At 40.3% G+C, this 282804-nt stretch overlaps 7 protein-coding genes, 1 long non-coding RNA gene and 3 pseudogenes across 14 annotated transcripts; 8 read left to right on the top strand and 3 right to left on the bottom strand.

Moving 5' to 3' along the window:
* Positions 1–8090: 8090 nt before the first annotated feature.
* Positions 8091–9436, top strand: LOC105072390 (tubulin alpha-1B chain pseudogene; annotated as a pseudogene).
* A 9635-nt stretch (positions 9437–19071) lies between these two features.
* LOC141577898 (uncharacterized) lies at positions 19072–20628 on the bottom strand (annotated as a pseudogene).
* Positions 19669–67462, top strand: UBXN7 (UBX domain protein 7). Of its 2 annotated transcripts, none has more exons than XM_074365256.1 (11): positions 19669–19799; positions 33885–34032; positions 36627–36694; positions 42499–42564; positions 43767–43879; positions 49400–49546; positions 52725–52815; positions 53794–53921; positions 58481–58874; positions 58993–59072; positions 60403–67462. In XM_074365256.1, the coding sequence occupies exons 1-11, from the start codon at positions 19727–19729 to the stop codon at positions 60562–60564; spliced, it is 1470 nt and encodes a 489-aa protein (XP_074221357.1). In that variant the 5' UTR covers positions 19669–19726; the 3' UTR covers positions 60565–67462. The 2 variants fall into 2 exon arrangements, with proteins under 2 accessions (XP_074221357.1, XP_074221349.1); XM_074365248.1 differs by lacking the exon at positions 19669–19799 and adding an exon at positions 23996–30704.
* Positions 67463–72646: 5184 nt separating this feature from the next.
* TM4SF19 (transmembrane 4 L six family member 19) lies at positions 72647–82983 on the top strand. 2 transcript variants are annotated; one of them, XM_010959317.3, is made up of 6 exons: positions 72647–74393; positions 78318–78519; positions 78916–78993; positions 80767–80936; positions 81176–81359; positions 81645–82983. In XM_010959317.3, the coding sequence occupies exons 2-5, from the start codon at positions 78340–78342 to the stop codon at positions 81354–81356; spliced, it is 609 nt and encodes a 202-aa protein (XP_010957619.3). In that variant the 5' UTR covers positions 72647–74393; positions 78318–78339; the 3' UTR covers positions 81357–81359; positions 81645–82983. The 2 variants fall into 2 exon arrangements, with proteins under 2 accessions (XP_010957619.3, XP_074221392.1); XM_074365291.1 differs by lacking the exon at positions 72647–74393 and having other exon boundaries at positions 78126–78519.
* Positions 82984–83130: 147 nt separating this feature from the next.
* LOC123618127 (uncharacterized) lies at positions 83131–85509 on the bottom strand. The gene is made up of 2 exons (XR_006726529.2): positions 85380–85509; positions 83131–85006 (listed from the first exon to the last, which is right to left on the bottom strand). It is a non-coding gene; the product is annotated as an uncharacterized LOC123618127 (long non-coding RNA).
* DYNLT2B (dynein light chain Tctex-type 2B) lies at positions 85478–97944 on the top strand. The gene is made up of 5 exons (XM_010959319.3): positions 85478–85725; positions 88459–88592; positions 91961–92030; positions 94589–94652; positions 97797–97944. Exons 1-5 carry the CDS (start codon positions 85619–85621, stop codon positions 97842–97844), a joined length of 423 nt encoding a protein of 140 aa, XP_010957621.1. The 5' UTR covers positions 85478–85618; the 3' UTR covers positions 97845–97944.
* Positions 97945–98083: 139 nt separating this feature from the next.
* Positions 98084–137481, top strand: PCYT1A (phosphate cytidylyltransferase 1A, choline). Of its 2 annotated transcripts, XM_010959323.3 has the most exons (9): positions 98084–99715; positions 115159–115298; positions 122602–122701; positions 127387–127503; positions 128178–128329; positions 130185–130263; positions 130699–130841; positions 132309–132497; positions 133390–137481. In XM_010959323.3, the coding sequence occupies exons 2-9, from the start codon at positions 115182–115184 to the stop codon at positions 133597–133599; spliced, it is 1107 nt and encodes a 368-aa protein (XP_010957625.1). In that variant the 5' UTR covers positions 98084–99715; positions 115159–115181; the 3' UTR covers positions 133600–137481. The 2 variants fall into 2 exon arrangements, with proteins under 2 accessions (XP_010957625.1, XP_045375805.1); XM_045519849.2 differs by lacking the exon at positions 127387–127503.
* Positions 137482–138197: 716 nt separating this feature from the next.
* On the bottom strand, positions 138198–155463 carry SLC51A (solute carrier family 51 member A). 2 transcript variants are annotated; one of them, XM_074365275.1, is made up of 9 exons: positions 154024–155463; positions 153321–153415; positions 143249–143403; positions 142195–142271; positions 141601–141759; positions 140926–141037; positions 140490–140636; positions 138876–138981; positions 138198–138334 (listed from the first exon to the last, which is right to left on the bottom strand). In XM_074365275.1, exons 1-9 carry the CDS (start codon positions 154059–154061, stop codon positions 138198–138200), a joined length of 1026 nt encoding a protein of 341 aa, XP_074221376.1. In that variant the 5' UTR covers positions 154062–155463. The 2 variants fall into 2 exon arrangements, with proteins under 2 accessions (XP_074221376.1, XP_010957624.1); XM_010959322.3 differs by having other exon boundaries at positions 142195–142268; positions 154024–154305.
* LOC123618142 (U4 spliceosomal RNA) lies at positions 142439–142608 on the top strand (annotated as a pseudogene).
* Positions 155464–161251: 5788 nt separating the features above from the next.
* Positions 161252–171476, top strand: ZDHHC19 (zDHHC palmitoyltransferase 19). Its single transcript, XM_045519851.2, is given in 8 exon segments — positions 161252–161514; positions 161847–161968; positions 162533–162672; positions 163463–163635; positions 164028–164133; positions 169531–169616; positions 169917–170043; positions 170046–171476. Coding segments are annotated over 8 exon segments (957 nt in total). The 5' UTR covers positions 161252–161368; the 3' UTR covers positions 170103–171476.
* Positions 163989–268923, top strand: TFRC (transferrin receptor). 3 transcript variants are annotated; one of them, XM_045519850.2, is made up of 19 exons: positions 163989–164133; positions 248869–248927; positions 249481–249691; positions 250209–250419; positions 251546–251695; positions 251870–251978; positions 253537–253650; positions 255153–255251; positions 255635–255774; positions 257236–257393; positions 258126–258245; positions 259347–259432; positions 259656–259719; positions 260667–260734; positions 261640–261698; positions 261919–262000; positions 263831–264052; positions 265196–265336; positions 265957–268923. In XM_045519850.2, the coding sequence occupies exons 2-19, from the start codon at positions 248892–248894 to the stop codon at positions 266197–266199; spliced, it is 2313 nt and encodes a 770-aa protein (XP_045375806.1). In that variant the 5' UTR covers positions 163989–164133; positions 248869–248891; the 3' UTR covers positions 266200–268923. The 3 variants fall into 3 exon arrangements, with proteins under 3 accessions (XP_045375806.1, XP_010957626.1, XP_010957627.1); XM_010959324.3 differs by lacking the exon at positions 163989–164133 and adding an exon at positions 243608–243795; XM_010959325.3 differs by lacking the exon at positions 163989–164133 and adding an exon at positions 246245–246316.
* The last annotated feature ends 13881 nt before the right edge of the window (positions 268924–282804 follow it).

The following is a 282804-nucleotide window of genomic DNA, read 5'->3' as shown; positions in this document are numbered from 1 at the left end:
ATTCTAAATGGTGGCTTCTACATTAAATCATCTTTAAATGTCAAAAAGCTATTGTGACATTTTACTTTAATTTTATGGAATGTGGTTTGTGTTTTTCTCCAGGGTTTTGACAGCAGTTACTACAGAAAACATTTATTTTGAATGAGGTGGAGGTTGGGTTTTCTCTTCCCCCATCATTGTTCTAAGACCACTTACATTTATTTCTCTGTTTGTATTCTTTGTTTATTTTTCTATTGGGTTGTTGGACTTTTATCTCAATTTCAAGAGGCTCTTAATGTATCAGGAAGATTGGCCCTTTCTTTGTAATGAGTTACAAAAAAATTTCCCCATGGGAAAAGTCCACACACACACACACACACACCCCAAGGGAAAGATTGATTATTTGATAGCCATGGTCACAGGTAACCACCAGAACAGGTTACAAACCTGTCTAATCAATCAATGACAATTTGCTTCATTGAACATACCTCTGAAAATGAACCAATCAGTGATAGCGTCATGCTTTGAAAGTCAGCTAATCATCAATGGTCTCAGGCCAGTAAACACACTTCCTGCACAACCAACACCATTACATTTCTCCATGAGATCTGAGGTTTGCTTTCCCCAAGGCTGGTCACCTGACCACCAGCATACCTGTCCTTTACTTAAGCAATAAACTCAGAATTGGGGTCTTTGTTATTGAGTGCTGGTCTTGTATATTGACTCCAGTTTGTCATTAATTTGACTTAATAATGAGGCTTTTTTTTTCACCATGCTGAAGTTTTTGATCTTCAGATAGTTTAATTTTTCAGTCATTTAAAAAAATTGATTTTTGTTGTTGAAAGAATTTTCTTCGCAGCTATAAAGATGTTACCCTTTCCCTTCAATACATGGGTATTTTATATGGTTTTATTTTTTACATTTCAATATTTGACTCATTTGGCATTTAAACTGGTATAGGGAGTAAGGTATGGTTCAACTTTATTTTTTTTTCATTGTTTATCTAATTTGCCCAACACCATTTTAAAAAGAAATCCATTATTGCAAGCAACCAGAGATTCCTACTTACATGCTAAGTTTTCATACATGTTAGGGTCTATGTCTGGGTTTCCTGTTCCATTGGCATACTATCCACTCATGCATTGATAACATATTGTTTTAATTACTGAAGTTTTATGATAGAGCAAGTCACCTCTCATTGCTCTTTTTTTCTCTCACACTATTCTGGCTATTCTCGTTATTTTGCTATATAAACTCTAGAATCTGTTCCTGGCAGTCTCTTACCCCAGCCACTTCCTTCCTTTCTTTCATCACCAATGGCTGCTACCAAGGAATATTGCCTCTGCTTTCTAAAGGGATTCCCTCTCTTAAATCTACCATCACTGGACCTATGTAATTTTTTGACCTTTCCTCTCCAACACTGTGCCTGGCTGTCTTTGTTCTCAGATGCGCTCACAGGAATTCCACCCAGAACAAGGCCCTGACCTCCTGCAGATGCATGCTGGCTGATGTTTTTCTGAGGTTTGCTCCAGGATGGCACTTCCCATTCTTCCCCACTGCACCTTTTTGGCTTCCCAGGTTGGTTATTCTGGTAAAAAATGTTTGAGGCCATGGTGGGGAACCTCATGTGACAGGGAACTGTGATAGGGCTCTAGGAGCTGAGGGCGGCCTCCACTGAGCAGCCAGCAAAAAACTGAAGTTCTCTGTACTCCAGCTGCCAGGAACTGAATGCTGCCAACAACCACACAAGCAGGGAAGTGGATCCTCCCGGTGAGAACTAGCCCTGGCCAACATGTTGATTGTAGCCTGGTGAGACGCTAGCAGAATACACAGCTAAGTGTGCTGACTCCTGACTGAGATAATACAGGTGTGTTATTTTAAGACACTAGGCTTATATTGTTATGCATCAAGAGTTAACTAATATAAGTCATACGGCATGGACTGAGAAACTGCTGAGCTTGACATGGCCTTCCCTCCCCAAACACCACCCCAAAACACCTTCCCACAAGAGGTCTTGCTGCTTTGTCCTTAAACTCACCAAGCAGTATAACACATATCTCCTGACTACCCCTCCTTTTCACCCTTGTACTGGGACTGTGCCAAGAGGACTGTACGCTGTAAGGACTAAATTGGAGGCTCCCTTACCCTCTGATTTCTAGTTGAATTATGCCAAGGCGACCCTAGAGGAAACAAGAAAGAGGGGAGTAAGACTGAAGCATTCATCTCCATGACTTCTCTCCAGGATCCCCGCAGTCTGGCTGGCTGTGCCCCTCAACTGAGAGTCATAGCTCCAGTGACATTGTGCTTTCCACATAGTCTCCCTTGCCACACAGCCTCTCTTCCCAGGTTCTGGTAGCTGCTTCCTCCTCTCTGCCCCTCCGATGGCGTGGGAGGAGCTCTCTGGTGTTGCTACAAGGAACCATCTTGTGCTTTCCCTACACCATGCCCACACCTTTGTAAATAATCCCTCTTCTCAAATTATCCAGTTTAACTGGGCCATCTGTTTCTTGCCAGGCCCCTGGCTGGTACTGTTAGTTACACTAGGAAGCACACCAGATATTAAGTCATGTAAATGTTCCATATCTTGAAAATGCATTGAACAGTACACTTAAAATGAATATATTTTTATTACATGTAAATGATACCTCAATAAAGTTGATTTTTAAAAAAAATGATCCCATGAAATGGACCCATACCCATTGGTTCCCATGGCTCCCTTGAGCCTTCGTATATTTCCCATGACACAAGAGACCCCTGCCTACATGCTCCTCTGTGTCTCAAGAGACCCCTGAACCACAGAGAAAAACAGTTAACAGGGAGAAAAATGAAAACAAAACAAAACAAAAAACCAATCTCCATGTCTTGCTCAAGTTATTATACTAGTTCCACATATTTGTTCTGAATAAAGGTATGCTTTTTAAAGTTTGTAATCTTAAGGTACTAAGAGAATTGAAGCTCAACTGTATGTGTGCTTCTCTAATTCCTCTTCCTGTCTGCAGATCTTAGTAAATGACAGTCTTATTTTAAGTTTGGAGACTGTTGTCTATTTCCTCTACTCTTTCTCTACCATCCCTCAAGCTGTTTTCTACCAGTAGTTGAAAGGAAAAGACACCTATTCCCATGTACCATTATGTGACTACTATTGTGCTCAAAATATTACTAATTTCAATGACAGATTCTTCAGGCGTTTGAAGAAAGGTTAAAATTCAGATCAGAATATGCTGCTTCAAAATATGCTACTTGATCTAAAGATTATTTTAAGCTGAAGAAGACATTTGAGATTCAACAGATGCAGAAAAATAGCCTGCTCGAAGCTTCCTTATGTGACGCAAAGGAACAGTGTCTTGGAAATAAGGCTGCAATAAATTTCTCATCAGGGCAGATCTACTCCCAGAAGGAAGAACACGAATAAAACCTACCGCAAATTCCTCCTCCAGGGAAGTTTTATGGCCCTGAAGGAGACACAAAGACCATTCATACCTGTATAGACAAAGATTATTATGACTTTCTGATATCCTGTTTATTCTCCTGAAAACTCCAATTTAAAAAGTCTTTCCAAGGGGAGAGTTTAGCTCAGTGGTAGAGTGCATGCTTAGCATGCATGAGGTCCTGGGTTCAAACCCCAGTACCTCCATTAAAAAAAAAAAAAAAAACTTTCCAAAAAGTCATTTATCTTCCTGTAAGTGCCTTTCTCCCCCATCCCTTTTACGTATTAAAATGGTATATAAGGCCCCAAATTCTAACTACTCCTCCGAGTTACTTATCACTGTGTTTTCCTACATGTATGTGTGTTGCATGTGAAAATAAACTCTGTTCTTTTTCTTCTGTTAACCTGTCTTTTGTCAGTTTAATTTGCATGGCCCCAGTAACTGAACTTAAAGGGTAGAGGAAAAAGTTTTTCTCCCACACAAGTAAGCTAGGGTTCCCTGATCTCATCCCAAATAAAGACTCTCTGGGCTGGTAGAAGGGGTGAAGAAGGAGAAGCATTACAATCTCAGGTGCAGTATCTGTTCCTAGAGAGGGAGATCCTTTGCCCCAGATCCCTGCTTGTCTCAGAAACATGTCCAGAACAGCATGGAAACAGAGCAGACAACATTAGAACTTGCCTTGCCCCATTGTGGGATGGGAGGAGTAAGACATTTCCTGTGTGCTCAAGAGTGACTCAGATGTGTAGCTCTGAGGGCCTTTGGACCCAAATGAAACCTTCAGATAGGAACAAGGGAGAACTCCATGGTGCCTGGGAGCCACTGGGCACCAGACAGGCTGTGCCAATATCTCAAAGATCCTGGTATGAATAGATGACAACCAAGGACCACATATATCCCCCAGGGGGACTAATCAGGGCACCCTAGAACTTAGGCACAATCCATGCTGGGTAAAGCATGAGGAAACCAACTCAGTTGAAACTTGCCACCCCAGATCACAAGGGCACAGTAGAAATTAATTTGAATTATGGAAGAGGAAAGCTATTGTACAACTACTTCTCATTCAAGATTAGTATGAGCTATTTGTGGGGCTCATCCAGGATGTCAGAATTATAGGGTAGCCCATATCTCCTTGAAGACTAAATACTAACACTTGACTAGGATTAGCGCAAAGCCATCCAGAGATAAAGACCATGATCTGGTGGGAAATTTGGTGTGCAGAGCTAATGTGACCCCTCAGAAGTCTTTGCTAATTTCAGAATTACCAGCAGACAGTGCTGAGAACAAGCATGAAAGAGTCCTACAGAATTATTAAATTTCCTAGACAGACACAGGTAATAAAAGAGAGTGGAGCACCCTTGTTAGAGTTTGCATTTATGATTAAATTTTCTAAATCAGAGATGAGTGAATTCATCGTTATGGATTGAATTACATGCCCCTAAATATATATATTTAGAGAAAGAGAGAGAGAGTCCTAATGCCCAGTACCTTGGAATGTGACGTTATTTGGAAATAGGGTCATTGCAGATATAATTAAAGATGAGGTCATAGTGGATTATTTCAAGCCCTGAGACCAATATCACTGGTTTCCTTACAAGAAGATGGCCATATGAAAATGCAGGGACACCCAGGAAGAATGCCATGTGATGGCAGAGATTTGAGCTGTATGGCTCTAAACCAAGGAATGCCAAGAATTGCTTGTGAAACCAGAAGCTAAGAGAAAGGCATGGAATAAATTCTGCCCTAGAGCCTAATACCACTGACACCTTGGACTTCTAGCCTCTAAAACTGTGAAAGAAAAATAATTTCTGTTATTTTAAGCTACCTGGTTTGTGGTAATTTGCAGAAGCCCTATGTAACTAATGCAGTCATTAAAATGCCTTTATCCCAGGGTGAATTTCTTTTTAGGAAAGGAATAGTAATTTCAATGGCACTAACCCCAGCTGCCAAAGAAGAGAGGCACTCAAAACCCTTTTAAAACTGTTGCACCTCTTAATCTGCCATAAAATTGGTGGCCTGGATATGTGATGAGTAACTGAGTTTTGGAGGATGAAACTAGTGTCTAGCTACTGTCCAGTCCCTGGCACCCAGGGAAGGAATTACTTGGGACCCTAAGTTTGCTGATAAGAGTTTAGGGAAGTGTAAGCATTACTAATCCACCCCCATGCCCAACCACTACTACTATTTGTGGTAAAAACGGACAATTCCTTAATTCACAAAATGAATCTACAGCTATTAATGCAGAAACTAAGTCAGTCTTTGGGAAGAACACTGTCTCCAGAAGACAGAAAGTAATTAGAGTCCCCAAAATATCTAGTTTGGTTGGTACCAAGTTTCGCTCTTAGTTAGTAGCCAAGACCCTGAAACTGGCCTATATTGTCTGAGAAGGAAGATGGCAGATGGCATGGTTGAAATATGAGGCTCCTATTGCCTTTCGACTGAGTCAGTGGCTCTGTCCTTCCTCTAGGTGTATGAGACCTATCAGAGGATTCACCCATCTCTGCGGAAGGCCACATCCGTGGAGACTGGAGGAAATGGAACCAACATTCCACTTGGGAGACTTTCTGGGAGGATTACAAAGGGGTATCATCCACATGGATTCAGATCACCATCATATCACCCTGAATCCAGGCTTACCTAAGAACACAAGTAGCCCAAAGGGAATGAATTATCTATTGTCACGTAACAACTTACTCGAAAACTTAGTGACTTAAAATGACAATAAGCATTTATTATCTCACACAGTTTTTGTGGGTCAGGAGTGGCTTGGCTGAGTGTTTCTGGCTAGCACTCCTTCTCACGCTATAGACAAGTTGTCACTTAGGGCTGCAATCATCTGAAGATTTGGCTGGGACTGGAAAATCAGTGCCGGCTACTGGCAAGAGGCCTCAGTTCCTTGCCATGTGGGTCTCTCCACAGAGCTGCTTGAGTGTCCTCATAACATGACAGCTGCTTTCCCCAGAGCAAGTGATCCAAGACGGAGTAAGGTGGAAGCTGCAATTCCTTTTATGGCTTCATATTGGAAGTCTCATGCTGTTACTTTGGCCATGTTTTCATTAAAATGAAGTTATCAAATCTGGCCTATATACTAAAGAAGAGAGGAATTAGGTACCATTTTTTTGAAAAGAGTCATGTCAAAGAATTTGTAGATATGTTTGTTTAACTACCACAGGCATCATGAACACAGGCCTGGGCTGCTTTGTAAGAAGGAATTCCTGTCCTGTGGAATCTAATTTGGGACAAATACCTATGTCCCGTCATCAGGAAAGTCGGCGACTTTTGGATGAGATGTAATTTTCTTTGTAATCATGGCCTAAAACACAATTATGGCCAGTGAGAATAACGAAGAAATCTGCTAGGTGGTTCTGGGAAAGTTTTTGTCTTGTCTTTCCCCTTTCTTCCTGCCTCAAACACAGATGTGATGGCTGGAGCTGCAAAAACTACCCTGTAAACAGGAGCACAAGGCCGAGAGTTATTAGCCCTGACTTCACTGAACCAGTACCAACCAGCCTGCTTTCTCTTGGACCTCTCATTATGTAACAGAAACAACTCTCTATTAGTTAAGCCACTAGTGTTCAAGCTTTCTGTTACTGATAGCCATTCCTAACTAGTGCTAATTACATAGTAGAAAACAGGAAAAAGAAAGGAGTCAATTCTTATCTTCTAAATTTTAAAACCTAGGTCTCAGGGTGGTAAACAAAACCCAAAACAACCTCAGGGTATGGGCAGAAGATTTGGGAAATTAAATGATGGCTACCCAACACCTAGACCACATAAAGATTCCCTGGTCTGGAAATAATAAAAGTTAAATTGAGTTATGAAAAAATAAAATTGCTTTTCTTGTTCCATGAGTCTGTACACTAAGATTTATACTTACCAGGTGGTAACTCTCCTGTGACTGAAAATGTTATTTCCATCTTACCCTTTGAAGTCTTACTACCACTCTTAACTCATGGTCATTCTCTGAAAATACACTTTTCTTCTATTCTTCTTGATTTTAACCACCCTTCTCTCTTCTCCCAGGCTTGAAGACTTGAGGTTGTCCTTCACTTTTGCCTCTAATCCACCTCCTACATCTGATCTATTATTTCTTGGCTTTTTTCTATTCACAGATACTGGTTTATAACAACAAAATATTTTCTTTTTTTGTTATTGAAGTATGGTCAGTTTACAATGTTGTGTCGATTTCTGGTACACAGCATAATAGTTCAGTCATACAGATACATATATTCGTTTTCATATTCTTTTTCATTGTAGGCTGCTACAAGATACTGAATTAGTTCCCTGTGCTATACAGTAGAAATTTGTTTATCTTATTATTTCTTGACTTTTCTTTCGTTTCTCCTTCTCCTTCTCTCCTACTCTCTCCTGTCCCTCTTTCTCCACTTGCCTCCCTCTCTCCTGTCCTCTGTCCCCCTCTCTCTCCACCTCCTTCCCTCTGTCCTTGAAGCCTTCTGTCATTGGGACTATTGACATTCTTAGTACATGAATTCCTCCCCATAATGGAGCTGCAGCTCCAGCAAAGCTGATCTGTTGAGGGAGGTGTTTGGATAGACTGTCCCACAGAGAACAACTAAAAATACTGGATGTGAGTACATTACTTACCTCAACTCTTAGGTTGTCAGGTATGGTAACCGGGACCCAGTGTCTACTGCTGTTGCCTGAGTCTGCTGACCCGTAGCCACCATGCATGAGTGCATCTCTATCCATGTTGGCCAGGCTGGTGTCCAGATCGGCAGTGCCTGCTGGGAGCTCTACGACCTGGAATACGGCATCCAGCCCGATGGCCAGATGCCAAGTGACAAGACCATTGCAATGGGGAGGAGATGACTTCAACACCTTCTTCAGTGAGACAGGCGCTGGCAAGCATGTGCCCAGGGATCCTGGAATCCACAGTCATAGATGAAGTTCACACTGGCACCTACTGCCAGCTCTTCCACCCTGAGCAGCTCATCACAGGCAAAGAAGATGCTGCCAATAACTATGCCTGCGGTCACTACCCCACTGGCAGGGAGATCACTGACCTCATCTTGGACCGAATCCAGAAACTGGCTGACTGGTGCACAGGCCTTCAGGGTTTCTTGGTTTTCCACAGCTTCGGTTGGGGGACTGGTTCTGGGTTCACCTCCCTGCTGATGGAATGTCTCTCTGTTGATTATGGCAAGAAGTCCAAGCTGGAGTTCTCCATTTACCCAGCCCCCCTGGTTTTCACAGCTGTAGTTGAGCCCTACAACTCCATCCTCACCACCCACACCACCCTGGAGCACTCTGATGGTGCCTTCATGGTAGACAACGAGGCCATCTATGACATCTGTCGTAGAAACCTCGATATTGAGCGCCCAACCTACACAAATCTTAACCGCCTTATTAGCCAGATTGTGTCCTGCATCACTGCTTCCCTAAGGTTTGATGGAGCCCTGAATGTCAATCTGACAGAATTCCAGACCAACCTGGTGCTCTATCCTCGCATCCACTTCCCTCTGGCCACATATGCCCGTGTCATCTCTGCTGAGAAAGCCTACCATGAACAGCTTTCTGTAGCAGAGATCACCAATGCTTGCTTTGAGTTAGCTAGCCAGATGGTGAAATGTGACTCTTGCCATGGTAAATACATGGCTTGCTGCCTGTTGTACTGTGGTGATGTGGTCCCCAAAGATGTCAATGCTGCCACTGCCACCATCAAGACCAAGAGCATCATCTAGTTTGTGCACTGGTGCCCCACTGGCTTCAAAGTTGGCATTAATTACCAGCCTCCCACTGTGGTACCTGGTGGAGACCTGGCCAAAGTACAGTGAGCTGTGTGCATGCTGAGCAACACCACAGCCATTGCTGAGGCCTGGGTTTGCCTGGACCACAAGTTTGACCTGATGTATGCCAAGGGTGCCTTTGTTCACTAGCACGTGGGTGAGAGTATGGAGGAATGAGAGTTTTCTGAGGCCCATGAAGACATGGCTGCCCTTGAGAAGGATTATGAGGAGGTTGATATAGGCTCTGTTGAAGGAGAGGGTGAGGAAGAAGGAGAGGAATACTAATTACCGTTCTTTTCAGCCCTGCAGCATGTTCTACTCAGAACTTCAGTTTCAGCATCAGCTGACAGGAGTAAAAAGCTTTCTGATTAAACTGTCTTCACCTTCAGCTGTGATCATGTATTTTCCATGTATTCCTGTAAGATTTTCCTATCATGTCTCAAAAGTAAAGGCTTTAAGAAAGAAAAATAAACAAGCAAATAAAAAATACTGGATGCTGTTTTAAAACAAACAAAATTTCTTATATTCATTGAAGAGATGACAGGATAGTAAGGAATTAATGGGCCAAAGTCAAGAGAATGTGGAATCTTGGAAAGAAAAAGGGAGCACTGAAGTCTCCCCACTTTGAGGGCACCTGCTAGCGCTGGCAAACTTGAGCTTCAATTTTCACAATCCCTTGGGGTCTGGAGTAAAGAAGTCAAAGGCTAGAGGGGTGGAAGCTACAGCTCAGTGGAAGCGCACATGCTTAGCATGCCCAAGGTCCTGGGTTCAATCCCCAGTACCTCCTCTAAAAATAAATAAGTAAAACCTAACCATCTCCCTCCCACCAAAAATAATAAATTAAGCATGCAGGAGGCCCTGGGTTCAATTCCCAGTACCTCCATTGACAATAACAATAACAAAGTCCAGGGCCATGCAAGGTAGAGAGTTGTGTTAGTTTGCTAGGCCTGCCATAACAAAATGCCACAGACTGGATGGCCTAAACAACAGAAATTTATCTTCTCCACAGTTCTTAAGGCTAGATGTCCAAGACCAAGATGTCCACAGGTTTGGTTTAATTCTGGGGTCTTTCTCCTTGGCTTATAGATGGCCACCTTTTCTCTGTGTCTTCACATGGTCTTTCCTCTGAGCGTGCACATCCCTGGTGTCTCCTTTTGTGTCCACATTTCCTCTTCATAAAAACACCGGTCACATTGGATTACAGCCCACCCTAAGTTTTAACTTAATCACCTCTTTAAAGTCCCTCTCTCCAACCACAGTCAAGTTGTAAGGTGTTAGGTGTTAGACTTTCAACATGCAAATCTGAGAGTGATACAAGTTAGCCCCTAAAAGGAGTATAGTATGAAACACTCCCCCAAAACACTAGGACCCCTCTGATGAGGGAGAACCAGAAGTAAATAACACTTCCACACCCTGTCACCATGAGGCTGCATGGAGGGCTGCCTCAATGATGGTTAATGGGGAGTGGGTGCCGTCTCTGAGAAGCTGGAGCCCCAGGGCAATTCCCACATGTTGATTTGTAGCCCAAGTTCATATCACCTATGTGGTTCAGAAACCCTCAAGTTACGAGTTTAGTTTAAATTGGTCCTGGTATGGTAGTGTTGGCCTAAAGCAAGTAGACTGCCATCTATTTCTCTGGCAAAGATGGGTTTATTCAGGATCAGCAGAGAATTGCAACGCGGGGGGCGGTGGGGTAGGGGGGTTCAACCATGGTGAGCCACGTGCATTTCCCACACAGCAAGGGAAGGAGAAGCTTTTATAGAGAGGAAAAGGAAGTTGGGAGGGCTATAGTAAATAAAGAGTCCAAGGGTTTTCAATGGCTGAGTCCTCACCAGGAAAAAAGTTTTCTCCTTCCGTTCAAGTTCTGCTTGGCAGGGCATGAGAGCTCCCCCTTCTGATCTCCAGGCTCTACTTAATTGAGGTTTCTATTAATTTTTTACCATAGTGACTCTAAATGGTTGGCAGGAACAAAGGTTAATCTCTAGAGAAATCTTAACTTCAAAGAATTCCCATGAATTTTTTTGCAAAAAATAGGCACCTCGCATTAAAAAAATTAACTGAGCACATACAGAGAAACCCAGGCATCATGCATGAGAAGCAGGATAAATGACAATAAACACACATGCAAGGTTTTCAGATTTTAGAATTATCAAACAAAGATTTAAAAATAACTATGATTATCATGTTTTGAAAGAACAGTATAGTGAATACCTGTATACTACTACTTAGGTTCAACAATTGTTAGCGTTTTATCATAGCTATTTTATATACCTTAAAATTTGTTGAACCATTTAAAAATGAATTGCAACAGGGAACTGTATGCAGTTTATTGTAATAAGCTATAATGGAAAAAAATCTGAAAATATTTGTATATATATGTATGTATATGTATAAAAAAATCTCTTTGCTGTCCACCTAAACTAACATTGCAAATCAACTATACTTCAGTAAAAGATAAAACTAAGAAAAAGTCTGTAAACTGCAGACTTCATAATATTTTATCTCTAGGAGGGAAAGTAGTAGCTCAATGGTAGAGCACATGCTTAGCATGCACAAGGTCCTGGATTCAATCCCCAGCACTTCCATTTAAAAAAAAAAAAATCCCTAACTATGTTAGAATGTATCTCTGAGGAATAAAAACACTTTTTTCATAACTACAACATCATTATCATATCTAAGAAAATTAATAATTGCCTAATGTCATCTCATATTGAGCCCATATTAAAATTTTCAGTTTGCCTAAAAAAGTTCAAAGCTATTTTGTTTTTTTGTTTTTGTTTTTGTTTACAGCTAGGATCCAATCAAGGCATTGCTTTGGTGGTTGTCTTTTCACTCCCTTTTCATCTAGGAAAATGACCTTGGCTTCCCCCTCCCCCACTCTCTGCTTGCCCCTGCCCATGACATTGACAATTTGAAGAGACCAGCACCGCTGTCTTGTGACATGTCTGTGGTCTGGATTTGCCTGAGTCTTCCTCATAGTGTCCTTTAACTTGTTCCTTGATCTTCCTGTATTTCTTGTAGTCTGGAAATTAGGCCCAGAAACTTAACAATTTTGCCGACAATATGTCATAGGTGATGCTGTGTATTTCCTAATATATCACATCGGGAATACAAAATATCAGGTTGACCTATGCTTAGTTGACCTATGCTTAGTTTGATCCCTTGGTTGAGGTGATGATTGACAGATGTCTTCCCCAAAATGAAATTTAAAAACTCCTGGACAGTTTATTAGCTTCTTATAAAGTCAAACATACATTGACTATATAACCCAGCAATTCTATACCCAGGTATATTCCCAAGGGAAGTGAAAACATATGCTTACCCAAAAACCTGTACATGAGTTGATAACAGCTTTGGCCCCTAACTGGAAACAACCCAAATGCCCTTCAACTGGTGAATGGATAAACAGGTAAACATGCTTACAATGGAATCCTACTCAGCAATAAAAGAGAATGAAATACTGGTATAGGCAACAACATGGATGAATCTTAAATGTATTTTGCTAAACGAAAGAAGCCAGACTCAAAGGGCTCCATCCAGTATATTCTGTTTACACAACATTCGCGAAATAGTAAAAACCGTAGGAACAGAAAACTCTAATTCTAAACCAAAATACCAGTTTTAAAATCTCATATTGAGAAACAGGAGTTTCCAATGACCAACATACTCCTACACCATTCTCCTGGTATCAAAGAACCTGGAAAGGTCAGATATTACTCAGAGGGATTCTAGGGAAAAGTAGAATCAGAGCAAAGGAAGCGGAGGAATATTTCATCATGCTCTGAGTGCAGCTTTATGAATGGAGCAGATTCCGGCCATTGACTAATTAACACCCATTCCCCTCCTTCTTTCTTCCAAAGAGCACCAGACTTTAGGGAAATACCCACCTTCCTCCACGAAGCCATATGCTTTACTAAACCAGTTATGTTTATCTCACATTCCTTGGCAGGGACAGCTCTAGGAACAAAACTGTGACTCAATTCAAACCAATGAATTTTGAAGGAAAGTCCCTAAAGGGACTTCTAGGAAATGTTTCCTTTCTCAATTAAAACAAACAAACAAACAAACAAACAAACACAGCAGAAGAGATAAGCTGGCTCTTCTTTGAATGTGACTGTGATGCTTGGAGCTGCTGCAGCTTTCTTGCTACCACCTTAGGACAAAGCTCAGGCAGATGAGGGAAAGTCAAGAGAGAAGCAGACCTGGAGCCCTGTGGTACTGGCCACAGACCTTGCCCTAACTTTTATGATTTAAGCCAGGTAAGTTGAGATTTCCTGATATAATATATAGTATTCTGAACAGCTTAATGCCTGTCCCACAATGTAATACATATTTTCGGTGGTGATAACATTCAGTTCACCTGAAAGGTAAAAAAAAAAAAAAACAACAGATATTTTTATCCTTTGGATTTTCTTTTTATAGCTGCAGTATATACCACTCCTCAAAATTCTTGTCAGCTCATTTTTGGGGTCAAATTTCAGTCTCACCCCCTTACCTTACAGATATTTCTAGTTTTAATGTAGTCAAATTTGTTACTTTTTGCCTTTATGGCTTGTGATTTTATGTTTTCTTTAAGAAATCTTTACCTTCCTTGATCAGACCCTCCTGAGACAGAACTGCAGGGCTTTCCCATCGCCTCCTGGTCTGTGTGAATGGCGCCCCCTGGAGCACTAAGTGCATGGCATCCCCTCCTTAAGTTACGCAAAGCAGTTTGACTTGGAGTCTTCAGGATAAGCCCCTATACGTATGCTATTATAAAAGTTGTAAAGTTTTGCTATTCTCACTTAAATATTTAATAAATCTATAATTTATTTTTGTATCTGATATGGGACTGGGATCTTATTTTATTTAGCCTCAGGGTCATTGATTGGTTAATCCATTCTTTCCTTCACTGATCTATAAAATCACTTCTGTCACTGTGTCCATATACGTTTGTGCCTGTTTCTGGACTTCACTCTGTACTCTGTCGATTCCCCCAAAATACCACACAGTCTTAGTTACTCAACCTTTATAATAATTCTTGATATCTAATGGAGCAAAACTTCCACCTTTTTCTTCTACTTTAAAAGTCTTGACTATTGTTGATCCTTTGTTTTTGAATTTTAAAATTATCCATTAAAATATTTGAGAACTTTTGTGAGTTTTTGATTAGAATTAGATTGAATTTATTGATTAATGTATAGAAAATTGGCATTTTTATAATAGTGGGTCCTTCTATACATGATTTACTAGATTTCTTTCATTTAATGTCTATCAATAAAGCTTTATCATTTTTTAAGACCTTGCACATTTTTGTTAAATCTCTACCTATGCATTTTTTTTAGTGTTATTGTGAATGGAGTATTTTTAAAATTAGTTTCAGATTATTTGCTGCTCATCTTTAAAAATACATTTTTAAAATGTGCATGTTGGTTTTATATCCAGAAATGTACCTGAACTCTTTTACTGTTCTAAAATTTGTCAGTTTGCTTAGATTTTCTATGTAAATACTCACATAGTCTATAATGATAACTTTTTCCTTCTTTAAAAACTTTTTATATATTCTTTCTTGTCTTACTGCTAAGGCTTGAACATCTAGTATATTGTTGAATAGAAATAGTGATAAAATGTATACCTATCTTGTTTTTGACTTCAAATGTTTTTGTTTGTTAAACAAGTTTTTTTAAACTCTTTTTTTTAGTGGGAGGGTAATTAGGTTTATTTATTTTAACTTTTTTTTAAAATAGAGTTACTGGGGATTGAACCCAGTATGTGAAGTATGTGAAGTACGTGCTCTACCACTGAGCTATATCTCCTTCTTATGGCTGAAAAATATTCCATTGTGTGGATGTTCTACCTTTTGATTATCTGTCATCCGCTGATGGACACTTCAGTTGTTGTGGAAGATGCTGCTGTGAATATCTGTTACAAGTTTTTGTGTGGAAACATGTTTTCATCTCTCTTGTGCACATACCTAGAAGTGGACTTGCTGGATCATAAGGTAACCGATTAACCTTTTGAGGAATTGTCAGACTGTTTTCCAAGGCAGCCGTATTGTTTTATATCCCCACCAGGAACTTATGAGGTTCCAGTTTCTCCACATCCTTGCCAACACTTATCATCATCTGACTTTTCCATTACAGCCACCCTGGGGGTATGAAGTGATGTCTCACGGTGGTTTTGATTTGCATTTCCCTGATGGTTAGTGATGTTGAGCAGCTTTTCATGTGCTTATTGGTCATTTGTGTATCTTGTTTGGAGGAATGTCTATTTAAGTCCTTTGTCTATTTTCAAATTGGGTTGTTGACTTTAAACGTTTTTATTATTAACTATAATGGTGTTTACTCTGTGTTTTTAGTAAACATACTTTATCAGGTGGAGGATGTTTTTTCTCTACCTAGATTATTAAGGGTTTTTTCAGTTTTGTTTACATTGGTTTAGTTTAATATTATTTCAGCTAACCATAAGTGAGGCTGAACTTTCATTTACTGCTTTGTTTGTTTTTCAAATTTAGGTTAGCCTAGCCTCTTTAGCTATTTGTCTCTTTTGTTTCTTTCTCTGGAATAATTTTTTTAAATTGAAGTATAGTTGATTTACAATGTTAAGTTATCTGGAATAATTTTCATAAGTTTGGGATCATCTACTTAACTTTTTTGTAGAAATCATCTGGGTCTGTTTGTTTGTGTGGCAGATTCAATTTCATTAATCATCATAAGTCTTCTCATAGTTGAGTCAATTTTGCTAAATTACATTTTTCCAGGAAACTGCCATTTATCTATTTCCTAACTCATTGGCATAGTTGTTGTTCATAATAGTCTCTTATTTTTGAAATCACTGCCATATCTACTATGTCCCTTTTCCCCTTAATCTAATTTGTGAAAGGGTTTAAATTTTATTTGTTTTTTCAGAGAACTAGCTTTTGGTTTTTTGAATCCTCTCTTTTGTATTTTGTTTTCTATTTTATCGATTTCTAACTTTCCTCTTCAAATTTCCCTAGGTTAGCCTCTGTTGTTCATTTATTAACTTCTTGATTAGTTATTGAGCTGCTCATTTTCTAGCCTTCTCTAATAGAACCATTTAAGTTTACATACTTTTTTCCTTTAAGTACTGCTAAAACTGTATTCCACAAATTCTTATATGTATTTCAGTGAAATATTTTCCACTTTCCATTTGTGCCAATCAACTTCCCTTTACTCCTCCAGACCCACTCACTTGCTCTCCCTTCCACGCTGCTCTCTGCCCAACAGGCTGCTGTGTCCTCTGTCTTCCAATTGGATTCTGCCAGTGGAAGTTCCTGGCAGGAGATGGAAGAGAGGAGGAGGGGGAGGTCAGGGTATTTTTTACTGCTGGTCTTTTCTCTGTGAGTTTGCCTGAGGCTGGTTACATCCCTTGACAGAAGGTCACTGCTTCTTAAAAGATGGCCTGCTTTACAAATAAGATTCTCCTTTGGTATTCCAGTAAATCCCTCTCTCCTATCCCTTTAGACCTAAAGGTTGTGATGTTCTACCGTTGCTAGTCCCAGATCCTCCACTGTCCCTAGATTCCCATATATCCCACTCACATCTTTAAAATGTGTTCCTTTAAAAATCATTTGCCTGACCATCTGTTACCTTTGGGGACCCTAAATGATACACCATTTTTATTTTGCTTTTGGCCCATGACTTATTTAGCACTTTGTTTTTAATTTCCAAGTATGTGAGATTTTTTTTTAAAAGTTATTCTTTTAAAACTAATTTCTAATTTAACTAATCAATATTTAGAGAACATGTTCCATATTATAATGATTCTTTGACATTTGTTGAGAATTGCTTTGTGGTCAATTTTTATTTTGTTCCACAGGTGCTTGAATAGAATATGTATTGTCTGTATCTTTATTACTTTTGCCTGAGAGATGGAGGTTGTAAAATTGTATATTTGTCATTTGTCATTTCTTCTTTAAACATTTTTTTTCAGTACACTTGACGCCATGTTATTAGGTCCATACAGATTTAGAATTATTTTATCTTCCTGGTGATTTGTTCTTTTTGTCATTATATAGTGACCCCCTTCATCTCTAATGATACATTTTGCTTTAAAGGCTATTTTATCTGAAATGAATGTAGCTACTCCACCTTTCATTTCCTAAATACTACCTCTGTGTGTTTTTTTCATTTTTCCCTTAATATTTCTTTATCCTTATGTTTTAGATATGTCTTGTATCAACAGCATATTGTTGGATTTTTAAAAAAATGTAATCTAATTATCTTTAAAAAATACTGTCATTTTGCTTTACAATCAAAGTATAGTATATTTATCTAGGATTCAAAGGATTTGGATTCCAGGCTCTACCTTACCAAGTGTGACCTTGAACAACTCTCTTAAACTCTTTGAATCTCAGGACAGTAGTAATAAAATACAACTGTTGTATCAGATTACCTTGAATATCCCCTCTAGCTCATTTACTCTGTCATTCCCTTAAATTACAGTAACATGTTATAAATTTATTTGAGACTGGGAGCCTTAAAACCAGACCTAAAAACAAAAACAAAATCCGAGTGTAATTTGGCGAAAGAATTCAAATAGTAACTGACATTTAGCTTTGGGATATTTGCTCTGTATTGTTTTATTTTCCATTATTTAATGTATAATGTTTTTGCAGTTTAATTTTCTTTCTGAGGATAATGTATGTTTTTAAGAAAATATTTTCCATGATTTGGGGGATATATTTAAACATTTTCTTGTGATTCTAAAGATCTTCCATATTCTTTCATAATCCCCAAACTCTTTTCAAGGTTTTGTTATTAATTTGCTGACTCCTTTTCTTTTAGCTTATTTTTAAAATTTCTACAAAATCTTTTTTAGAGTTGTGGATGCCACAATCTTCACTTTTTCATAAGATTTATCTAAAAACCACATCAGTATATCTGAACCCTAAGACCTTGGAAATAAACATACAGATCTCATTGTTAGCCTCTTCATTTAATGGAGGTGCAGGAATAATTGTATCTAGTTTTTGTAGTCAATGGTGTTGGACTATTTTATTTGGAGTCCGATTTTGCATAGTTGGCTACAGTGACACAGACTTTAGGATTAAGGCCTTTAGGAAGGAAGATGTCACACTGTTTCTTGCTCTGGTTTTCCCTTCCTTTTTTTGCACCTCTGGGTCAATATGTACCAAACAGCTTCCCCAACCCGCAACTGGGTCCTAGGTTTCCTCAACCCTCGTAGAGCATTGTAGCAACCTGGGAGGTTTGTCATTTAACTGACGATACTTTTGATTAGGAGACTGCTTTCTTATACACCAATCATATAACCCTATGGTTACTTTGATTTGACTTGGTTATTTTTAAATTCACCTCAATAGTGCATTTACAGGTGCTTTGGATGGGTCATTTCTCCAGATGACTCATCTTTTATTGGGCCATTTTCCTGTGTAGATGCAAAATATGTGGGTGGGAGGTGGGAGGCTAGAACCTAAATTGAGTCTCTTTAATTTTATCCTCAAGGTGGGGATCATCAGGATTGAATGTACTCCTATAATTGTTTTCTTTAAAGTACTTTAAATCATATACATAACATACTCATATTATATTTTTTAAAACTAAAGGATAGGGGGAGGGTATAGCTGAAAGTGGTACTGCACATGCTTAGCATGCACGAGGTCCTGGGCTTAATCCCTAGTACCTCCTCTAAAAATAAATAAATAAATAAACCTAATTACCTCCCTCCCCTCTTCTCCTCCCCCAAACCCTAAAAATAAAGGATAAAAGAATCCCTCAAAGTCCCCTTTCACCACCCCCTCCTTGCTCCCCTCTCTAGAGGTAACCATTATATTTGAGGACACCTTTCCAGTGACCTTTCTATACATTTCTTTCCTATATTGTGTATACTTATATACATTTCTTCTTTACATAAATGACATCTCATTTTATAGGTGAGGAAACTGAGACCTTAAGAGGAGATGTGTTGACGTATTTATTGAAGGAAAGCGGACTGGACAATCGTTTATTAAAACCTACTATGTATCAGACTCTGAGCCCTGTGCTTTATTGGCACGAAGGGTTCTAATAGTTTACTTCTGCTGGACGGGCCAAGCAATTAGTTTAGTGGTTGGAGAACAGGTGCGAAAGTCGCTTCGGTGCGATGATGTAGGATTTGTATTTTGATGGGAGCTACAGGAAACCTAGCATAGGGCTCCGGAGTTGCAAAAAAGAAAAAATAAACTGTCATCGGCAGTTGAGTCTGTCAATAAAGCTTGTGAAGCTGAAAGACAGGGAATCTACTGCCTGCCAAGCTTGAAGCTTCCTTCGGAAACCAGGAACCGATATCGCGGTGATATCGGCCTATGAGAGTGGCCTCGGAGCTTGGAAAGGAAGGCAACAGAGGTTGTAAAGAAGGGTGCAGCAGCAGGCAGCAACCGAGCAGCCAACCGGGAGAGCGGAGAGCGCTCCCGAACCGGTCTGGAAGTGCGCCTGCGCTGACCGCCGCGGGGGGCGGGGTAGGAGGGGCGGAGCTAGGGGGCGGTCAATGAGCCTGCGCAAACCGTGCGGCGAGGTGGGGGAGGGCGGTCCGTGTGTGTCTGTGTTGTTGTTCGGCGGCAGCGGCGGCGGCGGTAAGATGGCTGCCCACGGGGGCTCCGCGGCGTCCTCGGCGCTGAAGGGGTTAATTCAGCAGTTCACCGCCATCACCGGTAAGAGACGCGGTTACCGGAAGGTGGAGAGTAGGGTCTGGAGCGAGCGCCCGGTCTGCCCCGGGCTTCCCTGTACCTTCGTGCATTTCTCCCTCGGGCTTTACCCACGGCTCCCGTCCTCTCTCCTGAGGAAGAGGCGACGACGGCGTCGGGTCTCCGGGTTCAGGCGGGAGACAGCCCCCCCGCGCACCCCATACCCTCGTTCTCGGTCTTCTCACAGTATGGAGGGCGACCTCCCCACCCGTTTTCCCTTTCAGCCTAGACTCAGGGAATGGGCCGAGCCCATCCGCCCCCGTCGGCCCGGGGACCTGGGGGCGGGAGAGGTGGGGGGCCGCACCCGGGCCACCGCCCTCCTCCTTCATCATCTTCTCCTCTTCTCTGTGCATAGTTGGGGTGCAGCGCATCCCCTCACCTCCTTTTTCCTTTCTTCCTTGGCCAGGTCATTCTCCCCCCTGTCTCTGGCCTGCCCTTCCCCTTTCTGGGCCCCTCGGAGCCATCGCTGTGGCCCTGGCGTGCTCGGGCCCTCCCGCCTTAACGGCGAGGTTGGTGGGTTCGGCAGCGCCTTTACGGATCTCCGACGATAGGCCGCCAGAAAGAGGGGGTGGTCAGGAGTACCCTCAAGACTGAGGTTCTGAGAGAAGAATGAGGGGGAACCCTCCCCAACCTTAATAGGAAAGGCCTGGAGGAACCCTTGGTGGCGTTTCCCACCTCCCCATAATAAAATAATAAAGACTGAGACGATGGCGCCGGGGCCTCCTGCTGATAAAATAGCAATGACGGCAGAAACTTCTTTGAGAGAAAACCAGTTTCTGTGTGTCAGTATCCCCCAAACCCTCGGTTTTCTTTTGCTTTGGACCCCTGCGAAGGGCACACGCAGATTCTCTTACCGCCTGGAGGAAAGGCCCTTAAGCCATTCTATGAATTCTCTGTCTTGTTTCTCTCTGATGGTGCTGAACTTTTTTTGCATGAGTTATTAGAGGGCGGAGCAAATGATGAAGTTCTCTGTGGAGTGATTTGAGAGAAGAGTACTCCATGTGCCTGATTGTGATTTTGCCGTTCTAGTTTGTCATTTTGGAAGGAGGTCACGATGTTAGTTCCCTCCCTTTAGCAGATCTATACTTTACCTGGTAATTTGTTAGATACAGAGAACATTTCCATTTTTAATATATCTGGAGTTTGACGTGCAAGATCTGGTTAGGTAAAATTTTATATTTTAACCACTACAGGTTGTTTATGAGTTGCTGGTTTATAGTTAAAGCTAGTTCTGTTTTTTATTTTGCAGTGATAAATAAATGTTGCATTCATTGTCTAGGTTGTGGGCATGAAACATCACGTCAAAGTTGGTAGAGGAAAATTTATAATAAAATTGGGATGAGGAATGGGATGATAACTTTTCTTAATATTTTAAAATTTCTGTGATTGGACTATTATATTAGAGATGTAATTGATTTCCCAATGTCTAAGCAGATCATTATTGGGAAAATTAGAAAATTACTGTGTATATAAGTTAATACTGCTGCATTATGTTTGTATAGAATAATCTTTTTAGTGAGTCAGGTATAGAACTAATTATGATTATCTTTTCTTTGGATTTTCTAGAGGTGGTTTAAAATGCCACCTATTTAACTCCAGTTTTTATGCTAACTACCACCTCTTCAGGAACTCAGACTGCTTTAGCCTCCTCGCATTATTTCTTCTAACGCAACATTTTTGTTGGATATAGACAAAACCAAAAATGTGGTTGAGATGATGTGACTCACTTATTTGATTTATTTCTGTCTCTGTTACTCTACATGGCTTGTTTCTTGGTCACAAGTCCTTGTATTCCTGAATCAAGTTGGAGACCCTCAGTAGACAATGGTATCTGGAAGTGTGCAAGAGAAAGTACCTTAGATTGTTCTTAATGTAGTATGGATTTCTAGTAATTATTTTTTAACAAGATAGTAATTGATTATTAGAAACACATGATTGACCCCTTCACACATATCCTTTTCACGTATCTTAAGAAATTTGGGGATTCTGTCCATATATATTTAAATTGTAATATTTCTGACAAAAAGGTATTTGACATTTGTGCGTTGCCAGATGAAACTGGCCTTAAGAACTTAAGCTCTCATTTCAAAAAGGTTTTTCTTACTGGGAAGCTCAATATTCTGGTAAAAGTAGTGCATTTTCAAAAATGCGAGGCTTACCTTTTCTGTGGCATTTAGAAGTAGAAGAAAAAATTGCAAGAATTTTAAGTTTTATTTCTCACTAAATAGAACAAATCTCTTCTCTCTGTAAATGTGTGGTATGTGAGTATGAAGTATGACTTCATATTTAATATTTAAATATTAAAGCTAAATTAAATTAAAATAAATTAAAAACTAAGTTAAAAATTAAAAAGATATTTAAAAATATATCACATCACCATGACATAATTTTGAAAAAAGGAAACACTAATTCATTCTCACAATAGCAATCTTATTTATTTCACATATTACCTTCCAATTCTTATTTACATACTTATTTAATTTCATAAATTATTTTAAAATTATTTTTTACATTGTGGATCATAGTATACATAATTTAGAATTCTGAAATTTTCAATTTACTTTATATCATAAACATTTTCCCTATGATTAGACTCTTTGATAATCAAATGACCAAGATAAATGATTGTCTTTGAAGTGATCACACAGAGAAGCTATATACCTTTACCACTGGTGCCATTGCATTATATGAAGCTACATAGAAAACCAGTCCTGTTACTTTATAGTCTGCCACATTTTGCAATATTACTCAGTTTCATCTCCCTTGATACTCTCAAAGATGGCTTTGAATGACTGCTGACTACTTTCAGAAGTCATACCAATTTTCAAAACATGAGAAAGGAACATGCCACTGGATCTAAAGGTAATTCCAAAAGAACAGTGTTTTGATTTTTTTTTTAGAACAGTTTTTTAAATGTTTTGAATCATGGCAGTATCCCATTAACACTAGCTTGGGCTGATATCCAGCCACACACATACAAAATGCACAGATTAATCAGAATAATTCATGAGATGAGGGATACATAGATGCTATAGAAGAGGTAAAAATAAACAATCAACAGGTAAAGCCAAAATGTGAGGGAATAGAAAGTGGAGGCCTAGAAGAGTACCAGAGGTTGATAGTATAGAATTCCATAAAGCTTGAATGTACTTAGTGAAATTATGGAACCCCCTTAGCTTAATCCTTCTTTCAAATCGTTGAATGAATGCATATTTGTTAAAGACATTAGAAACTCTGGTGTTTGTGGTATTTGGCTTTGTGGCCAATTACCATTCATATTCTTTTTGCATTTTTCTTGAGTTAGTATTAAGATGTATTTAAAGTTCTCTGTGTCAGGAAAGGTGTTTTCAAGTGTTCTAGATATTAAAAGAAAACTCTTCTGGAATTTTGAGAACTATTTCAAAGGTGATAATGAAGTCTGAGCAGAAATTTAGGGAGGTGGTACTTTTTTTGGTGAATTGTGAACAGATTCTTAGTAATAAATTCAGTATTTATTGATACGGCACTATGTGCCAGGCATGGTTAAGATTTTGAGGATACTACCATGAATAAGACATGGTGTATGTCCTCAGAAAACTTAAAGATTAACAGGAATACAGACACATAAATATGATAATACATTGGGATAATGGTAAGGAGCTATTATAGTAGCACAAAAGAGGGAGGTCAAGAAAGGCTTCCCAGAAGAAATAATTTCTTAGCTAAAACCTGGAGGAGAGATGTTTCTCACAGGAGAAATATGTGCAGAAACCTGGAGGAGAGAGGGACAGACTTACACATATATAGAGACAAGAAGAGAAAGGCAGTAGTTGAAGGAATTGATGATAATTCCAAATGAATAGAGCATAGCTAGGAGGAGATACAATAAATGGTGCTGAAGAGTTAAGTGGGCACCAGATTAGGAAGGGCCTTGTAACCCATGTTAAGAAATCTTGGAGTTGTTCTGAATTTTATTTTTTGTTGAGGAGGAAGGTAATTAGGATTTATGTATTTATTTATTTACTTATTCATCCATTCATTCATTTTTAGAGGCAGTACTGGGAATTGAACCCAGGACCCGTGCATGCTAAGCATGTGCTCTGTCACTTGAGCTATACCCTCCCCGCCTTGGATGAAAAGTTTTAATTAGGGGAGCAACACAGTCAGATTTTCTCAGTACCATACCTTGATAGTGGTGAAGAGACTGTTCTTTTGGCATTGAAAGTAGTGAAGAGAATAGTATAAGGGACTACTAAAGTTTGGAATGTTTTTTCATTCTTCCAGCTGTGGTGGAGACATGGATTGCATTACAGGTTTTGGGCTATTTCCTATATCAAGTCATTAATGGAGAGAGTGTGAACTAAGGCAGCAGCAAGGAGATGGCACTGATAAATTGTGTGCCACAAGCTGGGTAAATAATGCGCTTTGGTGCCATTAGCAAGCTTAAAGCAGATGGAAGGAAGAAAAGGTAATGGATAAAGAAAGAGTGTATGTGGTGAGAAACAGTAAAGTGGGACTCCTGCCGTAGCTGCGGATTCCTAGGTGTTATAGACTGAATTTTTGTGTCCTCTCCAGAATACATATTTTAAAACCCTAACCTCCAGTGCGATGATATTAGGAGATGGGATCTTTGGGAGGTGGTTAGGTCATGAGGATGGAGTCCTTATGAATGGGATTAGTGTCCTTAAAAAAAGAGACCCCAGAGAGCTGTCTGGCCCTTCAGCCATGTGAGTACACAGTGAGAAGACATTTGTTTATCACACAGGAAACTGGCCTGCATCACACACCAAATCTGCTGGAGCCTTGATCTTGAACTTCCCAGCCTCCAGAACTGTGAGAAATAAACATTTGTTGTTTAAGCCACCTAATCTGTGGTATTTTTGTTATAGCAGCCCAAACAAAGACATTGGGTTAGATTAAGCTGTCCTGCTGCTACCTATAATATTGGGACCTCAAAATAAGCCCATTTAAACAGGTTCACAGATAATTTAAATCTGCAAATTTGTTTTATTAGATCCCCTTCCCCTTTTGAAAAAGGTATGTTCTTTAATCTGAATGTAATAAGATAGGAGTTCAAAGTTTTTACAGCTGACCCATCAGAAGTTGTTATTACCTCTGAGTATACAGGTAAAATTTATAATTTGATTAAATTTATCACTGTTCATTTCATCTGTATCATTTAGCCCTTCTTGCTTTTCCTCTGCTCACTCAGTTAACTTTCGATTTCTCTATTTAGCTATGCGGAAGTGTTGGCATTTTGGCTAGGACAATTTTTTGTTGAGTAGGACTGTTGCATTCATTACAGAAGATTTAGCGCTTGTATTAGCTTCCTGTGGCTGCTGTAACAAGTTACCACAAACTGCATGGCTTAACACACATTTATTCTCTTACAGTTCTGGAGGCCAGAAGTCTGAAATGAAAGTGTGAATAGTCTTTAGAGGACAGGGGCCATTTTCCAGCCTACTAAAGGACCCCAGCTTCTCTCCACTAAATGTCAGTAGTGCCCCCTACTCTACAATCATGAAACACCAAAAAAGATCTCTCACAGCACCAAATGCCTCTACTACTTCCTGACATTAAGAATCACTGGAGACAAATACAAATCATAAGTACGATGAGGTGTCACCTCGCACTAGTCAGAATGACCATCATTAAAAAGTCTGCAAATAATAAATGCTGGTGAGGATGTGGCGAAAAAGGAACCCTCCTACATGGTGGGCATGTGAATTGGTGCCACTATGAACAACAATATGAAGGTTCCTTTAAAAACTAAAAATAGAGTTAGTGTATGATCGTGCAATCCCATCCTGGGCATATATCTGGGGAAAACTCTTAATTGGAAAAGATACATGCACCCCAAAGTTCAGAGCAGCACTATTTACAATAGCCAAAACATGGAAGCAGCCTAAATGTCCATTGACAGATGAATGGATAAAGAATTTGTGAGATACATACACACACAGCCTATAGCTTAGATTTTAGCACTTAATGTTTAAGTGAGGATTATAGATAGATTGGCAATTCTGAGCCTCCAGTGTTGATACCATCTGCCCCCCAAAGAGCATCTGATACCTATATACATATATATCTGTATAATGAACTACTACTCAGCCATGAAAAGAATGCAGTAATGCCATTTGCAGCAACATGGATGAACCTAGAGATTATCGTACTAAGTGAAGTCAGACAGAGAAAGACAAATGTCATATGATGCTACCTACATATGGAACCTAAAAAAATAATGTAAATAAACTTACTTACAAAACAGACAGACTCACAGACATAGAAAACAAATTTATGGTTACCAAAGGGGGAAAGAAGGGGAGGGATAATTTAGGAGTTTGGGATTAACACATACACACTACTGTATATAAAACAGATAAATAACAAGTACCTACTGTATAGCATGGGAAACTATATGCAATATCTTGTAATAACCTATAATGGAAAAGAACCTGGAAAAGACTATAGACACACACACATACATACACATGTATATACATATATATATATATATCCCTTTGCTGTACATCTGAAACTAACACAACATTGTAAATTATTCTTCAATTTAAAAAAAAAGAACCACTGGAACCTTTAATTACCCTTCAGTTGTCTTCTGTTTCTAAAATGGTATACTAAGTGATACAACAAGTGATAAACTAAGAATGCCTGATTATCCCAGCACAGATGGCTCAGTTAATTTGGCTTTATTTAGGAAAGTGAATGGTGTACTTTGCTTCTTGGGCCCCTCTCTAACACTGCCTCTTCAATCTTGCCAGGATTTAGCATGTGCCTCTTTTTAAAAAATCTTCATAGGCAGAGACTCTTTTAGAAAAGCTCTTAAATCACTATCCTGACAAGCTCCAGTGATGGAGGTTATCCTGTCAAATTGTCAACAGATATGATAGGGCCATCTCCAGGATATGCTGCCTATAGCTTAGATTCTAGCACTAAATGGTTAAATGAAGATTATAGATAGGTTGGCAATTCTGAGCCTCCAGTGTTGACACCATCTGCCCCCCAAATAGCACAGTTATTATTCCTTTATTATAGCTTTATTTTTGTGTTTTAAAGTCATTCCCTGTATAATCCCTTTTAATAAATTCTATTTTAATCTATAGTTCAATAGACCTCTGGACCTAGGAAATTTTGGAATACTTACCTGTACTTTGATTACATTTTCCTCTGTCTCTACATAAGCTTTTGATACTTCTCAATCATACTGGAATGCTGTCTAGTTGTTACAGATTTCTTTGGAACAGATCCCTTTTGTGTATCATTTTATTCTTTATCCTTAACATTCAGGTTTTTTTAGAGTAATATTTTTTGCTTTCTTTATTTTACCACTTAAAAAAAATGAGTGTAACATGAGTGAAACACAGTCATAGCATCAGATGAGTGAGGGAAAGAAAACAGTCTTACTCTGGTTATTACTCTGACATAATGTGTTTCTCCATAGCTATATATAAATATTCATACTTCATACTTCAGATATTTTTCACTTGATTTCATTGATAGTTTGAGTACCATATAACTTGGGACAGTCTATTTTTTTTCTTTTTTTTAATTCTTATTTTTTACTGAAATCAATTTACAATGTTAGTTTCAGATATAAAGGGACGGTCTATTTTTATTAACAGTTAACTGTTTGCCGATAAGGAGCTGTGCCAAGTTCTTTAATATGAATTGTCTTAATACACACAAATACTTCATGAAATTGGTACTATCCCTGTTTTGTAACTGAGGAAACTGAGGGCTAGAGAAATTAGTAACTAGCTCAGAGTCACACAACTAGTGAATAATAGAACTAGGATTCAATATCCAGGTTCTTAATGGCTATATTATACTCTCTAACGTGAGAACAAAAGGGAATATGAAGAATGTTTTCTCTTCGTTATTGGGTATAGGACTGGTCAGAGGAAAAAGTTTTTTTTTTTCTTTTTTTAATTATTGTTTTTATTTATTTATTTTTAATTTATTTGCAGGGGGAGGGAGTAGGAAGGAATTAGGTTTGTTTGTTTATTTTTTATTTAAGTGGCGGTAATGGGAATTAAACCCAGGACCTCATGCATGCTAAGCATGTGCTCTATCACTGAGCTATACCCTCCCCCTAGAGGAAAAATTTTGATAACTTCATTTGAACTGTTGGATGTCTCTGTCCCCAGGAGCCCAGTGTCTTTTTAGTGCCTTAAGTTACCCTCCCTCACCCCCAGCCATGTGACGCTTCATGCAGACCTTCCTTACCTCTCCTCCCAAAGGTACTTGAAGTGCTAAAGCTACTTACACCCCTTTTTTCCTGAACCAACCCTCCATTCTCATATCTGAACCCTCTATTGATTGTTGCTAGGTTTTAGGGAAGTAGTATGACTGAATTAGTTCACATTGTGAAATAGTTGATACATCCTTAACTCTTCAATAAGTGTTTATAGTTTTGAAAAGGATGTTTGTTTACCCAAATTAATCTCTTGAGTAATAGTGTTTTAGGCAGCATAAACATTTTTAGGTGATTAGGAAGACTTTTGAGGTAGGCAGACCATATTGTTGACAGACCAGCTTGCCTGAGGATTGGTTTAACAAGTTCCTAATTTTTATAGTATCTTCTGTTTTACTTCAGAACCCACAGATTCTCTAAATGGTTCTTGTATCGGTGGCATTGGAGCTTTGATAGTTGAATAGTTGGAGGGTGGTGGAAGGATAATGACAACTGTTTGCAATGGTCGTTTTTAAGGCGAATTTCCTTACAAACAAATAAATTTCAATAGGAGTGAAAGCAGCCAGCGTTGATTGCTGTTATAGCAGAAGGAAGTTTCAATCCCCCATCAGCGTGTTCTTTGTGCTTTTTGTGGTGCTTTAGTGCAATGTGAGCACCTAAAGAGACAAGAGCCAAAATGGTATAAAATCAGCCATTTAATTCTATGAAAAGAAAAAGATCAGTAGATATGCCATTCAGAAGCTAGTTTGGGGTTTGTTATGAGGCAAAACGTAATAGTACATGCATCTCTTGCTAGAATAAGCAGTCGGAGTAGTTTACTTATAGGAACCTTTTAATTTTCAGAAGCTGCTATGTAGAAAAGTAAATTAAAATGGCGGAGTACAATAAACACAACTTTTAGACTAACATTTAAGAAGTACAGTAATACAACACAATATAACTGGACACGATGTAAAAATATTAGAAAAGCACTGAAACAAAGCCTCAGGTTTTATGAGGTAATAATATGGAAGCACGTGAGTCTTGATATTTTTCATCAAATTTGTGCTGTTTTTGCCCCAAGAGTTTGTATTTAATAACCTAACATACGGTTGGCTATTCAGATATTTGATCTTCTTCCCTTCAAAAAGTTGAATTTGTTCTTATTTTGAGATACAACTTTTTAAAAGTGTGTTTTCTAATGGTGAGAATGTAAATTTGTATATACTAGAATTTGAGAACTTTTGGTTCAGCTTGACGGAGAACTTACAGAGATTAGAACTGGTATGAGAAATGTGAGAACTGGCCAGTTCAGTGAGTTTTTAAAGTTTGTAAGATAGAAGAACTAGCAGGGACTAGGATAGAGATAAGGCTCCCTGGAAAAGTAATAACCATTCCTGTATCTACTTCAGGGTGGGAAGGGGTTGGGAAAAGGTCCAAAACTTAGCAGAAAGTTGGGTATTTGGTGTGTAGTCAAGAAAAATGAGGGAACTGATTTGACTGCTATCACTATCCATATTATGCAATGATATGGCATTGTAAAGTACCACCAAGGGATCTATCTAGATGATGACATAGACCTCTGCAGCTTGAGAGAATAGTATGAAGTGAGAAGAGAGTGGAGGGGTATAAAATCAGAGTGGTTTATAAGGGCGAAGTCTTGTGTGCGGCTCAAGAGAGATGGAAACTTTTCCAGTCAGCAGTGCAGAACTATTGAAACAGAGAGATAATCAAATTTACATTCCTTTGCAGCGTAGAAGGTAGATCAAAAGGAGCATGACCAAGAGCAAAGAAATCCGATAGTTCATGTAAGAGATGTTGAAGGCTTAAACAAAGACTACAGCAACAGACACAGAACAGGATGGATAGGGGTGGTATTAATTAGATAGAAACTGTAGGATTGGTTTGCAGTTGAAGAAGATAGAAGAGTAGAACAAAGTTTCTTAAATTTGAGTAATATGTGAAGCCCCTTTAAAGGAAAAAACCTCCCTGGCCCTAGGTAACTTAAATTACTGTATATACCCAGATATAAAGCACACTCCAAAAAAGGCAATTCTATATTTGTCTAATGCCCAAAAAAGATTTTTGACTAATGTAAATTTCTAGAGATTCCAAGTGAAATGATTGGATGCTTTTTTAATATTACTTACTAATTTAACATTTAATCACAATATAGTATATTAATGCTATTTTCCAATCATGTTTCATGAAATAATTTTGTTCTTTTTTCCACTAGCATCTTAGATATGTCTTTGTCAGCTGTCTGACAAAGCTGTAGCTATTCTGTATCATTGACAGTTTTTTTGAGCATGTGATTTTCACTTTACATTGTTTGAGATACAGCACTTTTAAAATTTGTATGTGATACTATCACTGGAAGTTTTTTCTTAAATTCATTTATCCTAAGTACTCATTTGCCATTTGCAATTTCCACAGTGTAACCATATTGCTTTGTAAATGAAATGTGAAACATAAATATGTGTGGTTTAAATTTCAAAGGATATGGAAGAGTTATTTTGGCCAAAATCTGGCTCTTCTTTCCCTGGTATACTAACTGGTTGGCTGAAGTACTGAGATAGTTCTAAGTCAGTTTATTATATGTTGGTCCATGCAAGTGAACACAATGCTGAATGCTGGGGTTACCAAGACAAAAGCCAATTGCTGTGTTCAAGACGCTCCTGCTTTTTCAGAGGAGCCAGAAAGTAAGCATACACTTACTGCTTAGTAGTATATCTATGTATATAATAGAAGAGTATCACAAGGGTGGGAGTGAGGAGGCGGTAGTGTAGAGAATGCTTAGCACATGAATTGGCAGAAGTAACATTATGGTGATTCTTGAGCATGCATGAACAAGATGAAGGGGGAGATAAGGAGGATAAGGACATTCCAAGCACGTGATATAGTATGACTATACTGAATTGTGTAGGGTGGGGAAAAGGAGAGGCAAAGCCAGAGAGATAAGCTGAGGCCTGATCACGCTCTGGAATTTATACTGTAGGTGTCAGAGAGCCATTAAAGAATTTTAAACCACGAGTGTGTGTTTGTGTGTGTGTGTGTGTGTGTGTGTGTGTGTTTTCATAACCTCAGCAGCAAGGTAGAAGATAGAATGATAATCAGTTAGGGGCCTATTATACTAATCCAGGTAAGAATAATTAGGGACTTGATTTAAAAACCTTAGACAAAGTAGTAAAGAAGAGAAAACAAATGAAAGATATTAAGAGTAGAGTTAGCACTTCCATTTCTGGCAGTAGGGTTAAACTAAAGAGAGATTATGAATAACCCTCCCAACTGAGAAAAAAAATCCTGAATAAAAACTCAAAATATATCATTGAGCTGGCAAGAAAGTACAGAATAATCAGAGGCTAAAAATGAAATGAAATTGGAAATGAGATGTTAGCTAGATTTTAAAGTAAGCTTTCACCGTTGTGAAATCTGCTCAAACTGGATGGCTTTGAACTTCTCTTTTGATAGCCTCATAGGGCACAGGAAACAGGAAACAAGCCTGCAGCTTTCCTAAGGAGAGGAATCTGAAAGGAGACCCCTCCCATTCATGAAGCTGGGACCTTGGCATTTGGGGAGTGGCAGAAGATATCTTCATTGAGAATTTATAGCAAGGGTCCTTACAGGGTCACATTTACCATGTGGTCTTATAAAACTTTTAAGTCAAGAATGTATTTTAAATAGTCCCTGTTTGGTAGTGCCCTCAGGTACCTTACAAAATCTATCAAATCATATCCTCTTAGGAGGAATGTACCTTCAGCCCAGGGTTTAAAATTCTGCAGGCTACTCAGCCATAAGAGCTGACAACATGGTGCCATTTGCAGCAACATGGATGCACCTGGAGAGTGTCATTCTGGGTGAAGTGGGCCAGAAAGAGAGAGAGAGATACCATATGAGATCGCTCATGTGTGGAATCTAAAAAAAACAAAAAAAACAAAAACAGAGCATGAATGCAGGGCAGAGATAGACTCATAGACATAGATTGCAGACTTGTGGTTGCCAGGGGGGTGGAGGATGGGAAGGGATAGACGGGATTTCAAAATTGTAGAATAGATAAACAAGATTGTACTGTATAGCACAGGGAAATATACACAAGATCTTATGGTAGCTCACAGAGAAAAAAATGTGACAATGAATGTATATATGTTCATGTATGACTGAAGAATGATCCTCTACACTGGAATTTGACACAACATTGTAAAATGATTGTAAATCAATAAAAAATAAATAAAAGAAAAAAAATAAAAGTCTGCAAGTTAAAATTTCAAGACACTTGAGATCATAGTAAAAAAAAAAATCACAAAATGCACAAAAACCATGGCACAGTGAGCAGGAGCCAGCAGAAATAAGAGACAGTGACTTCTAGAGACTGCAGAAAGTTTTTCTTAGTAATTTTAGTAAGTTTGATTAATATATTTGAAAAAAATGAAAGGATTGAAATATGAGTATGAAGTAAGGGTCTCTGAAACATGACCAATCAGATTAGGGGGAAAAAAACTCTAAGACCTTGTAGTTGTGAAAAATAAACTGAAATTAAAAGCTTAGTGAACAAAAAACAAATTGTCACAGCATAGAGTGAAGAGTTCTAACATACACCTAATTGGAGTTCCAGAATGAAATAAGTGTGAATGGTGGAGTAAGATAATTGTTAAATAGAAATATCTGAGAATTTTTCAGAACTGATAAAAGATAACAATCATTATGGTGGAAGTCCGGTGAATCCCAAGGAGGATAAATGAAATCAGCCCTGAAGACCAAAGGCAAAGAAGATCTTTATAGCATCTAGAGAGAAACAACATATTGCTATAAAAATGTTTTTCTTTAGTCTGGCAGCTTACTTCCCAGAAGCAACAACAGAAGCCAGAGGACACTGGAATGCTATCTTCAATGTACTAAGAGAAAATAGCTGTCATCCTTAAAATAGAGTATGCAGTGAAACTGTCTTTCAGGAACAATAACAAAATAAAGGCATTTTCAGACCGAAAAAAAACCCCAGCCTTCACCACACCCCCAACCCCCATCCCAACCTCACTGAAGGAGACTCTAAGGGACGCAATTGAGATAGAAAGTCATCCCATATGGAAAGCCTTATACACTTTTTGATGGCCGCAGAATGTTCCACCAAATAGATTCTTCAGTTTAGACTCTAGTACTGGACACTTAAGTTTTCTTCAGTATTAAATGAAGCTATATTGGATGCATATATGGATATGTTTATGCATATATTTTATACAGATTTATTTAGAAGCCCAAAGTGCTGAGTCAAAAAAGTATTTTTATGTTTCTTGATATGTGTTTTAAAGTTGCTTTCTTAAAGGGCTTTACCAGTTTACCTTACATTGAGCAGATTATGCTGGCTTTATTGTATAAATGAGTAAGTGGGTGATAGGGCCAGTTTTAAATGATAAAGGTTGACATTTCTTACCAGATTTTGACTTAGTTATATCTTTGACAAAAATGTCTCATCTCCCTTCTTTCCTGTTGTTATGAAAATGCTTTCTTTTTAATAGAAACAAATTAAGTGAAATGCATTCTTTCTAACAAAGTATTTCTAACTTTCTAGAATATAGTCTTTTTCTTTTTCAGTTTAGTAACAAATATATAATTGGTCCATTTAAAGAAATGGCAAATAAAGGCTTTACTTAGTTTTTGTTTTATTATGAAGGAAGACTACTATTTTAATGCTACTACTTTTCTAGCTCTGTATATTTCACACTAATCAGCCAACAGTGTGGAAGTAAACAAACAGACCTTTCTGTTTTTAAATTCATTCTAAGGGGGAGAAGTATTATCAATTTGCTTGAGAATTCTGTATTCTAATGTGAACTGAATGTAAGAAGGTGTCTTTTTAAAATGTTTCCCCTGTTACTATACCATTTCAGGTGCAAGTGAAAGTGTAGGGAAACATATGCTTGAAGCCTGCAACAATAATCTGGAGATGGCAGTCACTATGTTTTTGGATGGTGGAGGAATCGCTGAAGAGCCCAGTACCAGTTCTGCAAGTGTCTCCACTGTCAGACCACACACCGAGTATGAATTTATTATTTATTATTGGGAGCTACCCCCTGCCAAAATTGAATAGTTATGTTTTTATCAGTTAGGTTAATTCTTTGTTTTTGAACAAATGAAAGGTTGAAAGCATCTGAAAATGTGTTAGGTGGAAATTTTTATACCTATATGCTTTAAATTCTCTAAAGCACTGTCAAGCCTATATAATACTCAAAAGAATCCTATAGTCTGGCATTATTATCCACATTTTACAGAGAAAGCAGAAGCATAGCCATTTCCCTGAGCTATATAGCAATTAAGCAGCAGATATGGAACTAAAGCCCAGTAAAACTCAGATTTCCCAATTCTAGATTTTCCTCCATTGTCCCAGGAAAGTTTTGAGTTGTCATGAAAAATTTTTGATAAGTAATTCTAATCCTTTATACCTTAAATAGCTATATGTAGCTAATTATTAAAGTACCTTCAGTATATACAACTGTAATATATAGAGAATAGTAATAAATGGTGAACAGATTTGATGTTTTCTATCCTCTATATTTGACACCAGTGAGAGTTTGAAATGAATATCTGTTAGGCCAAATTCCAGTAGTCTCTGGAAAATACTAGAATGAATGCTACTCAAAGGAAAACATTGATTTTTGAAATAAAATTTCAAAGATCCTTAAATAAGTGTTTAATACTCATAGTCCCTTATAACTCTTCAGTGTTTACAACATGAGATACTAAATAAGAGGAATCCCCTTAAATAAGAATAGGCAAAAGACATGGTTTTTTATTTTTACTAAATTGGATTTAAAAAGTCAAATAGTATTAGGAATACTCTTTTATCTAGTTCCAGAATCTAGAGTAATATTGTTTCCATAAGAAGTGTGAACTTTAAAGTTTATCTTATAAAGTTTTTTCCTCACAATGTTGACCATGTATTTCAAATGTGATAGCCCATTCTACACCAACCAAACTCAAATTTTTAATGGAAATCAATATGGAAGCATGATTTACAGAAGTTAAGTCAAGTTTACAGAAACTTGAATAACAGATATTCACAGCTGATTTGGGAGAACATTATCAGTCCTCACTGTTTAAAACATGTTTTCTTAGTCTTATTTAGAAATAGTTTTGATTAATGAATGTCTTTTCCTACCAAATTATATTATAATTTGACTTAGATTATTTGTATTACTAATGATTAACATTTGATAGTGGCACCTACTTCCTAAACTATAATTTTTACTCTTTATAGTTCACCTTCTTCTGTTCCATTCTTCCATTTTGTTAGGAAGCTAGCAATCTTGGAATAGGTACCCTCAAATATATAATAATCAGGTCTTTCTTCATAGGGATTACTCTTTAATCCATCATCCTAATTGATGTATTTTATCAGATTAAGGCTTGTTTTTTGAGTAATTAAATTGCCTTAGATCAAAAGAATTCTATACACACACACATAACACACACACACACAGAGTAAAGTGAAGTATGCCAATAATGGAAAGATTTATTCAGGTAAGAGATGTCTTTTAAATTTTTAGTTTTCTTAAGATAATGGCCGATTTCTCTTTGGTATAAAAGGTTTAATAGAGCTTCCTGTTAGACACATTGTCTGTTTCTTCAGATTATTGAAATTCTGTGAGTAGTGATGAATTATTTTTTATCCTTCTGTCATTTGGCTTATTGTAGATTTATTTGTCTAACTAGCTGTTCTTTGATTACAGGATGTTAGTTTTTGTTGACAAATGAGTTTTTATTTATTAAATAAAATATGTTTTGAAGTTCCAACTTTTAAATGTCAGAAACAGAGCCTTAAACTCAGTTATTACTATTAGAAACACCTGAATGAAAAACATTAGGCTTAATTTAACATTTATTATAATCAAGACCATAATAAATTTGGAACTTACTATTACTTTTTATGAACATTAATCAGCAGAATTAATTATTTTAGTTTTAACTCAAATATTAAAACTGGTGTATATATAAAGGGATATATACCAGTTTTATAATATAGCTAAATGAATATTTTCACTAGAACAGATGGATTATTGGTAAACCCTCTGAAAGCAGACTTTGAAGAGTTTATAGACATTTAAAAGATGAGTAATTACTTTTTCTGTTCTATATATATTAGTGCCTATTTAATAAATAATCCAAGGGTAATACCTATGTTAGCCATCTTCATGACTAGCATAAAATTAACTGCTTTTTAAAATATATCTGTGATTTAATTATTATTTGATGTAGTGGTGATATAATACTGCTTTTATTAAGCTTATATTTTTCTGCTAATTTTCTGCATGAGGTTTTTGTTTTTGTTTTGTTTTTCCCCCCTCTCTTTTTTCTTAAAGAATTTAGAGAACTTAGAGGAAAGAGGAAATATTTTTTTATTTTTCTGTTTGTTTTCTTTATAAACCCATTTGAGCTATCTACGCCAGGTACTTTATTCCAGTTGATCTCTATGTGGAAACCATTTATCATAATTTAATGTAGTTCCTAAAGGTCACTAAATCTGTTGTTTGTTTGACCTGTTAATTTGCATGCATTTACAGTAGTTTACAGCAACAACAGGTAGCAAAAAACAGTTGTCATTTGGATATTTTCCAACTTTTTTTTTTAACTAGAGAGGAAGTTCGTGCCCCAATTCCTCAAAAGCAGGAAATATTGGTGGAACCAGAACCTTTGTTTGGTGGTAAGTTCACCTTTTTCCCTTAGCTTTGACTTTATTGTTGTCTTCAGGATTTTAATGAAGCTATCAAAAGATGTAAAGGCTTGCTCAGAGATTGTTACTTTAAGTAGAGTCAGTTCTTATCTTGTAATTCTGTACTTCCCTCAGGAAAGTTGCAGAGTTAGTTCTTTCTAAGGAGTGAACTAGATTAAAAAGTTGATAGTTGTTGCAGAAGGCCAAAAGGAGGAAAATAAGCAAAAAGAACTGCTGCCTTATAATGGAAACAAATCTATCATTATTAAAAGATTCCAATTATTTTTTTATTTCTGGATACTAACTTGACTGCCATATCCTTACTGTCTTGGTATGCTGTACCTTCACTCTTTCTTAATTTTTAAAAGTGCTATTCGTATGTTGAACAAAGGAGAAAGTAGTCTCTAATCCATGCAAAAAAATTGTGGTATCAGTCTGGGGTACAAGATGGTAGAAAATGGGGCATTTAATCAGATTTAAAGAAAACTTACAGTTTTTATTTTAATATGTGCTTATATACCTTTTGTAAGGTAGCCAGATATTTTAGGCATTAATATGTCTATTAAAAACAGAAGATAAAGTTATGATTTGGTTGGGTAGACAGAGACATAGAAATGTATATTGTATATATTGAGAACAATTATACAAAGAAATAAGCCTATAAAAAGTTTCATAGGTAAACTAAAATAAAGGTAGAAATAAGTTATAAGAAAAGGATGAAGAAAATTATATAAACCATATCTTTTGATTTCAAAAGCACCTTAGTTGAAAGTTTTAAGATTGTTCTTTAATATGGCAGCTTTGGGGCTTACTGTCAGAAAGAGTAAAAGAATATACTGTCTAGATTCAGAAAAAAGATGGAAAGAAACAATAAATGCTGGAGAGGGTGTGGAGAAAAGGGAACCCTCCTACACCGTTGCTGGGCATGTAGTTTGGTGTAGCCATTATGGAAAACAGTATTGAGATTCCTTAAAAAGCTAAACGTAGATTTACCATATGATCCAGCAGTCCCATTCCTGGGCATATGTATTCAGAGGAAGCACTAATTCAAAAAGATACATTCACCCCATTGCATAGCAACACTATTTACAATAGCCAAGACATGGAAGCAATCTAAATGTCCATCAACAGATGATTGGATAAGGAACATGATACACAAATACACACACACACACACACACACACACACACACACACACACACAGAGGAATATTACTCAGCCATAAAAAATTAAAATAGTGCCATTTTCAGCAACATTTGGATGGACCTGGAGATTGTCATACTAAGTGAAGTAAGCCAGAAAGAGAAAGAAAAATACCATATATCACTTATATGTGGAATTTTAAAAAATGAGACAGATTAACTTATTTACAAAATAGAAACAGACTCATAGACATAGAAAACAAACTTTTGTTTGTGGGGTGGGGAAAGGGGGCATTGTGGGATAAATTGGGAGTTTAGGAGTTGCAGATACTACTATATATAAAACAGATAAACAACAGAGTCCTCCTGTATAGCACAAGGAACTATATTCAATAGCTTGTAATAGCTTATAATGAAAAAATATGAAAAGGAATATGTGTGTGTGTGTGTGTATAATTGAATCACTGCTGTACACCAGGAATTAATACAACATTGTAAATCGACTATACTTCAAAAAAATTTAAAAATAAAGAAATAAAGATGGGAGGAAGAAAACTAAGTTCTGAATATTGAAGTAAAAAATCTGCTCTCTAGACTGATTTAGCTAGCCATTGTGCTGTTAATATACTAGAAGTTATAAAGCATTGTTCATGATTTTTTTGTATAAATGTTATGAATAGGCTTTGGAGCTGAGGAGTAATGCCCTTATAAGCTTAATCTTTTATTCCAAGGAATGAGGCAGGATCTTTGAGTGGGGAAGACTATAGCAAATAGATACTGTGCTATTTTACTATTTAACAGAGGCAGAAGAGTTCCCTTTTGAAATCCCACTTTCTCCCTTTATCTTTGGTTTGATGTATATTAAGGAGGGGATTGAGAGTGACTTTACGCAGTTATGAAGTCAGTCCTAACTTTCATTATTAGACCTTATTCTAAGTTTCAAAAGGTTTTTGGAGAACTGTTTCCTTCTTAGGATAGTATTGATTTAAAGTGTGATTCTTAAAGTGTGGTCTGGGAGTCCCTGATGCCCCTTCAGGGGGTCTGTAAGATCAAAACTTTTTTCATAATGATACTAACAAGTTATTTGCCTTTTTCATTGTGTTGACATTTGGACTGATGATTCAGAAGCAGTGATATGACAAACTGCTACATCTTAATTGAATCAGGACAGTGGCTCCAAACTGCTGCTACTCCATTGAATTCTTCACTGACATGCACTTACTAGCAATTAAAAAAAAAGCCAATTTTACTTAATAATGTTCTTGATGAAGTAGTAAAATTAATTTTATTAAATCTTGATCCTTGAGTATACATTTTTAAACAACTCTGTTTGATGAAATAAGATGTGTGCATAAAGCACTTCTGCATACTGAAGTATTGTTACTTTAAAGAAAAACACTTGTACAGTTATTTGAGGTGAAAACTAAACTAGCTGATTTTTTATGGAACATTATTTTTCTTGAAAGATTACTGACAGACTGTAGTATATTAGACTTAGGCATTTGGGAGACATTTTCTTGAATGTGAACAAAGCCTGTTACTGCTTCAGGACAAACAACTGACATTTGTTACCAATGATTTAAGAAAAGAACAGAAAAAGCTTTCAGGCAGAAATCAGAATTTTAGAAAGTTTATGTCCATGATTTTGAGCTTGATAGCTTCCCAATACTGGCTTTCTGATGAGATTAGTGGTGATACTAACAGTTGATTTAAAAAAAATATGTATTGTATGATGAAATGGTTACTACTTGGAATATTTGCATAACTCAGTGAACAAATATTTTCAAATGTCCAAAGCACAATATTACAAAATTGTGCATGGGTAAAAGATCTATTCAGATCTATATATAAATAATCTACATTTACAATATAGATTAGATGTCTATTACTGTGTAACAAATTGCTTCCAAATTCAGCTTCCTGAAATGATAAACATTTGCTATATCAGTTTCTGTGGGTCAGGAATCCAGGTGTGGCTTATCTGGGTGCCTCTGTTTAGGGTCTCTTGTAGGATGTAATCAGGATGTCAGCCAGAGCTTCCTCAGTTTGACTAGAGGAAGATCTTCTAAGCTCACTCATGTGGCTGTTGGTTGGCTGGAGATAACAGCTCCTTACTGTAGAGCAAGCGAGAGAGTCAGAGAGGGGCAGCCCAGGATGGAAGCCACCATCTTTTTGTAACCTAGTGTTGAAAGTGACATCCCATCACCACTGCTACATTCTGTTTGATCCTTCCCATCCTCAAGATACTCACACACAGTTTATGAATACTGGGAGATAGGTATAATTGGGGGCCATCATAGTGTCTGTCTACCACATAGAACAGTGGTTTTCAATAGAGCAGAGTATGAAAAGTTCATTGATAAGATTTCAGATTCCATGTTGCAGCTAACCTTTAAGAAACTACCACTGGTTGAGTTCTGGTGTATCAAAGGAAAATGTTCACAATTATCTTAAAACACTATTAAAATACTCTTTCTTTTTCCTACTACATATCTGTGTGAAGCTGACTTTTAATTTTCTTCATGTACTTGAACTAAAGGGATGACAGCAAATTGAATGCAGAAGCAAATCTACAAATTCACGTGTCTTCTCTTATACCAGTTATTAACAGAGATTTGTGAAAATGTGAAATAGTGCCACTCCTCTCATTGAATTTTGCTCTCTGTCTCTCTCACCTGTTCTGACTATGAAGCTCCTTTTGAATCTCTTTCAGTTCTTTGTAGCTTAACCTCTTTGACCTCAGTGACCAACACTTAAATGTGGGCAGTAGAGTAAGAGTACAGAGGACTGATGTTTACTTATAGCAGGTGGTTTGAAAGAGTCAGGAAACCACGTACTGAAGAGGCAGGCAGAAGTAATAATGGTCCTAGAGCTAGAGGTGTAATCTGAGAAGAGGTTCTTGGTTAAATTTAGGATGAAGAAAGGGGAAACAAATGGGAGCAGGTTATGAAGCCCAAGAAATCAAAGAGGGTGGTGACTGGAAAGCTAGCAATAAGAAGAACTAGTATGAATCTCCAGGAGATTATGTCTGATAGAGAAGGGCTAAATGGTGGGGAGAGAGAGAGAGTGAGAGAGAGAGTGTGTGTGTGTGTGTGTGTGAAGTAATATAGAATATTAACTAACCTGCCTTTGGCAATTGAAAAGTAAAAGAAAACTACCTTTTATGTCCTACCTCCTGAATAATAATATGCTTTCTCAGGCAGCTATTCTATATCTTATCCTAAGATACTCTTACTTTCTTAATTGTTATGGTTAAAGAGTATCTGGTAATGAGTTTATGAAGGCATTGTTTGAGAGATTATATTATTCCTGTTAGAAACATACACTTTTAAAATAGGAACTCGATTAAAAATAATTCCAAGGTTGAAAAGAATAACATTTCTTGCTTCTTATTTATATAGTTAAGGAGAGAAAAATAATGTAATATTTAAATCTTATACACTTAAGTAGAAAAAATATAAAATAATTCATATAATTTAGTCAGTAAAATAAAGCAATTTAAATGTAAAATTCAATTTAAATTTTAAAATTCAGTGCAAAGCTGAGATATAGAAGTCTCTCATGTGTACCAAATTCCTTTTCCTAGAGATACTATTGTTATTCTTTAATATAAATACTGATACACATATGTGCAGAAGTGATATATGGACAGACAATGCTTTAAACAAATATGGAATTGTTTTCAACATGCTTCTCCATTTTTTGTTGTTTTTGTTTTGTTTTCCTTTTTACTCAGTAGTTCTTAGATTAAAAGAATTAACCTATATAATAGACAACACAGGCTGATGGGGAAGATGCTTTAACATGGGATAGGGGAACTTTTATAGTTTCTATCTAATCCTACTATCTTAATTATTATTTGTTAACATGGAACATTGTTCTGGATACAAGTTGGCCAGGCTTGCCATAATCCAGCTTAATTACTGTTACCCATATTGAAAGAATCATTAAATGTTCATATTTACTGTAGTGTATATAAATGACTTGGTAATATTTTTAGGTTCAAGAATATGTAATGTAGGAAAATAACATTTTGATTGTTGTTTTCTAAACTTTATCCATACAATACTTAAGGGTTGGATAATAGACAGTATACAAGGGTATCAGAAGACCTTGGCTCAGTTCACTTTTCCATAACAGTGGAAAAATGTTTTCCTCCAGAATTAAAAATGTTTTTTGGTGTTTATATTTCTACATGTGTATCCACTTACTAAGAGGTAGTTCTTAAATATTATGGTTTGGAACTTACTCAAGCATTCTACCAAAGGGTATAGTCAGATCCCTTAGACTAACCTGAATTCGATATTTGCATAATATGTATGTAGTTTCATCACCATGGGGAGTCATCCTCAAAATCTTCCTTCCTATCTCTTTACACAGGTTTGGCCAAGTCTCCTTAACTGGGCCTTAATTTTCTTTTTTGTAAGACAAAATGGTTGGGTTGAAGATGGTTGGGTTAGTTATATATGAATGATCTGAAGGTTTTTTGTTTTTTTTTGAAGGTTTTTAAAATATGTTATTTTTTGAAGGAGAGCACCATTATGAATCTGAGTGTCTTAAAATCAGAAATTCTTACAGATAAGGGTGTTTTTAGAATTGTTACAAAATTAATGTTTCAATTTTTGTATCAATTCTATGTTTTCCTCCTAAAGCTCCTAAAAGACGACGGCCTGCACGTTCAATATTTGATGGTTTCCGGGATTTTCAAACTGAAACTAGTAGGTATCTATGGACCAGTTTATCATCTTTCTCCTTCTCTCTCCCCTCCCTCCTTTCTCCCTCCTCTCCTCACCTTTCTCCCACAGGTAAAACCACAAGGTGGGAAAGTACCCACACACTCACCTACAGATCAAGATCCTAGTTTGTTTTATATAATTTTTTTAAGAGAGATGATTAATATTAGGCCTGATAACTTTGAGGATTCTTATGAATTCAGTCTGTGATTAACAACACCCCCTTGAGCTGAATTGTTCCAAATTCAAAGCTACTTGGTTATAAAAGAGTAAGAGAGATGGATATAATGTAAGAAATTTGGTAATTTACAAACTTAATCCATTTCTGATTGAGCACTTAAATTCTGACTATAATAAAATAAAATGATTTTCCTCAAGATCCTGATATCTGTCAATTAAAGGAATGACCACAGTGAAAATGGTTATTGTAAGGGATTGAAAAATAGGAGAAGAAAAAGCCACACTACCCAAAGCAGCCACTATTAAAATTTGGCTACGGTTAATTGGAATAGGTTTATATCTTTCTGTAGAATGAGTTAGAATAAGAATCTTGGCCTTCTACTTTTAATGGATTTAGTACTGATTTAGCAGTGGAATCCTAAAGAAAAAGACAGTTATGTTTAGAGTATATGAGAAACTCTTGGACCATGTTTGATTTTGTAGTTGATTTATAATGAGCTCATTGAAGCACAGATAAGTTTTGTAACTTGAGACAGTTGAAGTGGAACCCAGACTGACTCAGGTCATCCAGAAAGTCCTGTGCCCTTGCAGGAGAAAGTGACAACAGTGATCATTATCTCTCACTGCAAGAATCTTTAAAGATAGGGAATGTAGTTAGAACTGTGGATAAATTAGGATGACTTTCAGAACTGGATAAATGGAGGTGAGTTTTGTCTCATGCTAAAATTAGTTTTGAGTACATGAAGGAAATATTTTCATTGGGTGACTTACATAATTTCTGCTTTTATCCTTACCTTTGAATTGAGAGCACCAAGTCTTAAGACTCCCACCCTACCTCACTTTGTATATTTTTCAGAGTCAGCCTTAGATCTTTGCATTTGAGGTCAGGCACATTGTTCACTAGTTCTTGCAATTGATACCTGTTTGTTTGTTTGTTTTTTCAATGGCAAGATTCATGACTTCCATTTTATGGCTAACTGAAATTTTCTCCTCCACCTTTGTCGCAGTTCGGCAAGAACAGGAATTAAGAAATGGAGGAGCAATAGATAAGAAACTAACTACCCTTGCAGATTTATTCCGGCCACCCATTGACTTGATGCATAAAGGCAGCTTTGAAACAGTAAGTTGTTGGAGATTCTCTGAATCCTTTTGCATTTTCAATGGCACTTTTTTTTCCTTCTCAGCAAAAAAACAGTTTTCAGCATATGGAGAATTGGCATTTTAATAAGTATGAGATACCTAGAAGGTTATATTGATTTACATTTCTGCTATGTAGATTTATATCTCTACTATGCAGTGTATGAGGTTGCCTGATAAAATCATTTTATTAACCTTGTGATATCATTTTAGAATCTGCCATTTGATAGTTTTTTAAAAACCTTACTTTTAAAAGTTTATATATCTTTTATTACTACTGAGAATAGTGTGTGTGTGTGTTTGGCTATTTATGAATTGTTTGTAGGGTTTTTTTTGTTTTTTTGTTTGTTTATTTTGGCAGGAGGGAGGTAATTAGGTTTACTTTATTTATTTATTTATTTATTTTTCAGATGGAGGTCCTGGGGATTGAACCCAGGATCTCGTACATGCTAGGCAAGCACTCAACCACTGAGATATACCCTCCCCCTCTGTAGGTATCTTTTATCTGTATTCCTGTGGGGCTCCTTGTGTTAAAGGAATATCTCTGTAGTTGCAGAATATATTCTCCCTTAGTTCTTGACTTTAACTTAGCTGAAGCCAAAGAAAAGCTTTCCAGAGTGGGTTTATTTGATTGCTAAGCTATACCTTTAATGAAGGCAGAGGAACCATGTTTCTTTTTATTTTGGTAATCCTTGGGATCTAGTCTATAGCATTTAATAGGAGCACAGTATTTGTTGAATGGATGAGGTTAGTTAGGATTTTAAATATTTTTCTGTTGAGGTGTTCAAACAGTTGCTTTTGTGTGTTGACTAACATTATTAATGCTCTTTTGAATCAGAAGAGCTTTTCCATAGATGTGAATCATTTAAATGTCAGATAAATCTTTTCTGTTAAGATAAAGTAGGCCAAACAAGTACTACAAAAATGATGTTAGTAGCTACACACTTGAAAGCGAATTGTGGTTGTTTGGTTTTTTAAAATTTTGTCCTTTAACATACTCATACTAACCTAAATTAAATATTTAGGACAAGAAATTTAACTGTAAGCTTGTTCTTTCTGAGTTCTTTAATTTTCTGAATTATAAAACTTGAAAATCTTTGGCTGCATGTAACTGTCCAAATGATGATGATTTGACCAAAAGTTTCTTTTTGTTGTGTAAATAAAGTATAGAGTTGAGAGAGTCTGGTATTCATTCATCAGCTCAAAGATACCAGGTTAGATGTTTTCTCAGTTTTCTTCATCTTTCTCTTGTGATCTTTATTTTTATATGGCAGCTCCCTGTCCTTTCTACTGTTCTGGTGATAATATAACCATTGAGAGAGAATAGCACAGTATGAAAGACAAAACATATCTGAGATTATTTTGATGTGCTAAATTTTCATTAGCTTCTGAATTCTCTGGGGCTTAACAAAATAACTCTGAACTTGGCTTATTTAATTTGGTCGCTTTGAACTCATAAAAACTGTTACTCTGCTGCTTATTCATTGAGGGAAAATGTGAATCTTTTTTGATATTGTCATCTGAAGTTTGATTCATTTTATTAACTTATGTCACCTTTTCTTTGTATTTCATGACCTATAATTGTTTGCAATCTATTCATTTTTTCACTGATAATACTCAACTTTATTACTTACAATCTTTAAATGACATAAACATTCCCAGAAAAGATATCCATTAGTTTTATAAAAATTAAAGAGGTAATATACAAAATTAGTCATTGAAGCTTAGAGAGGTGAATGTTAAAAATTAGAGGGATACTCTGGCTGCTGAGGCAGGGCCCACAGGTTTGGGCACCATATTAGATGTAGATCTGATCCATAGTTCTACAGGATTAGAAACTAGACTTTCTTGGTGTAATTAGAGGTAGACCATGTTCAAGGATTCTGGGTCATACTAACCAAATGAGAGACTGACTAGTTCACTTGTTCATTTAGTAAATATTTAGCAAGGCCTCCTATTGCAAGGCCTTGTTCTAGGGGATAGGGATTGTATTTGTTGGGATAAAGATGTAACTAGGTGTGAGAGAGACCAGGAATAAAACAATAGCTTAAAGAAGATAGAAGTACATGCTGATAGGATGGTTCTGCTCTAGGAAGATATTAAGAGTGCAGTTTTTTCTGTCTTACTCTGCTTTCCTTAGTTCTTGCTTGCCTTTGTCTACAAGATTTAAAGTGGCTTACTACCATGTTTGCTTTCCAGCTAGTATGAAGGAGGGAAATGGCTGAGAAGGGTATACCTTTCCATTTAAAGGCACAACCTAGAAGTTTTACACATTACTTCTCACAACCCACTGACTGGAACTTGGCAACATGGCCACACCTAGTTGCAAAGGTGCACTCAGAAATCAAGATGCCTAGCTGAAAATTGGAGATTCTGTTACTAAGAAGGAGAAGGGGAAAATGGGTATTTGACACCTTTACTCAGTTTCTGCTACAAGGAGGTAATAGTAAACAAATTTGCTATCAAGGAATTTAGTCTCGAGTGAGAAAGACTATAAACAAATAAAAAAAAACAATACCTATATAGCATATTTAGTATGTATTTTCTAGAGAGAGAGAAATTTCAGTTTTTAGTAGTTACTGGGAGAAGGAATAAAATAGAGTAAGGGAAGAGGAGAGAGAGGACTGTTTGGGGTCATTAAGGTGCATGTGTTCTTACAGGCAAATTGAAAGCACAGGCAAATTGAAAGCAAGTTTGATTTCATAGGTTTCACATGTTTATAACTGTGATGAGAGAAGATTTATTTTAGATAGGAAGATCAGGAAAGATTTCTGAAAGAATGAGATTTGAGTAGAAACCTGAATGAAGTGAGAGAATGTAAATGATAGAAAGCTCTAGGGGAAGAACAGAAAAACAGTTAAGTGTAAAGGTACTGATGTTTGATGTTGGCAAGAGCATGGGCTTATTTCTTGTATAGTCAAGGAAACCGGTGTAGTTGGAGCTGAGTGACCAAGGCCCTTGGGATGAATAATCTGACCTGGGCAAGGGAACATTTCATAGGTTTTTCTTCTTTCCCCATTACTATGTAAGTTCCATGAATACAGAGATTTTGTTTTATTTACTGTTTTGTATCCACAGTAGCTAGAAGAGTGTCTGGCATGCAACTGGCTCTTATTAAATCTTCATTAAATGATTGAATGGCATAAACTGGAATGTACTGTACAAAAGAATCAGAACAATTTCCATAATATTTATTGTTTTTATAAAAATGCATATTTATTTGTTAAAATTGCCGTTCAGTTGCATACGCACCTGGCCCTACTAAGAGTACTTTGTTAATTTCAAAAGTACTTGCTCTAAATGCAAATAAAAGTATTTGCTAAAATTTAAAGAACTGATTCAATAACAAAATATGTAAGATAAAATTTTTCTAAATAACTTTAGATATAGCTTACATTTAGTTTTATTCAAATTAGGCAAAAGTTATATAAAAATTAAAAACTAGCAAGGAAAAATAATAACCATAATTTGCCTTAAAATGTACTGTGCATATTTTAATGTATTTCCTTTTTGACTTTATGCATATATATTTATTGAAACAAATTATTTTTTCCTCTGTATCCTCTATTCATACTTTCCTGATCTGTTTGGGACTAGGAGAGATGTTAGTCTCCCACTATTTTTCCCTTATCACCAGATAAACCCTATCACGTATCTCTTTATTTGATATAGCTGCACTTGCCATTGGATCTCCCTATAATGGCTTTTGAATATTGATTCAGAACAGCCTAATGGATACCAAGAGGAAAGGTTCATTATTTGTCCCATGACCCACTTTCACTTCTAGTCATTGACTCATGTAAATTAGTATACTTAGATTGTATAAGATTCTCTTACATTCCCTCCAAATATTGTTGCTTTGCGTGAAATTTGTGTCTTTGGGCCCTTCCTACTAGAAATTATTTCTTAAGAGCATCTTCAGTTTCTTTTGCTGGTGTAAGGTTTCTCCCAATGTAATAAGCTTCATGAAGGCAGGGATTTTTGTTTTAGTAACTGCTCTAAATCCAACATCTATAACTACCTGAAACATGGTAGATACTCAGTAAATATCTGTTGAAGGAATGCATTTGAGTTAAAGCATTAATGTGAATAAATGAATTTTTCAGAACAAAAGCAAATGACTCTCTATTGTTTTTAAACTCTGGACTTTCATTATTTTTCAGTGTTACACATTTTTTTGGTCAGTGCTGTAGTGGAGGCAGACTTAGTAAATTTTCCTTGTTATAGGGTAGTCCTGTACTCTTCAGTCTGTTTCTCTAGAATGTGTATTAAGTTTTTTCTTTATTCTCAAACACTTTTTCTTCAATTAAGGCAGTATAATTACTCATTTATTAAATCTGTGTGCTTGCTATAGACAAGAAAGTAAGTGGAATACTATTACTTCCTTATTTTATTATCTTTGTATCTTAAAAAATAAGCTTTTGTAGAGTTAATTGCAGCTTCCTGGCTCAATATAGGGATACTTCCTTTTAGAACTTGGGTTTTCACCTGTGGAACCAGTAGTGAGTATTAGAAAATTATTTTCTCTAGGGGATTCATACAGAAAAATAGAATAACAATTTTTGTAAGATTGTTTAAACTTTCTTAAAACAGAAGATAGCCTAACATTCTCCAATACCTCCAAAATGATACGTGTTCTTCAATTGTTATTAACCTGAGTTAGTTGATTCTTAAGATTTTCCCATGTCAGAGTGATTTGGAAAAGAATATGGTTCCAAGACAAAATTATTCAAAGCTCTGGTATTCATTTCATTGTTTCTGTGCAAAGGTTTGAGGTAGCATTTGCTCATTTGCTTTTCTGCCATTCTTTTCCAGTTCAGCAATATTTCTTAGGTCTTTATGGTGATAAGGAAGTATGAGGCAAAAAATATGCACTCATGGTTGATATTTGTGGTATAAATTGGGGAGTCTTTTTGAGATCATTCTGAAACATTCTTTGATCTGTGATTTCAATTTTGAAATATATTCCCAGGAAAACAATCCCGAGAGAAAAAACCCTGAGCAGCTTTTACTGAAAAATTTAGAGTGATTCTGTAAAATAGCATGTGCGTAATAATTGAAATGAATATAGTATTTGGAAATATGTATAGAAGTGATGTTAAAGAAAATAAAACAACATAAACTGATATATAGACAGTGGTTACAACTATTAAAAAGGTGTATTTGTGGATAGGAATTAGAAGAGAAAATTCAGTAGAATTATGTGACTTGTTGGCCTTGTTTTTGGAATCAATAAAAAATCCAGCCACTGTAGCAAATAACAGTGGATAAAAGAAAACTAGTTCATTTCAATCTGAAACATACTTGAATATAGATGGTATAATTATATACGCACATGCAAGGTAATGTAATTAATGTTTAGATTCTAAAAATTCTAGGTGTCATACTTAAGGGGAAAAACTGTGTATTTGTATGAAAAGAGGGCATCTTCTGAATTCTGAACCATATCAGTTACCAAGTAGAAGATGTTTTTAACAAACGTTATGTAACTTTACTCTTACAGGCCAAAGAGTGTGGCCAGATGCAGAATAAGTGGCTGATGATAAACATTCAAAATGTACAAGACTTTGCATGCCAGTGCCTCAACCGTGACGTATGGAGCAATGAAGCTGTGAAGAATATTATCCGAGAACATTTCATTTTCTGGCAGGTGGGGAGAGTTAGCAAAAAAATTTCTGTAGTATTTTCCTTTGGTAGTGTGGGAGGCCAGGGAGGAGGAATTGGATTATAAACTAGAAAAAAATTAATAACTGAGTTAAATTATGACATATGAAAAAGTAAAACCATCCATAATGACTGAATATAGTAAGGACAAGTCATAGTTAGGGTAGCAATGAAGGGAAGGAGGGAAAAAAAGAACCAAGCCATGTAAACCATATAATATTTGTATCTCAGAAGAGTTTGAGCATCTTGATAGAGTATACAGCTGTACTGTTCAATAGAACTATAATGTGATTTAAAATATTCTAGTAGCCACATATTAAAAAATCAAAAGAAAAAGGTGAAATTAATTTTATTTTTAAAGTCAGTGTATCTAATATAAAAGTAATATTAAAATATTAATGAGGTGTTTGATTTTTTTTTGGTGTTAAGCCTTCAGGATCTGGTATATGTTTTACACCAACAGTACAGCTGTTTGGACTAGTCACATTTATAATGCTAGCAGTAGCACATGTTCTAGTGTCTACTATAATTGATAGTGTTGTAGAAGATCTTGAAATAATCAAAAAACATTTGACTAAGACTTGCATTTTAGCTTAAGTTTGACAGTCTTTAACTATATGTCCTTAAACTTGTCACTCAGTCTTCCTGGCTATTTCTTTTTATATAAATTTTCCAAGCTAAAGGTAGATGATCTTGCTCCAATTTTTTATTTTATGAAAAATTATGGAACAAATCAATCAGTGTGATACACCACATTAACAAATTGAAGAATAGAAACCATATGAACATCTGAATAGATGCAGAAAAGCCTTTTGATAAAATTCAGCATCATTTGTGATAAAAACTCTCCAGAAAGTGGGCATACAAAGAACATACCCCTACAAAATAAGGGCCATGTATGACAAACCCACAGCTAACATCATACTCAATAGTGAGAAGCTGAAAACTTTCCTTCTAAGATCAAGAACAAGACAAGGATTCTCACTCTCGCCACTTTCGTTCTATACAGTTTTGGAAGTCCTAGCCAAAGCAGTCAGAGAAGGAAAAGAAAGAAAAAGAAATCAAATTGGAAAAGAAATAAAACTGTCACTGTTTGCAAATGTGATACTCTACGTAGAATACCCTAAAGATGCTACCAGAAAACTGCTAGAGCTCATCAGTGAATTCAGTGAAGTTGTAGGATACAAAGTTAACATACAGAAATCTGTTATATTTCTATACACTAATAACGAAATATCAGAAAGAAATAAAGGGAACAGTCCCATTTACCATTGCATCAGAGGATAAAATACCTAGGAATAAACTTACCTAAAGAGGCAAAAGACCTATACTGTGAAAATTATAAGATGCTGAAGATAGAAATTGAAGTGAACACTAATGGATGGAAAATATGTTGTGTTCTTGGATTGGAATAATCAATATTGCTAAAATGACCACACTACCAAGGAAATCCACAGATTCAGTATAATCCCTATTAGAATACCAGTGGCATTTTTCACAGAACTAGAACCAAAAATGTTTAAATTTGTATAGAAACACAAAAGACCTCGAATAGCCAAAACAAACTTGAGAAAAAAGAGTAGAACTGGAGGAATCATGCTCCCGGACTTCAGACGACATTACAAGAAAAATCAGTAACCAGGACAATATGGTACTGGCACAAAAACAGACACATAGATCAGTGGAACAGGATAGAGAGCTCAGAAATAAACCCACTCACTTATGGTCAATTAATCTACAACAAAGGAGGCAAGAATATACACTGGAGAAAAGACAATCTCTTCAATAAATGGCGCTGGGAAAACTGGACAGCTATGTGTGAAAGAATGAAATTAGAACATTCTCTAACACCATATACAAAAATAAACTCAAAACAGATTAGATATATTTAGACAAGATACTATAAAACCCCTAGAGAAAAAATATAGACAAAACACACACACACACACACACTCACAATGGGATATTACTCAGCCATGAAAAATAAAATAATGCCATTTTCAGCAACATAGATGAACCTGGAGATTATCATACTAAGTGAAGTAAATCAGAGAAAGACAAATATCATATAATATTGCTTATATGTGGAATCTAAAAAAATGATACAAATGAACTTATTTATAAGACAGAAATAGATTCACAGACATAGAAAATAAACATGGTTACCAAAGGGGAAAGAAGGGTGGGGAGGGATAAATCAGGAGTTTGGGATTAACAGATACTATATATAATATAGGTAAACAACAAGGACCTACTGTGTGACACAGGAAAGTATATTCAATATCTTGTGAAAAACTATAATGGAAAAGAATCTGAAAAAGAATATGTGTGTGTGTGTGTGTGTATATATATATATATATATATATATATAACTGAATCACTTCATTGTACACCTGAAACTAGCACAGCATTGTAAATCAACTATACTTCAGTTTTAAAAAAAGGATAGTTAGAAACTTCTGAATGAACTTAATTTTCTTCACACTACAAGGTATGCTATTAATGTTAGTAATTTGCCTCTTCATGTTTTATATTCCCCTAAATTCAGTATGTTTTTTTCTGAATGGTAACCTTTTATACAGTGACTGTTGTTTGAGCATCTCTTTGCCTAGCACTATGCTAGGCACTTGAGTTTATAATCTTAATATATTGTGATTTATTAAGATGTATGTGGTTGAGAGTCAGGAGTGATGTAGGTGGACAGAGAATTTGGAAAGGAAGAATGGGGAGGGTATAGCTCAAGTGGTAGAGCACATGTTTAGCATGCTTGAGGTCATGGGTTTAATCTCCTATATCCCCTCTAAAAATAAAACCTAATTACCTTCCCTTGCCAAGATAAGATAGAATAAAATATACAATAGTAAATGAATGAATAAAATATTAAAAAAGAAAGAAAGGGCAATACCTCTTTTCTTCTGAACTGGGAAGGGAGGAAGAATGAATTGCTATGTTTATGTAAATTTCCAGAAGTGACTAAGGGCAGGAAGTGGAGGGAGTTCGCACCAGGTAACCTTCATTTCCTCTTTAATGGAGGAGTGAGATCCTAACATATACCAAAGGTGTTTTTGGAGAATTAATTGCTGTTGGTATATAACAAGAATATAGTTGGTACTTTTTTAAGATGCTGATTTATTTTATATATATATATATCAATGACTTAACAGGTTTATCACGACAGTGAGGAAGGTCAGAGATACATACAGTTTTATAAGCTAGGGGATTTCCCCTATGTTTCCATCTTGGATCCTCGGACAGGTAAGATTTATTTCAGCTTATGGCCTTTAACCTATCATTTATCTTTCAGTTACCTAAATAATTGATCTTTACTGTTTGACTGGGTCTAGTTTCAAAATTGTTTGTATTAAAACAGAAATAGACTCATAGACATAGAATACAAACTTGTGGTTGCCAAGAGGGCGGAGGGTGGGAAGGGATAGATGGGATTTCAAAATTGTAGAACAGATAAACAAGATTATACTGTATAGCACAGGGAAGTATACACAAGATCTTACAGTAGCTCACAGAGAAAAAAATGTGACAATGAATATATATATGTTCACGTATAACTGAAAAATTGTGCTCTACACTGGAATTTGACACAACATTGTAAAATGATTATAAATCAATAAAAAAGTTAAAAAATTAAAAAACCAAATTTTAGAAATAAAAAAAAGAGAAATACAAAAAAAATTGTTTGTATTAAATTAGGCAAAGGGTTCTTGTTCATGCCCTTTATAATTATTTAAACATCCATTGATGTATATATTTAGGGAGTCTGTTTCCAACAACTTATTTTATATTTGTGCATTTCTGTTCTTTCAAAAAATAACTTTATTTTCCTTATCATTTTTAAGGGATCTCCTTAGGTCATTATAATGTTAAGATTATTCAGGTAGTGATTGTAATCCCACCAGAGAAGTGGAGGGTAGAGTTGGTTTTTTTATTAATTGATTTTGAGTTTTATATTGGTATTGTTTTATCTGAATCTCCTAAATGGCAATAAAAGATATCAGCAGATAAAGTAGTTGCTCTTATCAGGATGGCTGGGAATCTCTTAGGTTGGTTATAATTAATGTATCCTCTGGGTTATGAAGACACTGTGTAACTTAGGCTGGTGATGGGTGGGGATGTGCCCCCATAATTTTTAATTATGTATATGCCAAAAGAAATACTTAGAATTCAGAAAGAGTGCTGATTTTGTTATATTTATATATCCTGGTTTTTAATCTTTAGGTCAGAAGCTGGTTGAGTGGCACCAGTTAGACGTATCTTCTTTCTTGGACCAAGTTACGGGATTTCTGGGTGAACATGGGCAACTGGATGGACTTTCTAGCAGTCCCCCCAAAAAATGTGCCCGTTCAGTAAGTATGACCTAAGAAGTGGTGATGCGCAATTAAGTGTAGTTGTATAAAAATGTCTTTTGTAAAATGTTTGCAGTTAAGATTGTAAAGATGATAATATAAGTGGTGGACAGTTATAGTTTGTGGTTGTACAACATCTTACCTTGTATTTTGGTAGTTTCCCACATAAGGGTTCTATTTTCTCAATGAAATTAAAAGATTGATATTTCCAGGCTCCCTTGCAGCTAGGGTTAGGCATCTGACCTAAGACTTGGATTTAGAAGTAAACAATGTGAATATGTAGCAGTGAGCAGGAGGACTGATCTGGCAAGCTGGTGACAGAGGAATCCACTTCTTCATGACTAGCATTGCTTGAACTTTCAGAATCCAGGTCTAAGCAGCAGTGGAAATGGTATTTTTTTCTAGAAAAATTCTCATGGTGTAGTTGGGCATTATTACTGATTATGTAGCTTTAGGACCTGGCTCCCAGATCCACCCAAAGATTACTTCTGTATTTAATTTCTATAATATAGTATTATTAAGCAGGCCTATTTGATAATTGATACCAAGATTAGTTGCAAATAAGAGACCTTCAAAGATGTGGGAATCTCAGATTGGTTGTAGGAACTATTTAGGTTTGATGGCAGTGAGGATAAAATTAGTTTTAGAGGCTGTGACTTTAGCAGTCCAATCTTATGCAGTGATGAAACCAGTTCCTTAAGTTATCACCTAGAATAAAGTGCTCATTTAAGGAAAAGCTATGGGTGCTTGCCAAGGGGTTGTACAGAATCCCCCCCCCCCCATTACTCAGAAATTTTACTTAAGTAGAATTCTTTGTTAAGGCATTACACACACACACACACACACACACTCTCTCTCTCTCTCTCTCTCTCTCTCTCTCTCTCTCTCTCTCTCTCTCTCTCTCTCTCTCTCTCTCTCTCTCTCTCTCTCTCTCTCTCTCATTGCCGTAAGAGTCTGAGCTTGTGAGGTGCTGGATTACAACATAAATTGAGTTTAAGATCTCACCAGATCTCTTATAAAAGTTAGGGCACTTAGTAGGGAAAAGAGTGGGACTGTAAAATTGGACAATTACATAGGGCTGATTTGGATTACTAGTACCTCAGACCCCACTTCTGAAACTAAATTCTCTGAATTACAAATTTTGATCAGCTGTGCAAGAGAAACACCAACAAATAATGACTTAAATAAGGAAGACATATTTTCTCAACAGGAAGTTCAGAGGCAAGCAGTCTAGGGCTTGACCATTGTGGCTGTCATCACAATAGTCTTCTTTTTTTCCCCCTCTATCCTTAGTGTTGGCTTTTGTCCTCATGGTCACAGTACAGATACTGTGCTCCCAGGTATCATATTCTACCATGCACAAGGAGGAAGGGGATAGTATCTGTATTACAAAGCTAAACAGCCACAGATAAGAGTTCTGCTTATTTTAGCTTAACACATTTTCTTGCACAAAAGCAATTGAGGTTCTGTTAAGAAGAAGAGAAGAATGGATATAAATAGGAAACTAACACAGTCCATCATAGTGTCATTCTTTAGAATCAGCCCTCATGATACATTGTTATTACTTGTAGTCAGTCCAAGCCTTTGCAAGTCATTTGGGCACATCTGTTTGCTTTTTTGTGTGTTCTGTTTATTTTACTCAAAAAAACTCCATAGCTTTATTGAAGTATAATTAATGTGAAATAGTAAACTAAGCATATTTTAAATCTACAGTTTGATACCTTTTGATATGAGCATCTTTCCATGTGCTTTTTTTTGCTGTCTGTCTTTTTTGGTAAAGTGTCTATTCAGGTCTATAGCTTGTTTTTTAAAATTAGATTGTATATCTGTTTATTGAGTTGTAAGGATTCTTTTTATATTCTAGATGTTAAGTCCTTTGTTGAATATATGGTTTGCAGATATTTTCTTTCAGTGTGTTGCTTGCTCATTCATTCCATAATGGTGTCTTTTGAAGAGCAAATTTTAAAAAGTTGGTGAAGTCTAATTTAATTGTCTTTTATACTGTGCTTTTTGTGTGTTATCTAAGAAATCTTAGCCTAACCGAATATTTTATCCCCGTGATTTTTGTCATTTAAGTTCTTCAGTCAGTGAATCATTTTGAATTAATTTTCGTATCTGATATTAGGGTGGGGTTGTGTAGGGTTTTGGGGGGGTTTTTTGCGTATGCCTATACTCTTGTCCCAGCACCATTTGTTAAAAAGATTATCGTTTCCCTTTTGAATTGCCTTTGCACCTTTGTCAGAAACTTATCATATATGTGTGGGTTTATGGATTCTGTCCTTTTCAGTGATTGATATGTCTCTGTTTAAATCAGTATTTTACTGTCTTAATGATTACTATAACTTTATATTAAATCTTGAAATTGCATGATGTAAGTCCTCCAACTTTGCTTGTCTTTATAGTTGTTTTGGTTATTTTATGTCCTTTGCATTTCCATATATGTTTTAGTTAGAATCAACTTTTCACTTTATATGAGGAAAGATGCTGGGACTTTGATTAGAATAGCATTGGCTTTATAGATCGTTTTGGAGAGAATAGACATCTTAAAATTAATGTCTTCAGATCCATGGACGTGGCATATATCTCTTCATTTATTTAAGTCTTTAGTTTTGCTCAGCAGTGTTTTATTTCATTAATATACAGGACTGTTTGATTATCTATTTCTTCTTTAATGAGCTTTAGTAGATTGTGTCTTTCTAGGAATTTGTCCATTTTATCTAAGGGGACGAGTATATTGACACAAAGTTGTTCATTGTATTTCTTATTATTCCTTTAATGACTGTAGTATATGTAGTATCTCTTCCAATCCTGTATTTGGTAATTTGTGACGTTTTTTTCCCTTGACAGTCTGACTAGAGGCTTAAAATTTTATTGATTTTTTTTTAAACCAGCTTTTAATTTCATTGATTTTTCTTGTTTTCTAAATCATTCATTGATTTCTATCCTTTTCCTTTTTCCTTCTGCATAGTTTGGGTTTAATTTAATTTTTCTTCTGTGTGGGTACTTTTTAATTTCAGAAGGAAACTTAGTCATTAATATGAGACTTTCTTTTCTAATGTAGGCATTTAGTTCTATAATTTCTTTGGAAGTGCTGCTTCAGCTCCATACCACAATTTTTTTTTTCTAGCTGCAAGGGAAATTGGTAAATGGAATTTTTTAATGGGACATATTTCATTTTATAGACATGATTAAGATTCTGTAAGTAAGGAATCAGAGGAGAATGAATGTTGGATAGGAAGCCAGCAGTGTCTGCCATGGCAGCAGTGTTTAAAATCAAGCTATGTGCTGTGCAGTGTCATTGTTATAAATCTATAGTTCATCTAAGCCATTGCAGGTCACATGGGCACATCTACTTGGTTTTTTTTTTTTTTTTTTTTTTTTTTTTTTTTTGTGGTAAATTAGCCTTACGTTTCTTTAAAATGTTTTCTTTAATTTTTTAACTATATGATTGGCAGATAGAGAAAGCCACATTGAGGTTCCTTTAGTTTTTTGTTAGCAACCTATACATTTTTGAACCTTTTAATGTGGAAAATTTTAAAGTAGAAGGAATTTATTGAGCCTCTATGTATCCATTAACTAATTTCAGTAATTAACACGTGGCCAGTCTTGTTTCAGCTATACCCCATTCTCTGCACATTATTTTGAAGCAAATTTCAGAATTCATTGTTTCATTCATTAATACTTTGGCATGTATCTTTAAAAGATAGATTCTTTTTCTTTTTTTTAAAATGAGCACAATACCATTAACACAACCTTAAACAATTAACATTGATTCTTTTATATCATAAGATATCCAGTGTTCAAGTTTAGTTACCATAAAAAGAATTTGTGTGTGTGTAGTTTATTTGAGTTAGGATTTGAATAAGTTCCACTCAAGCAATCCGTATTTTGTGACTCAATAAATTTAGTGAAATCTGTGACATTAGAACTTTTCCAACAGGAAACTATTAAAATTTTCATTTCTCATGATCACATGAAAGCCTTCATTGGAATTAAGCTTAGGAAAATATAGGTTTTTTTCCTATTTATTGTATGATGTTTTGTTTTGAATGTTAAAAATCTGACTTAGATTTTTTGCAAAATGATCATTACTGAGTTATTTATTAATACCCTTCTGTGTGCCAAGTAGTGCTTGTTGAAGTATACAGTGGTGAGCAAGAGAGACATCTTTCTGTTTAGTCATTTTAAAGACTGATGTTTTTTGGCTCGATATTTAAAACTTTAATCCTGGTCTTTTTCTGGACAGAGAATAAATTACTTTCTTGGTTTTATTCATTTTGATGCAAAAAAGCAAAAAACACCCTACACTTGTCAATCATTGTGCCAGGTAGCATAACACTTTTAATTTTTGTTCTTAAAATATCCATTTCAGCTTGGCTGGGTAAAACAAAGTTATTGCCCTCAAATAGCTTAAAATTTAGTAGAAGAGATCCATTCAGCAGAAAATAATAATGCAAGCTGACTATTACATTTTTTATGCCCTGCTTGATTTGACTATCTATTTTGATTTAACTGTTTTCTTTTTCTTTCTACCCATGTTTTATGACTGCATCTTGCAGGAGAGCCTTATAGATGCAAGTGAAGACAGCCAGCTAGAAGCTGCCATCAGAGCCTCCTTGCAAGAGACACATTTTGATTCCACACAGACAAAACAGGATAGCCGCTCAGATGAAGAATCTGAATCTGAACTTTTTTCTGGCAGTGAGGAGTTCATATCCGTTTGTGGCTCTGATGAAGAAGAGGAGATAGAGAATCTTGCCAAATCTAGGAAGTCTCCCCACAAAGATTTGGGGCATAGAAAAGAGGAGAACAGAAGGCCACTGACTGAGCCCCCCACCAGAACTGAGCCTGGAACAGCCATAAACCACCAAGGATTGCCAGCCGTGGATTCGGAAATATTGGAAATGTCACCCGAAAAATCAGATGGAATAGTGGAGGGCATAGATGTAAATGGTGAGTTACATGTTAGGCTTATTTTACTTAAACTTGAATATTACTGAAGGGATTCATTTATTTGTTTAAGTTAGTCTTCTGTCTTAAGCTCCTGTATTTTTTTCAACCCTTACTTTAGGACCAAAAGCACAGCTGATGTTGCGGTATCCAGATGGAAAAAGGGAACAAATCACTCTTCCAGAGCAAGCTAAACTACTAGTAAGTGTATCTAATTGGAAGCATTTACATGAAGCAAAAAAAACTAATTGGTGTAATTAGCTTGATAATTCTTTAAAATTGGTGTTAAGGCTGACCTCCAGCTGGAAACTTAACTGTGGTGAATCTTAATTCTAACTGCTTTATTTCCTTCCCATATTATCTCGGGCACTCACATAGTCTGTTCCAGTCAAGGTTTTTCTGTTCCATGGCTGCATGTAATAGAAACCCAACTGAAATTACTGGAAAAGGGGATTGGGGTTATTTAAAGAATATAGTGGGGCTCCTGGATTTCCTAGTAGTTGGAACTGTGAAGTAGTTCAGAACCAAGACTGTTTTCCTCTGTATTTCTCTCATGGGACCTATTTGGTTTCCCCTTGTGATTCTCTACTTCATACCATTATTCTCTGTATTCTGGTGGCTTTTGTTTATAAAACCGCTTGTATATAATCCATCATAGTGATGCTGTGAGAGCCTTTTCCTCAAGTCCACAGCTGATGGGTCTTCTCTCTGTATTTTTCAACTCTGGGAAAAGAGAATGAATCTGACTAGCTTAACTTGCATATGAATGAACCCCCTTGGGTCAAGTGTTCATACCTGGCCACTTACTGCAGCTGGAGATAATTAGATTCTTGAAGACTATAACTGGAATGCAAGTAGGGTCTGGCCTCTGGTGCTAATACCCAGACTGTCACCCTAGTCTAGTAATGGGAAGGGAATGGGAGATGAGACAATGAATGGAATAAGTATAGACCACTTTTTTGAGAAGTCTAGTTGTGAAGCTAGAGTAGGGAGTGGGCAGTAATCAGAGGGGGAAAGATGATTAAAGGAGAGACTGACCATATTTAATTCTGATGAGAAGCATCTATAGAGAAGGAGATGTTAAAGATACCTATAAGAGTGGTATTCTGCAGTGGCACAGTTTCTGAGAAGGCAAAAAAAGGATTCAGTGCACAGGTGGCAAGAATGGCTATAGGTAGAATGAAGGACATATCTTCCCTGATAAAAAGAGGGAAGGAAAACTGATAAAATGTTTAAAAATGAGGACAATAATTTTATAAATAGATACTGGGTTTGTTTACTGGAGAGACAATAATAATCCTGTATATTTCAGTGTTACTTAATGGCTCTAAACTATTGGTTACAGGTTTATTATCTCCCCATCCAAAGGGTTATATTGGCCCTTCCACAAGAGTGAGCTTCGATTATCTAAAAGAATAACTTAAACTTATATCTCATCTGATATAAAAGTGAATATTAGATTTTTAATTCTTCAGTATGCTCTCCTTTTTATTTCCATCTAACAACTTTGTCTTTCTCTTATTTTTCATAGGCTTTGGTGAAGCATGTTCAGTCTAAAGGATATCCAAATGAACGTTTTGAACTTCTCACCAACTTCCCTCGAAGGAAACTCTCTCATCTGGACTATGATATTACGTTACAAGAGGCAGGGCTTTGTCCTCAAGAGACTGTCTTTGTACAGGAAAGAAATTAACATCATGGCCTGACCTCTCTCAGCTTACCCCTTTTTTCCCTTGTTCTGTGAGATACCATGTCACTGAGTATGCGTTTTGGCTCATAGGACCACAGGGCCAAAGTTGGGCAAGCAAGTCACCTGCCTTCTGTTTTATTTCTTGCTCTCTCTTAAAATCAGTCTCTCTCCCACCCCTGTTAATTCTCTCCTCTCCTATTTTCTTCTTTTTCCTACTCTGGTGACCAAATGGAAGTGTTAGGATAAGATCTCCTAGTACTGGCAGCAGGAAATGTACGTTCCAATAAGTGGTCTCTTACATGGCATTTTTGGGGGATCAAATGATAATGTTACTCTTCAGTCTTCTTTGGTAAAGGAATGGTTAGATTCAGAACAAGAACAACCTCCCCTTTTTGTAAGCCCCATTTTTAGTAGGGAGAAGAAATTCTTTAGCATTTGTTTTGATTTTTTGTTCATATAGGAAATATCACATAACAAAGTGTCCAGGCTTTTGTTTACATGGAAAAAGCATCCTTTATAATTATTGCTCATCATATTTAAAATTTTTTTCAAAAGATTCCCATCTTCCCAGATAGGATTATTTCCACGATATGTGTTATTGGCAAAAAGAGTGTTAAATTAGCGTGAGTAGCATGGCGTGGCTTTCAGTATCCTAGCCTGAGACAGCTTTCTTTGCTACTGTCTATAAACTGTCTTGATCCTGCTAGTCCTGGAATGGACATTTCATGAGCACATTGTGGTGACTGGAATAGGAAGGTGCTTGCTGTTTTTGCCAATACAGCATATTAGTTCCTTTGGCCCTTCCATTGTTTGGGTCCACAAGTGATCTGTAGGAAGGCAGCTGTTCAATAATCATGAGTACAATGGCTTGTGGTTGTAACCACTATGGTTATTGGTTGTCCTATGTGCTTTAAGGCATACTTAATATATGTCCCGGGGTGGGGGAAAGAAAAAGATGCAGCTGAGAGTTGCTAACCATGTTCCTTTGGTTAAAAATAATGATTCATTTTTTACCCCTAGTTGGAACAGTCTCTAAAAGGCTCTGGTGACTGAATGAGCTTAATTTCTCATGCTGTTTCTTGAAAAAGGTATCAAAATGGAAAAGCTCTCTAAGGGAAAGACTTCTAAAATCCATTCATAGGACAACATTTAGTAAGGGAGGTGGGGAAGATTACCAGTAATCTTCAGATGATGTGGGGTTTTTCTGCCAACAAAGGCCACATTCAGGTTGTAGTTGGTGAAAGAGTTTTTCAGTATTTATTTAGGAGAGGCCATCATGAATTTCTGTAATACTGTTTGACTTAATCAGCTTCACTATACGCTCAATTCTTATTTGGAGCTTTAAATAGTCTTCTGAAGGGGTGGCAGTAATTCTGGTGGCAAAATCAGAACTTTAATTTGTTATGAAACCATCATACAGAATGAACCTATTTTGTTGATTGGGATTAGATTGATTCTTCTACTTGAGGAACATAAATTGCTATTGCTCAGAGACCTTTAGGTTCCCATCTACTTTAAGATCACTCTCTTGGCAACTAGGGGATTAAAAAAAAAAAAAGATGCTAGTGTGTTGCTAGTACACAGAAAATATGGTTTCTAATGGTTGGACTTTGAGGGACCCTCCCTAAAGAATGAGTTATGTATCTCCTCAAGGAAATCATGGAAAATTCTGTTTATTCTTCAGTGAGTCCTTTTGAATTAATGTTCTTACATTTTTTTCTAAGTCTGTGTAAGTGCTTATGTATAAGTATATAATTGTATAAATATTTATAAATATATTTATATAATTACAATTTCATTTATACCTTGAGTCAAAGTTCTCTCTCTAGATTGGTGACTGAGTAATACCACTTTGGTGTTTTTTCATAGGCTCTCAAGCCTAACTAGCAGCTTCTGCTTTATTGAGGAAACATGGTTTTCATGTTAATTCCTCAATTGTATCTCTGAACTTGGATAATATACTTGCTATCTGAAGAATGGAGCTATATACAAAGATGTGTTAGAGGGTTAAAAAAAAAAAAGGTTGGTTGTAGACAAGGTCAGAAATCTAAAAATTCTGGGAGGCACAGGGTAAGAAGTGAGGGTATGCTCAGCTTTGGTGCTGTGATGGCACCTATCTTTACTCTCAGCAAAGTCACAGCTAAAGCCCAAATCTGTCGAAAATATGAAGTCAAGAATTTTCCCCACAGGACTCTGTTTCATTCTTTTACCTACTAGTTTCTCTTTACAAATCATACCTAGAGAACTTGAGAAAACATGCTCATTAATATTAGGATGTAGTTCTTTCTGATAAGTTCAGCCCTGGCATATTCATTTATGAGAAACCAAAGTGACTTTTTCAACTTCGCTTACTGTGAAATGACCACAGCAAAGTGATTTAAGTAAGCATATCAGAGAGATAGAGCATGAGATGCTGGTCCAGCTTAGATACAACTGGGGTGTTTAGAGTACAAGATGTAGAGGATTTTATTTTATTTTGAAGCAGGAGTGTGATTATCCTGGGCTTGATATAGAGGCCCACAGGGGAGGCATGGGTTGTGTACAGGAAGAGTATGGATTGTGCTTTGTTCAAGAACTTAATCCACTTAGGTAGCATGCTTCCTCCAGTTTGTCTTACTTCCTCTGCAAATTCCTTAGCTCTTTGGAGGAGAGGTTTTATTGAATAGATAAAATGAAGTTAGTAAGATAGGTTAAAATAGTCATTCCTTGTCAGTATTGGAAACAGCTTAAAAGAGATTTTAAAAGGTAGACAGGAAAACAACAAGATAGAGTAAATGACAGGAGACACATACAGAGAGATGAAATGAAAACTAGTGGGAGGAAAAGTAACAGGAAATCTTTTGAATTTTATTTAGGAAGAGACCAGAGAAGAGAACAGCCAAATGAGGGAAGAATGGGGAACTAATTTTGAGTAACTACCATATGCTAGATACTTTAGTCTTTAGTCTTCATAAGAACTCTACAGAATGCTTATTTTCCCCCATTTTACAGATAAGGAAGAGAACTGAAGTTCAGAGAACTTGTCCAGGATGTCACAGCTAGTAAGTGGTAAAATCAAAATTGGCATTCACGCTCTTCACTCCTATGCTTGTAGTCTCCTGTAACAGGGAAATCAATTTGCTCAAAAGGTTATCTTCCCATTGTTTGGCTCTGTAAGTTATCATTTGGTTTTGTTAAAGCTTGTGAGATTGGTGCTATGCCTATAAATTCTTATTTACACCATTATTTTGAGGGACTGATTACTAATTGCTTTTTTTAAATGATGTACTGATGAAAATGTGAAAGGAAAATAACTAAGGCATTATTTGCCAAGAATAGATGGAAAATATAAAGAATTTTATCAAATTTTTAACAATTTTTTGGAAAAGATATAATTATCTTTTCTGTATCCCATTGTACTAGATTATTGAACCTTCTATGTGTATGTTTTTAAATATATAAAATTCTACTTCCTTGACTCTGTAAGTTAACAATTATTTATTGAGTCCTTAATCAAAATTGGGAAAAATCTTGAAATCTAAGATCTGGTTCCTGCCTGTTTTAGCTGGAGAGACACACTACATGTGAGATAACTGGAGAACATGTAAAGCTTACCTTTCTGAGACTGAACTATAATTACAAAAGAAGTTTAGAAAGGGTAAAGAATAGTGTAGGCTTTAGTTAGGAAAATAAAACTGAAAAGTGGCAAATACTGTGGCTCAGATTTTCTTTCAACTCACTTTTATTCTTTAGTTCCACCTTTTAAAACTATTAGATTTAGGATATGACTTTTATCAGTAAGGCATATCCAGTACCCAAGTAGGAAAGGATTATTGATTCTAGGATTAAAGATTTTAGCTAGCAAGAATCTCACTTGGAAAATACCAGAGGGTGCCACTAGCAACTGAAAAGTAAAGGAAAGATTTAATTTCTCTACCCAGGTACAAATTAAATGTATGGTATATTATATATGATATGATATGCAGAAGGGACACTATATGTAGGCATAAGTGTACTTGGGTAACAGCTCTGCTTCTAAATAGCAGAATAGAACTAGACCAACAGTTCTGTCTGTTCAAGTATAAAAGGGCCTGTAATTTTAAAATTAGGCAGTGGTGGGGAGTTGTGGGTTAAGTGTTAATATCATTAATTCTTTAGATGGAGAAAATATAAATGTGTATATGGAATTGCAGACCCTTTGCAGAAACTCTTGACAACGCACGACTATAGACTATTGAATTAGATTTATCTCCAAAGTCTTTTCCACTCCAAAATTTAATGCTTCTAGTCTCTTCCCTTTATTTTATATATTATCTATCCATAGGTTAATTAAAAATATACTTGTTAATCAGTTCCTTTGCTTTTCTGTGTCTAGGTTTCGTTTGCTGAATAACATGATGTACCCTTACTGTGATGAATGAAATCTCCAAAAAGGAGAGTACATTAGTTACACATAGTTACTGATCTAGTAATTATCTTTTAAACACAATTTATTGATTTTAAAACTTAATGCTGTGTTCCTAATCAGTGTTGAGTATGGCTAAAATGTAATTAATGAATACCAAATATTTTACTGACACCAGAGTTAAATTGTATTTTATGTGTGTGATAAAACAAAGCACTTTATTGGCTGAGCAATTGTTAGGAAATCGATTTGTGTAAGTTGTAGAATTCACACTTGGTTTTGGTAGAAACAAGTTTTTCAAAATCCAATTAGGCTGATTTTTAAAATATTTCTTATTCCATATTGTATCTCCATGGTGTCATTCTCTCTGTCTCTCTGACCCTCTTTCATTTAACTACTCAATAGTAAATCATGGGATGCAGGCTGATGAATAACTAATGTCTTGTGTAGAACTAAATGAGAGTAAGAAGAACCCACTCTTCTGGTGAACATGGCAATTTTTCAATAATAGTAGCCTTGATTAAAAGGCTATTTTAAGACAGCTGTGTACTATGAATATTCAACTTCATTGATTTGCCTTGCTTAGCATTTCAATTCCTGTCTTGCCATGAAACTTAGTATTGCACTGTACACATTGTAGAATGATGTCAAGAGTGTTCTTTAGTACTGAAAATAACCAACAAAGAATACCAAGGCAATATGTTGATTTCTCCTGATATGGAAAAATTTGGTATTTCAGTGATGGCTACTTTGGTCTTTGATTTACTTCTCTGGTAATTCTGCTAGAGAGACGGCTTAGAGTCTAGAATACTTTTTATAGAGATTACGATGACCTTGGTAGTTTTCCCATCAAGTGATCTTGTGGTTAAATTATTGGGTGTAATGAGACCCTTAGTTAGAAAATCTTTCTACTTTCTTTTACTTTTCTATTATTTAGTCTTGATTTTTGACAACCATTCTCTGAAAATTAGTCATGGTTTTCAATGAAATTGGAGATTCCATTTCTAAGTTTTTAAATGTAACATTTTTCATTTTTTATAAATTAATATACAAGGAAAGAATTAGAGGCAAACATTGTTTTTATAGCTTATTTAAGAATTCTTATTCTAAATATAGAATAGCTAGCTCCATGACATGCCTCCCCCCCCTTTTTTTTTTTTGCCTATGGAATGCTGTTGTATGACTTAGAATCTCAGTCATTCTCATAAACATGATCATTTTTGGTAGAGGTCTTTCTTTGACATGATCTCAAAGTAGAGTTGGGCAATCTAATGAACTACTTTAATAAAACATAATTTAGCATTTCTGTAAAGTATTTTCAAAAGATAACCAGATTTACTTGTAGGATTAGAGATACAAATACCAATGGTAGTATTTTGCCTAAGAACAATCACATATTAATCTATAAATATGGAAAGTTGTCTTGTTGTACTTAATTCTGTTGCAACAAAGAGCAAGTTTTTGTTGTTTGTTTTAAAGTATTTCCTTTACAGAGATCAAAATGCCCTAAGAATTTATATCCCTTATAAGGTCACTTGGGTTTTCAAATAGGAAGAATAAGCTGGATTTAACATAAGAAAATTTTTATCTCCATTAAAAGAAGTTATTAATTGTACTGGGCCACCATGAATCATTCATTTATTAGACATGGTAAATAAAATGGGAAGCATTTCAAATCATTAGAAAAATTCTGACCTGGAATTGAATTCTCCCTTCCTTACAATCTTTCCTATTTGCTTTTTTCATAGACTCAGTATGGGCATCTTAACTGACAAGGGAGAGAGATTCTTGATCTGGAGCCATTCCCTGCCATTCTGCTTTTTTTTTTTCATTCCGTCAAGGTTGCTGACTTTAGAGTACATGTCACCAGGATATATTTCAAGTTAGTGACATTGGAATGTTGATGCTCAGTAGAGTATCTTGATGTTTTCAACAAAATGGTTTTATAGTGTGCTTTTCTCAAAACTTCTGTGTTTTAATAATGAAAAATATAATGGTGTGATTCAAAATATAAATAGGTTTTTGACACTAATCATATGCTCTTAACAATAGCTTTTTGATAATTTATTGCCCTGTAAGTTAAACCTCACATGGAGTGACCATTGCCACCAAAATAATCCCCTTTTACCTGCTAACTAGAATGAAAGTAGTATGTGACCTCCACTTTGTTAATGAGTATCAAGCTTGTAGGGGCTGTTTATCTTATCTATTTAGGGGCTTTTGCGTTGTTACTTTCCTAGGTTTGTCCCTTTGATTTGGAAAGGCAATTTAAAACTTGCTGGGAAACAGACAGTAAAGCTGTGAGATAATCCTCTAGTCTTCGATACAGAGAAATGAGTACCAGTTGAGCTAACATGATACTTAGACTTTGAGGGGCTTCTAGCCAAGCTTTGGCATGAATCTGTTAGACATATTTTATTCACTCCTTTAAGAATCCTTTTTTCTAGAATGGTTTTCCTTTTGATTGTTAGCTTCTAAGCCTCTGGTGTCTTTTTTTTTTTTTTTAACCCTTCAAAAGACAAAGCCGTTTTTCAAGTAGATGTTGATTGTTCCATGGAAATTCTCAGGCTCTGTGTTTGTAGGCTCTGTGCATGCTTTGTATGAATTCAGTTTGAACAATGCGTTTTGAATCACCTGGATGTCCAATTCTGGCATGTCTTCCCTAATTGTGTTTTTTAAACGTTTTTCATATCATTTTCCAAACCTCACTTCCCATCTTATTCAGAGAGGTTAATCAAGGAATGAAATTTGGGGATAGGGTTGGGGGTGGGTTGGGGACTTGAGTGAAGTCAACTTGGGGTATTTACTTTAAAGTGTTTCTCAAGCGGTTTCTAACGGTATTTAGAGGTTCCCTGGGATGTTTGTGTATTCAGTTTATTCCAGATAAAGTGGTGGTCTCAGTGAGATTCGTATTCTTAATGCAGGACAGGCTCTAAATTTAATCTGTGGTGTAACGTTATTATTGAATCCAAGAAGATAATGGACAGAGACAGTGCTCCTATTGTAGTGTTTCTGGCAAGTGCTCCCTAAAGTGCACACACGTACAGTTCTCAGTTTTTGGGGCTTTAATTCCATGGTGCTAGGAGATAGCATTTGTATCTGTAGCTCTTCTCAAGAATGGGAAGAAGGCTTTGGGACCTGTGAGAAAGGGGCAACTGGATCATCTACTAAATTTTTTTGTTCAAGACACACTAGAGACCCTCCTGTATATCGAGTAAGTGATAATAAAGGTGCTAGGGAAAGCCTTAAATTTGAATACATACGGAGGCTGTAGAAAATCTAAACTCATAGGAGGAGAAAAACATGCCATTAGATAAAGCAGAGCTGTAACTGCTGGCTAAGACTCAATGGAACTTCCACTTGCTCTAAAACCAGGGAAATCTTAGATAACTGGGTGTGATATATCTATAGATACACATAGTCTATAGGTAAATAATTTCTAAAATGAGGATCTTTCTCTCAGTTGGTGATCCTCTGGTTTTGGCTGTACCAAATTGTGAATATTCTTGCTGTGTTGTACCCAGTTGCTTTATATTGATACTGCAACTTGAATTGGGGAGGGGGGCGGTGGGACATTTGGGGTGGGGGAGGGAGGGGAGTGGGACGATAAGTCTTTTGAAGACATCAGCTCACTGTGCTGAGAGAGGGACCAAACTCAAGGAAACCTCTGATCTATAATAAATTCAACTGCTGCATTTTTTTATAAATACATGTAAATGTCCTGTTGTAATATTTGATCTTGGAAATAAAATCAAAAACTTTTCGGTATTAGTTTTTTTGCATTATTGTTTTTGTGAGATAAGACTCTGGATGCTACTTTTGTTAATACAATTCAGGTTTCAGAAGCTTGCTCTCATATTCTCATATTTAGGACACTATAGTATTTATTGACAAAGGTTAGTTCATAGTCTCTTTGTCAAGGGTAATGTTAGAATCTCTGCTCTTAGATACATGTTAAACATTCATGGTAAGTGCTCTGTAAATATTGGTGGAACTGTCATGGAGTTAGTGAGTTAGCTAGCCTCGTCGGGAAAGTCAGATTCTTATATTTGACATATTGGAAGTTCAAGCAGTCTAGTCTTTCAAACCAGCAGTCCTGGTTTGAAAATTAGCGTTAGCAGTCCTAATGACTAATTAAGGACTCAGCTTAAACAGGTGGAGGAAAAAAATTAATTGCTAAGTTATTGGGAGAAAAGCCAGGAGTTAAGAGAGAGATCATGATGAGCAAAGCAGACCCGGCCCCTCCCCTTGAAGAACTTTCTTTTCAGTTACGAATACAGACAATAAAAAAAAGAAAAAATAATAGATTTGATTCAAATACTACGAACAAAACTAGAGAAGAAGTCAACAGAATTCTGCTTTTAATAAGATGTTGGGGAGTTAACATTTAGGCTGACACCTGGAGGATGAAAAGAAGGTAGCTCATGCCAAGGGCAGGAGGAAAACTTCCAAGCAGAACGACAAATGCAAAGGCTGTGGAGCAGAAAAGTTTTTGATGTATCTAAGGTATTGAAAGAAAGCCAATGTGTCTGGCATAGTGAGCAAAGGGAGTGCATAAAGTGTGAGAGCCAGATCATACAACACCTTATTAGGCCCAGTAAGGAGTTCATACAGTGTTCATATAGAGTATAATGAGAAGCTATTACTGTGTGGAGGGTGGATTAGAAGGGAGCAAGAGACTGACCAAGGTACAAAACGGAAGTTTCCTGGACCAGAGTAACGGAGTGGCAATGGAACTGGGAAGTATTGTATAGATTAGAGATGCATTTTAAGGTAGAAATTTGAAGACTTAAGTTGGATTAGATGTGGGACAATGAAGGAAAGAGAAATTAAGAATGATTCAAATTTCAGACAGTGGGTAAGTAGTGGTGTCACTCCTGAGGCAGGAAGACTGGCGGACCAAGCAGTTTGGTTGGGGGAGAAGTCATTTTGGATGTGTTAATTGTGGTACTTCCAAGTGCAGGTGTAGTATAGCAAGTTGGACATGTGAATCTGAAGCTTGAAGGAAACGTGAGCTGGAGTTAAGAGACTTGAGAAGTCATCAGTGTTATAGATGGAACTGAGTACCATGGGAAAGAATGAGGTCACTAGAGGAAAGTTAAAGAAGAGGGCCCAGAACCCAGGCCTGGAGACCCCCACATAAAGAGGCCCAGTCAAGGAGGAGTCAGTGAGGGAGAACCCCCAGACTGGGGTGTAAAGGGAGCCAAGAGTGAGAATGTTCAAGAAGGACCTTGTGGCCAACTATGTCTAATTCTGCCTAGGGGTCAAATGTTCATTAGATGCAAGAAATCATTGGAGACCAAGAACAGTTTCAGTGTGTTGTTGAAGCCAGAAGCCTAATTTAAGTGGGTTGAAGTTTATAATATTTGTAAAAAGAAAACAACCCAGAACTTCCTCTTCAGTGGACTGGTATAAATGGCAACTCTTTCAACATCTCTTATCTTCCTTTTTTTTCTCTCTCCAATTAAGGAAAATGTGCTCTCTTGTGTAGTCAGCTGTCAGTTGAGGGTGAAGCCCACCCACAAGGAAGCTGATTTAGTCTGTCACTCTTATTTGAGAAAGACTGGCCTAACTGTCATCATCTTTTCCCTTTCCCTTCTACCAGTGAATTCCATTTTCTCAACTTCCTCTATTCCTTGCTCACATCCCACCTCCAAACCCCACAATATGCCCCAGAATGAAACATCTATTTATCCATCCTGTTCTCACAAACCTTTCAGCCTCGGGAAGACTTTCACGGCATTAGGCAAATTGTTTTCCAACCCAGGCCTCATTCTTAATTTGTGCCCTCCCTAAACCCCCATTTGCATTCCTGTGGAATTATCACCAAACAAGTGATAATTAGTAGCTGCGTTACCGATAGAGCCAAATTCTATTATTAACACGTCTGTAAAAAGGTAATGTTTTAGTTCTTTCATGGCAATGACCAGGACTCTGTGACCATAGTGGTCTTACCACAGGGGAACAAAGAATCTGACTTAAGCTGGCCTGACTTAGAGAAACTATTCCAAGTATATAGCTTCTAAAAGAGGGGTCTTGTTCATAAGATTAATCATTGAATTAATTGTCATAAATTTACCCTAAGAAACAAAGGCCTACAGCTGCTCTCAGCAGTCCCAACTAAATTTGACACTTTAACATGTAAAAGCCAAATTCCAGCACTTCCTTTTGCTCCACAAGCACCATTTTAATGATATTCATACAAGAGTATCTGCTGTTGGATAAGCCATAGGGCTGGGAACAGAAATACCTTCTAAAAATCTTAGTATATCTGGCAGCCTGCCATCAGATCATTCTAATTGCCTAACTATGAAGTGTTCTAATGGACACTGCATATAAAATTCTTTTTGCTAAGCTAAGATCCAAGAAAAGAAGGAGAGAACTAACCCAGGAGAGGCATCTTGCATCTTATTTAAAATTCTCAAAATAAACTTGTTAGATAGGCATCATTTTATAACTGAGGCTCAGTGAACTACCAAAGTTCACGTAGCTAATAGGTGTTTGTAGCAGAAATCCAGTTCCAGGTCTCTCAGGTGCCAAAGCACCACAGTACTGTCTCCAAGAAGAACTACCTGAAGTTAGTTGGAATCCGGGTTAGGAAAAAAAAAAAAAAGACATCTCAAGCACCAATGTGTGGGACTGTGTAGAGTCAAACAATGTAGGATCATTTCCCCAATCTCACTCACTTTACTCTCAGTCAAATTCCTCTGGGCTATAATCTCTTTATCAGCATAATGAGGCCAACCAAATACTTATTTTACTTGCTTTAGATCTGTTGTAAGGATCTAATGAGATAGTTTGTAAATGTAGTGGGGGTTATATATATTTTTATTAAAGTATAGTCAGTTGACAATGTGTCGATTTCTGGTGTACAGTATAGTGCCTCAGTCATACGTGAACATACATATATTTGTTTTCATAATCTTTTTCACCATAAATTACTTGATATTGAATATAGTTCTCTGTGCTATACAGTATGAATTTGTTGTTTATCTGTTTTATATATATTAGTTAGTATCTGCAAATCTTGAACTCCTAATTTATCCCTTCCGACTCCCTTTCCCCTCATAAGTTTGTTTTCTATGTCTGTAAATGTGTTTTATAATAAATGTTTCTTCTTAATTGTAAAGCTTTGTGAGCCCCCCTCAGCCTAGAATCTTCTATCAAAATTCAATTCTCTGGGGGAGACCCAAGAATTCATCTGGGCTCTAAATGATTCTCTTTTACCATGAAAATGAAAACTGGATCCTATTTAATGAACTTTTCAATAAGTTGTTTACCAGCTTTTGTGTCAGGCACATATATATCTGCATACATAGAAATGTCATACATAGAAAGCAGCTCATATGCAGCAAAGAAATGTGATAGCTACTGTAATTATTCCTTCTCATATATATGCATCAAGGGTTTTCTCAATATTGTTTGTTTTCATTGTTAGAAGTAAAATCTCTGTGCAGAGAGATTATGTGTGTTACTTCATCCAGTGCATAAATTATTTTATTAATTAAATGATTCCTGAATTCCACTTTGTTCCAAGCTCTATACTGGATTTTGGATCTACAAAGCAAAATAAGATACAGGCTCTCTGCCCTGAAGAGTCTCACAGTTGTGAAGGAAGAGGCCCTAAATAGCATGGGTAAATAAAAATGCTGTGGGAAGTGGGCAAAGATTTTTTTAAACAGGACCCAAAAAGAAGTGATCATAAAGGAAAAGATCGATAAACAGAACTTACTTAAAATCAAGAACTGCTCTTAATGAAAAGACAGTAAGAGAGTGAAAACTACAGAAGGAAGAAACATTCATAATACATATATCTCACAAAGCTCTCATACCTGGAATTATAAAGAACTCCTACAAGTAAAGGAAAAGACAAAGAACCAGTAAAAATTGGGCGAACGACTTGAGCAGGCACTTCTCAAAAAAGGATCTCCAAATGGCCAATCAGTATATGAAAAGTCACTAACTCATCAAGAAAATTCAAATTAAAACCACAGTCAGACACTACTAAACACCTACCCGAATGGCTTAATTTAAGATGTTGGTAAGAATGTGAAGCAACCGAACTCTCATACAGCACTGGCAGGAGTGTAAATTAGTAGGCCCACTTTGGTTAACTGGCAATATTATTTGCCAAAATTAAACATTCACCTACCCTATGACCCAACAATTCCAATCCTAGGTATAATCCCTAGAAAAATTAGTGCATAGCTTCTCCAAAGGCATGTATAAGAATATTCATAGTAGCATCATTTATAACAGGCGAAAATTGAAAATAAATGTCTATCAATAGCAGAATAGATTGTAATATGTCATACAATGGAATAATAAAAAAGAATGAATTATATGATGGATGAATCTTACAGATATAAAATTGAGTGAAGAAAGCCAGACAAAAAAGTGCACACTATATGAGTCCATTTATATGAAATTCAAGAAATGCCAAAAGCTAATTGATGATAAAATTCAAAATGGAATATTTAACATTAGGACAGGGATAATGATGGGAGGGACACGATAGAACCTTTTGGGGATTTGGAGATATGCTATATCTTGATCTGTGTGTGGTTACTCTAGGGGCACAAGTAACAATTCAATTTTTATAATTAAGATTTATGCATTTTACTGTTTGTAATACCTAAATTAAAAAAAAATTAAAATTTGGGAGCACAGAGAAAGAAGAGCATTAAAAACTGGGAGCATAGAGAAAGAATTGCCTGACTCTGAAGAAATCATAGAGGACTTCCATGGAGATGTTTGAACTGGATCTTGAATAGGAGCTTGTCAAAACGGTGTCACAGACCTCCCATGCAGAGAGTGCCATGAAATGCTCAGCAATCTGGTGTGACTGTGGTACAAGATGATGGTGGCCTGAAGTGTGAACAAAAAATTAGAAGGCTAGTAAAGGAACCACAGCTAAGAGCAAAGTAAGGAAGGTGATAAGGAAAACTGATAGCCACTCTGCTCAGCACTGTTTTTCCAAAGAGCCCAAATTTTGCAGTGAGTGAAACAGATATGGGCTGCAAGTATTTGAAAAAGTGTTGCTGCTTGGGAAAGGAAGGAAGATAGGGTATTTCTCACCAGTGCATCCTCTGACTCATTAAGGCATTTTAGCTCACGAGGCCATGCCTCCTGGTTCCTTCTTTTGGGTCACATGAAAATGAGCAGAGGATGGGTCATCAGGAGAGGGCTCTCTAGGAAGAGGAAAGCTCCTTCCATGGAAGCCTGTAGGCAGTGGTGTGGGGGCACACATGCACACACACACACACCCGGGTGGCCTCCACATATATACAGCGCCTCCCTGGCCCTCCCGAGCAGTCCTGACAGAGGAGCCTCTGGTCCAGCCCTGCAGGAATCCCAGCTGGGGCCACAGGAGTACGGGCCCACTCTGAACACGGAGCCCTTCTCCACATTCTTTCTCTTCCACCCTGATTCTTGCCACTGGATGCAGGTAAGCAGAAATGAAAGGGCCCAGTGAAGGGAAGGCCGGGGAATAGTTTAGCCTAGCAGTTCAGAGCACAAACTTCTAACTCATAGGAGACCTGGCTCAGGCACTGAGCAGCTATGTGACTTCAGTTTGTTTAATTTCTCTCTGCTTCAGTCTGTCAACTCCAGGTCCTTACACATGCTTAGAATACTTTTCCTTTCCCAGCACTGCCTGTCTAATAATGCCTTGTTGTCAAGTTTTAGCTTGGACAACACTTCCTCCAGGAGGCTCTGCCTTGCTTCTGCAAGCAGGATTAGGCAGTCCTCTGGGTGCTTCCGTCACACCTTCAGTTGGACAGTTCTTGGCACTTGCTTATTGTTTGGTTAGTCTCCCCACCAGAATTTAAGTTCCTCAAGAGAAGAGGCTGTCTCTGATTCACCAGAGTGAATACTGCCTGGCAGACAGTGGTCACTTAATAAATGTATGACTGATGAAAAAATGATAAAAGCCTGGCTAGGTGATAAGTGAGGTAGAGAGACACAGAATTTGCAGTCTCTTCCTCCATGTGACTTAGCAGATCACTTAAACTGTTGCCCAGACATGTAGCTAATGGTTTCTTTACCCAGCCAGGATCCCAGGTTAGAACAGGGCCTCCCCTAGAGCCTGGTTGTAAGGTTTTACCTTATGATCCTGCCTGTCTCTTCCGATATCGCATTAGCCAAACTCTCTGCTAATCTCCTGGCTCACATTTATGGAAACATTTCTCAGAATGGTGTGATTTCCAGGTGAACAAAGTCAGGGAGAGGAAGTGAAATTCAAACTGAGCCACAGCCCTTCTGGACGGAGCAGCACAGCAAGTGCTTTTAGTAGAATGTGAGCAGGACAGTCAGGATTCTCTGAATTCTATTCATCCTAAAGGCCATGCTCAACTGCTTCATTTTCCCTCTGCATGTTTGTATTTTTAAATTTCCCTTCTAAAACTCTTTCTTGATAGGAAAAATTTCCATGGAGGAGATCGTCAGAGGGGTTCATGTTGGTGATCTATGTCTAGACAGGCCTTTACTCACAGGTAGAATGATTCAAAGTCCTCTGAAGGCATTCCTGAACAAAAGCTTTTCCTAGCCAGCCGTCTAGAGTGATTCAAAGCCCAACCACACACTTGTCATCTGGGAGGAGTGTGGGTTAAAGTTGTTACTTGCCAACACCTTGGATTGGTTAATTCACCCCAGCATGGAGACACACACTGAGAGCCCTGCACTCAGTGGCTGGACATTCTGGGAAGGGAGGCTGCATCACACGCTGTGGGGAGGATATTTATCACACAGGTACCCTGCCTCCCAACAGCAGGGCAGGTTCCTCACCCTGAGGACCTGAGGAGAGGGCAGTAAGTACCATATCAGTATCATCGGAGACCTACTTCAAGAAAGGAGGCTTCTGTGGTGGGCCACTGAAGGAGGGCAGGAGAAGGAACACACCATCCCTCCTGATCCCTGGTGCCTACCACTCCATCCTTGGTGTAAGGGCCACCGTCCTCCATATCCTACCCGCAGCTCTTCCGTGTGCCCCCTCCTCAGAGATCTGAACTTCCTTTCATCAGGGATAAGTTATTTTATTCACTGTGAGAAACATGGCTTAGAGAGCAAATACCCTGTGGAGAGGGAACAGAGTGAAGGCCACTCATGCCACTAAAATACTAGCAATTGCAGCAGGAAGTTCCCTGCTAGGAGGAGCAGCAGAGATGAGTTTGGACTCTGAGATTTGGGGAAGTAAAGATCACCAAGGGATGCAGGAATGGGGAATGGGGTGGGCAGGAGCATACACTCCCCCCTCCCCCCACCAAATCGCCCACTGAAAGCTGTATCTGACACAGGTCCCTGTATAAGCTGTAGTCTGGATAGATAAAAATCCCTAGGCTAATCAGGTTTTTGTTCCAAAGAGGCTGTACCACTTGAATTCTCACCATCTATCTGCGAGAGTTCTAGTTATTCCATGTTCTCAACAATACTTGGGATAGTCCAGCTTTTTAACTAACAATTCCAGTTGGTGTGTAGTAGGATCTTACTTTGGTTTTAATTTGCTTTGCCCTATATTAGTGATGTTGAATGTCTTTTCTTAGTCTTAGTTGTCATCCATATATCTTTTTTGTGTGCGTGTGAGATGTTTTGTGTGCGTGTGAGATGCCTGTTTAAATCTTTTTCCCATTTTAATTATTATTATTTTTTTTTTGGTGGGGGGAGGTAATTAGTTTTACTTATTTATTTATTCTTAGAGGAAGTACTGGGGATTGAACCCAGGACTTCATGCATGCTAAGCATGTGCTCTACCACTTGAGCTATACCCTCCCCCTTTTTTCCCATTTTAAAAATCAAATTGCTTGTCTTCTCATGGTAGAGTTTTAAGAGTTCTTTATGTATTCTGGATACAAGTCCTTTGTCAGATGTATACGTATTCACAGTCACATACATATTCATAAAATATATATTGCGAATATTTTCTCCCAGCCTGTGGTTTGTCTCTTCATCTTCTTAATGGTGTCTTTTGAAGAGAAAAAATTTTAATTTTGAAGTAGTTTAATTTATCACTTTTTATAGGTTGTACGTTTTGTGTTCTATCTAATCAATCTATATCTAAGATTCCAATGATTTTCTCCTTTGTTTTTTTCTAAAAGTTTTATTAGGTTTAAGTCTATGGTTCATTTCAAGTTAATTACTGAATATGGTTTGTAGCAATAGGCAAAGTATATATTTTTGTTTTGCATATGGATTGTTCCAGTATCATTTATTGAAGACACTATCCTTTTCCCACTAAAATAACATCTTTTTCAAAAATCATTTGATCATATGCATGCAGATCTATTTCTGAATTCTCTAGTCTGTTCTAGTTGTCTGTATGTTTGTATACACCATTTCTTCACTGTCTTGATTACTATAGCTTTATAATGTCTTAAAATCACATAATGTAAGTCCTCCAACTTTGTTCCTTTTTTTTTCAAAATGTTTTGGCTAATCTAGGTCCTTTGCATTTTAATATAAATTAGGATTCAGCTTGTCAATTTCTAAACAAAACCCTGCTAGGATTTTGACTGAGATTGCATTGAATCTGTGCTTCGTTTTAGAGAGAACTGACATGTTAATGATATTGAGCCTTTTGATCCATAAACATGGTATGTCGCTCTGTTTCTTTAGTTCCTCTTTAACTTTTTCTCAGCAATGGTTTATAATTTTTAGTGTACATGTCTTGCACATAATTTGTTAAATTTGTCCATAACTATTTTTATTTATATGCTATTGTAAATTATTTTTTATTTTTATAATTTATTATTGCTTATATATAGAAATACAATAGAATTTTTGTATATTTTTAATTCAATAAACTTGCTATACTCACTCATTAGTTCTAGTAACTTTTTGATAGATTCCTTACAATGTTCTACACAGATGATCATGTTACCTGTGAATAATGGCAATTATTACTTCTTTCTTTCATATCTGTGGCTTTTGCTGCTTTTTATTTTCTTATACTGGGTAAGGCCTCCTGTACAATGCTGAATGGAAGTGGTGACAGTGGACATCTTTAAAATGACATCTTTTAAAGCAAGAAGATGACATCTTTAATATTTAGTTTTTCTGTATCAAATAGAAATAATCTGCTGGTAATAGAGGTGCAAGCAAATTATGATGAGATGAGGAGAGTGTGCATGTGTGTGTGTGTGTGTGTGCGTGTGAGTGAGTGGAGGTTGGTGGAAAATAGGGTAAATCCAATCCACTAGGGAATATTTGTAAGAGGTAGAGTTTTTAAGCGAGTTCCTTGGCTCTTCTTGATCTGACCCTGGGAAATGACAGGGTCTGTTGTCTATTTCCTCTACCCCACCCTATGCTCCAGGGGTTCCTCTACCCACAGCTCACAGTGTCCACAAAGCTACCATGACCCTCCTTCCATTGGTTCCAGGACTCTATCCTCTCCCCGCACAATGGCATGCTCACGGACCTGCTCCCGCATCCTGGGGCTGAGCCTTGGGACTACAGCCCTGTTTGCTGCTGCAGCCAACACAGTGCTTCTCTTTCCTAACTGGGATGTGACCTACCTGTTGAGGGGCCTCATTGGCAGGCATGCCATGCTGGGCTCTGGGCTCTGGGGAGGAGGCCTCATGGTAAGTGTCCGGGTTCACTGGGTGTGAACTCCCAAAGTGCCCCTCAGGGGTGGAGCAGTGAGCTCAGGGTGGGGACTGTTTTGATTCCTCATAGAAAAGTTTGAACAAGCTGATCCTGGGTCTATAGCAGCAGTCTTCTATAGAAGACTCTAGGAAGTCTGGTCAAAGGTTACTGAATTTTGGACTAGGCAGGCTGGGTATGAACATTGTCATCCACAGAGTCACATCAAGCTAGTTATCCAAAATTGTCCTGCTAGGCAAAGCCAAACCCTCTAGGAAAGATGGGATAATTAAGTCCATGTGGAGTATCCAACCACTCTATTTCAACTGCCATAGATGACAGCTAGAAATGTAAATAACCCTATCTCTTCTTAACCCTCCTCTCTTTTCTCCCAGGTCTTCACTGCAGCTACCCTCATCTCCTTGATGGGCTGGAGATATGGCTGCTTCAGTAAGAGTGGGCCCTGCCGAAGCGTAAGCACTTCTAATACCTAAAATGTCCCCACATTCTATTACTTTAGAGACAGAACGGTAAAGAGGAAATTTCAGTCTTAGGGTTTGAAGTCAGATCCTGACCATACCCTTCAGAAACTCTAAACTCTTGGGCAAGTTTTCTCAACTTCAGGTCCTTATCTATAAAAATATGAGTGAACAAGATCAAGTCAAGGGAGTACATGCTTAATGAACTATAAACGTAAACACAGATGTGAGGTTCTTATTGTTAGTTTTAGCTTACTGAACAATATGGGTATGAGTCATGTGTCACTGATAGAAAATTTCCTAGCTCCTTTGCTTAATTTTTCTTAGAGCTGGAAGTTTCTCCAGAGATCATGTAATAACTAGATTCTAGTCTAACCTCTCCATTTTACAGATAATGAAACTGAGGCCCAGAGTAAATTTGCATTTTATTAATTATAGCAGCATCTATATATTTGAAAAAAACTCAGTACATAAATGTATAAACTATATTGCTCATTCAGTCCCAGACACATGAAATTTGTGGCCTCCTTACAGTAACTCTGCAGCCTGCTTTGATATCTGCAGCCCACATGTTGGGAACCCCACTGATTCAGAAATGTATGTTAAAGAATTAAATAAAAACACCCACACATTTCATTCACTCTCTGTTCTCTGTCAACGTCTAGTTTTCCCCTAAGCAAGTGGTTCTTAGACTTACGTGGGTGCATCAGAGTCCCTGCAGGGTTTGTTAAAACACAGATTGCTGGGCTCCACCCCTAGATTTTCTGACTCAGTAGGTCTGGGGTGGGAAAATTCGCGTTTCTAATTAAGTTTCAAGTGATATGATATTCCTAGGACAGGGACCACATTCTGAGTACCACTGTCCTAGGCTTATCTCAGACTAATTCATCTTGAATCTTTTAACTTAGAGTTAATACTTTCTATGCTCGTTTCTGTGGCCCTTCCCAAGTTCCAAACCAGCTTGACATCAGTGGGAAATGACTCTATGATTCTGTATACTAACTATATATATATATATGTATATGTTTTATTTAAATTTTAAAAATATGTGTTCTTTAGGAAGGAGAGAAAAAAATCTAGTATCCTGAGAAAGAAACCAATTTGGAAGTTAGAATCCTGCCAAGAAATAAACACATTGTTATATTTTGGGAGGGAAGTGGTGTACAGACTAGAAAAGTACAGTGACAGAACTGGAATCATTTCAGAGTTGACTGGAATTTCTCTGTCTCTCTCTCTTTCTCCCTTCCTCCCTCCCTCCCTTCCTCCCTTCCTTCCTTCCTCCTTTCCCCCATTCTGCTCTTCTTTCTTTTCATGCTTGATTTGAGAAAGAGAGAAGTCAGGGATGGCAACTTGGAATTTTGGAAAAAATACAGATTTCCCGTAAAAAGTTCAGAGGTGGGCTTGCAATAACAAATCCCACCCTTTAACGCAGAGGCTGAATGGCTGCAGTCTGTAAAAGTTATTGATGCCAATCTGCTGAGATGCTCAGAAGAGCCTGCTGAATCAGGCTGAGCCTGCTGCCGGGTCCAGGTGCCAGTGTTTCCTCCTTCTCTGCCCTTCTCTTCATCTCTTCCTGGCTCTACCCAGCCAACCCCTCATCAGCCAACCCTACCCTGGTTCTGCTTTATAGGAGGTGCTGTGGGTCGGATTATCCCCATGATGGGGGAAAGCCTGAGCACCAGAGAAGTTAGACTTGGCCAGATCGCCCCAACAGTTACTTAGCCACGATCCCATCTCAGGCTCACTGTTTCTTCTGTCCATCTGCAGATGCTTACTGTTCTGTTGTCAAGTGGCCTGGCTTTGCTTGGAGCCTTGATTTGCTTTATCACTTCTGGAGTAGCTCTGAAAGATGGTCCCTTTTGCATGTTTGATGTCTCATCCTTCAATCAGACACAGGCTTGGAAATATGGTTACCCATTCAAGGACCTGCATACCAGGTAAATGGATAGAAATTTGGATTTGCATTCTCTTCAGAGAGAGAAAGACACACCAATGGCCACACATTCTAGCATCTTGCTTCTCTGTTGCTCAGAAGATTGCAAATGCAGCAACAGTAGTCACTCTCAAAAGTCTAGTGCTACAACCTGAGCTGAGGGACAACCCAGTTTTCTACTGAGGTTGGTGGGGCTTTTCTTACTTATTCCTCAACCCCTGGTCTCCTTATTTTTGAGGATAGGAATTATCTCTATGACCATTCACTCTGGAACTCTGTCTGCCTGGAGCCTTTTAAAGCTGTTGTTTGGCACGTGTGCTTCTTCTCCGCCCTTCTGTGCATCAGCCTCCTCCAGATTCTCCTGGTGGTCATTCATTTCATCAGCAGCTTCCTGGGCCTTTTCTGCAGCCTGTGTGGGAAGTGACAGGTAATGTCCTCTCATACATGAGTGTTTTCATCATTAGCTGCCTTGAATCCTTTCTGCCAGTAGTGGGTATGAGTTATAAACAAACTTCCCTTTTAGGTAATCATGTGGTAATCATAACAATAATAATTTCCTCCATGTGTGTTGAATGATACAATGCATTTTAAGTCACACTGTAAACTGCAAGGTGATATATTAATAGAATAAATAATTAAGTCTATTATTGTTTAGGAACTTATAATCCATAAAATGTCCTCCAGTCATGATCTTGTTTCATCCTCTCAACAGCCTCATGAAATTGACCACACGTTACAGATGAAGTCAAGGCTCCCAGAGAATACTGGACTTGCTGTCTAAAAGCACTCAACTAGGTTCAGGTAAAGTCAGTACCTGAGCAGCTACCTGCTAAATTCAAGTTCACTAGTCTTTATGGACTGAACTGTGTGCCCTCCAGATTCATAGGTTGGACTCCAATCCCCAATGTGACTTTGGAGATAGGACCTTTAAGGAGCTAATTAAGGTTAAGTGGAGTCATAAGTGTGGGACCCTAATCCGGTAAGACTGGCATCCTTATAAGAAGAGGTTGAGAAAACAAGTACAGGAAAAGATGCTCAGCATCACTAATCATCAGGGAAATGCAAATCAAAACCACAGTAAGCTATCATCTTATACCTGTTAGAATGGCTATTATCAAAAAGGCAAGAAATAACAGGCAAGAATGCTGGTGAGGATGTGGAGATAATGAAACCCTTGTGCACTGTTGGTGGGAATATAAATTGGTGGAACCACTGTGGTAAACAAATGGAGGTTCCTCAAAAAATTAAAAAAGAATACCATATGATCCAGCAATTCCACTTCTGGGTATTTAGCTGAACAAAACAAAAACACTAATTCTAAAAGGTATCTGTACCCTCACATTCAGTGCAGCATTATTTTCAATAGCTAAGCTATGGAAACAACCTAAGCATCCATCAATGGATGAATGGATAAAGAAGATGTGGTATACACACAGACACACACACACAACATGGATGGACCTTGAGGGTGTTATACTAGGTGAAATGAGTCAGGCAGAGAAAGAAATATCGTATGATCTCGCTTATATGTGGAATTTAAAACAACAAGACTAAGTTCATAGATACAGTGAAGACTGCTGGTTGCCAGAGGCAGGGGGTGGGGGGGTGAGAGAAATGGGTGAAGGGGGTCAAAAGGCACAAACTTCCAGTTATAAAATAGTTAATTCCTGGGGATGTAATGTACAAATGGTGACTATAGTTAATAATATTGTATTGTACATTTGAAAGTTGCTAAGAGATCTTAAAAGTCCTTATCACAAGAAAAAAATATTTTGTAACTATATATAGTGACAGATGTTATTGTGGTGATCATTTTGCAATAGATACAAATATTGAATCATTATGTTGTACACCTGAAACTAATATAATGTTATATGTCAGTTATACCTCAAAAAAAAAAAAGTAGGATGTGTTTCCAGAATAAATAAAAGCATGATTAAGTTTTAGAACATTTATTCACCTATATTAATAGACTTAAAAAGGGAAAATCCTATGATTTTCTTCATAAATGCTGAAAAGGTATTTGATAAAATTCAACATAAATTCTTGATAAAACTCTTAATAAAATGAGAAAATATGGGTACCTCCTTGTCTTAATACAACATATGTATCTCAACCCAAAAGTCAGCATCATGCTTAATGAAGGAATGCTAGAAACAATTTCATTAGAGTTGCAAATAAGACAATGACACTCACCATCATTATTACCATTTAATATTGTTCTTGAGGTATTAGCCCAAGCAAGTATTCAAAAGGAAATTTATAGATATAAAATTGGAAAGGAGGTAAAGATATTGTATGCAGGCAATATGATTACACATGTAGAGAACCCAAATTAATTATATTACAAACAAGAGAATTCCATAAGTTGTATGGGTACAAAATAAATACATGGAACAAAAAAATCTTCATATACACAAACAAGCAGTTAATAGATATGGAGATTGGGAAATCCCATTTACATTAGAAATAAAGAAGAAAAAAACCTAGTTAAAATATAACGAGGTAAAATACTTACTGAGGATAACTTTACAATATTGCTGAAGGACATAAAATAAACTTGAACAAACATAACGGCTTATTATGAACTTGGACAGGAAGAGTTAAACATCATAAAATGTAAATGCCCTTAAGCTAATCTATAAATTTTTTTTCATTTTTGTTCTTATTTATTTTTTGTTTTTTCCTTCTTTTTTATTTTTAGTTTTTTCTCTTTTCTTGTTATTTTTGTTTATAAATTTAACATGATTAATAAAATCACCAATGAGATTTGGTGGAAAAGGGTATGGAATTAGATAAGCTGGTTCTAAAGCTTACATGAGAAATGAACAATCTAAGAGAGCCAGGAGGTAAGGTGGGATTTCTGAAGAAGCAGGCAGTAGGTGGGACTAACTCTGCTAGATAATAAAACCAAATATAAAGCTACAGTAATTATAACAGTGTGGTACATTAAACGGACAGACAAATTTATGAAACAGACCAGGGAGTCTAGAGATAGAACTGAATATTTGTGATTATTTACTGCATGCTAATAGAGGGGGGTGGGAGACTGAGATACCAGCTCTCTCTCTCCATGGGAGCACAGAGGAAAAGGCCATGTGAGGACGCAATCAGAAGGTAACCAACTGCAAGCCAGGGAGAGAAGCTTCAGTAGAAACCAACCTTTTTGGCACTTTGATTTTGGATTTCCAGCCTCAAGAAAATAAATTTCTGTTGTTTAAGCAACCCAGTCTGTGGGATTTTGTTATGGTAGCCTGAGCTGACTAATCCGCCATTGTTCTTTCCATTAGTGTTCAGTTCAGTTCAATAAGTGGTATATACTGAGGACCCTCGGCACTGCCGTACACTGTGAATTCAGAAATGACCAAGATATGGTCCTTGCCCTTAGACCCTGCCCTGTCCTTGAAAAGCTCATGGTCAGGTTAGGGAAACAGATCTACCGATAATTTAAATGTCATATAGTAAGGGCCATGTTAGAGGTCCACACAGGGTGTAACGAGAGCTCTGAGGAACACGGAACCTCTGAAGAGAAGCCTTCATAAAGGAAGGCTTCAGTTGTATCTGAACTGATTCTAGAAATAGCCCAGCAAAGAGGGAAGGAAGTGTTTTCCCAGCAGACACTCAGAAGCACAGAGGGGAGGCACAAGAGGGTTTTGCTGGAGAACTGTGATGCCACAGCTGCTTCAATGTGGAATCTGGAAAGCAGAGAACCTCCCTCTCTCCCACTTGGGGATCTTTGGTCAGGATAGATACTGGGGGAATTAATTTTCTTAGTTTTTGAAGCTGGCAAGCTTATGGTGAAGGTAAGTACAGTGTATATTGCAGGGCACCAAGCAAAGAGAATGGGCAGCTAGTTCTCAAAAGACCCAAATTCCCCAGTGGCTTTGAGAGAGACAGTAGGAGTCAGAGTCACAGGGTGCCTGATCAGCTTCTGGACATTCTTCTGATTGGTTAGTGATGTGGTGATATGGTGAAGTTTCAGGAATCTCATTCAACTCTCTGGCTCCAGCCTAGGTCTATGTGTTTGTGATCAGCAGTTTCCACGTGGTGGGGTGCTCCTTTCTGTAAAAATAACTTAAGAAAAGAGGAGTCCTATAACTACTATTTAAATTATTACTTTTCTTGCTTGACTGCTTTTCCTTTTCTCTTGCTTTTCCATTTTTCTAATCATTAACTGCTTGAGTCTATTCTTTGGAACTCCAGCCACCTAGAAGACTAAAGCTTTTTTTTTTTTTTTTTTTAACAAGTAAGAAGCGGGGAACACAGAGGGTCTGTCACCAAGAACTCCAGCAAAGTACAGCTCAGTTCCACCTGCCGCTCACTACCTGTGTATCCTTGGGCCTCTATGGGCCTCAGGTTCCCTGACAACTTCCTACGGTTGCAGCACGTTAATAAGAGCTGACGCCTGTTGAAGTACTTTGTAAACAAGAGACAAATCAGTCTTTACCTACTTATGGTCACTCTGGCTTGGCCAGTTCCGGTCCAGGAGCGGGTGCGCAGGCGCATGGGGGCGTGGGGGGGTGGGGGGGGTGAGAGCCCCGGAAAAGGGCGGGCCGCACGGCGCAGAGTGCGCGGCCGCGTCACGTCAGGGCCTTGGGCGGCCCTGTCGCCCTGGCGACGGTTTCCCAGATCCGTGCTGCCCCCGCGGGCTAAGCCTTCTTCGCGAGGGTCCAAGAAGCTTAGGCCATGTCGGTCACGGAGTCCTTCTCGGCGGTCGATGGGTTGCCCGATACTGAGAAGAACCCTGGGGAGTCCGAGAATACCTATATTCTGCGGCCCATTTTCCAGCAAAGGCGGGTAGCGGACGGGCTGTGGCGTGGGCGACCTGAGAAACTGCCACTTCCTGCGGGAAGAGCTCGCCTACTAACCTGGGGATAGGGAAGGAGCGCGCTAGGGGCCGGCAGGGTGGGGTGGGGTGGGGTGGGGCGGGGCGCGCTGGAGGGAAGGGGCGGGCGGGGTTAGAGACGGAGGGGCGGGGCTGGGAGGGAGAGGCGGGACATGGTTAGCGACAGAGGAACAGGGCTGGGATGGAGGAGTGGGGCGGGGTTAGAGGCAGAGGGATGGGCTGGGGAGGGAGGGAAGGACTTGGGAGGGAAGGGCGGGGCGGGGATAGGGGAGGAGGGGCGGGCCAGGGAGGCAGCCTGGGCTGGGGGTGGAGGACAATCGAGAGGGAAGGGGCGGGGCTGGGAAAGGAGGGACTGGCCGGAAGGGGTGGGGCGAGCCGGGAGGGAGGGGCGCTGTCCTCCTTGGGCTTCCTGCTGCAGCGGGTAGCAGAGCTCGCGACCTGCAGTGGCGGTGTTACCGCGAGAGGAGTGCCTTAGACTAGCGCCTTGGGGATGGTTGACTCTAGAGATCCAGGAAGTGAACACAGAGGAATTGAGATGAATGGAATAGAGGGGCAGAAATCAAGCGGCTTGCATCAAATGCCACTCAGCCTACGTGTGGCAGAATGCGCTTACTCGTCCTCTACAGGGCACAGGCCCTGTATGTACATACAGTCTTACCCAGGCAGTGTCCAGAGGCCAGCTACCCCAATACCTTCCCAGAATTAAGGCACACAGTCTAGTGCAGAGGACAATCAGATAGGGCTGTAGGATCCATCACTAACTTCACTTTCACAAGATTTTAAGAAATTAAATTAATTAAAAAAAGATTTTTCCAAGCTCCTCCTCTGGTATTTGAAACCAGGTTCCTGAATCAAATGCTGAGCAAGTACTGGAAGCCAGGAACTTTGGTTATAATGCGATAGAAAATTTCATGTAGCAGTTTTCTAGTGGGTAGAAGGGACATAAAAAAAGATGTGTTCAGTTATCTTGGTTAAAAATTTTAAATACATAGAATACCATTCATTTGTGTTTCTCTTGTAAAACAGAACAAGATTAACAACAAATACATATTTTGTAGGAATAGTCCTTCGAGATTATTTGTAACTTGTTTGAAGAAAACTTTTAATATTTTACTGAGAGTGGAAACAGCTTAAGGGAAGAGCCAGAAATAGTACATTTGTTAACAGGAAGACCACATTTTGAACAGATCAAATCCTGGGAAATTTGTCCATGATGCTGAAGTTCACCTGTGAGAATAAGCAGGCAAGAGACCAAAGAAAATACTGTTAAAAAATAATAAGGGACCACTAGTACTACCAAATATTAAACCACATTATAAGCTCACAACTTTAAACATTCTGGTAACTTGGCACATGATAGACAAATCAACCTATAGAATATATAGTCCAGAAAAGGAACCTAGTGTTTTAATATGTAATAAGTACAACTAAAAAGCTAGTAGTAGTGTTAGGGTGGTGAAATTTGGGGAGACTTTTTTAGTCTGTCTTCATTTATTCAGTAATTCATTTTTTCAAAAAATATTGTCTACTGTGTACTGGGTGCTGTTCTAGGAAATGGGGATGTAAAAGTGAACAAAACAGGTTAAAAAATCTCTGCCCCTGTGGAGCCTATGTTCTAGCTGGGTAGAAGGACAACAAACAAGATAAATACGTAAGTGAACCATATAGTGTATCAAATAGTGATAAGTACCAGGAGAAGGTGAGATAAAGTGATGTGGTAGGAGGGTGGTTTAGCATTTTAGAGAAGGTAGCTAGGGAAAGTGACTTTTGAATAAAAACTTGAGAGAAGCGAAGGAGTTAACTATGCATATAAAGAGAGGAATTGAACTTCAGGCTAAGGTTAACAGCAAGTGCAGAAGCACTGAGGTTTGCATTCCTGGTGTAGTCAAAGCACACAGGGAATGCCAGTGTGGCCTGAGTGGAGAGAACTAGGGGCAAAGCAGTAGAAAACAAGATAACAGAGTTTGGTAGGGTAGATCATATGAGACCTTGTAAGTCACAATTAGAATGTTGCTTTTACTCTAAAATGGGAAATATTTGAGGTATTTTCAACAGAGGAGTGTAGTGATCTAACAACATATTTTAATATCACCAGTCTAGTTGCTGTGTTGAGAACAGGATTCAGGGGCAAAGATAGACACAGAGAGACTTGTTAGGCCATTGAAATCCAGGCAAGAAGTAATGGTAGCTTGGAGCAAGGTGGTAGTAGTGGGGTGGTGAGAGTGAATTTTAGATTATTTTGAAGGTAGAACTTACAAGATTTGCTCATGAATGGGATGTGGGCAGTGAGAGAGAAGGCCAGCCAACCTGACACCAAGGTTTTTGGCTTAAGCAACTGGCAGAATGGAGTTACCATTGACTGAGATGAGGACCTAGTTTTGGGAAGAGGATGTGATCAGAAGCTCAGTGTTGGGTGTATTGCATATGAGTTGCCTACTAGACATCCAGATGGAATATGGGTTGGAATGTGTGGTCTGAAGTTCAGGGGAGAGGTCCAGGCTGGAGATAAAAATTTGGAATATGACTTGTTTTCTTTATTTGTTTTTACTACTTTTATAATAAAAAACATGAAAAAAGAAGGATTATATAGTTTTAGTGACAAAAAACTGGGGGAAGTTGAGCTGTGAAGGTCAATTATGGTTTTAGAGTCACCAATTAGATGTTTCAAACTTTCATTTAGGTTCAGACCCTCTGTGGTTAAAGACTGTATCCATGCTGTACTCAAGCAAGAACTGGCAAATGCTGAATACTCTCCAGAAGAAATGCCTCAGCTCACAAAACGTTTATCAGAAAATATTAAAGATAAATTAAAAGGTAATAGTGGTGATAATTGGAAATAACTTGTTCCCTTCAAACATCCAATTTTACTCATTTGTCTCCTTTGTTTTTAAACAAAGGACATAAGCTGTGGATTCTAGCAAACACAAATTTCTCTTCAGTGTCTAGTCTTCTCAATTATTTGATAACTTTTACTCATGTAGGTTTTTGTAGATGGTGGGAAAGGGTGAAGGTGTGAAATAAAACATTGTACTGAACTACTATCCAAGAAATCTCAGTGTGCAGAAAGACCAGGAAGTACAGAGACTCTTTTCCCTCATAATTTTTGGTGGTCTTTCCTACCAATATATCAAATCCTCTACCTGCCATTCAGTACCCTTGTGGTCTGACCTCAGTCCGTCTCTCCAGCCAAATCCTTAACTACTTGCCCTACTTAACACTCCATCCTGCCGCACTCTACGTCAGCAGAGCTAATCTCGTGCTTTTCCTCCCTGTACTCTCTCTCTTATTAATAATGCTATACCATCTGAAAAGTCCTTTCTTTCTATCTACCCGTTTTAAAAGATATCTTTTAGGAGGGAAGAAATGTCTTTAGTAGTAATGCATTTTCATTGTAATAAACCTGGACAATACACATAATTTTTAAAAAATTACATAAAATTCTAATACCCATGATAGTTACTACTTAATATTTTGGTGTATTTTCTTATTTTTATTAATATGTTTTAAACTTTAGAAATAAAAAACATAGAGAAGTATAAATAAGAAATAACAAATTTATTTCCATCACCCAAACTGTTAATATATTAGTATTTTTGTTTTCAGATTTTTAATGAAAATTAACTGTTTAAAAAAAAATGCTCAGAGGTTGGGGTTTTTGAGCACAAGCCACCTGTTCTCCTTGCTTTGCCCTGCAATAAAACTTTCTCCACTTAAAAGAAAAAAAAAAAAGGAAAAAATGCTCATTATAAAAAAATTTTAAGTGTAGAAAAATAAATAAAATTAGAAAAATCACTCCAAATGGCAATAGCCATAAAGAATCATTAATACTGGGTAAACATCTTATCAGACCTCTTTCCTATGTATATGTACAGATAAATGCATACTTTAAAAGCCATGGTATACTATAAACTGTTTCCCATAATGTTACAGCATTCATTCGGTATTTAAATGGAGTGATTGCTCACTATTTAGTCCTTTCACCATCCTATTTCCATTGCTGAGTTCTTTTTTCTGGTTCAATTCTTACCTGATTTTGTTGTAAGTTTTTGCAGGAAGGGCTCAGAAATGGTATATTCCCTGGATTCTTTCATGTTTGAGAACCAGACATGCCTTTAAACCAGAATATATTTTGGATGGAATATAGTACTTTGAGGTAATTTTTTTCTTGGAAGATCTTATAGACACATTACTACACTGTCTTCTTGCATCAAATGTTACTGTGGAGAAAATTGAGGCTGTTCTGATATTCTCTGCATAAAGAATCCTATCCTTACCTTGAGGCTCAATAGCTTTTCCAGGATATGGCTTAGTGTTGAGCATTTTATATCTGTGGATTTTGTTTTTTCCATAGCAGGGTAATTTTCTTTTATCTCTAAATACATTTCAATTCCATTTGTTAGATTATCTTCTTTAATACACCGAATGTTGATGTGTTGAATCATCTTTTGTCTTCCATATCTATTAGCTTTTCTCTGCCTTAATTTCTTCCTTTTTCTTTGACATATACTTGTGATTACTTTAGGCCAGTAATTCAGTTTTCATGTGTATCTGTCCTGTCTCTTGCCATTTTTAATTTATTAGTTCTGCACTGATGTAAAGTGAGTATTCAGTTTGTTTCCTTGGGCTATAATCTTCCTTTTATCTTTCTGTTGTTTTATAATCTGATTGAGTTCTTATTTTATTGAATTTGTGAGCTTATGTTGTTCTGTATTGTGAATCAGTTGTGAGAAATTTCTCTTTGTTCCTTGATTTGTATTACCTCCTAAGTTGAGTTTTTTTGTCTTTTAAACAGTTCATTTCTTTTCTTGTCATTCTTTGGTTTGTTTTTGCTGTTGAACCTTTGCATATTGCCACTCAGCCTCTTTTCATTTTGCTCTGCTGTGTGGGTGATTTTTTTTTTAACTCTCCTCCTGCTGTATCTGTGGCTATTTTATTTTTCCCTCAGAATTATGTTTTAAGGGCTGTGTATTTAATATTCTAGCCACATTTCTAAAGTATGGGTATGAGAAATAGAGGGAGAGGAATGGGTAGAAATAGAAGGAAGCTGAGCTGAGCTGTGTGCATTGATTTTTAAAAAATAACTTGGGCTCTGTCTTCTGAGATTTTGTTAAGTGTCCTAGATTAGGGTTCATGTCCCAGATGGGAGGGTACCTGTAGTGTTCAGATTGTTTGCCTAATTTGCTGTATAATCCTGGAGGTTTTATTCTCAGAGAGAGTTGACTCTGTTTCAACTTTGCCTATTTCGCTTAAAAAAAAATTGTTTCCACTTTTCCTTGGTCAGTAAAGAAGGAAGATAAAGATGCCCACTCAGTTTTCTGTCCCCTAAATTTGGTGTTGGTGAGAATTTTCAGGATTTTGTTGTTTCAGCAGCAAAGTTTCTGGGGAAGCAACTGAGTTGTGCTAGGCCACCCCAGTATACTCCAGAATCTTATGGTTTATTTTCTATCTTATTGAACAGCTTGCAGTTTTCTAAAGATCCCATGCTCTGTATCTCTGCGTATGCTAAATCCCTTTCCATAGAATGGAGAGATGTTGTCCACCTGGTAAATTCCCACTCATCTTTCAGAACTCAGCTCACTTTATCACATCCTCCAAGAAGTCTTTTCTGACCATCCCTTCCCCATTGCCCAAAGGGAGAAGCCTCTCAGCTTTGTGCTCCTGATGTACCTTATCCATGCCACTCTTTGAATTATTAGTACATTGCATTTTCTTTTTATTTGTCATGTTTGCCTTCCCAACTACTATGAGTCTTTAAGGCAAGAAGAGTGTCTTATTTATCTCTTTATCTTGAGGGCCTAGGTCAGTACCTGACTTAGAGTAGGGGAGAAAGGAAGGAAGCTAAGACCTATTGAGAGACTACTACAGAAGATAAATGGGTAGAGACAGGAGGAAGCTTATCTCATCTAACCTCACAACACCCCTGGGAGGAAGGTAGTGATATTCCCATTTAACAGACGAGGGAGACTTAAACTGAAAAGTTAAATAATTTGTCTAAAATTACACACTTACTAAGCTTATGGTTAGAATTTGTCCTCAAGTCTCTCTGACTCCCAAGCTTATAATCATACTTAGTAAGTGCTTGTAGACTGAATGCTTATGTTCCTTTCTAAGCAAATTTGCCTTCATTAAGTAATTTTACCATATATTTGCTTAAAGATAACTTTCTTATTTTTTCTTTCCAGAAATGGGATTTGACCGATATAAAATGGTGGTGCAAGTAGTGATTGGAGAACAAAGAGGGGAAGGAGTATTGTGAGTAGTTGATTTTTCTTTCTTGTTTTTATTTTTAAATGTTTCTTATTGGGTCTTCATCCTCTTGACAACTCACTAAGATTGCAAGAGTGAGAAGAAAGGACAGTATAATCAAATGCAGCTGGGAACAGAAGTGATCCTGGTCCTGAGCAGTGATGGGGGGAGCTCCACGGGGTAGCTCACTTTTCAAAGAATCTGTAGGCTAAGATGTCTTTTAGGGTTTATGTATATATACACCCAAAGAGAGTGTAGGATTATGTATATATGTTTCCTCCCTTATTCCTTGTTGCCTGGTTTTTGGTCCTACCATTCTCCTAAATTAATTTCTTTAAAATTGTCTGAGAGACAGTTTTCATAGCTCTTGTTACTGCCCTGGACTTCTGTTTTTTAAAATTCACTCTGGTTTTTTTGGTCCTGGTATCAGTTATCTAACTTGTTTCTCTTCTGTTTTTCTAACTGATTATTCTCTCCTTCACTGATTCCTCCTTCTCCCCTATGTCCCCAGCTGTGAGCTTTCTTCAAGGCTCACTTCTTATTCTTCTGCTTTTCTCTCTGCTTTTTCAATGAGCTCATTCATTCTCATGACCTCAAACTGTCATTCCCCTATTGGCAAGTTCAAAAATCTCTATTTCCTGTCTTTTCCTATGCCCAAGTGTTAGTCTTCTGTTTCCCTTTGTAAACAGTGCCTAGTCTAGTATTTTTGTAAGAAAGTACAAAAATATTTGCTGAATGAATTTTAAAAAATACCTTGTAGATACTATCACTGAGAATTTTCACTATAGAATGTTAGATTTGGAAGGGACTGCAGATTTTTGCTGGTGTCCAGTCCCCTTGTTTTATGATGACACTTAGGAAGTTGAGCATGATTTGCCCCAAATTATGGATCTGGCTGGTGTCAGGGCCACTGGACAGAGCCCAGGCTTCTGACTCCCAGTGCAGGACTCTCCACCACGGAGCCCTCTACCATCTGGTCAAAAGGCTTCAGGAGATTTCCTCACCACAGACACTAAGAAATACTTTACTGTCCTGCCACCTCAGATTCAATGTGATTAAATAAAGTTCCAAATTCTTTTCCCTTCCTTTCAAATCAGTCTGTCTTCTTCATTTCTCTGTCTCCTGCAGTATTACCAAGGTTCCATTGACTCAGGCTTAAAAGCGTAGAGTCCTCTTTTATCTTACATAGCTATTACTCTCTCGTTGCATGTACTGTAACCTGGACACTGGGGTGACTTAGCAGCCCCTTATCAGCACGTCCAGACTCTGATCTGTCTCCTCCACAACGCACATACCAGACCAATCTCCCAGAAGTACACCACACTTTCTTTTCTTAAACTCTGTAGAGTTTATTTCAAACCCTGTAAAATAAAAACTCCCCAAACTTGTCCTGACTGACTTTGTTAAATGTGATCAGGCCAGGTTCTAAAGCATGGCATACAAGGCCTCTGCCACCTCCTTTTAAAACTTCTGTCATCTAAAATTTCAAGCATATATGAAAGTGCAGGCGCTAAGGAACTCCCACGTGTCTGTCATTTAGCTTTAAAGGTTATCAACACATACCCATGTTGTTTCATTTACACCTCTGTCCATTCTCCCTGCCCAACTAGATTATTTAAAGATTTCAGTCATCACACCATTTCATCTGTAAATACAATACTCTCTATCTCTAAGATGTCAGGGCCCTTTTTAACATAATAAAATATCACATCTAAATATTGAAAATCCTTAATATTATAAAATATTCAATTAGCTTTTAAATATCCTCAATTGTCTCATATGTACATGTGCATGTATGTATATGTGTGTTTTTCTGTGTGTATATATGTATGTAATTTTTCTTTTTACAATTTTTTCAAGTCAGGATCCAGGCAAAATCCATACATTGCATTTGGTTGATACATCTCTTAAATTTCTTTTAACTTATCATTTCACTTCCTCTTTTCTCTCTCTGTCTTTCTCTTTTTTACCTTGTCATTTATTTGCTGAAGAAATTAGGTTGTTTGTCCTGTAGAATTTCATAGTATCCTGTAGAGATAATACTGGATTTAGAATTATTTAGAAGATTGAATTCTAATGCAGAGTTTATCCCTCTTTTTCCTAGAACTGTATGAAATTATCAGGCTAGATAAAATAATTTGTTGTCCTTTCCAGACCCACCTTCTCATATTTTTGTGCAGGAATTAAGCCTTGAATCATAAGTCTTAGGTATTATTTCCTCTAAAAGTCACATACAGATATCTTACCTGAAATAATCTATAACAGAGCTTCTAACCCAAACTTACCAAAAACTTCAAGGTATCAGGCAGCCAGTCAGAGTCTGAGGCTGTTAGGCCCCTGGGCTGGTCACCTCCAGCCACAAGCAGCCTTATCTGTGACTCTAGTCCCTTCTGGTTTACCTACTATACTCTGCACAAATATGATTTTCTGTGTTTTATCCTGTGAAAATATTTGGAAGCACTGATGTATAAAAATGTATCAAGGAAAACTTTTGCTTATGGTAGATATATGTAGTTCAGATCCTTGTTACGTTATTCATAATTCTCTATTCTTTGACTTTTTAGCATGGCTGCTCGCTGTTTCTGGGATGCTGACACTGACAACTGCACTCATGATGTTTTCATGAATGTGAGTCTATTTGGAAACTTTTTCTCCCTTTCTTAAGGGCACCTGGGCATTCCAAATCAAATCACCTAATATTTGTTAAGATGTGAGGATACTTTTGTTTTAGACGTTTGTCTGAAACTCCTTCTGAGTGAGATGATTTTACTGTTTCTTTGTGTTATTACAGCAGAAACTTAGTGTGTTACTTATAGGCCAGGAGACTTTTATGTGTATAGATGATGTAACTCTTCGTCAGTTTGAATGTGGGAATAGCATAGTTTATTTAGTGCTACCAGATGGATAGCACTTTGCTAAGCTGCAAAGAAATTTGGGTGGCAGGGGTTCCATGAACAGAGGTAATTTTCTTTCAGTAATAAAATTATCTTAAAGCTATTTCTCAAAACTAAATAAAAATAAAGAAGAATTTTAAAAAAGAGGTTTCATTTAAACATTGGTAAGTTAGTGACGTGAATGCTTTATGTGTTTTAATCATGTGTTATTTTATATTTGCTTTCAAAAATGATTCCGTCTTCTATCCAAATGCTCCCAGGCTGTGAATTAGTAAAGACAGAATTAAAGTATAGAATAGTAGAAAAGAACTAGATTGAGTGAATTAGGAGAGAGGTTCCACTTCTAGTTCTTTAACTTTCTAATTAAATGACTTTAGGTAAATCACTGAAATTTTCTTTGATTATATCAGTAACAGTAGGAAGCTGCACTAGATTTTCCCAAAGACTGACCGTGGCTGCCTAAGAATAATTTGAGGAACTTGTTTACAATACAGATGCCAGGGCCCTTCTCAATAGATTCTGATCAAATAAACCAGGGGTTGGATCCGTGAATCTGAATTTTTAAAGAAGTTCCCTATATGACTTACTGCCAGCTTTGGAAGCTGCTTGTGTAGATGATCTTAAGGCACCTTTTAGCTCTAAAATTCTATAGTCCTACTAAAGTTTTATTTAGTGCTCGACTGCCCTAGGGATCAAGGCTGAACAGTGGGAAGTACTACGTAAATCTTCATTTATCGGCTCTCTTGGGGTAGGGGCAAGCTAAGGTGGTGGTTTTCCCTGATTATTTTGGAGTTAAAAACGTGTATTTCCCTGAGTCATTATACAATACAATTCATTCATTCAACAAATAATTTTGAGCTCCTGTTATGTGCCAGCTTCTGTACTAGTCTTATATTTGATTTTGTTATAATCTGTTATTACATTTGGAAAGTAGGGATAACCCATAATTCAATTCCTTTATTGCTAGGAATAAAATGATGACTAAGACAGTCATGGTTTCTGCTGGTTGAGAGCTTATAAACCAGTGGAGGCTAGACAATACTCAGATTAACAAATATGCAATTAAAAATTTTAGTTATCAATAAAGATCAGGATCACGTTTTAGAACACAGTGTTGGTAGAGGAGGTGTCTAAAAATCATTTTTGAGAGATGGGTCTAGGTTGCTGACTTAATCTACTGTGTCTTTAGTTCAGTTTATTGAGTGTTTATTTAGGTTTCATTTTCAGAGCTTAAAGTACTTTGTTTATTTGGGAGAAAATCCCAGGAAGGACCACTACTAGATGAGGAAATGAGAGAGGGGAGAGAAGAGCATGTACTACTGAGCTGATAACTGCTGTGGATAACCAGGGCTCAATCCGGATGGAGAAATCTGGGTGGCACTGTAAGAACAATGCCAATCAGGGTGAGGAGGGTATAGCTCAGTGGTAGAGTGCCTGCTTAGCATGCACAAGGTCCTGGGTTCAATCCCTAGTATCTCCAAACAAATAAATAAACCTAATAACCTCCCTCTGCCAAAAAGAAAGAAAAAAATAAAGTTAAAAATGTCTTTAAAATAACTTAAAAAAAAAAAAAGTAGTGCCAGTCAAAGCGGGGTCCATAGACCAGTGCCAGTCCACAAACTGTTACAAGTCTTCGACAAGGTAAGTACATAAATTGGGTGTAAGGGTTTAGAAACTCTCATGGGCATTTGACAAAGTAATTTTATGTCCATTGAATCTAATAAAAAGTTTAAGCTGTATTTATATGTTTCTTTTTTTATTTCATTTTCTCAGTCATTAATTTTTATTGTATTTTATGAAAATATCAGTTCATGAGGGATTGAAAATTCAAACAAACAAAAAGTAGGTCCCTGACCACAGATAGCGCTGTTTTAGAACACAGCTCACAGTTATCCTATCAAAAAAGCCAGGGAACTGGGTTAACCAAAGAATTTTCTTTTGGTTAGTAATCAGGTACTTGAATTTATATTTTCTCCCATCACTGCCAGGCTGGAGGTGAGGTTGGTGGGTTGGGAGTTGCTGAGGCAGTTGGAATTCTTGTAATAAGTACCTAAAAAGTGTTTCAATAAGTTTCATTAGGATCTAGAAAACATTTTGAGATTCTGAGCTAAAAGATGGATAAATGAATTTTATCAGTTAAGAACAAAAAACCAGACATCATTTGTCCTTATCCAGAATTTATGACAAGGTGCTGTATTTTTATTATCTGTGATACAATAATATCCTTGGATTGGGTAATGCATTTACTCCGAGAAACTCAAAGGATTTTTATACATTATATTATTTTTTTGATAAGTCAGGGAAAATGGGAATACTTATTTCATGAATAAACATTACATAGTTCATTAGTTTGCATTTTATTTCTGCATTCAGAGACTGTAATTCTTTACCCATCCTACCTTTTTTTTTTTACCTTTTTTTTATTCAGTTATAGTCAGTTTACAATGTTATGTCAGTTTCCAGTGTAGAACACAATTTTTCAGTTATACATGAGCATTCATATATTCATTGTTGCATACTTTTTCACCGTGAGCTACCACTAGATCTTGTATATATTTCCCTGTGCTGTACAGTATAATCTTGTTTATCTATTCTATATATACCTGTCAGTATCTACAAATTTTGAACTCCCAGTCTGTCCCTTTCCACCCCCCATCCTACCCTTTTAGCAAGCAATTTTGTAGCTACCCTGAGGCAAGTAACTTTATAGGTATACTCTGAAAAATATGTTTCTTGAAAAAGAAAATTTTCATGATTAAAAATTGGCAAAGATCTAGGTGATATTAATTTCAGGTCTGTGCTGCCCTTAGTCCTTCATTAGTACTAACATTCTGGATTTGTGTGTCTGTTTCTGTTTGTTTGTTTTTGTTTTTTTTAGGACAGTTTATTCTGTGTTGTAGCGGCATTTGGCTGTTTCTACTATTAAATCTTTGAAAGCTGGAAAAAGATATGACCATGAAGAAATACGAACTTTTTTATCTTGTTAAATATTTTGACAAAATAAAGAAAAGTTGGCAGTTTGGCAACTGAGTCTGTTGAGTTTTAGGTCTTATATTTTAATGTTTTGATTTTTTAAATACTATGTTATTACATTTGGAAGGTAGAAAAAAAGTCGGGAAAATCTTTAATTCAATTGTTCAAACATAACCAACTAAATATTTTGGTATATTTTGTACCAGTGTTTTGTTTTTTTTAATTTGCAGTGTTTAAAAAAAATCACATATATACTTTTGTAACCTGATTTTTCACTTCTCATAATGTCATGTGCAGTTTTATGTCATAATTTTGTCTGCATTCTAATTTTCATAAGCATAATTTAATAGTTGTATTTATTCCTTCAGGTTATATAACATTGGTTATTTTTGCCATCTCCTTATTGAGGGACTGGTTATTTCTAATTTTTCATTATTATAAATAACACTGAGGCCAATTTATTTGTGCATAAAATTTTTCTCTTGCATTTTAAATTATTGCCTTTATCCTTTTACCCAGTGTTTTTGCTCCGTTCTTGACACCTTGACATAGTTTCCACCACTTGTTACACATGCATTCTTTTCTCCAGGCTTTGCCCAGTGTCAGGGTCTGAGAGTTTCCAAGCTGTATATGAAATTAACCTTCCTTTTAGACTCTCAAAGATTATGTTGTTACTATCCCAACTCCATCTTTGTAGTGCTGTTTCCCTTAGAGTTTCTGGTGTCTTTTCCAGCTAGCTGTCCTTATTTGGAGCACTTTAATCTATCTGCAATTTTCAAATAACTATGTGAAACTCAAAAGGGAAGGGTCACAATTTACATTTTTTTTTTCTCCCTGGAGGCTTCTCAGTAGATGCTTGTTTACCCACACTTTCTTCCCAGCCACTTTCAGGTCAAGCATGTAGACAAAAATAATACATTAAAAAATTCTTTTACATACCTTTTCCATAACATTGTAATTTACTTGCTTTACATCTATAGAATCAAAAGGGACCCCTGCAAAGATTCATTCTAGCAAGGGGAAACTTCTCTTCATCAGAAATCTTGCCATGTGATTGCCTACCAGTGGCCTCCCTTGAATCTGTTCCTTCTCAGCTAACCCCCCAGTTGATTCCTTGGTGAGCCAACCTAGGTTAGAAATAATAGGAAGAGGCGTTTGGGCCAGATGCAGGTTTTCACAGAACTTGGTTGGCGGACGTGAATTCTCTTTACATCATTAAGTAGGGGAAAGTCTGTGTGAAGCAGTCGCAGACCATAGGGTAGGGTAGGGGGTGTCTTGGATGGAAGGCGTCACAGCCATCTGCGTTGTCAATGTCCTGGTACGAGTGCCTGGCACCACAGCAGGCGCTGGGGATGGAGCGGGAAGGACCAAGACAGAAAAGTCAGCCTGGGAGGGACCGAGCACGGAGCTGGGCAAAAGGAGAGCCATCGACCCAACGCTTCTTCACGGATTGCCGGCGAGCACGCGTGACAAGTAACATCGTATTTCATTACAAGATACGGCCGTATCTTCTCCGCATACTCGAGTTCCGCAGGGAGATGGACTTTTTACCATTTTATCTTCTGTCTCTGGCGATTTCGGCTCAGTCTCTCCGTCCCCGCGGCTTCTATGGAGGCGGAACTACTGTGTCAGGTGTCTTGGTTTTCAGGAAGAAGTCGTGGTCGGAGTGACAAAAGGGCGGGCAGTAGGCGGGACTTCCGGCTCGCGGTTCCGTCCGCTGCCTTTCCCGGGCGTCTCCCCGCAACCTCCCCAACTTCCCTTGTCCGTGACGCGGCACCCAGGAGAAACCCGACGGGACTCGGGCCGAGGAAGCGTGAGCTGCAGGTAGGCACCCGGTCTGTGCATGTCCTTGCGGCTCTGAGAGGAGAAACTGTGGGGCTGGCACCGCGGGGAAGCTAACTGAAAGAAGAGTGGGTCAGTGTCAGCAAGGGGAGTGTGAGGCAGGGGCTGCGAGACTACTGTGACCCAGGGGCATTGACAACAGGGGACTGTGACAGAGACGTAGCTGCTTGCGAGGGGTCTGCGACCCAGGAGCAGTGAATGTGAAGGGACTCTGACCTCGGAGAACACGAGGAAGAGGCTGCGAGGGGACTATGACCGAGGAAATATGAAGCAGTGACTGCAGGAGACTGTGACCAAGGGCCAACGACTCGGAGGAGACTGACCAATGGATAATTGTAACTGTGAGGGGACTGTGACCTAAGGGAGCATGAAGCAGCGGCTTCGGGGAGACTGACCAACGAGCAGTAACTTTGAGGGGCTGACTTGAAGAACAGTGCGGTACAGTGGCTGGACAGGGTACTGTAGGGTTGTGTTTGGGTAAGGGGTGTGGTGACTGAGTGGAGAAGGTCTTTAGTGGGAAGAACATTGGTCTGGGACTCACCAGACAGACCCAAGTTTAATTTTATGAGCAAACTTCTTGTGGCTGGGAGATTTACTTCATCACTGAGCTACATTATCTTCAATGTGAATGGGAAGTTTGAACGAGATTGTTTTCTAAGCTATGGGTTCCATCCTGTTGTTGGGTTGTGAAATCCATTTAGTGGATGGCACCTGAACTTAAAAAAAAAAAAAAAGGAATAGAATAGAAACTTTCAGTGTGTTTACATAGTAAAGATAAATATAGTTTCATGAAATGTATTTCAGTTATGTATGTATGCCGTTAAGATGTGAAGTGGATTTCTTGTATCTTAAAATGTATGAAATGAAATGTAGTAAAAAAAAAAGTTGGAAAAACATCGGACCAGATTATTTCTGAGTCTTCTTTCTAGTTTAAAATGCCATGACCCTGTAATTAGGGGACTGCTTCAAAATACACAGTTGTGAAAACTGGATCTGGGGCTGGGACACAGGCTCCATCAGATTGACTTCACTGGAGAAGGTGTCCCAGATATAACTGAGGGGACTAGATATGACTGAGGACTGAAACTCAAGTTCTCAGTTGGGAGAACCAATACTTATATCTTGAAATAGGTACAGTGATATTTATAAAGGCAGTGAGGATATAGGGGTTTGTGATGGGAAAAACTGCTAAGAATAGATTACTAAGGAAGGGGGAAGCTTTGAAAAGGGTAGAAACAAGGCTCTGGAAGGGAACTGAAGATAGAGACAGAAAAGTAGAGTGGGAGTAGGAAGATATGACCTTCAGGGTCCTTTTAAATCTTGATATTCAGTGATTCTGCAACTACAGAGAATTGCTAGTAAAAAGATACTAGTTGAGAATGGAGTTTGTTGCAGTAATCAGTGGTAAATAGATAATCATTATGGGGAAGAAAGGATGATCTGGGATGGTCAACAGTGGTGACTGGAATTCCACAAGGGAGATGTATTTAGCTGTCCAACTCAATGATTTGTGCACTGGAGGCCAAGACTGGCACACTGGGAATGATACCATGCTGTAGATAATTCAAATGATATTTTAGCTGTTGGTTTTGTTTCCTACTGATTCTCGTTCATGAGGGCTATTAGTGATGCAGATGAAATGAACTAAAGTGAGTTTCACTACTTCCTCCTTTCTTACAGCCTTTTGTGGAGTGTGCTGATTTTGTCACCCAATGTTTTAAAAAATATATCTAATAGAAAATATATCTAATAGAAGAAGCTTGAGGCAATTTTAACTTATCATACAGTGTATTTATCTGATTACCTAATAGTCGTCCCCACCCTCTATAATTTGTGATAGGATAAGACAGTTCAGAAAGATGCTTTTTAAAAAAAATTTTTTTATTGAGTTATAGTCCTTTTACAATGTTGTGTCAAATTCCAGTGTAGAGCATAACTTTTTTTTTTTTAATGGAGGTATCGGGGATTGAACCCAGGACCTCCCACATGCTAAGCACATGCTCTACCACTGAGCTACACTCCTACCCCCTCAGAAAGATTCTTGAATGGGAATGAGTTGGGAATGGTTAGGGATAGCCTTTGTTTAGCTAAAAAATGGCTAGTTACACCATTTTCTAGAACATTAGATATTTATTTGGCTTATATTCTACATACCTAAAAGGAGCTACTGAAGAATTTGCTCCTAGAATGGAATATAATGCTCCAGGGTAACTAACCACAGAAGGGAAGACATTTAGGCTTGGGGACTGCAGCACTGCCTCTGGGGTCATTTGTGTTTGCTGAATGAAATGATTCTTTTTGATCTACCCTGCTTGCAAGTTCCATTTGAAAACCAGTATAAATGGCCTGATTGATAAAGAGTGAATGTAATTCTTTCCTTAGCCTGTGATTTCTCCTCCCATAAATAGGTGAAGTTTTATTTTTCTTGAGTGCCTCCTCACTGGATATATGATCCCTTAAGGAGAATGATCTAGTCAGATGAAGCCCTTAAGGAGAATGATCTAGTCATTCAGAAGTCCCAGGTTACTTTATCTGATGTTAACACTGACTCATTCTGTGACTATAGGAAGAATTACTGTTTTCTCTTGCTTTAGATTTTCTAACTATGGCATAGGTAACTGTTCTTCTGGTTTAATAGCCCTTTAATAATCTGAAATAAATACCCACTCACCAAATTCAGTATACAATCTCCTGGCTTTTGTAAGCGACCTGACCTCATTTATAATTTTCCTATGGAACTGTCTAATCTTTAGATTAGGCATCATTCCCCTTGGGAGCTGAATAGCCTCTTCAGTTGTAAATTCTGATGAGTATTAATTTATGAAATATTCATTGAAAAAGCAAGCATAATAATTTGCTCTTGTTATTAAAGATGCATAAGGACAAAATACCTACTAAAACTTGCAATTTTCTAATGCTTTTCTTTCCAAGTATTTGCATAACTCTGATCTGAAGCCAGATCTCTTGGCTTTTCTACTCATAAAGATAATTCTCCCAACTGAATCATACAGAAATAGGTCTTTCTTACACTAACGTTTGTGTTACCTTAAAATAGATTGGAAAGAATACATTTTTCTGAAAGTCACAAGTTTTAGGAAATTTTTTCAGTTAGAGAAACCCTGAAGTCAGAGTACTTCCCAGTCTTCACTGGACTATGAAAATTTCTTTTTGCTCAAGATTGTGGATGCTTCTACATCTTTTACTTATGCTATCTCTACATAAGTCACCTTAAAGACAATATGATTAAGGAAGGAGAGAGTGAGATCAGGGCTCTAGGCTCAACCCTTCTGCTTATTTGCCCACAGGGTAACTTCTAGCACTTTCTCTTCCTAAACTTAAACCTTTCTGTTGCTAGTCCTAAACTTTTCTTTTCACAATATTCCTGTCAAATGGGTACTTGGACACGTGTTTATAGTGTGATTTGTTTTGTTAATTGTTTTTGAATGATTTGTAGCGAAATTTAAATCCTAACTCCCTTCTTCTATAATTCAGTCAGTAAATTCAGGGAATATACATTTTTACATATTCTATTTTGCAGTATATGCCCCAGTGCCATTCTAGAAGAAAAAAAATCATGAGTCTCTAATATATATTTGGCACTGTGTTAGGTTTGTTTACATACATTATCTCATTAATATAAATATTGAATTGCCTGTATTTTACTGTTTGCAAAACAGATTAGTAGATAGATGTAGAGCAGGGTTTTGTTTTGTTTTTTCATTTTGTTTTGGCCCTTTTTCTCTCTTTTCTTTTGGTAACTCTCTGGTTGAAAATTGTGTTAGTTTGAAGCTTTCTATGTTTGGACTAGAATGACTGCCAATGAACCAGGGGAACCCATGGATCTGCTAGGCTGTTGTATCACAATCACAACTATTTGCAAACCAGTTTGAAGTGAGGGCTGCTAAAAATAGTGACTTATGGTCTTTGTTCTGTATTAGGGAACAAAATGAGTGTATGGCATTTAACAGAAAACAGAGAATTACCTCAGATGTGATTGATTGTTTATTTTTTTGGTCCTAAAGCAGTGCCATGGACTGCTTTGGCAGTATGGTGAAACCTTGTGGACTCCTTTTTTGGAATAATGTTTCTATTTTCTTTTATTTTATTATTTGTTATCTATTTATTTATTTATTTTTACATTTTAAAAATTGAAGTATAGTCAGTTTACAATGTTGTGTCAATTTCTGGTGTACAGAACAATGCTTCAGTCATACATGAATGTACATATATTTGTTTTCATATTCTTTTTCACCATAAGCTACTACGAGATATCGAATATAGTTCCCTGTGCTATACAATATAAACTTGTTTATCTATTTTATATATACTATCCAGTATCTGCAAATCTCAAACTCCCAATTTAGAAATAATGTTTCTATAAGCAAAAAAACAAAACAAAACATAGAATTATAAAGGAAACAAATTAGGTTGAAATATAGTTATCAAACTTTTAAAAATATGTTAGAGCACATGTGCTTTTTATTAACATAGTAAATAATGTTTACTGTCTATTAATGGGTCTTGTGATTTTGATAATTTTAAAGTGATCATGTGTTTAAACAATATTTCAAGATACATGTAACAAGTGTAACAGTACATGAAAATACCTATGATTTCTATTGGTGATGAAGTTTATTCTACTAAATCTGCTATTACTGTTGTTGCTTATGTTCATATTTGAAGAAATGGTGAATTTGCCAGAGGTATGTGAAAAAAAAGATACTTTTTTTGGGGGGTCTAAATCCGAGACTCCCTGAATCTATCATAGACACTGCCTTAGAGTTCTAAGTTCCATAATCCACTCTACAAAGAGCAAAATCTAAACACAGGATTTATTCACTGAATTTTCTGGTACAGTAGTGGCAAAATCATTCAACTGTAAAAGCTGTTGCTAGTGTCTCTTGTGGTTTTTAGGATAATCTTTTTCCTGAAATATCCTACTCTGTGGCCGGGACCAAGTATAAGCTTTACTTTGGTCCAGGACTAACCCAGGGTCTGGCACAGAATAAGTGCCCACTCGATGTGTGCTGAGTAAGATTTCTCTCAAGAAATTAGAGGGAAGAGATCAAGTTCAAAGCTGAGGTCTTAGATGTGGCAATCTTCTGGTCTCAAATATTGAGGAATAATGTGAGCTTTGGTTTAACACTAATCTATCAGTGCAGGTCGTGTTGTGAAATTCACCTTTACATTTAGCTTCCCAAATCAGGCATTCTTTTGACTTATTCTATATGGTGTGATGATATATACAGGTTAGTTGCATAAACTGCAGTAATCCTGTATTAGAAAGTTACAGTACAGTTTCTTGAAATAATCGTATTCCTAGCACTGTCCTCCATTTTAGAACTGTTTGCTTAATCTGCGTAGAATTCACTACCAAATTATTGATAAAACTGATCCTGCCTTCATCTACAATAGAGATGACAAACTTCTTAGGTAAAGGGCCCAATGGTAACTATTAGGCTTTGCAGGTCATACACTCTGTTGCAACTACTCAGCTCTGCAGTTGTAGCACAAAAGCAACTATAGACAGTACATCAGTGAATGAGCATGACTGTGTTCCAATAAAACTTTAATTACAAAAACAGGCAGTGAGCCAATTTTGGCCTGTGAGGTGTGATTTGCTGACCCCTGCTCTAGGGGTTCTGCTGCTTCTTGAATCTAATCCCTCCTCCCCACATACCTTCCCTCAAGCTTCAAAGTTCTTTACACAAGGGGTAATATGACTGAACTGTTATCTGTGGGAAGGCCTGAGTGTACAGCAGATGACATGATTAATGCCAAGAGTATTTGATGCACTTTAACCCAGGAATTCACGGAGCTTGCTTCTTAGAGCACTACTATTTTAAGCTCCGCAATGGTAGAAGCAAGTAAAGATCCCAAATATGAAATATGTTTGCTCACTCAGCTTTGGAACTTGGCATTGGTATGCCAGTAGAAAATTACTGATCATAGGTTCTACCGAGGAGGATAATTGTAGGCCTAGAGACGGGGGAACAGGAATAGAATGCAAAGGAAAAATTCATGTGTCCTCTTTTTACAGATAGTTCCCTGTAGTACTCAGTCAAATCTGAATTAGATTTTTGAAACTTGAAGAGTATATACGATTGCAACTTCTGCTATTTAGGTTGTGGCATACCTTTGGAAGCAGAGTCCACCTCCTCTTTCATCCTGGGGTGTTTACTAGATCTACCAGCAATAAGGAAGTAGAATAGAAGGGATTGGGTGGGAGTTTCTAAAACTGCACTTTTAGGAAGCTTTCATCTTTAAAACACAAGCATATGCACTCCACACTCAGATTTTGTCTCCTAGACATTCATATTGGAAAAACACTTGATTAGATTTATCCTCTCTATCTCCTCATTGCCATCCCTCCCCGCTCACACATATTATTTCCACTTCTGTGTACTTCCTTAGTAGCAAAGTTGATGCATCCAAGCAGGCATCTATTGGAGCACTGAAGAACAAGGCAAGCAGTGTGTACTGGGAGGTGAGTCAGCAGAAGTGGAGACACTAAGGCACTTAATAGGCAGGGTAGTGGTGGTGGTGGTGATGGTACTGTGAGCATTTATGTCCATATTTAGAATTTGTGCTTGAATGGGGGAATTTGAGTGACCAGGATAAGGTGACTTATCTAGAGACTGAATATGTAGCAGTGTTGGAAAGATCAGGCCTTACAAATGCTGCATTCTGGCTGCCAGCTCCCTTTTTCTCTCTTTTGTTATAGCTTCTTTTGACATAGAACCTTCTGGGGAGGATAAACTGCTAAGGAGACAGGGACTTTTGGCCCACCCCAGTGGGCTCATGAGGGAGACTCTGTATTCTACCTCCAACTGCTTTCATTCTGACTCATTCCAGCTTAATTCATGTGGGTACTATTGCTGGAAGCCAGGAACCATCTGCAAATTATTAGTCAATCTCCTGCTTTCCATCCCCATTTTGATCTTGTACTGTATTGGCTCTGAGGAGATGCCATCTTTTCCCAACCCTGTTACCCACTGGACAAACAGATATTAAGGCACCCAGTGTGTGTGTGTATGTATGTTTTCCCTTTGGAATGTAGATACTTAAAGCCTCCTCCTTTTCCAGGGCCGTCTTTCACTTTTACTTGAATAGTGTTGGTTGATTACGGAGGTGCAGTTATAAATGGAGAGTTTGGAAAGTATTGTTCCTCACTGTTGGAGGTATTCAGTGGTTACTGGGCAATTGTGAGTATTGTAAAGGTGGGTGTGGTTTTGAGTAAAGCTAAGTTCCAGTATAATGAACTAAAAAGCCAACATGCATTTGCTGTCCTCAGTATGCCCTCATCCTCCCACATGCCTTTTCTCACTAGCAAATTTGTTGTGTCCCAGCAGCCATCTATTGGAAATTTAGGGAAATGGAGGGGAGGGGGTAACTTTTTTCATCAGTTTAGTCACTAATTATTAAATTTTTCTATATACTTTCATGGTGCATAAGTTAGTAGATTTGAGAAACTTGGGGATGGTCTACCAGTGAAAAATGAAAAAATTTGAGAGACCTATAAAGTCAAATTTAAAAATTAGTAGTAGTTCTAGAGGAAATGTGTGAGAGTTAATCTCTTTATAATTTCTAAACTCTTCTAAGGTTATTGTTATGGAAGGTCAATGATCTTCGTGTTTTCCATCTCCTAAGAAAGTGGAGAAAATATAGAAGTATTTTACAGTAAAACCCCAAAAATATTAGGTATGTTTGTTGTAAATCCAAAGGATCTTAAGACTTCAGTTTAAGTCTGATGTGTAATGTTCAGTTTAAAGTATAATGTAAAATACAATATACAACACAAAAGTCATCTTTGGAAAATAGAAGAACGGTACATGAGCAGATAAGGAAAAATACTTTTGACAGGATGAGAGCTTTGTTGTGCCTTCTTTGATACACTTATAAATTGGCAAGTACTTGATCTCTTTCCATCAAAACAAAACTCTAATGTGTGTAACTACAGTGCTTTTCAAAATGTCAAAGGAGTATTTTTTACTTACTACATTTATTTAAATAGTTACTAAGCACCTACTGTGTGCCGAGGCTCATTGCCAGGTACTGAATGCATCAATTATGATTTTGTTGTTCCAGGTGATAAGAAACCCAGCTTAACTGAGTTTAAGCAGAAAAGGAATGTATTAGTTGGTACAATTAGACAGCTCAGGATCTGGCTTCTCTCCATCATTGCTTTCTCTGTGTTGACGCTTTTAGAAAAGGCCCTCTCCCTGGTTATAGTATGACTACTAGATTGTCACAGGATGGTTCCTAGAATCATGTCTCCAGGTTTGAATCCACGAAGAAAGAAGTGATACTATTTGTCCAAGCATTCCCATCTGGCGAGTCCTAAAATTCACTCTGATTATATGATCTTAGGTCATTTATCACTGCCTCTCCCACCTCCCTCCTCCCCTAGTCTGTGGCCTGGGAGAGTGATGACTGATTGATTCAGGTTTGGCATATACCATCTGATGCTATGGCTAAGGGTGAGGCTCACACAGACCAAATGAGACTGAGTCTCCATTTGAAAATGGGTTCTTTTCAGAGCAGGAGAATTGAACAGTGGGAAGACAAACAACATCAGAAAGTTTTTATTTTTTTATTATTATTTTTTGTGTATATTTTGGCCCCAGATTTTCATTTTAGATGAGAATTAGGTGTGAGACTCTCTGGTCTATAAGCTTCCTATTTTACCTAATTTTTAAAGTATCTAGATTTATCATCAGTAATTAAGGAGTGAGATTATTCTTTGCTGAATATGGCCAATTTTTCAAATTCTGGGAGCAGATTTTGCATCTTGCATGAATTTTCTTCCATGATTAAGAGGTCTAATAATAATACCATATTTTACATTCATTTGGCACATTAACTTTTATACATGTATTTTCACACGCATTATCATATTTAAAAATTCTCCCAGCTGACCTCTTAAGCAGATAATGAAATAGACTCAGTGTAATGATTGCTGGAAGTTTCATGGCTAGCAAGGGGCAGAGCCAGGACCAAACCCTCATTCTTCTCCCCTTGACTTTAATAATTTTTTTCTTTGAGTTAATGGTTTTATTTTTTTAAACATTTTTTATTGAGTTATAGTCATTTTACAATGTTGTGTCAATTTCCAGTGTAGAGCACAATTTTTCAGTTATACATGAACATACATTTTTTTTTCGCTGTGAGCTACCACAAGATCTTGTATATATTTCCCTGTGGTATACAGTATAATCAGGTTTATCTATTCTACATTTTGAAATCCCAGTCTGTCCTTTCCCACCCTAGAAAGTTTATATATTGTAATTTCTCATTTGCTTCTTACCATGACTTAAGAATTAAGTATGTTTTATTTAGTACCTTCCTTAATCACATGAAGAAACTCTTAGAGTCAAGATACTTACCTTAACTTCGAGTTAGGGTAATGGGAGGAGTGAGAATTAAGTCCCAGTTTATATGATATTATTCCTGGTCTAGTGCCCCCTCTACCCTTCTACTTGGGCCCAAACTAAAATAAGCCCCTGGAGTTCCTGAGTAGTCTGCCAGGGATATGCCCAATGAGGAGGAGCCCATGCTTTATGAAGGATGAAATTAGATTCCTGCCTGGCACAGTGTAGCCCATGGCCAGAGTGCGTTAAGTGATTTTGTTTTAAGTTCATGTGTGACCACTTTATATACTGGGCAGCATAGTGATGTTGTTAAGCGCATAGACCCTAGAGCCAGAATGCCTTGGTTCAAATCCTGTTTTTGCCCTGTCCTGTGTGTGTGACCTCAGTCAAGTCATTTAATCCAGCTGTTCCTCAATTGCTTCATCTGCAAAATAGGGCTAATCTACCTCATAAGATTGACGTGAGAATTAAATTATTTAATATATGCATAAGGTTTATAACTTCCTGGCACATAGGAAGTACTCTGTAAGTGTTAGCTATAATTTTTATCATCACTATTATCATCATAGTTTTTGGGACTGTAATAGAGAAATGTGGATTATGTAATAGTACAATGAGACAGGTCTACATCTGATTGAAAAATCATTAAGAATTCTAAATATATTTTTCTATTCTATTTTCTAAAGATAAACTATGCTGTGTTATACATTGTACTAAGCTAGAGTATTAAGAGTGGATCTCAGTGAAGAGAGAGAGTTCTAGTAGTATGTCACACTGGTGTGTGGTGACATATCTATCCAGATCATTATTTTCAGCACTTACTTGGATGGAGACATAAAAACCATGCTTTCAATTTTATAGATTACATAAAACAGTGATAGCTAATATGATAGGTGGCAGTCAAGATTTGAAATTATTTTAACAAATTAGAGCAAACAAAAAGATAAACTGAGGTTTGAAGAAATGGAAAGATATCCCATGCTCATGGATTGGAATAATTAATATAGTTAAAATTGCCATACTACCCAATGCAATCTACAGATTTAATGCAATCCCTATCAAAATACCCAGGACATTTTTCACAGAACTAAGACAAATAATCCTAAAATTTATATGTAATCACAGACCCAGAATTGCCAAAGCAATACTGAAGAAAAAGAATGAAGCTGGAGGATTAACCCTCCCAGATTTCAGAAAGTACTATAGAGCTATAGTAATCAAGACAGTGTGATATTGGCACAAAAACAAACATATGGATCAGTGGAACAGAACAGAGAGCCCAGAAATAAACCCACACACTTACAGTCAATTAATAGTGCTACATGGATTATTCCATTTAAACCTCATTTGTTAGATGTTGAAACTAAGACTTGGAGAGAGTGAGGAATTTGTCCAAATTTTCTTGACTAGAAAGTGGTAGAAATGGGATTCATACGTAGATAATCTGATTTTAGAGTCTGACCTCTTTTTAATCACTACACTATGCAAATGGAGTGAGGTTGAAGATTTTTACATTTCTCAAAATGGAATGTGGATAAAAAATACTGAGAAACACTGCTTTAGAAATTTGATTAGAGGTGTTATGTAAGGAGGATGGAGAGATTTTGAAGAATGTATATACTTAACTGAAATACAGGTAAAATGTATTAGTATTAGTTACCAAAGGGCCTTGTAAAATAATAATAATAATAATAATAATAATAATAATAATAATAATAATAGCCTTGATATTTTTCTTTGTGAATTTTACTTTAGCTTCTCTTGCCTTGAGTCTTCTATGATATTTTATATTTTTGTTATAATTTTTTTAATCTAGTAGAATAGATCCAGTGTAACAATATATAGTGACCCCAAGTATCAATTTGACTTTAGAATATCTTTAAAACCACACTGGCAGTATTTAGAGCCTTTGCTTCTTTCTAGTATGATGATATGTACCATGTGTTTGGCTGGTTAAGTTGAATCGTACAACAAGATGGTTCAATACTTCAAGAAATAAGCAGTTAAACAGCAAAGCAAAATTTATATTATGTATATTTTACCACAACATAAACAAAACAAAACAAACAAAAAAGCAAAGCAAAGTCAGAGTGGGGAGAAGAGATGGATTACAAAGTGGCATGAGGAAACTTGAAAGTGAGAGACTTGTTCATTATCTTAATTTTGATGATTTCACAGGTATATGGATATGTTAATACTCATTAAATTACATGCTTTAAAATACACACTTTATTCTGTGTCAATTATGTCTCATTCAATAAAGCTGTAAAAATATTATAGCACATATATCCTCTCCCCGACCCAACCCATACACAGAGCAAAGACTTCTGAGAAGTTGCTAGACATGTCTTTAGATGTGTGAAGTATTTTTCTATTAAACTTGAAGGAATTTTAACTTGAAGTCATGGAAAATGACTGGTGAGAATATGATATGACATTTCCCCCTTGATGTATTATGGCACCCTTAAAACTCTGTTCTGTATCATGAATGAAAAGTACAGATAATTTAAGCACCACCTATTTGTAATGTCAGAAGAGGGAGGAGCAGAGAATGAAAGAATTCTTTATTGCTTAAGTTGGAAGCATATCAAGAAAGTCTAGCAAAACTATCCAATAGGAAAGATCTGCATATTCGTACCGCTGACAAATCAGGCAGCCTTGGAAGCAGGCCAACAGCCACGTCAGTTCTCTTTGATTTGTCCTGGAACCTTGTTTGTCTTTAAGTGACTGTAACCTTTTATTCCACTGGTCAGTTAGGCTGGTCTGACTTAAGTTTGCAAAAACTTAAGGGACCCATGCCATAGAAAGAATGTTCTTGATTAAAGGAAACAGCAGTAGTAATGAGACAGCTTCTTTTAAAAAATCTTGGATTTCTGGGAGACAGCAGAATATAGTGGTAAGGACTTTGGAATTAGACTAGTCTAGATTTAAATCCTGGCTCTCCCACCCACTTACTAGCTGATCTCTGGATAGGTTGCTTAACTTCCCTGATCCTTAGTTTTCTCACTTGAAAATTGTGACTAAAAACACCTGCTTCTCAGGTTATATGAGTCAAATGAGACTAATGTATATAAAGTACCGAGCACAGTGCCTGGCACTGCTAAATACTGACACAAAAGATGGGTATTATTATGAATGTTGCTGTTATTATGTAATTCCTTGCAAGACATACCGATTATTAAAACATACTTCTTGGAATATATGTATTATCTACACTGATTCATAGAGTTAGGAAGGAGGGGGAATCTGTTTCCAGAGACCCCAAAAGACAACTTTGATGAGGGCCTATCTGTGTAGAATTGTTTTTGAGAATTTAAAAAATTAAACTTTTTACTTTGAAAAAAAAAAGTAAAGCCTTTTAGAAAAGTTGCAAGGATATTTAAAGGAATTCCTTCATGCCCCACTTAGATTCATACACTGATGACATTTTGCCAAATTTGCTTTGCCTTTTTACATGTAATATACACATTTTTCTTTTTCTTTCCTTTTTTTCCCCCTGAGGGTAATTTGGAGAGATCGTAACCTTTCATCCCTTAATACTTCAACATTTATCTTTAAAAACAAGGACAGTCTTTTATATAACAATGTAGTTATCAAATTTGAGAAGTTTATATTATATTGATGCATATTATCCAACACACAGTCCGTATTCAAATTTTACTGATTGTCCTAATAACTATCATTTATAGCAATTTCTCCCCCAATCTGGAATTATGCAGTACATCTAGGTGTTATTTCTTTGGTCTCTTTTAACCTGGAACAGTTCCTCAGCCTTTCATTATTTTTCATGATTGACATTGAAGAATACAGGCTTATTGTTTTGTAGGACATCCTTCAGTTGAGGTTTGTCTGATTATTCCTCATAAATCTATATAGGTTATGCATTTTTGGCAGGTAATGTGTCCTCAGTGCCTCACATCAGGAGGCATTATTAGTGATGTTAATTAACTTTAATTACTTAGCTAAGATTTTTTTTTCACTTTAAAGGTAACTCTTTTCACATTGTAATTAATAAGTCACTGAAGGAAAGATACTTCGAAACTATGTAAATAATCCTATTCCTAAACAAATTTTCCTCCAATGGTTTAGAATCCTAAGGAGCATTGTTTTTAAAACATTTTTTTTTTGAGTTATAGTCATTTTACAGTGTTGTGTCAAATTCCAGTGTAGAGCACAATTTTTCAGTTATACATGAACATACATATATTCATTGTGACATTTTTTTTTTCCGCTGTGAGCTACCACAAGATCTTGTATGTATTTCCCTGTGCTATACAGTATAATCTTGTTTATCTACTAAGGAGCATTTTTATATCATAAGCATGATTTCCTCACCTTGGTTGAAGACTTCTTGAGAAGATAGCTTATACTTAAAAAATAATGTGTTAATACATTTTACACAATAAGTACTCAGTGTTATTGACTTTCTGACCTTGAGCTACCTGACACCAGATAGCTGATTATATTTCTTATAATGGATTTTGTCTGCCTACTCAGAATTTAACAGATACTAGCAGCAAAGTTCTGTTGTATGCAAATTAGAAAAGGTCACTAATTGGACTGATTAGGCATTCATAGTAGGCCTCTCAGACCAGTGAGATGGGAGTAGTAAATTGAATATTTTGAAAGAATAATTAAGAAAAATAATGAAGAAAATCTCTGAGCATCATCACTGGAAACACTAATTAAATATATAGTACTCTCTTTCCATTTTATTTTAATTTATAATAAAAGACATTTGAATTTTAATTTGTGTATGTGATGAAAGGAAGTTTCTGGGTGGTGTTCATCTTTCAGTTTAGACTCTTATGACATTTTCTCATATCTGCCTAATACTTAGCCATGACTCATGAGGTGTCACCTTCAGTCTCTAAGAATTAGGTCAGGTTTCTTGTAGATCTTGTCACATTGCCAGTTGGAATTTAGCAGGAAGGAAGAAAGTAAGACAAAATTGCAATTGTTTAGATGAACATCTTATTCTGGAGGGCTTATTAGAGGCAGTAGGCAGAGTAGAAAGACCTCATTCTGTCTGGTATTTTGTTTTGTTTTCCACCTCTTCTCTGAGCGTCTTTTTCCCCCCTTTCACTGTACCATATCTTGGGCAGAGATGGCAGTTGATCATTAAAATTCCTCTATCCCCAATTTCTGACTGATGCCTAAAATTTCATCATTATCAAGAAGTTAATTTATTTGTGCAAATTATGTTACTCCAGAAAAATGCAGATATCCTTTCAGGGTATTAGAGGGGTAGCATAAGCCAGCATCTAAACATGATACATCAAATATTCAGAACTTTTTTGTGGTAGTTGCTAGAAGCTTTCTGCTAAATGAGATGATAATAAATATTTTTATTTTTAAAGGGAAGGGGAACCCTGGATGGGGTTTTAGTAGCTGGGGACTCTGAACAAGCTTAAGGTGCTAAGACTCTGAAAGAGGAAGGGGAAATGAGTATTGAAAAAGGAAGAGGAGGGATATTTAAAATATACAGTACACTTTCTAAACAGTTTTCATGACTCTTAACTCTGGAGGAGTCTTGTCTGAAATCTACAGAGCAGTTAGAGTTAAGAAATCAATGCTTTGTTAAACCAGGAATTGCTGATGGCCATCCTCTAAAAAAAAAAAGGCTCTTTTCTCCATCTGTACCAAAGACATATCTTTTATATTTCCTTGCATCTGTCATACCTCTAGGTGTCCTAGGGATATAATGTTAAGGGTAGTGGGAAAGTCTGTGTAACTAACTTTCTTGGCCATATTATTCCAGTCTTTTGCATGCAGTCAAGATATGAAATTAGCAGTTAATATACAAGCTGCATTGGCTGGGGAATAATTTCCAAGGTCAGGTGACTAATAGTGGCCATTGTTCCACAGAGAGGCATTTCAGTGTTTCTACTAGAGCCTGGGTTTTGTGAAGCTCTGTTGTTTATGCCAGATGCAATTGGTTTATCTTTGTGAAATGTGTGCTATGGAATTGATGCTAAGTGCATCCATATTAACCCCTCTGAAATACTGCTAACAGGCTTTTCCCACCCCAATGAGAAAAAAATTTCTTTTCAGTGTCTAGGACCCGTTAAAAGAAGATGGATGCACAGAATTCAGCCAAGGTCAACACGAGGAAGAGGAGGAAAGAGGCACCTGGACCCAACGGAGCAACAGAGGAGGATGGAATTCCTTTAAAAATGCCACGTTGTGCAATTGTAAGTAAGGAAGAGATTTCTTTGTTGAACATTTAACCTGGAAGGAGGAGGGTAGAAACTGATACAACACTGCTGATATCAGCATTACAAGTCTTCTTTAGTAATGGAAAGAATGAATAGTAAGTGTGAATAATAAGTTTCCAACAGTTGTTGGAAATCTTATGCTTTCTTACCAGATTATATCTTACAGCTCAGTTGCAAGAGCTTTACATTGAAACTGAAGAAAGAATGTTAGGAAAATTTGGAGGTTGTATGTGTATTAGGCTAAAGATCAAATTCAAATAAATAAAATAGAGAAATCGGAGCTCCAGTGATCTAATCTTGGTATCATGTCATGGTGTTTAATTTTCTGTGTTTTACTGTCTTTTCTCTCATATCACTCCTTCACTTTATTACTGGTTATATCTTAGATGAGAACCGTTTTCTATTACTGCCCACTTTATGTTCTTTTATCTCTGGGATGTTATCTTTGTATTTCCTAACTACTTCCAAGCCTTTGGTGAAAGATCCCATTCCATACTGCTCATCTTGTCTCAGGTTGGTACCCTTCCTGAAGCTTCCCCTAAAAAACATGTCAAAGAATATTTGTATGCAATTGGGGTTATTATTGATATATAGTATTATGAAATCCATGTTTCAAAGTGCCAGTGACAGAATTTTATGTTTCTGTATTTTCTATACCAAAATTGACCATTAGCCATTGATCGAACTGCAGTTTCCACTGGTTAGGTCTGGAGCTTTGTGGCCCAAAAGGAAAAACATTTCTGCTCTGACACAATTAACAGTTATTCCAAAGCAATACTCTATCTTAAGCAATAAAAGCAACTGGACTCCACAAATAGGAGGGATATACTCCAGGCCTGATATTGATGATGGTGGTGGAGGCAAGTGTGTTAGTTTCCTATTGCTACTGTAACAAATTAACAAATTTAGTGTCCTGAAACAATACAGCTATATTATCTTATAGTTCTGGAGGTCAGAAGTCTGAAATGGGTCTCAGAAGGCTAAAATCAAAGTTTTGGTAGGTCTGGAGGTTCTAGGGGAGAAACTGTTTCCTTGCATTTTCTAGCTTCTAAAGGTTTCCCATATTGCTTTGCTCGTGGGCCAGCCAGCAATCACAGCACTCTGACTGCTGCTTCTGTCATCATATCTCCTTCTCATTCTGGCTCTCCTGCCTCCTTCATTCACTTGTAAAGACTCTCGTGATTACATTGGACATAACTTGGCTAATGCAGGGTAATCTCCCTAGCTCAAAATCCTTTAAGCACATTTGCAAAGCCCCCTTTGCCATGTAAGGTTACATAGTCACAGGTTCTAGAAGATAAGACATAGACATCCTTAGGGGGCCATTATTCTTTATATCACAGCAAGTAAACTCAGAAAATGACTCAGAAGTCAACAAAACAGCATTGTTAATTTCTGGATACTTCTTAAGAGAATTCAAGTGAAGGAATTGGTGGGTACCAATTCAGCAATCTCACTTGGAGTAGGGAAAAGTTATAACCAAGTAGGTAATACTCTCAGACAATCATCATAGCCAGGGGAACAGCAAAGAAGGCCAGCCTTAGTGGAATGGGCTCTGAGAAGTCTTACATTTCTTGGTCCTTAGAATCTGAGGGATCTCAATGCTTTAAATTACTTTGCTTCATATATTCATGTCACAAATCAGTTAAGTGACTTGCTGCCTATTTCACATTCCTTTCTGGTACACACTGGCTATTTAACATGGGCTAATAGTCAAAGATTCACTCACCCAACAGGCCAGACTGACTCTAATGAGGAGTGTCTGCTAAACAAACTTGTTTGTCATCTCCACTGTACACATGTGCTTTCTATCTCTGAATTCTTTTCAACTCTTGCAGCGAAAACAAACACAATTTTTTCTTTTTTTATAACAGCTTATTGAGATCATAAATCCACCTATTTAAACTGTACAATTCAATAGGTTTTAATACATTCACAGAGTTTTGCTATCATCACCACAACCAATTGTACAATATTTTTATCACCTGCAAAAGAAGCCCTGTACCCATTAGCAGCCACTCATAATTTCCTCCTAACCTCCCCAACCTCTAGAAATCACTAATCTAGTTTCAGTATCTATAGATTTGCCTATTCTGGATATTGCATACAAATGGCATCATACAAAAAGTGATCTTTTGTGGCTGGCTCCTTCCACTGAGCATGTTTTCAAGATTCATTAATGTAGCATATTCAGAACTTGATTTCTTTTTATTGACAAATAACATTCCATCGTATACCACATGCCACATTTTATTTATCCATTCATTAGGTGACATTTGAGTTGAGCAAACAAGATTTTATCACATACTTACAATATACCAGCATGGCAGTAGTTACTAGGAATGTAAAGATAAACAATACCTTACTTTTGAGAGATGTGAGCATAATGTAGAGCTCTGTAGCTCAGATCTTACTAGCTTTAGAAAAATACTTTCCTTGAAAGCAGGGAAAGGAATAGGAAGGATCACTAAGTATTTGGTAGCTGAGTTGGTAGGTCAGGATAGAATGGATATAAGGGAGAGAAAAGAGTTAAAGAGGAAAAATTAAGGGATAATTTTATGGCTAGTTTATAAGTATAAAGAATTTACTGAAACAGATATTTCTAAAGGTAAAATCAAAAGGATCACAAAAAGTTTTACAAAGTTCAGCCTGACTTAATATTTATCATATGTATGAATAAGTCACAAAGTACCTAAACTCTGGAGAAAATTGGCTGAAGTTCTGCTTATGAAAATAAAGTTTATAATCTCATTTCAAACTACATACATTGAGAACCTCTGTGTGTCATTTGCTGTGCATCGAGATGCAGATATTAAAAGATGGTTTACCCTTAAGAAGCTCACAGACAAATAAGGAAAAGAGAGAAATAATTAAGATACAGTATGAAAAGGGCCAAATAGAAGGAATTTAGAGGTACAATGGCCATCTAAGGATCAACAGATTAACTTTGATTCAGGGGTAGGGACAGTGGTTTTGGAAAAGCTTCCTTGAGATTATTTCTGAGGTGAATTTTGAAGGATAAATAGGAATTTAAGAAATGGACATGAGATAGAGTTGAGACAGAACTTGTAGTTCTAGAAGTATGAAATAGTAGTATGTTAGCAAACTGCAAGTAATTCTACTGCAGCTTAAAGTTCAGAATCAGAATCTGCAATAAGGGCCTGTTCATGAAGGATTTTGTATGCTGTGCTAAGGAATTTGAACTTTATCCTATAGGTAATGTGATCAGATATGCAGTTTAGAAAGTTGTCCTAATTGGGAAAGGATGGTTGAAACAGGAATAGACAGAAGCCACAGGACTAATTGTGAGGTTACTGTAATGATCCAGGGTTGGAGGTGATGAGGGATTAAACTAAGACAGTAGATACAGGAGGACAAGATAAATTTTAAGTTTCTAAGAAGTAAAATAGACAATTATTGGAAATTATCAGGATGCAGAGGATGAGAGGTGTTGAGGATGACTCCTAGGTTTCAGTTTTAGGTTGTTTGTGTAGATGGGGTGTTTTTCACTCAGATAAGAAATACAGGAGGAAGAACTATTTTAGGAGGAAGATGAAGAGTTTAGTACAACTTGGAAGGTCTATGAAAAATCCAGATAATAGATAGACGAGCTCAATGTTTGCATCTATTGAAATGGCAGCAGGAGTCAGGGACAATTACTGTTTTTCTCTTCTTTTTTTAAAAAACCAAATCCCCATGGGTTCGAATCTTTCTGCTCTGTTCGTTATCCCTTTTTCCCATACCACGTGGAATTCCTCTTGACTCTGTAGCCTTTTCCCAGGCATTATTGAAATAATTTGGCACTTAGGAGGATATATTACCATTTGTGCAGAATATTTGGGTAAATGGGAAATGTTTCTCTGTGACATTCTGAAACTTTTTGCTGAAAAATGTTTAAGAATTTTTGGAAATAGAGTACATACTGGGAAGCTAATATCAAGTTCTAGTATTATATTATTTGAGTTATTGCTACTTTCCTATGAGTAAGGACACCAGAATCTCTTCTCTTTTGCTAGAATTCTGAGGAATAATATATGTGAATATAATCAGGAAAAAGTTTTTATGGAAGTAGTATTGCATTCAGAAGATCATTTATAATTTGGAGGATGATAATCATTATAAGTTTTAATTTTTAGTTATAATAATATTAGTTATAATTTGTATAGATTTAGAAAATTTATATAGCATTTAGAAGCTAACTTCTTAGATTAATACAATTTAGTTAATTTTGTTGGGATAATGAAACATGTTCCATAGAATGGAAGAGAAAATGAAATAATGTTGATACAGATTTGTTGAGTGCCTACTATATGTGAAACATTGTGCTAGTTACCTTCCATGTGCTCTTTTATTTAATCCTCACAGCAGCCTTGTGGAGCAGGTATGATTATCTTCCATTTTATAGAAGATGAAATGAAAGCTTTAGAAGCTTGCTGTGATTTCACTGCTATTAAGTGATAGAGCTGGAATTTAGATCTAAGTTTTTTCCAGTTCCAGACTCTTGCCCTTTCATTTATACTTTGCTAACAGAAAGTCAAAAGACCTGAAAGCAGTATTATTATGTAGGATTCCTTTGAGGTTAAAATGAAGTTTGTTTTAGGAGAGCATTAGTAGGATCACTTAGTCCTACTTTTATAAATCTCAGCTTTTAAAGACATTGTTCTCTAACTGGGAAGAGAATAATAGGGTGTTTTTAAAAAATACTACTCATTCTAACTGGAGGCAACCCTAGAGAGTTAAAGATTTTGCTTATCTGTTGCAGCTGAAGAACCTTAGTTTTCATTCTCTATACTTAGGAGGAATTGATTCAGCACAAATCCTAGCCAGGAAGGACAGCTGCATTTGCCTTCTGCCTTGGAGTATACACAGTATACAAGGAAGATTGAAGAAACAGAGTTATGAAAGATAGGATACTTAATGTATCTTTTAAAATTGAGATAAAATTCACATAACATTAAGTTCACCATTTTAATAATTTTAAAGTGTACAATTCAGTGGTTTTTAGTAAATTCACAATGTTGTACAACCATCACTGCTATCTAATTCCAGAACATTTTTATCACCACAAAAAGAAACCCTGTACCCATTAGCAATCATTCCCTCATTCCCCGCTCTCTACATCCTGGTAACCACCTGTCTACTTTCTCTCTCTAGGAATTTGTCTATTCTGGACATTTTGCATAATCACACACTGTGTGGCCTTTGTGTCTGGCTTCTTTTACTTAGCACAGTGTTTTTAAGGTTCATCCAGGTGGTAGCGTTTATCAATACTTCTTTCCTTTTTATAGGTGAGTCTGTGGAGGCATGCTGCTTTGTTTATCCAGTCACCAGTTATTGGACATTTTGATTATTTCCACTTTTTAGCTATTGTTAATAATGTTACGAACATTACTCATGTACAAGATTTTTTTTAAACATATGTTTTGACTTCTCTTGGTTATATATTGAGGACTATAATTTCTGGGTCATATGGTATTCTTTGTTTAACATTTTGAAGAAATATTTTCCAGAGCTGTGCACCAGTTTACATTCATAGCAGCAGTGTGTGGAGGTTCCGATTTCTCCACTTTCTTGCCATCACTGTTGCTGCCTGTCTTTTTGGTTTTAGCCATCCTAGTGTGTGTGAAGGAGTATCTCATTGTGGTTTTGATTTGCATTTCTGTAGTGACTAACATTGTTGAGCATCTTTTCATGTGTTTTTTGGCCATTAGTATATCTTTTTTGGAGAAATGTCTAGATCTCTCTTTCTTCTTAACTCTTCACTTCCCTCTTCTGCCTCTCTTCCATTCGTCAGGGACTAACCCTAGATTTTTCAGTTACTTTTAATTCCTTTTTTTCTCTTCGTGGACCTATTAACTTGGCCTTCTAATGATTAAAGTTTCTAGCTTGATCTGGGCTGTATATAGTGCTCAATAGTTCCATTAATCATTTGCTTAATCAAATGCTTAAATACATTTCCCACAACATTTACTCCTAATATTTTGTACTTTCTTCAAGCTTTCAGTCTCATTCTAAGGTCCCTGTTCTTCATAGGTAACTTTACTTTCTTCTTTACTATACTGAGAAAATTAAGAGCATTTAGAAATGCTTGTGCTTCTAGGAAAATGTCATCCTTTTTATTTCTAGGGCTAACACCTTCCGCCTTGCTTTCCTTTGAGGCCATTCTTTGTCATTCTTCTAGACTCTTCTTTCCTTAATTATATGGGTCCCCCCCCCCCCCTGTTATTTTCAATTTCTTTGGCTCCTTTTCCTTGGTCTTGGACATGTACAGATCTCCTCAACTTAAAAAACCAAAAACCAAAAACCAAAAACCAGAACTGCCACTTGATTCTTCTGTTCCCTCTAAGTACCTATTTTTCTCATTCCCTTTATGGCAACGTATCTCTAATGAAAGATTGTTACTAATTATTTCCTTGTCTTCCATTTTTCTTAAAGGCACTATTGTTCTGACTTTCACTAACGTATTCTAGAATATGTAGTCATTTGAATCTCCAAATTCAAAGACTCTCAGTTCTCATTTTCTTTGATCTCAACTCCTTTTTAAAAAACTTCTCTATTCTTGCTGATGGTACTGCAGTCTTATTTTCTTTAGTTCTAAACCTCAGTTATAAACTCCTCTCTTTCTCAAGTGACAAATATTTTCTCTTTACCATGTCCTACCTATTCTTCCTTCACAAAATCTTTTATCTGTAACCTTTTGTACTCCCACTGCAGCATTAAAGGAAAAATTCCTAAGTCCATTTCCTTCTCCCTGTAATAACCTCTGAACTAATCTCCTTCAAAATATGCAAAATAACCTGATGTCCTGGTAAATTAACTCACTGTAGGGGTTGAGGGGGGAATTGCACATGAGAGCTGTGTACCTTCCCAGTCCCATAGTTAAAGCGGTGTGAAAAGGCACTTGTGAGCCTTGGCAGTTTCATCACACAGATCAGGGTTGGCTGTTCTGCCATGTGGCAGAGGACCCGTCATTCTGGACCCATTAGTTGAGACTATACTTAGGTCCCCAGCCACCTTGCTTAGTCTTACTCTGAAATCACCAGCAAGACATTTATCTTTCATTCCACGATTTGTCCATTTGGTAAAAGGTTGCAACTTTCACTTGTCATGCTGGAATGCTTATTTTTAAAAAAATCTTTTTCATGTTATGAGTTTTAGGAAGAGTTTTAATCAGAGCATATTGAATAACTGATTGTTTTTTAAAGCTGCCATTTTTTTGAGTATTTCAGTTTATGCCATTGAATTTAACTTTCTTTTCCTTCACTTTCCTCTTCTTAAGGGCTTACGGCAGCCAGCACCTTTTTCTGATGAAATTGAAGTAGACTTTAGTAAGCCCTATGTCAGGGTAACTATGGAAGAAGCCAGCAGAGGAACTCCTTGTAAGTAAACACCTAATTAATTTTGTTGTTTTACTATTGTCTTTAGGATTCAGTTGTATTTTTCAAATATACACCTACTCTCTATATTCTTCCCTCAGTTTACCTATAAAGGCTAGTTGGGGGAGGCGTTCCTCCCATCTCCCTTGCTCTTCTATTTGGGAGGATAACTGTACTCCATAGAATTTCATTTCTTCTTGTTGTATACTTGTTTCCCAGGATTTTGTCATAGCTGTGGGATTTAGTGGAGCAGAGACAATACAATATTAGTCTGAGCTGGGTTTTAATCTTACCTGTTTACAAAGGTCCAGATAATGACTGTCACGTTTTTAATAGCCTTCAGAGTTGTCCCCCCAATTTTCCTTTCTATCAGTCAGTACACACTAGCTATGATGCTGCTGACTTATGGAGGACAAAAATAGCCCAAGTTAGGAGATGCTTATCACTTAATTTTATCTTTATTAATGTTATCATTTTTTCAGGTTTTTTTTTAAAGACTTGCTTTATTATTTTCAAAGCCTGTGGTCTATTTGTATACTTAGTTGCCATCATTAATTAGCAATTTTTGGGTATATAAATTGTTAATGTGTATTCTAGATACTCTTCCTTTTTTGGTTTTACGGATCATCGTAAATAGAAACCTCCATTAGCATTTGTTATGAATATAAAGTCCCATAAGCATCAGTTCTTACTCCTCTGTAAATTCTTCTTTTTTTTTTTTCCAATCTTTTTTCAGTTCTCTTGATTACTGTGGTGTTTACTCTGTAAATGTAGGGCCAGACTCAAACCCAGGCAAACACTGAAAAATAAGAGGCCATTATATCCACAAATCTATACATTTCCAGTATATAGAAGATATTTGTGGTTACTTCTTAATTATGTTAGTATGTTTCCTTTCTGTTGTGACTTAGGAGTAGTGAAATATGAATAGAAATGAATGCTGGACAGTGTCAGGCCAGGGATCCCAGTATCCCTTGGCTGTATCTTGACTATATGGAGTATGATTTTTGGGTTCTCAGAATTCAAGAGAAATCCTTTTCTTTTGTAAAAGTGTTTAGATATAGCTCATGTTGATCACAACCCTTCTGATTCATGATGTGATTTTTTGGGTTTGGCTCCTCTTACTTGTGTAATAGGCAGGCTAATGGAGCAGGGTAAAATGACAACCAGGCCATAGTGTTGGCAGGTGAAATTTCAAAATGGCACCAACAAGTTAAGGGTCACAGTCAGATATGATAGTAGAGCCTGTTGAGGGCAAGAACTTTTCATATACTCTCTGTTGACACATATTCCCAGAATGCAGTAACTCACTCAGATCTGATACATTACTTATATTACCCACATTGTTGCTAATCAATCTACACACCAATTGTGGTAGGTAAAAATGTATGTATGTGTGTGTACTGTTCCCAAGTTTTGAGCTTATAATTAACAAGCAGTAACTAATAAATCTAATTTTAAAAATTTTAGAATAGCAGAATTTTACAAGTAAGTCATTTTTGAGATTATCTACTATAAAGACTATAACTCTTTATTTTACACATTAATAAATTAAAGTCCATAGAAGCTAAGAAGTGAAGTTTCCTCTATAATAAAACAAATAATTAGAGATAGAATTGAAGCTACAACCTAAGTTTTTCCATCTTTGTGTTCTTTTCATCCTGGAGTGGTGCTACTCTTGATAGACATTAGTTATAAGTAATAGAAGGCCATCAGCAAACTGACTGTATTTTAAGTGGAACAAATAGTCACAAATTGGCCTCTAAAGTTTACCAATCTAATTTGACCTCTACCTCTGGTTTTTCCTTTATCTTATTCTATCTGTTCAGTTTTATGTTAAATAACCAAGTAATGACTGTCTTTTTGCCAATGCTGGATAAGGAATAAACCAATAAATAATCTACACATACTGTAGTTAGTGAATTTTAAACCATCCCTTCCCCTGCCCCCAGGTTTTCACTTAGGGAGGCTAAGGGGGTGCAAGAAGGCAGTTTGTGTAATCTTGGAGAAAATTCACTATCTCACTACTTAGAATTAAAAGAAATAGGGCTTGAGAGATGAGATGATCATCTCTTTTGGAAGATTAAAAAAATCAGCACTATATTCTGTTGGAGAAAGGAAGAAAAAGGCAGAGTCTGAAGGGCAATGGAAATATGTTAAAGACAGAATGTTTCAGTGACAGCTGTTTGAGAGAATATATCAAAAGAGCTAACAAATTGAAACCCAGTTCTCTTCTGCTTAAAGAAGAACATCTAGTTAATCTAGCAGTAGTGCAAGGGCTATAATTTATAATCCAAATCAAGATCATTTTGAGAGTGAAAGAGGTTGCTCTTGATAATATGCTGGTACAACAGATGTAAATCAGGGTAAGGTCATCCTGACCAATAGCCACTTGGTAAAAGAATGGATAACTTGTGCTTTTCCCCCTGATTTTTAGTTCAACAGTGGCCCCTTCTGGCCATTTTGTTAATATACCAGGCTGGGTTTGCCAGAGACTTGGGGTTAAGTCATAGAGAATTGAGAGGTTGAAAGGCTGGGGAAGAGGGCAAGAGGCATATCTCGGGTCAGTCCAAGAAAGGGTTCAGAGGTGACTTGCCCTAATATGGGATGATTAACTCCCGCCAAATAGCCACTCAATCAACAGTGCTCTATGCAGTTGCCACTATCCAAGAAATGTGTTTACTGAGCTAAATCTCCTTTATCTCACTTTGCCCTTGTTAGATGTTAATGGCAAAGAAACAACACAATATTCTCAAGTTTTGTATTCCATCCTTTGTCTTTTAGGATCAAATAAAGTGGGATCATAGCCACTCTGAACTTGTTTAGAAAGGATAGAAGTATGTTAGTTACTGCAGGGTCATGACTTCTAGGATGTAGAAGAAAGATTATACTACTCAGATTTTGTTTTGTTTTGCTTTGTTTTATAGATGAGGAAACTGAGGTTTAATCTTAAGCAATTAAGTTCACAGAGGAATGAGGCTGGTTGGCAAGCTTGAGCTATAACTTTTCTGACTCTTACATCTATCATATTATTTCTCAGTTTTTCATTGTATTGGTGTACTTATTTTAAAAATTTATTTCCTGTATTATAAAACCAATACTTTCCCATAGCCTAACATTCATGAAGTACAAAAGGGATACAAAGTGAAGTGTCTTCCTCTTACCACTGTCTCCCTAGTACCCCTAAGACCCCTTTTACAGGCAACCAGTATTACCAATTTCTTGTGGATATCTAAGCAAATAATGTATAAATCTTCCCACCCTTTTAGTGGGTGGATAATGTCATATTCAGTCTTCCACTGAAATTTAGGTTGTTTCCAAACTTTTGCTACTGTGAACAATGCTGCAGTGAATAACAAACTTATTTGCAAATGTGTCTGTAAGATATTCTTAGAATTGGAATAGCTGGGCCAAAGGGTATAAGTATTTGTCATTTGTCTTTTGATATTGTCTATTGCCTTTCTTAAAAGTTGTACCAATTTGTATTTCTATTAGCTGTGTAGACTTCTCAGTTTAAAAGCTACCTGTTTTATGGATAAAGCTATCGAAAAAGAGAAGTCCATAAACCTCCTGAGAACCGGTTTCCTCCCCTTGATTCACTGTCCTCAAGGCAGGAGGGAGATGCATCTTATCCCTCCCTTCAGTATGGTACATCCAGTGAAGCTCTGGCTCTTCTTTCTCAGAATGATGTAGATACTCCTACTGTTATTTTCTGCTGCTACAGTGAAACAGCTCTTCCTTCATTCATGTAGTAGAAATACGTTACTAGCACTCCATTAGAATTATCATTTGAATCATGGTGAACCATTATATCAATTTCATTCTCAATTTGTTTATTTGGCTTTGGAATTAGTCTTGTACCCAGGAGATCATTTCTTGCCTTTTATTTCATAGTCTACTACCATTAAAAATAAATTGACAGTCAGTTCTCTATTATTCTCACTAATGGAGAGGAGAGGAGGAAAAGTTCTAATACAAAGTTCTAAAATATTTCTATTTGATTTTCAAATACATGATATATCACCCTTTACTGAGAAAGTGTAACATCATGCTCACTAGCAAGGAGAAATGCTTGAAGAAATTTCATCTGTTATCACAGAGCAGGTATTGAGAGTGAATCTGGAACTGAGAAGCAATAAGTATGTAACTGGTACTTACCTTCCCTCTTTTTCTGTCTCACCCTTCTGAATCAGTATTTACTTTCAAAGCAAAGCAATAGTCATTAGTAAGCAAGGCAGCTTGAAAATGAAAGAGCTAAGCCAGAATATAGTTTAGTTACACTTTTTAAACATAACTGAAATTTAAACATAAACTGAAGGTGAGAATTTCTAAGTTTAAGATACATCTCTTTTAAAAAAAAGATATATCTCTTGTATAACTCTCCTTTTTAATTCTAAAATAACTTGAGGAAAAAGCAATCGTGAAATTCAATTACCTGAGCAGTTTGGTACAACCAGGCTAACAAAGAGAGTTAGTTGATATGATGTCAAGAGCGTCTTTGAGTCAAGGAAGTTTGTGATGTTATTCCTCACAACCCCAAAACACCCCAAATTAAGGTGAATATCCAGAGAACACCTTAAAAGAGGGATATGCAGGGATGGAACAGTCATACAGTGCCATTTCCATTTGTTAAAAATGAGGTATTGAATCAGTGTATTTCTGTGATAAATTCTTTCCTTTGGATTTAGGTGAACGGCCTGTGAGAGTTTATGCAGATGGAATATTTGACTTATTTCATTCTGGTCATGCCCGGGCTCTTATGCAAGCAAAGAACCTTTTCCCTAATACATACCTCATTGTGGGAGGTAAGAAAACATCTGGTGACTTTAGGTGCCATCCAGAAAAAAATTATAGTAGCCTTTTTTCTCCTATCTTTATAACCTGAGTATATTGGCTCTTATTTTTGTTTTTAAATGAGGGAAACATTACAGCCTCCCTAAAACGTGAAGCATATGAAACATGAAGTGTATCAGCCTGGAGAGAGAAGTTCTAAGCTCATTGACCTGAGATGTCCAGGATTTCTCTCACTGTTTTTAGCTGGGTTTCAGCAGTCTGACCCCTGTTGCCTACCTAAGAACAGCATTTACTTTAGATTTCAGTTTATCATTTTGAATCAATTGTCTGCTAAGCAAATGTTATGTGGTCCAGTCCAGTCTTACACAAGTATAATAAGAAAACATTTTGTAAAACTTCTAACTGATGCAGAAATGCACAGCAATTTCATTTAAAAGGCAAAGAGCTTAGTCCTCTGTGTAGCCTCCCTTCTCCAAAGTGTGAACATACTATTTAGTGAGTGTTGCTCCTGAAGGCGTATCTTGGATTAGGAAAAGCATTGTTATTCAGACTGAGCTGCATCGAGATGACTCTCATCCAGGTGGGGAGATGGGTTACAGTCCTAGGAAATGGGAGAGGCTGATGACTGAGGAGTGGTTAAGCAAAAGGGACTTCAACTCACAACTTTATGATGTGGTGAACTCAGTTTGCAGTGATGAGCTAACCCACAACTTCAAAGGCTTCACAGTGATGAATGAAAACGAGCGCTATGATGCAGTGCAGCACTGCCGCTATGTGGATGAGGTGGTGAGGAATGCCCCCTGGACCCTGACTCCAGAGTTCCTGGCAGAACACCGGGTAAGAAACTGAGCACATGCCCCCATTCCCTGTTCTGGAATTCCCTCAACTTTCAAAGCTTCTGGTACTTGGGCCTTTTCCACTGGCCTTATCTTCTAAATTCTATGTAAATTTCATGTACAAGAAATGACAGTATTTTTCCTACTAATAATAGTCATCTGTGACATTTTTTATCATGTTTGATGGTTTACAAGCACTTTTACATCCACTATATTTCCCTTACTCCCCACAAAAATCCCATTGGATAGTTATTATTTCCACTTTACATATAGGAACTGGGCCAGGGAGGCCAAATAACCCAATCCAGGTTGCACTCTAGCAGGACCAGAATTGAACTCTTCAGTTATGTGATTCCACTCCACCCCTTCCCTCCCCCACTAGAGGTGTGTCCATCCTCAAAGCATACCAGTCTCTTTAGAATATACATGGCCCCAGCCATGCTCTCAAGGAGTTCACATTCCAGGAAATAAGATAGATAAACATAGACTTCTTTTGATTGATTTAAATTTAGTTTCAAGACTTTGATTTGGGGCTAGAAATTATGTGGGATCAGGAATCAGGGAGGTTTCTCACTTTCACTCAGTGAGTTGATATAAAATCCCTTATCTCCTTTTTATTCTCCCACATTAAATCAGCAGGTTTCCTACAAAAGGTGGGTGCAAATGCTGAGAAGAATTTATCAGATCAGGTTGGAGGCCCACAAGTTTGAGGAACCAGCAAGGATATTGTCTGTTCTCTGCAGAGTGTCTAGAATGTTGAAGGTGAATTGTTCAATGAGGCAAGAAAGAAAAAGGTAGCCAAAGGGCTTCAAAAGCAGTATTGGGTAGGCCTGAAGCTAAGGGGTATTTGTTATAACTATTTGGGATTAGGACACACCTTTTATAGTTCTTCAGCTTTTCTCATCAGCATTTAGCAGCCAGTGGTACAAAAGGTGATGAGCAACATAGCCAGGCAGGCCCAGGCAGAATTAGCTAGAGGAACTTCCAGATTCCCTTTTCTCCGTGTTAGCAGTATATCCTCAACCACGAGTCTTATTTTCACTTTGCTGCCTATAGACCCCTGACAGGTTGTTCATGGGTAATCGAGATGTTAGCTGAGCATAGCTGGTGTTATCCCAGACATAGTCCTAATGAGTGTACTTCACATTACAGTGGCTTCTGGGAGCTGGTATGGTGGTGTTAACAATTGTATTAGCAAAGGGCATACGGCCTATTCAGGAAAGGAGTAAATAAGTGAGGTTTAGAAAGATTATTGATCCCAGGCAAGAGGTATTGACAGTAGTAAAATGATAGATCTGAGACCTAAAGGTCTTTTATGGCTTTGGGTTTTGCATTTCTCTGGAGTACAGATGTATCTATTCTGGTAGAAGGGCTCTTGTTGCTATTTTTATATTCCCACTCATCTCATGGACTGAGAGAGGAACCAGTTAACAAAGTGACCTCTTTCTCATATTTTTAGAAACCGTATTTGACCAATCCTTGTAGACCTAGGAGGATGGGGAGATTTCCTTTCTTCTTTCCTCAGCCCCACCCACTAACTAGCGTACCAGCAAATTGTCCAGCCCTGTTTACCACAGCATGGTGACTGGTATACAGGGTGAAGGTAGCACTTCCAGTAGACCAGGAGGAATAGCTAAAAAAGAAACTGGCTAGCGTCATGTTTAAGATCCATGAACAATTAGGTTGGGTGGCTCGTGAATGATTTGTGGAGTTTATGAGCAAAGCGAAGAGAGAGAAAGAGAAAAAGTCTATTTGAGGCCTGGCCTTGTAGTCCTTCTTCTGGGCCTGAGAATATTTACTGGTTCTTTCTGAAGGGCAGTTATCCTGGGTTTTAAATAATGTTTCCTTATTTTCAGATTGATTTTGTAGCCCATGATGACATCCCTTATTCTTCTGCTGGGAGTGATGATGTTTATAAGCACATCAAAGAAGCAGGTGAGTAAGTTGTTGTACATCCTCACTTTATGGAGTCTTAGGGGCAGTGACAGAGATTCAACCACATTGTTACTTTACAGAGGAAAATTTATATACTGAGAAATTCAACATCCACTTTTAGGTCACACTTTAGATAAGAGGTTAAGGTGAACATAGCACCATGTATCAATTCTCAGTTTAAACATCTACCTCTTTTAATTTTAAGAAACCCTTCTCCAACCCCATATTTTTCTTAACATTAGAGCCATATGGCTTCTCCTTTCCTTAGCCCTAGATTTTGATTCAGTTCTCCTTCTGCATGTCAGTATTTCCAGATCTCACTTAGTGATAGCAGATTCTGCTTTTTGAGAAAGGTAATATTGCTGCCAGTTTCCATCTAGTCCTACTGCTTGAGCTACCCGAATGCCACAGTGTTTGTATGTGTTCTTGGGCTAGGCATGTTTGCTCCAACACAGAGGACAGAAGGTATCTCCACATCAGACATCATCACCCGAATTGTCCGTGACTACGATGTATATGCCAGACGGAACCTACAGAGGGGCTACACGGCCAAGGAGCTCAATGTCAGCTTTATCAATGTGAGTTCCAACTTCATCCCAGAGTTCTTTGGCCCTATGGGACACATATTACCTCTCACTTCATCGAAGCTAAACTTGCTTTTCAGTCTGTAATTATCACCTCTAAAAGCAGAATGGATACCTCTTCGTAGATAACACTGTGCCAAGCCCTTTACAAAGAGTATAGATGTATCTATTTCATAAAGAGAGGCACTTTCTGCCTTTATGGTCCAGGATCAACACACTGATGTAAGGACACACAGCCAATTAAATAAATAAGAATGAATAACTTATGTAGTACAGTATTTGTATCAAATACATCTAAAACAGTGGTTCTTAACTCTTTTTTTAATTGGATGGTCTTTACAAATCTGATAAAAGCTATGGATCTTCTCCCTGTGTGAATAGTAACACACGACATTTTGCATGCAGTTTCTCAGAGCACGTGGACCTAACTTTTAAATTTTGATTTTTGAAAGCAAGTTTATCTTGGCTTAATATTGCCCTTTAGAAACACACTGCTATACATTTTGTATATAAATAATACTTCAATAAAGTTGACTTAGAAAGAAGAAGAAAGCTGCTGATTGTATCTTTGACACAAGTAGTTTACCGTGCTGTCTCACCTGCTCCCAGCTCTGTGAATTATGTATAGGTGAAATGGTTTCATCTAAATGTGTTTTATCTACGCAGATAAACCCTAGCTGTTGTTTACCACATATTGCAGAACCTTTATCTATTTTCAGGTGTTCAAAAATTCTAAACATACTCCCTTTCCCTTTTATGATCTGGAAATATGAGAATACTCTTCATTTGGTTCCCCTTTTGGTCTCCCCCCTCCCCTCCAGAGGGTTTATACCATTTCCCCTTATCTTTAGAGAAGCTGGTAGGATCAAAGAGTATCATCCTCGTTTTGCAAATGAACAAACCTCCAAATGTTAAAAAACAGAAAGCAAAGCAAAACAAAACAAAAAAACTCCTCTATAATCACAGAATAAGCCAATGATGGAGGGAAGAAATCCAGTACAATAAATGAATTAAGTAAAAGACCTGCTATTTCTACTTCCAACCTGTTATAGTTGGCTTATTCTTGGCAATATTGTGCAGTGATCTTGTTTTTTCCTCCCCTTACATCTCCATTTGGAATTGGGTTTGGGTTTTGTTGGGCATGGTTATCTTCCAAGTTTATGTTTTGTCTTAAAAAGTCTGATTTCATTTGGTATATGCCTGTCTGTTACTGGGCTTACCTTATATATTTAGTTTAGTCCTGGGCTTCTACAATCTTAGAATTATTGTACTTTTGTATAAGATGGCCATCTAGAACATATCTGTTATGAGGCTAGAGAAGTGTGGGCTAGATTAAAGCAAAGTGAAATTCTCAAGACTAAAAGGAACGTCAAAAGAATGCCAAACTAAGTCTTTTCCTTCCCCTTGGTGTGGAAGGTCAGAGTGAGTATCATTTCTCAGAACAGTTACTTCTTTACCTAGGAGAAGAAATACCACTTGCAGGAGCGAGTTGACAAAGTAAAGAAGAAAGTGAAAGATGTGGAGGAAAAGTCAAAAGAATTTGTTCAGAAGGTGGAAGAAAAAAGCATTGACCTCATTCAGAAGTGGGAGGAGAAATCCCGAGAATTCATTGGAAGTTTCCTGGAAATGTTTGGTCCAGAAGGAGCACTGGTATGTTCTTTCCTGCTGGACAACTTAGGGAATTTCAGGAAAATCTTGGAAAATCTCATGCTGTGGAAAGAATTATAGAATCCTTGAGCAGAAAGAGGCATCAACATTAAGAAGTTATCTCATCTGTTCCCCTTATTGGGCAGAATTATATTTCAACTATCTCCAGAAAGTTTTTAAAAATCTTTACAGAAAGAGGTTATACAGTCTCCTAAATAATTTTGTCAGCTCTCTATCAACCTCTAAATCAGGTGACAAGATCAGTGAGTAGCCTTGCCTAGCTTGCTTCTACATTGTAGTTTTAGAAGGAAAGGGAAGGACAAAGAACAGAAAAAAGGAAGCTGCCTCCACTACAAACAGCTGCTGCAGGATCACTGGGTTAGGTGGGAATTCTGTCCCTGAAGAGTAGCAAGTCCTTTCAAGCCAAATAAAAGGTATATGTGTAGCTGTTAGCAAGTGAGCCCTAGGATATCAGGAACAATCTGATTGTGAGGGTGTTCGGGTACCAGAATAGATTATTCAGAGAGAATATGGAATTTCCTTTTCAGAGAACTCTAAAACTAGGATAGGTACCCTTTTGACTGAGTTAATGCCTTTGTTTTTGCCTGAAGCCTGGACTACAGACCAAGTAGCCTTTTAAGAATTCCTTTGACATAGCAGTCAAGAATTGGGTGACTGTGGATAGCAGGTTCCGGGAGCCCTTAGATACAGAGTATAACATAGACCACTTTGGGGAGGCAGTTGCTTAGAACTGTGGCTGTGTTCCTCATCTGGCTTACTCGATCACTTTTGACATTGCAGAGGGCACTCATGATAATTTGAAGTCTCAGATCCTCCATTAGTGCTTTAGTAGGATCCATAGGTTTCTTCTAACTCTTCCTTTTGGTCTCCCCAGAAACATATGCTGAAAGAGGGGAAAGGCCGGATGCTGCAGGCCATCAGTCCAAAGCAGAGTCCCAGCAGCAGCCCCACTCGTGAACGCTCCCCCTCTCCCTCTTTCCGGTGGCCCTTCTCTGGCAAGACTTCCCCGCTTTCCTCCCCAGCAGACCTCTCCAGGCACAAGGCTGCAGCCTACGATATCAGTGAGGATGAAGAAGACGACTAATTTTTCATCTCTCCTTTCCTCTCCCCTCTCTCTGTCCCATCACCTTCAGAAGCTCTCTGTTGAATTCCAAATTGTGACCCCAACACTAAACTTAAGGACAGCTACAAAGGAAAGACAACTGGGGTAAAAGGACCTAGGATGGGGGGACCAGACAGCCTATCCTCCAAGAGACGTCACCCAACCACACCAAGAAGGAGGCTGACTGCACCTTAGAAGCCTGTTCTGCATTCATATACCCTCCCCGTGGACTTCGCTTTACTGTTTATGTTCATGTGATCTTGACAGGGAAATTGTCATTTTTATTAATTTTTTAAAAATTAGTCTTTCAAATGTAGTAAGTAGAACTAATTTTTTGCCCCCAAGGAGCGGGCAGAAGGAAGTGGTATAGTAACAAGAGGCCTTTTCTTCCTGATTCATTATAGGGTTTGCCTTCCATTCTGAGGCAAACTGTCTTGCCAAGTCCTTCAGGCAGTGAGCCATGCTGCTGGGTGATTTGGAGGGAGATACCATAACTTTGGTTTCCTTTTTTAAAAAAACTAAGCTGAGTAACAGTCACAGATCCCCTAAGTGTACTACTGGCACATGTGTCATTGTGGCTGTGGGAGGAAGGAGATCTGAGCCTAACTTTTCTTACTCCCTGAGGAGTTTCTTGTTGAACCCAATGGGGTCCATGAAGACACTGATGGGGCTGGAACCAGACCACGTGGCATTAGCTGCTTTTCTTCTGCTATGTTCATCTCAGAAAATTCTGTTGCCCAGTTATTTGGGAGCTCTTGTCAATCTTTCTTGCAGTCTACCCTCCTAAAGGAAGGAACACTTTCAGGCTTACTCTCACTGAGGAGGGGAGTGGGACAGTACTCAATCCTATACAAAGTCAGTTCAGATCAATTTTCCTCCTGGGAGTGAGTCCCTGGCCCTGTTACTCCTATTTTCATACTTATTACCTAGCTTTTTTTTACAAAGGATACTTTGTAAATGTCTGCAGTTTGAACATGATCTGTTAATTCATGTCACTAATAGCCATATTGAATATTCAGAGAGATCTGCAAAGAACATAGGCACAAAAGCATAAGGAAACACATCCCTTTTTAAAGCTTTATCTTGACCTTTTCCTGTCTTAAGAGTGTCCTCACTGGAGCCAGTGCTCCACGAGGTGTTTCTTTTCCTCTGGGAGTTGCCGCTGGCAGGGACTCCTGCCCACTGCCCATTCAGCAAACCACCAAGCAAGGGCCCACACTACAAGAGTGTGGTAGGTTCCCTCCCTGTCCTTCTGCCTGGTTCCACCTCCTGTGTTAGGCTACCACTTAAATTTTAAATTTCACATCAGAGAATGCTGAAGTTTATCACTTGCTGTTGAGCATGAGCTCCTTTTAAACCTCTAGCATCCTACAGTATGTGACCTAGGAGATCATCATCCATCAGTAATCCTGTCATTGGGTTCAGGGTAAAAAATGCTTATGTCGAGGCCCCACCCCATCACTCATAAATACCCCTTGTGGGGGTGGAGTTTTAGTGTTTTCAGCTAAGAAAACCACATTTTATCTTTTCTTGCCCCTCTGCTAGGGCTGTGAGCATCTCATAGTCCCCTCCCTAAACATTTTCTGGTAAAACCTGTTCTGCCTGAGGGTCAGTGACTAGAATCACTGCCTGCCTGCACAGCAGGGACTACCTAGATTCTTAAAACTCAGATTACCCAGAGAGGCAGAGCAGAGGGACAAAGAGGGGGAAACCTCTTGTTGTCCTGATGGCCTATGAAAACTCATTTCTAACTCTTCACTTGAAGTGCTATTTTTATTATCAAATCTGGTTTACACAAGTTTTGGCTTGGAATCCTATTTGGGGAACAGTTAAAGTTAACGTTTTCCTATGTTACCCAGCTTCATGTGATCAAATGTTTTAACTTTTCTACTTCAGTCTTCCCTCTCTGGGAATTCCGCCCACTTCTGTTGATAGAAAAGCAGTGAAGTCACCACTGAAGTCACACTACCTGCTCCCTCAAATAACACATGCTCTCCAAGTGTATTTGGAAAGGGAGGTGCCCAGAATGTGGTTTTTCTCCCTGCAGTCACTCCTCTCATGTATACTGTCTGGGTCCCAGGTGTTTGGCCCTCCTCCTCTGCTCTGTGATGGGCTGCTTTTGGCATGTCCTGCCCTTGGAATATGACCTCTGGGCTGACAAGCTCTGTGAGACTGCTGCTGCCAGCATATGCACATGTTCTTGGAAAACTCTCTCACTCCTTTGGGTGAGCCTCTGTGGCCTTAGTCTTCTAACATTGGTTTATCTTCATATAATTTTGACTGAAAGCAAAAAATGTTATGATGTGGCATGCTAGATACTTTGGGATAAATATGACCCTAGGTGCTGGATGGGGGGCGTTTGTGGAGAAAGCTGTTGGGATAATGCATTATTTGATCACTTGTGCCTAATTAAATAAGGTTCGAGGTTCGAATTCCACAACTGTGTATGTGATCTGTAAATCTTTAAGTATTATTGTTAATATTGCCCTCTAATACTAATTTTAAAATTAATTAGCTGTTTCCCTGAGTCCCACACACGAAGCAGCCAGCCTGAATAGGCCAAATGTGGCAGAAATGGGAGAGCCTTAAAAGTTGGTTGGCCTCGGAGCCTGTGTGTGCAAGACAGAAGGAGAGTGGAGACAGAAGCCCTGTAGCTGGTGCTGAGGAGGTGCCGTTTCAGCAGTTACCTTGAGACGGGCTGGGCAGAGACTTTGCTCTTTTCATACACTAGACTCAGTAACACTGAAGGATAGAGGTTGAAATTTTAGAGGAATAGAAATGGATCATTTGTACTGCCGCAGCTGCTTCTGATAGCTAGAGCCAAAGGCCATTATTTTGCCGAGGCTTGGGTAAGAAGGTTGGGGGTGTGAGGAGGTTGAAAATCTTGAATGGAGGAAAAAATTTGAGGGAAGTCAAGAGAACTTTTGACCTTTTCTCATCACTGATAACTTCTTAGGCAGCATCTGAAGTACATTTTTCTCACTTGTGACCACACAGCTGTCCAGGCAGTCTTTGGATATTCCCTCTGCAATGGTTCTTCACAGTGCTTTTTAGTCTCTTTCTTATTTGTCGGTAGCTTTTGTGTTTCTGGAGCTCATTGCTTTGTTAATCTTGTTTCAGACCCTTTATCTGAAGTCTTTCCAAATCAATTATAGTTTGCAGCTTTTGTTTAATTCCCTAAAAGCCATATCTTCTGCATTTTCTGCCAGCACACACTTTCATCAGAAGTTGAACCAGTACAGATAGGAAAAAAAAGCTCCCTTAACAATGTTTTTATCTAATGGTATTTTTTTTAAGCTTACCAATGTAAGTATTTTTAAAGTTATATTTTTCAAAGTCATGCAACGATTGTTCTTGTTTTCTCTTGTAGAATAGGTTGTCATGGGATAAATAGTGGTCCCTAGTTTTTATTTTTCCACACAGTAAAATATGTTCTTGGGATTATACTATTAAAAGTTAATTTTCTTTAAAAGAAAGGAGAAAGATATTCTGTCTGCCAAAGCGTAATGTTAGTACTCAGATTGGGGTAGAAAACAAAAGTGCTTGGTTTAACATTAGGATGACTCCAGTTGTGTTTTTTCAGGTTTCAAGTGGGCTTTCCCACCCTTCTTAGGGAGGCACTGACTGTTTTGAACAGAGACTTGATTGGTTGGGATTGTTTTGTATTGAGGATCCTGAAAAGAGTGTTGGAAAGAAATGCTGCCCTTGGCGTGAATGTTGGCCCCATCGCCAGTGCCGGTGTCCACAAGGACGTTTTCCTCAATTGGTGTTCAGTATATTGTTTTCCTGTCTGAGTGTTATTAATTTGTTCAGTTATTTTGGCTTTTGTCATCAGCCAAATAAAGATAAAGTGGTTTTACCTAATGTTCCATTTTCTATGTTTTTGACCTGGTATACGTGTGTATGTAATGTTTTATGTATTTGGGGTTTTACCTGTACTATCAATTCCTTTGCTTTTGCATCCTAATTTACCTTCTCAAAATTCCTTGATGACCATATTTTCAGGGGTTCCTTTTGCAGCATGGTACCGAAGACTCAAAAAGCCACTGTCCCACAAAAGGAGGCTGGTCCAGATCTCCCAGGTCTAATGTCATCAGTGCCCTAATGACATATCTGTAAGAGAAGGAACACTGTCCATCTGTTCTTCAGAAGTCTGTGTTTCTTTGAGACTTTGGGTTCATACTGCTTGGCTTGGCTGAGTTCTGTTCCTGTTATTATACTAGGAAAACTACGATATACTCTTCACCCTTTTATTTGCTTTGGAAAGATTGAGAGTGAACTTTTAATATACAAGCTTTAAGGGCTGATAGTGGCACCCACAAAGGCACTGTGCCCCGTTATAGAATATCAAACTCCATCCTGTTTATTATAAAACTTAAAATACCTTCCTCAGGCCAGATCCAAAACAATTTCATCCTATCGCATAGTTCACATTTGTCTCTATAGTCAAGTGTATGTGATCTGCCAGCTTGCGCTGACAATGGAAACCACCCCCATTTGGTCAAGGTTGGGGGTCAGTAAAGAAATCTTGTGCCCATCTAATGAGTACAGTGTCTCTTTGATTGTCCAAGTCATCCACCTCAGGCTTTGACGTTTGAATCCAGATCTGGAGAAGAGAAAGGTTCATACCCGACCTTGCTGTCTTTCCTTCGGTAGTACATTCGTATCAGCACAGTTATCAGAAAGGACTCCAGGATGAGGAGATGGCAGTTCATCACTGCAGCGTGGGGCGAAATATAATGTTGGTTATGCTAACTTACAGATGCAGAATCCCACTAGCAGCCCTGGCGTATAAGTTGAACAACACTTTATCTAATTTCTCCTCAAACCAGGACCTAGAGATATTAAGTTGTCAGAAGTAACATAGCAGGTTAATAGTAAAGCCAGAACCAGAAGTTGGTTCTGCAATTTGAGGCCAGCATTAAACTCCATTTCTTTTGTATATTTTATCAGCATGACCTTCTGCTTCCTCACCAGACCCATTCCTCTTCCAGGAGCTGAGGACTGAACTCATGGCTTCCTGGGTTGGCCATCACGACTGGCCTGAAGCTGTGGGCTTGCAGCTGTCCTCTGTGTGATCACAGAAGTCATAGTCTCCTTAGTAGAGCCTCAGCTAGATTTCTTGGAGGTTCCTTTTTGATCAGAATATTCTAAGTTTTCTGAGGCTGGCTGGCCCACCTTCTGTTCTAAGGTCCTCTCTTCCCTGACCTCCCCGTCTTGACCATCCTGGCCTGGGACAGGCGCCCTTATGTGCTCACCTTGAGACCTGATTTTAGAGGAAAAGGGTGGCGAACAAGCAATCTGCCCACTGTTGGCCAAGACTGAGAAAATGGCTGGCTGCACGGCAGACAGAATAAGGAGCGCCTGCAGAACAGAAAAGGAAAGTGAGGGCAGGAGGCCCAGCATCCATGGCGCCGAGGACAGCTGGCCCACTGCTGTGTTTGAAATGTGTCCTGGTACTTGCCCTCTCTTGAGTACATACACTTTTCTAAAGCACAGCCTCTTCTGGGCAGACTTGGCTCATCCAGGCTTCCCCATAATATTCATGGGCAGGCTCGGCCATCAAGGGGTTTTATCCTATGGCCTGACCCTAAGGGGCCCAGGTCCTTTCTGTGTCCCTTCAGTCTCTTACTCCATTTCAGGCTCTTCTGTCTTCCTACAGACCCTCTGATTCTACCTTCTATGTGCCTGTAAATTCACATTCCAGTGGCACTTGCTTAGATCAAATGAGAATGTATGTGAAATCACCCTGTTAGCTCTACAGGAGTCATTGTGCCTTGGGAGTAGGAGAAGGGCCCAACAAGGAGAAGAAAGAATGGAGAAAGAAGGAAAACAATATTGGGCTAGAAGTCATTGCATTTGCCTTTGAGAGAATTTTCAGAAAAGATGTGAAGATGAAGAGGCAATGTGATGAGAAGAAGGGATGTGGGTTTAGGAGTAGACAGATCTAGGTTTAAATTCCAGTTCCAAGCCTTATGTGCCTTTGAGCAAGCCCCATAACATCTGTTTCCTCACTGGTCAAAAAGAAATAGTAATGACTCTTTAAGATTGTAGTGAACATTTAAATGTAATTTATGCATGAAAAATGTCTATGTGGTACAGGTAGTTCATAGTTGTAGCTGTGATAATGTTGATGTTGCTGGTGGTGATAAACTATAGGGTTTTTAGAAGTAATGGGTAGAGAAGAAGAAAAAAGCAAAGACATAAGAATTTAAGGTTGGATAATCACATGTGTTATGGGTTTCATTGTGTCCCCAGAAAAGATATGTTGAAGCCTAACTCCCAGTAGCTCAGAATGTGACCTTGTTTGGAAATAGCATCATTGTTTTGGTTAACTAATTAGTTGTAATTAGGTTAAGATGAGGTTAGTAGGAGTAGGGTGGGTCCTTATTCCAATATGACTGGTGTCATTATAAGAAGAGGAAAAGAGACGTGAGACACAGACACATGAGGGCGAAATGCCATGTGATGTTGGAGGAGTGATGCCACTGTGAGCCAAGGATGCCAAGGGTTGCTGCAAACCACAGGAGTCAGGAAGATCAAGGAAGGATTCTCCCTGACAGGTTTCAGAGGGAGTGTGGGTCGGCTGAAAGCTTGATTTTGGACATCTAGCCTTTAGAACTGTGAGACAATAAATTTCTGTTGTTTTAAGCCACCCAATTTGTGATGTTTTGTTACACCAGTCCCAGGAGACTATTACAGCACAGAAAAGCAAAACTGGGGAAGGGCAGGGATTATTTTCCAAATCTCACAGGAAACCTAAGGCTTAAGAAGCTTCCCAGACCCACTTTTAGCCTTTATTAGTCTCGGCTCTGAACCCCTATTATTTGTGGCTGATTATTAGCCATCTTTCTCTCCCAGGGTATGGTTACCTGGAAGAGATAGAATTTGGCTCCCATGTTCTGCTCGCCCAGGTGCAGCTTGGCTTGACGGAAAACGATGCCCAGGGCCCACAGAGCCAGCAGAGTGGACACACCGAGGAAAGTGTTGATCCACAGAGCTGTGCTCCTCTCAGAAATCTGGTGGCAGACCAGGAAGTAGTCAGCAAGGGAGGCAGGCCCTTCCTCCTCCCTTTATTTCCCCTCTCCCATGGTGGGGAAAGTAAAAAAGCCCAAAGCCTTGGCCTCTCCCCATCCCCTCTCTTCCCACTGGAGTCCACGAGCCTCTACTTTTCCACAGTCACCCTGTCCCCGGGGCTACCCCACCCCTGGGGCCCTGTATCAGGTGATATTGGCCCCAACTCTTCCTTCTAGAGCTCAAAGGTATTAAATGAATCTTGGGCTTTGCTGCCCCTCACTCCTTGCTTACGTCTGATGGGTCATAGACGCCATCAGGGACGAGAAACAGGCCCGCTAGGCTCAGTGTTATCTTGAAGAAGGCATACTGGATGGGGCCGAACATCAGGAGCTGAAGCTTCTTCCTGAGGAGGGAAGAGGGTTAGGAACATGGGTGAACAAACTACCTGCCCCAAGAAGCCCTTCCTGCTCCCTCACTGGGCTCCTGGGCTGAAGTGTGGCTGCCATCACAGTCACCCAACGGTTAAACGGATGTGGACTCAGGAAAAAGCCAGAATGTTGACAGCCTTGGGAACCTTCCCTCTTGCCTCCCACTCACTGTCAGACCAGAATGCTGCCTTTTGAGCAAGAACTGAGTGTTGATCCCAACTTTACAACCCAAAATGGACAAAAAAGGGGAAGTAAATAGCCCAAAGTCTAGTTTGCTCTGGGTGGTAGTTTGTAGGGGGCGGTGAGCTTAAGTGATGGGAACTTCGGAGTTCTCCTTCCTCTGCTCCTCTCACCTCTGGGTGGGCGCCCAGTGTGAGGGCGCTGGCTGTGGGATGCCCACCCTCTCATCACTGGTTTTGTTCCATACAAGCCTTGTTCCAAGAGGCTTGAAGCAGGGCTGCGAGAGCCAACAAGGCTCCGGGGAGAGTGCAGGCAGAGGCTGACCTGTTCCTCCCGCTGCTTCTCCCTCCCGACTTACCTGGTGAGCATGATTTTGGGGCAGCAGGGGCAGCAGCAGCAGCAAGGGCCTGTATGGATCCTCACTGGGGTGTCCTTCAGTGTCCTCATTACTGCCTCCTTCCCACCAAAGCCTTCCACCATGATGTGCATCAGCAGGTAAAAGTACACCGAGTAAAACCTAGCGTCAGGAGAGAGGTGGGCCTGAGTACACAGAAAGGGAGGCGGCGGCAGCTGAGAGGATACCCTGTGCTGCCAAAGGAAAATAGACTGCAAAGGAGGCAGGGAGAGGTGGGGCTTCCTGAGGGGATCACAGTAGGGACTGGGTGTTCTAAATGTGTGACCCAAGAGGAATGAGAGAGAGGACAGGGTGGGAAGAGGGCAATTTTGGGCTATGGGAGCAAAGTGGCACCTGAGGATGAACTAGAAGTTCAAGAGACCTGGATTAGCACAAGTTGGAAAGTGCTAGATTTGTGATCAGCTGGTTTGCAGGGATTTATGGAAGGGACAGGGGATAAAAGAAGACATGGACTCTGGAGTCTGGGAGAGAAGGGAGCAGGGAGAGGACCCCAGAAGGATATACAGCCCAGAGCTGGGGGTGGGGCAGGACACTCACGCGGCTATGGTCATTTCCACAAGTGTGAGGGCACGAGGGATCCAGAGACCAAAGCAGCAGAATGCAGACACTGTCTGCTTGGAGAGGAGCAAAGAGCAGGTTAGGACAACGAGGGAGACTTCATGCTCACCTTTTGCTTCAAGGACTTAAGGAAGCAAAACTTAAACATTTGAGGCATCATTACTTAAAGGTGGCCAGCTGAAAAAAATAACTAACTAAAACTTCTTAAAAAATTCAGCTGTCAAACTTTGCACAGTGGCAGTATTGCAGCCAATGAGGTTTATCTGAGGTGTGATTATTGCCAATTAAAATTCAGCTGTCAGTTTATTCCTTGTCTAGGGTTAGAGACAGCAAGTCACTTTGAGCCAGGGGCTCTTTTGAAGACTCTCTCAACCTATATTCATGGGATAGGAGGTTAGTTTGTCTTTAGAAGTAAGTGGATCAAGATCCAACCCTTCCTTTTCAACATCCCATGTTATTAGAGCAACCCTGATGACTTGAGATGGCCCAGGCAGATGTTATCTGGCAGGAAAGGGCCTCAAGGACTTTGTTCTTCACCCCACACAGACACAGAGCTCACCACAAGGAAAGAGAAGTCCTACCTTATGGCCTGAGAGCAAGCCAAAGAGCTATCCAATGGCTGTGGGGGAGTTAAAAGGACCTGCAATGTAAGGGTAGGGTAAGCATGACCCCATAGGGGAAAATTCTTCTCCTACTACATGCTGAGGAACCACTGCTCTGTCTGTACAGGAATGAGGCTTGCTTTTAACAGCAGTATCATAGTGAGGGAGTAGTGAGTGGGGCTGCTGGTGGGCTGAGCAGTTTCTCTAGCTGTCTCGGTGGCTCTAAGGTTTCGAATACTCTATCCCACTGTCCGTTGATCTTCCAAGCAAGGGGTCCTGACTGCAAACAGAAATCAGATTAAAACCCCCACCCTAAGGTGGTAGAGGAAGGCACCTCATTGCTGACTTGAATTATTGAGTTTAAAGGAATCCTCAAAATGGACCCTAGTTCCTCTCTGGTCCCTCTCAAAGAGCAGCTACCAGGCCCTCACCGTGGGTGCAGAGCTCATCCAGAGAAGAGTCTTCCTCTTGATGGGGCAGCGAGTGTTCTTGTGTATGTAGACAGCATCCTCCAGGAAGATGGCGATTGAACCCAGGACAAGCAAGGTCATGATGACCGTGAGGGAAATCTCCACAGGACCCAATGCTAGAGTGGAAAGAGAAGGCAGACTTCAGTGAGGTAAAGACCACGACTGAGGAGCAGAAGATGTAGGCTTCCTCACTTGAATCTAAATTGCTTTACCACATCTAGAATTACCTGGTCTAGGTTCCCTTCCATGCAAAAGATGGGCTTTTTCTTAGACCTACAGATCCAACATGTGACTAAGAAATAGTCATTCTTCTGCGGAGATGGGAGACTAGACCAAATAACTACAGGTACGGTAAGGCTTACCTGAACGAGGGTATTGACACCAAACCAGTTTATATTGCAAAATTAGCAAATATTAGCAAAAATTCTGAATTAGGAGGTCAACAGGGCCTATTCACTTTTCTATCTCATTATCAGGTGTCATGCTAGCAGACGGGGACCAATAAACATTATAATTGAAGCAGAATATAATTCATGCTTTACTTAGAGCTGTTTAAGTTTTATTTCAAAAATTATGTCACAAAACTGGGACATTAGGAAGGGACTTTAACAAATGGGTACAAGTAAAGTCTCCAAGGACATTTGACCCATGTTGGCTTCACACTTAGTCTTATACCAAATGTGGTTGAGTAGCTCTCTTTAGTGTTTATTCAAGTTATTTGAGGAGCTGTTAAAAAGTAGCTGCCCAGGCCTTGCCGTCAGGGATGCTATTTCAATAGATCTGGGATGGAACCAGTAATCTACATTTTAAACCACCTCACCCGACAATGGCAATAGCCAGAAGATAAACATTTTAACAAACACCAGTGAAGCTACTCTGGCCTCACCATTTCTAACAGGAGAACATTAATATAATCACAGTATTTGTTGCTGGACATGTGATTCATCAGTGCAACAATTAGTTTTAAACAAAGGGTTCAGTGTCCTCAGCGACAGGAGGAGTCTGCCAACAAGCCCAGACCTTCGTTTATCTAAGTCTCTTCCCTGGTTGGCAAACTCCTTTCCACCTCCTAACTGGCTAGATGACAGGAAGAAGTTGGGGAAGACTGTCAGAGTCCAGTCCGTTGTCTTATTGCATTGGGAGTACATTATGAGAAAGGTATTGGCTGGCCTGCCCTATGTCTTGGTGACTGAGGGCAGCTCAGGCAGAGATGTTACTGCTGACACCAAGGCAGGGAGGAAGGCGACCATACCACAGTAAAGACTTGAGTCATTGTCAGCTAGATCAGTCACACCTGACGGCACCACAAGGAGCAACCAGGACAAAGGTGAATTTATCAAAAAATGTCATGTTGACCCTGGTTGTTCTTATTTCAGAGCACATGTTTGTCTCTGTTTCTGTTTGCTTTATCCAAGAGGCCCTTTACCTCTGACCAGAGTTAGGTCTGTGACCACTCCGGAGGACCTGCCACGGGGAAGGTGGTCCTTGGATTCCAGCTCCCAAGCTGCACTTCTGAAGTCAGTGGTAAGCTTTTCCTATCACTGGCTACAAAAGACTAGGCTGTGCTATTTTCTTCCCTCCTCCCCATCCCTTCCTCCACTCCCCTCCATTTAGTTAGGTCACAGCCCTCGCCCACTGGGTGACTAAATTACTGGCTTGGCGTTGCTCTTGCTGTGTGGCTCTGTTGCCTCTTTCTTAATTACCTCTCTAGATACTGTTCCAGTAGGCTCTGCAGGTTTTAAACATTAAGAAAACTGGTTGTAGTCCTTTATTAAAAAGAGACTTTACCTTTTCCTCTTTGAAGCTTTAAAAATATAAAAATCACAGAGAATTTTTTTTCACTAAATTTTACCCTTATGCAATAAAAATGTAGATTTTTAAAAATCATGATTGTTTTATCGTGAGATACACATAAAGCCTGCCACATATCAAAATAATTCCAGATAGATTAAAGAGATAAGCCTTTAAAAGTCAAACAGGGAAAACTGAAAGAAGAGAAAAAGAGAGAAGTGTATTTTCATCAAAACTTTGGAAAGGGAAGATCCGCCTAAACTTAGGTGCAATCCAGGAAATCACAAAGAGAACAATGGTCAAATCTGATATAAAAAGTCTAAATTCATGAGTGTTTGAAAAACAAAAAAGGCAGCAAGCAGACTGGGGGAAGCATTTTAAATAAATGTGTACTGAGAGAGGATATTTGCTATACAAATATCCAACAAAAGACTCATATTCATAGTATATAAAGAATTCCTCCTATCAGTAAGGAAAAGAACACAATTTTTACAAATAAAAAAAGATCTAAACAGTAACTTTTCAAAGTTCAATTCAAATGTTCAAGAAGTATAAAAAGGTTCTAAATATCAACAGTCATCGGGGAAATAAAAATGTGAGATGCCACTATATACCCACCAGAAGGGCTGAAGTTAAACGGAATAATGATTCTAAGTGCTGGTGAGGATGAGAAACAATTGGAACTCTCATACGTTGCTGTTGGGAGTGGTACTAGTACTTTGGAAAACAGTTTGTTAGTATCCATTAAAGCTCAATATACACCTACCCTGTGACACAGAAACTGCACTCCTGGAAACATATTCAATAGGAATGAGTGCCTAGAATCACCAAAAGAACGTTCAGAGCAGCATAGTTCGTAATGGCTCAAATGGGAAATAGCCCATTATGTTCTTCAACAAGAATACAGATTAAGAAATTTTGATATATCCCCGTAATGGAATTACTGTTTGATTTTGATTACATCAATTGAAGAATAGGGAAAATTGATCAAAGATGTGTTAGAGCTTAGGATAGTGGTCTTTGGAGGAGTATTAACTGGGGGGAGTATGAGAGACCCTGCTGGATGCTGGAAATACTCTGTATCTTGGGCTGGATGGTGGTTTCATAGATGTACATGTAGGTAAAAATCCACCAAATTATATACTTAAAATCATTGCCCTACAGTATGTAATTTATACCTAAAACAAACATCAAACACACATTTACATGAACAAAGCAGAATCAAAATTAGCACAGTAAAATTATAATCATGTTTAAAGGATTTGATTGGGTAGAAAAAGGTAGAAAAGAGTTGAAAGGAAGAGTGAGGCACCAATATCTTTATCTTACAAAATGGAAAGTGAAGAAGTACTGTCCATAGTTGGCACAATAAGAAATAAGCCATAGGTACAGTATATATAGCTATAAAGATAGCCAACTAAAATATTGACATAATTATATAGAAAAAATGGAAGAGGTTGGCACTAAATGAGCTAAATCTTCATGTATTATAGAGGCGGCCACAGATAATGTCCAAAATTAATACCCCAGGAAATAATGGTAGTTTGAAGGCAACTATCAGGAGAATCATCAGCTCAAAAAGGATGAGGGAGATTAGAAATAAGAATAAATAGGGCAGGGGATTGTTGGTTTTCATTAGTAGCCCCTTTGTGCTATTTACATTTTTAATCATGTTCATATATTATTTTGATTAAAAAAAATCATTGCATGGAAAATATGCCTAGGGGGAGGGTATAGCTCAAGTGGTAGAGCACATGCTTAGCGTGCAGAAGGTCCTGGGTTCAATCCCCAGTACCTCCTCTAAACATAAATAAATAAACCCAATTGCTGCACCCCCCTCCAGAAAAGAGTTAGAAAAAAAAAAGAAAAAATGCTTAGAAATACTAAAAAAATCAGCAATGTTGTCTTTGGGTGATAAGACTGTGGGTAGTTTTTGTCTTCTTTCTTTTACAATTATTCTGTAATGAATATACATTTTATAACAAAAAAAATTTTTTAAAAGACATATTTTGCCTAATATATAATAATGTGAAAAATTCATATGATGTCATGCATGTAAAAACAAGACATAAAATATAGTATAGAATGATTTCCACTAATGTTAAATAAAAGCATAGAAAACAGAAATTACACTACAATATTTGCAGTGCTGGTCTTGAGTGGTGGGACCATATATGACTTTCCTTCTTTTCACTTTTCTGTATTTTCATATTTACTGAATTATTTTTACAGTAAAAATGTTTAGTTAAAAAAATACAGACAAAAGATAAAGTCCAAATAGCAGAAACCAAAATTAATTCAGTAGATTTCTAAAATCCAATGTCCATTTTCGGAAAGGGCAGTCACTGCAGGAGGCCTCTCCTCGCCTCACTCTCCCACCCGCTCCTTGACTCTTGTCCTCATCAGCTCACTGAGAACTGATAGTAGAAACAGCCCTTCCCAAAGCCATCAAGGCCAAAGCCTTTCCCAATCTTCATTGTCCTTGACTATTCCCTGGTCCTTGAAAACCTCCCCCCCTTGACTTGCAGAACCACAGTCCTTCTGGTTCCCCTCCTGGCCTCTGACCCTAGGTTTCCTCTCCTGATTCCTCAACCTCTCCTACTCAGAGTGTTCTCCAAACTCAGTCACTGCATCTCGACTCATCTCTGTTTACTTGAAGTTTCCTACCACTCCTCAGCATCCCAACAACCACGTGAGCTGTTTTCACCTCCAGGATTTTATAGCGCTTGGCTTCTGCCTGTTCAGCTTTTCTCCCTGAGCTCGTGTGGCTGTGGCTCCTTCTCATCACTAAGCTCTCTGCTCAAATGCCTCTCCTCAACCAGCCTCCCCTGAGTGCCCAATGTGCCATTACTCCGCCCCTTATCTGCCCTCCACAGTGAGGTTATGTACGTATTTATTTAACTGTTTATTGTCTGTCCCCATTGAAGTGATCGCAGTATAAAGGGATTAGGAAAGGATAAATTGGGAATTCGAAATTCGGGGAGTGAGGGAAATGTTAGCTATCTTGATTGTGGTGGTGGTTTTTCATTGGTGTATACATCTATCAAATTTTACTTCTGAAACATGTGTAGTTTACCATAAAGGAATCATACCATAATAAAAGTGTTTAAAAAAAAAAAGATTCTGGCAGGCATGGAGATCTAATCACCTTGCCCAAGACAAACCTTACGTGTAAGTTCCCTCTTATTAAAACTGCCACCTACCAAAAACAAAAACAAAAACAAAAACAAAAAAACTCACCAAAACAAAACAAACAAACACAAAAAACTCAGCACAAAGGCAGGGACTTTGTCAGGCTTATTCTCTGTTCCTTTCTCCAAGTGCCTGAACAGTAAGAGTGATTGTTGAATGAAAGAAAGGATCCCATGGGAATTCCTATTAGCTCCATTTTATAAGCTTTTTCAGTAAACTAGTCTTAGAGAGTTGAGCACCTTGCCCATGGTCACCTAGCCTGGAAGAGATGAAGCTGGAATTTAAACCCAGGGGTTCCTGATCCTAAGCTCATTTTCTTAACCATCACTCAAGCTGACTTGGAATGTGTTCACATAGATACCGGAGGAAATGTGGAGTAACATAAGCAATCAGAGCAACTCTAAAGATTGCTTACGTTTATGAAGGTGGGGGTGAGGCAACTCCGACTGTTAACACAGAAGTGCTTTTGCACTTTATCTGCTGGCATTGGTGCTCTGTCTTTCTCACACTTGCAGTATCTACAGGCTGTTGTATCCACTTCCATGGTGCAAAGCTGAGAGAGAGAAGTTCCTTGGCATCCATAGTCTGACACCACTACTCTACCTTAAACTCATTTCTCTTCTTGGAAGATTGTTCTCTATCTTATTTTTCTGCATCTTAATAGGCATTACGGAAAAAAAAGTATCCTGTAGCACAAAGATTTTGGGAAACACTTTAAACAAAGTTAAACAAGTTTCTTTCCTGCAGAATATACTGAAGTTTTAAATCTGATTTATATTGTTAATTTCCAAAAGGAGTTTACAAAAGTTATTTTTCTACAGGTTCTGTTCTCATGGAGTGCTCTTTGGGATTAGTATTCCAAGGAACGCACTTTGGGAAAATGCTTGTCTAACTGACTCATCTGAATACAATTATACCTTTAGCAACTAGCAAATTTCCCACTGTCTGTGTAATAGTGAAGATTATTTTTTAATAATGAAAACAATATAGGAATATTAAAATTTTGAAAAGTGTCACCCATAATCCTAGCTAGTTCCTAACCAAAAATTATTTTCATTTTTGCATATTTGTTTCCATAGAGGTTAAGAGCATAGGCTCTGAGTTCAAAGTAAAATTCTACTCACTGCTTGATCTACAACCTTGGACAGGTTATTTATCCCCTAATTAAACCTCTTAGCATGGCATGTAGTATTTGCCCGATAAAAAGTAGCTTTAAAATACATCCTGGTTGGTAGCTCACAGAGAAAAAAACGTGACAATGAATATATATATGTTCATGTATAACTGAAAAATTGTGCTCTACACTGGAATTTGACACAACATTGTAAAATGATTATAAATCAATAAAAAATGTTAAAAAAAACATCCTGGTTAAAGTGCATACATATTGTATTACTGCAATCACACTGTAAAATTTAGTATTCTGGTTTCTTTAATCTAACATTTCATCACAGCCTGTCAAAAATGACTTTTATAATTTCTTTAATTATAAAAATTTTTAAAATATCAAGGATAATAGAGCAAACATTAATATACTGATAATCCATTTTAAGGAATGTTATGATATTGCCAATTTTGCTTCAAAAGTTATCCTTAGAAAGATAAAGTGTTACAGATATATTTGAAGGTCCCTAAATATACCTCTTGGATCCCTTTTTCTTCCCTACCTCACCTTCCAGGGCTAACTACTATTCTGAAGTTGGTTTGTATCTTTTCCTGAATGTTTTAATTTTTCACAACGTATGTACATACTCAACATATTATATTGCTTTGCATTAAAAAAAATCTATATAAATGGCATTATTTCGCAAAATGCTTTTCTACTCAACCTTATTTTCATGGTTGTTACTATTTTCATTATGACAAACAAATATTACCATAAACACTCTTAGATGTGTCTCTTTGGCATGTATGGGAGAGCTCCTCTATTCTTATACCTCGAGTTAGAATTGCTGGGTTGTAGGACATGAGAATCTTCAGTGTTAAAGGTGTCTAATTACTCTTCAAAGTGGTTATACTAATTTATACTCCCACCAGCAGTCTACAAGGGTTTACAGTTCCTCTCAAATTCACCATCACTTGAAACTATCAGACTTTTAATTTTTACCTTTAAGAGAACAGTGAAATGATATTTCATTGTTTAATTTGTGGTTTCATAATGCCTAACAAAAGAGATCATCTTTTTGTATATTTATTGGCCATTTGGGTTTCTTGTTCTAGTATGAATTGTCTGTTCATATATCTTATCTAATTTTTATTGGGTAATTTTTCTTATACTGACTAATCATCCTTGTTAGTTATAAAGCTTGAACCTATCTTCTCCCAGTCTTTGGTTTGGCTTTTAACATTGTTTATAATGTTTTCAGTTGTATAGAAGTTTGCTTGCTTTATGTAGTCAATCTTCATGATCATTTGTGCCTTCTTGAGTTTTATTTAAGAAAGTATTCTCTACTCCCAACCATAAAGATATCTTTCCATATTTTCTTTTGTAAAAATGTTTGCACTTTATACTTGGTACTTAATATACCTGAATTAAAGCTAGGTTGGAGCTATTTTTATGTTTATTTATTTGCCATAAGGACAGGCAATTGTCCAGCATCACTTCTTGAAATGTCCATCTGCCCCACTGAGGTGTGTAGCATCCTTTCATATAGCAAGTCCCCAATGGGCACATTGGTCTATTTCTGAGCCCACTATTCTATTTCATTTCTCTACTTGTCAGGCCCCTTGCAGTTATTACCCTATTCCTTTAATTATTCTAGTCTTTTTTTTTAATTAAAATTTTTTTTAATTTTTTTTTTTTTTTGAGGAGGGAGGTAATTAGGTTTATTCATTTATTTATTTTTAGAGGAGGTGCTGGGGATTGCACCCAGGACCTCATGAATGCTAAGCATGCGCTCTGCCACTTGGGCTGTACCTTCCCCTCTAGTCTTCTTATAAGCCTTAATCTCTGGGAGGGCATGCACCTTCCTTGCACTTTTCAAGATTGTCTTGGCTTTCTTGGACCTTTACTCCTCCATATAAATGTTTGGATCAGTCCAGTAAAAAAAAAAATCCTATAAGGATTATAATTGCAATCATATCACGGCATTTCAAAAACAGATTATTGAAGGATTCAATAATTCATCCAGAACAGCTTTTTCTTAGATGGCATTTAGTTTAAGGAACAACAGAGTTTATAAATAAAGGAGGAAGACACACCCTCCAATTGGCACCTCTTCCTGACTCTCCTATTTCTGTCAGTGTCGTCACTGCTGTCCAGATTCTCTGAGTCATCGTTACAGTCTCTTATTTCCTTCATTTATCTTGTCAAGATATTTACCAGATTGCCTATATTTTCTAAACTTGTCTTTTTTTCCCTGACACTGATCTGGCTCAGACTCTTGTCCCTCATGCTTCCTAGGGCAGTAACCTCCAATTTATATCTTGGCTTCTCAAAAATCTTCCTCAAAGTCCATCTTGATTACTGATTAATAATGGTCCTTAAGCACTATCCAGCCCCTCCCAATCTCAGAGCCCTCATCCACTCCTCTGCCTGCAGGATAAAGTACAACTCCTCTGCCTGACACTCAGCAGGCTCCACCTTACCTTCCCAGCCCTCTCAATTGTCCCCAGCTTCCCCACCAGTAACTTTGAATCTTGTGAGATCCAGCTCCTCAGTGTCTGGAGAAACTGCCTACTCATTCTGTCTCCACTCCAACTCCAGCAGTGCCCGGTCTTCACTCTCCAACTGCTACCCACTCCAACCTGGGAACAAAGCAGTACGCCAGACCACCACACCCAGAACCCAGAATGTTCTCCCTGCTTTGAACATCCTGAGTACTTCTATTTGTACATTTTGTAGCAAAGCCATGGGAGATCCATTTTCACTGTGTAAGGCAGGGTTTCTCAATCTCAGCATTAATGACACTTTGGCCCAGATAATTTTTTCTTGTGGGGACTTTCCTTTGTTTCCAGGGCAACATCCCTGACCTCTACCCACTAGACAGCAGTAGCACCCTCTCATGGTAGCAAATGAAACTGCCTCCAGATGTTGTCAAAAGTCTTCTGCGGGACAATATTGACTGATTGAAAATGCTGGGATGAGGGAAGACTTGTACCATCAGCCGCACCTTTTAAACAAGAGGACCCTGAAGGTGGATGTAGCATCCGCCTACTGGCATGAGCCACAGAGCAGCCACAAGGCTTCTCTGGACACCCTCTGGCAGTTCGTATTCACTCTGGTTCACAGCATCTGAAACGAGGCTAAGCAATGTCCAAGGCTATGCCCGTGCCTGCCTCCTAGTGCACACTGATCACATCCTGCTGTTCAGTAAGTCTACTTCTTAAGGTGACAACATCAAGAAGGAGCCTGGGAAGGCATTAGGGATGCCAAAGAGATATAGACGCCTATACATCATGTCCAAGAGGTAGTTGGTCGTGCAGTAGGAAAACAAAATTAAATTTGAATGTGAGCCACATTCGCTATCAAGATGCTAGGTTATTTGATTGTCATTTTTTAGATGTTCAGGGAATAAACAGAGTCCCTTCCTCTGCCTTTCACTTTCAAAAGCAATTCAGTAATAGGATCTACTAGGCCAACACTGTCACAATACTTTTATAGGTTCACCTAAGTTTTAAGAACATTATTCATAATAACCACCTCTCTAAAATGATATAGACCCTTTCTCAAGGAGGCTGTTGTGCAGGCCTCAAGGGGATTCTATGGGGCTGGGATCATTTGGGCACCAACCTGAGTCCCCGTGTGGCCCTGGGGTCTGAAAAATGCTCCAGGTTAGTTTCCTCAATTTGAATTGGGGAGGCCCAACCTGCAGGTTTGTCTCTGGGCCAGATGGTCACACCCCTCTTTTGGCCTTTTGGCTCCTCAAAGAGTTGATCTCCCAGGTTTTTACCATGATAGACAGACACTAGACACACTTCCTCCCAGACCCTCCAGGCCAGCCAGTTCAGGACTACCTCTCCTTAGCTCCTCTCAGCTGCCCTGACTCCTGCTGGGATGCTCATTTTTCTCTCTGATTTCAGGTCCCTCTGGGGAAGGTCCCTGACTCACCTCTCAGAAGTTGGGCTGCAGTGGGAGGGTAAGAGAAGCAGGCGGCGGGAACGCTGTAGTTGGTTTTCAGTATCTCCAGAAGATCTGCTGTGTACCTGGAGAGACACCAGCCTACAGTCAGGGGGCTTGGGGAGTGGGGAGGGTAGTAGAAGGGACACCAGTAGCTCGATACTCCCTCAAACACTCCTGGGTTCAGGGAGCTTGTCCATTTCCCCTCAAGACCCTGATTCTTAGAGGGAATGGAAAATTGGCCCAGGCTGGTGTGAATGGCAGGCTGCCACCTAGGCCATGGGCAGGTCTGGCTGCAGTGCTCAAAGAGCTTCATTGGGGCAGCAGCCCAGGTAGGGACTGGCTAGGGAGAAAGAGCCGGTCCCAGGGAAACAGTGGACCCTTAGTACCAGGAACAGGTCCCCACCTGATCAGGGCTCTGTGCATGCCTCCCATCTCCCTCATCTCTGGGCTCTTTCTCTCCCTGGCTGGGGGCTAAAGCTAAGGCTCTGAGGGGTCATACACCAGCCCAACCCCACAGTATCCCTAAGGACCTCCTGGGATGGCCTGACCATTATTAGTCTTGTCTCATTCTGTGTGCTGGGATCCAAAGGACCCTGGGAGGGAGGATGAGAGGGAGGGACAGGCCAGAGTGATAGGGCCCCCTGCTGCTTAGCAATTGCCTCCTGGCTCAGGGCCTGCCACCCGCACTCACCTGGGGTCAAGCTTTATCTGAGTCCTGCCTGGCTCCATCGTATTCCTTTCCTCTCCAGCGAGGGGCAGGCAGGTCGGGGGCCCTGAGGGAGGCGGCTCCTGCTGGCTGTGCTGCCTGCAGGACTGGGCTGTGGGTAGGTGGAGTGGCTGAGTCTTCCCCTCTGGCTCTCTCTCCTCAGGCCTCCCGTGCCCACAAGTTCCTATCTCAGAGTTCACCCCAGAGGAATTTGATCCCCTTGCTGGCTGAGTTCCCTGGCTTCTGACTCCTCCCTGTCCTTAGGTGTGGCCCCTCCTTTCTTCCTCCCACAAATGCCTTTGGCCACCCCTTGCCCCGAGCCGGCCCTCATCCTAACTTTCTCCTAAGGAACCTTCTAGGGTGGTGGTAGAGACAAAATTCTTGATCTTCCCTGCAATACCCCTGGTCAGCAACCCCCCCTCCCCGAGAACCTGGCTGGAACTGAGGCTCTGTCCCCCTGGAGATGGAAGAGTCAGGGCTGAGGCCTTGATTATGTTGATGCTGTTACCTTGGTGTGTGGAAGGGTGGACCAGATGGTGCATGAGGTGCATGTGGGTTTCCCAGCCCACAACAACCTGATGACAGGCTTATGCAGCCAAACCGCCCCCGAAGATGCAGCAGATGAGGAGGAGGCTGTATTTAAGAGGCAGAGTTGCTGAGTGAAATTTCCGAGCGTTTTGACAGATCTTGAAAAACTCTGCCAAATTATGTGCTTGTGAACTATTTTATTGATTGGTAATTTCTCTTTTCAAACAAATTTAAACTTATTTGAGGCCAAACTTAGTACCTCTAGGTTCCCAGCACAGCGCCTCACACATTCTAAGTGCTCCTTAGATTTGGTTCCATGACTGATAAAATAGTAAAAATCTCAGCAACAGTAGCTAATGTCTACTGAGCATTTATGGTACACCAGGTCCTGCAGGAACCGCATCTCATTTAAACCTTACAATTACTCTGATAAGGTAAATGCTACCTTTATTCCAATGTTACAGATAAGGAAACTGAGGCTCAGAGAGATTATGACACCAGGTTGGAGGTGAGGCAGAAGGGAACTGCATTAGGGATTCTGTTGAGGTTTGTGTGAAGTTTTTGATAGTAAAAAAAAAAAAAAAAATCCCCATGAGATGGTCAGGAGAGTCAGTTCTGGGAAGGCAGAGGAGGCTCCCTGCTCTGGGTTGGTGAGTGGATACACAATCAGAGGAAGCACTTACTGATGTGGTACCAGGAGGACTCCCTGCTCCTGTCCCAAAGCACCTCAAAATATTTCTCAAGGGTCAAGCTGAATCCTCTCCTTCTTTCACCCCTGCCCTAAAGTACAGTTCCCTGGACAGGACAATGTAGTGATCCAGGAGTCTCAGGGGCCAATTACCTCCTAAGGTGGAGGTGAGGGCACAACAGTAAGACAAGGGCACTGACCTCCAGGGGGTCAATCCCCTGGGCCCCGCCCTAGCAAAGACACAGGCTGACTCAGCTTCCTCTAACCATTACTGCAGGAGCGCTCCGTGGGTCATTCATCTCTAGCCCACTGAGAGGCCTTGAGGTTAATTGCCTAGAGCCCTGAACTTTAGACTTCCCTAGAGCAGAACACAGGGTGCTGAGGATATTCCCTGAAGCTTCTTCAGGACAGAACTGGGGACTGAGAGAGGTAAGGCAGGGGGTTTGGAGAGCAGCGGCAGTTGGAAAGGGAAGGCCACTGGGCTGATCCCCGGTGTTTCAGCAGCTGGGCAGCAGTAGCGGGGAGGAGCAGAGGAGACAGGGTTAATTCTCAGGATGGATGTTGATGAGGGAGGAATGATGGGGCATTGGTGAGAGGGAGGGCTTCAGTCTGATGTGGTACTTCTGCCCCACCCGAAGTCCCTCAGTGGCTGTGGATTAGTTACGGCTGGTCCATCCAGAGCTAAGACGTGGCAAGATGAGCTGGATCCGATTCTTCTCTTGGTAATTTTGGATGGCTCCCCGTCAAACACAGATTTTTAGAATCCAGCAGAACAAATTCTTCATTTATGTTTTTTGGTTTAATATTCCCCACAAAATCATGTTAACATGATAAGACACCTATCACTTCAGTTTTGGCTTTTTCAGTGTAAGGGTTATTTTTGAAAAAACAAACCAACCACAAATTTCATCAATTTTCCCTAGGGCTCCTCAGTCATTTGATATTTCAAGGCCATTCTCTTTTCAAATTTTTCTTATTGACACCATTTTAGTAATTTTAAAGTGTATAATCCAGTGTTTTTTTAGTGTATTCATAATGTGCCACCAACACCATTAATCTAATTGCAGAATATTTTCACCCCAGAGAAACCTCGTATTTCTCAGTTCCTCTCTCCTCCCACCCCCTTGCAATCATTAATCTACTTTCTGTCTCTATGACTTTGCCTGTTCTGGACATTTCATCTAAATAAAATCATACAACATGTGGCCTTTTGTATTTGACTTCTTTCATCTGGCATAATGTCTTCAAGGTTTATCCATGTTGTAACATGCATCAGTACCTCATTCCTTTTATGACTGAATAATATTCCACTTTGTGAATATGCCACATTTATTTCAGCTGACGGCATTTATTCACCAGCTAATGGACATTTGGGTTGTTTCTATTTTTGGGCTATTATGAAAAACGCTGCCACTTTGCTGAACTCACTTGTTACTGCTAATTGAGTGTGTGTGTTTGTGTGTGTGTGCGTGTATGTGTATTCTTTAGGGCTTTCAAAATCCAAGCCCTAATGCAATTTGCAATGTCACCTGCAAATGGGGATATTTTTACTTATTTCTTTCCAATGTGAATGCTTTTCTTTTTCTTGCCTAATTACTCTAGCCAGAACTTCCAGTACAATGTTAAATAGAAGTGCAAAAGCCAGTATACTTGTCTTCTAATCTTATAGGGAAAATTTTCAGTCTTTCATTATTAATTATGATGTTAGCTGTGGATTTTTCATAAATGCCCTTCATCAGGTTGAGGAAGTTCCCTTCTATTCCTAGCCTGTTGAGGAATCATGGAAGAATTTTGCCAAATGCTTTTTCTGCATTGAGATTGATTTTTTTTTTTCTTTCACTTTACTAATGTGGAGTAGTACATTGATTTTTGTATGATGAGCCGCTCTTGCATTCCTGGGATAAATCTCCATTGGTCATAGTATATAATCCTTTTAATATGCTGCTGGATTCAGTTTGCTAATTTTTTTTGAGGATTTTGCATCATATTCATAAAGGATATTGGTCTGTATTTTGGGTGCGTGTATGTAATATCTTCATGTGGCTTTGGTATCATTGCAATGTTAACTTCATATAATAAATTAGGAACTGTTCTTTCTTCTTTCCCCTTCTATTTCTTAGAAGAGTTTGAGAAAATTGGTGTTCATTCTTTAATATTTAGTATACTTTACCAGTGAAGCCATAGGCCATTTTTTTTTTTTTAAGAGCCTGCCATGTTGTCAACCTTACTGATTCCCCCTTCTTCAATTTTAAGCTGTTTTAGACTAGCCCCTTATTGGATGATTACTTTTGGGGGCATTTAAATGGTATTCTCTATTTAAAAAAACAAAAACCAAAAATAAATCAACAAGCCAAACCAAACACACAGATAGAACAGATTAGCGGTTACCAGAGGGAAAGGGCAGGAGGGAGGGTGGAATGGGTAAAGGGATTAACTGTACGGTGATGGGTGGAAACTATATTTTTGGTGGTGAGCATGCTGTAGTGTATACAGAAGTAGAAATATAATGTCATACACATGAAACTTATATAATGTTATAAACCAATGTTACTTTAATAATTTTTTTAAATTGAAAATTTTAAATTATATTCTAATACCACTTCTATCAATATCACAAAGTTCTGTTGCCTTTGCAAGATTTTAAATGTCACTTTGTGATTAGTGTCATTGTACCTGCACTTCGTATTGTTTTGCATTGCAGTTGAGATAGAAAAGGAAGATGCTAGTATTAAATTAAAGGTGATGTTTGAGTGGGGCCTCATTTCTCATTCGCTAGTGAATATTTTTGTGTTCTGATGTCTTTGTTTACTACATAACATCATAAGTTTAGGGACTCAGATGATGACAACTAAGAACACAAAAAGCCCCCTGGATTCTAAACTACAAACATCGAAATACACGGTGTTAAATTCAATAAATTATGAAACAAAAAGTCCACAGATTCTAGAGATTAGCAGGCAGATGTATTTAATAGGGAATATTTTGGGAACAGCACTTGTGGAAAGGGAGGAGCAGAGGGAGAAGCCAATCTGTGATAAGGGCCCAATAAAACCTCAGCCACCCAGAAGGTCACATGGGGGCTGGGATGGCCCCACAGAATTGTCCTGCACTGGGGCAGTGTCTGGCCCTTTATATCCTGATGTTGACCAGTCCTTGGATGCAAGCTACCCCTGGAAGGAGGTGGGGCTTTGAGTGAGGCAATTTTCTTTAGGGCAGGCAATCCCCAAGCTGAAGCTCTCTTCCAGCAATCAGAGGGATAAATTCTTCGTTCCTGAAGTGGGGTCTGGGAGGTACCTCATAGAGCTCCCCGCAGACCTTAGTACATATGAAGAACTTAGTATCTGTCGTAAGAGAGAAAGGAAAGCTTTCTCTCTGCTGGAACAATTGATTACAACAACGTGGGGGAAATACACGATTAGACCATTGCCTTACACCTTACCCTTACATTAATATCAGATAAAGAGTTCCATGAAAAAGGAAACAAGAAATATAGTTATATATGTATCAGCTAGAAGGAAAGGAAAAGACACAGAAGTGAGGTCAGACAATGCTAAGGAAATGATCCATAGATTTGATTACATAAAACAACAAAAACTTTACATTAAATACTGCATGCAAAATTAACAGGCCAACAACAAATTGGGAACATATTTGCAATAAAGACAGCCCCAAATTTTAATATAAAAAGCTCCTGCAAATTAGAAAAACCCAACACTTCCATTAAAAGCACATGAGATACCACCTCACATCCATTAGGATGTTATTTTAAAATATTCAAAATATTAAAAAGAAAACAAAAAGTGTTAGCAAGGATGTGGGGAAATTGGAGTCCTTCATTATTGGTGGGAATGTAAAATAAATGACGCAGCTGCTTCTTCAAAAAATTAAACACAGGATTACCATATGACCCAGGAATTTTATTTCTGATATATACCTAAAAGAGTGAAAGCAGGAACTTGAATAAATATTTGTGGACCTACATTCATAGTAGCATTATTTACAATGCCTGAAAAAAAACAACCTAAATGTCCATCAACAGATGAATGGATAAATAAAATGTGGCATATACCTACAATTAAATGTTATTCAGGAAGGAAATTCTGCTACATGCTACAAATACCAAGTTCCAGGACTGGTTAAACCCAAGGATGAATCTTGAGGATATTCTGAGAAGTGGAATAAGCCAGACACAAAAGACAGATGTTGAATGATTCCAATTTTACGAGGTACTTAAAATAGTCAGATTTATAGAGACACAAAGTAAGAGTGGTTACCAGGAACTGGTGAGAGGAGGAATCAGAAGTCATTATTTAATGGGTATAGAGTTTCCACTTGGGATGATGAAAAATTTCTGGAATGGATGGTAGTGATGGTTGTGCAACAATGTAAATGTACTTAATGCCATAGAGCTGTACACTTAAAATGGTTAAAATGGTAACTTTTATGTTATATATATTTACCACAATAAAAAAAGAGAAAAATACCTCCGCATTTGAAATGTGAGCAAACAAAAGATATACAAAGGCAATTCACAACACAACTACAATTAAATGACCCATAAGAGTATAAAAATATTTAATCTCATAAGTAATTTAAGGAGATACAAATTAGAAGATCAAGGTATCATTTGTCATCTATAGAATTAGAGAAATTGTTTTACATTACTATTTAACTACAGTGTTAGTATTATGATATGGCTGTCTTCAAAACAGTAATATAAACATGTACCAACTTTCTAGGAAGCATTGGCAGATTATGCAAAAGATGTTTAAAAAAGTCACACTCATTGACCCCAAATCCAACAGTTAGGAATCTCTTCTAAAGAAACAGTTGGAGATGCAGACATTTGGATAATGGCAGAAGGCACCAATGGAACAAAGAACTCGAGGAAGCGAGGGAGCAAGCTCTGCGAATATACGTGGCAGAGAATTCCAGGGAAGGAGAACAAATGTGAAGGACCCAGGGCTGGCACATACCTGGTATGTCCGGGGAACAGCAAGGAGGCCAGTGTGCCTGACTGGCATGGAGTGAGTTAGGGGCTGAGTGTTAGGAAATGAGGTTGGAAAGTTAGTGGGCCCCATCAGGGAGGGCCTTGAAGGCCACATTAAGAACTTTGAACTTTACTTGCTCCGGTTTTAAACAGACAGTTGCTGCGTCTCCGCATACTCCTCAGTTGGTAGGTGGTAGCAGTTCTCAGGCTAACAGGTGGCGCCCGAGTCACAGGCCGTGCACTAGCTGCAGGAGGGGCTTGGAATGCGGGTTTGTAGCACTTTTCAGTTCCAGGTGGGATGGGGAAACAGTCTTTGCCCTTCATCACGACTTATAGTACAAGGGTTCAGACACTCAGTGGCTAAAACACATGACAAATATCAGCTGTATGCGCCACACAATCCAGTTACTTCCCATACAATGAGCAGCTCAGAGGGAGGTGGCCCAAGGCTGGGGCAGTGGCTCAATGTCATCTGTGCCTTTCTGTCTGTGCCCCATATTGACTTAATGACTGACGGCTCAAGGTGACACTTCAGCCAGCATGTCTAGGTTCAGAACAGGAAGAAAGGGACAGAGCTGCCCCAACTGTCTTTTCTCCCTTTATCAGGAAAGCAAAACTTTTCTAGAAACCCTCGGGCATTCACTTATGTCTCTGTGTCACGAAGCTAACCCTGGAAATGAGGGAAGATCTATCTGCCTCTTCCCCCAAAGTGCAATTTTGTAATAACAAAAAGGAAAAAAAAGTGGAGATAGAGCAATGCGCATTGTGTGCTTCAATTAGCAGCAAGCCTGAAAGGGTGAGTAGAATCACCTTCTCCCCATGAGTTTCTCCAATCTCACGAGGTCTCAAAGCCAACCTCTCATGGGCAGGACCTCTCAGTCCCCAGCACAAGCAGGGTGGGGGGAGGTTGCTGTCGGACAGGACAGTCACAGGCTCCAGACTGTTCAGCGGAAGAGTTCCTAGCCCCCATTCTCCTTGGCTTCTGTGATGTCACACTGGGACTGCTTTCCTTCCACCCTGGGCTGTGGCTTCCAAGGCTGCTGTGACCATGGGGCTCCTGGAGCCAGCAGAGGGGAGGGAGCCTGGAGGCTCTGATCCCCCCTGGGGGCACAGAAGGTCCAGCCATGCCGCTCTTGAAGGATGCCACACCCCACATGAAGGAGAGCCATCCCCTGCCTCAGGCCCTACTCCCCTGGATCCTCCCAAGCCTGTTTGCTGCCTTCAACGTAGTGCTGCTGGTCGTTTTAAGTGGCCTCTTCTTCGCATTCCCGTGTGTATCCCACACAAGCTGGCAGATTTCCTAGAGTGACAGAAAGGACAACACATAATGATAGAATGGTGTTGGGGGCTGCTGAAAAAGGGTCAGGGAAGGAAGGGTGCTCTAGGCCGAGGGAACTGAATGGGCCAAGGCACAGAGGCATAGAGCACTTGGTGCATTTGGCTGGTAATACTGGGTGACATGTGGTGGAGTCTCTATGGATCTGTCCCTAGCCTGGATATTTACAGCAGAATTTATGGTCTGTGGGTCCTGACCAGGTGGACTGGGTCCTGGGGGAGCTTCAGGCCTCCCCAGATCAGGGCTGAGTCCTGCTCTGATCTCAGTTGCAGGTGGCTGGCCCAGAACGGGGAATGGGCCTTTCCCGTCATCACAGGCTTCCTCTTTGTCATCACCTTCTTCAGTCTTGTTTCTCTCAACTTCTCAGACCCTGGCATCTTGCATCAAGGTGAAACACTGGCCCCCGGGGAGAAGGAGGTAGCACCCTAAAGGGCTCCTGCCTGCCGGGGGTGGGGCGGTTCCTTAAGTGCTCCTCCCATCTCCCTGCTTGGGGTCTCAGGACTCCTTCACCCCATGTTCTCATTTGCTCAGGCCCTGCTTCTGGCACTTCATTTCCTAAGCCATGGAGATGTAGAAAAGCAGGATTCTAGAGGTTTTGCAGTTGCCTTGGAGGAGAGGGCCAGGGCAGGCTGGAGAGAGAAGCCAGCTTTTCACAACCACTCAGTTTTCTCTTCCTTCTGCCCACTGCATAAGCTCCCTCAAACATCAATCACATTGCCAAAGGCCTGAGTTCTCAAAGAACTCCTGGGTCTGGCAACCCACCTCCCCTTTGACTGCCAGCCTTTCTGAGCTTGGTCAGCTTACTCAGTGGGGACTAGAGATTCCCCTATCCACCTCATCCCCACCCCTCCTGGAGCCCAGTGATGCTGTGGGGCTGCCTACCCACACCCTTCTGCTGCAGCCGACTGAGGGAAGGGCCTCTTGCTGCTACTCAGTCCTCTTCCCATGACAGGCTCCAACGAACAGGGCCCCATGATGGTGCATGTGGTATGGGTGAACCACAGGGCATTCCGCCTGCAGTGGTGCCAAAAGTGCTGCTTCCACCGCCCTCCCCGGACCTACCACTGCCCCTGGTGCAACATCTGTGTGGAGGTGAGTGCCCCTCTCGCCTGCCTACCTACCCTCCCAGCCCCTGCCTGGGATCAGAAGACCCATTCCCACGGGGCCGGTGATGAGAGTGAAACCACTTCCAGTTCTGCAAAGGACCAAGGGTGGCAGTAACTCCCAGCCACTCTTGGTCACTCATGCAGGTCAATGCCTCTGTGCCTGCACCTGTTCTGGGAGGCTAGTCCTTACCCACACTGGTGCTGACATGCAGAAGGGCATCCACACCTATGCTGAGCCTGGTCAGACCCAGGGGAGGAAAGACACCCCTGTCCTACCCAGGGCTTGCTGACACTAGATGCCCAAGACCCTCAGGCTGACTGCAGGGGAACTTGCCTATCCTCTTCTGGTTGTCCGTGCAAGTGGGTCTCCTGGGCTCTGAATGCTTGTCTTTTATGTGCACAACCTGGGAGGCTGGCTGGACAAGGCTGTTATTATTACGCTCAGCCAATGGATGAGGAAACGGAGGCCCAGAGGTAGTCTATGTCCCGCTCAAAGTTACACCAGGATGTGTCCCACTGAAGATCGGGCAGGCCTTGCCTCTAAAGGCCTCTTGACATTCAGCTATGTGAGTGAGCCTCAGAGCCCTACGGTGCCCTAACCACAGAGATGCCAGCATCGTTAGGGACTTTGTGGCTCAGTTTCTTCCCAGGAAAGGGAGCCAGTACGTGGGGCAGGTGACTTAGCGAGTGTGGGGGTAAGACCTCAGATTTAGGGGCTATGGAGGCTGGGTCAGAGGTTGTGTCCTCGAGGCCTGACCCCTTTCCCACTTGCCCAGGACTTTGACCACCACTGCAAGTGGGTCAATAACTGCATCGGTCACCGCAACTTCCGCTTCTTCATGCTGCTCGTCCTGTCCCTATGCCTTTACTCGGGCGCCATTTTAGTCACCTGTCTGATTTTCCTGGTGCGCACGACCCACCTGCCGTTCTCCATGGACAAGGCTATCGCGTATCCGCCAGGCTGCGGGACCCAATAGGGGAGTCGTGGGGAGCGCGGGGACACCCGAGGGGCGGAGTCACGCGGACAGAGCTAATGATGGGCAGGGTTAAACAGCGAAGCCGCTCCGGAGGATCAGTCTGGGACCAGGTGAGGTCAGGGAAGAGGGATGGGGCTAGGAGGGCCTATGAAGCGTTGAGCATTTAGCAGGACCCTGGATGAGGAGTGCTAGAGGTGGCACGGGGGCCTGGACCGCAGGGTAGGTCGAGGTTGAAGTTTACAGCCTGGGGAGAGGATGCGCCGGGCTGGTTGCGGGAGGGGCTGCTGGAGCGGGGGCGGGGACCGGCTGAGGGGCGGGACCAGGGAGGACATTCTGGTTGCGCTGCTCCTTAGCTTGTGCGCAGCATCGTGGTGGCTGTACCCGCCACCGGTTTCCTGGTGCCACTCTTCCTGCTCCTGCTGATCCAGGCCATGTCGGTGAGCGCGGCCGAGCGTTCCTACGAAGGCAAGGTACGCGGGGCCGAGCGGGGCGCCAAGATACCGGGCTGTGGGCGGTCCCCTGGCGCCTCCGGGACTTCCGCACTTCCAGTCTTTCTCCTTCTCCCTGGTCCTTGATTGCCTGACCTCCCTGGAAGGTGCCTCATTAGCCCTTCCAGACCCAGATTCAGCTCAAATCTCACCTCCCTCTGGAGCTCGGTGGTCACTCTCCTTTCTGGGTGCGCTGCGTCGAGGGACTACTCTGTGTGGGCCGCGTACGCATTATTTTGCGCGACGGGCTTAGAGGTGTGTAAGGCTGCATCCTACGCTCGTGTTCACAAGGAACCTTAAATCCGAGGAACACCCTCCAGACATCCGTAAACACTGAGAGGGGCCTACCCTACGTAGTGCAGTACAGACTCGGAGAGGGCATCGAGAGTGCAGTGAGGACCGCAGGGTGAACTAGGACGTGCCACGCAGTGGTTTGGAGGAAGTCTGTGGGGAGGGCACTGCAGTGTGGGGCGAAGCTTGCAAAAAAAAAAAAAAAAAAAAAAAAAGCAGGGAGGCCTGAAAGTCTGTGGAATGTTGATAGGATGATGAGGAAACAGTTCTAATTGGAGCAGAAGGTGGCATGGGAAAGCAAGTGGAACGCCTGGGATTGGCCAGATTTAAAAGGCAAAAGAGTCATGCGGATAATTTAATCTTGGTGCAGTAGAACCTGGAAGCCTTGATAGGATTTTTTTTTCTTTACATACAGTAAAATTCACCCTTTTTTAGTGCACAGTTGTATGAGTTTTGAGAAATACATACAGCCCACTAATCACCGCCACAATCAAGATTTAGAACGGTTCCATCTTCCCCAGAAGTTCCCCACGGCTTTTCATAGTCAGCTTCTCTCCCTACCTTCAGCCCCTGGCAACCACTGGTCTGTCTTCTATTCCAATAGTTTTCCCTTTTTCAGAATCTCATGTAAATGCAGTCATAGCTTTTTGAGCCTCATTTCTTGCACTTAGCATAATGCATTTGAGATTCATCCATGTTGTTGCCCATATTAGTAGTTTCCTCCTTTTTAATTGCTTGTGGTGTTCTGTCATGTGGCTATGGCACACACAGCTTGTTTACCCATTCGCCAGCTGAAGGATATTTGAGTTGTTTCCAGTTTTTGGTGTTTATAAATAAAGCCACTATAAACATGGGTGTACAGGCATGTGAATACAAGTTTTCATTTTGGTGAGGGGTATATACTTAAGGGTGACATTGCTGAGTAACTGTATGTTTAACTTTATAAGAAACTCCCAAATTGTCTTCCAAAATGGCTGTACCATTTTGCATTCCCATAAGCAATGGATGAGAAATTCCAGTTGCTCTGCATCATTGACATCTGAAGTTGTCAGTTTTTGTTTCTGTTTTTTTTTTTTAACTTAGCCAGTCTAATAAATGTGTAGATGTGTAGTGATATCTCATTGTGGTTCTAATTTGCATTTTCCTAATGACTAATGATTTTTGAACATCATTTTATGTTCTTTTCTGCCATCAGTGTATCTTTGATTAAATGTCTATTCCAATCTTCTGCCCATTAAAAAAATTGTTTTCTTAATATTGAGTTTTAAGAGTTATTTATGTATTCAGGATTCAGATATGTGTTTTGCAAATATTTTCTCCCAGTTTGTGGCTTATCATCTCATTTTTAAAACAGTGTCCTCCAAAGATCAAGTTTTAAGTTTTGATGAAGTACATTATCAATTTTTCTTTTATGAATTGTGTTTTTGTGTGTAATTAAGAAGTCTTATCTTAACCCAAGGTCACAAAGATCTTCTTATATGTCTTCTTCTAGAAGTTTTATAGTTTTAGGTTTTATATTTAGGACTATGATTCATTTGGGGTTAAATTTTGTATATGATGCAAGGCATGGGTCAAGATTTATTTTTTTGCATGTGGGTTGCGCCAGCACCATTAAAAAAAAAGACTGTCCCTTCCATTGAGTTGCCTTTGCACATTTGTCAAAAATCTATTAGGTGTGGGTGTATTTCTGGACACTCTATTCTTTTGCCACTACCACACTATCTTGATTAGTAGCTTTGGTCTGAAATCATGCAATGTGAATTCTCCAACTTTGTTCTTTTTCAGAGTTCTTTTGGCTATCCTAGTTACCTTGACTTTCCATAAAAATTTTAGAATCAATTTGTCATTTTCTGCAAAAAAAATTTGCTGAGATTTTCATTTGGATTGTGTTGAACCTATGGATCAATTTTGAAAATTGTCAATTTAACAATATTGAGTTTTAAGAGTTCATAATTCCATGAATGTGGTATACCTCTCCATTTATTTAGGGTCTTCTTTGATTTCTTTCATTAGTGTCTTATAGTTTTTAGCATATAGATCTTGCCTACATTGTGTTAGATTTTTTCTAAGTAAGTTTTCGTGTTATTATGATTTTTAAAAATTTCATTTCCATTTATTTATTAAAGAAAAATCAATGGATTTTTGATATTAGTCTTGAATCTTGCAATTTTTCTGGACTCATTTTTTAGTTCTAATAGCTTTTTTGTTGATTCTACATAGAAAATCATGTCATCTGTGAAAAGGGCAGTTTCATTTCTTCCTTTCCAACATGTATGGCTTTATTTCTTTTTCTTTTCTTACTGCACTGTCTTGGAGTACTGTGCTGACTAGGAGTGGTAAAAATGAACATCCTTGCCAAGGGATTCCTTCCACATGACAATGACTTGACTAAAGGCTGTTTTAGGAAGACTGTAGTGGGCCACATCAATGAGGGAGAGGCTGGAGACATTGAGACAGCTGAAAGGACAGAGGAGCCTTCTTTGCTCACCATTTTCCATCCTTCCAGTCACCACTTAATCACTCTACCCTACCCATATTTGGTTCTCAGCCCACCTGTGACTCCTCTGCTCAGCCCTTACTCATCAGCTCCGTGTGGTCTGCATGTCTTCTCTCTCCAGCCTCAGTCCATCATTTCAGCCTCTCCTGGGCAGTACTCTCCCTTCCCACATCCTGTGATTCTTCCATCCCAGGTCAGGCCATAGGCCTGCCCTCCTTCCACTGTTCAGATGGGGCTGTCTATACGAAACCAGGATCTTATAGCCTCTTATAGGCCTTATAGGAAACCTAAGTGTGGTCTGCACTCTGTGATTCACCAGGCAGGGCTCTTCCATTACCAGAACCCATTCCAGGCATTCTTCACACACCTCAGCTGCATTTCCTTCCTGCCTCCACCCCTTGACCACAACTTCTGCTGGGCCACTTGCTTAGACAGCAAGGGCTCTGGAGCCAGACCACATGAATTCAAATCACAGCTCCATGACATACCAGCAGGGAGATCTTGGCTGTGTTACTTAGCCATCTGGTGCCTCAGTTTCCCCATGTGTAAAAGAGGACAGCATAGATGAGTATGTGTAAGATACACAGAATGGTGGTTGGTATGAATAAGCAGCTTGCATGTTACCGTTATTACCATTCCTTCCCATCGTCATTACACATGTTCATGTCACTCGCATCTTAACAACAAAGCAGACATCCCTTAACATCACAGCCCTCCACTCCACCTGCTGTGCTCTCCTCTCCAGCGTAGCCATATTTCCTGAAAGAGTTGGCTGTGCTCATTAGTGTCATTCTTCACCCTCCTCAACCCACTCCAGCACTGCGTCCATCCTCACTGTCACACGGGTGCTGCAGGTGGCCCAAGCAGCAGGCAGTCCTCAGACTAACCTTTCCAGCCTGGACACAGCAGAACCTGAGACAGAATGTCCCTGCAGGGGTCCTTCCCCAGCTGCTCAGGGCTCAGCGCTCTCTGCTGTCTAGGCTGCTAGTCCCCTGCCTGCACCTTGGAGTCTTGGCCTGGGCTGCCTGCCCTTCTCACCAAAGCCCTCTCTGCGCTGCTCTCACCACTCTGAAAGTTAAGGCTGGCTTTGTTGTCTGTGGTGTGTCCTCAGTCCCCAGCACAATGCCTGGAACAGTGTTGAGGTCCCTAAATATTTATGAACAAATGAGTGAACCTATAAAGGAATGTATAATGCTTTGGGAGAGAAAGAAAGAGAAGAAGAGAGAGAAGCCTGATGCTCCAATCCTTGGGGTAGAAGGTGAGAGAGCAGAGGCATCAGGGAATTGAGCAGGAGACATGGCCCTCACTTCGGTTTTGGTCCTGTGGGGTGTGAGTGCGTTTGAGACACAGAATTGGAGCCGGAGACCAGGTCTGGAGCCCGTGAGAGAGGACAGTCTGGGAACTTCCGAGCTGTTGGATTCCATTCACGTCTGAGGGTCCCATGTGGGGAGAGGGAGGAGTTCTACTTTATTGGTCAGTTCTTAGGATTTCATTAAACAATTACCACTCCTTAAGCACTGAGCAATCAACATTTTTCTATACATCATGTACATCTAGCAAATAAAAATTTATTTCTCTAGATTTTAAATTCTGACTGTCAGTTTGATCAAACTCTTATAACCATTTAATTAGAATAGAATAGAATACTGGTTTTTCTTAAATGCTTTACACACCATAAAGTAGGCAGAACTCAAAATATCATGATAGTATTGCTTTTTGGCAACAACGGGATGTTCTGGGGTCTTGACTTCTCCTCCCCTAGGTGTCAGCTGCCCTGCATGGAGTCCTGGTTCCCTCTGGTGCAGAATAGTGTTGAAGATAAAAATCTTCATAACAGGGGCACGCGACACAGGGGAGCTGGTGGGGCCGAGGTGCTCCTGGGCCACTTTGTGTCATGACTAACATTCTGTAGCTAAGGCTCTTGAAGTCCCAGTGTCTCGCTGTGCTGGGGAGGAGGAGGGGGCGAGACTGATAGGTGGCAGGAGGAGAGGAAGAGAACATGGTCAAGAGTGACCAGAGGAGGACTTGACCTTTGCCTTGATCTTTACATTCATTGGTCAAGCACTGGGTGCTCAAGACCTTCAGCCCAGACTTTCAGGCCCATGTGCTTTTGGTTAGGGCAATATGGTTGCACCCCATACAGCTGCCCTTCACTGACAGTGAAATTCAGGGAAGGCACAATTTTAGCAAAAAATGAAACATGAGAAAGTAGAGAAGTTGAGGGAGCAGGGGTGGAACTGTCTTTGGAGCAGTTTAGCAGCAAAAGGAAGATCTGAAAGTGTACCCGGAAGGAAGTACCTGGAGGATGTGTGTGGTCAAAGGAGACAGAGAAGGGGAGGATACTGAGAACGGGAGGCTACAAGGTGATGGGGGAGGACCCCTGAAAAGGCAGGGGAGGTGGGAGCAATGCCAGAGCAATGCCAGAAGTGTGTTGGGGGAGGCCTTGCCTGACTCTCCTGGCTTCTCTGTCCTTGGAGTCTTGCTGCAGCCCTGGACTGAGCTGGCCTGTGCAGGGAGGGCAGGTGAGGGGGCTGGTCCGCCCATTCCTGCTAGATCTGAGCTCCTCTTCCTGTCCTCACCCCCCACTCCAGTGCCAACACCTGCAGGGATACAACCCCTTCGACCATGGCTGTGCCAGCAACTGGTATTTAACAATCTGTGCACCGCTAGGACCCAAGTGAGTTGGCAAACCAGAGGCCTGAGTGGTGGCCCGGGGGGCTGGGGGGGTGGGGTGCGGCTGGGTCATCTCCCCTGACCCCTTAGCACAGCTCCCAGCTCCTTACACTCATGGTTCTTCTTTTGGGATTTTCTCCAAGGCATTGTGGGAGCCTCTCGAGCCTCCTCTTCCTTGCCTCTGTGGGTTCTTTCACCAAGAAATGGGGTAGAGGGGCACTGCAGCCTGGTTGAGACTGGTCCCCTGCTCCCTGCAGGGCCAGGAGGGCCAGGGACCCCTTGCATCTGGCTTGTCACTCCCTAGGTACATGGCCAAAGCTGTCTGGCTGCAGAGAGTGGAGATGCCTGACTGGGTGCCCGTGCACAATCCGCACATCTCCGTGTGCCCTCCTGTGCTCAGTCCTCCAACCCTCCCTGGGCCTGGGTCTGGCTCCCAGCCCCAACCTCTGGGTCTTTACAAACCAGGGAAGGGTCCCCCAGGGAGTGGTGAGGCTGCAGCCCTCCAGGAGGTGAGGAGTGTGTGCCTGTGTGTGCTGGGAGGGGGCGTCTGCCCATAGTACGGGTGTCCGGGACCCCCCTCCCTCCCATGTTGGGCTGCCCTGAAGCTGGAGCACTCAGAGCTCAGGGGATGGAGATTTTAGGCTGGAGGAGTGTTGGAGGTAGAGTCACAGGTCTCCAGAAAACACCAGGGGTCCCTGGAGACACAAAGGGAAAAGGCCACACCATTCACTTGCCGGATGGCCTTGGGCCAGTCATTTATTCCTTCTGGGCCTCAGTTTCTTCAGCTATTAATGAGGACTGAGACTAGTTCAGTGGTTTATAATTGGGTTGGGGGGCAGATTCCCCTATTTAAAGGCACCTTTTGCGCTGAAGCCCAGTCTGTGAACCATATGGAAGTGGAGCATTAGGATGTCCCACACACCAGGCACCTGCAGGGACATTCTGGGTGCCAACCCACTCCCTTTGCTCTGCCTGTAGGGGGCGGTGGCTTGGACGGTTTCTTGCTCCCCGGTTGGGTGGGCTGGGGGGCGGGTTTCGGGGAGAGCACCCATCCCCCACTCTATGTTTAGCTCCAGGCTGGCCCGGTGCTGCCCCCGCTGCGGGAGGCCCCCAGGCGAAGCTCCGTCTGCCTCTCGCCCTTTCGCACTGGCCGATGCCAGGAGCCCCTGCACCCGAACCCCACCTCTTGAGCCCCTCGTGGAGACCTCTGTGCCCTGCCCTTACCCACCCCCCTGGCGGGAGTGCTGGGAGGCCCCAAAGCCCATTAAATACCCTTTGCCTGCCTCCTCCGACTGCCTTGCTGCGCTGTCTGTCCTGAGTGCGAGGGATTATGGGGATGTGGCGGGCTCTGAGGGGCTGGGAGGGAGGAGCCAAGATCCAATACTGACTGACTCTGCGACCTTGGGCAAGACACTCAACATTGCTCTCATCGTTAAAATGGGGCAACCATAACAACCACGGCGAGGGCTGGGGATGTTATAAGAGAAAACCCAGCCGTGAGGGTGTCAGCCGCGGGAAAGTCCCGGCCGACGCCCTGCTGCACCCCCGTCTGGCTGCAGGGGGCGCCCGCCTCCTGGGAATTCGCCAAGCCTGGCCTGGTCCAGCCCTGCCACACTGGCGCCTCCGGGGTGGGTTGGGGCTGGCTCTCAGGCTGGGAGCAGGCCCTCCTCCTGCCTCATCCCAGGAGGTGGAGGTGTGGGATTGTTCTCCATCATAGTCCAATCCTGCATCTTTCCTGCAAGCCGGTCTCATCCTGGCCACTCCCTCTTTTGGGGGAGTCAGGTGCTTGTTCCGGTCCTGTGTCTAGGGTGGGTTACAGGCCCTGTGAGTCTGTAGGGGAAGGAGGGGCGGGGATAGGGTGAGTGCGAGGGAACCAAGTCGAACTGTGGTTCCTCAAGTGGCCAGAGTGACCTTGGGAATAGAACTAATGGCACCTTCCAGGAAAGTTGTTAGAAGATGAAATGAGGTGGTTCATGTAAAACACCAGGTATGCAGTAGGCACACAATGAATGCAGCCACTATGATGATGATTATTTTGTCCACCACGCAGCTACCACACCACATCAGAATTACCTGAGCCCCAGACCACTGACTCAGCATCTCTGGTGGGGAGAGGGGCGGAGTCAGAATCTGAAGTGCCCCATCCCTGAATCTCAAGGGCCCCATGGGGTCCTGCCACCCTGAGCTTTCAGACCTGCTGCCTTAGGAGGTGAGGATGGGCTCCGACCACTCTGTTTCCTACCACCCCTGTATTCAGGCAAAATGAGGTGTGTTGAGGGAGAGAGGGAAGGACGTCACCGAAGGGTCAGATGAACACCCCAGGGGCCTGTGAAGGTGTGTGCCTGTGTGTGCATGTGTGTGCTTGTGTCCTGGGGACAGGAGCTCATCCTCCACATGTGTCAGCCCAGCTGGGGAGGTGGGTGACCGATGATGCAGGGCATGGCTCAGGTTCTCTCCACATTGAGTCCCCTTTGAGGCTCTTTCCTTCTTCCTCCCATCCTGTCTGTGGCAGCCTCAGGCCCTTCCATGTCCAGGCCCAGCCTCCCCCACGGCACTGGCTCTGGCTCTGGGTCTTGGCCAGCCTTGTTCAACCTAAGGACTCCAGCTCTTTCTCGCCCCCTTTGCCCTGGTCCCAGTGTCTCTCAAGTCCCAACCTCCCTTGGGGCTCAAGCCTTTTCTCAGCACTCAGGGTTAACCTTGGATTCCTGGGAGGGGTGTGGGGTATTCACTGGCAAAGAAAAAGGCAGCCCAGTTTTGGCCTTATGGTATGTGGCTTCCATGGCCACATTTAAAATCCTTAAGGCTCGTATTTTCAAGCAAAGCTGAAGCAGCGTTGCCTGTCTGGGTAGCCCACAGTCCGTGTTCGCATGGTGAGGGGATGAGGGCATGAGACCTTTTGGGCCCTGGACCCAGGTATGTATGTGGTGCACAAATCTGTGTGAGTCTTGTGTCTGTGTGTGTTCAGAGAGCCCAGCTCAGCCCAGGCTGCCCTGCAGTGAGGAGAGGCTCTGAGGTCAGCTCCCAAATGGGAGTCCTCAGGATGGTCTGGGCCTCGGCCAGAGAGGACAAGAATTCAGGAACCCGGGCCAAGGCCTGGATGGAGGATATTCATGGAACTGACTGGGTGCCTGAATGGAGCCTGCCTAGAGCCCCAGCTCCACAGGGGCCGAGAAGGCCAGGCCTAGCCCTGCCTTGTCCTGCTGCCCGTCTCTCTGCTACTCTGCCTGGTTCATCAGGACTGCACCCACCAGGTCCCTGCCTCCAGCTGTAGGGGGACTCACCCAGTCTCAGGTAGGGACTTCCAAGTCCTAAGCCACGTGTGAGTCATCTCCCTCAACAGCCTGGGCCTCAGTTTCCTCACTGGGCAAGGACATAACTTTCTCAAAGGCAGCCATGTTCCCTCCTGCCCTGGGATGTAGATTCTGGGTCTCTCTCTCTGGGTCTCTGAGATTTCTAGGATTCCCTTAGGAAAGCACCTTGGATTAAGCATTTCATCTCCCAAGCAGTAAGTGGGACCTAGCTCACCCCTTCCTTTGACTCCCTCTCCCCTAAGCCTTGGACATCCCTCGGAGATTCTTTCCTGTCCTGTAGGCCTTGGTTGATCTGCACCCACCTTTGCTTTCAGCCACCTCCACATTTCTGCTGAACCTGCTCTTGACTCCCAGACACACCTCTCAATCCTTGGCTCACTGATATGGGGAGGGGTGTTATCAGGGCCTGAAAACGGGGCCAGCTCTCCACACACCCTGGAAGCCTGCATTCCCTTAGGCAGGAGCCAAGGAGTGATCCCCAAGCAGGGCTAGCATGTGCCCACAGGTCTGGAGCCACTCTGAGAGATACCCTGCCCATTCCTGGAGCCTGATGGAAGGAGGGGGAGCCCAGAAGCAGCCACCCCTTGTCATCTCCAGCCGTTTCCTCCATGGGCCTTCCGAAGTTCAGGGCACGGGGCTGGGAAGAGCAGCGGGCTGAAGTCAGGAGGCCTGGGTGTCACTCAGCTAGTGTGCCATGGGAGCAGGTTTCTGTCCTCTGCTCGGCCTCAGGTCCCTCGTCCGTAACAGGATGACCACTATGGCCAGCTCACAGGTGGTCACAGGGTCCTAAGTCTTTGGAGCTAGAAGGGACTTAGGAGTCATCTCATCTAGCTGCCTCTCCACCCTCGATTTCACAGATTTTTACCAGAGAGGAACGGGATTGCCTAGGATGGCACATTGTCCAAGCCCAGGTTGCCTCTCCTATTCCTGCTCTGGTGACCATTTCAGAGGAGGAAAGACTTGGGGAGCCACCACTGCCCCCCACCAGCCCCCACAGAGCCAGGCAGGGTGTATCAGCACAGGACCTGAGGCCCTGATAAGAAGGCAGGCTTAACTCCAGCTCTGCTGGGAGTGATAATGACGCCCCGCTCCCTTGTGCTCAGCCCCGCCCTACCCTGCCTTGCCCACCCCACCCAAGGGGACCCTGCCAGTGGCTGAGGGTGGGGTGGGGCCTGGACAGAGAGGGCAGAGGAGGCGGCTGGAGCTGGGATCGGGGGCCAGAAGCCTAACACCTCCCAAGTCAGGGGCCCCTCGCTGGCTGACCCTCCTGGGCACCCAGTCCCTGGCACCCAGGTGATGCTCCAGCGACACCCATGTCCTCCTTCAGTCCTGCACGCAGAGCGTGGTGGAGGGAGGTGGCTGGGCTGAAGGTTTGCCAGGCTCGTGCTGGGTCACAAAACTTTCCTGAGTGCCCCTGGGGCCAGGGCCTGGGCTAGGTCGTTCACAGGATCTCCCTTAGTTCTCGTGACAACCCCCCTGAGGCGGTTATTCTGGTCCTAGAGATGAGGAAGCCAGAACTGAGCAAACAAGCCACTTCCCCAAGGTCACATTGCTTCTAAGTGGCAGAGCCAAAGCTCCTTTAGCCTTTGTCTTTATGATGTGCCTCATAGGCGGTTCTGTTTTATTTCAGCTGAGAGTAGTGGTTAAGGCCTGGGCTCAGAAGCCAGATGGCCAAGGTTTCCCACTGTAACATGGGATGAATCGTGGCCTCTGTTGTGCTTGTATGAGGATTCTTTATTCAGTGCACGTGGAGAGCTTGACCCGCGTTCTGGCATGTGACAGGTGCTAAATCGTGGTAGTGATTGTCCCCACAATAGGATCCAGGTGATGCCCGAGTCAGGACTTTGTGACCTGCCGGGGCCTTGGAGATGCTGGTCACTGTGGCAACAGCAGCCCGCTCTTGCCGTTTGGAGCATGTTTCCTAGAGGCCAGGCAGCAAAGGGGAAGTGTGCTGCTTCGGAGGGGATGTTTGTGGTGCTGTTTTAACGAAAATCAAGCACTATTTGTGTCCCCAGGCCAAAAGGGAGTGAAGGTGTGGGCTGAGTGTTCAAGGGAGCAGCAAGAGAAACCACCTAAATGGCTCTGCCCTCCCACACAGGCGAGGGAGTTTCCTGTTAAGAAAGCACCTTGTTGCTTCTGTTCTGAGGCCAGGCAGTGTCCCAGGCTGAAGAAAGTCAAAGCTGTGGTCATTTGAGCCTGTGTCCTGGCCTCGCTCACAGCCACCGCCCACCGCTCCTGCCGGCTCTGCCCTCTCCCTGTCCCAGTCTGTCTCTCTGAGTCTGTCTTTGCCTCGCCTCTTCCCTTCTTTCCACTCTGTCTCCTCTCTCCCTGCTCTTCCTTCTTTCACTGACTTCCACACTCTTTCACTCTCTCTCTCCGCCCCTCCACCAACTTTCCTGGACTATAGCTTCCAGGAACACAAAGTAAACTGTCTGACAACTTTCAAGTAATAACTTGCAACTGTGATTCTTGGAAGCTCTCGGGCTGGGTATGGAAGCCTCCAGAACTCTGGGCCCGGCCAGAGGCAAGGCCTGCACAGGGCGCCTTTGTCTGTCTCTGAGCCGGGCTTCTTCCTCCGAGCCAGGCACACGCTTTCCCAGCTGCCCCTGGTGGGACTGGTGCTGCTGAAGTTGGAAGTCCCCACACGGGAAGAAATCTTCCCACACTGAACATCTAGCTTATTTTTCAGTGGGAAGAAAACAGGGAGTGGGCAGCAGGGCTTGCCCCGGGGTCAGGCAGCTAAGTAGAGGCCAGGTGAGGCTGGGTCCCCGTCTCCTGCATCTCAGCCCTTTCCACCTCCACTGTGAGAAACTGGCTGGGTCAGAGGCCTGGCCTGCAAACAGGGAGGGCACTCTTTCTTCTCCTGCAGACCTGGTAACGTGGCTCCCATGGGCAAACTCACAAAAGTGATGACAATAATAACAGTATCGGTTTGAAGGCTAGCTGTGGGCTGAGTGCTTGGCTTGTATTATCTCATTTAATCCTCAATGTAAATTGTGGGGAGGGTGCTGCTATTACTTCCGTGGGCATGACCTTGGACAGTCCTCGGGCCTCCGTCTCCCTGTCGGCAAGGGCAGGGTCTTCTAGGGATCCTTGGGGCTACTCCTACCCTGCCCTCCTGGGAGTCCACGACCTAGCGGACAGAGAGGAAGGTCTGGTCTGGGGACAAGCCCTGAGGTGTGCCAGGCCCTTGGCAGGGCTTATTCAGTGACTCATTAAGGACCTTTCCCTGAACCTCATCTGTCCCCTGGTAGTGGGGGAAGGGGACCTTATGTCACCAAGGAAGAGTACTGACCCCTGGGCAGGACCCTTGGCCATCTGACTGAGAAAGTCCCCTGCCCAGTAGTTCCTCAATATCTGTTCCTTGGCCCTTGACAAACAGCATGGAAAGACCCTCTCCTGCCTACCCTTTTCCTACCCAGGGCAGTGGATGCCAAGACTGGGCATCAGGAGACCTGGGCTGGAAAGCAGGCCCTGTGCTTCCTGGTGGTGTGGCCCCAGAAAAGCCTGTAGCCTCTCGGAGCCGCTGTTACTGCATCTGCAGAGGGAGACCAGAGCCCAGGCCCTCCTAGCACGTGGGCTGACAGGGCATGGCCGGAGGTGCTCTGGACTTTCACTTCTTCACACGGGCCCAGCCCCGTGGGCGTGGGGTTGCTGTAAAGGGAGCAGTGAGATGGCTGGACTCTGGCGTGGGGAGCTTGGCAGGAGTAACTCCCTGTCCCTCTGTCTCCATTTCCCCTGCCCTTTTGCAGGCTCTGAATTTGGACCCTATGGAAGTAGCCAAGGCCAAGAATGGGCTGCCTCCTTTTGAATCCCAGACAGACCCGCCTGGGTCACCTCCTTGGGTGACTTCTCAGCTCCCTCTCTTCGCCACCAAGTATCTGTCCCTGGGGGAAGAGCTGACCAGACTCGGGTTTGGGGCAGGGATGTGGCCCTCTCGGCTCCCAGCTGGTACCCTCGTCTGCCAGCCCCACTGTACCCCTGGTGTGGAAGCCTCTGGAAGGCCCCAGGGTCTGGTTGTGCTGGTTCTACTCTGAACTGTCAGCAGGGCCTTGGGCTGCGCCCACCTTGGCCCAGAGGTTCTATCTGCCTTGGATACAATCCAGACCAAAGAGTAAAGGAGGTTTGTTCCTGAAGCCGAGACCAGACGTAGGCACACAGAGGGCTCTTTGCTTTGGAGCTGAAGCTTTTAAAGATTTGTTTTCTTTAAATATCCTGCTGCAGGAAAGAGAAGCCCCAAATCAAACATTCCTGAAACGTGAAATTCAGGTGGCTTTAAAGGAGCAATTTGTTTGGTTTCCGTCCCACCCTGTTTCTGCTCAGTGGGGTCTTGGGCACTTGTCCCTGGGGTTTGATGGAGGGTCCCCTCCCTTCCAGGCTCACTGTCCAGCCTCACTAGGAGGCTGTTCAGTGCCAGATCCAGCCCGAGGGCCTCTAGTCACAACCAGGCCCAGGGGACGGCGGTGCACGTCCATCTCCGGAAGGGGAGGCCACTGTTTGTCCATCCTCAGCTGGATTCCCACTGTTGGCCACACCCTCTTTTTTGAACCATCTCTTTGACCTTGGGGATCAGACACACTTCTGACTCTCCTCCTGAGTCCTGGTTGCTCTGTCTGTGACTCTTCCTGTCACCTCCTGCCAGGAAATCTCCCAGAACCCATCCTTGAGCTGTGCCCCCTCTTGGAGAACCCACTCACTCCCTTGCCTTCAGCAGTGCTGGGCCTGGCCAAGCCTCTATCTCCAGGCTCTCAGGCCCTGCCAGTGCTCCAGGATCTGTCCTGAATGTCTTCTCTTTTTTAGCTTTATTGGGGGTATAATGGACAAAATTCTGAGATATTTACATGACACAAAATGATTTGTTATATATGTATACATTGTGAAAAGTTTCCCCCATCAAATTGGCCTTAGTTTTCTGTGATTGAATGATTCTCCTGAAGTCCCACCAGAGGCTTGGGGTCTTTCCAAGACCGGGCATCAGGGGGAAAGGAGAGAAAAAGCAAGGGCAAAACCAGCTGTTGAGTGAGGGCAGCACTTATTAGCAAGAGGGAGAAGCTGATTGGGATGCTGGGGACTGTCCCAAGTCTCATCCAAAGGGTGTCCCAAGGCTCATGTTGACTAAGAGAGGAGCAGGATGAGAGGACTCCTCTGAGCAGCCTCATTTGCCTTCCTTGCCCCTGGGTCCCTGCGGTGGGGCTGTGGTAGGACTAGGGGTAGTGTAGGGAGGAAGGACACTGGGTGAAGGGGCACCCAGAGGAAGGGACTGATCAAAGGCTTATTCCGTCATCCAGGGAGGAGCTGATAGAAAGACTGAGGCCTGAACTGAGATAGTGAGAATAAACATTCATCCATTCGTTCATTCATTCATTCATTCAGTAAACACCAAATAACCACAATGTACCCAAGAGTTAATGAAATTAATTTTAAAAAGAATGTGTTCATGTGTAATTTAATTTAAAATTATACTATATTATTTAAGTCATACCATATTAAAATATAATTTAAAATGATATTTATGTATTTTAAAAAGACTAGAAGCCAATTTCATCAAATGCTTGTGGTGGATGAGCTAGTGTTTCCTAATGAGGGGGATTCTGGCTGCCATTCAGGGTGTCAGGACGCCTGATTTCTGGGACCAGCCCTTCCTCTGCCTGGCTGTGTGACTAGGAAAAGCCCTTCGCCTCTCTGAGCCTGTTCCCTCATCTGTGCAATCAGAGTGTAGAACCAGAAGATCCACGGCTCTTTCCAGCTCTGATTTTACCTGAGAACATTCGAAACTAGAGGTTATGGACACTTTTATTGTCATGGCTGGGGCTGCTCTGCTTGGCCTGGGAGCTGTGCCTGCCCCTACTGCCGGCCCCTCGCGGGCAGGGCCCCGCTGATGGGAGGTAGTGGCCACCCACAGTCTGACCATCTGTCAGGCTCTGATCTCAAATTAGAATCACAGTGCTCATCTCTTTAAACCCACTTTGTATCATGAAAGTCCTCCTCCACCCTTCAGTTGCAGCCTCATGACCTGCGTCAAAGGCCTCAAAGCCTTAGTTGGGAAGTGAGGGAGCCAGTACATTGATTATCTATCCCCTCCCCATCCCTCAAGTGTGCCCAACTCTAATGTGAATTCTGCAGGTGTTAGCACATTCATTCTCCTCTGCTGCAGCCCTGGGTGGGAGTTTATCACCTTGTCTCACAGAGGAGGAGGTGAGGTTCTGAGAGGTTGTGTGCCTGCCTGGTCAGACAGCTGGTAAGTGCAGCTCCAGGACTGGAAATTAGAGCTAAAAGTAGCCAGACGCCCAGGTGGCTCTTCTGATGACTGAGGGGGATTTCCAGCTGCCGTCAGACCCTGCTTCTGCTCCTACTTACAGAATTTTGTATGTGGTGGCAGGAGTTTAAATCCACTTCTGGTTCTATCCATTGGAAACACATTTCTCTTCTCTAGAAAATCCCATTGGCAAAATTGCCTTTTCCCTCCTTGTTCTCAGGCCTCCGAGTCACCCTGTCTGCCCAGCAGTTGGCGGATCCAGTACCTTCTGTCATCTTTCTGTGCAGGCTGGAACTCCTGTCCTTACAGGAAGCAGCCTCTTGAACGGGAGAGAATTTAGGGTCCCCGGCCATCCTGCCGGCCCCCTCACACCCAGCTGGCTCCCAGGGACCTGCTGCTTCCTTTCATAATGTCGCTACTTGGTCAACTCTGTCCTTTCTTCTCCAGGCTGCTCCCCACTGGATGCTGTGTCCTGCCCCCACATAACACCTTTTCTTTTCTTCTTTAAATTCTAAAATTGGAAGGCAGGGGAAATGACGTCCATCCCTCCCCCTGGCCTTAGACCTTCAGGCAGGCACTCAAGATGAAGAAAAAGCAGTTTCTTATCAAGTGCTATTGCTTTTCTGTTTTGACCACTGGCGTTAGTCGTTTTTCTAATGTTCTTTGCACATGTTCAAGAATTCTGGAGGCTTATGGGTTAATTGGCCCTCCTTGGGCTAGCCTGAGTACCTAAATACCATAGTAACCCTGTTTCAGTAGGAAAATGTCTTTTGGCCACGTCTTGGAATATAACTTAGGTGGAAGTTGGGGGCTGTCTCTTTAATTCTTTACAAATTCAAATCTGCTACATCTGGGGTAGGATTTTTAAATTTGCTTATTTGACTAATAGTCCACAGCCTAGGGGAAGTGTATAGCTCAATTGGTAGAGCACATGCTCAGTATGCAAGAGGTCCTGGGTTCAATCCTCAGTACCCCCTCCAAGCAGAAATAAATGAATAAACCTAATTACCTCCCCCTCATGAAACAAACAATACAAGCAAAAAAAAAAAAAAAAAAAAAAAAGTCCATACCCCACAGGACTGTCCCAAGGATTAAATGAGGTATGATATGGGAACATCCGGCTCATAATAGGTGCCCGGTAAATATCCCACACCGCCTCCCACTCCCTGCTGTCTTGGGAGAACTCACGCCTCAGCATCTCTGAGCCCTGGTTTCATCATCTGTGAACTGGGTAACAGTCCTGGAGTTGCCCCGACTACCTCATAGGGTGAGGTACCAGGCAGAGTGTGAAAGTGCTTTATAAACTGACGGTGCAGAGGGCAGTCACAGGGTTGTTACACGAGGCCCTGTGTGCCACTTAATTGACTTGTTTTTGAAGAGATAAAGCTCCAGTCCCCACACCCTTAAATCCTTGGTAGGGCAGGCCGCTCTGAGCTCATGGAGTCAGGCCCTGCCTGCCCACACAGTTCTAGGGCTTAATGAAGGCCAGATCTGCCCTCACCCCCTTGCCCCATCTCAGCTTTTCCAGCACTTGGTCCACAGGTACCGACTTGTCGGAGGTATGCGGTCTATTGGTGCCTGAAGGTGGGACTCCCTGGATGAGCTGACATCTCACTTCAGTTAGGCCCTAGGGCTCGTGGTCCCCTGTGCCCCTCTGTCTCCTGGCTGGGGTGGGGTGGGGTTGGAGTGGAGGGCCCCAGTCCTGGCTCTCCAGGTGGCTGGCAGTTCCCCCAGACTAAGGTTTCCCCACGGTCCACAGCCACTGCACCCTGCCTTGGGAGCGGGCTCAGGGCTGCCCGTCTGGGTCTCCCAAAGCACGTCTCTTCCCCAGAGGACTTTGTATACTCATAGTTCAGCATTTATGGCAATGAGTATTAGAAAAGAATATAGCTAGCTGAAAAGAGGCTTGACCTGACAAAAAATTGAAGGATTTGGAAACAGGAGTTTTTAAAACAGATCAAGTGAAAGAAATGAGAGTGGCTGCATATATTAATCTATTGCGTGTGCTCTGTGTTCTTCAGCAAAGTGTATTTGTTTACAAAGTGAGATGATTTAAAGTTGATTTGATGACAAACACTAAGTGGAAAATAGAGTAGGTGATGTGTGCTTATGGTAAAAATTGTGTCGGGAAGTTGAATGACTGAAGTTTGGGAAACACTGTTTTCTCATTTAATGCTCATGAAAGTCTTATGAGTAGGTGTTATTGTCTCCTTTTCCAGAGGCAGAAACAGGTGCTGAGAGGCGAGTTGCCCAAGGTCTCTCAGTGAGGAAGTGGCCATGGTCAATGGCCATGACCAGGGGTAGTTGGCCTGGAGAGAGGGCTCCCCGCAGGACCACTGAGGAGGTTGGGCGGTGAAGCGGTGGGCTGTGGAGCCCTGGGCTGGCAGTTCAAAGCTCACCTCTCTGTTGGTGAACTGTGCCAGGCAGGGGTTTGTTTTTGGACCAGAAACGGTTGCATCAGACTGGCTGACCTCATGCCTGTGGTAGGGCAGATAGCAAGACTGATTGGTGATTAAGGAGGTGGGGAGCGGGGTGGGGAGATGGTGAGAAGGAGAATCAGGCAGAGACAAAAGACAGGCAGAGGCCTGCCAGGCTGGGCCCCTCAGGGATCTTGAACTTGGAGGAGGAACTTAATAACTCACCCCTTCAGGTTCTTTTAACCACTGGTCTGGCCTAGAATTGACCTCCAACAGGCCTTTAACATGCAATGTGGTGGTAAGTGAGAAGGATTTAAGTCAAAAGAAAGCTGTAAACTTTGCAAATGCATCCCCACCCACAAATCCAGACACTCAGACACTGTCCCCGACACGGTCACCCCCTTCCCCCAACACACAAACACACACACACACACACACACACAGCATGGGTGACGTGGGGTCAGGGGCCCTTCCTATAGGAGCACCATTGCAGACCTTTTGTCCTAGTGCCTCTTGTACAGCCCTTAGGGTGTGCTTTCACCTTTGGAATGATCAGTTGCTGACCTGACCCTCTGCCTTTGTTCTATTGTCATGATAAAATTCAATAGTTTTAATAGTCTCTGGCTATGGCTGCCAGAGACGTAAACACTGGTTAAAACAGAACTAACAAACCAGTAATGAACGCACATGATGAGCTGCCTCTATGCAAGGGGTGGATTTGTTGAGTGAAAAGCAAAGGGGGAGGGGCTGAAAGATGAATGAGGTGGCCTTGGCCTCAAGGGACTTGGAGTCCCCTGAGAGGGAGGAGAAGGGCGTGTGCTTGAAGCTTTAATGACCAGCCAGCAGAAGATTTCAGTAAGACTTGTAGGCTGCGTAAGAACACACAACCTGAAAGTTACTAGTTGTGTTTTATTAAGGAAACTTACTGAAGACTATAGCCCAAGAGACAGCCTCTCAGAAAGATCTGAAGAACTACTCCGAAGAGGTAAGGGAGGAGCCAGGATATATAGGAGGTTTTGCTGGAAAAAAACAAAAACAAAAACAAACCAAAACATATAGTCAAAACATCAAAGGATTACTGCTAGTTACAAAAACCAGACATCTCAAGTTAATGATTTTAGTGCTTTTCTGTGTTTGGGAAGATGCAAGAGTCTGGGCTCATTGAAATCATTCCTTAGATATGCATCCCAACTGTCTAGGACCAGAGTTCTGTTTCCTCAATCCTGAATCCCCCTCAGGGTGTACTGCTGGCGTGGCTGCAGTGGCTGATGGCTTGATGGCAGGCCACGTTCATTGTTTACTGAAATGTGGAAATTTTTGTCCAAAACTTGAAGACAACTGACCATAAAAGGGCGGTCACAATGAAGTGTGTGATGTCCTCAGGGGCTGGACCCCACCCTCAGGTGGAGGGTGGTTGTCAGAGAGGGTTTCCTCTGCCCCGGGACTGGTGGCAACTGAAGAAAATTTGGTCTCACTTGTGTTGTGTGAGGCTTAATGCACAAGTCACAAAACACTTGAGCCAAGTCGGGCAGGAGGAATCAGCCCCAGTAGATGGATGAGGGTGCTGAGGCTCAGGGAAGCATGGTAAGCTGCCCAGGACAGCAGACTCCGGCAGTTAGGGACAGCACTCAGACCCCTGAAGGGTAAGCCAAGCCAAAGATTGGGCAGGGCATGGAGGGCATGGAGGGCAGGGAGGGCACAGATGGTTACTCTCGTGTCTGCAGAAAAGGAACAAAGAGGGGGGTGAAGTTTAGTCTTTGCCCCCAAAAAGCAGCTGCAAGAGAAGGGACCTGGGGTAACTCACATCAGAGCATCAGGGAAGGGGGATGTTCAAGGGGAATGGGAGGGGGCACACTTGCTGGCGGGGATGGGGGAGGGCACAAATGGTGCTTACAGTTGGTTGAGAGATAAAGATTTCTGGTACTAGGTAAGAGAAACCTCAAAAACTTTCAATTCCAGAACTTTGTTCTAGAGATTAGTCAACTCTCTTTATTTTTATCTTTTAAAAAATGAAGCTTTTTGTAAGTCAGTTCTAGATTCTTTCTAATACTTTGAAGCTGAGAGAGGGAGGGAACAGCAGCTACTACCCGCCCCCCCCCCCAGCCCCGTCTCTACTGTGCTGTGGGAACACTGCTGAGAGCTCGCTCAACCTCTCAGCCACCTTCAGAGGCTGCTACAATCATCCCCATGTTATAATCGGGGAAACTGAGGCGCCAAATGGTCAAATTCCTCGCTCAAGGCCACTCAGCAAAGAAACGGCAGCGCTGAACTTTGACCCAGGGCCGGCTTGTTCTGTATGAAGCTGGTTGCCTCAGGTACTGCAGCCCCTCTGCCGGCAGCCCGCTGCTCGCCTTGGCTCCACGGATGCCTGTCTTCACAGGATCCCTATGACTTGGAGACTGCTCTTACTGGGAAGTAAACACTTTTTTTTTTAACCTGACTACAAAAGTAAAACATCTGTTTTTGAAATTTTTTAATGTATAGCAAAACACAAAGAAGAAAAGTTAAATTCTCTCTAATCCCACAACCCAGAACTAACCATTGTTTTTTTCTTTGTGGGGAGGAGGTAATTAGATTTATTTATTTATTTATTTATTTATTTATTTATTTATTTATTTATTTATTTATTTTAAAAAAATTTAATGGAGGTACGGGGATTAAACCCAGGACCTTGTGCATGCTAAGCACACGCTCTACCACTGAGCTATACCCCCAGAACTAACCACTGTTAACATTTGGGGGAACATCCTTCCAGTCTTTCTTCTGTGTATCAACATGCATATGTAATAAAAATTACCACCATGCTCTTTTGTAATTTTTAACAGCTTTATGGAGATATAATTAACAACACTGGACATATTTAAAGGGTACAATTTGGTAAGTTTTGACACATGTACATCATGTGTGAAATGCCACCACAATCAAGATACTGAACACACCTGTCACCCCCAAACCATTCCCCAAGGCCCTTTTACAGCCCTCCCTTCCTCCAGTCCCTCCCAGTGAGGCTGTTACCGAGTCCTAGCTTATACTGCTCAACAGGCCAATAAATCGAGAGACTAGTTGTTGCGGCAAGGAATAGTGACTTTATTTGGAAAGCCAGCAGACCAAGAAGATGGTGGACTAGTGTCTCAAAGAACCATCTTCCCTGTGTTAGAATTCAGGCTTTTATACTAAAAGGGGAGGGGCGTGGTTGGTCGTTGCAAACTTCTTGGTGCTAGAATCCTTTGTTCTTGAGCTGTCCGTGTAGGTCTGGTCACAGTGTTCCTACAGACCTCCAACAAGACAAATGTTATTCTTTGTTCTGCAAATTTTGCCTCTATATGAATGGAAAAGTGTTATACCTTTAAAGACCAGAGCTTTGAGAATGGGCTATTTTGTATATTTTAGGCTATAGGTAACATTTTTTTAGTTATTAAATCGTAGCAAATACAATAGAATACAAAAGTTAAAGTAAAAGAAACAGATCCAATATGGGGTCAGATTTGTTCCTATTACAAGGCCAGTGGCACAGGCCTGGGTAGCAGGCATCTGGCCAGGGCTTGCCTAAGCTCTGTCTCTCAGTCATGGTATGCTTCAAAGAGCACGAACAATGCCACCTTCTGAGGCCAAAAGGTGCTTTTGAGTTTATCAGCTTCCCCCAGCAGCATGGCCTCCCCTTGGGCCTGCCCTCCCCCACCCCCGCCCCTGGGGCTCTCAGCCCTCCACCTCTAACCAGCCCTCAGTCACTGCAGACCTGCCTTCTTGGATCTGAATCTCCCAGCTCCCAGAAGTTGGCCCCATCTCCTCCTTGAGCTCAGTTACCTCATCCAGGAAGGTTGCTGGGGTCCCCAGTCGCAAGTGTCACAGTCGCATCCTTAGCTATTGCCGCTTCTCCAGGAGCTGGGGTGGAGCCATCAGCCTGGGAAGGGGTACAGCAGGCTCTCTGGGAAGCACCCATGCTTGCTTTTTGCTACTTTTGACAGACATCTTTCTGAATCTTATTACTCATGCACTTTGATGAGCAGATTTCCTGAGTGTAATTTAATCTTTTCTCTATGACTCAGGGCTTGTCTTTGCAACCACATTTGCTAACGTCAGGTGGCTGATGGAGTGTGCAATGTGGGTGAAGGGGAGACCAACACCAGAGGTTTTACTGGAACTTGCTTTCTTACAAAGGCTACACATGTCCTCTAGCCTCAGAAGAGGGAAGGAGGTTTTGTTTCTGCCTGCCCTATTGGCAATCTAACATGCAAACAATTTATTAGCAAGTCAAGGGCTGAAGCAACCTTCTCTCAAATGGCTTTCTCATCAAATTAGCATCATGGGCACCCGGATCTGCACATTGTTGGACAGCTCTCAGTGTCCTTTCACACACATTTTCTTTTCTGATCTTCACAATAACCCTATAAGAAAAGCAGGATAGGTGCTCCTGCCTATTTTAGATTCCTGCTACACAGCAGTCTCAGAAATCAATTCCAGGTCCATTAACGACATGACAGGCAGAATATAAATGCTTAAGAACAGAGCATAGGAGTATATCTCTATGACCTTGAGATACAAAGAATTTATTGAAAGCACTAACTGTTAAGAAAAATATGAATAAATTCTACTACATTAAAATGAAAAGCTGATAATGATGTATCAATGGAGGTAAATCAATTGTAACAAATGTACCATTCTGGTGGAGGATTTTGGAGGTGGGGGAGCTGTGCCTGTGTGAGGGTCAGGGGTATATGGGAACCCTCTGTACTCTCTGCTCTGTAATTTTGCCCTGAACCTAAAACTGCCCTAAAAAAAAATCAAGTCCATTTAAAAGGAAAAAAAAAAAAAATTCTGTTCCTCAAAGGATCCTATAAATAAAGCAAAAAAGTGCAAAACTGGAGAAGATACTTGCAACACGCAGCCAAGGTAGGATTAGAGTCCAGTGTCCATAAAAAACTTCTGGAAATAAGTAAGGAAAAAGACAAGGAAAGTGCAACGAGGTGTTTTGTGAAGAGAAAATGTACATTGTTGGTAAACATAAAAAGATGCCTAACTTTATTAAAAACCAGGAAAACACAAATTGAAGACACTAGGAAATACCATTTTACACCCACCATATTGGCAAAGGAGATAACAGTTAGGGTTTTTGTGCTGAGTATGTTCTTGCTGCTGTTGTTGCTGCCCAGTCAAGGCCTGCGCCTGCCTTCTAGAGCCAAAGGGCAGTTCCCTGTAGGACACACCGTGCAGGAGGTTCAGGGCAGCACCATTTGCCATATCAAAAACCTATAAGCAAGCCATATAGCTTTTCAAAGTAAAATGGATAAATGGTGATCTATCATGTAATGGAACATGGCAGAGAAAACGAATAAACCTCAGCTTCCTTCATTAACAAGTGAATTTCAAGATTATGTTGTTGAATGATGTATTCCTTTCTTGGGACTGCCATAACAAAGTGCCACAGACTGGGTGGCTTGAACAATAAGTATATTCTCTCACAGTTCTGGGGGCTAGAAGTCCAAGATCAAGGTGTTGGCAGGGCCATGCTCCCTCTGGAGGCACTAGGGAAGGATCTGGCCTTTCTCTGAGCATCTGGTAGTTCTTTGGCAGCTGGCGACATTACTCCATTCTTCACATGGTGTCTTCCATGTGTTTGTAGCTCTGTGTTCAAATTTCCCCCTTTTTATAAGGCGACCAGTCATATTGGATTAGAGCCCACTCTAATGTCATTTTAACTTGACTATCTCTGTGAAGACCTTATCTCCAAAAAAGGACATGTTCTGAAATACTAGGGGTTAAGACTCATAACACAATCTTTTCTGGGGGTAGGGGAGCACAATTCAATCCATAACAAATTTCGAAAGTGGCAGAATACATTTAATGAAATACCATTTATATAAAATTTAGGGATACAAAAATACTTACAGGTTTGACGAGAGGGGAGTGGCCAAGATGGCAGAGTAGGAAGACCTTGAGTTCACCTCTTCCCACAGGCACACCAGAAGTACAACTATTTACAGAAAAACTATTGATGAGAATGACCTGAAGACAAGTGGAAAAGATTTTCCACAACTAAAAATATAAAGAAGGAACCTATGAGATGGGCAGGAGAGGTGGAGATGCTATATAGTCAGACCCACACAGCTGGATGGGCAACCCACAAACAGTAGCTAACTATCATTGTGGAGGGTCTCCCCAAGGAGTGAGAGGTCTGGGCTCCACATCGGGCTCCCCAGCCTAGGAGTCCTGCACTGGGAAGATGGGCCCCCAGAACATCTAGCTCTGAAGGCCAGCAGGGCTTGTGTACGGGAGAGCTGGAGGGCTTAAGAAATAGAGACTCCGCTCCCAAAGAGCACATGCAAAATCTCACATGCTCCAAGACCTTGTGCAGAGGCGGTAGTTTGGAAGGAGACTGGGTCAGCTCCACTAGATGATCTTGGAGAGCCTCCTGGAGAGGCAGGAGGCAACAGGGACTTCCCGTGGGGACACAGATGCTGTTGGCGGCCGTTTTGGGGAGGTTATTCTACCACAAGGACACTGGTACTGGCTAGTGCCATTTTGGAGTCCTCCCCTTAGCCTGTTAGCATTGGGGGCTTACCTGCCCACCAATGGGCCAGCACCAGCCCCAGGAACCCCTAGGACCTGGAAACCCAGCCCCACCCACCAGTGGGCTGGCAGCCTCCACACGGGCCAGCCCTGCCTATCAGTGCACCCACAGTGGCCGGCCCTGCCACAACAGAAGGCCCCACACAGCTCACATAGAGGGCATGCCTAGAACATACAGCTCTGGCGACCAGAGAGGAGTGTGCTGCTGGGCTCTGTGGGATGACTCCTATATAAGGCCACTTCTCCAAGATTGGGAAGTGTAACCAAACTACCCAATACATAGAAATAAAAGCAGAGAATTGGGCAAAATGAGGCAACAGAGAAGTATGTCCCAAATGAAGGAATAAAATAAAACCCCAGAAAAAGAACTAAGCAACATGGAGATAATCTACCCAATAAAGAGTTAAAAGTAATGATCACATAGATACTCAATGAACATTGGAGAAGAATGGGTGAACACAGAAAGAACTTTAATGAAGAGTTATAAAATACAAAGAAGACCAAATAGAGCTAAAGAATACAATAACTGAAATAAAAAAAAAAACACTAGACGGAATCAACAGTAGACTAGACAGTACAGAGGAACAAATCAGCAAACTGGAAGACAGAATAGTAGAAACCACCCAAGTTAAACAAAACAAAAGAATTTTTAAAAATGAGGATAGTTTAAGAGACCTCCGGGACAACATCAAGCATACAAAGATTTGCATTATAGGGGTCCTAGAAGGAGGAGAGAGAAAGGGGCAGAGAACTTATTTAAAGAGATAATAGCTCAAAACTTCTTTAACCTGGGGAAGAAAACAGAAGAACTGAATAGACATTTTCTCAAGAAAACACACAGGTGGCCAACAGACACATGAAAAGATGCTCAGCATCGCTAATCAGGGAAATGCAAATCAAAACTACAATAACATATCACTTCACACCTGCAGAATGGCTTATCAAAAAGAAAAATAAATATTGGCAAGAATGTGGAGGAAAGGGAACCCTTGTGCACTGTTGGTGGGAATTTGTGCAGCCATTGGAAAAACAGTATGGAGGTTTCTCAAACATTAAAAGTGGAACCACCATACGATTTAGCTATTTCACTTCTGGGTATTTTTCCAAAGAAAATGAAAACATAATAATATACATAATTTAACATAATAGTAAACATAATTTGAAAAGATATATGCAGCCCTATGTTCACTGCAGCTTTATTTGCAATAGCCATAATATGAAAGCAACCTAAGTGTCCATTAATAGATGAATGGATAAAAAAAGATATGGTATGTATACAATAGAACAGTACTGAGCCGTAAGAAAGAATGAAATCCTGCCATTTGTAACAACGTGGATAGACCTTGAAGGTATTACACAAAGTGAAATAAGTTAGAGAAAGACAAATGTCATAAGAATTCACTTCTGTGTGGAATCTAAAAACCACAGCAAGTGAGCAAACATTACAAAACAGAAACAGACTCCTAGATACAGAGAACAAACAGGTGGTTGCCAGAGGGGAGGGAGTCGGGGAGGAGTAGAATAGTTGAGGACGATTAAGAGGTAGACTTCCATTTACAAAGTAAATGAGCACAGGGGTGAAATATACAGCATGGGGAATATAGTCAGCAGTGTTATAATACCTTTGTAGGATGACAGACGGTGAGTAGACTTATTGTGGTGATCGTTTTGTAATGTATGGAAATACCCAATCACTGTGTTGTATACCTGAAGCTAACGTAGTGTTTAGGTAAATTATACTTCAGTTAGAAACACCAAGTTTAGTGAAAAGGAAAGGAATGATAGATGCCACCTTTGGAATAGTGGGTACTTGGGTGGAGGGGAGAGGGATGTGACTGGGGACTTCAGATGCCTTCATATTCTCTTTGTCTAAAGCTGACTGGGAGGTGCATCGGTTTGTTTTAATTTCTTTTATAACATATAATATGTTATTTTTATCTAAGAAGTAACTCATAAAAAGAGAAAAATTTTAAAAAGAATTAGAAAAAAGATTTGGAGGCAAGGATAGACAACATTCTGAAGGAGTTTTGCTGTTGTGGGGAGGAGTGAAATGGGGTGATGGCTGGAGGAGGATGAGGGGAGTTTTCCCATTTTATATGTGAAGAGCTAAGTTCAGAGAGGTGGAGTGTCTCACTGAGGCTCACACAGCCCTCCTGGCTCAGCCGGGAGTGGCATCCAGTCCCTGGCCCCCGCACAATGCCCTTTCCTTCCCCACAGCTGCTGCCTCTTTCTCGAGGTCATCATGAGGGTCTTTGGACACAGGCCCTCAGATTGGTCCTCCTGCTCCTAGCAGCATTCCAGGACTCGGAGCCTTGGAGCTAGAGGGACCAGTGCCACCTCTTGACATACTTGACTGAACTTCCCTCTCATTTGTCCTCTTACTGTGATGGAATCAGTTTCCAGATGCGTGTATGCTTGTGTATCTGTTTTTTTATTCTGTATGCTGACGAGTGTTCAGAGTCTTCATGAGCAGTGAGTGCTCAGAACACTGCAGCCGTAGGCAGGCACCCTGCGTTGGAATCCTGACTGCATTTGCTATCGGTTTGACCTTCGGCCAAGTTCTTTAACTTTTCTGAGCCTAATCTGCAAAAGGGGGCTAATGCCTACATCCCAGGGTAGAATTGAGGACTGAGGGAGAGACGGTAGAGTGCCCAGCACAGAGCATGACACACAGCAGGTGCTCGGTGAAGGCAGGGTCCCTTCCCTGCCCCGTCCCCACTCCATTTCTTGCACAGGGCGAGTCTGGGTCTTCTCTGCCTCTGTTTGGCCAAGTGCAGACCATCCACCACATGCCTGCCTGTGCTGGTAATCTTAAGACCAGGTTTTACTGTAGGAAGAGGGTCTGAGCCAGTGTCCTGGAGAGTTTTCCTGGCTCCTCTTGAGAGCCAATATGTGGTCATGAGGCGGTTGTCACTGAGGCTGCCAAATGATGGCCCTGAGTGACCCTGCAGCTGTTCTGGAACCTGGCACTTAGTCCAGGGAGCTGGAGAATTTACTCTCTGCTGTGACCCCAGCCCTCCCTGGGGTGATGGCCTGGGGTGATGGCCTAAGTTCAGTTTTAGCTCAGTTCATCCATCAAGAAAAAGGAATATCACTCCCCTCTGCATGCCTCATTTTCTTCCATGAAATAACTGTTGGATGGGACCATCTCTGAGTTCCTGCCAGCAATGTAGATGCTAGACTTTTTGTAAGCTGTCAGACACGGGGGCCCTGTTTTACGTTGCTTAAATTCCAGAGCATTTAGTTCCTCAGCACCTGCAGGAGTCAAATCTAGCAGAAGTCAAAGGAGAGAAAGTCTGGGGCCCTCTGAACACAGGCAGGGACAGAGCACCGAGCACCTGGCCAGCTGTGCCCTGTGAACAAGAACAGGCTCGGCAGAGAAGGCCTCCATCAGCGTGTGGCCCCCATCGGCCTCAAGATACGCAGTCTTTGCCTCAATACCTTCACTTCTGGGAAATGAGTCTACTGAAATGCTCAGAAAGATGAGTAACAGTATATACATAGAGATGTTTATCTTAGTACTGTTTAAAATATTGAAAAACTTTATAAATAACCAAAATAGTTAGAAAAAGAAGACTAATTGAATAAATTTTTTGTCTCTATGAACAGATAACAGGAAGCTATTAAAAATCACATTATAGGAGATTTTGGAAATACTTATAATACGTTAAGTGAAAAAGTAGCATATGTAATTGTATCTATTGAATGATATAAACTACAGATGGACAGATAGCTGTGCATACATGTCAATGTTCAAGATAAATATATCATGTTATTAGAGGCAGCTGTCTCTGGGTAGTGGGGTTATTGGTAATTTTTATTTCTTTATGAGTTTTTATATGTAATATATGAGATATGTTATTTACATCTTTACCTCTTTAGACTTTTCTATAACTGTATGATTTTAAATAAATATTTCTTTTATATGCAGAAAAACAACAAAGTGTCATTAAAATTTTTATTTTTAATAGTGGCAAGTTTTTTTAATATATATTTTTATTGAAGTATAGTCAGTTTACAATGTTGTGTCAATTTCTGGTGTACAGCATAATGCTTCAGTCATACATGAACATATGTATGTTCATTTTCATATTCTTTTTCACCATAAGTTACTACAAGATATTGAATATAGTTCCCTGTGCTATACAGTATGAACTTGTTGTTTATCTGTTTTATATATAGAAGTTAGTATCTGCAAATCTTGAACTCCCAGTTTATTCCTTCCTACCCACTTCCCCCTCTGGTAACTATAAGTTTGTTTTCTATGTCTGAGTCTATTTCTGTTTTGTAAATAAGTTCATTTGTCTTTTTTTTTTAGATTTCACATATAAGTGATATCATACAGTATTTTTCTGGTTTGATAATTTTCTTTGGTACTAGCTTGGTTTCTGTCACTCTGTTCTATGCTTTTGATTTGTGTACCGTTTTTTTTTTTTAATTTTTATTGAGTTATAGTCAGTTTACAATGTTGTGTCAATTTCTGGTGTACAGCACAATTTTTCTGGTTGTGTACCCCGTTTTTCAAGTATGTTAACCCCTTACTGTATCTATTTGCTTTAAACTGATAGTCATTTGCTTTAAACTGACAGTCACATCCTAAAAAGAATGGAGAAAAAAATAAAAGAAGAGAGAAAAAGATCTATTTTCTTGCTCCCATCTCCCACCTTTTATGATTTTGATGTCTTTTTTTTTTTTACATCTTCATGTTTATTCTCTTGCAACTCATTGTAGTTATTGCATTTCCAATTAAGATTGTCTTGTTTCTGTAGCTTCCTGCTTCTTTTCTATTTAGAGTAGACCTTTCAACATTTCTTTTAGCATAGGTTTAGTATCACTGAATTCTTTCAGTTTTTGCTTGTCTGTGAAATTCTTTCTCCTACTCTAAAGGATAGTCTTGCCAGATAGAGTATCCTAGGTTGCAGCCTTTTCTCATTGAGGACTTTCAAAGTATCTTGCCACTTCTTTCTGGCCAGCAGTGTTTGTGTAGAGAAATCAGCTGAAAGCCTTATTGGGGTTCCCTTATAACTAACTCTTCGTTTTTCTCTTGCCTTTAGAATCATTTCTTTGTCTTTAATTTTGACCATCTTAATTATAATATGTCTTGGTGTGGGTCTATTTGGGTTCTTCTTGTTGGGGACCTTCTGTGCTTCCTGTACTTGGATATCTGTTTCCTTCTTTAGGTTTAGAAAGTTTTCAGTCATGATTTCTTCAAATAGCTTTTCAATCCCCTTTTCTCTTTCTTCTCCTTCTGGGACTCCTATTATGCATAGACTGGCACACTTTATGTTATCTCAGATTCCTTATATTGCTTTCATTGTTTTTTACTTGCTTTTCTGTCTGCTGTTCTGATTGGGTGATATCTGTTATCCTGTCTTCTAAGTCACTTATTCATTCCTCTGCATTATCTGGTCTGCTTTTGACTGCCTTTAGCTTGGCTCTTATCTCAGCCATTGAGTTTTGTTTTTAATTGGCTCCTCTTTATAGTTTCTATTTCCTTTCCATAGTATTCTCTGTCTCTATTCATAGACTCTCTTATTTCTGTCAGTGCTTTTATCACCCCCTTTTTGAAGTCATGATCCAGTAGACTGTCGAGGTCTATCTCATTGTTCATTCTTTCAGGGGACTTCTGTTTTTGTTTTGTTCTTTAAATTGGGAGTGGTTCCTCTGCTTCTTCATTTTACTTACATTTCTCCATCTACTGTGGTCTTGAAGGGCTATTTTTTGTTTGTTTGTTTTTATTTAAAGTGGGAGTGTTCCTGTGCAGACTGTGTTCATTTAATAGCTTTTTTGTGAGGGCTGTTCTTAGTATGGATGGTTGCCACATCTTCCATGTGTGTTGGCTATTATCCTTTTGATTGGGGGTGTGGTTGGTGTTGTGGGGATCAGAGCCTGCCCTGATTGTTGTTGTTGAGCAGGGCCTCCTTTTTTGTTCTGTGGTTGTCACAGCCTTGACAGGGGCCAGGTCTGCTTCCCTGTTGCTGGAATAGAGGCTTCTAGACCCGTTTCTGAGCTGTGGTGTATGGTAGGCAGGGTCGGAGCACTACAGCTGGGAAGAAGAGTCGCTGAGTGTACCTCTGCAGATGTCCCCTGGGAGGTGCCCTCTGTGTTGTTGTCTGTCACTTGTTATGTGGGCTTAGAAAGTACTCTTTGTTGACGCTGCCTTTGTCCCTGCCTTAGCTGCTGGAATGTCTGCCACCTGCTCTGGTTCTGAACTCCAGGAACCACCAGCGCAGATCTGCCAATGTCAGGTGCTAGGACCCACCGTAGCAAGTATGCAGTCCCACACCTGAACCTGTGGTGCACCACAGGGTCAGTGCAGACCCCAGCCCCACCTCCACACAGGGTGTGGTATGCCGGCCTGTTATAAATACTAGTACTCGCCCCTGCCATGTGCCAGAACTCCACTCACTGCCAGAGGCGTGGGTCTACAAGGGTGCAGAGAGAGCAGATCCACCCTCTCTGCCTGGGGCTGTAAACAAAACTCAGTCCCACCTGTGAAGTTGCTAGGCCGCTGGGTATGGATTCAGCTTTCAGCCCAGCCCATAGCAGCAATGGCTATGACCAAGCCCCACCTCTCTTCTCTCGAGAACACACCAACCGTGGAGGCAAGCAGAGGAATCCGCCATGGCACAGCTGCATTGCACCCCTCCCCTCAACGTCACCAGCAGTGGTGCTTTTGTATGGGGGTCCCAGGCTGTTCTGTTCTGCACACACCCCAGCCAGAGCTCACACTGCCCTCCAGTCCCCTGAGGCTGCCTCTGTGCAGTGGGCCCCAGCCCTCTGCCCGGGCTCCTCACAGATCTCCAGCAGCCAGTCCCGGCGTGTCCCTGCTGACTCACATCTAAGGCTGAGGACTGCAGGGACCCTCCATACCAGTTTCTCTTGGTTCTGTCTCCCAAGTGGCTGCCACTTTTTCTTCGGAGCCTCAGAAGCTCTGCTTTCGTCCCTGCTGACCACTCAGCTGGAGAGGCGGTGTCCCAGCATGAGGGTGCCTTTCTTCCTATGCCACTCCCTCCCTGCAGGACTGCTCCCACACCAATTTTCTTTTTCTTTTTTTCTCTTACTGGATTTTGTGAGAATCCTCCTGTATTTCAAAGTGAGAGACACTGCCAGAGTTCAGTTGCTCTGTGTGATTCAGTGGGTTTGTACGTGTAATTCTTGGTGTATTTGTGGGAGAGGGTGAGCTGTGGGTCTACTCTGCCACTTTGGCACCTCTGTGGTAAGTATTTTTAATAATGGGAAAATACATATAACATAAAATTTAGCACCTTAACCATTTTTAAGTTAGCCATTTTAAACTGTAGTGTTAAGTACATTGACATTGTCATGTGACCAAACTCCTGAACTTTTTCCATCTTTTTTTTTTTAAGAACTCTTTTCATCTTGCAAAACTAAGACTCTACCCATTGAACAAAAGCTCTCCACACCCACCCCTGGCAACCACCATTCTGCTCTCTGTCTCTATGAATCTTACTACTCCAGGTCCCTCATGTAAGTGAACACATAGTCTTTGTTTCCATGTGGCTGGCTCATTTCACTTAGCATGATGACCTTATGGTTCATCTATGTCATAGCCTGTGTCAGAATTTCCTTCCTTTGTAAGGCTGAATAATATTCTGTTGTGTGTATAGACCACATTTTGTTTTTACATTTGTCTGTCAGTGGACACTTGGGTTGCTTCCACCTTTTGGCTATTATGAATATTGCCTCTATGAACATGGATTTACAAATATCTCTTCAAGATCCTTCTTTCAGTTCTTTTGGGTATATACCCAGAAGTGCAATTGCTGAATCATATGGTAATTCTGTTTTTAATTTTTTAAGGACCTACCATACCGTTTCCCACCAACAGTGCACAAGGGTTCCAATTTCTCTACATCCTGGTTAATGTTACTCTCTGTTTTTTTATTTTTTTAATTTTGTTTGTTTGTTTTTGTTTTGGAGAAAGTAATTAGGTTCATTTATTTGCTTATTTATTTGAATGGAGGTACTGGGGATTGAACCCAGGACCTTGTGTGTGTTAAGCATGCACTCGACCAGTGAGCTACAGCCTCCCCTCCTGTCTTTTTTTGATAATGGCCAAAAAAAAATGTCATTTTTAAAATTGAACTATAGTTGATTTACAATATTGTGTTAGTTTCTGGTGTACAGCAAAGTGATTCACTTGTACATATATATATATGCATATTATTTTTTTATTCTTTTCCATTGTAGTTTATTACAGAATATTGAGTATAATTCACTGTGCTATACAGTAGGACCTTATTGTTTATCTATTGTATATATAGTGGTTTGAATCTCCTATCCCAAACTCCTATTTATCCCTCCCCCATTCCCTTTCCTCTTTAGTAACCGTAAGTTTGTTTTCTATGTCTGTCAATCCATTTCTATTTTGTAAGTAAGTACATTTGTGTCATATTTTAGATGCCATATATAAGTAATACCATATGAAATTTGTCTTTCTTTTTCTGACTTACTTCACTTAGTACGATAATCTCTATGTCCATCCATGTTGCTGCAAATGGCATTATTTCATTCTTTTTTTATGGCTGAGTGGTATTCCATTGTATGTGTATACCACAGCTTCTTTATCCAATCATCTGTCAATGGACATTTAGGTTGCTTCCATGTCTTGGCTATTGTAAATAGTTCTGCTATGAACATTGAGGTACATGTATCTTTTTGAATTGGAGTTCCCTTCAGATATATGCCCAGAAGTGGGATTGCTGGATCATATGATAAGTCTATTTTTAGTTTTTTAAGGAACCTCCGTACTGTTTTCCATAGTGGCTGCACCAAATTACATTCCCACCAACAGTGTACGAGGGTTCCCTTCTCTCCACACCCGCTCCAACATTTGTTATTTGTAGACTTTTGAATGATGGCCATTCTGACTGGTGTGGGGTGGTACCTCATTGCAGTTTTGATTTGCAATTCTCTAATAATTAGCGATGTTGAGCATCTCAACAAAAGTGTTGTTTTTAAAAGAGGCAGGCCAAGTTGCAATGCTGCCCATACTTTCTGTGTGCCAGATGCTGATTCCTGGGCTTGGTGTAGAGAGGGTACACAAAAGCACATTACAAAGTCCCAGCCTCCCTGGAGCTTGTGGACCAGCCAGGAGAACTGCCCTCACCACTCAGGATCTCCCCTGGAGGTATCTGGCCACATACCCTAAACTCATTTCAAAGGAAAGGCATTTAGGAAGGCCCCGTGCCAGAGGAGGGTTATAACCCGCTCTGTAACCATGGGCTGTAAAGGTGTACATGAGGGCCTGGCTTGGCAAGCACAGCAGGATTAACCATGGCACACTTACAGCTTCTGGCATCACTACCAGGAGGATGCCAGGCCTGGCCTTAGGTCTTCCTGGCCTGGTCTGTGGGGCTGAAGCAGAAGGAGTGGGGCTGGGTTGCCTCCAGTCAGAGCTGCTCCCAAAGGCGTTGCAGAGAAATGGAGGTCCCCAGGCAAACTGGGGCGTTGACAGGGATCTGTTGTTGGACTCTGAGGAGGGCCAAAATAAGTCATTAGTGGACAGCAGAGCAGTAGGCAGGAAGCAGCCAAGTCGGCCTCCCAGATAGTTGATACCCAAGAATGCTCCACAGCACAGAACTTTCTGCATTTGCCTTGAAATAGCTGAGGGCAGGGGGATGGCCTAGCTGATGTCTAAAGGGCCCAACCAGCCCAAGGATGTCACTTGCTATTTCACTCTCATACTAATGCCTATCGTAAATATTTATGTGGACAGTACAGCTTATTATATGTCCTATTTTGGTTTCTGTCCCTGGCATCTTTCTCTGAGACCAGAGAGTCCTTGGAACTTCCTTTATTTGGGATTGTTAGCATCAGTGGTTTGTGTCCCTTTTCCTGGTCCCTGAACCTTCTGCGGGTGCTCTGAGGTGAGGCAGAAGGCATAATGAAGTACAGGCCATTGTCAATGGCCCCTGGACTATCATGGAACAGTTCTTTCTCACGCTGGGGAAATTAGCATCCATTTCAGCTTGTGGAAACCCACAGTCACCTCTACCTCTGGTGACTCTCACCAGACAGAAATGACTCTCCCAGGCAGAAGTAGGGAGCTGTGACTCATGGTCCCATCTCCCACGGGTCTGCCCTGTGCCCAAATTTCGCAACAGCAGCAGCTGTCCTCTAAGCAGGATCTGAGGGACCAGCAAGGGGTGGTGGGTGGCAGTAGCCAGGGCTGGCTGCATGGGTATGTGACCTGTGCAGTCACATGGGGTCCTGTGCTCAGAAGAGCCCCACTTGGGTTTAAGGCTCTGCTGTCACCAAAATTCTTAATTTTAAACAAGGTGCCCTGCAAGTTATGTAGCTGGTCCTGGCGGCACCTCTTCTGCACCAGCCCTAGAGGACTGCTTCCCAGGGCATGAAAGACAAGACCATGCTGCACCCACACAGCCTCTGCCATCTCTGAAGTCGCAGCAATTTGAATGATCACAACACATAATTGTCACTAGGCTCTGCCTTGTTTTAGACTTCTTTGACTGCATGTGCCATTCTGCAACTGGACTGTAGATTCCTAGGGCGAGGGCCAGGCCTCCAAGCAGCAGAGTGCCAGGCACTTGGCAGATGCTCAATAAATGCTAGTTGAAGAAACTTCTGAAGATGTCAAGTCAGGTCAACTTTTTTAGGGGCAAAGGAAAACAAAACAGATGACTCCTGATTATAAAAAGTTGGATTTTGTCAGGAAAGTCTGTGGGAAATTATGTGATCTTGGCTTACGCAAAACCAGAGCTGGTCCACAGCTGCATTTCCCCATTGCTGCATCTCTAGAAAGGTACTGATGTTATCCAACAGCGGTGCTGTAATCCATCGTCTCCTATTTAATCCTACAACCTTTCGAGGTCTGCGAGGCTCAGAGAGCCAAGCAGATTGTCCATGGCCACACTCTGTCAAGGAGAAGAATGGGGATTTGAATGCAGGTCTGTCTGACTTCAAAGGCCTTGTTACTGGTGCTTTAATCCTGGGAAAGGCCAGAGACAGTAACTGAGTAAAGGAGGGGTGGGACAGCTTCCTATAAGGAGCAGTCAGTTCAGCACCAAGCAGCAACGGAGTATCCGGATTAGACCCTGTAAAACCTTGACTCAGTAGTGTTCCTGCAAAGTGTGATGTGAAAAATGTGGAACTAGTCTTTCCTGCCTGCAGGAGGGGAGAGATAATAGCATTGACCTCATCGGGGTGCTGTGAAGATTAACTGAGACAATTAGTCGTGGCTGAAATGACTGCATCAAAGGACTAGACCTTGGGGTCTTGAACTGCCATTCCCAAAGCAGAGCTTCACTGCTTTCTGGAGATTGTTTCAGCTCTATTTTGGAATATTAATTTAGTCTTTACAAAAAATATTTGCCACTAAGGGTCTTACTTCTTGACTTGGTGGTCTTCCCAATACCCAATTCCCCTTTTTCCTTACTAACAGAACCCTGATTTTATTTGGGGCAATTGAATGTCCAACAAGCTAAGCCCTGGTCATGGTAACCCAGCCCTCTCCTTTCCCAGCCTGCCTGGTGGCTGAGGGAGACCACGTGACCAGTTCTGGCCAATGGGACTTAAGTGGGAGGAGCTCCCAGGAGAGGCTGCCTGGTGCAGTTCCTTTGTCTTCCTTCTTTGAAAAGGTTCCTGATTTTTGGAGCTGCGGTAACTATACTTCCACGGAAGAAGGCCAGGAGAACCACAGAGATGCCAGCCCTGACACCCCTGAGCACCAGCCCCCACCCACTTTCAGATATTTTATTTTGTGAGACAAAGAAGCCCTTGTTTGTTCAAATACCTGCAAGTCAGGTTTTCTGTTGCTTGTAGCCACGTTTACTCTTGATTGACGTGTGGCATTTCCTTCTGCTTCACTCTGGTGTGCTGTGGGAAGGATGCCCTAAGGGCCTCGAGGAACTCCCGGTGCTGCAGTGTTTCTCTCCTCTCCTTATTCAGACTTTTGTCAGGCCTTTTTGTGCTCTTGGGGCCTTGGTGACATTCTGGCCTTTCTCTGACCACCGAGTTTGCTCTGTTTTCCGCTCATCTATTCTGACCTCCATTTTCCGTTTCCTTTGGTTAATCCCCTCCCCCCAGAATCACCTTCCTATCACGTGTACTGAGTCAGTGTCCTCTCCCAACATCATGTGGCACGTAAACAACACACATGCATCTACAAGCCCGCACACACACAAGTCACACCCCCTGCACCTCTCTCCTGGCCTCTTTGTCTTTTATTTTTGTCTTCTTGATAAACTGAGAGCCACAGAGCTGAAATCTAGTGTCCTGATTATGCTTCTGTCTGATTCCATCTGCTCTGGCCAGATGGAGTGCTCTTAATCTGCATATAATTTTAGAGACAGGAGAGGTTGCCACGAGGACCGGACACCACCAGCCGCACACAGGGAGCCTGTCCATTCTCCGCCCCGCAGCTGTGCCCAGCTGGCCTACCCGAGGGGCCTTGCCAAGGAACGTATGAGAACAGAGCCTCTCCCGGGTTCTCAGTTGAGTGCTGACCCTGGAGATCAGAGCGCCCAGGACACCCTGAGGGCTATTTGGGGATACTTCCCTGGGCAGGCCCAGAGCTGGCCTGAGAGGCTGATACTTGAGAGAAGCAACTATTTTCTTCTGCTTAGACTCACTCAGACTGAGGATGTGCTGCGCTTCTGGCTGAGGAGGTCCTGACCCACTCCAGTCCTCAGCTCTCTCCAGTGCGGGAAAGGGGGGATGGCTTTGCTACAGGAAGGGGTGAGCCTACAAGGAGCTTTTGGCGGGGGTGGTGCTCACTGCAGGGGACGAAGGAATGGCTTTCTTTCTCATGGGAATGCTTTCTCCTTGGGAACTGCCACCCTGCCTGGCTGAGCTGCAGGGAGCAGCCCCCACTGTGTGGGCCTGCCCTGGGGACCCACAGCTCTGGCTCCTCAGCCACACTGAGATGCCTCCTGACCCTCACTTGGTAGGAGGTCTGAAAGCTCTCCTGCTTCCCCTACTACTCCTGCCCTGAAGCCACCTCTCCTGTCCTGGGGAGCCTTTCTAGGTGGCTGGGGATCGGTAATCAAGGCTTTCTCCTGGGTGTCAGGAGGCTGCCAGCTCACAGGCTCTCCCCTTGAGCTCTCCTGGCTCAGGTGGGCTCAGCCTGTGATCTGCCAGATCAGGAAAGGGGTGAAGGGAAGCGCACCCCACCTTTAAAGATCCCAGACCTGAGCGGGGTCTCAGACCCCACTGGTGGGGGGGATTCCAGCATGTTTTGGAAAGAGGCCTAGTTCTAGTGACAGAGGCCTGAGTCGAGACGTGGCGTCTTGGAATCTCAGCTTCCTTCTTGTGGAAGTGCTCCAGGAACCACGGAGCCCGCGGAGGAGGACATCTGCAGTCAGCGGGTGCTTCTCTTGTCCACCTCCACAGGGTGGGGCTCCCCTCCTCTTCTATTCCCTCTGTAGGCCCTGGAAATACTTCCTTGTGGAAGCTTCACACACATCACATCAAACACAGTGGAACATGCCTACAGCCCATAGTAAATTTTTTTGCTGTCAACTTTTGGAAAGAGTTTAAAGCAAGTTGCTTTATATATTATTTGGCTATACGCAACTTACTGAGTTTTAACTGGCTGACTTTTCAGTAATCATGGTGTTTATTGGAAATTCTTAGCAAGTGAGAAAAGCTACAAAGGGTTCTAAATGTAGGGCCATTGTCTTGAATTTTGAATGAGTTAATGTGTAAGCCAGTTGGGAAATCATTAGCAGTTTTGTGGGAGTAATTACACATGAAAATTGCCAAAAATGACAAGTCAGTGTAGTGTTAATTCATAGCTCTCTACCCTTGAACTGATTTACTCCCAACCACTGAAATTGTTTGTTTTAAATCTTCCTGGGTGATTCAAATGTGTAGCCCCTGATCTCCAAGAAATTCAAAGCTGAGAGTCCACTGAGATGGGCCCTCACAGGGGCTGTGGCCCAAGGGGAACCCAGATTCAGTTCCATTCCCTCAGGAAGGATGAATCCCTGCGGGAAAGAGGGAGTGCTCCCTTAGGGAAGTGCCCCCTTAGGGAAGTGCCCCTGGCCTCCAGCCTCAGGTCTTGTTCTTGGTAAGTACTAATGTAGATCAAAGACTAGTCAAACAGGGTTTAACCACTATGTTTTTGAATTTGCGCTGTAGTCAGTTGGTTTGTCTTTATTGTTTTACTGCTGCCATTTTATTCACTACCCTTCAGTTGATTTATTGAATTTATTTTACTTCCCTTTTTATCTTTCACTGTTAATAGGTCCTGTTGGCAAGCAGAGGTGAGGAGGGCTGGGCCCAGCTGGGAGGAACTGAAGGCCAGAAGCAAGCTCCTGGGGCTTTGCTGGGCCTTCCTGCCCCTGCAGCAGGTGGCCTGGGGGACGTCCTTGATCTTTTTTTTTTTTCAGGGGGCGGAGGTATTTGGTTTGTTAGTTTATTTTTGGAGGAGGTACTGGGGATTGAACCCAGGACCTCCTGCATGCACTCTACCTTGAGCTATACTCTCCCCCTGGAAGTCCTTGATCTTGAACCCAGCCGGTTAGGGTCTGTGGGTGGCCTCACTTTCAAAGTGAACTCCTGGGGCTTCTGGCCTTTCCAGCTGAGGAAGTCTGTGAGCCCAGGAGGCTTCCTCAAAGCCGCTCCTGATCTGCCCTCCCACCCCCGCGCTGCTGCAAGCCTCCAGCTCTCAGAAGCAGCGGAAAAGGGGACAGGAACAGGGGTCTATCAACAAGGATAGGGGTGGTCAAGCATGGCAAGTTTGACGGTGGAATACAGCAGGCCAAAGGAACAAACCAGATTCATGTGTTTCAACAGGGACAACTCTCAAAACATACTGTGGAGGAAAAAATGCAAGTTGCCAAACTCTGGGTGGTGTGTGATGCCATCTATGTGAAAGAACCCCCACAAACACAGTACATGTTGTACAGATTTGTATATAAATAAAGGAATGGAAATGTCTACATTTTCTTAAAGTTCTGGAGCATACACATCAAACCCATAAAACTTAGTTACCCCTGGAGGGGTGGATAGGATGACAAGGATTGAAAGTGTTGGACAAAGAAACTTTAGATATAACAGTAATATTCTAATTTTTAAAAGAAAACTCATTTATGTATGTAAGTCAACCTATTTTTAAAAACACCTAAACTTCTTTTGGTAAAGGCAAAACATAAAGTGTGGAGTTGGAGGGTGTGGGTTGAAGCCCTGCTCCACCCCTTGTTACTCCGTGCCTGCGGGGCTGTTAGTTTACCGCTTGCCTCCATTACTACCTGGGTGAATGGCTTAATAAAAAGAGTGACTCAGATAGGCTTTCTGAAGAATTCAGTGGACTGGTGGACAAAGATATATATATATCCTAGTTATAATTAGCATTTTGTTTTAAAAAACAATTAGAGTCTCAGTAAAGACAGGCTCAAAATAAAATCTAAGATCACTCCCCAAGGACAGAGAAAAGAGAGCGATCAGGAGAGCGGCCAGGATGGCGGAGTAGAAAGACCCTGGGAAAAGAAGGGAGAAAAGCAAACATTTACGATGGTTTTACTGCGCCCCAGGCTCTGTACTGGGTGTACTCAGAGTTCACTTTACAGATGTGGACCCTGAAACAGGTTCAGCGACGTTGAACAGAATCTTGCCCCGGGGAAGTTCTGGATTCAGATTTTGATTCCCCCAAATCCCAAACAGCTAACAGCAGGAGCAGCAGCAGCAACAATGGCAACAGCCACTATCACACTGGGATGTCATTTAATCATCATAAAGAAAAGTTTTATTACTCACATTTTACAAGTGAAGAAAGCGAGATGCAAGAGAGATGGAATAAGCTAGCCCTAAGTCCCAGGTCTGTCTCACTCCAAAGTCCAAGCTCTAAACCATGCTGCTCTGTGGCCTCCCTCCTCTACCCTACATCCCCTCTCTCCTCCCCTAGGAGATTCTGGCCTCCTCCCCCAGGGAGATTCTATCAGAATCTCAGAAAAGTGGAAAGGGAGAGGGTAGCCACGTACACCTGGAGGCAACCACTGCTCTAGACTGTATTAGTAGATCAGGTTGGCGGGTTTCTGGGGGTGGGTGCATGGAATCCCACGGCCACCTGGATTGAAGTATGGCTTCTTCAGACACAAGAGGACATGAAGGGGACGTGGGAGATGAAAACCGATACTGCTTGTGTAGTGGGTTGCATTGTGTCTCCTAAAAAGATCCATGAAGGTGCCTATATAGTGCCTATATAGGTGCCTGGTGCCTATATAGGTGACCCTATTTGGAACTAGGGTCTTTGCAGATGTAATCTAGTTAGATGAACTCAAACTGGGTCAGGGTGAGCCATAGATCCAACGACTGGTGCCCTGATAAGAAGAGGGAGATTTGGATGCAGAGATACAAAGAAGACACATGTAGAAGAAGGCCACGTGACGATGTTGGCTGAGATGGAATGATGCAGCTCTGAGCCAAGGAACATCTAGGATTGCCAGCAACCAACGGAAGCTAGGAAGAGGCAAGGAAGTAGTTTCCCCTAGAGCCCTTGGAGGGAACATGGCCCTGCTGACACCTCGATGTAAGACTTCTAGCCTCTAGATCTGTGAGAGGATGAATTTATGTTGTCTAAGCCACCCAGTCTGTGCTAATGTGTTCTGGCAGCCCTGGGAAATTCAAACAAAATGATTGCTCCATAGATGATTGAGCAATCACAACATATCACGTGGACTTGGGTAGTGAGACAAAGGGCTTGATCCTTGGCCCTAATTCATTTTATTATCCTCTTGGATGAAAATAAAGAGACTATCTGCCAATAAAATAGGTGGATTATGCAAAACCTGGAAAGGAGGCTAGTACTGAAGACAGGATTTAAATTCAGAAACACCTCAGTGAACTGCAATAATGGACCAGATTTTGTAAGTTGAAATTTAATGAGGACAAAGTTCTTTATTTAGATTCAAAGAACCAACTGCGGGGATGCAGAATGAGGAACCCCTGGCTTAATGATAGCTCATATAATAAAAGGTGTTGCCCTCAGTTGAGTATAATCCAACAGTACCTCATATAGCAGTCACTACAAAAGCTAGTGTGTCTTTAGGGTGCACTATTCTCAAGGAGAAATGAGACAAGCATCCCATGGGCCCCTGGACTAGTCAGGCCACGTCTAATGCTTTATTCAGCTCTGGGTACCACGTTTTAGTATTTTGACACTACTCAGTATGTAGGGGAAGAAGGCCAGGAAACTGAGGGATCCAGAAACTGTTATGCGAGGAAAACCAGGGGATCTAGGCTTACTTTCCCTGGAGATGAGAAGATGTGGGAATATGGGGCATATCTTTAAATGCTAACAGCTCTCATGAAGCAGAGGAAATGGGCCAGTGGTGTAGAGTTTGCGGAGAAGGTTCCTAACCAGTGGCTTCGGCACTGATGGTGAGCAGCCACCTCAGTCTTTGGGCACGGGGCACAACTGTTGGTTTTGCAGCATTTATCTGCTCTTTTTCTAATAACAGCACCCAGATTTCCATGGTGAGACCACTCCATCCCCACGTTGTCCATGGTTCCTGGGTGGGCATATGACTCAGGCTTAGCCAATCAGAGTGCTCAATCTTTTGGCCATAGCAATCTGCTCAGGGATGGGCATCTGACCCAAGCCAGATTACTGAGTGTCTATCTCAGGCATATTGTTGCAACTACTAGACAGAGACCTTCTCCTTCCATTAAGATAACGAAGCTGGTGGGATAGAAACCTGGAGATACTGGAGGCCAAGGTGGGAGAGGAGACTGCTTGAGAAAGAAATCAACACAGGAAGTAGGGCTAAGAAATGGAGACAAAGATTTCTGCTCGCATCATGTGAATGCCTGGATCCAGCCATTACTGATACAATTCCCTTTATGCTTTCATCAGTTTGAGTCAAGGCTTGGTCATTTGCAATCAAGTGTGAAATATATAATAAGACAGCTGCAAGAATAGCAAGCTGTCTGATGACCTCACACAGAAGGAATTGTAATGGTCGACATTTATTGAGCACCATCTATATGTAGAAATTGTGGTATATTTTTATTTAAAGTTAATTTTTAATAGAGTTATGCTTGTATATAGTTCAACAAGTTAAATATTTCTGTAAGGCTTGTGAAAAACAACTGTCTCTTGCGACTCAGATCCCATTTCCAATGCTTCAGAAGCAACCACTTTCAAGTTTTTCAGCTAATTTTTTTAAATTGAAGTATAGTCAGTTTATGATGTGTCAATTTCTGGTGTACAGCATAATGTTTCAGCCATACATATACATACATATATTCGTTTTCATATTCCTTTTTTATTATAGGTTACTACAAGATATTGTGTACAGTTCCCTGTGCTATACAGAAGAAACTTGTTGTTTATCTATTTTGTATATACTAATAAGTGTGAATCTCAAACTCCCAATTTATCCCTTCCCACTCCCTTTCCCAGTAACCATAATATTGTTTACTATGTTCTGTAGATAAGTTCATTAGAGTCTTCTTTTTTCTTTTTTTAGATTCCACATATGAGTGATACCTTATGGTATTTTCCTTTCTCTTTCTGGCTTACCTCACTTAGAATGATGATCTCCTGATCCATCCATGTTGCTGCAAATGGCATTATTTTATTCTTTTTTATGGCTGAGTAGTATTCCATTGTATAAATATATCATAACTGCTTTATCCAGTCATCTGTTGACATGTAGGTTGTTTCCATGTCTTGACTATTGTAAATAGTGCTGCTATGAACATTGGGGTACATGTATCTTCTCGAATTAGAGTTCCCTCCAGACATATGCTCAGGAGTGGGATTGCTGGATCATATGGTAAGTCTATTTTTAGTTTTTTGAGGAATCTTCATACTGTTTTCCATAATGGCTGCACCAAACTGCATTCCCACCAACAGTATGGGAGGGTTCCCTTTTCTCCACACCCTCTCCAGCATTTTTCATTTGTGGACTTTTGAATGATGGCCATTCTGACTGGTGTGAGGTGACACCTCATTGTAGTTTTGATTTGCATTTCTCTGATAATTAGCGATACTGAGCATTTTTCATGTGCCTATTGGCCATTTGTATGTCTTCATTGGAGAATTCCTTGTTTAGGTCTTCTGCCCATTTTTGGACTGCGTTGTTTGTTTTTTTCTTATTAAGTTATATGAGCTGTTTATATATTCTGGAAATTAAACCTTTGTCAGTCTCATCATTTGCAAATATTTTCTCCCATTGCATACATTGTCACTTTGTTTTGCTTATGGTTTCCTTTGCTGTGCAAATCAACTTTTTCAGCTAATTAAGAAATTTTTAATTGAAATGTAGTTGATTTACAATGTTACTTTCAGGTGTACAGCAAAGTGATCCAGTTATACATATATATACATTTTTTTTCTTTTCAGATTCTTTTCCATTGTATGTTATTACAAGAAATTGAATATAGTTCCCTGTTCATCTAATTTTTAATCTCTTGACTTTTCACTGTGGAAGGTGAGGATTTAGCTCGTTTTCACTCTCCCTGTGCCCACCACACAGCACACTTCCCATCCTTGCTTCCTCCCCATTTAGTTATGTTGTAATTTTGTTTAGATCAATTTCACTGTTTATATTTTTGACTATGTAAACTCTATTCACAGCTCATCTAGTATACTATGATTACTTTTTCTGGCATAACATCTTGTTTGCTAGAGTTAACAATTGTCTTCCATTTTTCATTTGCTTAGTAGTCTATATACTTGTTACTAATTCAACCCCAAACTCTTTCCCATGGATGCAAATCTCTAGTCAATATGTTGGAAACATTAGGTGGTCTGTCAGTTGCATCTTCCCTAACAGACCTTCTGATTGGCTCTGGTCCGGACCAGTTGCCTTGTTGGCCTTGGCCACAGCTGTTATCCTGGGATCTCTCCTCACCATCAGCTAGAGAGTCCCATTGCTTCTCATTTTATTGGCTCTTGGTTCCTGGATTCCATTTCTTCTTCTTCATGGTTTATTCTGTTGTTTTGCCAGAGCACATCCTCAAGTAGTTTCCTGGGAAATGGGTTTATGGGGCGTAAATGTTTGAGATCTTCTCTGAAACTGTTTCACACTCACACTTAATTGCTGTAGGTTGGACATCCTTTCCCCTCATAATTGTGAAGATCTTGTTCCATTGTGTTCTTGCTTCCAGAGGAACTATTGAGAAGGGTGAGGCAATTCTGATTCTGAATCCTTTGTATGAAACCTGTAGTTTTGCTTTGGTTTGGTTCTGCTTCCTCAAAACTTGTAGGATCTTCTCATTGTCCTTCATGAGCTGCCCCAGCAGATCTAAAGATAAACAAATCAGTCCCCAAGGAGCCCCCAAGGCCAATGGAGAACACACATGTGTTGGTTATCTTACTCTGTAACGAATTACCCCAAAAGTTAGATGCTTAAAATAACATGCATTTGTTATCTCACAGTTTCGATGGGGCAGGAATCTGGGCACAGCTTAGGGATGTTCCTGTAACTCAGTCTCCATTCCAAAACCAATCAAGCTACCACTAGGGTGGGCATCATCTCAGAGGCCTGACTGAGGGGAGTTTTGCTTCCAGCTTACTCACATGCCAATAGACCCACCTTACTGACAATTAGCTAGAGACATCTGTTCCTTGCTACATGGGCCTCTCCATAGGACTTCTCTAGAATGGCAGTGTGCTTCCTCCAGAGTGAAGGCTCTGGCAGAGAGAGAGGTGCTGAAATCAGGGGCACAGACATTCTTTTTGTAACCAACCCTAACTTTTGCCTTATTCTTCTCATTAGAAGGGAGTCAGTGAACTTAGTCTACACTCAAGAGAAGAGTATTGCACAAGGAGAAATACCAAGAGGCAGGGGTCATTGAGAGCCATCCTATTAGCAGCCACCTACCACACCAGGCAAATGGGTGATTAGGGCACGTGTGTTAAGTGCCGAGAGAGGCAAAGGCAGGTGCCACCTGAGGAGATTGGGGAGGGCTTCCTGGAGGAAGAAGCTTTGGGTTGAAATGTGAAAGATGAATGGGAGATATCCCAGGTGGACCAAGGGGTATAAGAGCATTCCAAGCAAAGAAAAAACATGCAAAAGCCAGAGCTTTGGAATGCTTGGTGGACTCTGGGAGCAAGATGACAGAGCGTGGAGCAGAAGGGTGAGATGCAAGCTTGGTTCATGAAGGACTTGCATGCTTTCCCAAGGAGTTGGTGCTTTATCTTAGAGGCTCTGGGGAACTATGACTAGCTTTCAGGGGAGTGATACGACTAGGTCTATGTTTTAGTACACTCCCTAGTTGCTGGCTAAGTGGGGAGGACTGGAGGAGCAGAGGTGGGAAGCAGGGGACCAATGAGGAGGCTGTGGCAGGTGTCCAGGTGAATGTGGGGGTGGTGACCTGGGGCCAGGTAAATGTGGCCAATGGGGCTTCTACAGTGTCAGTGAAAATAAATTCAGCCTGTCTGTGAGCCAGGTGAATGGAGGGGAGGGAAGAAGGGAGGGAGGAGGAAATGGATGTGAGTGGAGAGAGGTGTCACACAGCCCAGAGCAGGCTTTGAGGAGCTGGTTGACTAGTAAGCAAAAGGTGAGCAGGCAGGGTCTTGCTCCTGCATTATGTGAAGGTTGGCAGGGTTGGATGGTAACTTTGGGAGGCTGGAAAGAAAGGTCGGGTAGAGATGTCATTGCCACTTTTGGTCCTGGGTTTGGCCCCAGGCTGTCCATCCCTAAGTCCTACTGATTGCTCTTACTCTGCCTCTTTGATGGTTGCCTGTCTGTGGCTGAGAACTCCAACCCACCCCAGTGGCCTTCAGAGCTTGGCCCACCTTTGCCCTTCTGAAGTTCCTGGAAGACCTTGATGCCTCGAACCTTAATGCCCCCCACTGATGCTGATGTAACAGTCTTATCACCTCCTCTTTCTCTACATGACCGTGGGCAAGTGAGTCACTTCTCAGTCTTCTATCTATAAAATGAAGGGGATGGGCCAGCTGCTCCCTGTCATTCCTGCTAGCGCTGACTTGCTGGGATTCCATCTCCCACACACTTCTCTGGGTTCTATGGGCTTCATGCTGATTCTACAATATGCATTCCAGCCACCCTGATGGCTGTCTCCTTGCCTCTGCTCAGGCCTGCCCTGGGGAGCCCAGAGAGGCTGCATTGAGCTCAGCCCCTCATCTTCATCCTGCAAACTGTTTTTGAGGTTTGGTCTTGTTTCCAGCGGAGCACTTGCATGTTTGGACCAGGGTGTCCGGGCCTGGGATTTGCCCAGCACACCAGGAAGCATCAGCCAGACACAGTCTTCCAGAAGTCATACAGTCTACCTCCTACTCCAGACAGAATGACTTTATTCATCAGAGATCATCTTTAAATAAGTACAGAAGAAAAACTCACACCTTCATGGTAACACGTTCATATTTTGGATTCTCAGTGGTGAGGTTCTTTCTTAGATCTAGCCTAAATCCTTTAGGGAGCCGTAAAAGAGAACAAAGCTGCACTCTAAGGGCTCCTGGTTAGAAGACTCAGACTGAGTCCCACCCCATTCAGCTTTCCCTCACCAGAGGGAGGACTTCCTACCAGGCCTCCAGATAGAAAGACAACTCTTGCTTTTCCCTCCTGTGCTCTCTGACTAGGCCCAGCCCACACCTGCCTTGGCCCAGATCTGCAGTTGCCCTTGGAGAACAGAAAGTCTGAGGATATTATGTAACTGGTCTTGGCCAGACATTCTGGTTCCACAGGTACAGCCTGCAAGTTAAAAATTGTTCTAAAAATGCAGTGCAGCTGCCTAAACACACAGCCCTAGAGGACAAGGCTGGGGGCAGAGGCCACGGTCAGAAGAAGGATGTGTTTTTCCATGGGGACTTTGGGCCCAGTGCTCTGACCCCATGGGAAACATCAAACTCGGGGACAAGTGGTATATGCCTGCTCCCCAGAGATAGGTTTTGTGGCTTAACACCCTCTGAACTGTTTCCTCTAGAACCTGCTCTGTCTCCCTTTGCCTCTTCCTCTGAGAAAGCTGCTGTCACCCTGCCTCCTCCATCAGCCTGGCTGGTCTCCACCTGGGCCTACACTGGAGTCTTGCTTTTTGGGTTTTTTTTATGTCTCTTTCCCTTTCCATACTTTTAGGCACCTCTAACCTTCTACTTCTTCTTTTCTGGTTCCTTCTCATCTTCCTTTTCCTGTTTTTCCCTCCTTGCCTCAACTCCCCTCTACCGACTAAGTAATGGGGATGGGAATTCCTTTCTCCTCTCCTTAAACTCTGCCCCTGACCCTAAGCCTCTAGGACTTGTCCTGGTGGAGGGAGGCAGCCTCTGGTCCCTCCATCTGTGACATTGGGTAAGTTCCTTCTCATCTCTGGGCCTCAGTGAAATGGGGAAAATAATATGCACTTTATTATTTTTTAATTTTATTTAAAAATTTTTATTTATTAATTTTTAAATTGTTTGGGGTTGGAGGAGATAATTAGGTTTTTATTTATTTATTTTTAATGGAGGTACTGGGGATCGAACCCAGGACCTTGTGCATGCTGGGCATGTGCTCTACCACTGAGGTGTACCCTCCCCACTAATATCCACTTTATTCTCTGCTTCACAACATGGTTGTGAAAATCAGAAGAGGGGACACCAACTTCTGGACACATATACAAGGACTTAACAATTTTTTTCCTTCAGTTCATTCATTTTGTTTCATATTTATTAAACTCCTGTGGTTTGCCAGGCATTGTGGTAGGTTCTGGGGTGTGTGCAGAGGAATAGAAGACACTGATGGAGTGGGCCCTGAACCTGCTGATCAGAATCACATGTGGGGCTGCAGAAAAGACAAACTCCCAACCCCCACCCAGACCTACAGGTCAGGATCTGCAAAGATGGGGCTTAAGGAGGCAGGGGTAGAGTCTGTGTTTTTATTGCTTCTCAGGTGAGCCCGATCCCCAGGCTTGGAAACCAACATGCGGGTGAAGGAAGGAGCTGAGGGTGGGCTAGGAGAAGCGGGGACAAAGCCAGGAGCCACGTTGGGAAGACTTAGGCCAAGGTGAGGATGGCAGGGGAAGAAGGTGGGAGAAGCTGCGGCCAGAGAGCATTTTTCTCTTCTCTCTGGCTAGGTCTGCCCACATATATATGTTTCCAGACATGCCAGTGATTAAAGGCCTGTACTGGTTTCTTTTAAAAAGAAGTGAAAAGAACCACAAAGGAAATTCAGTAGTTCTCATCATCTCTTCACGATGGGTGGCTTTCTCCCCTCAGCGAGGCTGTTATAGGATATTTCGCTCACAGATCTGCCTTCCCCTATTTCTTTCGTCTAGGGGACCACTCTAAAATATTTTCTACTTTTTTTCTTGGTGATCTTGTAAATAAAAGATAAGGTTTGTTTGTTTCTTTAAATATTAGTGATATTTATTCTGATGTTTATGAAGCAGTTACTAAGTTTTACTGCCTGGAAGTTCAAACTTATGGCCATTAAGAAATGAATAGTAAAAAAAAAAAAAAAATGAATGCCTCCAACCTTGATGGTTTTCATATACCTTTCTTTAAACTGTAGAAGGGTCTTTTAGGAACCATAATCTGATGTTCAGCAAATGTACTGCAGTATTTTCTTTTTCTTCTGTTAAATTTAAAGTTGAAATGAATGTCTGTAATTTTCTAATGTTAACAGTGACTTTGTTTTTCATTTGATAATTACCTGAGTAGCCAGGCATTGTTGATGGGAGAGGTAGTGAACAAAACAGCTGAAAATTCTGGTAGAGTTGCATTCCAGTTGGGGAGGGATAATAAACCAAATTAACCAGTGATTTTTATACATTTTTGCTTATTTTTTTCCTTAAAATTTCTGCAATAAGAATAAATGACTTGGATAATAAAAATGAAAAGAAAATAAAGATAAATACGATCCAAGATAAATACTATCTAATCTCTGGAGGTCGGGGTTAGGGGGCACGACCTGACGGGTGTGAGTTGAATGGAGGGACAAGCACACATGATTCCAGGGAGCAGTATCCCCAGGGGAAGAGCTTCAGGCCTCATCCAGCCTCAGAGGAAACAAAACCTTCCCCAAACCTGGAAGGTATTGAAACCCAGGCAACTAACTCTAATCAGCTTAGTGTTCATTCAATATACTCAAGGCTTAGCCTGCCAGGTGCAGGGATAATTGGCTTAGTATGCAGAATTGATTTCAGGACCACAGAATCTGGGAGTGGCAGCACTCCATCCCAGGACTCCAAGCAAGTGCCAGCCTTTCTAGGCACCGGGGTATCTGACCCTCAAGGGGACAGATGGGTGGCAGAGACTCCTCCCTGGAGACCTCTTTCCTGTCAATGCCACTCATGGGGTTCTTCCACACACAAAATTAAGTTTTCTGCCACTATTATTGAAAATGTAATATTGTCATTACTTTCTTCTCATTATAGAATCTTTAAAAGATATAAAAATGCATATGCTTGGAATAGATCTGAATTATAAGGAAGAAACATCACTGGTAAACCCATGTCCTGGAATATAACCACTCATTTTTTTCAGATTTCCTTCACTTGGATTCATATGTATAGGAACAATTGGCATCACCCTGTGTCCCCCTGTGGGGTTCTCAGCTCATCATTTACCATCAAGCATGCAGGCTCCCCAAGACCCTGGGAAAGGGCCTTGCAGCCGCACCCGCGGCCCCAGCTCCCCAGGCAGGGCGTGGCCAGTGCCCATGGGCTGCTGACTGGAACACCTGCTTGTAGAGATGCAGGTACCTCTTCCCCTCGGTGTACACTGTCCTGAAATCCTGCTAAGATTTCCTCGGCTGGGGACTAAACTCTCATAGGGAAGGGCACTTGGAGGGGAAAGACATCAAATTAGGATTAAGCCCATGAAAGCCCCTCTTACAGTGTGTTATTGTGTATAAACATAATCAAATCAATGTTCCTGCACAACGGAACACCAATAATACTGCCACAACCTTTGTTTCACATGACATGCACCTCATCACTTCCGTGGTCCAGCTCTGGCTCTACATAGACCTCCCAGGATCCCCCTCATGGGCCCAACGAGACCATTCTGATTTTGCTTGCTTGTGCTGCTGGTAACTCACACAGAAAAAGCTAGAGGTTCTGACTGGCTACCCTCACAAACTTAACCGTTGCTGAGTCTGACTTGGAAGCAGGCTGTTCCCACCTCCTGGCTTGGATGCTGGGCGATTTGCATGGCTCAGTCCGCTTATGGGGCCCAGGAGAGTCTCCATCTCTGTCCTCCCCACCCGGACTGCTGACCTACAGAAGGCTAAGATGATGCACGTGTGTGGTTTTAAGCTGCTAAATGTGTTGATTTGTCACAGCGGGAACAGAAAATGAATATTCTCTCTGAGCCTTGATTTTCTCAACTGTAAAATGGAGACAATGCTTATGAGATCCATCTTGCTGACTTGCTGTAGTAACGAAACCAAATAACAAGTAGGTAGGTTCTGTGTAGGCTGGAGCGTCAACAGAAGACTCGAAGTTATTCTATAATTGCGTATTCTTCCCTTTAGGAGTCATAAGCTAATCTCTCAACCCGGAAAGGCAAAGAGAGGAAAGCTCAACTGACTACTTGGAATAGACCAGAATTTCAGATATGTTCGAGTCCTGGTGAAGGGCTCTGATGTTTGGAGGCTAGTCGGAGGTGTGGCCCCTTCCTCTCTGTGACTGCGGCCAAAGCTGCAGGGAAGGGAGGGGCCCGGGTCAGAGAAGGTGAGGAGCCTCTCCTGGCCTCCCTTCAGTCTCAGTCTTGAAAAGCCATGCTGCTGGTAGGCACACCTGGGGTGAGGTAAGGCAAGGTGGGTCAGGTGAGAAGACAGAACACTTCTCCCAGCCCTTCCCTTCTCTTCCTGCTTCTCTTCAGCAAGCCAGGCCTTGCCATGCGTGAAGAGGAAGCAAAGACAGACTCCAAGGAAATGTGAGTCCCTCCCTGCCTCCCAGAGCACCAAGCTTCCAGCCTCCACGCCTGCTCTCTCTGCAGTTATGAATCTCCTTGAATCCCCCAGGCACCTGAGAGATGTCCATTGCCCCCTGGCACCCCCCGTGTCCTAGTTAAGGGGAGGGAAAGGGTGGCGCCTGAGCCACTTGGAGCCTGGAGGGGGCAGTCCCCAAGCCGAGAGCACAGAGCAGGCGTGTCTGAGGCTCTGTTGCTGAGCCTCCTGCCAAGGAAAGAAGAGCCTTAAGATGGAACCCTATCCTTCCAAGGCAGGTGGTGGGTAGTGAACCCTTGTCCCAGCTCCTGTGGGAAGTTAAGGCCACAGTGACTGAGAGACAAAGTGGTCAGGGACCCCACTGCCTGTTCCCACTACCTCCTTGGGAGGCAACTCATAAACCCCCTTTCCAGTGCACATATAGCAGCCAAGACAGACAGGCCCTTTGAGGCCATCTAGCCCAAACTCCTTGTCATACACTTGGGAAAATAAGGCCCAGAGAGAGGGATCCTTCCATCACACAGGCAGTTGCTATGAAGTCAGTGATGAGGCCTTAGACCTTTTCCATCTCCGAAGTTTACACACTATGCATCCAACAATCTTCACCAAAAAGCAAGGTCAAGTCCCAAATGCCCTCCACCTCCACCCGTCACCGGCCTTTCCCCTTTACATTAGCTTGCAGTATTTAGATTCTAGACAGAGATCAGGCCATCCTGTTTACTCAGCCAGAGGGGCTTATCACAGAGGTAACCAAGATTTTCCCAGGATTAAATAAAAACAGCCACACTTCCAGATATTCATTCATTTATTTATTATTTATACCACACCAACTTCTAAAACATATTTGAGGTGGCTCACAATAAAAGGCACACATACTATGCAACTATTCAAAAATGAATAAATGTTCAGACAGTCAAACCTTTCAAGATTTTCAGACTGTGAGACTGATTTTGCTTTTTAAGGACAAAAGAGGTCTTTGACCTGAGGTACTTGAGAGGGCCAGGCCTTGAATGTGAACATTTAAAGGTGCCTGATTAGTTTGAGTAGTTAAAACTGGAGCATCAGATAGAGTACAGGGACAAGGGGTAGGAAAGGACCGGCATCAGCAGGCCAAGAGCAAGTGTAGGAGTAAAAGGCCCATTTTTTCCTACCCTCTTTCTTCCTTCTTGGATGCTGAGGTATGATGATGTGATATTTGGAGCCACAGCCACTATCTTGTGGCCATGAGGTAAAACACACCCAACAAACTGAGGATGACAGAAGAGAAGGGGCCTAGGTCCTTGATGACAGAGGTGAGCTGCTGATCCAAACCTGAAGAGCCCACCATCAACTGTCTGAGAGATAATGAAATGTTTCTATTGCTTAAGCCACTATTGGTCAGCTGTTCTGTTACTTGCAGCTGAATGCATTCAAATGGATAAAATGAAAGCTCATTGCCATCAGCATGGGATACAGTGGGAGCACAAAGGATGGATGACTTGTTTTACCCAGGTGGATCATAAAAGGCTTCTCAGAAAACACCCTTGAGGAGGGTCTTGAAAGATGAGTAGGAGTTTGCTAGGCAGGCAGGGAAAGGAAGGTCATGCCAGGCAGTAGGACAGCACGTGAAAAGGCATGGACGCAAGGAGGAGGATGCAGGTTCGAGGGCCCACTCACACGTGGCTGAGAGATGAGAGGGCATCTGGAGGAACCTGGAGCTAGGATAGGATGTTTGGACTTGGCTGAGTGGGCAGTAGGGAGCCAGTGAGAGAATTTATGCAAGGGGCTAGAAGTAGGAGCTGGAGGAATTCAAGCAGGTTACAAAATATCCACGTGGTTGGGCTCCATGAGGAAGGGTGAGTGTTGAAGACAGTCAAAGGGACTAGACCCCTGAAAGAGAGCCAGAGTCAGCATCAAGCTTTTTTGCCAAAGAATTTCTCATCTTTGTTTCAAACCTTCTCTAGGGGCTCTTTGTTTTGCAGGAACCAATCACCCTGATGTTGGAAACAGTCAATCCACAGAAAATCAGCAGCTGTTGGAGAAAGCCTGATAAAGATCAGGAACCCTCAAAAAGAACTTGGCGTGTGCTAGCTCTTCAGAGCATCTGGCCAGACCCTTCACGGCACAGATGAGGACAAAGAGTCCTGAGCAGGGATGTGGGCAGAGCAGGACTGCACTGTGGCAAGCCTGGTTCTTGGACTAGCACCAGCCCCACCACCCCTCATCTCCTCCCCTAGCTACACATGGCCACAGATCAAAGAGAACAAACGAGAAAACCCTGGGCCCAACAGGATGACACAGCCGACAAAGACAAGGCAGATCAACAACGTTTGAAGCATATTAATAGGGCCCATTCCCCCAGAGTGAGGAAGTTAGAGATAAAATTCCTTCAGCTCATACTGATTACTTTTAATCCTCTTTTAGAATTCCTAAGAAACTAAACTTTTATTTAAAAAAAATACAAACAAGCTTTGAATTTGTTTGAAGATAAAAAGTATGTTAGGGGCCAAGGCTGGTGAGGGGAAGGCTTACAGGTATTTTGAAACAAACTTTGGAGAGCTCATGACAGTTTGGAAGGATTTTGCTAGCAGACCGCAGACGGGTCTGTCACTGCCCAGCTCAGACAACACACGACAGCCAGAGTGTTCGACAGGCTTCTTGTTGCATTGTCCTAACGTGCAGAGCTACCCAGCCGGTCTGGGTTCAAAGCCCCATTTCATCACTTACCAGCTGTAGGCAAGTTGCCTCACTTCTCTTGCTTTGGTTTCCTTGTCTGTAACTAGTCACCAGCTGACAGAGCTGTTGTGAAGACTGAGTTAGCATAAGGGCTAAGCGTGGGGTTGCACTTGCTTGGTGTCAGCTATCATCATGAGTTCCAAAATCTCAGTGGGGAGAAAGAGCCCAGTGGCAGCCAGCCTGACTGGGCCTCCTCAGTCGCTGACCACTCGTCTGCGAGCAGGTGGGATAAGCCTTTGCTCTTAAGGATGGTCCCTGGACCAGTGGGAACCGTCATCTGAGAGGTGGTTAGGAAGGCTGAATCTGAGGCCCCACCCCAAACCTACTGAGGCAGAATCTTCATTTCAGCAAGATCCCCAGAGGATTCAGGTGAGCACTGGGATAGTGCACTGACATGAGCACTAAAGGCATCTCCAAGTGGGGGCGCCTCGGCCCCTTTGCAGCCAGACCCCCACTGGCTCTCCTGGTCCTGAGACCAGGGCTTCTGGAGCTGCTGTGTTGTCTCCTTCCCGCCCTCTGAGATGCCTGGCCCCAGGGCCTGTTCACCCTGCCTGCTGCTTTCTGCAAGTCTCAATGTCACTTCCATTTCGTCTTCTCTGGTTTGGGCCCAACAGGTGGGAGGACGTGGGAGACCCTGCAACTGGGAGTTGGTGGTGCCCCTTCTGTGGAGGCTCCAGCTTCGCTCTAGGGTGACCGTGTACAAATTCCTGGGGCACGCAGAGCTTGAGGCAACTTTCCCGATAGCCATCCGACAGCCTGCCCACCCTGCCACTGAAACAGTCATGGGGCTGGCTGTGGGGATGACTCATTCTGAGAAGCTGGAGTCCACTAAAAATCATCAGCAGAGCAGAGAAGGAACTATTCGTCCATTAATTCTGTCCAGTAACATTTTTTATACTGTACTTAATTGGCTCAACAGGTTCCACCTGCTTTATAAGTCAGGAAAGCCTTGGTGTTGCCGCTAAATATTTGAGTGACCTCAAGCAAGTCACTTTCCATGGCTGGGCTCACATGGGATTAGATGTACAATGAGGGAAGTTCTCTAAGATTCCTTTTCAGGAGTAAGAGTAAATATGCCTGAATCCGTAAATGGAGGCCAAGTTAAGAAGGCCTTGGAAGGCCAACTTGTGACATTCAGACTTGAGGCTCTAGCCTGCACTATCTGATACAGTAACCACTAGCCACGTGTGGCTCTGAACACCTGAAATGTAGCTACTCTGGATTGAGATATGCTGCAAGTATAAAATACACACCAGATTTTGAGGCTTCATGTGACAAAAAAAAAGAAATTAAAATAGCTCATTGATATTATGTTGATTACATGCTGAAATAATATTTTGGATATGTTGGGTGAAATAACATTTCATTAAAGCTGATTTCACCTGTTTCTTTTACAAAATCTTTTTAATATGGCTATACAAGATTTTGAGTTATATATATGTGAATTGCATCGTACCTCTACTGAACAACACTTCTCAAAGTGAGGAGGGAAGCAACTACAGATTTAGTTTATCTTTGAATGGTGCCCTGTGGGAATCACTTCCAAATTTACCCATCAAGGAAAGAAACCACTGAGAACAATTTGAGGGATAATTCTCTAGATATTGTAATGGAGTTCCAGATTTTGCCTGGATTTCTGTGAAGTGTCAGAGTTTGAATGTATAAACTATTGTTCTGTTTTGAGGGCACAAATTGGTGCTTGCATTAAAGCCAGTTGGCTGAGAACCAGGGATAGGTGTCTGGAGTGTGAGGATAATTCTTCAGGCCCTGTTTTAAAGACCTGGCTGAGAGATAAAGATCTAAAAAAAAAAAAAAAACACAGGCGCATTAATGCTGGGAATGGTATTGCAATATATTTTCCTGATACAGCAAATTCTTCCCATGGCATCAGAGGCAATGCTGTGTGGTTTAGATAAAAACTGGAAGAGTGGCAAAATGAGAGTAGAGGCTCCTAGGAAGGAAGTTACCAACCCGTGCCTCTGTGGATCAACTTCCTCTCCAGAAATTCCCTGGGGAAGCCCCACCGTTGTTTGCCATCACCTGCCATGTGGATTTGGAAAAACTGGAGTGTTCCCTTCTTGATCTCCTGGTTGGCTCCCTGTCAGCAACCACCCTGGGAGACCTCCCTGGCACGTGTCTGACCCTTGGTCTGTCTAGGGCCTCCCTGGGCTGGGAGCCAAGGTAGCAGTTGGAGTGGGGGTTGCAAGGGTCAGAGAGGGAAAGCATTTGCTTGAGCTTCAGCTCTGGGCCTCCCTTGGCCCCAGCTGAAGCCCTGTGCCGAGCTACAGCCCAGCAGATCCAGAGTGGCCCCCACTCCCAGGTTCTGATGATCCTACCCAATTCTCCGGACTCTAAACTATGAGAATGGGATAATGTGGGTAAAGCTGCCATCCCCGCTGGGGGCCATGGGGCACTAGGACTGTGTGGCCTGTGCCCACTGGGCCAGAGTTACTTGGGCCACTTACAATGAGCCCATTTCCCCACTCTGTTTTGGAGAGGAACCAAATTTCCTTGACCTAAGCTCTCATTACACAAACAACTCCTCAAAAGCCTGAGAATGAGAGGGATATGGTGACTATCTTTTTGGAATAAAAAGTTCGGACACAGGAATCAGATAGGAAGGGGCTTATTTATGGTGTGAACGGGGCTGTCTCTGCTCATTCCATGGAGTTCATTTGTTCCAGCCTCCACAGGGTACCACTCTCTATCCACCCCCAGCCACTGAACTCTGAGCTTTTTGTTAAAGGCTCCAGAGGAGAGGACTCCTGGCTCCACATCCCAGCAGGGAAGGGGCATGTCTAATTCTGGTCCTTCCATGGAGAAGTGCCCCCCGGAGCCCTGGACTTTCTCAGCAGGCCTGGCCCCGATTGTCTTGACCATAAGGATTGAAGCCAGCCTCATTCATCTTCTTCTCCTTCTCCTCCTCCTTCTTTTCTTTTGCTTTTAATTTTCGTACTTTTTTCCTACTTGACATTTCTAAATGTGATTATCAACAAGACAGACAATTTACAAATGGGCCCGTAATTTGGAGGAATTTCTCTCCAAAGCTAAGCCTGTTTGGAGTAAGAGTTCTCAGTTTCAGTGCTGGTGAGTCAGGGCCTAGTGAGTTTTGGAAGTCGGTTTCTCCTATTTAAAAATGTAAGGTGGTTATTCACCCTTAAGGAGTATTTTTGCTGACCAGAGAGCCTCACAGCCTGGAGACGTTTGATCCTGGAACGGGTCTTAATTGGGATGGTTTCTCCTCCCAGGTGTCCAGCCCCAAATCAAGCCACACCCCCCACCTCCAGGCAGTGGGGCCGGTGGCTCTCTACAGGGACTCATGTGGGAAGTGTTGTAAAAGGCTCCTGCCTCGGAGCCAGTGAATGGAAAGAACAGGAGCAATGACCCGGGACCTTACGTCACTGGCCACGCAGGCGGCCGCCTGGTGGGCGGGTTCTACGCGGTCAGTACCTGCTTGCCCCTTCCCTCCATGGCCAAGGCTGGTTAACTCCAGCCACGCGTTCTGGAAACAGTCCCGCTTTAGATTAGGAGGATTTCGGTAGCTGTATTTGATTCCGATCCTGCTCTGACACTATTACTTATTTATAGTTGTAATCATTAACATTTTGTTGCACCCTTGCCATGTATCAGATGTTTGTTTACACATACTTGCCTCGCTCTGAGAGCCCTAGGAGGAAAGAACTATTATTACAGTCACTTAGAATGTGACAAAACTGATGTTGAAGAGATTCAGCCACTTAGTCACAGAGCCAAGTTCACTCCAGCTCTGAATCTACAGAGCTGAACCTTGTCATTCTTGATTTTCTTTTTACTGTAAAATATATTCTCAAAATAGTATATATAACATATATAAACGGTTTAACAAATTATATATTTTATATACAAATAATTTATTGGTTATGTATGTTAGAAATGTTTGTAGCTTGCTTTTTGCTTTCTTTATAGGATATTTTAATAAAAACAGATTCCTAATGGAATAGAATTAATGTTTTGTTTTATGGTTTATACTTTTTACAAATTATTTTAAAAATCATTTCCTATTCTAAAGTCATAAAGATGGTTTTCTATATTTTTTCTTTTTTTATTGAGGTATAGTTCATGTACAATATAATCCAAATTATAGGTGTATAATATAGTGGTCCACAATTTTTAAAGGTTATACTCCATTTATACTTCTTATAAAATACTGGCTGTATTCCTTGTGTTATACAATATATCCTTGTAGCTTATTTTATACTTAATAGTTTGTACCTTTTAATCCCCCACCCCATACTGATCCTCCCCCCTTCCTTCTCCTCACAGGTAACCACAAGTTTGTTCTCTATATCTGTGAGTCTGCTTCTTTTTTTGTTATAGTTGCTAGTTTGTTGTATTTTTTTGATTCCACCAAAAAGTGATATCCTACAGCCTTTGTCTTCTCTATCTGACTTATTTCACTTAGAATAATGCCCACCAAGTCCATCCATGTTGCTGCAAATTGCAGAATTTCATCCCTTTTTATGACTGAGTACTATTCCATTGTGTGTATGTATGTGTATATATATCTATTACATCTCCTTTATCCATTCTTCTGTTGATGGACACTTAGGTTTCTTCCATATCTTGACAGTTGTAAATAATGCTGCTATGGAGTGCATTTATCTTTTTGAATAAGTGTTTTAATTTTTTTTTTCAGATATATACCCAGGAGTGGAATTGCTGGGTCATAGGATAGTTCAATTTTTAGTTTTTTGAGAAACCTCCATACTATTTTCTGCAGTGGCTGCACCAATTTACATTCCCAACAACAGTGCACAAGGGTTCCCTTTTCTCCACATCCTCGCCAGCATTTGTTCTTTGTGTTCTTTTTGATGATGGCCATTCTGACAGTTGTGAGGTGATATCTCATTGTGGTTTTGATTTTCATTTCCCTGATGATTAGCGATGTTGAGCATCTTTTCATGTGCCTCTTGGCCATCTGCATTTCCTTTTTGGAAAAATGTCTATTCAGTTTTTCTGCCTATGTTTTAATTGGGTTGTTGGGTATTAACCCCTTATCACTCATATCATTTGCAAATATTTTCTCTTATTCAGTAGGTTGTCTTTTTGTTTGGTTGATGGTCTCTTTTGCTGTGCAAAACTTTTATGTTTAATTAGGTCCCATTTGTTAATTTTTATTTTTATTTCCTTTGCTTTAGGAGATGGATCAAAAAATATTGATATGATTTTCTGTATTGTTTTTTAGTTTGGTCTTTCACATTTATGTCTATAAACCACCCAGAATTTTTTAAAGCATGCTGTAAGGGAGAGTTCTTGTTCTTTCCATTATCTTAATTGCAGACAGTGTGTTTACTTTCTAAATTTACACAGGAATTACAAGGCTTCTTTCAATTTGATTTTATAAGATTTTTATCTAGTATCTACTGTGGGCCTCTCTAGAAGTTGGTTTTGTATAGAAACAAAAAAGGAAATTATGGATTGCCAAAGTTTGGATCATTAATTAGGAATTTACTGTTAAGGAGAACATCACGTATTTTCAAGCTTCCTGATTCATTGTTTTCACATATAGAAGTTTATAGGGGTTCCAGGGGTTGTAGGGGATTTCCAGACTCACTTCTTTTGGAATGTGTCTGGTAAACACTGTATGTCATGGTGAACCTATGGTTTTGTTCACATTCTATTTTGTTACTTATCTTTCTCCACAGAGATATGCTGTGGTCCAGAAATTTTTCTTAAGATCTTATAATTGTCCTCTACTTTTTCACAAGTAAGAGAAATGTTTACAATCAAGTTTATATATATATGTTATATATTATATATATATACCTGTATATATGACATACTATATTATGTATCTAATATATGCATAAAAGGGAAGAAAACATCTTAAATACTACAGAAGTTTATAAAATGAAAAATTTCTCCCTGGCCCACTCCCTAGAGTTAATCACTATCAATAGTATCATATGTGTCCTTTCAGAAATTGTTTTTAACATATATAAGGAAAAATATTTATATCTCCTCTTTTATAACACAAATGGAATCACATTGAATATGCTACTCTGCAGCTTATTTTCTGTTTTAGCTTACTTTCTTTTATTATGATATAATTTATATGTGATAAAATTCACTGTTCTTAATTATTCAGTGAAAGGGTTTTGACTATTGTATACACCTATGTAACCACTTCCCAAAAGGAGATGCATAACATTTCCATCCCCCAGAGGTTTCCTCATGCCCCTTTCCAGTCAGTTCCCACTGCCCCCACTTCCTGCCCTCCCAAAGACAACCACGTTGCAGCTTACTTTTTCGACTGCATCTATCTTGGATGTGATTTGCTATCAGTGCACTGAGCCCTACCTCATTCTTTTAAATAGTTATATAGTATGCATGATATGGTTATATCAGAGTTCCTTATAGATACACATTAATAAAATTACAAACAATATAAATGTAATGGATTAAATTCCAAGTGCCAACAAGGCAGTCTCTCAGCATGAAGGCCCTGGGTCTTCTGCTTCAGCCTAGACCTTTGGTCTCATCCTTCCTCGGGTTGTGTTTGGCAAACCTTGGTCTACCTAGTTAAATTCCAAGTCTCCCTTTGTCTGTGTAAGGTGATGCAACTATTGAAAGATCATAAGAAGAAAAAGTAGACACTGTTAATCTTAGTATCTAGTTAATACAATGTGTCTGAAATCTTGTACCAGCAACTACTCCTCTTCAAAGAGAGACTCACTGGGCTTTGGTTTGTGCATCTGTACTTTATGGGGCGGGATGAGATGATCACTAAGGATCTCTCTTCCAAGTTCTGCTGCTCAAGGGACCTAAGTGGGCAAATAAATATTATGGCCATAAATTAAAAAAAAAATTTTTTTTTAAATAACCAACCAATAGGAACTGAAGTAGAGGCAACGTCGACCAATAAATCCTTGAAAAAGAAAGGCTATTTTGATATTTAATAAAGTATATAGTGCAGAGGAATGGCTAATGTGATATCCAACTTAAGTAGTAAGCACATTCTAGAGCATATACAAAAAAGTGAACAAATATGTGATTCTGGTGTGAGTAAAAGCAAACCATAAAATTAAGTTATCTCAAAATAAAGCCAGTGTGATCTTTTCATTATTTATTTATTTATTTATTTACTTGCTTACTTTTTAACTTATTTATTTAGTTTGAGGGGACATAATTAGGTTTATTTATTTATTTTCATGGAAGTATTGGGAATTGAACCTAGGACCTCATGCATGCGAAGCATGCACTCTAACACTGAGCTATACCCTCCCCTCAGTGTGGTCTTGATAACTAGAATTAGGATGCGAAACCCATGCATGGCGTCAGTTAGAAATCCAGAACATATCTCATCTGACAATAGATTATCACAATGAGCTTGGTCAACAGACCCAAGACCTGCTTCCTCTAAAAATAGATAAAACTAAAGCTGGCATTGTAGACCAGAGGACTGGGAGCCATTTCCTCTGAGAAGAGAGCTTCCCTCAGCTGCTCCTCCACTTGCCAGCACCCACTCTACACCCCAATAACGTACTGAGAAAGTTTTGCCCAGCTAAATTATTATTATTATGGCTATGGCCAAAAGAAGTGGTAAAATACACATTTAAAGACATGTTCACACTTCATGTGTGCACAGTTATAAACTGTGTCAAGGACCTCTGAGGACTCTTTAGAAATCTAAAATATACATCTCTGGGTCCCATAAGATTTACTACTACCTACAGTCCTTCAACTGAACCACTACAGATGCATTATTTTTAGTATCTGTAGCTGAATCAGTGACCTGCAAAGTGCCCTGGAGAATAGAAATTAGTTTCTATTGTATTTTCAGGGTTAAGCTTCATCTTGCCTGCTGGAATTTGACACCTCTGTGTATGTTCCCTCTCTGCTGAATTCCTGGCAGTTAGAGCTCCATTAAGGAACTTATTATTAAAATTTAAAATCTTGATTAGCCTTCAAGATTTTTGCACAGTTGCTTACCCAGAACAAACAGTAGGTTTTTCCTTTTGGCTTAACTTGAGATGGAGGTGGAGGTGTGGGAAGCAAAAAAGTCAGTTGTTACTAAAGAACCTTTCAGGGTGAAGCAACTTCAATGCCAAATACTTCTGAGAAGTATGATTTGAATTGTTCCTCTTAAGTGGTTTGTGGGATTAATTTTTTTTTTCATTTATGTAGGAAGACCTAGGACATCTGCATTTTCTCCCAGTCTCTAATTTTGATCAACTTCTACAGGTTGCCAGGTCTAGAGGCATCCCTGATGAGGGGAACCAGGAGTGTACATGCCCATCGTGGAGACAAACCCATTAGACTGTCAGAGATGGGGCCATTTAGTAATCAAACCTTACAACTGTCGCAGGGAGGGTGTCTGGCAAACAGACTGAGAAGGAGCTTTGTGCATAGGAAGTTTATTAAAGATGTCCTCAGGATTAAGATCTGCAGAGGAGGGAGGGCCGCAGAATTGAGAGAGGTTGGCTTGGGTTACAGGTAGAACCAAGGCCTCGGCTGAACCTACATCAGGAAGCCCTGGAGCTGGGGTAACCCTTTCCATGGGGATGGTATGATCTTGGGGAGGCAGGTCTCTTCAGCCTCGGGTAGTCTTCAGAGAGAGACTTAACTTGTCCTAAATCCATTCTACCAACCACCCTTCTGATTACCCTGCGATTTCTTCTGCATTTGTCTAACAGGGAAAGAATGCCCCACACAGGTGCATGGAAAAAGCCTGGACTACCTAACAGTTTCCTCTTTATACTTGTTTTTACCTCTATGCTATTCCAAAAAAAGGACTTGAGGTGGCAATGGCAAATAAATACAAATTTAAAATTGAAATACAACTTTTAAAATGCTCATTTATTGAGCATTATTATAGGATGTATACTGGGCTAATTATTTTACATAGATTATTTTATTAATTCTAAGAACAACCCTGTAGGGTCAGTACTATTATCTTATAGATAAGGATACAGACTCAAAGAGGTTAAGTATCCTGCCTAAGGTCACACAGTTGGTAAATGGCATTGTAGATGGTTGGACTGACTCCAAGTCTGTTGTTTTAACCATGGAGTCCTACTGAGAATGACAGGATAAGATGAAACCAGGTGGGTAGGGCCTGTATCTAAAAAATACATATCCTGGAGTCCTGCACGGTTGCTAGAATAGGGCTCCAGAAGTGATTCTGACTTCTTCAGGCTACAGCCGAGAAAGAAACACAATCAGGAACAAGATTCACAGCCGCTCTCCTGCAGTTGATCAGAAGAAGCTCAGCCTTTTTTGATAACGAAACCCCAGAAAAACTCATAGAACTTCACAAGAGACACACATGGCACGATGTGATGATGGCCACCTTCTTTAATGGCTCCAGAAGCTCAACAGTGAGTTTCATGTGATTTATTCATTGTAAAGTCCCTCAAAAAAAGCAGATAGCATGATGCCAAAGAAGAATTAAGGGAAGGCTTGAGATGCCAACAGTGTGGTCCCAAGCCAGAGCTCTGTGTTCTTTTTCTCATTATTGTTAAGTTGGTGTTCACAGTGCTGATGAGGGTTCTTGAGATGGGTGACTGCTCTCTCCAAGGCAGCTCTGTGTCTCAGGCTCAGACCCGTTGCTACAGAGAAGCTGTCAGTGCACACACACTGGGAGTACAGGGTGATTCAGTGGCTGGGAAACCTGGGTTCACTTGTCCTGCCCAAGCCCAGACTGCCCCAGACTGTAGCCCCCTCTGCTCCCTCACTTGGGACGGCCCCTTCACCTCACAGACTGTGCCACCAGCCACCACACCTCTGCGCTGCACAGCTTAGGGAGCACCATTCACAAATGCGGATGTTGTGTAATGCGGTGACCCTGTTAACGATGGCCTTATTTCGCCTCACTCTCTCCTGGGAGAAGGGGCTTACCACTGAGGAGGGAAGAACAGGCTCCACCCCATCCCCAAGGGTCCACAGTGGTTGGGCCCTGGGGGGACCAGGAAACTCTAAGGGGACAGTGGCCTGGATGGCTGCCCGGCAGAGTTGCTCAGGACCTGCCTACCTACTCTTCTGCCATCACTCTGAACCTTGGGTGCTAACCAACACCAGCCAGCCCTTAGGCTGCAGATTTCATGATAGCACAGGCCAACATGGGCTCTGGAGTCATTTGACCCAGATTTAAATTCTAACTCTATCTCTCACTACTTGGGCAAACTTCTCTAAATTTTCTCAGCTGGAAAATGGGCATGATGATTACATTAGAACACACCTCACTGAGTTGTTATGAGAATTGATTGACATGTATAGGTACATCGTATGTGCTCAGTACGAGTTGGCTGCCTACGTGAATCCATTATCTGCATCATGTTCAGCATAAGAGAAAGAGGTGCTTCCTGACATATAATAGAAGTAGATATAAAATAGAAGTGAGAAATCTAGCTTTGGTTTATAAACAAATAATCATTTTCTCTTTTTTGATTTTAAGGAATAGTTGTGCAAGGAGAACTCCCTTGAGGATCAAAGGATATAAAATACCAATTATGCAAAGAATAAGTTCTAGAGGCCTAATGTACAACAGTATGGCTATAGTTAATAATCTTGTGTACTTGAGATTTGCTAAGATGGCAGGTTTTTTAAGCAACTTTCAAATATGCAATACAGTATTATTAACTATAGTCACTATGCTGTAGATTACATCCCCATGACTTACTTATGACTTATTTATTTTAAAAGTGAAACTTTATAGCTTTTTGACCTCCTTCACCCTTGTATTTTTTTTACATAAACTTTTTACTATAAATTACTTGTTGACTTACAGAAAAGTTAACAGGGGTAATACAGAGAGTTCCCATACACCCCACGCCCACTATCTCCTACTGTTGTATTACTAAGGTACATTTATCACAACCAGTGAACCCAAATTGATGCATAGTCTTAACTAAAGTCTATTGTTAATTTGGATTTCTTTGTTTGTACTTAATGTTCCATTTCTGTTCTGGGATTTCATCCAGGATACCACATTACATGTAGTCGTGTCTCCTTAGGTGCCTCTAGAGTGTAAATGTTTCTCAGACTTGTTTTTGGTGAACTTGACAGTTTTAAGGAGCGTTGGTCAAATATTTTGTACAATGTGCTCCGATCATGGTTTGTCTATTGTTCTCCTCTGATTACACTGGGGTTAAGTGTTTCTGGGAGAAAAACCACAGAAGTAAAGTGCCATTTTCATCACATTATAGCAAAGGTACTATCAATGTTACTTATCTTTGTTGATGTTGACTTTGATTATCTAGTTGAGGTACTATTTGTAAGGTTTTCTTTTTTCTCCCCTTTTCATACTGTACTCTTTGGAGAGAAGTCACTATGCACTATGTGAGGTCCACACTTTAGGGGCAGGGAGTTATGCTGCACCTCCTTAATGGAACAGTATCTACATGTATTATTTGTATAAGAATTCTTTTCTTTATTTAAGTATAGTCGGTTTACAATTTTGTGTTGGTTTCTGGTATACAGCATAGCGGTTCAATTATACATATATATATATATGTTCTTTTCCATATTATTTATTATTATAATGTATTGAATATAGGTTCTTTGTGCTATATGGTAGGACCTTGTTGTTTATCTATTTTCTATATAGTAGTTAGTATCTGCAAATTCCAAACTTGTATAGGAATTCTTTTGCACAGATTTGTCTATCTTTCCCACTTATTTATGTAGTCAATCATTTATTTATATTAGCAGGATCTTATCAATATTTATTTTATATTTTGGCTAATAACCCAGTATTATGCTATTTTGTTCCAAGCTTTGGCCACTGGGAACTCCTTTAGTTGTCTCTTGTGCCAAAGACACATCTCCATCATTTTGTCCTTTGAGCACTCCTTTATTTTGGGTTTTTTTTTTTGGGAGGGGTAGGGTAATTAGGCTTATTCATTTATTTTAATAGAAGAGCTAGGGATTGAACCCAGGAGCTCATGCATGCTAAGCATGCAGTCTACCACTGAGCTGTGTTCTCCTCCCAAAACTGCTTTTTTTTTGGGGGGGGGTAATTAGGTTTGTTTGTTTATTTATTTATTCATTCATTCATTATTAGAGCAAATACTGGGAATTGAACCCAGGACCTTGAACACTCCCTTACTTTTGGATCCAGAAGATACTCCAGATTCTTCTTGTGTATTCCCTCCCCCAGTCATTTCCCCAAAAAGTCTGCTTTATTTTTATTGGAGAATGGTATTAGAAACCAAGATCTGGGCACTGGTTGTACGTATTTTACTTGGATGTTGTTGCTTCTAGCCTTCTCTGTGGGCAGAGCTAGGAAATATACATGTGTATCCTGATAGTTTTTTAGTGGACTTATTAAGATTTTCTATAGAGAAAATCATATTATCTGCAAATGGAGGTAGTCTCACTTCTTCCTTTACATCTGGATACCTTTTTCCCTTTGAGTTATTGCTTTGGTTAGAACTTCCAGCACAATATTGAATAGAAGTGGCAAGAGAGGAACATCTTTGTCATTTTCCTGATCTGGGGAAAACCATTCAGTTTCACCACCAAGTATGACATTAGCTGTGGTATTTTTGCAAATGCTCTTTATCAGGTTGAGGTAGTTCCTTTTTATTTGTTGAGTGTTTTTATATGAAAGGGTGTTGGATTTTGTCAAGCTTTTTCTGTATCTGTTGAAATGAGCATATGGTTTTGATTCTTTATTCTATTGATATTGATATTGATATTGATATTCTATATGATATTCTATTGATTTTCAGATGTTAAACCAATCTTGCATTCCTGGGATAAATCCTGCTTAGTCATGGTGTATAATCCCTTTTATATGCTATTGATTTCAGTTTGCTACTATTTTGTTGAAGATTTTTCCATCTATATTCATAAGAGATATTGCTCTGTTTTTCTTGTAAAGTCTTTGATTTTGGAATCAGGATAATACTATCCTCATAGAATGAGTTGGAAAGTGTTTCCTCCACTTTAATTTTTTTGAAAGAGTTTGTGAAGGGTTGTTATTCATTCCTCTTTAATTATTTGTTAGAATTCACATGTAAAGCCATCTGGGTTTGGGCTTTAAATTGTGGGAAGTTTTAAAATTACTAATTCAATCTCTTTACTTGCTATATAGGTCAATCTAGATTTTCTGTTTCTTCTTGAGGCAGTTTTAATAGTTTGTGTTTCTAGGAATTTATAAATTTCACCTCAAGTTATCTAATTTGTTGGCATACGGTTGTTCACAGTATTACTTCATAATTTTTTTTTTTTTTTTACTTCTATAGGTTTGGGAATGATGTCCTTTCTTTCATATCTATTTTCATATTTTGAGTGATTTTTTTTTCTCTTTTAAATTTGGTCAGTTTAGTTAAAGTTGTGTCAATTTTGCTGATCTTTTCAAAAGGACCAACTTTGGTTTTGTGGACTTTCTCTATTTTTTTATATGCAAATACTAATCTGTATATACACACATCCATAATTGTTATTACATATATCCATCTGTATCTATATTAAACTAAACACAGATTCATACTGATATCTGCAACTACCTAGTATCGCATGATTCACTCTAGAATTCCCTCTTGTTTATCTTGCTTCACACTCCAAGAGTGAGAAACCTGCCTCCCACTATCTGCCATCCATTTACTTATTTGTTCAATCCCAGCTTACATGCATAGTGGTTTCAGAATTGTTAATCCATACCCCCATGGGGAGCAGTCAATTAGAGCATAGTGCTCATGTACAGTTCCTTTAGGCTTTACTCTTACAGTCTCCACTTATTTCCAAAGTCACTTAGATCAGCACTTATTTACATCAGTGAGGTTATATCATACATTTTAGTAACAGTTAGATTCTTTTATCACAGTCTGTATTCTACTCTGGGATCCCCCTGACCTACGAATTTATTTTTTTAATTAGCATATATTAAAGTTGAGTCTTTGTGCTGTAAAGTTCTATGGGTTTTAGCAAATGCATAGTCCCATGTATCATACAGAATAGTTTTACTGCCCTAAAATATTGTGCATTTATTCAGCCCTTCCCACTCCCCAAGCTCCTGGCAACTACTGACATATTTTCAGTCTCTATATTTTTACCTTTTCCAGAAAGTTGTATAAATGGAATCATATCATATGTAGCCTTTTAAGATCAACTTCTTTCACTTAGCAATATGCATTTCACTTAGCAATATTTTCCATTTTGTTGCATGAATTGGCAGCCTGTAACTTTTTATTGCTGAATAGTACTTCATTGTATGGCTGTACCACCTATTGAAGTCTATATTGGTTGCTCCCAGTTTTTGGAGATTATAAATAATGCTGCTTGAAACAGTCAGGTGAGGATTTTTGTGTGGACCTGTTTTCAAATCAGTTGAGTAAATGCCTAGGAGTATGACTGCTGGATTGTTCTGTAAAATTGTGTTTAACTTTATAAGAAACTGCCAGCCTCTCTTCTGGAGTGGCCTTACCATTTTGCACCCCCACCAGCAATGAATGAGAGTTCTTACACACTACGATAGAGGACTTTTCAGCTAAAATGACCCAAGATCTAAATTTATGGCCCTCTGCTAATCTTACTCTTAACTGCTCTGATGGATCTAAGGCCATGAGAAACCGCATGAAAGTAAGGGTGTGCCTAGGAGGGAGATATGGACCCTTTGATTAATTTTATGTTTCCTGGTCAATGGCTCACCTTATAAACATCAGATGTCCAAGGACATCTCATTCTGCCAATACTAAAGGACTATTGTCAGAGACAGAAAGTGTTCTTTCCTCACGAAACTAATAATCTCAACCTCTCATATGAGGTTTCTCTCAGGCCATGTATATTTTGCACCTCTTGCCAATAAACCAGATGGTATCTTGCCATAGGGTACTACAGGTATATTTCTCAGAAAATGCTTTAGCTATCCCTTTTGGTTTTGTCTTTTATGTAGGAAAAGTATTAATTTGGATTGAAGTATCACAGGATAAGATGGTCCCTTTCTTATTAATTTTGAATTCCAATTAAAGATGAATCTTAAGATACAGCTATGCTGGGGCAAATAAATATGGCATTGGGAGTGCTGGTTGTAACAAGATCCAGAGGGACTGACAGGTATTAGGACGAGTGTGGGGAAATGGAGTCAGGAAGCCACAATCAGTGATGGGCAGAGACAAAAAAGAAAAAGAAAAAAAAAGAGCCTATTTGCAGAAGAGGAAAGGGGTCCGTGGCAGAAGTGGGTGATCACCATGGCAGAGAACCCCAGGGGCCTCAGTGGAGAAGATAGAGAGAAAGATGCAAGAAATCAGCCTAGAAAGTCAGGATAGGAGGGCAAATGCAGTCAGACCCCAATGGAAGCAGAGACTGAGAGACTTGGGGAGAAGAAACTGGGAACGCAGTTAGTTTAGGAGTCATTCTGACCTGAGGTTTTGATAGTAGCATCTAAAATAGCTAACATGTTTTGAGCTCTTCTAAGGTGCCCACACCATGCTCAGAACATTACATGCATTATCTCACTTAAACCTATGAGGTAAGCATCATTATTTCCATTTTACAGACATGAGATCATAGAGATTTAGAGAGCTTAAGCTACTTAGAGATAAGTATGTCTAAGATACTTAGAGAGCTTGAGATTCCAACCAAGGCTTGTTTGATTCAAAACTGCCTTTTTTTTGCATTTGACCTCCTTTGAACACCTTCCATACTCCAGCAATGGGGTATCAAATGCTCACAGCCTGATGAGGTGGTACCTTCAGGGCTCCCCAGATCTGTTCCTTCCAGGAGCCTCCCAGAGATCCCTGGTCACAGCCTCCCCTCCTCTGCACTCCCAGATGCCCTTGTCTCAAGACTCCTCAGCAAGCACTTCTTGCCTTGAGTTTCAGCTTTTGCATACATTATGCAACTTTTGAACTTTCAACAACTCACTTTTTCATTTTTTTCCTACTTTTTTTTTCTTTAAATTGAGTTATCTTTTAGAACAGTTTTAGGCTGACAGAAACATTGTGAAGGCAGTCCAGCGTTCCTGTATATCCCCCACCCTTAGCTTTCCTTATTATTTGCTGTTAGTGTGGTGTGTTTCCCTTTCAACCATTTTCTATGCACTTATGTAAACACTGATGCACTTTTACAAATGCCATTTGGTTAGTGTGTCTCTGCCTCCTCTTGGAGCTAAGCCCAGTGCTCTGCAGTGAGAAACCATTACCCCACTTAGTGATTATCTCTTAACTCTGGGCAGCCAGTTTGGGGAAGTAATCCAATAAATGAGCGGTTTCATTGGTATTTCATTTGCATTGGTGGTTTCATTTGGCATCAAACTGATGCCAAAGGAACTCCATTCAATAAACATGTGTTGAGCACCTACAGATGGCTGTGGGGAGAGTCCCCAGGACTGTCAGCACTGGACCTTGAGTCTATAAAGCACTGTGTCATGGAACAGGGAAGACTGGAGGCAGGAGAACCAGGTTTGGGGAGGGGGGTGTTGGGTTCTCATTGGGACAGGTTGAATTTGAGCAGGTCATCCAGGTGGAGGTGTCCAGCAGGCACCAGAGGACAAAGACCTGGCACTTGGAGAGAGAGGAGGCACAAAGTGGTATTTGTATAGTGAGCAGGAGGAATCCCATGGAGAGGTCCAGATGGGAACACGTGGGTACTTGACCTTCTGCTCATCACACACCTTCTTTCTGACGACTCACACTGATAATTAGGTACATCTGTTGCCTAGCTTGTTTTTACAAAAATTCTTGGAAGTGGATAGTAATGAAGCACTTCTTGGGCCATCTGTGCTGGTCATTTGTCTGTTTTAAGTGATATCTAAATATGAAACAAGGACACTTCTCTTAATGTTTCAAAGGCGTTTGATACTATAGAAGTGGAATGATAGGCTTCTGGAAGATGGGTAAGTCACTAGAGAGAACCCAAGGGAAGAATTCAGAGGCAGCTCTTTATCATCAGGGCTCAGCACAGTGCCTGACATACAGTAGATCCCTGGAAAATGTTAATCAAATCCACTGTGAATAATGTGAGAAGAATGGAAAAAAGTTTCTCTGTTCTCTGAACACGTGGAAAATCAGAGGTACCCCTTAAACAGGGAGAAGGGACTTGACTGATGGCCCCAAATCAGGCTTAGGCTTAGGAACAGGATGAGGTAATGCAATGCCTCTGGCAGAGGGAGCTGATGCCATGCAGACGAGCACAGGACAGGTGCCCCCTGCCACTCAGGCAGGATGCTGGTTTAGGGCCATTCCTGACCCAGCCTAGTGGCTGCTAAGTGGCCAGAGAGAAATGAGTCAGGGTAGGGGCTGGCCTGCCTGGCAGATATGCAGACGTCCACAGAGATATCCAAACAGGCTGCAGTGGTGTCTGCAGGTGCTGTGCAGAGGGGCAGGGCCTCAGGGGAGGAATCAGAGGCTCCCTTGAGGTTCATCCTCTGGGAGTGGGGGCTGGGTGGCTAGGGATATTTCAGGTCAGGGCAACCTGGTGAGGGAAAAAAGGGTAACCTTGAGAGCACATTCCCCAGCAGGAGCTGACGGTGCCAACTACACTGTGCCAGCACCAACCCTCCCAGCTCTGAGTATGAGTGTCCTTGCCCAGAAGCCACTCCCCTCTGCCAACTCTGAGAGAGGCGAAGGAAAGGAAACAGGTCAAGGCTGGTGTCCCACTCAAGCTGACTTTTAACTGGGCTCTAAAACCAAATTCCGTCAATACATACTCTGTGATCTGTTTGTTTCATAACCTATGAATGTGTGAGTGGGTTGGGGGAAGAGCCAGAATAGTGATTTAGTATTTGTTTCCCTTTAGTTTCTCAGTAAGCATTTTTGTTGTTTGTTTGGGGTGGAGATGGAGGGGATTTGGTGGTAGTGTTTGTTTTTGAAAAATCCAATCCTTGCTCCAGCCCTGGCCCTGTCCCAGGAGAGGTTCTAGAGTAGAATCTGCTAGGACTGTCTATTCAGCTAGTCTTCCCAGACCAGGGCCCCTAGCATGAGTGGGTTGTTTGGAAATTGTAGAGTCCCAGCAAAGGAGCTGAGTGGTCTCAAGGGTTGTTTTACTCAAGCTGCTCCCCAGTGAATGCCCTTGTCCACTGAAAAGCTTTGGAGAATAATAGGCTACTACAGCCACACAAAAATAGCTGCCAAGCAGAAACCACTCTCATGCCAGCTGGCCACACAGTGTGTCCTCTCTGTGGGAGTACTGGAGAAACTGCTAATAAAAACTTCTTCTTCCTCTAAAACCTACTCAGGTGCGTTCTGAGGACCAGCTGCCTGGGCACCGCCAGGGATCTTGTTAGAGACGCAGAGTCAGGGGCCCCCACATGGACCTTCTGTGTCACAATCTGCATTTTAACAGACCCCCTCAGGACGTCCATGCACATTATAGTTTAAGAAGCCCTGGGCTAGAGTCCAGGCTCCACGTGGATCTCAAAATCCACTTCAGCTTGATTCATCTCAACACCCGCAGGGAACCCTTCCTGTCGGCAGGGTCCCTCAGGGCTGGACCCTGGATCTCCCGCCTCAGCTGCGAGGGCACCGGGCTGGACGGGGCTGCCTCCTGTTCCCCGGAGTCTCTCTCTGGAGCTCTCTGCTGCCTTGCCTATTTTTGAGTCCTGGCTTGGACTTTGTTACAGAGTCAGCGGGTCTCTTCAAAAGCTTCACTGTTTGAATCCAGTCTCAGAGGCAGTAATCTCATGACGTTTAGAGACAGTTTATCATGATTATATTTTAGGTTAGCTGCTTTCTGATTACCTCACTGGGGGCTGTGGATTTTTATGTCTTCAGTTAAGCAAATTCCAAACTTCACTTGAGCATAGGTTACTTCTAGGAAACATTCTGGGAGATAGTTATCCCTGGCCCACTGCCCTTAGTGACCTGGTCCGTATATTTTGGGGTCTTGTATTTTGTGCCTGAGGCATCAGATTCAAACTGGATTCAAACTTCCCTAAGATGGCTATAAGGTCCAGGCTGGAACCTGGCAGTAAGTCACTACCTACTTCAACCATCTGCCTGCTGGATAGTATTTCAAGGTTTCAACACCTGAGATGTAGTGAAAGCTGGTTTTAAGATAGAAGGTCTCAAAGCTAGGCTGTGCCACTTAAAAACTATGCAACTTGGGATCAGTTATTTTGTATTCTTTGCACTCCCACATATTCATCTATAGAATGGGTACGGTACCTGCTTGACAGAATTGTTGGGATGCAATTGACTCAGTATAAGCACTCAGCCCAGTGTCCCGAACAGGGCAGGGGCTCAGTGAATATTAATAGACTGACACCTGGGAACATGGCTTCCCTCCCATGTAAAAGACTGTGTGAGATGAACTGGGGAGCCAGGCCAGCCTCACAGATGTAACCACCAAACAGTTGCCTCCTTGACCACATTTCTGTTAGCAGATAGAGAGACCCCTAAATTAGGAAGCCCACCAAAGTGTGGGTCCTTGCCACCGGTTGTGAAAGAATTCACACAGCAGAGGCAGTGGGACGAAGTGAACAGCCCCTTTATTGCTCAGAAGGGGAAACAGAAGGAAAGTGCTTGAGCAGAGAGAAGGAAAGAAGGGTGCTCGAGCAGGGAAAGGAAGCACTACAAGTGGTGAGCTGTCAGCCACGATGGCCAGTAGGGACAGGCCCCCGTGGGCTGAGGGGTCTTTTGATAGAAGGCTCTGCCATCGGTGGTGATAATTATTTTCTGCAACAGGGTCCTTTCTCAGAGCTCAGCCCTGAAACAAAAAGCAATTAGCAGAAACTTCGGCAGGAACAAAGGAAGAGATAATGGGGTATATCCTTGGATTTTAAGGAGCCAGCTGTGAGATGAGAGAAATGTCCTGTCTTTTCATCAGCTGGGCACTTCCTTTCCCTTGTTGATCAGCCAGGGTCAGTAAGCCTGCCTTACCACCTCTCTTGTTTGCATGTATGAGAAATAAAAGTTTTGGCAGGATTCTTTTCCAAACCAAAGTAACATTTGTCTATTTGCTGAAGAAACCAAAAAGTTTCTGATGACATGATATTTTTCCAAACACTGGATTTGCTGATTTAGGATTTAGATTTAATCATCTGTTTGCAAGTGTTTTCTTTACACATTTGTTCATTTTCCCCCTTTACATCAGCGGCCACCCAGAACTTCACACTGTCCTTTCCAAGACCTCTTTTTTAAAACTTTTTTTTAAAGACCTCAACTTAGGCTGTGTTGGGCCATAGGGCACACAGTTTATCAGAAGTATTATTGCTTAAGATGCCAGATTTGCACCATAGAGGAAGGGAAACTCAGTTATAAGTGAGAGTTACAGGCTGCAGATGTCAAAATGAGGAAGATGAAAATAAGAAAAACCAAACTGATTCCATTGATATTTTGGAAACACAGTTAATACAATTCTTTAAATTCAATAACTCTGCTTATCAAAGGGAAGTATACATTCTGAGAATTTAAATAAATCAGCTGTCTTGTAGGGACAATATGCATACGCTGCAATGCTGTCAAACATGTACCTAGATTTCTGTAGCATCAGTTACACCTATGAAGTCTTATTTTTAGAATTATTTGAGATTTTCCACCAGCATGAATATGAATCCAAATTTTGAAATAAAATGAAATCTCAAATGAAAAATCAATGGATCCCATAAATATTCAAATCTTCTCAAATTGTCCCACTCGGATGGTCCCTGAACCTTTTTAACAAAAATTCTGCCTTGGGCAGGGGTAGGAGGTATAACTCAGTGGTAGAGCACGTACTTGGGTTGCACAAGATCCTGGATTCAATCTCCAGTGCTTCCGTTAAGGCAGAAAAAATTCTGCCTTGGGGAGAAGTCTGTAGAGCCTTGTATGTATGCAGTTAGTCTGTGTCATGGTTAGTTTCATAATGAGGCAGTGCAGTGGTGTTGTTTAGGACTGGGTTCAAGAAGCTAGATTGCCTATGTTTAACTTCTGGTTGTCACCACTAATTAGTCATGTGACCTGCAGTAAGTTCCTTCTGTATAAATCCACTTTCCACACCTGGAAAATGGAGATAATATTAATTCTTATTTTTAAGGGCTGTTATGAAGATTGCATGAGCTAATACTGTAAAGGGATCAGAATTGTTCCCAGCAAACAATAGATGCTCAATAAATCTTAGCTGTTGTCTGTCATTCAGCTCTAATATCAAGGATGTTCTCAGCCAGATGGACCAGGTTCTTTCCCATCATTCCCTAACTAGACTGGTGATAAACTGGAGAAGGTAGTCTATGTACAGTGTTATTAGACTGCAACCATATGTGGATATCACATTATCCATGGAAAAGAGAAGACTATGAAATAGTAACACAATTAGCTAGTACATGGCAAAACTATATTGTGAACCCAGGTCTCTGCTCCAAAGGCCAATCTGTTTCCATTGAACCCTACTGAGCGCTCAGCACGAGATGACCATGTGCAGTGGCTTTTAAGGTAATGAATGCGGCGGCAGACAGATGGGATTTGTAAAGACAGTAGCCTCTAGAACAGAGGAATTGTGGCCCTGCTCTGTTCCTCTATTTGACAATCTGGATTGGTCAAACTTCCAAAAGTGACTAGTGGGTGGGGAGACATGGAATTGTGTCCTGGGGTGGTCCTTAGAAGGGATTAGGGTATTTAGCCTAAGGAGAGAAGACAGCTGTGGACATAAGAGCAGTTTTCAAACAATAACCAAATTATTGAAAGCAGAGAGAAAAAGAATTCAGTTTAATATAGATAAAAACTTTTTAACAGTCTGGTTTGGGGAGTAATAAATTTGATCTCACTGGAAAGGCTGAGGAGAAGCTAGACAACCACTTGATGGGGTAGAGGAATTTTGTTAAATGAGTTCAATATATATTTATTGAACATCTGTTATAGGCCATGGTTGATACATGAGTTAAAGTTCCTTCCAAACTTTAAGTTCTGTTATGAAACTAGATCTATTTTGCCCAGATGGGGCTAAATAGGACCTTATATCCTGCTCAAAACTCCGACTTTGACCACTATATATGTTGGCACAAATATTCTTGTAATTAATTTAAAAATTAATTATATATTCTGCTTTCCCTGCCCTGAGTAACCTTTGCCACTTGCTATAACATACAGGCAAATTCCTAGTCATCTGGATTGCTCCTGTTCCATGTTTTCCTCTGTGAGCTTCCTCTTAGCACAGAGGAAACAAAAAATAATTTAGTCAGCAGTATTAGGGTAGGAAACTGAAGGTTTCCAAGTACATTTTAAAGGAAAAAATGCAAAATAAAATGGAAAATAGTACCAACCTCAAAAAGCAACCCCAAATATATGAGCTGACCATTCACCTTCATTCTCTGGAACACATCCCGTTCCAATGTGCAGAGCTCCACATTTTTATTTTATGATTCTGGTCCTAACGTAATTGCCCGGGGCTTCAAATTCCAAAGTAAAGACAGTGGATACAGTTTGTCAAATAGGAGCTGAATGTAGGTTGGAGTGCTTCTCGAGTGGTGGCTGGGAAGAACTTCTGTGTGACCGGGCAGAGTTTTGCCATCATTGACCAAAACGTATTTAAAAGCATTTGAAAAGACTTTACGTGTTCTAACTCTGCCTCCCAACTCATAAAACCTCAATCAATATTTGTTGAAGTGCAGGGTGATAGGAAGTTGAAACAGTGGGCAAAGTAACAGGGATAAGCCTTGGGAGTTGATATTTAACTTGAGCAAGTTGCTTGTCCTGTTCACTAGAAAGATCTATGCTCTGAGAAGGGTTATGGATTAGCACTGTGGTTTTCAAACACAGGTTATAGCCCACTGAGAAATCAGTTAATGGGTTGAAATCAGCATTTAAAAAAATTAAATAGAAAATTCCAGACTGCTTTGCACACAGCAATGGTACTATTTCATGAAACTTGTGTGTTTTGTATGAATACACACACATACTCACGTGCACGCACACTCACATACACTGAGTAGTGCAGTAAAGTGAATGTTTACTGTGGAGCGCAGTCACGAATGTTTGAGAAATGCTGACCTAAGATACCCCATTTAGCACTGGGCCACAGAGAGGATCCCAAAAAGAGCAAACGTTTTGGGATCCTCTATTACTGAGTTGACAGATTAATGTATTCTTATAAATTGTGATTAAATATACATACCATAAACAGATTAATGTTTTAAAATATAAGGGGTAAAAGTCCTAAATGCCTTTGTCTAAAAACTAAAAACCTTCCATCCCCAATTTGCATCATACTGAAGGTTTGGGTTTACAATGCTGTCCTCCATCCCCCTTGTTTTTCCTCCGAGGTTCCTGGTCTGTATCTCCGTAAGAGGTATATGTTTTGATCTTGATCTTATGGGGCAAGTAGCAAAAGTTCCGTCTTGGACCTGTGACTGAGTTAGAGAGGAGAGTGTGTTTACATTCAATTGTACATTATAAAATTGTACATTAAAAAACAGATAAGCATAAAAATTAACTAGAATCTAAATAGGCTTATAACTTGGAACAAGATTTAGAGAACTACAGGGTGCCTTGGTGAGCATATCAAAGTCTCCCCACCCCCCCTTTTTTTCAGATCTGGGCATGTGGCTGTCACAGACCCTGACTTGCTTTTATTTTTGTTTACATTTCACACTTGCATCCTTGCTGTTTGTCCTTTAAGTATAAATTGTTTCCTCAGCTACATGGTTTGCCTTTTCAGGGATAAAGCTTCCTTTCAAATCTCTACATGTCTTTGCCTGACACACAATACTACTCCAAAAAAATGTTAATAATGATGGTAATTAATTACCTTTCTTTCTCAGCCATTGTTCAATAACTGAGTCATTTTTACTGGAATCAGGGCTCAAAAGCCATTGAAGACAACTTTCCTTTTCTGGAGCCATAACCTCATTGCTAGTTGCTTAGAAATATTCAGTTTCCAGACTTCCTCCATCAGGCCATATTTACTCACTTGGCTTGGGCTCGGAACTAGCAGCACCTTATATTTCTATAGCCATGTAGTTTAAGGAGTTTTCCTACTTTTTAATTTACTGGTAAGGAAAGAAAGGGACATTATCTCCATGTGGTCAATGGGGAAACAGGTGTAGAGCCATTAAGTGCATGGTTCTACAGCACAAGTGGGTGACAGCTCTGGACCAGCTGCTGACTTCTAGGCTGGGGCTCTTTTCACTACCTCAGTGGCTTTCCTGGTTTGCTTTTTCCTGCTATTCCTCCCTCACGAAATAGGAAGACTCCTGCTTTTAGCTCAAGGTGAAGAAAAAGAGAGAGAGAGGGACAATTTTGCAGCTGATGGTTCTTGTAAACATCTCAGAAGATGTAATTCCCCTGAGGTGTTTATGTAGAGTAGGATTTTTAATACACACCACAGCAAGCTGGTCTCCTATAGCTGAATGCTTTATTTCTTCCTCATCAGCTCAAATCTGGCCTTCAGACATCTCCCATGTTACTTTCCTGTCTGATTCTATTCTGTTCCACCTCAACAGACTCAACCAAGAGTCTACCATGTGCCAGTTTACTGTGTGTTTTTAGGAGATTGCACCTGCCTTGTCTCATTTAAACCCACAGAAAAACCTGTGAGGCAAGTATTTTTATTCTCATTTAAGAGCTGGTTCAATCCAGGTTCAAAAAATTTGAGAATTCCAGTTCCTTGACTCCAGGCTTTGTGCTCTTCCCCTAGATCTCCAGGGCCTGCATGTATGTATGTATGTATGTATGTATGTATGTATGTATGTATGTATTATTATTATTATTATTATTATTATTATTATTATTATTGTTATTATTATTATTATTATTATTTAAGCACATTGTACATTCCCCTCCAACCTCCAGTTTGCTTTATGCAAAATCCTAGCATGCATGATTTTTAAAAAATTTTCTGCGTAACTTTTGGAAGAACTGCAACAATTTTCAGTCCACTGTAAGGTACGTCTTATGTAAGTCTGTGGAAGGTTGGAAATTGAATAATATCAATTTCAGTTATGCTGGATAGTTGGTTTTTTTAAATCAAAGTATAGTTGATTTACAATGTTGTGTTAGTTTCTGGTGTACAGCATAGTGATTCAGCTATATGTATATATATTCTTTTTTCAGATTCTTTTCCACTGTAGCCTCAACACAGTGAATCCCTATCCATCCCTTCCCGTGCTTTAACTTTTTCCTGTGTAGATCCACTAAGGTGTGGTGATATTCCTGCTTATAAGATTTTAAAACATTTCTCCTTAGGGAGAGATTTTAGGGAATGGGGAGCATAACGAAGGTCAGCGAGCAGACCGCATGTATTTCCTCATTTTGGCACTTAAAGGGAAAGGCAGAAAGCTGAGGGCGGGAAAGCAGATTTGCATTTCAAAGGGCCGTTGTGCGTCCCTAGGCTCTAACCTGGAAAGTGCTTTATCTGTAACCCTTTTATGGCCCCAGTCCTATTTTCATTTTGTGGCTGTTTGTAAACTTGTCTAACTTCGCTCAAAGGTTACCGAAGGAGAGAGTGGGAGAGAGTGAGAACGTTTGCAGGTTTAGAAAGTGATAACAATCTCATTTTATTTATTTATTATGCATTGTACAGTCCTATAATAATAATGACAATGAACATGAAAGCTTTTCTACAATTCTACCACCCTAACTAATCGCTTGTTTCTATTTTTCCTTCCATCCCCTCACGCATTAAAACACTCCGCAAAGCTCTGTGCTAGTCTTGGTGATTCATGGGCAGCTTTCACACATCTTAAATACAAATGTGCATTTTGCTTTTAATTCTTTTCCCCTTTTTCTTATCCTAAGTATTTCTGACGCTGCAAAACATTTAAACATGGCTTTAGCGACTACCTAATACGCCACCAACAAAATACACTTCAAGGAATTATCTCAGTGTAAGTACCCAGCACGAGGAGTAAATGCCAACATCATTTAACCTTGCACTGCAGGACCTGAAGATCGGCCAAGGTTAGACCTGGAGCTCCGAAAGGAAAGACGCCTCCTAAGGTGTACGTGACGCAGGAAGTGACGCAAGCTCCACGGGGCGGGAGAGGGCGGGGCCAAGCAATAAACGGTTGGTTGAGGATTGACCATCCCATCAGAGAGCTTCACCATCGACGGGCGGCGGGTACGGGAGTAGCAGACGGGGAGGCGCCTGTGTGAGTGACAAGCTGCTGCTAGAATCTCGCCGACCCCTCCAGTCCTCCCTTCAGCCTGCGGTCCAGCAGCCTCGGGGAGCCGCCGGTGGAGCGGCGCTGCGAAGAGAGGTTACCCTTTCTTTCTCTTCATCTGTGTGCCCTCCTCCTCTCGATAGCCGAGAGGCGTAGGGGAGTCTCTGTTAAGGCCCCGAGGGCTGGATGAGGGGTGCCCCACTGTCGCTCTGCGCCTTGCCATTCTGCTTCAGCCTCCTCAGGCCACCCAGATCTCTTGGCCTCACTAACTCAACCTTAAAAGATGCAGGCCCTCGTGGGACAGCCCTAGGCTGCAGGCTCGGGAGCAAAGCGTGAGCCACGCTGCCGCGGAGCTGACCCGCTCTGGGGAGCACGTGGCTCTCAGGAAGTGTCCCTGGGAATGGCTGTCGGGGTGGTGGGTGACCTTGAGCTCATAGCCCTTGGATTCCTCGGGGCCCACCCAGGCCCTAGACTCTGAAACGGACAAAGCTGTCCTCAACTGCATTACGACTGTGTCCTGGGCATTTAGGTGGGCGTTTCTGTAAGCTGTATATTTGAACTCTGGTGCAACCTGATCTTTCAGCGCTGCCTGTTGGCCTTGTGTGTGGGCTCTCAGTTTTCCCGAGGCAGAAGCCAACTGAACGCCGCATGTGTTCACATTAAGAATATTCAGGTTACTGGGCTCTCCTCACTATAAGATGGGAGACCACTGGGGATAAGACTTATGCTTTGTGAAAGCTATGGTCTAGAGGCTAAGTAAAAGCTATTTGGATTGGAATCAGCTTTTGCCTTCAGGAAATTAGAGGTATGGTATAAAAGTGCTGTGCTGTATTGACAAATGCCTTAGAGGCCCATTGTGTCACTGCTTCTGGTGGACAGCTCTCTAAGGTAGTACTAGGGAGGGTGGGTAAGAAAATAATATTTTGTGACCTGATTCTTGGGTTAACATTTTCCCCTTGCCCACTGCTTTTTGGCGACCTTGGGTATATCAGGGAAATTGATTGCTGCTTTTTCGGATAAGAAGATTGAAGTAGGAAATGGTGGTCCTGTTACAGAAGTATTTGAATACCTGATATCTTCATTTGAGGCTTAGCTATGAATTTGGAATACTGGATGCTGATTCAGTTGTCTCTGAGCTTGGGCATTTGACATTGTCAAAGACGTTTATTTAAAGTGATTTCTAGAAGTGGTTTTCTACTTTGGAAATTAAGTGTAGGTTATCTAAAGTATTTGTTGGCCCTGCTGTTTTGTTTTATTTCTTTTCTTCTCAATTTTGGACTATAAGAAACTCAATATGCTTCACAAGCAAATCCAGAATTTAAAATTTTTTATCATTGAGCTGAAATATTTTCCAAAGTCTATGTATAGCATAGCACTCTTTAACTTTTCTTTGATAGAATGATCTTGTCAATAATGGTGGTTGTGAACCTAGCCTGTGCTGAAGATTGTTGGACAGAGAACAACTCAGCTAACTCTGCCCTAAGGAGTGGCAGTTATTTGCCTCTGATAATGTAGTTATCTGGAATGGAGAAGGTTCCCAGCTAAACTTGAATCAGACAATTGAAAGCCAGTTAAAAATGATCCTCTGAGGCCTTTTGGAACTCTTCTCTGTATGTGCTGTCTGTCTGCTCTCTCAGATGAACACTACTCAAATAGACTGCAGTGACTTCAAGTTCCCGACCTTTGAGTTGAGCAATTTTTTTTCCAGAAAGCTAAATAAGAATGAAGATTTTTGCTTGTTTCTTTGATTTCCTTCACTGCCTTTTCATTTGAGGTCCACAAAGTTAGACTCTTAAAGCTAGTAAAGAAACCTTGACCAACCATCTCTTTACAAGTCATTCTGCGTATACACAATTATATGAACTCTGAGAGCTGTGCAGAAGTTTTTGTAAGTTCCTGGAATCTTTTCATTTTCACCTGCAAATGCATAATTGTTTAGGGAAATTGTTTGCAAAATGGGTATCTATAACCAGTTGCTTGAGATCTTGGAGCCCTGCCAGGTAAAGTTTAACATTTTTCTACTTTTTAAAGTTTCCCTATGACCCAGTGATTTCAGGATGAATCAAAATGGTGGCAGGGATGAGAAGAGTCGGCATCCAAGGCTTTCATTATATTCTCTTTCATATAATTTCCAAATGATAAGAAAAATGCACCTCATATACATTAGGCATGCCCTAATAACTGTTAAGAAATAAAGTATCTTTACTCTTTGTCAGTTACCACATAATTCCATCTCAGGTATTATAGGATAGGGAAATCAGCCAGAGAAGGCTTCATAGAGATGGCCCTTGAGCTGATCCTGTAAGAAATGAGTAGGATTTCAAGAACAGAGGAAGAATGTTAGGTACAGGCAGGGGCTGGATTCTGTCTCATTTTGGAGAAGATAGTGAGAAGTGAAGATCTCTGGAACAAGAGCCTCAAAAGCAATCAGAGGAACTTCATTTTATGTGAGCTCCAAGGGCTTAAAACTGTGGCTTGTTTTCTAAATTGAAGTGGGCTTGTCAGTAGTCACAAACAAGTGTCTTATTTTTATTTCAGGTGAAATGGAGTAGCAGCTCTGGATGTTATATATATGTGCAAGTGTATTTTGGCACCTGATCCCCACACTCATTTAGCTGTATGTATTTTGTGCAGACCCTTGGTTTTGAGACACCCCAAAATAGCTTAAGACCTCAAGACCTCAAGATAACTACCGTATTTTTGAAAATTAAATAAAAATTAATGCCACATTTCAAGAAAGTAGGAATAGGATGATTTGAACTTGAAAGAAGTTTGGGACAGTAGTGTAGCTAGTACCTTTGCATACCTCCTGTCCCCCATCCCATGGCTTAAAGACATTTTAGAGCTTCCATTTCATGTTTGAAATATGTGGGGCTCTGTTTTTGCTCACCTTAATTTTTATTATTGTGGGAAACTGAATTGTTTTTCGTTACCATTGAGAACACCAAAGATATACAAGGTGCTAATATGAATAAAAATCAAGGTGATGTTTGGTTTGTCTCTTGTAATAGATTATCAGCATTGGTGGTGACATCTTGAAATAAGCCAAATAAGAGTTGTTTGGCTTTTACATGTAGTCTTGTAACAGAACTACCTGTTTATAGACTAGTATATAACTGGTATGAAAAGTTTCTCTTTCATGCTTTCAGAGCACATGAATTAGAGTTATTTCAGTTGGAAGAAAATTCATTAAGGGGTTCTTTTAATTAGAAAGCTTTACTAAGTGTGAGATTATTTTGAAAGAATGACTCACATTTATATGTAAAACTTCAAGAATAACTTCTGTAGATACCATAGAATTAACTGTGTTTTTCACAGATGTGAGGTTAAATGATGGAGTTAAAATGGGAATTACCTAGGTCACAATTGTTTTCCTCTGACTTGATTTCTTTTATGTTATAGTCTTAATTTTGTGTCTGGGGATTGAAGTAGAAATAATATATTTGTTTTCTCAGTAAAAAGTATACTTAGATTTTAGTTATACAAAATCATAATTACGTGTGCTATTAATATCTATCTATTTCTGCAGACTTGCAATCACTCAGTCTCTTATTTATTTAAATTCTTTACTTAGATCATTTAGTTAAATATGTTGTCATGTTAGTCTTAACGTTAGTTTAAAACTAGAAACCTTGAAGGATGGCTGGGTCAGATGAATGTTAAACTGGTGAGCTGTTTTTTCCTAGAAAAGGGTGATTAAAATTGGTTCAGGGTGGGGCCTTCTAGCTCTGGCTCTAGTGATTGGGTCTGCACAGTTCTCGAGCAGTGATAGTGATAAGCTTTTTGTACCAGGTGGGAGCAAGAGATTGTGCTTCTAAGAATAAGATCTATTGCTTATTGGCTCTGGTCTTTAAAGCTTGGGGATTAAAAATTACTTTTTTGTTTTTAGGTTTTGATAGGAAGACTTTCCTAGTGCCAGTTGATATGTCTTTGTTTTGCAATTTGCCTATGTATCTCAGCGTGCCTTGCGCTATGTGGGTGTTAAATGCACTGTTAGTGTACTTGTAGTATAGGAAAAGCTTTAACATAGTATGAAATAAGTGTCTATTTTATACATCTTAACATAATATCACTTTCAAGTGTCTAGATGCACTCAAACCAAATTAATTGGAAAATCGAGATTTCAGTTAATACCTATGCTTTAAGACTCTTGGTTACAGAGATGTAGTTTGCTTTGAAAAAAGTTAAAATTAATTTCTTTAATTTCTGGAGATGAGAACATGCCTTCTGTAAAACCCACTAACCACTGGACTTCATTTTTAGATTATCAGTTTTCAGCCTTGAACAAGTCACTTAATATCTCAAATAACTGGCCTTTTCATCTATAAAATAGCACACTCTGTGTTTTTCTTTTATCTATTCTTTTTGCATGAAGGATCTGTCAAATTATTTGTTAGGAACTATTCATTTAATCAGAGGTATCAAGTTGTCTCTCCTTTTCTATTGGAGATGGTTTGTTACTGATCTGTGTAGCATGTGACCAGTCTTAATTTTAGTTTAGTTTTTTTTTTAAAGGTTCTGGTCTATTGTCTTTTGTATTTGTCCCTTTTCTTTGACTACTAAATTCAGTTACTTAATTCTGCTTACCATGGATGACATTCTAACTAGTTTTCCTCACATTTTAATTAAAAAAAAACTTCAAACCTACAAGAAATATTGAAACATTACAGTGTATATCCATGTACTCTTTACAGATTTCCACATTTGCTTTATTTCTTGTATACTTTTTTTAACTGAACTATTTGGAAGTTACAGATATCACAACATTTCATTCTTAAATTACTGGCATTAATCTCCTAAGAACAAGGATGTTCTCCTCCAAAAAAGCAACACCATTATCACACTCCTAAATCTAATATTGATACAGTACATTACCCAGTATATAGTCTGCATTCAAATTTATTATTTCTCTCAATAATGTCCTCCAAGCTGTCTCTACTCCCACCTCACCTCAGTTCAGGATCTAATCAAGGATCACACTAAATTTAGTTGTCACATAAACTAAACATCTTGGTTAAAGAGTCTTTCTAGAAAGGTGATAATATATTTAAAATTAAATTTAATATACAATGATAAGTAATACTTAATCTAGTGTGGTAATGAAAAGCCCTTACTAATCTGATACAGTAGGATCTAACTCATTATATTAATTCTCTGTTTTAATACTAGGCTCTTCTGTGTGACAGCTCAGAATGATGGATCAAGCCAGATCAGCATTCTCTAACTTGGTAAGATTTAAGTTGTATTACTGTGTCACCAGTTTGGATGAATATGAAGTACACAAGAATGGCTTTCACCTAGTAAGCATGAAATAATACCTAAAGCGATCATCAGGTATTCATTTACATTTGAAATGGTAGTCTTGAGGTATAACTGATCCCACAAAAGAAGGGTATATTCAGTCTTGGGTAGGGTTTTCATGGAAAATCTTATAAAAAGTTTCAGGGCATGCTAAAGAGAGACAACCAAATAGATAAGATGAACTAAAGAAAACACGTCAGAATGTATACCAGTAGACACACGTAACAGAAACCCTCTGTGAAAAGGCTAAATGAGATGAAGAGGGCCAGTGTGATCCAGGCCTCATCTGCCATTGACACAACTGGGCACAGGGCAGAATGCTGATTTGAAAGGGGAACTTCTTTCTTCTTAAGAATGTATAGCAAGTCATAGCAATGGCCCAATAATAAGTATCGCATCTGGCCAAACTTTGTTTAAATGTCCCTATTCCCTTTCTTCTCCTTCATAATGCTTTCTTTCCGTCTTTTAAAAAAATCTCAGTTTGGTGGAGAACCGCTGTCATATACCCGGTTTAGTCTGGCTCGGCAAGTGGATGGCGATAATAGTCACGTGGAGATGAAACTAGCTGCCGATGAAGAAGAAAATGTTGACAATAACACGATGGGTAACCACACCAGTGTCACAAAACCAAGAAGGTTAAATGGATATATCTGCTATGGGACTACTGCTATAATCATCTTTTTCTTGATTGGTAAGAGTGGCCATTCAAAACTTAAATGTTCCTTGTCACCAGCTCTAGGAATTCTCCTGATCCCGCCCAGCAAACATTTATTTCATACCTCTTTACATTCCATTATGCAAGGCACTAGGAATATAATGATGGCTAGGATTTTCTATACCTGCCTTTGAGGTTAGCCTGGTGGGAGAAGAGAGGTGCATGAATCATTTCAGTGTGATGTGCAAATGCTCCACTAGGAATATGTACAGGATATTGGTAGCATAGAAGCTTGACTGAGGATTCAAGGAAGGCTTCTGGGAAGAAAAGTTACCTTTGCTTTGAAAAGATGACTATTTAAAATAAAGTTATTATGTAATATATTGAATGGTTTAAAATAGACAAAACTGAGATGCATTGTTTAATTTTGAAACTGCTTACAATTTGATTTAAAACCAGTCTTTTCAAGGGTTAGTTCAATACATTAACAGTTCTTACAGGAATAGATTATAAATGAAATTCTGAATTCAGCTCTGAAACTTTTTATCCTTAGGATTTATGATTGGCTACTTGGGCTATTGTAGACGTGCAGAAACAAAAGCCCAATGTGAGAGACCAGCAGGAACAGAGTCTCCGTGCACAGAGGGTACAGAATCTTTTGAGCCAGAAGAGCACCTTCCTGAAACACCTCGTCTATTTTGGGCAGACCTCAAATCAATGTTGTCAGAGAGACTGGATACCACAGACTTCATCGGTACCCTCAAGTAAGCTTGAGCTACTTCACAAGTTCAACCTCAACACCCAAACAAACAGTGATTATTAAGTGCAGTGAGATAAAACAAAGGTGATAATCTGGAGGAAAAGCTTTTTAAAATAGGGAGTCTTCCCATGTTTAGTTAGAGGGTAAAGAATCCGTAAAGAATTCAAACTATATTGATAGGGAAAAAAGTTAGAACTTTTGCATAACTCTCCTTTTTCCTAAGAAAATTCACGGATTCTTGATCATTTGGTTCTTTGTAGCTTGGTGCTTGCTGTCAGACTTTCTTCTGCTCTCATTTTCCATCTTAACCCCTTGTAAGTCATGCTGAGCCCTGCTACTATCCACAAGAGCACTGGTAGCCTTTTTCATCCTCTAACTCGGGACTAACTTGTCTGCCCATCTTGATACATCTCTAGTATTTCTTGATTTTTTATGGTTCTCACTCAGTCATACTCCAAGAAGTGTCCTTAAGGTTTTTGTTCTTAGATTTTTAAGATCTTCCTTAAGATATATATCTAACTCTGCATAAAGAACACCTCATCTTTCACCTTTTGCTAGCTTCCTATAGTTTCAATGGTACAGTAATTCTTCTGGTCTTAAATGAGGAATCTTGGTATTTTTACTTCATCTGATGAGTACTTTTGTGTATACTGTGCACTAGGCATTATGGATAAAGTGAGGATATAGTCTACCAGAAAAAAAAAATTGTATAACTAATATGGGGTGTATATTTACAAAGAGTCATGGGAACTCAGAACGAAGAGCAGTTTTCTTCCAGGGTATTCAGAATGCTTCAAAGTAAGTGAACTTGAAGCACTACATCTTGAGTTCATCAATCCTGTTTCATTTCGCTTATAGCAGATCTCCTGGAAGCTGCTCATTTCCCCTAAAACCACCCTAAGCAGATATGTGATATTGGAATGGGCTTTACAGTAGATAAAGAGGTTTTAATAAGTTTGAAATCATAAATTCCTTCAAATATGGGCACACATTTTTTTTTCTTCTAAGTTTGTCTCTACCTGGTTAGTCCAGGATTTGGGGTGCTTTTAAAACAATTTGCTTGATATTTGAGTTCATTGTTTATTTTCAGTTAAACGTCAGTTCATTTAACAGTGACTTTTTTTCTTCAGGATGCTGAATGGAAATTCTTATGTCCCTCGTGAGGCTGGATCTCAAAAAGATGAAAGTCTTGCATTTTTCATTGAAAATCAGTTCCGTGAATTTAAACTCAGCAAAGTCTGGCATGATGAACATTTTGTTAAAATTCAGGTCAAAGACAGGTATGTTGAACAATAGTAAACTTATTTTATAGAAGCAGCTACCTTCAGGTGTGCTGATTATAGCTAAGACCTTTAAAATAAATAATGCAAGTCAAATGCTAAATGTGTTAAAGCCATTTAATTTTTCCCTAAGGATGCCTTAGCTTCATTTTAACTTAATCTTTTTTTTTTAAGCAATGCTCAAAACTCGGTGATCATAGTGGATTCAAGCAGTGGCAGCTTGATACACTCGGTGGAGAATCCTGAGGGTTACGTGGCGTATAGTAAGACTACGACAGTTACTGTGAGTAAGGCAAACCGTGCACGAGACTTCCCTGCTAAGTAGCTCGAAAACTCATTGTCTTTACTGTTCTTAGTAGTTACAGTATAAATTTACTTATAAAATGTAACTGATCATGGGATATTCTTGTTCTCAACCCTCCTATGCCACAATTAAAATAAAATCTCAAGTCCTCCTCTTGGTCAGCAAGGCCCAAAGTAATTCTACTGCTCTCTTCTTTGCTTACTCTGCTCTGGCCACTCATACCTCCCTGCTGTTCCTCAAACTCTCAAACTCAAGCATAGTCCTACCTCAAGACCTTTATAGAAATCGTCTTTCCCTTTGCCTGGTCCACTCTTCCCTAAAATATCAGCATGGCTTTTCCCCTCACTTTGTGCAAGTCTCTTCTCCAACATTATCTTATCAAAAATGGCCTTCCTCTAATCATTTCTCCCCATCCTGCTTTACTTTTCTTCCTAGGACCCACAGCACCTGACATTATCCATTTGTTTCCACACTAGAATGTAAGCTATAGGAAGAGCTAGGGGTTGGTTTCATTTTCTGCTGTGTCTCAGAGCCTTGGACAGTGCCTGATGCATGGTACTATTTGCTGAATGAATTCGTATATCAGATACCCCCTTATGTGGGGACAGATATGAATAACCATCTTCACTGGCATCTAATCTTAGCTTGATTCTTTAATGCTTGATCTTTTAAAATTTAGGCAAATATGGCCAAACTACTATGGAAATTAAAAAACAGCTACATAAATCTATCTATGTTTTTAGGTTAAAAATTACATATTTGTGTGCCAGGGGTGTCTGCAGAGAATGCCTTCCAAGTCAAATGAAGTTTTACAGTGGTTCTGTGTCTTCTTAGTTACCTGTGCTGTATCACTTTCCGTGGCTACCCACAAGCCAGTGGTTTGGAGATGGGTAGATTGTTCTGTTAAAGAACATTTGGAGTTTTGGTTCACCTGCTAGCTTTCTATATTTAGATATTTGGTTGTTAATGTCAGTTTATGGCTGTACATGTGAACTCTGATGGAGTTAAGGAACATTATGATGACAGCTTATATAAACATCTACAAGTTGATCTATGCAGGTCATTTTACTGTAAACCAACTTTTGGACAGATTTATTATCAGCATTTTCAGTTAATTCTTATGTATATATCCTCAGTTGTCTGGGGTTCAAGTGTGGGAACATTATATAATTCATGCTGCCATGGCTAGCCTACAATATTTATATTGATATATGTCTTTTTTTTAAAAAGATATCTTATTATCCTTTCTCTTCCTCCAAAATATCTGAAGGAATGTAAATTAATTGACGTAAATAGATCAATGTTAATTAGATTAAAGACATCATGGGATAATGAAAGACATGAATATAGGGGACCAGAAATCTTGACTTCGCTACTGTTAACCCTGACCAGTTTTGACTTTAGAACTCTTATATATCCTTTCTAGGCCCTGGTCTTTTTCTTCTCTTTCTTGGATATGACCTGTAAAATCATTTTGTAGCAGACTCTGGTTGTTCTAATACGATAATACTCATTGAATCTAATGTCTTTATTCTAGGGTAAACTGGTCCATGCTAATTTTGGCACTGAAAAAGACTTTGAGGATTTAAACACGCCTGTGAATGGATCTTTAGTGATTGTTAGAGCAGGGAAAATCACTTTTGCTGAAAAGGTGAGTATGAGTTATTAAATACATTGGTATCCTATCATTCTTTAGCTAAATGGTATTGTTGATTTTCTTACATTTTGAAAACCATCGGTCTTAAACTCTCGTGCCTGATAACATAATTTATTAAAGTACTTTACATGCAAATAAAATAAGTTCCAATTATCTAAAGTTACAGGGTACTTCCAAAACTAGCCTATCCACTTGGAGTATTTTGTGGCTGTTGTCTTTTGATGAAAATGAAGTAATCAGAAATACTTAAGTGAAAGAGGTTTAAATTATGTCTTTGTAACAGAGTTTTATTTATATGTATGTATAGAATTCATTTATAACTATGTTTTGTAAAAAGGAAAATTAAAAGTCAGACCTACACAAGGGCCTTGAATGGAGCGTATCAAAAGACAATGGTTGTCTTGGATGGGTTTTATTATTTCTTTTATCTTTTGAACTCTCCTTAAGAGTTAGTTAAGTTTTGCTGTGCAGCCATATTGAACTGTTTTATTTTTTACTTTTTAAATTGAGATATAATTCACATACCATAAAACTCATCCTTTAAAGTGCACAATTCAGTTTTTAGTATATTCACAGGTTGTGCAACCATCACCATGATCTAATCCAGAACATTTTCATTATCCCCTAAAGAAACCCCACACCCATTAGTAGTCACTCCCCATTCTTCACCTCCTCTTAGTCCGGGCAATCGCTAATCTACTCTCTGTTTCTATGGATTTGCCTCTTCTGGGTATTTTAAGTGAATGGAATCATACAACATGTTGCCTCTTGTGACTGGCTTAGTTTGCTTAGCATAATGTTACAGGTCATCCAAAATAACATTTTTGAAATGACATGGTAGAAATGGAAGAGAGGTTAGTGGTTGCCAGGAGTTGAGGGTGGGAAGGAAGTGGGTATGGATATCAAATGGCAATGGGAAGGATCTTCGTGGTGTCACAACTACTTTTCAGTATTTTGATTGATTGTTTAGAACTTAATATACACAAACACACAAATGAGTACAAGTAAAACTGGGGAAATCTGAATAATATTAGTGGATTGTATTGTATCAACATCAGTATTCAGGCTGTTACATTATACTGTAGTTCTGCAAAATTTGACTATTGGGAGAAACTGGGCAAAGTTTATAATGGATCTCTCTGTATTATTTCTTTTCTTTTCTTTTCTTTTCTTTTTTTTTTTTTTTTTTGTAAAAGTAGATTTATTTAGAAAGATATACACTCCATAGACAGAGTGCAGGCCATCTTAGAAGGTGAAGGAGCAAGAGAGGCCTCTCTGTATTATTTATCAAAACTGCAGATGAATCTATGATTATCTCAATAAAAATTTCAGTTAAAAATTTTTTAAAAAGTTAAATTTTAAGACAAGCTATTTGAAACATTGGAAGTACTGGTGTAGTCTTCTGTAACCTTTTGTCTTTCAGCATAAGTCCACTATGTATTCTAATTTTGGTTGATTAGATCTTCATTTTCTGAGCTTTACATGTTTTTCTTTAGGTTGCAAATGCTGAACGTTTCAGTGCAATTGGTGTCTTGATATACATGGACCAGACTAAATTTCCTGTTGTTAATGCAAATCTTCCAGTTTTTGGACATGTGAGTTTTTGTTTCTTGAGTAAATGAGTTACTGGATTCTCCAAATTGTTGCTAGATTCCATCTGCATTAATAGAAATAGAACTGTGCCTTCCTTAAATACTCTTTTTTTCTTGGAGAGTTTTAGCAGTAAGTGAAAAGATGACTTACATGACTTTGAGGCCTAATTATTACTTATTGCTAAAAGAACTCTGTCAGTAGTATCTTGAGTTGAGAATTTGACATGCCATATGAAAACAAGAGTCGTGTGTTGTAGAACCGCTCAGACTTTCAGGCTTTAAGTTGCTAAACTAAACGCAGGTTATAGCCTTATAGTGTAGTTGGATCTTATAGGGATTTCTTGAATAAATGTCTGATAGAGCTAATTACTCTTTTATTTTTCTAGGCTCATCGGGGAACAGGTGACCCTTACACACCTGGATTCCCTTCTTTCAATCACACTCAGTTTCCACCATCCCAGTCATCAGGATTGCCTAACATACCTGTCCAAACAATTTCCAGAGCCGGTGCAGAAAAGCTATTTGAGTAAGTTCTTTCTTATTTGAAAACTGTCTTGAAGGGTCAAGTTTTCTGATTAGGGAGAAATAATAATCTGTTTAAGTTGATTTGATAACATTTAAAAATAATTGGCTATAATTTTCCACATTTGGGACATTTTGGAGATGGTTGGCTGGCTGTTAATTTGGTATAGATAAAAATGAAATTCTTCTTCCATAAAGTGATCTTAATAAGACATTGGATTTATAAACTCAAGGAGGCCTTGTTTAGTCTACCCAGTGAATTCCTTGTGTAATATTCCCCACATAGCTTGAGTACTTCCTGTGGTAAAGCACTTTGTTGCCTATGGCAACTCATTCAGTTATTGGAGAGCTGTTAGAATTCACAATGAGCTGAAATCTTATTCCCTGTAACACTCATTAGTCCTAGATTTTCTTTTTAGCAACAGAATGGTTCAAGTTTCCTTTTCTATAGATTCAATATCCTCAGTTCTCATGACAGTTTCCAGAGGCTTTATATTCATAATTAGTCTTTAATATCCTCCCTAATGTATTAGTATCCCTCTTTAAAAATAGAACCCAGTCTGATTAGAGTACAAATCATTAATTTTTATCTTGGTATTGGCATGGGATGTCAGTCTAGTTTCAAACACTCATGTGAGCATTTATTGGCTATGTGACATAGAACAAGTTACTCTAACCCCCTCTGGTCATGTTTCTTCGACTTCATTGGATAGCTAAAATATATTCTGCTTAGCAAGGTTATTGGTATCAAATGAAGAGCCTACATCTACGTGTAAGGACTTTGTAAAATCCTATGTGACTATTAATAATGCTGTCTAAAAGGTTTTTGTAACAGGTGATTCTTTTTGACTAAGAATCAGCTAATTCTTCCTACCACCTACAAATCTTTCCTGACCTGTGAAGCCAGCTCCCTATCTTATTCTTGTGAAGTGGGGGTTAATAATGTTTTGACATATTTACGTAAGCCCTTTTAGAGCAGTCATTGGTTGCATAACACATGAGGAATCAAATAGGAGAAGATATCTAACCTAACTACTATCAGCATGAGAGTATTATTTTATAACTGAAATAAGAATATATACTACCCCTATTAGTGGGGAGAGCTAGGAAATAATATATTAATGGACTTTTATATAAGGACTTCATTCTGAGTCCATCTTGGTATCTGTTTCAAACGTAAACTATAGCTGTGTCCCTAGCAGAAAGGCACACATCAGATGAGGAATAAATAATACATTTTTTAAAAAAAAATTGGTTAAACTAGGAAGTAACTCATGATTTTCAAATGACTAACCTACAGAGCAAAGTAAAACACAAATGTTTGGCCACTAGTGAGTAATTTTATATGGTCTCTTTATATGTCCTCTTAACCTAGAGCTTTACTGGACAGTAGGAAGGAATGATTTTGTAAACTTGGGCAAAGTAACAGTAACTCAGAACCCTGATCTCTGTTTTGTACCTGTAGAAATATGGAAGGAGACTGTCCTTCCAGTTGGAGAACAGACTCTTCATGTAAGCTGGAATCCTCAGAGAATAAGAGTGTGAAGCTCACTGTGAACAATGTACTGAAAGAGATAAGGATTTTTAACGTCTTTGGAGTTATTAAGGGCTTTGAAGAACCAGGTAAAGACCTTGGGGTTTTTGGTTTTTTGTTTTTTTTTTTCTATTTTCTTCACTCTTAAGGATGTGGCCAGAGGGAAGGAGTGCAGGAAGGCTGACTTGGTTTGGTTTTGTGAAATGCTAAATCTTAGCTGTCCTAAAGTGAACTGCTCAGGTGTCAGTTTTATTGGGAGGTAATAAAGTCCTAGGATATTAACTTGTCAAAAATTGACCATCATGACTAGAAAATCTCATTTAAGTTACTAAATAGGCCAGAGGTAAGCAAATTTCTTCTCAAGGGGGCAAATAATACACATTTTGTAGGCCATACAGTCTGTTGCAGCTCTTCAGCTCTGCCAATGTAGCATGAAAACAGCCATAGACAATATGTAACAGATGGGCCTGAAGGCTGTAGTTTGCCGATTTATCTATTTGAATGCAATCGAATAGTCATTTAGTAAGGAAAGCCCTTGGACTTCAGTGCTTATTAGATTGCAAAAGTAAGTGAATAAACTTAAATGGTAATGTAGGAAAAAAGAGTAGCAATACTAATAAGGAAAAAGATCTTAGTATCATCTTGTGAATTTTTAATCCCTGGAGTTCTAAGTCAGATCTGAAGTAAGGCTCTCTCACCCATAATACATTTTTTTTTTCAACCCTTCTACTAATGTGCTTATTCTGGACTTCAAGTTAGAAAACAGTTTAAAAACTGATTACCTAATTTATCCTTTTTTTTTTTTTTTTTTTTTTTTTGAGATCGCTATGTTGTCATAGGGGCCCAGAGGGATGCCTGGGGTCCTGGAGCTGCTAAGTCCGGTGTAGGAACAGGTCTTCTGTTGAAACTTGCCCAGATACTTTCTGATATGGTCTTAAAAGGTAGAGTACAAATTTGAGGACCTGAACATCTATGTGCTATCTGTATTTCTAAATGTTATAATATGCTTTGTTCACTTTTGCCTATATTCTTATGGTTCACTTGTGCTAGACCCTGAATTCTTAAGTACCAAGCAGGTTTGTATTTTGTTGTATCTGCCTTTGACTTTGAAACAGCTTTCTATGCAGTGTCTTCATCATATAGGGAATCATCAGTTTCTCTGAGACACTGGAAAGCATTATATTGGGCCCTAAAGTCTTCGTTTGACTTATCTGGAATGATATCGCAAATCTAACGTGGTCCCTGTGGAATCTATTTGAAAGCAAGCAGTGTCATACCTCTGTACTAATGTTCTATAGTTTTGTTATAAACTAATAATATATAATTTTATATATTATATTTATACATATAATATAGAATACATATTTATACATTTGATTTATAAATATATAATAATATGTAATACATTTAGGGAAGAAAGGCTCAAGTGTTTCTTCCTTGGTACTTGCCACTCCGCTATCCCCACCTGCACATGCAAACCCCCATCACATTCCTGAATCTTTGGGTCAGAGGGTGAGTTGCAGTACTTTTATACAAAAGTACATTAATGCAGAAAAATACATACCCAGGGAAAGGGGAGGGATGGAGGGTAGTGGCAAATAAGCCCCCAGAGTAGCTGTCACTAATGTAATTTCTCTGAAAACTCACTCTTTCCTCAACTTAAATTTGTGAGTTTTAATTCTATTTCATAACAATTATTTTTAAAGTAATCTAGTGTTGTAAGTGACTTACCTCTAAGCAAACAGTCTTTAAAGAAGATACTTATACTGTGATTCCAAATATCTGGAAGTTAAGAGACTCCAAGAATGGAGTTGCAAGAGTGACTTCTAGTAAGCTGTTCCCTACCATGTACTTAAGATCTTATTTGCAAACAATCTCCTATCCTGTTCTTTGTAAATTACTTTTGAAATTTATTCTTACTCCTTTTTTTGGTTCTTTCACCTGGGGCCTCAAAAGGAAAAGAAATATTTTTGCATCTGCAGTCTTGAATTAGTTACCTACCTATAACATTTCCCAGGATAAAATTTTCTGTTGTCTTTTAGGTCAGTTTAAACCCAGCAGAAGCATTGTCTTTGCCAGCTGGAGTGCTGGAGACTTTGGAGCTATTGGTGCCACTGAATGGCTAGAGGTATTATCTATATATCATCTATACTCAGAATGGGCTCTTGAACTTTATGTTGGCTTAAGCTACCTAGAAACTGTGTTCTTTTTAGAGTTGATTATATCATTTGTCTTTGTATATTTAGTTTCAATAGAATCCGGATTTAAATAGAAATCTCTAATAATAGCTACTGTCTGTGAGAATTAGATTAATACATATTAGTACATTAGTATTTTTCTTTCTCTTCTAGGGATACCTTTCCTCGTTGCATTTAAAAGCTTTCACTTACATTAATTTGGACAAAGCTGTTCTTGGTAAGTATCCTTTCATTAGCTGTTTATAAATTACTTATAAAACAGCAGAAGAAAGCTTTTTTGTGTGTGTGCAGCACTAGTTTTTACAATTTACATTGGACGTAACCAGATCAAAAGATTGACTTAGCTTTCTCTTAAGTAGTGTGTTAAATTACAGGATGGGTGTGGATTGCCTTGTCTAGAGCAGTGGTTCTTAATGTGGTCCCCACATCAACAGCATCAGGATCACCTGGGAACTGATAGAAATGCAAAATTTCAAGCCCTACCCTAGCCTTTTTGAATTAGAATCTGGAGCATAAGTCCAGCAAACTGTTCGAACAACGCTCCAGTGATTCTGATGCACTGAAGTTTGAGAACCACTAGTTCAATATTTTGGACCAGAAGTAACTAAACCATACCAATAGAATGGTACTTCTAGAGACTAATTCACATTGTGCTAGATTGACATGGATAAAGATACCAGATAATCAAACTTCTAAAAGAGTTTGGTATTATTAAAGGTATAGATGTAGCCAGTGGATGAACTGGAGAATAATGAAATGTCTACATTGGGAAGAAAAAGGAAGGAGTTGTTTTAAACTAAATTTTATTAGTCATTGCCATTTTACCTTTCCAGCAGAATGTATTGACTATAGCAAACTTACTATAGCTAATAGATGGACTGCCCTAACATGGGTGAACCAGAAAGTTACCAAAAAACAAATTATTAACATTAAATATACAAACTCAAAGAGTAAGAGTTCAGTTGAATGAAATTAGGTCAGCAGCAATAAAGAGCTTGACTCCTCGATCACTTTCTTGTATACTTCATTACGAGGATAGTTGTTGTATATGCCACTGATCTAGATTATTGTCTTCCTGTTTGCCAAGTAGTTTTAGTTGTAGAAATAGCAGTGTGAAAATTGCTTGACTAGAGAAGGAGCAATGAAAAAATAATCTCTTTGCAGGTACCAACAACTTCAGGGTTTCTGCCAGCCCGTTGTTGTATTCGCTTATCGAGAAAACGATGCAAGATGTGAGTATACTTAATTATGAAAGTGTAATGTAAAGTACACAAAAAATTAGGATGAAAAACATTGATATTTAAACCATTATAAGTAACCAATAACAGGATTTTAGAATAAATTCTATAGCAGCATTAAAGTCATGCTCTTGGCTTACTTGCCCCAAGCCTTCTGAACCATGTGAAGTGAGGGAGGTGATATATGAAGGCTCTGATCTCAAACAATATGTAGTCTACTTAGAAATATATAGGAGAATTACATGAGGGCTAAGTGTACTGCAGGTGCCCATAAGGGGTTTTCTGTAGAATCAGTGTTAAGGAAGTTTTAAATGAACTTGAACTATACCTAAGACTTAAATAAGACCAGATGAAATACTCATTGAATAAAAACAGGGAGAATGACCATAGTTTTGAATGATCAAGGAACAAGATTTACCTTGTGGGATTAGAGACTATCCTGGAGTGATTAAAGTTGGAGAGAAACAAGGGTCAGGGAACTTGACCTTGATCCCATGGGAAACTAGGGATTACTACAAGGTCTCCAACAGGGCAGTAATGTGTTTGCAGGTTAGGCTGGCAGCAGTATAAAATGTGCTAGAAGGAAGAAACCAGAAACAAGATAGGCATATCGTGAAGGCCAGAGAGGGCTTTTAAAATTGTGGTGACACCACCTTTAAAATGTTAAGAAGGAAACATTTTTTTTTTCTCGTCATAAGTAAAGGAACTAGCAGCACGAGCCTGGTAGGAATAACCTCAGAAATTTGGGATTGTTTTAACTGCCTTGAAGAAATTCTTATCAAGAAGATAAAATAAACATTTAATATTTTAAATATTTATAGAGAGAAATATGTTAGTGACTAGCTTGAATAAGTCCAGAAAGTTTCATTTTAATGATAAATTAATTTCTTATTTTTCAGGTGAAAAATCCAGTTACCGGACTGTCTCTATATCGGGACAGCAACTGGATCAACAAAGTGTAAGTTGAGAAAAGTGAATAAATAGCTAATAGAAAAGCAGAGTCATTCAGTAGCACCTTCGATGTGAGGCAGAGGTTTAAACATAACCTTGGAGTGAGTGTACCTGACCTGTACCTAGAGACTGAATTTAAGGATTTCTTTGGGGGTAGGGCAGGTTGCATGTAGCACAGTCTGTTCTTTAGAAAACCTTCTAAAGACACATTCTTGCTTTCCTTGCAGCGAGAAACTTTCTTTTGATAATGCTGCTTTCCCTTTCCTTGCATATTCTGGAATCCCAGCAGTTTCTTTCTGTTTTTGTGAGGTAAGTCTGAAGAGTGCTAAGCATTGTATCTTAGATCTTCTTTTGTCAATTTTGAGACCAAGCTTCCTAGAGTGCTTGGTATGTCTTAAGAAGTTTATATGCGTGTAGTTATTATAATCTCCCTTATTATCAGTCTTAACATAAAATTGTTATCTGAGCTTAGTTAGTATTTGAATTTACTTGCTAAAACTTCTTCAGTTGTGTATGATGAGCTTTAATAACAAGGCGGCCTATTGAACAGTGCAGGTGTAGAATATTTCCTTCAAACAGAAAGTTCTACTGGATAATGCTGTTCTCAATACCTGTTGAAATATGGTTGTAGATGTTTATCCCGAGATGTTAGTTTCTTAAGCAGGGATAATGGATAAAAGCACAAAAGTCAAACAGAGGTAAGATTTTCAAGACACAGAGCTTAGAACTGACCAAGTTGGCTTCTAATGAGCTTGGTACAAGAGCCAACTAGAAGGCACTGAAAACCAGGCAGGGTAAAAAGAATGATGAAGGCTTGTGTGCTAAGGTTTGAAGGCTTGCATGCTAAAGTTCTAGATTTGGAAAATTGGCTCTGTAGCAGGTTCTTCCAAGGTGTGAAGAGATCCCAGAGTTACTATAGGAGGAGGTCAGGGTGGAAGCTGTTGACTTTGCCATCAAATTGTTGATCCAGTAGAGACCAGGTCCTTCCTAGATTTCTTACCACTGGGTGTTTTAGCCTGGGACTAGGATGGGAAAGGCATGAAGTGAGGGAGTGATGAAAGATCTGGATTTGGAGATTAACATAGCTGGAATTCCCTTAAATTTCTGCTACAGTATCAGTATGAATGATACTGAAATATCTGGTCATGATGTCTGTCTGTTTAGTACATTAGGAAGAACTGAGTGTCAAGTCCTAGGCTTGAGGGAATTTATGGATGATTTAAATTGACCTTCAGAAGTCATGTTTTTAGTTAATATATATAAAATAGACAAATAACAAATTCATACTGTATAGCACAGGGAACTATATTCAGTATCTTTTAGTAACTATGGTGAAAAAGAATATGAAAATGAATATATGTATGTTCATTTATGACTGAAGTCATGTATGACTGGTATGCTGTATACCAGAAATTGACACAACATTGTAAACTGACTATACTTCAATAAAAAATACATATTTAAAAAAAAGTCATGTTTTAAAAAACTTAATGACTCCTTAGATCTCAAAAACCTAGCAATGCTGGTTCAGAGGTATATGGTATAGTCTGAAAGTAAAGAATTGAGGTCAGACCAAAGGATTGCCAATGAAATTGTCATCAAGGACAATGGTAGGGAATAGAGTTGAAGAAATAGTTACTAAAGTCGTCTAGTGAAGACAGAGAGAAGACCTTGTGAGCATCAAACATTCTTGTTAGAAGGGTAACATATGAGTGGATGAATGCTGCACAGTTAGGAAGAAAGTAGATTTCTGTCTAAAAGTAGCACTTTATATTGAAAGTGCATTTCATGCATGCTCTCCTATTCTTTCATTAATACGGGCCAAACTTCCCAGAGGGAAGAGAACAAAGATGTAACTTCAAGCAATTTGGCTAGAAATCTGTTTAGAGTCCATGATGTGGTAGAACAGGGATTCTGTAGGTCCTAGAAGAAAGCAGTCATTCTAGGGGCAGGTTAGGTTCAGAGGAACTAGCAAAGTGCTGTCTTCTTTAAGTAGTAAATATGACATGAAGGAGGACTAGGAATATATTAGAAGCAAAGGAAGAATTATAGTTACTGTTACCTTGATGGGGAAACCGGAATTTGAGGCTCCTAGTCTTATGACCCAGCTGAGTACATTAACCCAGCTTTGTTTTCCAGAACACAGATTACCCTTATTTGGGTACTACCATGGATACCTATGAGGTCCTGAATCAAGAGGTTCCTCAGCTGAACAAAATGTTACGTGCAGCAGCAGAAGTAGCCGGTCAGCTTGTGATTAAACTTATCCATGATGTTGAGCTGAACCTGAACTATGAGATGTATAACGACAAAATACTTTCATTTGTGAAGGATATGAGCCAATTCAGAACAGACATAAAGGTGAGCACTAATTAAAATCAAGTTCTTACTGCTGAAGTATCAAGCAGTTTGAAGAATAATGTTTAGCTGTTCTTGGGGAGACATGATTGGTAGCCAAACTGTGTTATAAAGTGAAGTGAAGTACATTTGCTTAGAATCCATAATTCAGTTGAAAGAGAAGTCGGGAGGCTGTGGGTTATAGATATAGGATAGACCACAGCAAGTATTTCACAATCAAAACCAGTGTTAAGCTTTCTCTTGTTCATGTATTCCAGGCAACCCATAAAGAGGTTGGACCTAGAGAATATAAAGATCTCAATTATGACTTTTGAATCTGTGAGTTTGGGGCATATATGCCTTTCAGAGATGACACGGACAGAGAGAGAACATAGCCAGTAGTTAAACTCTTATTCAGTGTTGATCATTGGTGTCTGACAGTCAAACATTTGATAAAAATCAAGTTAATAAGTGGCTTCCAATTGGTGGTATTATGGTATTAGAAGTCATTTTAACAGATCCCGTAAGTGAAGTAAGTAACTGATAACCTAATCTTAATTATTACGATTGGCTTTCTTGAAACTAATTACAACTGATCAGAGAATGGGACTTACCAGATGGAAATAACTAGATTCTGAAGTTCGTTAAACCAAAATGTTTGAAGTTTGTCACCATAGGGAGGTTGAAATGGAAAGGATACACAACACAGAGTTATATACTTTTTTTTAATTGGTTTTTTTGTGGGGTGGAGGAGATAATTAAGTTTCTTTATTTACTTATCTTAATGGAGACACTGGGGATTGAGCCCAGTACCTCGTGCATGCTAAGCATGCACTCTGCCACTGAGCTATACCCTCCCCCAGGATTATAAACTTTTACGAATTATTTTAAATTTCTTGTTGAGGACGGTTTTCATAGGAGACTAAGAATGGATAATTGTACTATCTGCTGAGCTTAAATAAAACCATATTACTCTAGTTGTAAAACTCCAAGTTTATAGGCTTGGAATCTCTTGTACAAATGCTTAAGTCTAGCTTTCACTGAACCTTGAGTCACTGCCTTTTATCAGAATCTTTTCAGTTACTACACCTAAATTTAGAAAGGTATATAGAATAACATTCTTGGAAATATAACGTCTGGTAGTGATCTGATGTCCTTCTGCTTCAGGAGATGGGTCTGAGTCTACAGTGGCTGTATTCTGCTCGTGGAGACTTTTTCCGGGCTACGTCCAGACTAACAACAGATTATAAGAACGCTGAGAGAACAAACAGATTTGTTATGAGGGAAATCAATGACCGTATCATGAAAGTAAGTAAACTCGTAGAAGAGGAGGTACTCAAGTATGATCATTTTTAAATGGTAAATCTTGTGTTTCTAAAAAGTAGAGTAACAATTCCAGGAGCCTAGAATCCTTTGCTGCTCTAGACTTCAGCACAAATTTTAACTTTTACTTCTTAGCAAGATCTAAAGCCAACATATCTAAACTGGAAATATGAGATGTTTGACCTAGTATTAATTTTTTTAGGTTTTAAAAACATTTCAAAGAAGGGATCGTTAATGATTTTTAGCTGTTCATTTTCTCTCTATTTCTGTTTAATTCAGCCCTTAGCTGCTTTTATACTAGTCTGCTTGGAAGAAGCAGAAGATTTCATTACAGTGGAAACTTGTTATAAACTTTCCATATATAGGTTCCAACCAAAAAAAAAAAAAAAAAAAAAAACCAATGCAGTTAGAGTTCACAAAGAAATTGAAAGTTTGCTTTACAATTTTAACATTAGAAGATCGGTAGCCTGGTTCTCAACATTCTTAAATTTGTGGAAATTTTAACGCTTGAAGTGAGAGAATGACAGTTGTTTTACTATATCGTGTCCATTCATCACAACAATATTATAGCACCATGTAAACACTTGTATGTTTTGTTTTCATAGGTGGAGTATCACTTCCTCTCACCTTACGTATCTCCAAGAGAGTCTCCTTTCCGACATATCTTTTGGGGTTTTGGCTTTCACACTGCATCAGCTTTACTAGAACACTTGAAGCTGCGTCGGAAAAATAACAGTGCTTTTAATCAAACACTGTTGAAAAACCAGTTGGCTCTAGCAACTTGGACTATTCAGGGAGCTGCAAATGCCCTCTCTGGTGACATTTGGGACATTGACAATGATCTTTAAATGTGATACCCATAACTTATCTAAGAACATCAGGGTAATGTTGTTTGTAGACTTGTGCTGGTTGTGCTAAATTTTCAGTAGGGCTACAAAACCCAATGTTGTTAAAATTCTACATGATCATCTTGGTACTACTAGATGTCTTTAGGCAGCAACTTTTAATACAGGATAGGTACCTGCACTTCAAGTTAAACTGAATAACCACTTAAAATCTTTCCTGTTATAGTTATGAAAAAGTCGGAACCAGTTACATGAACTATTGCTCTAAATCCTAAGGATGTGAACTGGTATCTGTTTGAATTGGAGGAGGAAGGTGACATCTGCTGAAGGTGAAAAGTGGTAGCTTAGTGTGATCCTCCATTTTCATTTGATGCTAATTAGGAGATTCTGGGTTGTAAGGCTTTACTCCAAGTGAGATCTGTCTCCTTTAAGGATTTAGCTGGTTTCCACATCCCTGAGTGAAACATTCAGTTTCAGAAGAGATGAAACTTGTTTTCCTGCCAGTGATGTGTGAAATAGAGGTCCTTCAACTGTGTAAAATGAGGTTCAACTGTTTATTACAGGAGTAAGGCCTTAATGTGTTAAGATTCTTAATGAAAAGAGGATACCAGAAGCCAAAGACCTAGTATATTTTCTTTTCTTCTGTCCCCTGTCCCATAAGCCTTTGTTAGTTTTTTGTTGTTTTTTGTTTTTTCAAGGTATTTTGAAAGAGAACCAGTTTTAGGTGTTTAATTTCATACTCAGTTTGTCAGACTTTAAAGAACACACTGCCAAATTCTGGCCAAAGTGTTAATTTTTTGGAAAAGCTTCCTGTCATTTTGGCACTGAGATATTTATTGTTTATTTATCAGTGACAGAGTTCACTATAAATGGTGTTTTTTTTTTTATAGAAGATAATTATCGGAAGCAGTGCCTTCCATAATTATGACAGTTATACTGTCGTTTTTTTTTAAATAAAAGCAGCATCTGCTAGTAAAACCCAACAGATACTGGAAGTTTTGCATATATGGTCAACACCTGAGGGTGTTAGAAAACAACTGCAAGCAAAATAAAATTTATAAAGCTAAATCTTAGAGAAGAATTAAATTTAATCAGTGGTTGCTAATCAAGTTAGACGTCTATCTAGCCAACCAGATTAGGCAGTTCTCCGAAATGCAATGAATTGTGACCAAGTTATAAATTAATGTCACTTAAAGGCTGTGATTGTACTCATATGTGCAAAATTTTACAGCTCAGTTTATCTAAGGTGTAACTTTAATTCGATTTTGCAAAATTTCCAGTACCTTTGTCACAAACCTAACTCACATTATCGGGAGCAGTGTCTTCCATAATGTATAAAGAACAAGGTAGTTTTTGCCTACCACAGTGTCTATATCGGAGACAGTGATCTCCATATGTTACACTAAGGGTGTACGTAATTATCGGGAACAGTGTTTCCCATAATTGTCTTCATGCAATGACATCTTCAAAGCTTGAAGATCGTTAGTATCTAACATGTATTCCCAGCTCTCTATAATTCTCTATCTTTTAGTTTTAGTGGCAGAAAATTTTGTGGTCATGAAGCATATTTGGTGGATAACTTCAACCACTGGAAAATTACTTCCTTCAACATTCTTTGTTTTTAAACCTAATATTTTGTTGTATTTGTGGTTTCCCCAGGTCGTCTGTTTAGTGGGATAATAGCATACATTTATAATGTTTGCTGTTGTCAAATGAATTGAACTTTATCCCTTATTTGCATGTTATCTCCTATAAACTTAATTCATACAAGTTTGAATCCAGAATTGACCTTTTAGCTTAAAGCAGGGGAAATTTCTATGGGAGTTTGGGGGGAGGGGAGAGTGAAGGGTGTGAGGAGGCAAAGCTTGCAAAAGGATCTTTGATCATGTCTCCCTAACCGTTAGCATTTGGTGGTTATAAGTTATATGTAGATGTGAACAAGTAAGTTTGAGGCTTCATCAGGTAGGGCTTTATTTTCTAGTCAGCCATTGTTATAAACCTGATAATCAAAGGTTTTATTGTGGGGCAGTTTACTACTGTCACCTAAGAGAAAGTCCCATAGGGTCTCTTAAGGTTCTTAAACTTAGCGTCTCTTATGTAAACTAAAATAGATCTAGATTATTACAGCCTCGCTGATTCATTTCGCTACTCAGTCTGTTTTAGTCTTCACAGAGTTTCTCTTGAACTGATACTTTAGTGTAGGTAAGTGAAAAGGTCATAGCTGGGACTCCTGGTTTGGGCATCATGCTTTATCATACTTTACTGAAAGCTCAGTGACTTCAAGGCAGAATATGAATGGGTATACATTTTACAGCAGTAAATCTCTTCTGGAAAATCTTTCTGTAGTAAGGATCAGGTTATTTCCAATCAAACAAGTAAGTGGCAAGGGGCTTAATATTCCTGAATGAAATATATATCTGACTGGTGACAACCTGCTGGTCTTCAGAATTTTTTTTGGTTTCAGATGTCATGTGCATTTTGAAGGTAAAGAATAAAATGAGTGAGCTTTGTCATGAGTCACCTATTCTAGAACTTGCATGACCTTTACTGTGTTTCCTCTTTGCATGTTCTTGAAATTTTAGTTGGCTAAAGATGGCTTATTAGACTTGGCAACTTATCACTCAGCTGTATATTTGTAAATGAGTGATATGCCCTTATAATTGTATACAAGCTGCTATGTGCAACAATGTGGAGATTATCTGATTTAATAAAATGCTTGAACACTGAGTTGTCCTTTTTAAATAGATTTTAGTCTTTTAGAGCAGTTTTATGTTCCCAGTAAAACTGATCAGAAAGTACAGAGTTCCCAAATACTCTGTTTCATACTTCCCCCACCCCAGTTTCCCCCACTATCAACATTCCTGTCCCCAAACCCCTACAGAGAAGTACATTTGTTTCAGTGAACCTACCTTGACACATCATTATCATCCAATGACCATAGTTAATATTAAGGGTTGCTCTTGGTGGTGTAATTCTATGTGTTGGGACAAAGGTATAATGACATATTCACCATTATTGGTGAATAATGTATTGTATAGTACTGTATTGTACTATACAGAATAATTTTACTTCCCTGAAAATCCTCTGTGCTCTGCCTCTTCCTCTTCCCTCCCTGGTAACCACTAATCTTTTTACTGTCTCATAGTTTTGCCTTTTCCAGAATGCCATGTAGTTGGAATCATACATTTCATTCAATTAGTAGCTTTTTCAGATTGGCTTATTTCACTTAGCAATATGCATTTAAGTTTCCTCCATGTCTTTTCATGGCTTGATAGCTCATTTCTTTTCAGCGCTGAATAATGTTCCATTGTCTGGATATGACATTATCCATTCACCTACTAAAGGACATCTTTGTTGCTTCCAGACTTTGGCGATTATGAATAAAGCTGCTATAAACATATGTACAGATACTTATGTGGACATAAGTTTTCAGTTCATTTGGTTAAATACCAAGCAGTACAATTGTTGGATCACTTGAGAAGAGTATATTTACTTTTTTAAGAAACTGTCAAACTGTCCTCCAAAGTGGCTGTACCATTTTGCATTCCCACTAGTAATGAATGAGTTCCTGTTTCTCCACATCCTTGCCAACATTTGGTGGTGTCAGTGTTTTGGATTTTGGTCGTTCTAGTAGGTGCATAGTGGTATCTCGTTTTAATTTGTATTTCCCTGATGTCAAGATGTTGAGCATCTTTTCCTACTCTTATTTACTGAGTGTGTATCTTTGGTGAGGTGTCTGTTCAGATCTTTTGCCTGTATTTTAAGCAGGTTGTTTATTTTTTATCATTGAGTTTTAAGAATTCTTTGTATATTTTGATTATCAGTCCTTTATTATTTATGTTTTATAAGTATTTTTTCCCAGTTTGTGGCTTGTCTACTCATTCTCTTGATAGTATCTTTTGTAGAACAGAAAATTTTCATTTTAATGAAGTCCAGCTTATCAATTCTTTCTTTCATCTATCACCAAACCCAACATCATCTAGATTTTCTCCTGCATTATCTTCTAGGAGTTTTACGGTTTTGCATTTTATATTTAGGTCTGTGAATCATCTTGAGGTGATGGGCCAGGAGGCAGCCCTAAACAAATATTTGAAGAGACATCTGGTTATCTGCAAGGTATACCTTCCCTTGGACTTTAACACATCAAATACCATTATCTTTCTTGTAGCTCCCAATGGGTTTACCTTCTTAGGTGCTTGAGTTAAAACCTCTGAAGTTTGCTACATCTGTCCTTTAAACTGCCTAATGTTTCACCCATCCCAAAGTGACTGTTTTGACTAGTTGTTAGTGCCTTTTTTGAAAAATGTTCACGTATTGACAGTCAAAGTGCAGAAGGGTCTGTGTTGAAAAGTAAGTTTTTCCTCTTGGTCCTCACAGTTTCTCCCTCAAAATATCCAGTCACCAATTTCTTGTGCATACTTTCAAAGTAGTCCGTGCGAAGGGGGAAGAGCTGTGAAACTTTCATAAAAAGGGTTTTGGTTCCACTATCACAATGTGGCTGGTGTAGCCCATCCCTCCCACTGCTTACGATGATAAACTCTGGGCAAAATAGAAAAGAAGAAAGGAAAAGAGAACCACCTGCAGACTTTAAGAAGTAAACAAAGGCAAGCAGACTGTGGACAAGAGTAAAGCTTGGAACAGTGACCTTAAAAAAAAAGGTGAGAGTTGGTGAGGCGAAGAGGGGACAAAGAACCAATAACATAATGGTATGCCAAGGTCCAACTGTATCAATAATTAGTATAATTAGTATGTTATGGACGTGTTAACATTCTAATTAAGATACTGATGTTAGGTTTTTATTTTTACTTTTTAATTTTTAAAAAATAACATTTTTTATAATTAACTTTTTGTTGTTGTTTGTTTTTGCATGGGGTAGGTGACTAGGTTTTGTTGTCTATTTTTAGAGGAGGTACTGGGGTTCAAACCCAGGACCTCATGCATGCTAAGAATGTGCTCTACCACTTGAGCTATACCCTCCCCATAACAGTGGGCTTTTAAAAAGCCCATTTAAATGCTGCCTACAAGAAACACTTTAAAGATACAGATTACTTGAAAGTCAGAAAATGGGAAAAAAGAAACATGCAAATTAGCATAAGACTAGAGTGGCTATATAAACACCAGATAAAATAGACTTCAAGACAACAATTACCATAGATAAAAATGGGAACATTTCATGATGATAAAAGGGATAATTAATTGGGAAGATAGTACAATTTTATGTATGTAGGCTGCCTGATAGCCTTAAAATACATGAATTAAAAGTTACAGAATTGTGGGGAGAAACAGATAATTCTGCCAAAGTAGATTTTAACTTAGCAGTAAATAGAACCAGTTTATAAACCACCTCAATCTAATTGACATTTATAGGACACTACATCTAACAACTGCAAAATATTTTTTCAGGTATGCATGGTAAATTCAAGATAGGTCATATGTTGGCTGTACAACAAGTCTCAATAAATAGAATAGTACTGAAATTATAGACGGTGTATTTTCTGCTCACAATGGGATTAGAAGTCAGTAACAAGATAACCAGAAACCCTCTAACACACGAGGAAATTAAACAGCACATTTGTAACTAATTTATGTATCAAAGATGAAATCACAGGGAAATTAGAAAATATTTTGAATTTAATGATAATTACAACATAAAATTTGTGGATACAGATAAAGCAGTGCTTTGAGATGCATTGCCTAATACAGCAGCCACCGGTCACATGTGATTAAATGTAATTGATTTAATTAAAAAGTTTAATTCCTTAGACACACTGTCACCTTTCAAGTGCTCAGTAGCTACATATGGCTAGTGGCTACTATATTGGACAGTATAAAAGAGAATATTTCCATCACTGCAGAAAGTTCTGTTGCACAGCCGTGGCTTAGAGGGAAACTTGCAGTTTTAAATATTTACATTAGAAAAACATCTAAAATCAATGACCTAAATTTCCACCTTAACAAGTTAGAGAAAGAAAAGCAAACTAAGCTCACATGAAATGAAAGAAAGAAATATAATAAAGAACAAAAGTCAGTGAAATGGAAATCATACAATAGATAAAACTAACAAAGCCAAAATCTGATTCTTTGCAATGAAAAACAAAATTGAAAAACCCCAAGCCACACCAATCAAGATCAAGGGAAAAAAAGACAACACAATTACCAATATCAAGAATGAAAAGGTTATCATTACATACTCTATGGACATTAGAAAGTAATAAAGGTATATCATGAACAACTATATGCCAACAAATTAGACTGCTTACATGAAGTAGACAATGTATTGATAAATTCAATTTACCAAATTAATAAATGAAAAATCAGGACATCTGAATGGCTCTGTATCAAATAAATAGAATTTATCAAAACTTTCCATAGAACTAGACTCAGTTTCAATGGTGAAGTCTATCAAACATTCAAGGAAGGAATATTACCAATCTTACACAAACTTTTTCAGAAAATAGAGGTGGAGGAAACCACAATACAACATACCAAAACCTGACAAAGACATTACAAAAACAAAAATTACAGGAACAATGTCATGAATGTAGATGCAAAAATCTTTAACAAAATACTAGCAATATAAAAGGATAATATATTATGACCATGTAGGGTTTATTCTAGGAATGCAGGATTAATAACAGTAATCATTGTTAATAATACTATCACTGTACCCAGCAATCTCATGCCCAAGAGAAATGAAAACATAAGTCCACATAAAAATGTATATGTGAGAGTTCATAACAGCACTATTCATAATAGTCAAAAATTGAAAACCCAAATGTTTATTACCTGATGAATGGATAAACAAAATGGACTATTATCTGACAGTAAAAACAAATGAAATGACATCAGAGAAGACGGCAGGGTAGGAAGCCGTTTCTCCACCTAAACAACTATTGAGTTGTCTAAAGCAACGATTTTGAAAACTCTGGAGCCTAGTTAAACACTTGGAATGTCCAAGGTAGAGCTTGATGAAGAGGCTGGTAAATTTCAGTAAATTCTAGCCAGTGTTGGTCTTTCACATAGTGGATACCATTCCCCAGCTACCATCCTCTGCGGCAGGCAGCAGAGAGGAAAGACAGTGGCCCACATTCCTGGTGTAGCTTCCTGGAGCCAGCGTGGGCAACAAGTACCTTGTCCTCCAAATATCAGGATTGTGTGTTTTGATTGATGATTACTGCTTTTGATCACTGAGGGGCCAGCACAGAGGCTGGTCACTGTTTCAACCCCATGGACTGAAGTGGTTTACAGAAGATTAGAGACAATATTTCCCTTTGGGAGCCAGACATTTAAGGAAATCTTTGTCAGGTCACTGGCTGAGTATGGAGATAAAACAGAAACTTCAGTGACCACACACCACAAGGAATATACACTTTGCAAAAATAGTTTGGAAGAGTCATAAACAATGGCTCCAGCCCTCAACAAGCAAGATTTACCAATCATTGAGGAGTAGAATAATAAGATTTTAGAATTAAGACAATATAATGTTCAACATGTCTATTTCTCAATTTTAAAAAGTTACAAGAAATGGAAACAGGAAGGTATAGCCCTATCATGGAGGAAAAAAAGAATTGGACAGAAACCATTCCCGAGGAAGCCCAGACATTGGAATTACCAGTTAAAGATGTTAAATCAACTGTGTTAAATATGTTTAATGAGCTAAAGGAAGCTATGGGCAAAGAAGTAAAGGAAGTCAGGAAAACTACGGAGAACAAAAGAAAATATCAATAAAGAGACAGAAATTATAAGAAGGACCAAACAAATTCTGGAGATTAAAAGTGAAATAACAGAAGTGAAGAATTCATTAGACATATTCAACATCAAGTTTGAACAGACAGAAGAAAGGATCAGTGCACTTAAAGATAAAACAATTGAAATTAACCAGTCTGAGGAGTAGAAAGAAAAGAGAACAAAGAGGAGAGCGGCCAAGATGGCAGAGTAGAAAGCTCACCTCCTCTCATAAGCACAGCAAAAATCACAACAATCTACAAAACAAGCATTGATGAAAAAGACTGGAACCTACCAGAAAAGATCTTCTACAACTAAACACATAAGGAAGGGACCACAATGAGATGGGTAGGAGGGGTAGAATCATGATATAATCATCCCAGATCCCCTTGGTGGGTTACCCACAAACTGGAGAATAATTATACTGCAGAGGATCTCCCACAGGAGTGAGAGTTCTGAGTCCCATGCCAGGCTCCACAGCCTGGGGTTCCAGCATTGGGAAGACGAACCCAGACAGAGGACTTGGCTTTGAAGGCCAACAGGGCTGAATTGCAGGAGCCCCCGGACTGGGGGAAACAGAGACTCCACTCTTAAAAGGCACACACAAAATCTCACACACACCAAGACACAGGGCAAAAACGGATTTAACAGGAGCCTGGACCAGCCCTACCTGCTGGTCTTGGAGAGTCTCCTGGGGAGGTATGGGGTGGCTGTGGCTCACCCTGGGGATGTAGACACTGGTACTGGACATGTTGGGGAGTTTTCAGCTGCATGAACACTGTTGCTGCCAGCAGCAGTCATCTTGGCTCATTAGTACCAAGACCTGGTCCCACCCAACAGCCCATATGCTGGGACATCTCAGGCCAAACAACTAACTAAGAGGGGACACAGCCCCACCCATCAGCAGACGGGCTGCCTAAAGACTTCCTGTATCCACAGCCACCTCTAGACACACCCCTAGACACAGCCCAGACCACCAGAGGGCCAAGACCCAGCTCCACCACCAGTGGAGAGGCACTAGCCTTTCCTGCCAGGAAGCCTGTACTAACCTCTAGACCAGGCTCACTCAAGAGGGAGCAGACACCAGAAGCAAGAAAATTATGATCCTGCAGCCTGCGGACTGAGTCCACCAACAAATAGCAGGCCAGACTCTACCCTGGGACCAGCTGGCAGGCCAATGCAACCTGTGAGACACCCTGGGCTCCATACCCAAATGTGTCAGGAAACCCCCCTCCCTTCCACCCAACAATCTGAAACAAGCTCAGGGATCCCTGGGCTCTGCAGTGAGACTCCAGGAACCAGCTCTGCCTGCCAGTAGTCTGGCACTAACCCCAGGATCTGGCTTCACCAGCCAGGGGGTGGGCAACAGCTCTAGAGTCTTTGAGATCCTGACTCCACCCACTGGTGAGCCAACAATAGTTGAGTGACTATATACCAGTAAAATGAACCACCTGGAAGAAATGGGCAAATTCTTAGAAAGGTACGATCTTCAAGTACTGAAATTGAATCAGTAATTTAAAAACTCCTAACAAACAAAAGCCCAGGGCCAGATGGCTTCACAAGTGAATACTACCAAACAGAGAAGAATTAAACACCTATCCTTCTGAAACTATTCCAAAAAATTGCAGAAGAAGGAACACTTCCAAACTCATTCTATGAGGCAGGATCACCCTGATACGAAAACCAGACAAAGATATCACAAAAAGAAAATTACAAGCCATTATCACTGATGAACATAGATGCAAAAATCCTCAACAAAATACTAGCAAAAAGAATCCAACAATACATTAAAAGGATCATACACTATGCCTAAATAGGATTTATCTCAGGGACACAAGGATCTTTGAATATCCGCAAATTTATCAATGTGATAGACCACATTAACAAATTGAATAAAAACTGTACGATCATCTCAATAGATGCAGAAAAAGCTTTTGAAAAACTTCAAAAACCATTTATGATAAAAACTCTCCAGAAAGTGGGCACAGAGGGAACATAGCTCAACATAATTAGGGCCATATACGACAAACCCACAGCTAACATCATACTGAACAGTGAAAAACTGAAAGCATTCTAAGATCAGGAACAAGACAAGGATGCCCATTCTCGCCACTTTTATTCAATATAGTTTTGGAAGTCCTAGCCATAGCAATCAGAGAAGAAAAAGATATAAAAGGAATCCAATTTGGAAAGGAAGAAGTAAGACTGTCACTGTTTGCAGATGACATGTTATACACAGAAAATCCTAAAGATGCCACCAGAAAACTACTAGAGCTCATCAATGAACTTGGTAAAGTTGCAGGATACAAAATTAATATACAGAAATCTGTTGCACTTCTATATGCTAACAATGAAATATAGGAAAAAGAAATCAAGGGAATTTGGGGCTGTACCCTACAGGCTTGTACTTGACCAGCTTCAAGACTGAAGAAATAGCCTGAAGTCAGTGACAAAGAAGTCAATAGTTAAATGGATAGGGGGATCTTACACATCTGAAGTAAGGTCCTACAGCAACACCCCACAGTGTGTGGCAGATGGCAGTGGGCATGACAGAGCAGCAGTCGTTACTCCTGGGGTGAGGGGAGGTCAGCATTTATAGGGAGAATTGATGTCAGGTTGGCTCATTGGTTACCAGGGATACCAGCAGAGGGGTATGCCCCTCACTGCCACTGTGATAAGTGAAGTGAAGAGTTCTTATCTAAAGTTAGAACAATCACTAGCTGGGGTCTGGGCCAAGTATGTAGGAAGGCCAGTTGTGTGAACAGGGTGCAGGTGAAGCAGGCACTGGTTGAGCAAGGGATGTACAGAGAGCAAGAGAAAGCCATCATGAGTGGCCTGACCATACAGAAACAATTCCATTTACCACTGAAGCCAAACAAACAAACAAACCCCTAGGAATAAACCTACCTACGGAGGCAAAAGACCTGTACTCTGAAAACTATAAGACACTGATGAAAGAAACTGAAGATGTCACGAACGGATGGAAAGATACACTATGTTCTTGGATTGTAAGCAACAATATTGTTAAAATGGCCATACTACTTAAGGCAATATCCAGATTCAATGCAATCACTATCAAATTACCAGTGACATTTTTCACAGAACTGGAACAAAAAATGTTTAAATTTGTATGGAAACACAAAAGACCCTAAATAGCCAAAACAATCTTGAGAAAGAAGAACAATGCTGGAGGAATCTGCTCCCTGGCTGCAGACTATACTACAAAGCTACAGTAACCAAAACAGTATCATACGGGCACAAAAACAGACACATGGATCAAAGGAAAAGGATAGAAAGCCCAGAAATAAACTTATGCACTTATGGTCGATTAATCTATGACAAAGGAGACAAGAATATACAATGGAGAAAAGACAGTCTCTTCAGTAAGTGGTGCTGGGAAAACTGGACAGCTACATGTAAAAGAAAGAAATTAGAACATTCTCTAACACCACATACAAAAATAAACTCAAAATGAATGAAAGACCTAAGTATAAGACTGGATACTACAAAATTCCCGAGGAAAACATAGGCAGAACACTCTTTGACATAAATTGCAGCAATATTTTTTTGGATCTTTCTCCCAGAGTAATGGAAACAAGAACAAACAAATGGGACCTCATTAAACTTAAGAGCTTTTGCACAGCAAAGGAAACCATAAACAAACAAAAAGACAACTTATGGAAAGGGAAAAAATATTTGCAAATGATGCAACTGACAAGGATTAATTTCCAGAATATAAAAACAGTTTACACAGCTCAATATAAAAAAAAAACCAAACCCAATCAAAAAATGGACCAAAGACCTAAACAGACATTTCTCCAAGAAGACGGCCAATAGGCACATGAAAAGATGCTCAACATCACTATTAGAGAAATGCAACTCAAAACTGCAATGAGGTATCTCTTCACAATGGTCAGAATGGCCATCATCAAAAAGTCTACAAATAACAAATACTGGAGAGGGTGTAGAGAAAAGGGAACCCTCCTACACTGTTGGTGGGAATGGAAATTGGTACAGCCACTATGGAGGACAGTAGAGAGGTTCCTTAAAAAACTAAAAATAAAGTCATCATATGATCCAACAATCCCACTCCTGGGTATGTATCAGAAAAGACAAAAACTCTAATTCAAAAAGATACATGTGCCCCAATGTTTTCAGCAGCACTATTTACAATAGTCAAGACATGGAAGCAACCTAATGTCCATCAATAGATGAATGGATAAAGATGATGTGTGTGTGTGCACATGTGCGTGCACACACACACACACACACACACACACACACACAATGGAATATTACTCAGCCATAATGAGGTAATGCCATTTGCAGCAACATGGATGGACAGAGAGAGATTATCATACTAAGTGAAATAAGTCAAATATCATATGATATCACATATGTGAAATCTTAAAAAATGACACAAATGAAATTAATTACAAAGCAGAAACAGACTCACAGACATAGAAAACAAACATATGATTACCAAAGGAGAAGGAGGGGGAGGGATAAATAAGGAGTTTGAGATTAGCAGATACAAACTACTATATATAAAATAAACAACAAAGTCCTACTGTATAGCACAGGGATCTATATTCACTATCTTGTGATATACTATAATGGAAAAGAATATGAAAAAGAATATATATATGTATAACTGAATCACTATGCTGTACACCAGACACGAACACAATATTGTAAATCAACTATACAATAAAAATTACAAATTTTCTGAGGCCAAAAAAAATTGTACCTTCTATCAACAGATGACTGGATAAAGAAGATGTAAATATTACACACACACACACAGTGGAGTACTATTCAGCCATTAAGACAAAATTTTGCCACTTGCAGCAACATTGATAGACTTGGAGGGCATTTTGCTATGTGAAATAAGTCAGAGAAAGACCAATATTGTATGATATTAATTAAGTGTGTAATCAAAAATACAACAAACTAGTGAGTAAAGCAAACACAGAAGCCGACTTACAGATACAGAGAGTAAACGAATGGTTACCACTGGGGAACAGGGGAGGGGAGAGAAGGTAACATAGGGGTTGGAGAGTGGGTGGTACAAACCATTGGGTATAGGTAAGATAGGCTCAAGGATATCTTGCAGAACATGGGGAATATAGCCAATATTTCATAATAACGGTAAATGGAAATTAACCTTTAAAAATTGTATAAAAAATTAAAAAGAATACCTGGATTTGGTAGTCCATTGGTCTCCAACTTCAACTCTAGGTGTCCACCAGGGGGCGTGAGAACCCAGAACTAAGGCTCTTCATCCTGAATAGCCCACGTTGATCCGGGGCTTGTAATCTCTTGGCTCCTCTGACCTTTTCTCTATCTGGGCAGAGGGTGTAGGCGCCGGGGAGCAGCTGGCAGCACCTCCTGCCAATGCCCTAGGAAGGTTTTGAAACTGTCTGAACTGTGTGGGGGCAGGTGAGCCCAGCCCCGTGGCCAGCTCTGGGGAGTTCTGACTCGCTGGATAAGGTGAAGGCACGGTCTGTTCTTGGTCCTGGGAGGAAGCGACTTCAGTTAGCAGACAGCCCCATGCCTAAAAATTCCTTCAGAAATCCCTCCCTTCACCTCCACTAAGAGGCAAATGGTCCATTCCTAAGAAATCTTATGCTTGTTGTCAAACTGATCGTTTGCTCAGATACCAGGTGTGACCCCACACCTCACTTCCCTCCCACCTCTGCTCAGGCACTGCGGGTACTCGAGGGAACCAGAACTTACCGTTTCTGGTTGCACGTGGAAATCACCTGGGAAACTTTTAAAACCTACGGATGCTGAGCCCCACCCTAGAGATTCCAATTTAATGGTTCTGGGGTGGGGCCTGGGCAGCAATGTTTTTAAAAGCTTCCCATGGGATTCTTAAACGCAGCATTATTGAGAATCTTTGAGTTCAAGGCCTTGCTACTCAAAGTGGAGGAACTTGACTGAAATGTAGACTCTCAACATCCCCTTCCCAACTTGCTGAATCAGGACCTGCCTTTCGACGAGGTGCCCAGGTCACTCAGTGGCACACTGACGTTTGAGAAGCACTGGTCTACTCAGCACACTGTCCTGCCTCACCCATGCTCACCTCCCTGGCCCAAACCACAGCCTCCACAACTTTCTCAAGTTGGAGAACTGGCCTTCAGAAGTTTTGCCTACCGAAAGGAACACATTTTACATCAAGACGTAGAATGTGTATATACAATGAAACAAAAATATCACAAAAACCATACCTTTACTATTGTCACTGAACCAAGCTTGGGTGCATGGGCCCGTGGGCAGTAAAACCAAGCTACTGACACGGGGTTGTGAGGAAGGAAAGAGAAGTGTTTACTGCAGCACGCCAGACAAGGAATCCAGGCAGCTAGTGCTCAAAAGACCTCAACTCCCCAGTGGCTTTCAGGGAAAGGTTTTTAAAGGCAGGATGAGGGAGGGGGGTTGTGGAATGTGTGATCAGTTTGCGGAGACTCTTCCGATTGGTTGGTGAAGTAATTGGGAGTCAACATCATCAACCTTTTGGGTTCAACTCATTTGGGGTCTATGTGCGTGTGGGCAGCATACAGTTAACTTCAACTTGGTGGGGGTTTCAGTATCTGCAAAACAGCTCAAAGGACAGGGCTCAATTTATAGCCCTTGAGGAGCAACTTTTAAAGGTCCGTGTCCTTGTTTAATGGCTAAACTATTATCATTTCTCATACTTGACTGTTTTCCGTTCTTTCTGCATTTTCTTACTTCTCTGATTAAATTTATTCTCTGGAACTTGGGGAAGGCCTAGGAGGCTAAAGTTTTTTCTACAGACAAGAGGCAGGCAGAGGACATGATGGGTGGGGGTCTGTCTGGGGAAGGCCGCAGAGGGTCCTGCTCTGTTACACTACCTGTGATGCACTCTCATCCATTCAATAAATATTGTTGGCACCTACTGTGTGCTCAGCATTGTTCTAGGTGCCTGTGCCAGTCTATTTCTGGACAAAACTCCCTGTTATTGTGGAGTTTACGTTCTGTGTGTGGGGGGGGGGTTGCTCAGAAAGTTAAAAGTAAATCACGAGGGGGAAGATATAGCTCAGGGGTAGAGCATGTGCTTAGCATGCACGAGGTCCTGGGTTCAATCCCCAGTACCTCCATTAAAATAAAATAAACAAACTAACCTAATTACCTTCCCCCCAAAAGAAAGTAAATCATGAATATGAAAGGCATGCTCAAAGATTAATACATTTTCTTTTAAAACTTACATTTGGGAGACTTCCGGATGCTGGTTACATTCTGTTTCTTGAGCTGGGTGCTGGGTATAATCGTTTTGTAAAATACCCAAGTCTTTGCTCTTCTCTGGTTGTATGTTATATTGCAATGAAAAGTTCAAAACCTTATATTCTGATATTTTCTATTCTATTATTGTCCTCTTTCATTAAAAAAAAGCCAGTTAAAACCCACTAATTCAATTTTACCTCCCACTAATAGGTTCAAACTAGTTTAAAAAACATCGCTCTATTTATAAAACAAACAAACAAAAACCTTCAGGGCAATCACTCAGCAGCATTGACCACTCCTGGCTGAGCACCCGCTTGCAGGTATGAGCCAGGCTGCCTTCACCACCCATAACTGCCTTCCTTGCCCTCCTGCTTACCCTGCATACAAGCATCTCACAGTGGAGATTCTTAAGGGCACTGCCTCCAAGACTCCCTCAAGCAGCTTGAGCCGCCTCTGCTTAGAACTAGACCTGACAAGCCCTTCTCCCTGAAGAGTCACTCTGCTATGGGCAGCTCTCCTCAAATTCCAGATCTGGGAAAAGACTGGCACAGGCACGTTGGAGGGTTGGGGTTATCCCTACAGCTACCTCCTGAATCTCCTGAGCCTTGTGTTTTTAAGACTGCATCTCATTTCTTCCATTATGCTGTGAGCGCTCTTTGGGAAGAGTAGTCTCCCCAGCTACTAGTACCAGAGTTGCAGAGAAGGAGACAGGCTCCGAGACAATGCCCATCACAGCCCCAGTGCTCAGTGTGGTGGTGAGGACAGTCCAGGAGCTGGGACTAGGCAGGATGGAAGAAGGGAGCAGGAGACCTCTTTCCTGTGAGCCTAAAGCTCCAGATAACCCTGTACTAGCGATGTCAGAGGCATGGGTCTGGCTCTTGAGAGCAACTGGAGGGCAGATGGAAGAATGGGGAATTGGGCTGCATGCTGGTTGGTCCTGATGGGTGATTTGACCCCTTGCCTTGTTTCATTTATAACTTGATTTACCAGCAGAGAAATTTGCTCCAAATCAGTTGTTTTCATCTACTGATCCTAAAAATCTAGTCAGACCTGATGTTTCCCAAAGCTTCTGGCTTTGGTGTTGATTTGTTGTGCCTTAGTGCTTCAGAGCAGACTGTGGAGTTAGAAAACTGGATGTGAATCTTGGCTTCACTACCACCAGCTGTTACTTAAGCATGTAGAGCCTCAGTTCTATCACCTGTGGAGTCCTGCCTGCCCTAGACCCTCTCTTGGCCCAGGTGGGGTGCATTCAACCTCCTGCTCAGTGGCGCTGGCTCCATGGGAAAGGGCATCCTTTATACACAATTATCAAACGATTTAGTAGAAAGTTGCCCTGCTCACCTCACAGGGAAGGATGCCATGACCCAAACCTATCCAGTCCATTCCCCCCACAGTGATCTAGAACACACCCCCTTCTCATTGCCCTACTGTCCTCAAGCCAGAGCCCTTGGGCTCAATGCTAGAAAATAGGAGTGCAGATACAATCATCCTTTACACAGTTCTCTGATGTCTGATCATTGGGACAGTTGTGTCTAGAGTTGTTTTATTATTATACCCATTTTATAGACGAGTACAGTCAGTAACAGGGCCAATGCACCTTAAGCCTTTGGGTGCTAAGCTATATCCAAAGACTGCCTC

The sequence above is a fragment of the Camelus bactrianus genome, chromosome 1 (genome assembly GCF_048773025.1).
Source record: "Camelus bactrianus isolate YW-2024 breed Bactrian camel chromosome 1, ASM4877302v1, whole genome shotgun sequence".
Lineage (NCBI taxonomy): Eukaryota > Metazoa > Chordata > Mammalia > Artiodactyla > Camelidae > Camelus > Camelus bactrianus.
The sequence above is the reverse complement of the archived record's forward strand: the minus strand, read 5'-3'. Positions and strand labels throughout refer to the sequence as shown.

What these genes read in the sequence shown, in the direction of transcription:
- TFRC (XM_045519850.2), top strand. Translation starts at nt 248,892, where the DNA reads ATGATGGATCAAGCCAGATCAGCATTCTCTAACTTG. An exon ending in GGTGCAGAAAAGCTATTTGA is followed by an intron (nt 255,775 to 257,235) that starts GTAAGTTCTTTC and finishes TTGTACCTGTAG; the next exon opens with AAATATGGAAGGAGACTGTC. An exon ending in GTGCCACTGAATGGCTAGAG is followed by an intron (nt 259,433 to 259,655) that starts GTATTATCTATA and finishes TTTCTCTTCTAG; the next exon opens with GGATACCTTTCCTCGTTGCA.
- UBXN7 (XM_074365248.1), top strand. Translation starts at nt 30,611, where the DNA reads ATGCAAGTGAACACAATGCTGAATGCTGGGGTTACCAAGACAAAAGCC. An exon ending in TTTTTCAGAGGAGCCAGAAA is followed by an intron (nt 30,705 to 33,884) that starts GTAAGCATACAC and finishes ATACCATTTCAG; the next exon opens with GTGCAAGTGAAAGTGTAGGG. An exon ending in CAGAGCAAGCTAAACTACTA is followed by an intron (nt 59,073 to 60,402) that starts GTAAGTGTATCT and finishes TATTTTTCATAG; the next exon opens with GCTTTGGTGAAGCATGTTCA.
- TM4SF19 (XM_074365291.1), top strand. Translation starts at nt 78,205, where the DNA reads ATGACAGGGTCTGTTGTCTATTTCCTCTACCCCACCCTATGCTCCAGG. An exon ending in AGAGTGGGCCCTGCCGAAGC is followed by an intron (nt 78,994 to 80,766) that starts GTAAGCACTTCT and finishes GTCCATCTGCAG; the next exon opens with ATGCTTACTGTTCTGTTGTC. An exon ending in TTCAAGGACCTGCATACCAG is followed by an intron (nt 80,937 to 81,175) that starts GTAAATGGATAG and finishes TTTTGAGGATAG; the next exon opens with GAATTATCTCTATGACCATT.
- PCYT1A (XM_010959323.3), top strand. Translation starts at nt 115,182, where the DNA reads ATGGATGCACAGAATTCAGCCAAGGTCAACACGAGGAAGAGGAGGAAA. An exon ending in AGCCAGCAGAGGAACTCCTT is followed by an intron (nt 122,702 to 127,386) that starts GTAAGTAAACAC and finishes CTTTGGATTTAG; the next exon opens with GTGAACGGCCTGTGAGAGTT. An exon ending in TACATACCTCATTGTGGGAG is followed by an intron (nt 127,504 to 128,177) that starts GTAAGAAAACAT and finishes TGGTGAACTCAG; the next exon opens with TTTGCAGTGATGAGCTAACC.
- DYNLT2B (XM_010959319.3), top strand. Translation starts at nt 85,619, where the DNA reads ATGTCGGTCACGGAGTCCTTCTCGGCGGTCGATGGGTTGCCCGATACT. An exon ending in CAAAGAGGGGAAGGAGTATT is followed by an intron (nt 92,031 to 94,588) that starts GTGAGTAGTTGA and finishes TTGACTTTTTAG; the next exon opens with CATGGCTGCTCGCTGTTTCT. An exon ending in CTCATGATGTTTTCATGAAT is followed by an intron (nt 94,653 to 97,796) that starts GTGAGTCTATTT and finishes TGTTTTTTTTAG; the next exon opens with GACAGTTTATTCTGTGTTGT.
- SLC51A (XM_074365275.1), bottom strand. Translation starts at nt 154,061, where the DNA reads ATGGAGCCAGGCAGGACTCAGATAAAGCTTGACCCCAG. An exon ending in CCCAAAATCATGCTCACCAG is followed by an intron (nt 141,038 to 141,600) that starts GTAAGTCGGGAG and finishes TTCCCTCCTCAG; the next exon opens with GAAGAAGCTTCAGCTCCTGA. An exon ending in CCAAATTCTATCTCTTCCAG is followed by an intron (nt 138,982 to 140,489) that starts GTAACCATACCC and finishes TCTGTTCTGCAG; the next exon opens with GCGCTCCTTATTCTGTCTGC.